Source organism: Thunnus albacares, chromosome 22 (genome assembly GCF_914725855.1).
Source record: "Thunnus albacares chromosome 22, fThuAlb1.1, whole genome shotgun sequence".
Lineage (NCBI taxonomy): Eukaryota > Metazoa > Chordata > Actinopteri > Scombriformes > Scombridae > Thunnus > Thunnus albacares.
Genome location: NC_058127.1, coordinates 5581022 through 5826944, shown reverse-complemented (window position 1 = coordinate 5826944; position 245923 = coordinate 5581022). Strand labels below are relative to the sequence as shown.

The following is a 245923-nucleotide window of genomic DNA, read 5'->3' as shown; positions in this document are numbered from 1 at the left end:
TTCAGGCTGCAGGCTTCAATTTCCAGCTGGCCTGTGCACCTGGAGCCTGCCCCCTGACAATGACTGACAGCTCTGATTAGCAAGAGAGGCAAGGACTAAAGTCTCTACATCAGGGGTACACAAATACAAGCCTTAGAGGTCACTTAATAAATTTCCACTGCATCAAAGGTCCTGTAAGGGTTCAGTACATGATGATATTTCAATACAAAAACTGCAGAGTTCTGTACATGAACAACATCTTTGTATTAATGGGAGAAGTGACCACTTCATTGCCCTTAAATTTAGCATAAAAAGGTGTGATGGCCAGGTGGAGACATTGGTATAAGTGTTCATTAATGAGTCCTTTACTGTATTCACTGTTTAAAATGTTTTATTTTACAGTTATTCTGCTGGAGGTTTGATATGACGACTTCTACTGGTTCAGTTCTGTGATTCTTACCTTAATGTTTTTGGGATAGTTTTGTTTAAAACAGGCATGTTTGGTGTCATAGTGGCATTTTGTATTCCCACTCTTCATTATGTTTTATTGCAAGTCAAGCACAATGGTCCTGTACTTTCAACCGGCAAAAATGAACACGTATTTCTCAGTTCAGTCATCCTTAAATGCATGTTTTTCACTGTCAACCTTCCTTTTTTTGTATTGGCTAGTTCGGAACAAGTCATTTCACTTTATCAACCTCCAACATCTGACAACCACCTTGCTAACTGTGGCGACTAGCAGGCAGCTGAATGATGAAAGCCAAAGTGTGACATGTGACACTCAAAAGTGGTCCAGGTCAGGTCAGAGTCCACCTATTATGGACATCCTATTATGTATGTATGTACTACACACTGGTCACCTAATATACAGTAGTATACATATGAACAGAGAATAATGATCTGTATTTCTGAAATCGTGGACAAACCATTAAATGTTCAACTTCTTACCAGTTTATGGGGGTTCACTTGGGACCAAACTGACAGTCATGTCTGAGGATGATTGACAGCTGTTAATAGATGTTTTGGGGTCAGACAGTTTCATTTCACAACTTCTGAACTATTAATGTTTCCATGACAACATCTCATGGACAAGGTTGGTGGGGGGTAACAGATTACACGTCATGGATTACAGTCACTGGATTTAAACTTTAGCTGACAACTCACAAGTCATAGACGTGAGCAGTGATGGAAGAAAGTATTGAGATGCTTTACTTAAAGCATAATTTTATAATAAGGATGTATAAAGTGTCAGTGTGTAATGTGTTGGTTGTGGCTCGTAGTGATGAACCTACAGATAGTTATCAGCAATTCTGCAGTTTCTCTCAGCTTTATGGAGCTTTATAACGAGTTTCAGCTCATTGTTTAGCTGTCCAGCTGCAACTTTAACTTTTTGGAGTTGGTGGAGACCAAAAACAGAGCTAAAAGAGAGTGAATATTGGACTTACATTCACCAGATGGACAGAAATACGACTCCAAATGAATGATAATGTTGCTCTGTAACTGCTGGATGTGGAAATAAGCAACTGTTTGCTAACAAGATCAACATATCAACTTAAAAAGTGATGATATGCAGCCCTGTCTCCTATAAATTACATTTATTTACTACTAAATTGTTTTCCCAATTATGTTACATGGACAGGCGTAATCGTTGACTGGATTATGTTCATATTGATCTGCAAGATCAGATAATTGGGTGGAAAAAAGGAGCAATGTTGTCACTGAACATTTCACTCATGTGTTTAATATCAACATTTTTACAACTTGCCAAATACGTCAAGTAACATTTTCTTATTATCTTGAGAGAGAAAACACATTTGCTGTTGAAATTTTGTTGTACATCAATGTAATTTCTAGCACCACAAATCGATTAATCAAGACATTAATCAACATATTAATCGATAACGAAATGAATCGTTAGTTGCAGCCCTAAAGTGTTAAATATAACATATTCTTGATTTGTTATTACAGATAATTAGCTTTTACTGATATTACTGCAGTAAAGTAAAGCTAATTTTAAGTATGTTATACATGTGTGGTGTGTTAATCAATAATAATACATAATATTTTATGAACTGATCATATGTTTTGTTTGGAAAACCTGAAGCTGCGCAGTAAGTAATAAATACAACTGTGTATAAATGTAGAGGAGTGAAAAATACGATCATTTCCTCTGAAATTCAGTTAACGTGGATGTTTTATCATTTTATTTGATAATAGTCAGTAAAGAGAGTGTATAATGATATATAACAGTGATTTCCTGCCGGTTTCAAACCAGCAACGTTGCAGCATCGCTATGAAACGCAGCTGTGATTCTGCTTTTGGATTTTTGGAAAATATTTTTCCATCACCTGTAGCTCCTGGAATCTGTTTTCTGACAGACAGAGAGAGAGAGAAAGAGAGAGAGAGAGAGAGAGAGGTAGAGAGAGAGCTTGCTTCCACTCCTCTTTCCCGCCGCAGCAGTCGCCGCTGTCATCAGGATGGGTCGCGCGGAGGAGCAGCAGCAGCAGCATCAGCACCACAAGCAGAAGCGTCGCGAGCCGCTCCGTCTCCGTCCAGGTGGCGCGAGGAGGACGAGCTGATCCAAGAAGAAGATAGAGGAGGAGGAGGAGGAGGACGAGGAGGAGGAGGAGGAGACAGGAGAAAGACGGAGGTGGAAATCCCGCGAGAAACGTAGAGACAGACAGACCGACAGATACACGCAGAGAGCCGAGAGAAAGAGAGAGAAGCCGCTGCACGTGAGGTGCGCGAGACCCCCGGGGAGAAGGGACTAATCGTTAATTTGGAGGAGAGCGGCGGTTATTTTTGTTTTTTTTTTCCCCCCACAGACGGAGAAAGAGGGTCTCCAAAAAAAGGTAAGAAAACCTCCTCAAACACCGACTGTTTTCTCTTTCTTTTGGTTTTCGAAACGGATTAAAACCGCAAACTGCGCGGATTAACACCTGTAAGCATCCATAATTGATTAATTAACTACAACTGTGGCCGTTAAAATGTAGCTGAGACGCGGGTTGAACAGCAGAACTGGACGGCTTAGAGCTCGGCTGTACTACCTGTAATCATGTTAACCCCGCTTTTTTTTTCCAAAATAAAAATTAAATAAAACAAATAAACGTCAGCAGAGAAGAAGCTAATAAAGCTGCTTTGTGGTGATTCACATTATTTTAAGAAGCACTTTGGTGCCTTTTTTTGTTTTTTATCTTCTACTTAAATCTGTCTCAACTGCTCGGGTTTATTTCTGCAATTCCCCTCAGATATGATTCAACCCAAAGAAAGATTAAATTTGTTCTGTATTACTGCGATATTATAAGAAATGTTCCCTCCAGCCCTCCCACATGTCCTGACTGTATATTACACCTTCGTTATCACTTGAGCTGGATGCACTGACTGAACTGCTTTTATTCCTACGTGATGATAAGCTATCTGGACATGCTGTTTATCCCAATTTCTTTTTTTTTTGCGAATTCTAGCTGGGATTTAATGTTGGAGACTTGATGCTGGTTTTTGTTGCTGTAGATGTGTTGAAGCTGCTCTGCAGGTTGTGTGTGTGTGTGTGTGAGAGAGAGAGAGAGAGTGAGAGAGAAAGAGAGAGAGAGAGAGATAGGGTTTGGCTGGGAGATGCTTTGGGTGACTGGTGGGTGGTTTATGTATCCTGACTCTATTGACTAATGCTGGGAAGAGAGGGGGTGCAGAGAGAGTGTGCGTGCGTGTGTGCGCGCGCGTGTGTGTGAGAGTGTGAGTGAGAGAGTGAGAGAGAGAGAGAGAGAGAGAGAGAGAGAGAGGCGGGCTGCAGAGTTTGTGTGGGTCTCTGTAGGCTCTGCTCTTTGCGCATGAGATGGAGGTTGTGCAGTTTTTTTGCGCGCGCGTGTGTGCATGTGTGTGTGTGTGCATGTGTGAGTGTGAGAGAGAAGGAGCGACGCTGCAGTTTTCCTGTGTTTATATACAGACGTGTGTGTGTGTGTGTGTGCCTGTGCTTTGTTTTATGTGTGCGCGTGCACGTCCCCCCAAAGGGTTTTCCCCTGCATATTAAACCCTTAGTCAGCCCTCTCAAGTGTTTCCCGCTGTCCACCTGAAGGAAAGTACACACTCCTTTAAATGTCAGGCAACACATTTAAGTTTCTGCTGCTGCAACACACACACACACACACACACACACACACACACATATATATATATATAGCCTACATGCACACACACACACATTCACAGCCTCAGCAGCACAGACGGCATCTCCAAAACTGTACATCCAGCAGCGGATGAACAATAATTGTGCCTAATTGTATCTGGAGGTTTTAGTTTAATTATGAAACATCAGCTCAGCAACTTTTCCAAAGACTTTAATTTGTGCCTCCCTGCTTCTGTTTGTGTGAAAGATGAGCGTTAATATGAGCTAACAAAAGGACGGTAAACTGATTCTGATCCCACTAATTATCAGAAGTAATTATATTGTTGCAGAGTAATTATAATGTTTTTGTCATTGTTGGGTTAGCTTGAAGCTTGCGGGGGGGAAACCACTGTAGCTCAGGTCTGTGAGAGTCAGTTAAAAACTTAACGGGTGAGTTTTTGTAGGAATTAAAAACAATTTAAACTAGTTCTATTAAATATATCAGTATTTATTGATCATTTATCAAGCAAAAATGCAAGAATTTGCTGCTTTTCTCTATTTTATAGCATCATAAGTTGAACATTTTTGGGTTTTGGAGTGTTGATCACCATTTTTCATTATTTTCTGACATATTTCAGACTCAACAGGCAGTTAATTGAAAGAAAAAAAGTCGATAGATGAGTCGATAATGAAAATAATTAGTCGCATTAGTCCAAACACTGACTAATGAGAACCCACAACAAATCATCACAACATTCACGACTGATGGAACCAGACTAGGACTCAATAAGTTGATCCACCTTTATATTTTTTGACACTTAACGCTTCCCGAGAGATAAAACGTCAGGTTGTTTTTTTATCTTTCTGAGCTGTGATGTTTGTCTTGATGGTGCTGATTGCGTAACAGATCACACTTCAGTTCCTTTCCTCTCATTTTCTTCCGGTGCTCCGTCCAAACGTTACCTCAGCGGCTGCAGAGATGAATGCATTTGAAATATGCAGCTTAAATGCAGGCACGTTTGCATGACTTCTTCCGCCTAAAGCACACAATAAATAATAAAGGTTCCACAGTTTATTTATACGGCGCCGTTCAAAACAGTGCTGCAACTTTCCGACGCATATGATTCAGTGAAATAGTCAACAAAAGTGCAGGAACAAGTGATGAAACAAAATATAACTGGAGAAGTAAAAGAAGAGGAATGAAAGGCACTTTTAAGAAAGAGCTTTAATACGAATGTTTGTTTAAAGAAGGGATTTAAAAGAAGTGGCTTAGCTCTGCCGAGTGCAGAGACGAGGAAGAGTTTCACACTAAGACGGATCCCAGACACAAGAGGGAAAAAAAAACCTCGGAATAATGGATTTATTTAAATCTGTCTGTAGTCATTTAAAATGCTGTAGACCGGTCTGCAGTGTGTGAACTGTTTGGATGGGAAGTGTCAGCACTGAGCAGCGTCTGTACATCTGCAAGTCTTTGCATCATTGCGCCGTTGGACATTATAAGCAGATGGCTGCGGCGTCACTGTTGATCTGGAATATAGACATGAGGAATAAGAACACCTGGAGCCCAGTGTGTGTTGTGCAGTTTGTTTGTTTATTTGTGGTGCGCTGGATACGGTTGGTCTTCACGCCTAAACAACAAAACAGGTCATCTGTCAATGACTTTAAATTGACCCATATAACTGTTTGTACGGTTAACATCTGCTCAAAGATGCTCTTGTAAACAAAATAGGGCTGCAACTAACGATTATTTTCATTATCGATTAATATGCCGATTATCCAACGCCCTCTAGCTCCTCCTGGGGGGATCCCAGGGCGTTCCCGGGCCAGAAGAGATACGCAGTCTACTTATCGTGTTCTGGGTCTGCCCCGGGTTCTCCTAACAGTTGGATGTGCCTGGAACACCTCCAGAGGGAGGGAGGTGTCCTAACCAGATGCCCAAACCACCTCAGCTGGCTCCTTTCGATGCGAAGGAGCAGCGATTCCTCTCCGCATGTGTGAGCTCTTCCTCCTATCTCTAAGGATGAGCCCACACACGCTCTGCTTGATCTCATTCTTTCAGTCACTACTCAAAGCTCCTGACCACAAGTAAGGGCTTGGACGTAGAGCGACTGCTTAATTGAGAGCTTTTCCTTCTGGTTCAGCTCTTTCTTCACCACATCGGTCCGGTACAACGCCCGCATTACTGCTGATGCCGCACCGATCCGCCTGTCAGCCTCACGCTCCATCTTACCCTCACTAGTGAACAAAACCCTGATATACAGCAACTCACTCCCAATCCAGAGGGAGCAGGCCACCCTTTTCCAGCAGAGAGAAACTGGTAAACTGTAAACAGGTTCAGCCAATTATTTCCTCAGTTAATCAATCAATCGTTTTGTGTATAGAATATAAGAAAATAGTGAAAAATGCTCGTTATAATTTCTTAGAACCAAAGATGACGTCTTAAAATGCCAATCAACAGAACAAAATCCAGACATATTTATATTTATTATCATAAATGACACAAAAAGCTTAAAACCATTATACCATTATACCAATATAACCATTATATGATTATCAAAATGGTTGCTGATCAGTCTTCTGGTCTAAAACAAAGTGATGTTTACAGTTATTGTTTCTCATTAAAAGACACTGTGTATTCTTGAGGCCTGGCAAATATGTTAGATGCATTTTTGTCCTCATAAAACATTTTCAAAGCTGATTTTTTGAATATTTTAAGTCATGCATTGTTTACAGTGCATGTTTTACAGCTTACAGTCTTTTTTTTTAAGTGTTGTATCAGTAGAACAACATGAAACAGGCTGCAAGAATCTGTATCATGTAGCTTGTGTGCTGTTCATGATATGAACAAAACAGGGAAACCAGTCGTAGGAACATTGCTCCATAGTGGTGAAAAACTCGACAAGGTATCTTAAAGTTTAAGCACAAAAGCTAAAAGATCAGGGTCGTTGGTTGAAAGAAGGACTACTTGTTTTAGGTTAGAGATCGATTGTGGTTTTGGTTAGAAGAAGCCAACACTGGTTGTTGTTCGGAGGCTGGATACGAGCTGCATCAAAGATGTTTTGCTGTGCAACAGTAACGACATGATGCTTTATATTGAAAAGTCAATATGCGTACGACCACAAGAGGATGCATGTCTGATGAATGTAAACATAACATGTTTTTCTAGTGAGGACAGTCTCCTCTGAAAAGCTTCTGATTTCATTCCTGCAATATGAAAAAAATCTTTACTTACATGGAATATAAAAAAAAAAACTGGTGATGTTTGATTTGTTGGGTATTTTTCGGTTTTAGGAGATAATTTTCTTTTTCTCCACACGTTTCGCCTCACGTTTTTATTGGAAAAATTTCTGTGCAGTACACAAGAGAACCTTGTTAATTGTAAACCGTCAGCATGTTTTTTGGAAACACAACAGCTTTCGGGGGCATACAGAGACAGAAAATCTGCGTGAAAATCAATTTAAACAGATTTAATCCTTTCAAGGACACAGTATGATGGTGAAGAAGACAACTGCATGAAGTTCAAATGTGTCAGACAGTGATAACAGCACCTATATGACCAAATCAATTACATACACTTAATTATATGGTGTATACCATGAAGGAGAACTCATGTACTCAACTAAAAGTAATTTTAAAAGCATTTATTTACGGTAATAGTCATATGATCATCCATATAATAATAATAATATAGCCATAAAGCCACTCAGGAAACAGTCATAGGCTTCAAATGGGGTTTGGATAGATTTCAGATTGCAGGTTTTTGGACACATGCTGTTTATGTCCTTTTCTATACCAAATTGAAATGACCTCATGTAGTGGTTAATTCTTGTAAATGTGTTTTGTTATTAGCTCCAAGATGTTATCTGTTTGAAAAATGTATTCTTTCTGGAAATATTGGACATGTTGGAGAGGGAACCTAGATACACTTAGATGCTTCCTGGTTGTCATGAAAAAGCTTTTACATATCAACCTTAGATTTGGTGAACTTGCAAACAAGAAGTGTTTGAACCATAAAAAGAATACGTGAATGTTTATTTTTTCAGTGAAAAGTGCATATGCACTCTCCAATATTTTCATGCAGAGTAATACATCTGTAATATTCAGTAATATATGTTTATACATTTAATGGTACACGACAGTTTAAGCCATTAAACATGTTGATACAATGTTCATCTGAAATGATTAAGCACTAATGTTTCACACCAACATGGCTACTGCAGAGAGAAGTTAATCATTTACATCATTGTCTGGTTAAAGCCTCTAAAATGATTTCTGCTTTTCTCAGTTTTATATAAATTAGAGCTGCAACAGTTAGTTGACTGTCAGAAGATTTATCAGCAAGCAACTATTTTGATAATCAAATAATCGATTTTAGTCATTTTTGAAGCAAATATGCCCCCAAAATTGCTGCTTTTAGCTCCTCAGATGTGATGATTTAATGCTTCTCTTCATCACACATGATAGTAAACTGAATATCTTTGGGGTTTTTAGACTGTTAATCGGACAAAATGAGACATTTAGAGACATAACCATTGACTCTGGGAAATAATAACGTGCATTTTCACTATTTTCTGACATTTTGTAGTCCAAAAAACTAATTGATTATTCAAGAAAAATAACTGGCAGATTAATTGATAATGAAAGTAATTATCAGCTGCAGCCCTAATGTCATTTTTGGAGTGTTGATAACACAAAAAAGGCATTTTAAAATTTTATCGTTATATACGTTGTTATGTAAACTAAGCTAATCAACACATGACTCAAAAAATGCACTCGCTATTACGGTGCCGCTATTGTTGACTTTGTGGTGCAGCTGTTTTACCACCATGAGGAGTGTTAGTCGTGGGTTAACAGTTGTGTGAACAGTAGCTGGTTTTGCGCTGACAGAGAAAGAGAAAGTTTAAAACCCTTTTTTTTCTTTTTTTTCGGTTTGCGATATTTTGCTCGTCTCTGACCTGAGTGGGCGAGGATTTTTTTTTTTCCTATCACAGGCCTCTCTCTCTCTCTCTCTCTCTCTCTCTCCCTCTCTCTCTCCTTTCTTCCTCCTCCACTCATTTTTTATATTTTCCGGATAGATGGATGGAGAGAGAGGTGCTCGGCTTGTGATTGTTTTGTGCAGCAGAGTGAGACGCAGGCAGTGCACTTCATCCCACTGTGAACTCTCCTCTCTTTATTTTCCTCCATTTTTTTCCCTCCTTTTCTTTTTCATCACTCACTGATTATCCTTTTTCCCATAAACCCTCCCTCCATCATCTCGCTCCGTCGTTCCCCTCTCTCTCTCCTCCTCTCTTGGTAACTCCTTTTTTTTTTTTTTACTTTATTATTTTATTATTCTAATATCTTTCCTTCTTGCCGTTTCCTTCCTCCTCTTCTTCTCCTCGTTCTCCACTCGACGCCCAACTCATGACGTCGAGAGTCTCGTCCTTCTCGTGCAGCCTCCTTCTCTTTTCCTCTCGTCTCTCTCTCTCTCTCTTCTTGATTTTTCTATTTTTGATTCCACCTCTTGTAATATCTCCTCCTCCTCCGTCGTCCCCTGCCTCCCCTCCTCTCTCCTCGTTCTTCTCTCCTACTCTTCCTCCTCTCCTCGTCGTCTCCTCTGGTTTTTTTTCTCACCTGCTATGACCTCATCACTGTCACAATCCGTCCCTCATTCTTCTCATTCATATGACAGATACGCCGCTGTTTTATCCTCTTGTTCCCTCCTCTCTCATTTCCGGGTTCTCTTGTTTCCTCTCCTTCTTTTCTCCTCTTTTCCTCCTCTCTCCGTGTGTCCACTCCTCTCCTCTTATTTACCCTCCCTCTCGTTTTCTCTCTTTTATTTCCTCTCATCTCCTCTTATTACTTTCATTTCCTGTCCTCTTGTTTCCTCACTTCTTGTTTCTTCTCCTCACCATGTTTCCTCTCCTCTTCTTTCCTCCTCTCCCCTCTTCTCTTCTTATTTCCTCTCTCTTGTCTTGGTACCTCTCCTCTCCTTTCCTCTCATCTCCTCTCATTTCCTCTCATTTCTTCTCCTCTGCTATCCTCTTCTCTCCTTTCCTTTCCTCTCTTCTCCTCATCTCCTCTCTCGTCTTGTTTCCTCTCCTCTCTTCTCTTCTCGTTATTCCCTCGCTCCTCTCTTGTCTCCTCTCCTCTCCTCCTCTCGTCGATAATAACAGTCACAATGACCCTCTCAGGATCCAATTGAAAGGCAAATGATTGCAACCTGTACCACAACAGATTGCTTCAGTCTCACACACACACACACACACACACACACAAATATATACACTCTACATTCATATGTGCGAGCACACATTTAAACGTAAACACACGTTTACACACACGAGTGAGTGTGAAGTAAAGCGTGATGAGAGCCGCTCGTCCGACATGTGAACATATGGACACAGATGCATTTATCTCAGTGTTAGCTGGACAAACATGATGCGCACACACACACACACACACACACACACACACACACACACACACACACACAGAGTTAATGCAGTTGTTTTGATAGCACAGGAAGCGGTAGTTGTATTAATCAGCTCTGAGTGACATAATTGATCACTCTGAACACACACACACACATACAGACACACACAGACAAACACATGCTGTAGTTTTTCCACATTGCTTTTCCTCTCTCATACATACTTTATTAGCAGCACACACACAAACACACAAACACACACACACACACAGCTGGTAGAAGTCTTTTTAATCAGCGAGTAGAATGACATCATCTCCAGTCCTTTCCAAACAGCAGCATCAACATGATCCCTTTAGAAGATGCAGCTAATGAGCCCGAGGACACACACACACACACACACACACAGCGATAGTCACTGACACATATGTAGATTCTCACAGGCATACGCCGCTCATGACGGGATAGTAACAAACAAACAAACACACACATTGACAAAAGACCTCAGAGAACTACTTAAGTTAAGACTGTCGTTCTTGAGAATCCTTCTGATTAAATGTACAACATGCATCCATGACGATACGCAACATCTGTGAAACCTTCAGCTTCTCTCTTTTTGTCTCACCAGCAGGCCAAAAAAATCCAGTCATGCTTAGAAATGTGTGTGATGTGTCACAGTTTCAGTCAGTTAAAGAAGTGTAAATAACAATAACAGACTCTCACCAGACGACAATAAAAGAAATGTGCTGAAATAGAGAGCACAGTAATTAGATAATCAGAGTGAAAGTAAATACACAAAACAGGGAACGGGAAGGTAAAAAAGGAAACTTTTGACTGGTACTCTTTATAGAATAAGACTAAAATAAAACTCATTTAAACAAACTCAAGTTCAGAAATAATCTCGAGCCAAGAAGCCACGAAACTCAGCATCACACCAGACGTGATGTCAGACGTAAGTTCACTGATCATACTGTCGACATTTCCGTCCCAGCGCCTCGTCCTGATTCACACCGGAGTCATCTCTGCCGTTGTTGTTGCCTGGAAACATCGGCTAATTAAACATTTTTATCAGGAAACATCAGGGACATCAGGATGTCTTCCTGATTTAAACGTGCTGCTGCGGCCTTTTACTGGAACATAACTGTTAGCAGATCCAGTTTTAAAGAATGAAGACGATGTCCTGCAAAATTAGCAATTAGCAGATTAGCAATCATGCATGTGCTGGTTTTTTTCACTTTTAGTCTCGCCTGCTTGTCACCAATCAAACTACGAGCATTGTTCTACAAAGAGGGACACTACGGGATGACCTCAACGTCGCCAGTACTTCCTGTGTGCAGGCAATTAATGAGCTAATGGTTTCCCAACACAAAAAGCTAAGTTTTGGCAATTATTGATTAGGAACAATTATATTTCTTCTACGGGTTGTTTTACGGATGTTTTTGAAGGTTTTATGGATATCACAGCGGTTTCGATTCCTGCAAATGACACTAATGGACTTCCGTAAATCCTCCTCCTTTTCCCCTCGGTGATGTGTGTCATTATAGAAATCCCAATTATCAGTGCATACTGGTGTCCACATCATCGGATCTGTGAGGAGGAGGAGGAGGAGGAGGCCAAAGCCAGAAGTTGTATTCTTGTAGCAGCATACAAATATTATTCTTTTGTAAATGTTAAAAGATATATAAAGAAAAAAAAAAAAAGCTAAAGCAGGAATTGATCGTTGGATCTGGAGCAGCAACAGATGAGTCAAATGTATTTTTATTCATAAGGTTTAAATTAAAAGAACAACATGCATGTTTTTAATTAAGTTGTTTAAAAAACTATTAGGAATGAATCTGCTTAAAGTAAAGACCCTGATGAAGACTCAGTAAATGCACATTTTTCAATTTAGATTCATATTTATTGAACAATTTTAAAACAGTTTATTAAATCTTGCATGTTAGTTTGCATGATCTGGTTGCTACTGTCAGTGATCAATGAAGTTGTAGGTCAGTGATATACAACTGAAACATAGAATTAAAGTTATATATAGTAGTGGAGTATTTTGAGACTGTCTTCAGCAGAAAAACAACAGCATTGGTTGTATATTAAAGCAACATGTTATTTACATTTTCCTTCCTAATTGGCATTTTTGCTCTTGTGTAATTTGTTTTTATATGTGTATGTTTTGGTTTAGCTCAGTTAAACTCGTCTGATTGGATGATTGAGGCAGCCTCTATGTGTTTATATACATATGGAAGACGTTTACCTTAACACCTGATGAGTTTTTCCTCATTTTTATTATGAAACAAAAATGAAAAAAAAGGAAGTCAGTAATATGATTCCTGCTGCATTTAGATACAAGAGAAGACTTCATGAGTTTTATCTCAGCTGGCAGATCAGATTACAGATGTGAGATGTCAGCATGTTACAACATCAGGCTGTGTGATTGTTCTCGGGGCGGTGCCGCCACTACAGACATTTCTAAAACCGCCGTACAGTCGTAACGTCAAATTAAAACTGTCAAACGGCATCGAATGCATCATCCGGCGTGTTGGAGAGATAACAGATGGCAGTCAGTTATGTCTGATTTGGTGTTTATGTCTTGCTCATTTTCGGACCGGCGAGATGTTAATAAGGATTTAATTTCAACCGACATGTCGTGCATACGTTTATATAAACCGCCGTTGTGGGCGGAAGCTGTGGGAATTGAACCACCTAGCGTCCTGAGCTGAGCTGTACGTCCTAACAGGTTAACGCGTATCGATTTGTTTTTCACCGACAACAAAACACAACAAGCTAAAAAAAAAAGCTGCCGACGCAGAAGTGTCGAAAGTTCAAGGAGGATTCTTCCATCAGATCCATCACTGTCACACTTTTATAACACACACATACACACACTTGTACTCTCTCTTGCTCTCTATTCGTCCCCCCCCCCCCCCCCACCAACCTCACACACACACACACACACACCTGTAATAACATCATTAAGGGGTGTAATGTCAAATCGTCTGGAGAATGCTGTCTAGACATCTGATGTGCAGCCTTTGACCTCCGCAGCTTAGTCATCTAGGCTTCGGAGGAAGGTGTTTTCTGTGCGTGTCTGTGTGTGTGTGTGTGTGTGTGTGTGTGTGAGAGAGAGAGAGAGAGAGAGAGAGAGAGACCTTTTGGAAAGACTGAAAACAAAGAAAACTTGCCTTACTGTAAAATCATGTTTAGCAGAGTTTCTTATGATTATATGATCCAAGAGCTGAAATGAGTCGATCAAGACTTAAAGATAAAACCAAAACAGTGAGTTTAGAGTCAGATGTGGGTTCATCACTGTGAGCGACAAGTAGTCATGTGATCACAGCTGCTTGAAAGATTGTGTTATTGAAGAATAAAAACTAAACAAATCTCCCAGAATCTGTTATTTAAGACACACTTTGTTCTTCAGACTTTGGCTTCAACTAACGATTATTTTCACTATCGATTAATCTGTTGGTTGTTTTCTTGATTAATTGATTAGTTGTTTGGTCTATAAAATGTCAGAAAACAGTGAAAAGTGATTCCTAAAGCCAAGATGACGTCCTCAAATGTCTTCTTCTGTCCCGTCCAACAATCCAAAGATGTTCAGTTTTCACAGAGGAATAAAGATATTATTCATATTTGAGAAGCTGGAATCAGAGAATTTGGACTTTTTTTCCTTAAAATATGACTTAAAACTTATAACTGATTATGAAAATAGTCTGCGATTAACTTAATAGAGAATAATCGACTAATTGTTGCAGCTGATGAATATGAACATATTTTTCTCTTTGGTTTATTTTGAAGTAATTGTATCAGAAATCAGCATATTTATCAAAAAAAAAACAATAAACTTGTAGCTGTTTACATAGTTTACATACATTATTGTCACCCAAGCATCTCAGTGGTTATTCTGAGAAACCAGATAATGAAAACAAAACCAGCAAACGTCGCCTGAAACAAGAGAAAGACGAAGACGGTCGGTCATGAATCTAAGAATAAATTTAACTTCCTTTCCCCACCTTGATTATATAACTGAGTACAAAAGCGGTCTGTGATTTTCAAAGCATTGATCTCATTAGACCAGACTGGATGTAATGGAGGAATCGTAAAAGGCCGGCTGTTCAGAGACGGAGAGAAGCAGGAAGGTCACACAGAGAGGAAAAGAAAAGAAAGGAGAGTCGAGTTAATGTATCTGCCGCGAGGACAGACGATCTTCCGCACGAATAAAAGTTGTATTATTTAAAAGTTTTATAACACACTCTTAAAGATCACAAACCAGCGGGTTTGTCTGCATTAAAATAAAGTCCGAGCTGTAGAGAGGAAGTGTTTTTAATGCTCCTGGCGTGTGGCCTGTTTCTCCAGAGTGATGAACAGTGAGCAGGTGGGCTTTCAAGGTCTCGCTGAAGGACGTTTTGGACGGAAAAAACCACAAACATCCTTCATTTACATCCGCTGTAATTATTCAGGTGCAGGTGATCAGAGAAAAGTGGAACAAGAGGTAGTTTTGGTCCCATTTCAGCACGATCAGGATTAAATTATCTGCTAAATTATTATTTCTTGAATCTTCTTTTTATTGTTTTTGCTACAAATTGTTAGAAAATAATGAAAAATGTCTTGTTTTGTCCAAAATATTCAGTTAACAATGAAATAAAACACAGAAAAGCAGAGAAGTCTTTACATCTGAGAAGCTGAATCTGGAGAATTGGAGTTTTTGCTTGAAAAATGACTGAAACAGTAATTTAATGATCAAAATAGTTACTGAGTTGTGTAGTAAACAGCTGATTGACACATCGATTCATTGACTTATTCATTGACCTCTAATTGATGTCATAACTTAACAGACCAAGATAAATACAGAGGTAATATATTTTATAGTTGAACAATAAACTTAATAGAGCTGCAATGATTAAATGATTCATTGATCAACAGAAAGTTAACTAGCAGCTATTTTTTCAGACTGTTTCAGACAAAACAAAAAGACATTTGAAGATGTCACTTTGAGGGAAATTGTAACAAACATTTTACACTTTTATCTGACATTTTATAGAATTAATTGGGAAAATAATCAGCAGAATAATGAAAACAATTGTTAATTGCAACCCTAAAACTAAAAGTATCAGTAAAAACAAAACAGTGAACCTTACTGGTTCATTATTATAGTTTATTAGAAAAACAACATTACATAATACATCATATTTTAATATAAATAACCATAATCCTAAACCACATAACTCCACTTGAAGAAATAAAACATAAACACAATATTTCAAACTTTTTATATACTTTTTTGCAGGAATGTATTTTAAGTAGTTCAACATTTCTGTACATATAACATTAATAATTTACTATATACTAATTTTTTACAGTGAATACTTGATTTATTAAAACAAAAATGTATGTGTTGCCATGTTTATTTGCATATTTGTCGACATTTAGTGATAATTATTTTGATATTTATAATAAGTCGGTAATATGAGCTTGTTAATATATGAGTTGTCTGGGTTTTATGTTGGTTTTTTGTCAAAAAAGTGGTTAAATTTTGGTTCATATGTTGAATCTTTTAAATTTTTATAACATTTAAAAGCAGCTCAAACATAATACCATTCACTACTATTGTTTTGGAGGCAGAAATCTGAAAATTTGGACAAATAAAACCAAAAAAAAAGTTTTTTTTCAACCCTTCAATAACACAATTCAGCTCAACAGATTTTACCAATTAAAACACGATTGATTGGGCGTCACCATGGTTTCACACAGCCGTCCTGCTGTATCTGAGCGTATCAATGAAGGTTCACAGAGTTCATGAGGCAGGTGACCCTGAAGACGCCGCCTCCTCTTTACATTGACGCTGATGAACCTAAACATCGATCGGCTGACATGTGAACTTATCGGCAGCCTCATTCTCTCGCTGTCGATATTCATTCTCCACACACACGAGCACGTGCGTCCGTGTTTCCGCGGCACGGCGTACATGTGAGCGTCTGTGTGTATGTGTGTGTGTGTTTGTATGTTTATCCCCCTTGTTAGCGTGTTTGTTCACGAGCTTGTGAATATTCATACGTGCATCTGTGTGTGTGTGTGTGTGTGCGGCTCGTTTCGATTGTCATTGATAATCCGCAGACTCGTTGTCAGACGTGTCAGAACAACTTACAGTCATTTGCTTTGAAGATGAACAAAGAACCTGGTGCTGTCTGAAGCCCCTGAGCCTTTTTTTCTCTTTAGCTTCCCTTGATCAACATGTTATACAACCAGCTTCTCTTTGGTTTGCTTGAGTGGTAAACAAACGCCTTTCTCCTACATTCATTACAGATAATTTGTGTTCTTGATATTCACAAATCAAGGAGGGAAAATGATCAAATAGCTAAATCGAGTCAAGTAAATAGCCCCCTGAACCAATCACTGCTCACTGATTTCCTCCACACAGGTCGTTTGTCTTTCACAGATAGGTGACAGTGTTGGACTCTACGCTGCGTTCATGTCACGGATGCAAATTCGTCAGTAGTCTGTAGCCTCCCATGAACCTGTTTGTGTGTGTGTGTTGTGTTGAGCGTGTAACAACGTCAGTGATTTGTTTCCGCAGGTTGTCGTATCTTTAATAATCCCCCGGTAGCTCATTAAACACACATTGTAGAGAAACTGATCAGCTTTTACTCCATATTGTAGGATGAAAGTAACACTTTTCAGATAAACATCATTTTAACAGATAACATTACAGATAGAAAGTAATTTTCTCTGTGATCAATAACTCACATGTGTGTTCTGTCAACACCACAAATGTGGAACAACTTCGATGTAGTTTGACTTTGAACGGAGGTTGCACATCGTTACTTTCGACCCTGTCAGTTAGGATGAAAGTCACACAACGCTATAAACTTGAATTGTTTATATTATTCTTGTTTTTATTAAAAATGTCTGACAATGTCCTTGTTTGTATGTAATTACAATTGGACAGTATAACTTTTAAAGAAAATCTAACAGTACAACAGTGTAGAAATAACACATTTCATTTGCTGTATTACTGACATAAATTCTTTTTTTTTAAGTCATTGTCACAGTTGTGGTCGTTGTCGCACCAGTGCAGACTAAAGAGACTCAGCACCCACACTTCTCCAAGCAAGGATGAGCTGAATGTCTCTTCACACTCAAGACATTTCTCATCCTTGTCCTGAGAAACTGAAGGTGAAGTGGTTTGATCAGAGTAGAGCCTGCTGTGACACACACACAGTGTGACGGCGTTAGCGGCAGGACGAAAGAAACAGCTGTTACAATCATCCTGACAGTTCAACCTGAAAAACTCTGACATGGCAAACATCAGGATGTGTTAAAGTCCTAAATAATCTTTTGAATGATCATGACTGTGACACATCAAACAATAAACACAACTTGTCATTCAAAAAAATTTATCGCTTGAGTGAATTTACTTACCGTGGTCAAAAACGGCTTTTTGTCGATAGTATGACGCATCCATGTGATGTTTTTTGAGGTTCTGGTTGGTGTTATGTGCTGTTTGTGCTGACACAGTTAGACGTATTAAACTTGTTTGGACTCGCCATGTTACTTTCACATCGGCTTTCATCTAGCGGAGTGGCGTAGTGAACAAGTTTGGGCTTTTGTTTCCACAGGAATCAAAATGAACGTGATTGTCTCTCACTGGTTGTCGCTCACACAGCTTCAGAAGACATTTGCAGCTTTTCTTAACTTTTCCCTGTAGTGAAAAGTTTCGGGGGTTCTGAATCTCGCTAGCTCAGCTACTAGTGTTTAGCGAGCGCTTGAGGCTTAAGTTAGCAAACTGTGAGCTAACAAAGGAGTTCAGAAGGGTTAGAGGATTATTATTGGAAAGTTTTGTCTGCTTTGTAAGCCAGCAAGAAAAAAAAATTGAAGATTTTGACCTGCTGTTAAAAGAGTACAGTGCAGATTGAGCTTTTCACTCCTATAACACAGTCGGACTCAGGATGGACATTTTTTTAAAACAAAAAAAGGATAAAAATCAATACAGCAGAACCAGAGATATTGTCTTTTGTATTCCAGGCAGTTTTCTTCCTTGTCAAACTACATACCCACATTGCAACTCTACTCCATTCACTGAAGAGCACAGATTCAGGTTTGTTATGCTAGTAGCGGCTAATGTAGCCTGGAGCTGCTAGCCTCAAGCAGCTACAGAGGTCTGCTAACCTCAGTTTTTTTCTTAACAAGCTGACAAAATGCTGCTGAGCAAAGCCTGAAAAATGTAGAGCTGAAAATCTGAGATGTCCTAAAATGGCCACTGTACAGAAGATAAACCCTTTTGATTTAAGTAACAGCATGATCTTTCCTCTAAATCCACCCTCACAACAAGCATCAGAGAGCTACTGCAGCGGCTGCAGACTTGTAATTTAACATAGCTGATTAAGAGATGCAAAGTGAGTGATTTAAAAAAATAAAAAGAGGCAACACATGAGGCCAGAAATGCCTGAAACACATTTCCCAGTATCTATCCCAGGTACTCGCTCTGTAAAAAAAATAATAAGAGTTGGAAACCGAGCAACCACATTCTCCCACATGATCCTCTTAAGTGCAGAGACCTCTATTGACTCCAGCCTGGCATGTTTAAACCTAATACACAACCCCAATCCATTACTTGACAAAGACAAACCAGCGGCAGGACAATGAGTGTCTCGTTGCTGAAATGAAGCAATTTATTTTAGCTTAATGCGCAGGAAAAGCAGTCATCCATAATTTGACGAACAATGAGCGCGGGGCCATTACAAAAACACAGCAATTACTTTTAGAGATAATGGGCTGAATTTTATTTTTTTTGTGTGTGTGTGTGGAGAAGAGAGAAGAGCAGCAGCATAGCATGTCTTTTTTTTTTTCTACGAGTGTCTGTTTCTCCTGTTAGTATGTGTGTGTGTCATATCAGTAGTGACTGATGCCTTGGTCTGTGTGTGCACGATGTGTAATTGTGCAGCTGGTTGACTCAAATGCCAACATAGAATAATAATCGCCCTCTTCTCTGACTTTAAAAATGGCAAAAATCTCTTTGTGGTCTTTCTGTTTCGGGCAGAAAATAATGTGAAACTGTTTTAAACTTTGTGAGGACGGACAGTCTGGTTACTTCCTGCTGAGTGTCTGTCCTGTCCCCCTTCCTGCTCCATCACCACCTGTTCTGTGATTTTTAAAATAAAGCCAAGGTCAATTTGTTCTCATTTACATATTGTTCTCGTTACTGTATGTTTCCAGACAGCTGAACGAGCATAAAAATGACAAGTGCATAATGAGCTATATTGACATTTAAAGGGGACATATTATGTTGTTTTTTTTGTTTGTTTTTTTTGATTTTCTGTTATTTTTATACTGTTGTGATGTTGGATGTTTATGTTAAAACATATTCAAAGTTCCACGGCCAGAGCTTCAGCCTGCTACCTCTACTTCCTCCTCTTGATGACATCATATTGTCCACAAAGGGTTGTTCCTTTCATGGTCTTTGTTGCTAAGGTTGTTAGCGTTGTCCGCTCACATATTTCGGATCAAATTTTGGCTCGAACATGTACGGATGTATTTGAGAAGTTGAGAGAAGAAGGAGAAAAAGAAGTGAAATCCGACTACTACTGTTTGTTTATGTAGCCCCCAAGGTGGCAGAAGCTTCCTGAAACTGACCAATCAGAACAGAGTGGGTGACCTTAAAGAGACAGGAGCTAAAACGGCCTGTTTCAGACAGAGGCTGAACTGAGGGGCTGCATAAACAGCCAGTATAAGTTAAATAAGGAGTTTTTTGAACTGTAAATTATGCAAAGATATTCCAGTTGAGCCCCAGAATATAAATATAGAGCCGGAAATACGCATGTCACCTTTAAAATGACTGATTAGTGCTTCACAGATTACTGACTAGGACTCCAAGTCTGCAACATGTGATTATTTCCTCTCCTGTTAGTTTTGACACATTTATCTAATTAAAGGAAACACTTTACTTGCAAGCCAAGCATGTGTGTGCAAAAAGACTGTAAGACTCACAAATCTATGTGTAATTTGCAAGTTTTATTTGTGAAACTGAGCATTGGTTTTTCTGAAATCTTTCCCAGTGATGGTGAAACACAATGCCGGTTACGGATGCACTGATCTGATAAGCCGAACTGGTATCTGTGCAGATACTAACCTTATTTAGCAGATCAGGTATCAGGTGTGATGTCACTGATCCATATTAAATATAATTTCTTTGTCAGTGTCATTATAAAATTCAGCTTTTCCTATCAGTTATTCCCTCACTGCGGGCCGCAGAAATCACTGGCCTCATGATACATTACATATAATCGATTTGTTCCACACAGTAGGGTTTACAGATTTTAATTTAAGAAAAAAGAGAACACTGGTATCAGATTGAGAATCAGTGTGAGATACTCTGAGTCGCTATCTGGGGGGAAAAAATTGGATTCATAACATTCCTATTTATCTGCACATATCTGTTTCCAGAAAGCTAAACCTTTAGGTGTCAAAAACACTGGATTAGTTTGGGCAGATGGGTAAAATTGAGAGAAAAAAGATTTTAAAACGAGAGAAACAAGGTTTTAAAACGAAAAAGAGATTCAACCTGAAGAAGAGAAGAGGAATAAGATGAAAGAGGAAGGCAGACAATGAAACAGAGAGAGAAAGAGAGAGATAGGAAGAAAAAAGGCGACCCATATCAAAATGTAGGCAGGTTGAAAATTAAAATGAAAGGATACAGCGATAGTGGAGGGGATTTAGGGCGAGAGATAGAGAGAGAGAAAGAGAGAGAGAGAGGACGGATCAGAAATACAAATCAGGCCAAATGAAGAGTGAGAGAAATAACAAAATGTGCCTATAAGGTAAGTTAATCTCCAGCTACACCGACAGAGCTGCTCAGTAGATGTAAAACTAATAAAAATGATTTCAACAGTTGTAACCTGCTGTTGTTTAAATTGTTTTTTCCCCCTCCTTTCTTTGTCTTTCTACCTCATAATGCCTCATGTGGCCTCTTGGTTACCGAAGTCTGTACGAAATCAGAAGGTCTTGATCAGCGTCTGTCCTTGGATGAACCTCTTGAAGGCTGAAATGTGATTGTGTTACTAAAAAAATGAGTCTGTTAGTGAGAAGAATTGATATTTACACCGTGAAGTGGAGCAATATACGCTGACAGACATGTCCTTGAACTTGAATTTGCATCAGTAATGATGAGTAACACTGTGGAAAAAAAGTCTTTAAACACAGAGCAGGTTCAGATCTGCATCTAAACCAACGGTGTCAGTCTGTAAAATGTGGAGATGTTGTGAAAAAAGCTCCAACGGCCCAATGCAATGTCTTTAAATTACACTCTTTGTCCGACCAACCTTATAAAACCCAAATATATTTAATTAACAATCATATAAAAAGGGAGAAAAGCAGTAAATCCTCACATTTGGGAACCTGGAACTAGAGAATATCTAAAGCTGCAACGACTAGTCGATTATTTGATTAGTCAGTAAAAAGAAATTTACTCGCCAACTATTTTTTATAATCAAATAATTGGTTTTTTTTTAAGAAAAATGTCCAGCTCCTCAAATCTGAATATTTTCTTGTTTATTTCTTCTATATATAAAAAACTATAATATATATTTGTATATATATATATGATATAATTAGGGATGCACGATATTATCGGCACGTCATCGGTATCGGCCGATAAAAGCTCTAAAATGAAATATCGGCATCAGCCATTTCTGATTATAAGAGGCCGATTTGTTGCCTTCTCCTCTGCTGCCTGCCTGTGCTTCCCTCCACGGACTGTTTCCCCCCGAGGGTCCCGGTGTTTCCTCCGCAGGCTCCACTGCACTCAAGCTGCCCGTCAGACCCGCTGCTTCTTCCCACTTTAACCTGAACAACAAACCGGGGCTCGGTGGTCCAGTTGGATCCACATGCAGGCGCTAATGTTAGCTAGGAGGCTAGCTGGCTGAGCTTGAGTGAAGTGGAGCCTGCGGAGGAAGCACCGGGACCGTCAGGGTGAAACAGTCCATCGAGGAGCTGCTAAGTTCGGCTGCACAGATAGGTAACACCTCATCTGACAGGATGTACCACTCTGTTTGGAAAAAAAACAACTTTTTGGTTTATAACGGCAGTTGGCAACTAGCGTATTAGGTGCATCACTGCCAGAGATTTAATCCAACACATTAATCCTGTCTGTCTAATAAACTCAATGAAAACTCTTCTGCTCCACCCACTTGGCAGGGTCATTAATGTTTTAAGGCTTCCTAAATTCTTCCTTCATATATTGTCTTTCTTGATCATACTTAGTACAATCTATGCTTGCATGCATAATAGTCTCCTCAGCCATCTGGAAAAAAAATATGTGCATATATTGGTATTGGCATATCGGATATCGGCAAAAAATCCAATATCGTGCATCCCTAAATATAATATATAATATATTTGGATATGTAGTTTCCTCCTCCTTCCACATATTTTTTTTATCTGTAATGTATTTGTATTCAATCTATTTCTGAGAATAAAAAGTCCACAAAAGAGCACTTGATTTACACAAATACTTAGCAACTTAGTAACACAGGAAGTGCAATATTATCATTAACTGATTAAAGTATTATTTTTATATGAGAAAAGATTCTAAGCTTCTGAATTAGGAATTTGTCATAGTGGTTAAAAAAGACAGTTTCTCTGCTCACTTTGATCTTTTCCCTTAAATTATCAAGTGAAAAAACAACATTTCAGATATTAGAAGGATATAATGTTGTTTCCTTCACTTGATAATTGTTGTTAAAGTGTCCTTCAGCAAGACACCGACACTCTGTGTGTGTCTGTATAAATGTGAAGCCAGTCGCTCCTGAAAAAAAAAACAGCGTGCGTGTGTGATCATTAAGCGTTCCCCGCGATAATGAAGGTTTTAGAAACCACAATGAAGGATGACACTCATTAGAATATGGCAGCTGTATCTCCGTCTCTAGCGTCTCACACTAGTAGCTTTTAAAAAGGGCTTTGCAGAAAAGATCGATAACCCGGAGCGACTGGAAAACAGCATTAAATTCAGCTTAGTCTTCAGGTCTGCAGAGGGATTTATCACAGAAACAATCTAAATCTCTGTGCATCGGGTCCGGCGTCTTTTCCACCGGTGGTTTGAGAGGCTTACACTGAAAATCAGTCTGCAGAGCCGGCTTCTCTCCAGGACGGGAGATTTAAAGACAGTAATGCTGCCACGTAACAACCTTTGAGGAGCAAAGGCTTATTGTAAATCTTTATTTGTGTGATTCAGGGTGTTACCTACACACGCTCAGCCTCAGCCGCCGCTGCTTTCACATTCACACACACACAGCGATCGACTTGAGCCGCTTGACAGCTGTCAATCAATCTCTTCTTTTGTCGTCCTCATCTCTGTTGGGATTCAAAAGCAGCAAACTAGACGCATTGTAAACATGCTGTTTTATTTCTCCCTGAAGATAAAATTCATATATAGTATAATACAACGACAATAGAGACGGGGCGGCTGTGGCTCAGGAGGTAGAGAAGGGATGTGCAGAGGGCCCAGTATTTGTATTTGTATCTGTATTTGTTGAGGCAGCAAAATTATTTGTATTTGTATTTGATTAAAAGTGGAAAGAGGCTTAAAAATCCTGTTTTTGTTTTTATTACGCTTTTAATTTTAGAAAATTAAAGTGTCACAATAAGTGTTCATGAAGCAGGTGTCAGTAGTTCAGCTTTATCTCTGGGGAACTCTGGGAGTGATGTCCAAATTAGGAAATGTGCGTCATGTAGCAGGTGGATGTGACTCCCCTCATTGAGACCAAGCGGCAACCTCTGGGGTTGAAAAATGAAGCCAATGTGGAAGTGTCAAAAACTGCAGTTCCTTGAATGACCACTTGAGGCTCCAAAAGTGAGTCAATCCCCATAGACCCTCATGTTAAAATACCCAACTTTACAGCAGAAATAAACATGTTTACAGCCTGGTACAAAAAACAGTTTTGGTCTCTGTAGCTAATTTCTCCTTTCATGACAACTGTACGGGGGGTGAATTTTTTTATAACTCTGTTTAAATTTTATTAAGCTGTAAAGTTATGCATAATAAAGGGCATGGCTGCTTTGAGTGACAGGTCCGCCAGCCATTCGGCCCCGCCTCTTTTCCCATTTTTGATTGGCTGGGAGTTAGGTTAGCTCACTTTGAGCTTCAAAACCGCTCTTCAGAAACCAACGGGTGACGTCACAGTAACTACGTCCATATTTTTATACAGTCTATGGTTGAGATCTGCTGATAGACGTAGCAGCGGAGCAGAGGAGAGACACTGAGATAGAGATGTCACTGACCTGCACTCTGGTATTTGACATGGTTTATTTTTCTTCCTGAAAACAAATCATTTTTAAAATATTTGTATGAAACAAATATTCATACCCCCCCCCCCCCCCACACTATTTGTGCTTTGCCAAATAACGTATTTGCATTCGGGCACACCTCTACTGTTGATGTGTCCTTGGGAAATTGCTCCCAATGGCAGCCTGCCCTGCGTGGTAGCTCGCCGCCAATCGATGTGTGTGAATGAGCGAGTGAGTGAGCAGCAACAACATCGTAAAGCGCTTTGGATAAAAAGCGCTATATAAATGCAGCCATTTACCCTTTTACCATTTATAACAACAACAAGGATGTCAGAGGTGCTTTTAAGGGAATTTGGGCCCTGAGATCTATCACCATCCTCCTCCGTCAGCAGACAGCAGTGATGGCTACACTCCAGTTTGATGTGCTGCTTGTCCTTATGGTGATGTCATACTGTACCTTCGTCATTATTTGTCAGTATGCCCTTAAAGTAATCAGGGTGGGTTATTAGTCTCATCTGGCCGTTTGGCTTTTAATTTCCTTATTGCGTTCTCTTTCTTTTGTGTTCTACTCTGTATAATCTGTTCAGTAATTTGTCCTTTTTTTTTTTTTTTTTTAGAGAGAGAGAGAAATTGCTGCCGGTAACAATACATCAGCTGTGTTTCGCTCAGGGAGCTGATTAGCAGAGGTAGAAGGCTAAAAACTGCATACTGAAAGTACAATGTGATCGATGTGCCTCGCTAAATAAATCCGTGACCTGTGTGTTGTGGTGCCGCGGCTTGTTTTCCTGAAGCCAAAGTGAAATTTAGGCTTTGGAAAGTAAGAAAACCTCATTCAAAATCCCATTAACATTTGCAACTGTGCTAAAAAATCCAGCCTTGGATTAGAGTCTTTATCCACAGTGTGTCATGTGGCTTATTTCATATATTTAGATTAGGACGGTAGTTTTTTAAACAGTAATCTAATATCATTGTTTATTCAGAATTTATGTTTTTTTACAGCCTTTTACAAACACCATTTCCCATAAGCCCCAGTGTGTGGGTAGTTGTCTTGTGGAAAAATGGAAAGTAAACCTCAGGAACAGACAGATGAAAGAAACGTTGAATGAGATTTATTAAATCAACGTAATCTCAGTATGACAGTAGTCATTGAGTGAGAAGCTACATAATGTCATGACATTATGATAATTTAATAATTCCCACCGATTTCCTCTAATAGTCACTTCTGTCTGGCAATAGAAAGCCACATCTTCTCTCTTCCTGTCACTTTCAACTAACATTTATCACATGATGGGCAGCAGGCTGGAAACAGACTAAAGCTGAGTATCGTCTGAAACTTTCCAGTGTTCATGCTGATACAATATCTGGGTTTCTGATACTAAAATTACACCTTTTTCATCACCTTACTTTGACTAAACTTCTTTTTGTACTGTACAACATCCTTCTTTCATTGAACAAAATAAAGACACGGTCGTTAAATGTTAAATGTCATCTAGACACAAGCAGCCGCATGAGGGATTTACCTGAATAAAATAGACTAAAGTCAAGTCAGTTTTATTTGTACAGCCCAATATCACAATTCTGCCTCAGGGGGCTTTACAGTCTGTACAGCAATACAACATCCTCCATCCTTAGACCCTTGATTCATATAAGGAAAACTCCCTAAAAGAAACCCTTTAATGAGGAAAAAATGGAAGAAACGTCAGGAAGACAGAGGAGGGATCTCTCTCATATGTGCAGAATAGAACAAAAGAGACAAATTACAGATATACAGGATAACAAAATCATAATGGATTTATAATATATATGAAGAATGTGATGAAGCAGCTTCCAGGTGCCACCAGAACAGAGTAGGACCTGAGCCACGCAACCTCCATCGCCATGGAGACCTGGCAGGAGGATAGAGTACAGGCATGCACACAGGGGGGGAGACTCACATCACACCATCCACATACACGGGACGAGAGACACAAAAAATACATTATTCACAGAGAGAGAGAGACATGAGGTGAGGCTAAACTCCTGCAGGATGGAGAACCAGATCTAAAACCTCTGGAAACGGCACCGACAGGAAGGGAAGCAGAGCAGCTCCAGGATGGGTGCTGGTCCAGCAAGAGAGGCCTGAGAGACAAGAGAGGAAAGGAAGAGAAGATAGGGAGAGAGAGAGAGAGGCGTACAGCTCGGACGCTCATGTGCTTGTGCAACAAACAAACAGAAAGCAGAGATTCAGATGATAATTGGAGTGATCGGTTTGGTGTAAAACAATTGAAAAAGCTTAGTTAGGTTATGTTGAAGTGTCTTTTTAGCATTTCTAACGTCAGCAGAAGCAGAAGATGCATCACAGAACGTTGACATCTGAACTGCAGGGCTGCAAATAACAATTATTCTCATTATCGATTCATTTGTGAATGATTTCTTTCAATGTTTTGTCTATAAAATGTCAGATAATCATGAAAATGTTTCAAAAGATAAAGACATAAACAAGATATTCAGTTTACATTGATATAAAACAAAGAAAAGCAGCAAATCCTCACATTTTAGGAGGCTGAACCAGTAAATGTTTGGTGTTTTTGCTTTAAAATGATGTATTTCCTGTTGATTGACCGATTGTTTCAGCTTTACTGTGAACAAACAGACATTTCTGACTTTCATATCAGGCTGAAATCTGCGCTGTAGACATCGTATTATCTTTAAGAGGAGTGTGACAGTGTAAATACAGAAGAACAAAAGATCCACAAATGTGAGAAACGTACAGTAACTTTATGGGTAACAAACAGCCTCCGTTCCACTCTCTGTCTCACCACGTTCATCTCCTCGCCTCTCGCATTGTCTCTTCCACTTCTCACCCTTCTTCTCACCTTTGCTGAGTGTGTGTATGTGTGTGTATATGTGTGTGTGTGTGTCCCAACATGGCCTGTCTCATCATCATCTCACTCGCCATATATCTCCTCCTCCCTCCCGCTGCTTTCTTTCTCTGCTCGCTCTTCTCCTGGCCGTCCCCAGCCTGCAAATAGGATTAAAAATTAACACTCTCTATATGCGTGCTTGTGTGTGTGTGTGAAAGAGAGAGTGAGCGAGAGAGCGAGAGAGAGAGGGAGAGGATGGGCCAGCTGAAGTCATTGTTGTTTACCACATTTAATGATTTATCTCTTATTTACCGCACGATTTTGGTGGCTCTAAAAGACATTTCGCCTTCCTGTCTCGATGTTTTTTATTCACCCTCTATCATGAGTTCATGAACTCACATCCACCAATTTTGGCCTCTCTGGGGATCCATAGCATGGTCTTTCATCTTGGAAAAATCCACCCTAGATATGACACTTCTTGTAAGTGTATAAACAGCGATGCCTCAGATATATGTGTAAAAAAAAGCAGAGTTTAAAGCTATCTTCTTTAAACATATCCTTTAAAGGGTTTTCACCACAGTTGCAAGTTTAATCTCTGATCTTTAATGGTGTTTTATATATTCTCTCTTTATGTTTTAATTGTGAGTGTTCTTTTTCTCTTGGTTTTATCGCTGCATTTATTTGTTTTATTGTTTATTATGAAGCATTTTAACATGTTGGTTTTGATGCAACATAATTCTTAGTCTTGTGTCATTGTAAATTGAGTATCTTTGCAGGCAATTTGAAGATGTCACCTCAGATTTTTCATTTGTGTTGCATTAACATGCATACGGGAGATATCATCCTGTAGTAAAAGCATGAAAATACCTTCATTCATATACTGTGGTCTCCAATCTGGAAGTCGACATGAATCAAAGGTTTTTGTAGCTGTCAGTCAACTTTATGCCTCTTCTACTCCGCATACATCTTCTGTCTTTATGGCTTCTGACGTTAAACAAACAACCCTGTTAAATTTCTCACTCAAAGAAACTAATTTGTGGTCGAAGTGTGTAGCAACACGTCCTGCTGCTGCTGAAACAGGAGCAGTTGGAGGGTTTCTCTAAGCTTCAGAGGAAACGTCGGCGCAGCAGGGATCCCAGCAGACAGACAGGGTGTTAACACAGCTGTTGTACCCCAGAGGCTCTTCTTTACATTTTAGTCATTTAGCTGAGAGACTAATTCACACAGACGTACAGTCAGAGGCAGCTGTTCTCAAGGACACTCGCAAGGAACGTTAAAACTTAAAGGCCTTTCCTCAGTCTGTGTTTTTATGTTGTCCTACATAGAAACATTATTATCTATCTAAAGTTAGAACCACAGATTGTATATAAAGATGGACGTAGTGAGGTGTTACTCTTTGGTTTTCATTGGAGCTGGTTTGAAGCCCAGAGTTGCAGCTCATGGTCCGTTTGGATTCAGGACCTTTCTAATAAGGAGTGTTGCCTTTCACGAAAATGGCCACCAGCACACTTATTAAAAGGGCCTGCATTCAGCGAATGACACCATAATGACTCGTTGAAAAAAGTGATTGATTTAGTATTTCTAGAGAGAAGTTGTCACTTTTTGAATGGGAGTCAGTTGGAACCAGCATCTAACAGCAGTCTGTGGTAGTAAACCAGTTGCTGTTTGGTTAGAAACTTATTTGTTGCTTTACATGAGACTTTTGTGTCTTTGTCTTTGTTCTGGCTGTTAACTCATTGATAGTTTCTTTGTATTGACAGGAAGTTCATGAAACCACAACCCTGAACAGTCCTGATAAATGAGATTAACACAGTGCTTGACTGCTAAATCCTTAAATATATTTACAGCTAAAAGTATTTTTGTTCTAACTTTGATTATAGATAGATGTAGATTGTTATAGAGAGTATTTAGGTTGAAATTCTCACCACAAGGTCCAGTCATAGCTGTTATGGAGCTTTTTGATCACATCACATGACCTTTTTTTAACAGTTTCCAAAGGTGTCTTGGAAATCTAAATATTCAAATTACCATTTTTCGAATCACTTTAAGGAAAACTCGTTCATGTTGTCTTAAATGTTGAGATTGTGCAAACAGCTGCTAATGGACTTTGTGTTGTCGACTAAGTTTTCAGATGCTTTAAGTCTTGAAATTCATAATGCAACTGTTGTTTTTGTAATTATTATTTAATTCTGCTGATGCACATCGCAACTTTCAGCTCATCTGGACAGTCAAATATTTAAAACATGATAATGGAAGGAACCAAAATAAAATAAACACAAGCAAAACTCATTTAATGTGACTCATGTCATTAAAACAGATGAAGCAGCTCCTGTGTTCTTCAATATTTGTTTTATTTTTCTCAGCACCAAACTGTGCTGAAATGACACACTCCAGTTTATTGATTATTTTATATTCTGTTTCAGTGCTTTGTACTCTTTCTGTTTTTTTTCCCTCCTTCCTGAAACCTATTACCGCTGCTCCCACAACAACCCAGTCATTCCTCAGGGGATCAATAAAGTTTCGTCTAATCTAATCTAATGAGAGATGTTGTTCTGGTTATGCAGCCTCAGCGTTTGAGAACAGCGGATGTTCTCATCTGGGCAGAATTGAAATTACCACAAAACATCAAAGTTAACACAAAACTCAAGAGATAAAATGATTAACTTCTAATTCTGGTCAGAATTAAAGTCCTAGAAGGTCATATAAACTTGAAGGAAACTTGAAACCTGAAATTTGTCCTTCTAATATCCCTCAAAGTGGTCTGTAAAATCCAAAAGCTGCAGGTTGTCAGTAACGTGTTGTTTATCAGATACGCTGTTCTTTCAATTGGAAAGCAGAGAAAAAGCTGAGGTGCTTTTATCTGGTCACAGTTGAACATATGTGACTCTTTAACTGCTAAATGCTCCACTATCACCAGCTAGTCTACAGCTAACTGTGTCTGTTTGCTGTTTGGTGCTGAGCAGGTAGTGAACAGTGGCTTTTTAGAGCTTTTTCCCTGAAAACAGCTGCCTGTTATGGCCGAAATCGACACTATGAGAGTGCTGAGAGTGAACAAAAACGGTCAAGTTGCAGCCAAACAGCTAAACAATAAGCTGAAACTCACTATAAAGCTCCGTGAAGCCGAGAGGAGCTGCAGAGTCGCTGTAGGATCATTGCTACTGTTATGGAATTTTCCATCTTTAGGGGTTACAGGTTGGAGTGACATTGGGTCAAGACGAAGCCTTGAGGTCACGCTGTAATTCTTAAACTCTCCTTGAGACGTCAGCTGTCTGTGATGTTTTGCTGAAAGCAGAAACCTCTCTGATAAAGAGTGTATCAGCACTGCCATGGTAAGCCAAGGCCAGAGAGGACCCTTCCAGACAACACAGATAGGTGGAACATGTAGCCCAAATGTGTTGACAATGACCTGAAGCTCAATGCAACGTGGTTTAAGATGTCACAGGTAAAGTGCAGTCCTTTGTTTAGAAATTAGTGAACCAATTAAACTAATTTTTCATATTGTAGGCCAATCTGCTTGGGTTAAAGACTAACACTCAGACTGTCAGAGGGCAGAATGGGAAGAGACAGCATCTGAGTTACACCAACTTGGATGTTCGCTGTTCTCCTCAATCAAGTAACTTCAATAAACATTCTCAGCATTGAGACATCAAAGGCTCATGTGTGCTTCTCTCCACTGAAGTGTTGACCATCGCACAGAAATATCCACAACAACTACGAGCTGCATACAACATATTACACACTGTCATTTGATAGATTTTTATTTTAAAACATATTGATCATAGCCGCTTTAATTAGCTTTCTGTAAGTAGTTAATAGTTTCAAATTTGAAGAAAAAGTTGTCTCATAACTGTCTCCTGATGGAGGAATCTATTTTTCACTTTTTTTCTACACTATTCTTGTAAGAAGAGCTCATAACGTCACTGTTGGCGCTCATCACGTGAAATCAAGCCCCTCAGGGAAACGAGTGTCCTGTGAAATCTGACGTGATGTCCTCACTGACTTCATCCGGCTGTTCTGCACTTTCATAAGCAATTTCATCTTTAGTGGTCATTCGTCCTGTGTTAATAGGGACATAATATCGATTTACATTGTATTTAGTCTTTTATAGACAGCTATTACGGATTGATGTGTAAATTATTCATAATATCCATTTCCTCATAGAACCGCTGCAGGTTTTCAATGCAAAAACCAGAAATCGTTTAACAGCTCAAAAGCGGATTCAGAGAATTTGTATCAAATTCCTACTTTGTGTGTGTGTGTGTGTGTGTGTTTGTGCTGTTGAAATACACTGATGTGTTTCATTGTGTTGCAAGTATTTCACTGATGCTCTTATCCAGCACAGTTCACAGTGAATGAGCAGGCAGAGGCGCAGGTTGCTACTCAAGGACACCCGGCACTTACTTTACAGACTGGCTATTGAAATAAAAAATAAAAAAAAGTGCTTCTTCAGCTACAGACACGTCTTGTTTAAACAGTTCACCAAGGAAAGGACAGTGGATGACCTTGATTCAAGTTAAAAGTTAGCTTCTGCATGTTGTATTGCCTTGAATCAGTGAAGAAAATTCCCAAAACGATGAATCACGGCTGCCAAAAAAAGAGCTCATACAAGGCAGGAATAATTATTATTTGGATTTTTTCCAAAGGATACAAAATGTTGCTTCCAGTTTAAAGTAGGAACCTGCATAAAAATGTAATTTAATTAGGGATGCAATAATTAGTTGGTTAGTCAATCACCCGAAAAGTAATTTATAATCATTTTAGTCAATTTTTAAGAAAAAATACCAAACATTTACAGTTTCCAGCTTCTCAAATGTGATGATTTTATGGTTTTCTTTGTCTTCTGTGAAGGTAAACAAAGTGTCTTTGAGTTTTGGACTGACGGTCAGACAAAACAAGACATTTAAAGACATTAACTTGGGCTCTGGGACATTATGGAGGGCGTTTTTTCCCTATTTTCTGACATTTTATTTCTTCTTCTGATCAGGAAAAAGAGAGAATTGCTCTCAGAGAAACTCCCCTGAAGGTTTATAGATGATTCATTGAGAAAATATTTAATAAAGTATATTTGGCAGATTAATCAATAATGAAAAGACCTAAAACTGATGTTTTAAGTTGTCATAACTTAAAAGATAATGTTTGTGAATCTTTATTCTCAGTGCTGCACTTTACACAGATGACGGATGAAGACACATAAGCTACAATACATTATTATAAAGAAAATGATGAGCTCCTCATGGAAAAATGGCAGCTCACAGAAATATTAGATATATAATGATTTCTAACTGGCACTTCTCCACTGTCAGTCCTCTTTAAAGTCTTTTACCTTTTTAAGGGATTAATCTTGGTAAGTTTTTTTTATTGCAAACACTTTCTTTTATTGGTTGTAAGGGCCATTTGTCAGCTGTCAGACTACTAGAAGGGCTCACATTTGTATGTGTACTTGTAGCAGATTTCATCACTTAATGGAAGACATCAATGGAAGACAATGTGCTAATGTGGAAGCCGAATGCACCGGGTGTCTTTGAAGCCGCACGGAGTTTTTGATCACACGCTCAGTTCAATGTTTATGACATCTCACCCTTTAAGGACTGCTTTAGTAAGCAGCTGCTCCATTGCAGTCTATCACAGCGAACCACAGAGCGCCTTGACATTTAATTTAAGTGTCGGAAAAATCAATATCACATAAAAAGACCTCTTCAACTCCTTTACAATTAAATGTACAAAAGCCTGTGATCATAACTTCTTTCTGCCCAGATACACATCAAACATAAAGATGGAAACGTACTGTACGACAGATAATGTGTGGTTTACTATAAAACAGGCGTCCCCTTTGATTTCAAACAGTCTGTCCGACCATTGTGAGACAAAAACATTCAGTTAGGAGTGCGATTATCATTTGGATGCATGGATGCTCTCTGTATTTTAAAGAGGAAAACAAGATTTAAACCTCAAAGCAGGCTCTGAAGGCTGAACTGAAGTACAAGAACAGGTTACAGGCCTGTTCCAACCCTAACCCTAACCCCTAACCCTAACCCCTTACCCTAACTAGAGGGGAAATGAGAAACTGTGGCAACAAAAACATTGTGCATCTACCATCAGTGCATTCATGAAAAAACATTGAAATCATTGAAAACACCACTAAAACATTAAGCATTTTGGTGTAATCAGCTGCTCAAATAGATTCCTGAAGAACTCAGGTAGAAGCTTTTAGAGACCGCTGAAGGCTAAAAAGAAGAGATATGATTTCTAGATGAATGTGCTTTTGTGATTTTCTGTCATTTTTATACAGTTATGATATCAGATGTCTATGTTAAACATGGTCAAATGTACAAAATAGAACAGAAATTAGGGAACATGCAGCCTCAGCCCTGCAGGGGCTTTATAGAGGCAATGACTTAGATGGACAATGGACTTATACACGAGTCTATATAAATAAGAGACATTAAAGTTAAGAAGTGTTTTAACTGTTCAAGATATAAAGCCATCACACTGAAATAGAAACCTGATCCTTGTAGGTAGAACAGAGAAGTCCTGTCAAGAAGGATTGGTGATGTAATGATTTCCTAAGCAAGTGTATTATATTTATTTCCTTTTGATTTTCTCTGTAACCTCTGACGTTAATGTTCTTGTTGTGTATTTGGTCTGTTTTTTGTTCTTTTGTAAAAAAAAAAAAAAAATCAAACATCCAAAACTTGAACTTATGTAAAAATAACACCTTCAAGTCAAAAACCAGGGTTTCAGATGCTCTGAACAGTTACTTCTCTATCAAACTGACGTCAGGTTGTTCGCACATGCCCACAAACAGCCGTCTGTTCTGTAGCCGCTGTTGCTAAGGTTGTTCACATTGTCCACTCGTATATTTCGGATCAGACTTGGGCTTGAACATGTTCAGATGAATTTGAGAAGTTTATATTTTGAGTAAAGAATGAGACACAGAAGTGAAATCCTACTACTACTGTTTGTTTACGTAGCCTTCAGAAGGTTTTTGGAGCTGACCAATCAGAGCAGAGTGGGCTCATCAGGAGGAGGTCCTTAAAAACAGCCTGTTTCAGAGAGAGGCTGAACTGAAGGGGCTTCATAAAGGACCAGTATAAGATAAATAAGGATGTTTTTTTTAATGTAAATCATGCAAAGATATTCCAGTTGAGCCTCAGGATAAAAATATACAGCTGGAAATGTTCATGATAACTTAAACATTACTTTAACTAACCAAGCAGAAGGTTTTCTGAATGCAAAATGTAATCAAATGAAAATATTTTTACAAAACTAACCAAGTACAAACCCAAACCCAGAGTTAGAAACCCTTTAAGGTCATAATTTTTGTGGTTGGGCTTGAGATCTTAAGAAAGTTTATGACGCCAAATGGAAATACAAAAATAGCTCAAACAGATTACCTAAAGTATACTTATATTAGAAATCAATTTCCAATTACTTTTAAAACACTGATTGGTGTTGTTGGTGGTTGGTGACTTGGGTCTGAACACTATATATTAAGAAAAAAACATCTCTTGCATGAGGAAGCCTGACAATGAGTCCCTCAGAGTGACAAACTGTCTTCAGACCAATGCCTCATCTCATTCAGTGACTGTCATTGATTATTTGAAATATTGCTCCGTCATTTGACAGCAATAAAAAGCTAAAATATTCAACCTTTTTGGTAATAAAATGTCCAAATCAATTGCAGCTGTGATTAAAAAGCCACAGATCAGTTACTCTGCTCAATGAGCTCTCAGAACATCAAGCACTCTCTCAATCACAGAGTTTTTCCATTTCCAAGGACGTCATTTGTTAGGACACAAGTTGGCGGTCTTTAATTAAACTCTGTGAAATGTGAAAATAACTGTGTGGTGTTTCATTAACATTTTCCTTCACTAAGGATGTCATGGCTGGTAAAGACACTCTCTAAATGTGATCAGCTACAGATTATCAATCAGTTATCACCGAGGCTCCTTCCATCCTCTTAATTTTCTGGAATTTAGTGCATTAAATTGAATTTCCACTCAAATCGGCAGCATATCAGCAAAACAAATACATAAATTACAATAAGATATTCATCATCACATTTAAGTTGCATGAAATAGCTGTGAAGTTTGGACAATATATATATTTTTTAGCTTGTTAACATCCACCCTTTTTTTTGCAATTTTTCACCCATTTGGCATACTCAAATGCAAAAGCTTATAACAGATAACTGTGAGGCCAAAATGCATCTATTAGGCTTCATTTGGAAAATAACATCTTCTAGTTTCTGGAAATGTGCTTGTTTAGCTTGTGGCTACAACACAACCAAAACTACATCAGTTCAAATATGCTTTTGGTCCTCGTCTATAATGCGTCATATTTGAATAACAATAACTAGGACATGCTTTATGCCAGAACTATGCAAATCACCACATACAGTCTACATCTTGTCAACCACACCTGTATAACATTTCAGACCTCTAGACCTAACCTAAGAGGAGCAGATTTTTACTTTGTGGTGTCACTGGTGTCCCCGCATCTCTCCAAAATGTCTTCAAATGGCCAAAATTGTGCCAATTGCTTTTACTCGTTACTGCGTGATGCTAAGCTGCTTACAACTGGCCAGTGACACAGTAGATGTTAAGAGGTTAAATAATCCAGCACATGCAATTAAAAGTTTATTGAGTGAACATTTTGGTCCAGGTTTATTTAGAGTCATTACACCTTTAACACATCTCTATGTATGTAAATCTTGTTTATTCAACAAGTTATTGCAAAACAAGTCATTCAAACTACATTTTGCTTTGCTTCTTAAGTCTTTGAACAGCTTTCATTGAGTTTTCATCAGGTTTACGCCCAGAAACTAAGTAGCGTTACTTGACTGCAGTGGCATCCGCTTTACACAAAACTACTCTTCAGAGACTGAAAACTTGATCACTATTATTAGTCTTTGGAGCCGTTGTCAAACAACATAACATGACCAGACTCTTTGTGGCAAAGGAACATGTCACCCAGTGCAGCTGTGTGACTCTCTGATGTGTCTTTAATAGTTTTTGGACAACAACGGAGGTCTACGGCACAGAGGAATAAGATATATCAGGCTTTGGATACACACATTGCAAACCTTGTCCTTTAAGTTACAAAAATGAAGATTTGAGACATGACTTGAAATTGTTTACTGTACAGTTCAGCTTATTTGAGATTTGACTCCAAAAAGACCTGATTGGACATGAGACCTGAAAATAAAAACATTCAAGTATCATGTTTTGACCTTCTGCAGTCCCTAGAAACAAAATCAGTAAGACCACCATGAACAGGCCTTGTACAGCTATATAGTGTTAAATATTAGCCTTATGCATTAAAAGTATAGACTTGAAATTGAATTGCAATTTTCTCAAGGACTTTAAGACTTAAAACATCTCTGAATATGTAATTTGAATGTCATTTTGGAAAATAAATTGTCGTATGTCACTACTGTAGCTGATGGCACATTTTTACTTCCATATATAGTCCGCTGGTCATCTGCCTCCCTGATTGTACTCTATTGATATTTCACCTCAGGCATCACTACTCTTCGTAGCCCATGAACATGTCTGTGTTGGTTTATTGCTGGTCAACTAGTGTCGCTGGGAAAAAAAAAAGGTCCCAAAGTGATGTAGAGGTTCAGTTAGCTGCTGAGAAGGAATCCATACATTGATCTGAGCTCAAGAACACACACATACACACACACACACACACTGGCAGGGGATACAACGATTTAAACTCGGAGGAATGAATCGGCTTAATGCAGCAAACCAGAACAACCCATTTCCAGGGGATATTGTGTGTGTGTGTGTGTGTGTGTGGGTGTAGGGGGGGGGTGTGGGTGTGTTTGTCAATCCCCACTTTCTGTCTGAAACGACCCTTCACATCTCCTCCGGCGAGTAAATTTAGAAAGTTTCATGTAGTGTGCTGTGTTTTTGTCTGCTGACCCTGTTATCTGTCATGAGCTGTGAGCTTCACTATTCAACGAATCCCACCAAGACAAATCTGATGTGATCTCCACGAGCATCTGGTTGAATAATTCAAACCAGGAACATGCACAAGTCTGCAGTGTTCACGGCTATATTTAAGCTACAGGCTTCACTGTGGATATGATGATGAATATGTTTCTTGTGTGTGTGTTACAGGAAAGGTGGATAATCATGTACTGTTCATATTTTAAAGACACAATGCTTATAATAGTTAAAGCAGCTATAATCTGTATTTTCATAATAACAATGTATGGGTTGAATTGGACATGGCTCATACTGATGAACCTACAGAGAATTATCAGCAACTCTGCAGCTTTACGGAGCTTTATAGTGAGTTTCAGCTCACTGTTTATGTGTCTGGCTGCAACTTTACTGTCTCAGTGTTCTCATAGCGTCATTTTCGGCTGCAGCAGGCAGCTGTTTTCAGGGAAAAAGCTCTAAAAAGCAACAGTACACAACCTGCTCAGCACCAACCAGCAAACAGACACAGTTAGCTGTAGACTAGCTGGTGAACATAGTGGAGCATTTAGCAGCTAAAGAGCCAGATATTTCCCTCAGGAGTTGGTGGAGACCAAAAACAGAGCTAAAAGAGAGTGAATATTGGACTTATGTTCACCAGGTGGACAGAAACATGACTCCAAATGTATGATAATGTTGCTCCATGACTGCTGGATGTGGAAATTAGCAACTGTTGGCCAAAAAATCAGATAAATGTCGGTTTAAAGTACTTTTTGTAACTTATTTTGGTCACTTTTCAAATTTCCGAGGATCTGGCATAGCGTGATAGGCAAAATCATCTCACTAAATTGATATTATCTTTAAACTTTTATTGATTACAGAAAAGTTAAGTTTTTGCATTAATGTGAGAAGCTCTTCTTGTCCTCTTAGACGCGTCAGCTGCTGTCACCGGTGCTGAAATTTGATTTTACTATAGCTCGACCGTCTCGTGGTGAATGACAACGCACACATTAACTTTACAGCTGCAGGGTGTGTACGAGTCAAAGTAAGAGATGAATTTTCTGGCTGTGACAGATCATATTTATTCAGGCCTCTGGGGAACATTTAAAGGGGAACAAAAGGTCAAGTAATCTCTTTTTATCCTCTTTCGGGAAAAAAAGTGTTCAATGTTTCACTGTTATCAATTGATTAAAAAGAGAAAATGAAAACAAGCTACAGTTTGAATGCAAACAAGTAAAATAATTTCTGTTTCAATCTGGTCATTGATTTGTGTTGTTTGAGTTATTATGAATAATAGGAGAAGGATGTGATAAGAGAAACATGAAAGTGTTAATTAAACCAACAAATTAACAAACAAGGAAGTCGGCATATTTACAATTCAATATTCCTCTTTTCAGACAGTAAATTTACTATAATTTTATATAATATAATCTCTATATATTTTTATACAATGTAATCAGTTATATTTTATATGTATATATATATAATCTTTAATTTTCAGTGTGACCTGAACATTAATAAATGGATAAAAAATAATAATAATAATAATAATAAAGAAAAAAACAATTTTACAAATATTCGAGTGTAAATCAGACTTTAAAAATACCTTTTAAAGTGCAAACACAGTAGTTTAATGTATATTTTATGTATTTTCTTCAGTTTTTGTTTGTAAAGCTGATGCAGAAAACATAGAGAGAACAAGAGAACAAATAAATAAGATTAAGATTAAGAAAGCAACAAATTGTTTAAGTTCAAAAAAGTAAAGAAAACAACAAAACAGTTACATGACAATACAGTGAAACAATAATGAAATTACTGATAGTGTACATGTATAATTTAATTTCTCATTTACTGTAGACTTACAGTGTCTTTTTATGTCCATGGGGACATAAAAGTCATTATTTTTTACAAAAAACTCTGCAGATTTGTAAAAACATTTGTAAAAACCAAAAACAACAATGTATTACTGATATATTTGCCACTGAATATTCAAAGTTTTGTCCCCAGGAAACTCAGGCGTCATTAGTCCGTGTTGGTTAAATGTCACATGTTTGATCCCAGCGGAGCTCGTGTATCCGACAGCGAGGACGAGACCCTGAACTCTAAAATGTAAATGCTGTGGATCCGCAGGAGGGGAAATGTACATGTCAGAGCTGCAGAGGGGAGAGATTGGATCAATACCCATAACCCCCCCCTCTCTTTCTCTCTCTCTCTCTCTCTCTCTATCACACACACACACACTAATTCCTCCACATCTCCTCCATTTGCACATCTGGTGCTCCATCTCCGTAACTACTCATTGACCTATGCAGCACTTCTAAATGTGTGTTTGTGTGTGTGTGTGTGTGCCTTCATGCAATCCCATTTATTTGTGTGTGTTATTTTGCAGGCTTGTATCAGTGACATATCTGTGTATCCACAGTATTGTATGTGTGTTTGTTTGTGTGTATCGGTTTTTTGTGTGTGTCTCCAACTCCCCGGGGAGAGATCCGCGGCGTCTTTAGCGGGTCTGTCTGACTGATGGACGGCCCTCTGAGGCCGCTATAGCAACACATTAGCTCTGATTAGATCACATGACCGGCGAGAGCGAGCCATAGAGCGAGATCGAGAGCGAGCGAGAATTTGTCATTCTTACCGCATGTTTAAATATTAATGCTTTTGTGTATTTGTACTGTAAGTACACACACACACACACACACACACACACACACACTCGAATGCTGCAGAGGAGACGGTTGCAGCTGAATGTGTGCGTGTGCATGTGTGTGCATGTGTGTGTGTGTGTGTGTGAGAGAGAGAAAAAGATCAAAGAAAAACACAGGGGAAGTGACATTTGTCAGCCATGCACATCTGTGTGTGTACATACTTTGAATGCATGTGTGTGTGTGTGTGTGTTTCTGCTCATGTTTGTCCTTTTCAATAGATGCAAATGCGCATGTTTGTGTTCACATGTATGTGTGTGTGAGCTTTTTCTCGATGCCCCACCTCCTGTTCAGCATGGAAATGTCAAGCTGTGAGCATCTACAGTATGTTTGGTGTGTATATTTCTATGTTCCTGCAATTAAAAATTATTTTCATTATCGATTAATCAATTATTGGTTTGATGTAAAACATCAGAAAACAGTAAAAAACGTCCACTAGAGCACAAGATCTTAACAGTCCAAAACCTGAGACAAGAAAAGCAGCAAATTCTCACATTTTTTGACATTATTGTGTAAAAAATTACATGAACGAATATTCTTTTCATCAATTAATTGATTAATCGACATATTATCTTTAAGCGTCAGTCATATTTTTTGTGTTTTATGTGTATTTCACCATCTTCATCATTTTAAAGGCTGCATGTCTGTGAGTGTGTGTTAGCATGTGTGTGTTTCTCATTGCACGTATGTCATTGTGTGCATCGGACGTGTCACACGCAGTCAGATTGTCCCCAGACGGCACCGCGCCGCATGACACGCTTGTTGCTTGTTGTCAGGACAGCCATGCCGGTAACCATGACAGTCGCGGTCGTTAGGGAGCCGTGGCAACGGATGATGACCCTCGGGACGGGAGACGCCGTCACATCCTCCTGTTCTTCCCTCCCATCGTATTCATCTGGATCTCTCTTTCTCTCATTTCCCTTCAATTACTTCTTCTCTCATCTCATCTTCTTATGTGCTTTTGTCTTTTCTCACATCAAATCAACATCAGCGCTGCGTTCATTTTAAAGCAGTGGTTTGGTTTCTCCTATATGGGAAAATTTGGTGCCCAAGAGATCGCAGTGACTCGCTTTCTCCGAACATTCATTTACTCTTTTAGTCCATTGATGTTGCAGCTTGAATCACTGCAGCGATCTGTAGTTGACTTTGGCAGCTCATTTTTGTCCCCGTACCTGTGGATAGATGAGAGTGGTCAAATCGTAATGAATGGTCATCGTGCAGGTCGGATAGCCTCACTGTTTGTGCTGTTTGACTCCTCACACATGCGTGACATTGCAATTATATCTTAAGCAGCATTTATTTAGAAGAAATTACTGATCTCAAACCTTTGTGCTTCTTTGGTGCAGACCTCTTCCACTCACCGGTGTCCAGAAGATATTGGTATCATATGAAACTAGGTGATCTAAGGCATCCATTGATACCAACCGTGTCATGCTAGCTTGTTAGGAAGGGGGCTAAATAACGCTCCGAAGCTATGCTAAATTTTGATGAGGGAAAAACTGGCATGGCCATGTTCAAAGGGGTCCCTTGACCTCTCGCCTCAAGATATCTGAATGAAAATAGGTTCTATGGTTACCCACGAGTCTCCTCTCTACAGACATGTCTGCTTTATGCTAATCCCATGCAGTTTTGGGCAAAAACCCTGCAGTATTAATGTGTTATCATTTGCCTATTCTAAAAATGGTGTATTTGAATATTTCTGCATACTGGGGTCCCTAAACACTCTTGGAATTGCATAAATTGGGTCTGACTGGAAGGCTGAGACTCTTGTGGATCCACTGAGCCAAACTGTATTCATGTGTGATTATGTTAGTCCCCATCGTAGCCATTTCATTGTAGTTAGACCATTTTTTGAAACTTGACCTCACTGTATAAAATGACCTATTGTGACCTCTAGGATAATCACAGCCTCATGAAACTTTACAGCCACAAACTACAGACTGAGGACATTAAGAAGATGTGCAGCTTTACAAGGTATATTGACAAGTTCTTGATACTGAATCTCAGCATAAATTTTTCTGTGGTGTTCCTTGAAGTCTTGGTGTCTTAATGTGGTATTTTGGAGGGATTTTTGACCATTTTATCAATTCTCAAGTGGTCAAAAATGGTTAAACTTTGCACCAAATCTGTATAACAAATGGTATCAACTTGTGAGACATAATTGAGCATGAGGACAGTCATTGTATACTTCCATCATAATGCTCTAAACCCTTATACACTCTTTCAAAATTGAAATAGGTGCCTGACCAAAACACAATGTTAATTACAGATTTATTACTAGAAAAACTTGACACACAGTGCTGAACTGCATCTCAAATGAATCTTCAGGCTCCCAGCTTTCACATGATGTATTTCACTTCTATGTGGCAGATACTGTTGACCTGCTGTCTCCCCCTAAATGGGTCTTTGGTAGGGGGGCGGGAGTGGAAGAGGTTAATGTCTGCCTAAAGTTTACACAGAATCCTTGCTGAGATTAATTGTTTTTTACTTGTTCTTTGTTTTAAATCAAAGATGTTTCTTTCCCCTATTGCTTATGTTTAGACAACATTTACCATTTGAGAATTTTAATATATTTTGTTAAAAATAGATGTGTAGAAAACGTCCCTCAGAGTTTATGTCAACAGAAACTTAGGTATCATATCGGCTACTTGTATGGAAAAGTGTTTGGAGTGTAACTCACACGGACTACAGATTGAAAGCAGGCAGAGGACTTGGTGTGCTGGGTTTGATGGTGATGGTGTGATCTCACATAAAACCAGTTTGAACTAACCTCGAGCTTAAACGTTTACCAGACTGATGCATGTATGTCGAGACCAGAAAATACACTGAACTGACGGTTCATTAGATCCATTTCACTAATACAACAGTCTGATTTAGAGATGTGTTGATTCATCTTATTGGTCATTTTGGAGGATGTGGTTTGTGCTGGTGAGCTGAATTGTGTTTTACTGGTGGTTGAGGTGTCTAATATCTAGAGCTGATGATTCTGATAATGGACTAATCATTTGAGGCATTAAATGATCAATGTGATTAATTAATGTGAATGACAGTAAAGTTAATATCTTTGGGTTGTGGACTGTTGGTCGAGACAAAATAAGACATTTGAAGTTGCGTCTTGGGTTTTGAGAAACGATGATCAATGTTGTTTCTGTATTTTCTGACATTTTATGGATCAAACGACTAATCAATGAGAAGAGAAAATGATGTAAACTTCATATTAGAGACATTCGTCATTGTAACTAAGTGTAACTTTCCTCCTCAGTTTGATGTTTGATTGATTGTCTTCTCAAAAGTGATCAGAGCTTCTCAACATCTCACAAACCTTCACAGTCTCTTCTGACTGAAAACCTTCATGTATAATAACCTAACGAGTTTGTTACGTGAGATAGTTTCCACTTTTGTTTTAAATATTTGAAGATCTCAACCTGGCGAAGCGTAAGAGCTTCAGTTCAGACCAAAGATTCATGATTAGACGAGTTGAAAGTTAACAACTACTGCCAGTTTACACCAAAGTGACTAGACGAGAAGGTGTATCGTCTCCATAGCGACAACTTTCTGTACTTTCATTCTAACTGACGGCTTTTCAGGGTTTTATTATAGCTGGATATAATTTGTAGCATCTTAAAGTATGAATGAGGATCGTGATAGCGAGTTACTTGCTACAGTTGCTTTTCTAGCATTGATGAAACAGTTAAAACATGAAAAAAAAATGACAGTTTGCCGACTTGACCAGCTGACTTTGCTACAAGGTGATTGGCTGTTGAAACAGGTGACGTGCCTTACTTTCTAAAACCAGCCACTGGCGTCATCTCTTAGCTAATCTTTGTTCTAAGGGTTGGGGTTAAACTGAGCCGAACACATACATTTTCTGGAACATTTAAGAGTTAAAGTGTATGTCTCATCTTTCTTTTCTCCCTTTCTAATGTTGTTGCGTCTTCTCTTCTGTTTAGTTAAGGTCATTGTGGCTTTATTGACATGACAACGCTAATATTAGTTTGTCAAAGCATCAAACCTGAAGAGAAAACGGAGTCATCTTCCTCCTTCTCTTTTCTTCTACTCATTGTCTTTTTTCCTCTATAGTTCACACTTCTTCACTCATATCAATCTTCAAGGACTTTGATTACACTCTCTTTATTAACTGTTTTTCTGAAAGTATGTGTTTGTGTAACTGAAAAAAAAAAAGAATTCAGTGAGCGAACAGTTAAATGACTCACTGTCTCTTCTTCTTCTTCTGTGCGGCAGTCAGTCGTTTATCTGGCAGTGTCTTCCTCATCCATGAATATTTAGACTTTTTTTTTTTTTTCCTTCATGTCACTGAAGCAAAGACACGCTGATATATTCACAGTTTTGTGCCTGGAACGGCTCGTATTAAAAACAGTTTTTCACATTTGAGGAGGAAGTGAATCTCCTCCATCTGTCTCCTTTTCTGTCTGTGTCTTTCATTCCTTTTTGTGTCTTTTTTTTTAAAAAAATCTCTCATCCACCTTTTTTGCTTAAGAAAGGTTCATTTACAAAACTGCTGGTGTATTTCTGAGTAAACATTGCTGTAATTTCAAAGGAACAAGCTTTAAGAGTCACCTTGTCTTTCCAAATGTATTTTCATTTCTGTCATTTTAAGGTGTCAATCATTTTTCCTCAGTGATATCATTTTCTTGATATTCTTTTTTTTTTGACATTTTGACAACTGCAGCCTGACAGCACTTTAAAAAAAAAAAGACAGCTGACTCAGTACATCATTCTTCTGTCCTTCTTTTTCCTTGATTTTTTTCTTTTATCCTCTTTGCTTGGCAGCTTTTTACGATCAGGATTTGATGTTTTTGTCATTTCCCTGCCAGCAGCCGAGTCTGTAATGAGTTCCAACGCGCTAATAGCTACTTAATGGACAGAGAAGATCGCTTTTTTTAAATCTTTTTTCTTTTTTTTTTTTTTATTAGAAAGACAGAAATGGAACTTAATTTCAAAACCCACTTCATTAAAAGTTACTTAAGCTGATACGGATCAACGTATGAAAAACAACCATCGGCGCAATCTGGAAAATCCATCATGCAGCCTCTCCTGCCGTAACAGGAACAGACTGTTCACACTCTCTTGACACGTTCATGCTGATGATGTATAGGCCTCATTTTTCTTGTTATTTATCTTTGTGGAAAAAATGATTCCAGCTTTTTTTTTTTTAACTGCCTGGTTGATCAGCTGCAGCTTTGTGAACACGGAGACTAAAGATGTAAAATGAGACAGTTTTTTCCCCCAGAAAAACATCAGGATCAGTTGTTTAAGCGTCCAAGAGCGACATATATTTATGTTCAAGTGTTTATCAGCAGTCATAGTAGTTATGATGTGGAGTAAAGTAAGAAATATTGAGACTAATACAATGGATGCAGGCTTCTGTTGTGTTCTGGTAGATATTATCGTTTTGGCTCTGCTTCCAGTTTTGTAATAATTAGGGATGTGCAGAGTTCCCAGTATTTGTATTTGTTGAGGCAGCGAAATTATTTGTATTTGAATAAAAGTGGAAAGAGGCTTAAAAATCCTGATGAAGGAGGTCCCCACGTCTGGTCTTGAACTAGAGACTCCCTGATCATAGACGACTGTGCTGATTACTGAGCTAAAACTTTACTCTTCACGTCATTGCAGACAGACCTCTTTGTATGAAACAAATATTTGTAAAAAAAACCAACCCATTATTTGTGCTTTGCCGAATAATGTATTTGTATTCAGGCACACCCTTAATAGATAGATGGTAGGGATGTGCAGAGAGTCCAGTATTTGTATTTGTTGAGGCAGCAAAATTATTTGTATCTGTATTCAAATATAAGTGGAAAGAGCCTTAAAAATCCTGATTTTGTTTTCATGACACTTTTAATTTTAGAAAATTATTTTGGTTACTGAGCTAAAACTTTACTCATCGCCTCATGCAGACAGACCTATCTATTTGTACACCCATAACACAAAGACAGCACACTGTGAAGATAGGAACTTCAAAGGCGATTATTGCTTTGCACTTTTCATTTATTGCCTATTTTTTTACAACCTAACTCTGTGGAAAGGAGAAGAGGAACAACAGGTGATGGAGAGTCTGTTGGGATCACTTTGCTTGTGTCAGTAGCTCAGCTTTATCTCTGGGGAACACCCCCAACAAATAACTTTTAAAATATTTGTATGAAACAAATATTTGTATAAAACCCACTATTTGTGCTTTGCCAAATAATGTATTTGTATTCGGGCACACCCCTAGTAATAATACAAAAAAAGTTAGTTTTAGTTGTTTTTTCTTTTCATTTAGTTTTAGTTTCTTTTTTTAGTTTTAGTTAAAATCTCACTTAAGGTTGTTAAAAGCTCAAAACTAAATAGTTTTTTGTAGATAATAGATGTAAGAATGTAAATATATATCAGAAAGATTCAGTGAATTTATGGTTCTGATTCAATCAGGAGAGACTAAATGATATTTATTGAACAATCATGATAGATGAAGGTTGAAAAGTCTTTGGCGATTAGACGCCATCGTGATGTCGCTGGATATGAAAGGGGGGAGTCTAGACACTGGTGGTGGTGGTGAAGAGGCGTAGATCTTGGTGGTGAAGGTAGCGGTGTCTGGTGAACTCGGGCTTGGTGCTGAAGTAACAGAGCGGAGATGACAGCTGACAGCGACAGAGAGGGAAACGGAATTTAAAGTTTGACAGGTGAGCCGTGATTGGTGGTTAGAAATCGTGGAGTGATCTGATTTGATAAGTAGGAGTGACGCCCCTAAACAGCTGATGAGAAAGCGAGAGGAGGAAGAGGAGGCGGGGAAGAAAGAGAGCAGAGCGAAATGAATGAATGGTTAAAGATTGTCATTCCTGTCTGAATTTAAGCTTCATGTGAGGAGAAAGGAGGAAAAAAGAAGACATGTTTATGAAGAAAAGATGAAGGGAGGCAGGTTTAGGGATGAGGAAGGTAGAAGAGAAGGAGATAGATGGAGAGAGGAAGATGAATGAGAAGGGAAAAGTGGAAGAGGAGGGAGAAGCAGTGGCTCCTTCAATTTTTCAAGCTGAATATTTCACTCCTTTCTTTACCTTTTTTCTACTTCGATCTAACTTTGTCTCCCGTCACTCTCTCTCTCTCTCTCACCTCCTTCCCTCTCCTCCTCATCCTCTTCCTCTTCCTCTCTTTCCCTCTCTGACCTCATTTTTTCAGCTCATCTCCTCTCATTTCACTTGCTTCAACTTTAAGTGCAAAGAGCTTTACCGCCCTTCACCTTGACCCGCTGCAAATTTACATCAACACATACACACACACTCACACACACACACACACACACACACACACACACACACACACACACACACACACACACACACACACACACACACACAGGTCAGGTAACTCTGGACACTGTGTTTACAGTGTAACGCTGTGTGTGTAGCTGAATGATCCATAATTAGAAACCCTGTTCTGCTGCTGCTGTCGCTTTTCTATGGTGTGTGTGTGTGTGTGTGTGTGTGTGTGTGTGTGTTTGTGTGTGCGTGTGTGTGTGTGTGTGTGTGTGTGTGTGTGCGTGTTGACTCGAGACTTGAGTGCAGACATCACAGTAAGAGCTGCTATTGTCATCTCTGTTGTGAAGGATATGTGGCTCTGTATGTGTGTGTGTGTGTGTGTGTGTGTGTGTGTGTGTGTGTATGTGTGTGTGTGTGTGTGTGTGTGTATCTCCGGGAAATAGCGGCTTCAGATCAAAGGAAGCCGTCGAACGTCTGGCTGCTGTCTTCCTGCCTAATTAACCCAACACACACACACACATATATACACACACACACACACACACAGACAAGCAAAGGTTGTGTACTGGGGAGACTAATTAGCCTGTGGCCTGTTTTTATGAACTTGCTCGCTTGCCTACGTGTGTGCGCGTGTGTGTATGTGTGTATTTTTTTCACAGTAATCATAACAGCTCTTTGATTATGTAAACAAGGTGACTGACATATTCGACCTTGTACACTAACACGTGTGAGTGTTTTTTATTGATATTAACACTGATCTTATTGATAACCCATCAGTCTCCAATTAGAGCCTGAAGTAACTGGTCAAAAAAATAAAATGTCATGATATGAAGTGATTTTAGTTCGCCTGCAGGCTTTTGGATAATTGTTCAAGTTATCCCACACAGATGTTGACGGCCAGTACGAGATGATTCAGCTGAGTCGATCAGTTTCATCAGTTTCGGCACAAACGGAGCAGAAACAGGTTTGTTATCTGCAGACTGCTGCTAGCTGTAGCGTTAGTTCCTGTAACCAGAGATGATACTTCGTCAACAAGCCAAGAGCGCAGACCAGCGTGCGGAGTCGTTTCCAGTCTGTCCTTCTCCAGACCAGATAGCCAGAGACGGCTCGCCACCTGCAGTCATCACAGTCCTGTAAACTGCAGCGGGTGAACATGAAGTTTAACTGTTCATCACATCACAGCTTAACGGGACTGTCATGACTCAAAACGGCTCATGTAGCAGCTAAAAATGTACTTTTTGTGCATATTGTAATAACTTGATTTTCACAATGTACACATTTTACACATCATGCTTTAAATCTAAACAACAAACTGATCATTTGTTGATGACACACACCATTTTTTGTCTTTTTTAGGCAACAAAAACCGGTTAAAGTTAGGAAAAGGTCATTTAATTGTTTTAAAGAAAGCAAAGTGAACTGTTGGTAGAAGACAAGACTTAAAGTGTGTGTGTGTGTAAATAACACCCATATGGACATATATGTGCTGCTATAACAACCTCTGCTCTGTTGAGAAGGTTTTCCACAAACACAAGATGTTGGAACCTGGCTGCTCTCATTCAGTAACAAATAAAAGACGACTAATTTTAATAACTATCTAAAAATATTTCATATATCAAATTAGGGGAAAATACAAATGACTGAAGAGCTGAATCATTTTTCCTTTAGGAGCACCTTGAGGTTTCCTGTGTGAGAAAATAACTGAGCACTTGACTTCTTTGTAGTGTTTACACATATTGATATTGTTTTCCTTGCTGTTGAGTAGCTTCTAATCAACTGATACAGTATATTATCATATTCAAAATGAGTGACTCAGAAGTCGTTACCGAGGTTACGGGAAGAGCGTCCCTCGCTTCGTTCACTTCCAGCTCTGATGCATGACGAGTCGAGGGATCGGACAGACGGACTCTCGGTTACAAAACTGCTGCTTTTAACCCTTTGAGTTGCAAGAAAACCACAGCTGCTTTCTGACTGGTCGACTCCCAAGTATTGTTTCCATGGCGATGCCTCTGCCTCCTTCTGTCATGACTAAGCACCGCGAGAGACAGGCATGTTTGTGTGTGTGTGTGTGTGTGTGTGAGAGAGAGAGAGAGAGGGAAAAAAAACACTTTGACAAGGGTTTTCAGTTTTGTTTGACACACACACGCACACACTTGAACGTGCTGAGAATTTAAAGGTGTCACTGCGTTCCCCAACACACACACACACACACTTACACACTTACACAAACTACACACCCTGACGCCGCACGTAGATGTGATAATAGCTCAATTTATCACCGTTTAGGAAAATTCCCACTGTGTGTACGTGTATTAGTGTGTGCGTGCGTGTGTGTGTTTGTGTGTGTGTGTGTGTGTGTACATCTCACTCCCTTAATGCCAGATCCAATGATGCAGATCAGGAAACACTGACTCACTGTACAGACAAAGTCACACACACACACACACACACACACATACAAACACACACTTACTGATACTTTTGTTTCAGTTTTTTCAACCTTCTCATTTGCATGCAGAGACACACACACACGCATACACACACCGAAACACAGCGACGAGGCCAATTAAGAAGACTGATGTAGCGCAACAAATTCAATTAAAGCTCATTGTGTAATTGCTTATGACTAAATTAAAGGCAGGAAGGAGCGAAGGAAGGAAGGAAGGAAGGAAGGTAGGATGGAAAGAGGAGTTAGAGGTCTTAACATTTCATTATAGTTGCAGTTTTTTGGCTGTTTACTGTAACTTTATTATTGTGTATTAAAACAATTATTTTATTTAGAGTGATTCATCGTGTAGGCCTACAAAAATTCAAAAAATGGTGAAAAATATCCATTATATTTTCCTAGAGACCAAGATGATGTCTTCAAATGTCTTGTTTTGTCCGACTAACAGTCTTGTATCCAAACATATTCAGTTTACAATAATATAAAGTCGAGAAAAGCAGCAAATCCTCACTAAAGAAAAGCTTGAACCAGAGGACGATTGTTGACGATTCTTGTTTAAAAAGTGACTGAAATGATTATTTGATTATCAAATCGATTGACTAATAGATTAATAGACTAGTGTTGTTTCACTGTGACTTTAAAGCTTTTGAAACAGGGTGAATTATACTGTGATTAGATGTCTTAAAACCTTACTATGTGTGTGTTCTTGTTTTTCATGATGAATGTTCCTGTTTTTGCTCTGCAAAGTTGCAGAAACAGCAAACGTAGCAGCTAAGATTAACGACGGGAGACCAGTACATGCATTAGAGGAAGTAAGGAGGTAATAAAGGTCAGAGACAGGTCAGAAGGGTGACATCTCGATTTAGGGACCTACAGCTGGCCAACTAATTAGAGAACTGAGAAAATGTCATGTCTGTGGAATATGTCTGTAAACGTTAGAAGAAATATGAGACGCCCATTTGTAAGGTATATAAACCAGTTGTGAATGTTCTGAGATGAGCCTTTTTCTCTGTAACCCTGTTTGTGTGTTGCACTGTGAAACGCTCCTTCTTGTACAAAAAATAAATTCAACTTAAACTTTGATACTTAGGATCCAGTCTCCATTATTTAAAGGTCATTGAGAAGAATAAAGGATAAAGCAGCACCTGCAGGACACTAAGGCCCTTATTGTGTCTGTGGATGTGGTGCTTTAATGGTGCATATTCTCATATTAAATTAGAATGAAATTAACACAAACCAGGTTCAGGTGACACAATCTTTTTGTGTCACTGTGTCATATTAAGCGACTGTAGAGTCGTTGCCCGACCAATCATAGCTTGCTGTTGAGGAGCAAGAATGTGAACAAACAATGGCATCCAAAGCAGTGTGTATGATACCGGCTGTCTGGTTGCCATAGCATCACAGACTTTTCCTCTGTTTCACGGTTCCACCTCGCAGCATAAACAGCAGCCACGTCATTCCTCTTTCACGTGTGTTTACAGTTGTGCACTCTGTGCACCAACTGGTCAACGTCAAGTTGCAGAAGTTGTCATACGAGGCAGAAATTCTGACATGCTGGTGTTTTTGTCGGGATATCTTGAGGCGTCCCAGATGCAGCATCAGTCGTTGTCCACTATGATACCCTACAAGAGATAAACCAATCAATTGTGGCAATCGATGCCCATTTATATTCCCGAGGGCCGACGTCTGATATCGTCTAGTCTGATCTTGGTATTAGTCGAGTTCTGGGGCCATGTTTGTTGTACAGAGAGTAAAGCTCTGAATAAACCGACTTGATTCGAGGTTGTGATGAAGGAGAAAAAAGTTTCTGTGGAGAGAATGAAGATTAGATTTGTAAGGGTGGGGGGGTAAAAACAGGACGACACTGGTCTTTAGGGTTAGGGTCTGTACTGGCTGTTACTTCTTCTAGGTCTTCAGGATTTTTACAGTAACTGTCCTGCATCTGGAGGAGTCATAAGTCACTGTTTCTCACATGTTTCTCACAAGCAAAGCTGGCTGAACGAATCCACCAGGAATTCATTGATTGGTTTAGATTAAATTGGATTTGGTCATTTAAAATGTAGTCTGTAACAACTTGCAGTTCACATTGATTTAAAATGTAATTAGACGTTCCCTCAGGTTTGTCCCGTGAGTGTATTCTACTTCTTGGCAGCAGCGTGGTCCTATTTGATACTTCAACACATGTGCTGCAGATAAAAAAACAAAAACAAACAGAAATTCCACTTTTTGTACAATTTAAAGTCTCAGTCCAGGTTGTGTTGAGTTTCTAATCACGGCAGTTTTACAAGAGCTCCATCATCAGCATCCAAAAATAAACTTTTTGTCTTTCGTGCCAACTGAAAAAGCAACTAACTGCCAAAAGATTTTTTACTTTTCCAGCCAAAATAACAAGAATGTGTCACATCAGGAACTGGCTCAAGTGCTGAATTAATAGATGAGTAGAAGTTTGAATTAAATCTTACTCACTACAACAGTGAAAGTTTCCTCAAGTGCAACAGAATTTAAATGAGAGCAACGAAAACAAAGAGTTACTTCAGAGGACAGTTTGTTGTTCATGAGGTGTTTATTAAAACTCGGCTGCGAGGCGTGTTATTTTGAGTGCTGTGACCTCTCTGCATGAAAAGTAAACGTTAAAAAGAAAGTAGAAAGACAACAATGGAGATGGAGGGAGAGAAGGAGGAGGGAAGTTGTTAATTAAATCAAACGCTGGCTGAAAGGAGGAGAGGACAGAGGATGAATAGAAAGGCTGAGGCAGAAAAAGGATGGAGAGGAGGAAAGAGGATGAGTGAGGGATTGTTCAGGATAAATCATGAAGGACAGAAGGAGGGATGGAAGAATAAGGAGAGAGGAATGAAGGATTTATGAAGGAGGGAGCAGGACAGAGGAGAGCGAAGAGGGATGAAGGATAGAGGGAAGACATGACAGAAGAGATGAATAAGAAGACAGAGAGGTGGAGGAGAAGAGGTGAGGGATGCTTGAGGGATGGTGGGATTTATTGGAGGGGAAGAGGTGAAGGATTACAGGAAACAAGAAATTTAGAAGGAAGAAGAGAAGTAAAAAAAGTTAAGAGAGGAAGGAGAGACAACAGGAAGGACGGATGAATCGGAAGAACAAGAAAAAAAGGGCTTGAGGAAGAGGAGAAAAAGTGGGATCAGAAGAGAAAAGGGTGATGCAGGGGCTGAAGGAGAAGTGAAGGAGGTCTAAATTAGTCATGGTGAAACAAAACCAAAGGCGAAATGGAGGGATGATGGAGGAACGAAGGAGAAGAAAAGAGGAGGAAGAGGGGGAATGGGGGGGGGGATAGAGGGATTAGAGACGGAGGGAGACAGAGGCAGATGCTCCCCCAGGATTTTAGGTAGCGGTGGGGTTGAGATATTTTCAGTTCAGCTGGCGGTCTTCTATCCCCAAATGCCGAATGCCTCTTGGTTCCATATTTAGAGCGTTATACAACAAAAGGATTGCATCATCTGCCAACATGGTTTTATTTGCCAGAATTTTCTCTGTTTCTCTTCTCTCTCTGCAGCTCCAGGCCTCGTCGCGCCTCGTGCCAGGCGGAGGTTGTAAATAAAAGTTTGTTTGTAATTACCTCGCCCTGTTAAATAAAGGTTAAATGAGAAGAAAAGCTGTTTTGCATGTTCTGTAAAGCCTTTAGAGGAGTCCTTTTTGTTTTGTTTTTTTGTCTTCCACTGTGTTGTATCTGCAGCTTTAGTTTTGTTCCCTTAATCCAGTGTAGTTGTCTAGTAGACTTGTTAAGTTGAGCTGAGATGCTGTAAGGAGCCTCGTAGGGCTTTTACTGGACCAAACCTGCACAAATTAGTCATTTCTATTCCTCGTTACTGCTGCATGTGTTCAAGACTTTAACCCTGCCACTATTAAACTCGACTAAACTAAAAGTTCATCAAATCACTGTATTCCTAATCGTGAACATCTCCACTAATTTCTTATCATCCTCAAGTGAGAGTTACTTATTGACTCTCCTTCTACAGAACCTGAGGAAAGTTTGCTGTGAGGATTTGAACCCCTATCTCAGTCGACTCTAAACTGTTTTCCTGTTTTTTAGCCGTAGAGAAAAATGCATGTTATCATTTCCCAGAGCCCAAGGTGACCTATTCATATAGATTAACAGTGCAAAACTCACAGATATTCAATTTACTATCATATATTATTTGACAGCAAAAAGCCCTCAAGTCCTCACATTTGAGAAGTTGAAACAAGATCATGTGATAATGATAAATGATTGACACAATCGATTAAAAAAAGTCAAAACATCAACAAATCATTGAAGCTCTGCTGACATTTGTGCCTTTTTAGACTCTGTCTAAAAAGAAACATTCTACCAAAAGTGGCTAAATGTGAAAAAGAATTACAATCCCTGATCTGTAAAACAAAGTTTAAACTTGGTCACGTGATGATCGCCGACAGCCAAAACTTTGTGTGTCTCCTGGCTCTAATGAACGCTTCACCGAGCGTAGAAATGTGGCGTCCATGTTCAGCATGTGCTCTCAGTGGAGTACTAACAATCTGATTTCCTGTTTGTGTGTAAATCCAGCCAATTATGTGTTCAATCCTGTCGTTGTATCTGCCAACCCCCCCCCCCTCGTCCTCCCCTGCTGGCAACGCCCCGCACCGTAAGCTGCTCCATCAGCTGGAGAAAACCCTGCAGGCTACGCTCCAAGTCCTCCTCCATCCTCCCTCCGAAGCTGCCGTCCTGCAGAGCAGTTTCAGACTCTTCAGGTTACGTTTTCAGGGTCGAAAGTTGTTTGGGGACTAATTAAGATTCCAATTAAGATTCCCCTTTTGCCCTTTTTCATCAAAGCGGCGGCACTACAGTCCTCGAAAAACAACACAACACATTGGGGTTTGTCTTCCCAGGTTATCTCTCCAGAACATGAAGTGAGGGCACTCATTAAGAATCACCTCTTCTTCCTCATCTGCCCCCCCCCCTCCCTCTCCCCTCCATTTTACCCCCTTTTCTCCTCTGTTTTACCCAACATGTACTTATTCTTGCTTATTTTATACCTTTTGAATTTCTTTTAGTTCCAGAAAAAAGAATTTAATAAACTGTAAAAATGAACTGCACACCAGTTCTTCTTTTCTACTGAAGTGCGTCAACCAAGTGCGTGACGTTTCGCCCCATCGTCTTCATTACTTCCCTGTCTTACTCCTCTGCTCTCCATTACTCTGCTTATGTCATACTCTAATCTGTCTTAGGGACTATTTCTGTCTGAGGGTCAGGAAGTCCAAGGACATATATGTCATATAAGTTCTTCTACAATTAATCAAAAGAACAGAAGAACTTGTCATTTTTATGTTGTAAGTTTAAGTTAAGTTGTATGTTGTGAACTTTAGATTGCAAACTAAGCAAATCGGTTTCCTAAATTTGTGGTAGCAAGATCAAAAAAACACAAAATGTATGCATTAGTAGTCAAATAAAGTATAGAAAACTCAGCTATGGTACTTTTAATGTTTGTCTTTGTTTAGCGCTTTTTAAACTGTCCCCTCTTACATACATGGTATCAATTCTTCAGCACAAACTCAGCTATACTGTAAGTCTAATTTATCATTTGGTCAATTTAGCAAAGTGTAAAGCTACCAGGAACCCAAATTACAAGAAAAATGACAGGCGCCTACAAAAATGTATAAATTGTTAGTGATAATCACTCAAAATATTATCATAAAACTTCAGGGTTGCAAAAATGTATCACTATTCTTAAACACAAATACAGCAGAAATATGTGAAAACTAAAACTATTGGTTATAGTTTTACATGTAATTTACATGTAAATTACATGTAATTTACAATTAATTTACATGTAAAGTGAGTTAATCGCAAGTTGGTTTTGTGCCTAATTTAATTACAAATATAAAATACATCTGTTTTATGTGTAAAATCTACAAAAAAAGTAACTGGTAACTATAGAAATACAGTATTTCCCTCTGATGTGTAGTGGAGCCGAAGTATGGTCAACCTCTTACCTCAAAATTGTACTTAAGCACAGTACTGGAGTAAATGTACTCCACTACTGGTTTTATGGTGTAAAAACAGGAATGAGATACTGCGTAAATGACACCTGGTAAAATGCTTCATGCTCCGTTTGGTGGTAATTTAGAGTTTGCAGAATTCAAACGTTCAAAAAACACACTGAACTGTGCTTGTTAAATCTAACAATGCAGAGAAAAGATGTATAACTGGTCGTTGGCTCACAGCAGAGGGTGAGTCAACGGGACGTTGGTCCAGGAATTAGAGCCAGAACAGTCTTGTGCTTTTTCCTGTTTTTTATTTCTGTAACAGAACCCCTTGCTGCGCCGACACTGCAATACATGAGCAGGCTTGTGTGTGTGTGTTGTTTTTTGTGCTTCTGTTGGTGCGAAAACCCCCTAATTGACAACATTTTTAATTTGAGTGTATTTGCATTCCTGCAACACATCACCCAGCAGGCTCTGAGTTCTCAGGTAACGTTTAACTGATTACAGTTTGGGAAATCTGTCATTAACATTAACATTTTCTTGTGTCCTGCAGATTACTGTTTTGTACCAGATTTGGCTCCGTAAGTCTGTTTTGTCTTCCACATATTTCATTTTAATTTGTCCTGGGAGCTTTTATCAGATGGTTTTATCCAAAGAGCATGTTAGGACTCATTGACTAGACAGTCTCTTTATCTAAAAAGGCAGGATTTAGCCACATAATGACCTGTAACAACAAATTATTACATAAATATGCATTTCAATATCTCAAAAAGGTCCATTATCATTTAGCAGAAACGGTAAATATGTTACGCAATGAAGCTCATATTATCTAACACATGTGAATACTTCATTTTTTAACAATGCACTGTAGGATATTTTGCTTTGTGTTAGACTCTTTTATGCAAACACATCTCTTTATAGACAGGAGGAAAAGGGCAGGATGGAGGGAGGGGAGGTGAGGGAGGAAGACAGGCTGTCGCAAGGGAACGGAGGGAGGAAGAGAGAAAGAGAGATTGTGAGGAGAATGCAGAAGCAGGAGAGTCGATGATAGACGAAGAGAGAAACAGATAAAGAAAGATCAATGACGAGAGGAAGTAGAGAGGCACAAGAGTTAGAGAGGGAAATGTGAAATTTGGAAAAATGGAGGAAAGGACTTTTTTAAAAGCAGAGAAAACTGATTCAGCAAAAAAAAAAAAAGTATAACCCGAGAACATATTAGACTTTAGTGAGTGAAAGATGCAGAGAGAGAAAGTACAGAGTAACAGATAGAGGGAAGAGAGTTTGATGAAGTACAGAGAAGATGGGCCGAGACAGTTGGAGAAAAACTACCAGAGGGCACCAGAGGAGTGATGGAGTGAACTCAGAGAGGACGAAATAAATGGCTAAAGTAATGCAGGAATATTGCGGGGATGAATGAAGGGATAGTAAAAGTGTCTCGGAAAGAACGGGAGATCGAAGTGGGAGAGAGGTTGAGAAAGAGGGAAAGAGAGAGAGAGAGAGAGATGATATCACAGTAGTAGCAGATGAGTAGAGAGAGAGAGAGGAATTGAGGCGAGAAGATGAGGAAAGATACGAACAAGATGAGGTGGCAGATAGCGGATGGGGTCACCTTTAGGGTGACAGAGGAGAGAAAGATCTCTGCTGTCAGTAAAGGTGACAGAGCAGAGAAAGATAAAAAAAAAAGAAGAAGGTGAGATTAATGGAGTTAAAGAGGGGGGTGTAAAAGAGCTGAGTGGACAAGAGAGGAGAGAAGAGGAAGATATTTATTTATTTATGTAACATTTATTTTTATATTACATTGGACCATCTCTTTAGCATGAGCTAGTTCGCAACACCCGTCCTTAATGCGCCTTTAAACAAATATGTAAAACTCAAAGGAAACAGAACATAATGAGAGGGTTTACATGCGTGCTCGTATCCTAATTTGGGTCTTTTGATCATATCCTGGAAGGTTTTTACATGGAATATGAGAAATATTCATATCCTTGTTTACATGATTCTGACAATATGTAGGTTTCATAGACTGTATAAAAATATGGACGTAGTTACCGTGACGTCTCACGTTGGTTTCTGAAGAGCGGTTTTGAAGCTCAAAGTGAGCCGCCTCGGCTGTCGCCATCTTGGCAGTGCGTGATGCTGCCTAACTCCCAGCCAATCAAAAATGGACAAAGAGGCGGGCCGAACGGCTGAAACAAGCCACCTAGTGGCTGGCAGACCTGTCACTCAAAGCAACCATGTCCTTCATTATGCAGAACTTTATGGCTTAATAAAATTTAAACGGGTGAGTTATAAAAAAATTCACCCCCCGTACAGTTGTCATGAAAGAGGAAATTAGCTACAGAGACCTAAACCGTCTTTTGTACCAGGCTGTAAACATGTTTATTTCTGCTGTAAAGTTGGGCATTTTAACATGGGGGTCTATGGGAATGACTCGCTTTTGGAACCTCAAGTGGCCTGCAGTTTTTGGCACTTTCGCATTGGCTTCATTTTACAGCCCTGGAGGTTGCCGCTTGGCAGGTTTCTAATAAACTGTGTACAGTTGTGTCTTAATTTCTCACCATCTCAACCACTATATGTTCTGTAGACACCCGGATCAGGTTTTTACTTGCAACATTATCCTGTTTTCTATTGGAGTACGCCAGGTAGCATATCCAGGTTTCACAAAACCGTCTTATCCTGTAGAATCATGTAAACAGGGATATTAATAACCATGTAAACTCCATATCCAGAATATGATCAAAACCAGGATAAGAGTTGAAAGCAGGATACTGGTGCGCATATAAATGCACTCAATGATACAAAGCCGACTACTTTAAATTCCTTTTATGTACGACTAAATTGTTTTCCCAATTATGTTATGTTAACAGATGTAATTGCTGCCTGGATTATTGAATTTATATGAATTAAGCTACAGTACCAGAGAACAAGAAGTATAGACCTGAAAATGTGCAAAAACAATGAAAACTTAAATAAAACGTGGTTTGAAGAAAGTTCGGAAGACGGTTGTTATGATCATCTTCGCCTTGAGATGCTTTTGGGAAATGAGGTTCTGGTTATTTATGTATTTATGGACATGTTTAAGCTTTGTTATTGAAGGATATGAAAGCGCAGATGAAGTAAAATCAGGAAATCAAGAGGAGGAAAGAAAAGCTACAGAGACGACGAAGTAAAAGTGAGTGTTCAGATTGAAAAAGAGAGAAAAGGTCAGAGTGGAGAGAGAGAAAGAGAGAGAGAGATGGAGGGAAAACTGTCAAAGAAAGAGTGATGGCGACGTGTTCGGTGTTGAAAGGAAACATTTTAAAGAACTACTGGAGAGGTTGTTGAAGAAGAGAACGAAAATGTTAAAGGATGAGTGATGAAGAGTGAGAGCCACCCACATAATAATAAAAAAGCAGTAAACGCTCGGCTCTTAAGTTCTGGCTCGCAGCACTTTCTCTCATTAGACGTCCAGCTTTATTGCTTAGTGGCTGAAGAAGACGAGACACTTTCTGCTTATTCCTGTTACGTGCTGCTGTTTGACCCTCAGATATATATATATATATATATATATATATAATGTCTGCAGATGATACATGTGCTTCATTAAAAACGGCGCGTGATTACGGGGAAATCCTCCTCCTTTACATGATGCTAATCTCATGATTACTTTTTAGATTAATCGACTCGTTAAGTCAGTAAAATATCAAAAAAACTACCAGAAAAGAGCTCATCATAAGCTGCCAGAGCACAAGGTGTCTTCAAATCATGTATATGGATAAAAAAAAATGTAAAAGAAAACAGGGACACATAAGAAAAGAAAGATAAAAGATATAAAGAAAAGCTAATAAGAACAGTCTTGAGTTTAAAGTGATTTGTGTTTTCTGCTGCCGACCGACCCGCAGCGAGTCTGTGAAGTGAAAACATCCTCGCTGTAAGTCCGTCCTGGATTTAGGGTGGTCTTAAAGAGCAGAGTCTGAGGATCTGAGGGGAGTTCAACTCAGAGCAGTAGGCATGTCATTAATACACTCAGGGCCAAGTCTTTAACAGCTACTACACGAATCATAAAATCTCTTCTATGACTTACTGCCAAACGATGCAGCTGCTTTAAAAAAGGATGAAATGTGGTTTTCTCTGCTTGGCTCCGGTTGCATCTCAGCACGATTTGCATTTGTCTAAATGTTTTATCTTGTGTTGCTAATTGGCTCGCTACGATAGATATCAAAGCAGGCAGTTTTTCAGCAATTTAACCGACGTGACCCCTGCAAATCCTCCACTGAGCGGCTTTATCTCCGTGCCCACATTTCTTGGAAATACATCAGGTTGAAATATAAACCAGAATTATCTTTTAAAGGGGACGTATCACATGCTTTTGGTGATTTTCTGGTTGGATGTTAGGTTCTGAAAACATGAGGTGAACGTATGTAAAAATGCTTCCTGCAGGTCAAAAGCCAGGGCTTCAGCCTGCTCTGGACGCTTCGTTTGCAAAGTTACCGCTACTTCCTCCTTCCTGAGGCTGGCCAATCAGAACAGGAGGGGGGGTCCTTAAAGCGACAGGAGCTAAAAACAGCCTGTTTCATGGAGAGGCTGAACTGAGGGGCTGCTTAAAGTGTCAATATCAGATAAATAAGGAGATTTTAACTGTAGATCATGCAAAGATATTCCAGTAGAGCCCAAGAAACAAGCTGATTCGTCGAAAAGTGATACTGAAAATCTTTATTAGTATAAACAAAACAGCCACGCAGGTGTCTCAGAAAGACCCCTGTGCGCGTTCACCTACATGCAGCCTGCAGAAGAACGTTCCAGCCTAAAGACCACATCGATGGCCCAAGGGCAAAACCTCCTACCTGCAGAATTTTCTGATTGGCGGATTTCACTTTGGATGATGAGAATAAGGAAGGCTGCTCATATTCAGTCTGTCTGCAAGATAATCTCGCCCTTTGTTGTGACAGAAAAGTCACCTGGTGAAAACCTCCAATCAGGTTCGCTGGGAACATGTTGAGGCACAAAACCTCTGGCCCTAGTATACTACAATGTATTACATTTACTACACTGGCCCATCTTTTTACCTGAAAACAAACTTCATTTTATTTTTAATTTAATTTGAATTATTAACTTAATTTAGAGCATCGTTATGTAGAACCTCTTCCAACTTGCACCAAGTGCAAAAGCTCCTATCTGCACTTTGCTAGGTACTAATATCTAGTCGGTATTGTTAACACATAATATATTATGTACTGAGTATCCTTAACAAGTAGCATTCTGGAAGAAAACTACAAGTTTTTTGTAGTTTTCTCAAAAAGTGCATTTTTCAGATAGGAGGTTTTGCTCCTTGGCCATCGACATGCTGGTTAGATTGAGACTCACTGCTGACTGATGCTGCTTCATGCTAAACTGTCACCGTCCTATTTCCCGGCACTGTCGCCCATCAATGTTCCAGAAAAGCATTGATTGTCAGTATATTATTATCAGCACATCCCAGCTACTTCTTCTATCTGTAGTCTGTCTGTCAATAAAACGCTTCATAGGACGGGACACAACGCTACGGCAGTGTTTTGTCTGTTGAGTTGATATTGACCTTCAACATGTCTGTTTGTTACTTCCATATGTTTGGTAAAGTTTTAAGAATATGCAGATGTGGGTTTTTGCAAAAAAAAAAAGGAGGCTCTGATAGTCTTTACACTCACTATAAACAACCAGCGGTGTTTAAAAAATGCAAGAGGGGGAAGAGAAAGGGACAGATGTGGAGAGTCGGAGAGAATTGTTTCGACTGCAGCCGAGGGAAAAAACAAGACGAGAGCAACAAGAAAGGCAATGAGACGGAAAGAAAGAAGAAAGATGAGAATTATGAGGAGAAGCAAGTACAAGCCCGTGTGTGTGTGGGTTTTTTTTTTGTTGTTTTTTTTTGGGGAAGGATAGAAATAAGAGACAGAAAATAGAGCAGAAAATCTGAAAGATGCGCGGAGTGAAAGAAGAGGATGTTCAGGCTGTAGAGAGATTCCTGAAGAAGGAAGATAAGAGGGAGAAAAGAGAAATATAGAGTGGTTACACATAACCACACATGCACAAAACGCAGGTGTAAAAGCAGGCAGGCAGGCAGGCAGGAGAGAAGAGATGAGGGCAGATCTTGGGAGAGTATTTAAAAAAAAAAAGGGGGGACACAGTGTTCAGGCTGGAAGACAAAGAGTAGGATGGACAGGAAATGAATGATGGATGTGGAAAAGAGACAAGAGACCGGTCAGTTAATGAGAGTACGAGAATCCCGGCTGGTGATGGGGAAAAACTTGGGAAGAAAAGTAAAGAGGAGAAGAAAGAGGGGAGCGATGGAGTGAGATAAGAGCCGAGCAGGGAGTTTATCTGCATTGCTGTACCACACAGTCAGTGGAGCATTGTAAAGCCGTCAGCATAAATTCTCCCGCACTATGCAGATCTTAAAACGCATCTGCATTCCAGCAACCGCACATCAGCCACTGCAGGATTAATCTCATCCACGTAATTTAATCTCATTCACAATAATTTAGGCGTCAACAGACCATCGGCGGCATAACCTGCAGGCGTGTGCAGATCTTTATCCGCTGCAGAATGGCCGGCTTCACGGTGTTCATGTGAAACAGGTCGGGACTGCTAAAGAGCTCACATCTTCAGCTAAGCTCCTCTACCCCCCAGATAAATAAAGGTTAAGTGAATCTATCATCTGCAGGAATTGAGGAAAAACACCCCCAGTTCTTTATTTTGACCCCCGAATGTGAGTAAAACCTTGAGGTCAGCTGCAGAATCCGACGTTAATGCGTTTTTGTATCTCTTAGGGTAACAGGAAACACGTGTTTCTCTGCAGCAGACTCAGCAGGTCTTTCAGCGCATTTTCTAAATGCTGCACATGTTGTAAAATTGATGAAGATGTTTTCTTAATTTGCTTGAGTTTTATCTATTTTGATGTGTTTTCTTAAGTTGCACTGTGTTTGCTCTTGTCGGCCACCGTACTACCGGGAAAAAAGACTTGCAAAAATTTGCAAAGGGGCAGTTAGAGCACTGTACTGTACATTTGGTTTCAGTTATCATCCCAATGTTTACCTGGACAGTCAGACACTGAATTTTTCATGGCTTTAGATTCTCTTCCAGTACTCCCAGAGCTAAACATCTCTACTGGGATGCACTGGACATATCATTTGTTGCGCTGCTTAGCTGTCAAAACAGCCGTGAGGTATTTTACAGACAATGTATCAAAAACTGCCTGCAAGACAAACAAGGAAAATGCAGCATAGGAATGAAAAATGTTTCCAGAAACGTATCGAGTGTGACAAAAAAAAAACACATTTATTATTAAACATAATTATGAAAAATGTTCAAAACAGCATGAAATTTATTTAAATTTTAGGTGGTAAAAATGTCATTTGTTACATTGATCTGCTGACATAAAAGTAGTGAAAAATGACTAAATATAAATTGTGACTTACCAAAAAAGGTAAAAGTTGTCATCTTTGTTCTGGATACATGTTATTTTGAAGCAGCTAGAGGTAGTATTATGGGCGTTAGTGGTGCACTAACATTGTTTAAACAGCTACAATGCTGTTCACTAACAGTGTTCTTGTCCAGGAAGTGCAGTGTTTCGTGGTTATGTTTTGGCAACAAAAACACTTCAGAAAAGACTGCGGTCCTACAAAAGTAAACATGTTCTGTCTTGGGCTTCAAGTCCGCTTTGACTCTATCAATATTTAACCAACACTGGCATCTTTCCCTGACTTTACCCAAGTGCTTTGAGTTGCTTAAACACCGTTAATAATGCTTTAGCTGCATGTTTAGGGGTAAAAATAACCATTATTTTCATTGCTGACTCATCATTATGTTTATAAAATGTCAAAAAATACTGAAAAACGCCCATTATAATTTTCCCAGAGTCAAAGGTGATGTCTTCATGTATGTTTTTTTGGTCGACCAAAAGTCCCAAACTCAAAGATATATCAGCTTACTATCATGTATGACAAAGAAAGCATTAAATCATCACCTAGAGAAGCTGAAACCTGCAAATGTGATGATTAATTGTATGTCAGTTGAACATTGCAGCTCTAGATATATTCAGTATAAACATTTTGCCACTTAGATACCTTAAAAAAATCCTCAAGGCAGTCCTGGGGGCATGACATTAGAACCACAATGTTTTACTGTTGCAAATTAGCAGAATATAAACATAATTTTTTAGACAGTTTGATTTTTATTTTATTTTATTACAACTTGGCTCTGTACAGTATGTTAGACAGGGAAAATTATGTTCTCGCCTCAAGACGTTTTATCGTTCAGGGTGATTGTAGCTGTTCTGGATGTTGAATCTTACTCATTTATTTCATCTGACTCATACAGCTTTGGCATCACTTGTCCTCCGTACTGATTACTGGAACTCACTTGGCGGCTCCTTATTAGATCAAAAAGTACAGTTCAGGTGAAGTACTTTCTTTTTTTTTAATTTTTTTACAGTCCAATTTAATCTTGTCCGGTCAGTTAAACCCAGCTCTCCTCAGATCACTTCATTCCTGTCACCAGCCAGTCCAGTTTCACTTCTGGTCACTGAAGGTCACCACAGCTGTGAATTCATCCGCTGCAAATAAATCAGCCACATTAAAATGGCAAACTGCAGCTCATTACAAAAAGGTCAGACACGTACAACATGCTGGGGTCACAATTTTTCCTCCTGTCTCTTCCTCTGCGGTTAATGGAGCTTAATCAGCCTCATTATCACTGAAATGATGCATGTGACGTACAACAAATAAAGTAATAACAAATAACTAATAAAGTATTCGCACTCTTTCAGTTTTTTGGGGGAATGACTGACGATCTTGCAATGACAGCAAATAACCCTTGTTAACATTTATACTTCAAAGCACCATGGAAACTGCCTTCGCCAGTCAGTGAGTCAGTATTTTCAGTCCACTTGGTGGCTGGTAACTGGAGGCATTAATTTATCTGTCAGCTGTTGATAAAGGGTCTACTGACAGCGGAGGCATCTTCTTTTTCTCAATACTTTGAAATGATGACAGTGTCTGTGGAGCAAAACATTTGCATCCCTCTCAGACCGGTAAATCTCATATTTCTGACCATGACAGCCCTTCACCAATTACCCGCCGAGATAACCTGACTGGAGCTCTGCAAAGGCCTGAAACTGAGAACCAAACTTGGCCCGTACCCGAGGCTGTATCTTTGTTATTAATATTATTTCTCCTTCAAAGACAAAGTTATAGAATACTTTTTTCACACATAAAAAATCTGACAACAGACCAACACAGAATATGGCACAGTGGCCAACCAACACAAAACATAACGTGTTATAACTTCTACCAGCTGACACTCATTGCAGTCAACTACCAGCATGTAAAACATCTCAATATAATAAATGATCTACCTTAACGGTTAGTAGATTAACTTTACCTTTTCTGAATATCAACCATCAGTGTAGATGTTAAACCAAAAATCATCTTTCCCAGCTGAACTTGTCAACAGTCCAAATTGTTATAATCCAGAACAGAACATTATAGAGACGATTGTGATGCTCTTTAAGGGTTGTAAAGGACGTTTGGAGGTTTTTATAATGTCCCCACAATGCAACAGCCTTCACTGAAACGTTTAATAACAATAACCTTTATTTGTATAGCACATTTCATGCAAAGATGCAGCTCAAAGTGCTTCAGAAAACAAGATCAAAAACAAAGTCAGGCTAAAAACTAAAATGAAAATAAACAATAAGTAAAAGTTTGATCACAAAATAAACAATAACAATACATTTAAAAAAAAAGTTTGATAAAATATTAAAAATGACACCAATAAAGTCTGTGTAACAGTGATATTTGACTTCATCGCATTGAAAACAGAATAGGACCTATAACGCTTCCCTGAGGAACACCATAACTAATATCAAATTGTTTGGAGTTTTAAGAAGCTCCCCTTTTGCAAGTTTTTGCTTAATTTCTCATCCTCATCATCATCATTACTGACTGCTAGCTAGCCAGGCTAATGCTAATGCATTGTCTACACTCTGTTTGTAATCCCTGCTTCCCAGAGTGCATTGCATATCTGCTTGCAACACATGACATGCATCGACACGGACGATTGGCAGAGTCAGAGAGAGAGAGAGCTTTACACAACAAGGGTCAGGATGCTTAATTTTAAACCCGACAGCTGGTCATTCACAGGGTTTCGATGACACAGCAGACTCACTGAATCTATAGTCAGATTTTGGGATTCAGGACGTGTATTTGTCTGGCAGCGGTTTCTCTCTCCTCTCTCTCTCGCTCAGGAGGGTGTTTGAACCTGACAGGAAGGGAAAGTGTGTCGAGCAGCTGTGTGTGTGTGTCCTTTGAGTATTTTAAAAGTTTAAGTTCTTGACTTGGGCTCAAATTTTAAATACCAGCAACACTTGGCTGGAGCAGTGAGTCAGCACTGAAGATTTCTTTTTTTTTTTTTTTCCTTTTTCAGCTTCATTAAAGCTCTTTGACTGTAAAGCGGCAGCAGGAATCACACGTATTGTATCCTTGTATTGTTCTGTGACCACCAGGCAGCTGCTCTTGATTCTTCTGTTTTTTTTTTTCTGTCACATCTGTATTCACAGCGTAGCACCTTCCCACTGCTGCAAAAATTAGGCCTATTCACATCCTCCACCAACCAACAAACGACAGGGTACAGACTGTTTTTCTTTTTATTCTTCATGTTCAGATGACAGAGCCTCCAAAAATATCTCATTGTGCTCCATCAGCATTTTCTTCCCTCCCCCTGCCGCGTCCCCCAAACCAATTACAGGCTTGTTGAAATGCAGATCTGTATCGCAGCTGCAATAATAGGTTCAATTTACAGTGTCAGACTGAGTCTAAACCCACATCTGTGACATTAGCATATCTGTCATCATCAGCAAGATTTTGTTCACCAACGTGTAGGAGCTTTGCGGAAAGAGCCAAACATCTAAACGCACATTTTTTTTACAGGAACTGTGACTGATAAATATGTTTTAGACAGTTAGATTTACAAAATATATCTGTAACTTGGTATTTGATATCCAGACTAGCAGTTCAGAAGAGTGGGATTTGTTTTGACATTCAAGATGTGAACATACTGATAGTTTGTAGAGCTGCAAAGATTAGTCGCTCAGCAGAAATTTTATCACCAACTATTCTGATAATTAATTGTTTTTTAGTCATTTTCCAGCTTCTGAAATGTGAATATTTTCTGGTTTCTTTAGTCTTCTGTGACAGTTAACTGAATATCTTTGGGTTGTGGACTGTAAGTCAGGACAAAACAAGACATTCGAGGTTGCATCTTGGGCTTTGGGAAACATTTTTCACAATTTTATAATTTTATAGACCAATCGAGAAGATCTATGATGGAAATAACTGCAGCTTTAATAGTTTCTTTTCTTTTCTGGGAACCTCACTGTAAAATTTCACTGTGTTGTATTTTTCCATTTGGATAATTTATGTCTGCATTATTTTTGTGGGTGGAGGTGATGTAGAGGACCTTCTCTCAGGCGTACAGGTGTAATGTTTTTTCCGTCAATTGGTGATTACAAGATGTTTTATGCTGAAAGCAGATTTGTCAGCCTATTGATTATGAATAATTCCTGTAAAAGACCAATACATGAGGTTATTCTTTTTGTTGTTTCTTTGCTCTGGAGAATAAAGTGTCTCCATTATTTGTTGTGTTTGCATCCATTGATTAAGGAAACTTTTGTTAACCTGACATGCTGCACGTTTAGCAGTTTTGTTAGGAAGATTTTTGAGACAAATCCAAGTCCAGACACATGTCTTTATAAGCAAATTGCACATCAAGATGTAAATCTTTCAAGCCTGAAAGTTGACAGAAAAATTGAAACAGCATTTCAGCATTTTCTTCAATGCATAGGCTTGATAGAGAAACGTTAGCTTGAAGCTGTTGTTCCTGGATTTTACCAGGTTGAAACTTGAGCCTTTTATCTTTTTTTCCTCTCAAGTCAGGTCACATCTTCAGAGAGTCGGGTCTCACTTTGTTGTCTCATTTATGTTATTAGTCTGATTTTGAGTCCAGAGTCTCATTTCAACGACTCTTGTCAAAACCAAACTGATCTTTAGTTTTATATGCTGAACTCGTCTGCACTTGCTGTAATATACCTCCTCAGGTGTTCAGACAAGTGAGAAACAGCTGGAAATGAGCATCTGTGTAGAAAGCAGTTTGCTCGAGGCCCCCCCCTGTTTTACACTCCGAGCACGTGTGACTGATGATTTTCAGATGTAAAATGGAGCTGGTTTTATATTTTCACCCCCTGGCTCATCACATTGATCTTTTCTTGGACCAGAAGTTGAATTTTCAAGCATTTCTTTTCTTTTCATGACCGTTTTGCTTCACATTTTACCACAGCAGTCAGTGACTTGCTCAGGGGGCACCACTAACTATTTTTCCCACCTGGAGATTCAAACTGACCCGTTAATCTCAAGTCTCAAGGCTAGAAACAGCTTTCAGTAATTAATTCTCTCTTGTTATTGATATTTTTCTTCCTCTGGGTTCATTTTGACGGCTCCCTGCTGCTTGAACACTAATCCAACGCTGTGCAGGATATTACGAAACAATCAAAATGCATCATCTGCTTCAACACTTACTCTAAAAATAAACAAATGTGGGGGCAATTACGGTGCAATAAGTCAACGCGGTAAAACACACACAAATGTGCAAACAAGCAGAGCTTCTAAACGTTCTCCAGGAGACAGTGGTTCATGAGGATTACATGCATTAACAAGACTAGAGCCACTAATACTGTGGGATGAGGCTTATCTTTGTTTCTGTATGCTGTTTATTGTGCTGAATGTATGACGAGTCACTAATCTGCACTGTTTCAACCGTCTGCCTGTCCGTCACTGTTGATCTCTCCAGTCGGTTCAGTTTTAGTTGTTAGTGGAGGGTTTTAGCTTAAACAAGGAGACACCTGCTGTCTGCTGGTTCACAGCAAGTCTTCAAACGTCAGATAGAGTTACTGTAGGTGAAGATGATGCTGTTTAGTAGTCTTCAGCAAAGTAAAATATGCAACTTTTAAGTCTTGAATGCAGTTTCAGAAGTCTGAAAATAGTATTTTAAGAGAGTACCCTGCAGTAAAATGCAGCTAGAACCAGCTTCAAACTTTAACTGGTCTTGCTGGATTTACCTGGTGGGCCAGCGTGTTCAAGCTGGTTTAACTGGTGATCAGCTGGTAGACCAGTTTTGTGTAGCTGGTTGAGAGGTGAGCAGCCAGGTTGGTAGTGCTGGTGTAACTGGTCAGGTGGTTGCAGACCAGCATGGCCATACTGGTGTAACTGGTCAGGTGGTTTCAGACCAGCATGGTCATGCCATTTTTTTGATTGTTGCTTTAGACACAAACATGGTTGGACTTCAATCAAATTTCATAGAACATGCTGAGCAGGCTGAGCCGATAAGCGAGCTTTGTGGTGGCGTAGGGCCTCGTGGCCAACAGAGTGCCCTGACATATGATTTAGCATCGCACTCCTCTGAAATTGTTGGAGTCATGACGGACAGTTTTACTAAAGAAAGGTTGAAAATTGATGCAGCAGAACAAGAGATAATGTCTTTTTTTTATTCCACTTATTCTTCTTCCTTGTCAAAAACCTGCCACTTACATCACCCACAACGCAACTCCACCGCTGACAGTTCAGAGAATCAGTTGTTATGCTAGTAGCGGCTAACGTAGCCTGGAGCTGCTAGCCTCCAGCAGAGACGAGGAGCAGGCTACAAAGGTCTGGTATCATCACTTCTTTCTAACTCCAAACTCTCAGATATTTTTTTTTTCATTTTCAAACTTGTAGTCTTCATCCCCGACTGACATCGCTTGAGGCAAGTTATTAGATTTCACACAGCTCCCTCTGCAGACACGAAAACACTCCCCTAACACCTGGAAACACACACTAATGTGTAAAATCTGTGGAGAATGTGATCCTACTGAAACAAAAATACAATGATTTGCAGTTTTTATGTCTAAATGAACGATGAGAAGTTGAATTTGTCCAAAATTTGTCTCAGTGTGACACCTAAGAGGTTGATTCACCCAACTGACAAACAAACATGTTTCATTTTTACTCCTAGTGGTATCTATCCATGCAGACAGTTTGTGTTTTATTCGCTGTGTAGTAGTTTTGAGATCTCTGCTGCATATTTTTTTAAATGACAGTGGAAAACAACTCAACAGCAGTGTGGTTTTATAGAAACAATCTGCAGGTTGTTCTGCTTGTTGACAGTTTTCAGATGGAACTATTTTTTTTCTGAAAGTAAGAAAAATGTGAAAATTGTCCCCATTGAGGACTTTAACAGGGACACAGTTTATCACTTATGCACAGCTGTCTAAACTGTGTAAGTGAGAAAGTACTACTGTAATTTGGAAGTTTACTTTCTGGGTTTCTCTGTTTTGTCGTGAGGAGTTTGATTGAATACAAGCCTCTCGCTTTTTCATTATTTTTTCTATTTTCTGCAGCTCTGTTGATATTTTTCTTGCTGGTCTTCCTGACTAACGTTCAACTCTCTGTTTTTTTTTTTTTTTTTTCTCACAGACTGTCCAGATGAATCCCATGACACAGCTGTACTACAAGAAGGTGAGTCAAGCACACACTTAAACACACTTGTGAGGACGTTTGCTGGGACTCTTCCTCGGTCATAAATCTGAACACACGGACATCTTAAAATTAGATTAAATTAAATTAAACTGATCAAGGATAAACATCACACACCTGCAGATTTTACCTTTTAATTATCACATGTTTAGTTCTCTTCAGTGTCAAAGTAATCCAGTGAAAGCTGTCTGTACGTCCATGATCACAGTGCACACAGGACTTCTCATGGTGCAAATTTGCCAGAAAATGATCAAATATAGACCAAAGAACCGGGGCTCAAGTTGTAGTCTACAGCTGCACTCCATTTTTGGCGAGCGGCTTGTTATGTAGCGGCGAGGGCAGAGGAAACTCTCTTAAATGGAGTGCAGGCGGCTCATGAAGCAGCTGATATGATGCTGATCTTCATCAGCTTATAAACAATGGATGATAATATGAGAAGAGTGGCGGTAGCGGTCTTTGTTGAGGACGAGATATCACAGGATGATGTTATTTAATTTCATTCAATCATGATTTTACACAATCTCAAACAGTCTCTGCTTTGTTTCATCCTCTTGGAGTCATCCTCCAAATCCTTATGGGAACTGTAGTTCCTAAACATACAACAAGATTAACCTCAATTAAGGCCAAACAATAAAAATAAGAGCGACAAAATCCATCAATATGTTCGTTTTTTGGTTTGTTCTATCAAATTTTTTGACATTATTAAAGCTTTCATATCCATGGAACCATCCGTGGACAAATATTTCCCTGTTTTGAAGGTCAGTGGACATCAATCAATCAATCGATCAATTTTTATTTATATAGCGCCAAATCACAACAAAAGTCATCTCAGGGCACTTTTCGCATAGAGCAGGTCAAGACCGTACTCTTTAATTTACAGAGACCCAACAATTCCCCCCATGAGCAGCACTTGGTGACAGCGGTGAGGAAAAACTCCCCTTTAACGGGTACAAACCTCAAGCAGAACCCGACTCTTGGTGGGCGGCCATCTGCTTTGACCGGTTGGGTTGAGAGAGAGAAAGAGGGAAATAACAGCAGCAATAGTAGTAGCAACAGCCAAGGAAGGATGCCAACAGGACTGTGAAAGACCACGAAGACACGGCCTGCAACCCAGGGAAGAAGCAAAGTTATTGACATGCATTGATGTTACATGAATGCATACAGATGTAGAGGAGGAAGAGGAGAGAGGAGCTCAGTGCATCATGGGAAGTCCCCCGGTGGTCTAGGCCTATAGCAGCATAACTAAGGGCTGATCCAAGGCAAGCCTAGTCAGCCCGAACTATAAGCTTTATCAAAAAGGAAAGTTTTAAGCCTACTCTAAAACACATACAGGCAAAACACTCAAGTTTAAATTGCACAAAATATATTTTTTTTGTTAAAACTGTATAGTACATCTCGCATGCAAATTGGTGTTATTCCTGGTATTTCTTATTTTGAAAAATAACAATAAATTGCACGCCTGTCTAAGATGTGTAGTGACTCTGCTGCAGGCAGTACAAAAAAATCTGAACCCTCCAACAGCCCTTTGAAGTGTGAATTGGACAAAATGTCCTCGTACCAAACATCTGAAGTCTGGTGATTGCTGATAGAAGTGCAGGAACACACACACACACACACACACACACACACACACACACACACACACACACACACACACACACACACACACACACACACAGAGGACTTTGTTTGACAGTCTATCCATCATCTAGCTGCTTCACACTCGAGTGATTAAATCATCCGTGACTCTCACATTCAGTCACTCATGTCACTCACTGTAGTTTCAAATTCATGTTTTTTCAGTGTTTGCCTCACATCGTATGTTTTATGTTTCCTGTTCAGCTCTAATATGAAGAGTTTACTTATAAAACATCCACTAGTGCATAAAAAAAAAACAAAAAAAACGACACCAGCTATGAAACAGACAGCTGACATGACGGGAGAACTCTTGCAAATAAAATACATCTGATTTATTTCCTTTATAAGCTGGTTTAAAGCCCAAAACCAAACAATGAGATTTAAATATTTACAGCTTTATCCGTGTTTACCCATGTGGCTCCGCAGACGACAATGTCAGTCTGTGTCTGTGTAACAATTCTCTGTGTGTGTGTGTGTGTGTGTGTGTGTGTGTGTGTGTGTGTGTGTGTGTGTGTGACAGTCAATAACACGAAGAGCACAAAGCTACACATTCAAATCCAGACGGTCAAAATGAAGTTTAAACTTTCATTCGAAGTAGACAAAACATGTCTAAATGGTGAGTTTTTCCTCACACGTCCCCACATAACTGGGACTGATTTACTGGTTATTTAAGCCATTTATTTTAGACTTTTTGCATGTAAAAACACATAAGGTTTTCCTTTTTTGTCCGACTTTCAGACACGCTTCTCTGATGAAGCAGAAGTAGAAATGATCAATGAGACGAATCTCCTCTTATTATCAATATAGTTTCAATCAATCATTAACTCTGATGTGATGTGATGCAGCATCTCAGCTCATTTTCCCTGAAGCATAATATTATATATCTTAAAAGTGTGTTAATTTAACAAAGACATTCTTTATTTTAGGTTTCTCACATCGTCTAAAAGTCCCTAAAGATCCCCTCCAGACATGTTTCAGGACTCGGCTTTGAATAATAATATGGTTTTTCCACAAAAAAATATCCAAATGATCTTGTTAAAATCCTTAAAATTACATCTATTTCTTCCCCTTCACTGAAAAATCTTGAATCTGTATTCAATATTTGTTCAATATTTGTTTAACTGCTGATGTCTCCTTCTTCAATGAGTTTCCACATCACACTCAACGATTGGCTTCAAACTAGTTGTGATGTCACAAATCCTGCTCGTATGTAAACATCTTAAACTCAGATTTAACCTTCAGCAGATGAATGTGAAAACGAGGAAGACAACAACATCCAACTGAAGGAACAAGAAGGAAAAAAAAACACATAATAACAAACATTTTTTGTCAGACTTTTAGCTAAAAAGGTTTCTAGGATCCATTAGCAGCTGTCGGAAACAAACAGTCTTTTAAAACAAGTCTGTCTGCAGCGTTTCATAAATCACTGAAGATGCTTAATTAGATAAAATGAAAACAAATTGTGCTTTCAGGGAAAGAATAGCACTGATTTGATTTGTCATGCTCTGTTGACAAAACTACTTTTATACTTTTGATCCTTTTGTATTTAACTTTTTTTCTTTGTGTTGTTCAGGCGACGTATTCGCCGTACCGCGACCGCATCCCGCTGCAGATCGTCCGAGCTGAGGTGGAGCTGTCTGCGGAGGAGAGAGCCTACCTCACCGCAGTGGAGAAAGGTAACATCCATCCATCCATCTGGTCATTTTTATCACCGGTAGCCGTATAAATGCTCCCTGCACACCTTCATACATAAACAGTGCTGACTGGACGCTTTCTGGCGGCCGAGCAGCTGGTCGGTCGGACTCCGCTGTCACCGACGGTTCACGGGTGTCATCTCAGCAGCAGCAGCAGCTGACATCTGGCTGTATTTCCAGTGTTATTGAAAAAGTTGAATTTCTCAGAATCAGAATCAGTCATTTAATTGGTGCATAGTGGTTGAAGAGGACCAGATTTATATTAAAGTCTTGTTTATTTGCTGTATAGATAATGTTTGATGATTGACAGGTGAAGTATTTCAGTGCTTGGATGGACATAAAACTCTCCTGGTTGAATCATCAGTTTAAAAAACCTTGTTAGAAAAATATACAATCTTTGATAAACAGTCAAAGCTGCAAATCTGCGGACATAAAGAAAAGACATCACTGAGCTTATAATTCAGTTTTATGCACCACAAACTTAACAGAAGTCAAGATGTCACTTTTTTTAAAAGCTTTATAAAACATCCAGCAGCAGTTTAAATCAGCTCACTTTCAGATTGACGATCAGAATAAACAGGAGACTCTACGAGCTTCTGTGTTGTCTGAGATCAGGGTCGTCGTAAAAAAGACTTGTAGAGAGATTAAAGTTTGTACTGCGTCGTAACTCTGTGACACCTCAACGATAGAGAATCAGTCAAACGTGTTTCAATCAGGAGGGACGAGTGAATGAAGCAAAAAGAATTGTTTATCATACAGATGAGAGAAGTCTCTTCGGGACGTCGGTCCTGAGCAGCAGCGAGATAAATCCCCCCCGACGGAGTCCAGACGCTGGTGGTGTTGGTGGTTGATGACTTCGGCTGAGACTGATAAGGAGCTTTGATGAAATGATGTACTGATGAGTCTGCGGAGGTGGTTGGACGTGCAATAAGGCAGAGAGGGAGAAAACATGTTTAAATAGACAGCTGCAATATGATTGGCTGACAATGAAGGTGTGTCTCTGTGCTGTTGGTTAGATGTGACCACACAGAGGAATGACAGCGTGCGTGAGGGACGACCTGAGCAGGCAAAAGATAAACTTCCTGACTCAACTTTCACTAAGCCTCACATGACCTTTCTCTCTTTAGTTCTGTCACAATGCGACGCTGATTTTCTGAGTTAATTATGTTTTTGTCTGCTGATTTGTGAAAGCAGGATTTGAAGCTCTGCAGTGTGAAACTCTTGTTTTTTTGTGAATGAAACTCGCCCTCAAACGGAGCAGAACATGTAGCTTTATAAGACAATTTTAGGGACGTTGAGTATGCTCCTCCTCATGAACAGCTGGCGTTCATCAGACTGAAACGAGCGATTTACGACAAGTTTGTGTCGCAGCCAAGGACTCGGGCAGATGCAGGACTGTCGTGCAACTAGCAACGTCTTTATTTTTGCTTTAAACAACGCAAACAAAGCTCACTCTTACAGTCCGGCAGCACACTCTCTCTGCTGCTAAAAACGATTGATGGACAACAACAACAACAGTTTTCTTCTTCTCCTTCACAACTCGCTTTTTCCGACTCAACAGCGAAACCTGGTAGCGGGAACCAGACAGCGCATCCACAAACAATAATGAATGAAACACAAACTCACAAACACTTTATCCTGCAAAGACATTTAGGATTATCTACATCGCCTGCAGACATTGACTTTTATGCAGTTTAAATTTAACCCATTAGATTAACTAAGTTCTGCAAATTAACCTGTTAAACTAAATCACAAAAGAAAATATCTTACTGATATCCGTTGACCCTTCACATTCGGGCGGTTTGTTGAGAGCTTGTCGAACCCGACTTGAACCGCTCGTACGAGTAAACCTCACAGAAAAAATGGACGAGACTACTTAACTGTTCTTGCATGAGGCCCAGTGTATATCTGTGTGTTCCTCTACGTCTCCAGGTGACTATGCGGGCGTCAAACACGCCCTTCGCGAGGCGGAGGTCTACTACAACATGGACGTGAACTGTCTAGACCCTCTGGGTCGCAGCGCGCTCCTCATCGCCATCGAGAACGAGAACCTGGAGATCATGGAGCTCCTTCTCGACCACGGCATCCACACGGGCGACGCCTTGCTCTACGCCATCAGGAAGGAGGTGGTGGGCGCCGTGGAGCTGCTGCTGTCGCACCGGAGGCCCAGCGGCGAGAAACAGGTGCGTTTGTGTGTGTATGTGTGTGTGTTTAAACAAAAAGGGTTAATCTGTTGCATCCAGACGCATTCATGCACGCACGTGTTTGCATTTACTCATCCGTGAACGTGCGGCCCCCGTGTGTGTGTGTGTGTGTGTGTGTGTGTTTTTCCAGTTTTTTGTTTTAATGAGTGTGTGCGTGGTAATGAGTAGCACATCCATTCAGTGAAACGCTCCACGCCACGTTCTGCTGAGAGGAGGAAAATTAAACAGCTCGTTTCATAGACACACTGTGAAATAGGATTTAGAGGCAGATTGTATATTTGTCTGCCTGCCGCGTTTTTTGTATCTATGTGTGTGTGTGTGTGTGTGTGTGTGTTTGTGTGTGTGTGTGTGTGAGAAGGAGAGAGAGAGAAAATAAAAGAACATGTCCCACAGTTTAGTTAATGTGTAGGTGTTTAGGGGGATCGAGGAGGAAGCGAAAGAGTGAGAAATCATACGAGAAAAGAGATAAAGAAAGAGAGAGAGGGTGAGCGACATTGGAAAAGATAGGAGAGAGAGAGAGAGAGAGAGAGAGAGAGAGAGAGAGGAAGATATTTAAAAAAAAAACAGAAAGTGAAGAAGAAAACAGAAGAGGAGAAACAAACAGAGACTTCTTCTCGTGCGTTCGTTCCTGGACCGTCTGAGGCTGCGAGGCTCTCCACGTCACCATGGCAACGCAACCCTTGGCCGAAACCGGAGGATTGTGGGAAGGTTTTGGTCACCTCTCAGTTGGACGAGGATCGGAGACAAAATCTGTTCTCGCTTGCTTGTTTCTGTCGTCGAGCTTCTTCCTGTTTGTGTCACTTTTGTCCACATTTACATCTCTTTCTTTTATTGTTATTTCTTTATTCTTAATAAAGATAAATAGAAATAAGTAACATATAAAACATTTATAAGCTCCTCTGTTATTGTATGTGGTCTGATAAACAGTTTTATTACAGTGTTTAAAGTGTGATCTTTTTGATATTTATCATTATTTATTTTATTCATATTATTTTTTAAAAGCATGTCAATGCACGTTGTTCGCTCAAACACAGGAAACGAAACAAAAACAGTCAGAACGAGGTTAGAAAACCTTTTTTTTTTTTAACATCATATAGAAGAAAATTGCAGCAATTTGACTGAATAACTTCCAGTCTGTACGTCTTAAAGATGACTGAATGTGACGCACAGTTTAGAGGAGACGGAAAGATGCAAGTTTGAGCTACATGATCGGGGAACATGAGAGGGGAAAAGGACGGAGACTGGAGAAAAATAACAGAAAGAAAACAAAGTTCCTGGAGAGTGTTGAAATCAGTCAGAGAGGAGAGACCGATAAACAGTTAGTTTGCACAATGACAACAGAAATAAATGATAAAAAGTTGTTTTGTGAAGCCGTTTATATGATCACATCTATCCAACACTATTTCAGTCATAACATAGTTGTTTGTTCTGGACTTTTGGACTTGATCCAAACCAGAATGACAGGTGTGAAACCTCCACTGGACAACACGCTGACGTCAAACCAATCAGTATCAAGTATAGAGAGACGCAACCACGTAGGTGATGACGACAGGAAATAGGTAAAGTTCTTTAGTGCGTTTGCATAATTGCAAATGTTTACAACGTGTGACAGGAAGTACAAACACAGTCCTGCAGTCAATCATGTGAATAAAGCAAAGCAATCATTAATTACAGACCTTTCAAATCTCATATCATCTAAAACAATATCTAATTGTAACGTTGTTGATTTAAGACTTAACAAAAACACACAGAAACAGCAACTAATAGAGAACAGAATAGAGTTTTATATAATCTGTTAAAGCAGCTCTACATGTGTGTGTTTGCATGTGATGCCTATTTTAAGAACTGGATGTGTGTGTGTGTGTGTGTGTGTGTGTGTGTGTGTGTGTGTGTGTGTGTGTGCCTGTTTTCCAAACTGCTCTTCCTCAGCTGACAGGTACAGTCGATGCCTTTTATCTTCTCTTTCTGTGCAAAACAGTTGACCTTTCTGCCTTCCCTCTCCATCTGACTCAATCTCTCTCTCTCCTCTCTCTCTCCTTTCCTACTTCCATCATTAACTACGACCAAAATGCAGTTTTTTCTACACCAGCAGCTCAGTAGAAATGAAAGGAATGAGACAGCAACACCAGTTAAAGGAAAGAAGGAAATGATAAAAACACGGAAAGGAGGATGAAATCTGAAAAGGTCTGAAGGAAGGAGAGGTGCATGAATGAGGGAGGGAAAGCGTGGCGAAAGAGACAGAGAGAGAGAGAGAGAGAGACATGGAGAGAGGAGAGCCAGACAGAGAATAAGAAATGAGGGAGCGAGAAGGATAAATAGTTGCAGAGAGAGAGAGAGAGAGAGAGAGAGAGAGAGAGAGAGAGAGAGAGAGAGAGAGAGAGAGAGAGCTATGCAGATGAAGGAAAGGTTTTTCAGGCTCCCGTCTCTCACTTTCCTTTGATGTGAGAAGTGTGTGATAAAAGAAAAAAGAAAAGATTAAGTGCGCGTGTGTGTGTGTGTGTGTGTGCGTGTTTGCTTGTTTTGATCTGCGTATGTGTGTGTGTATATGGTGTGTATATATATGTGTGTGTGTGTGTTTGAGCTCGCAGATGCAAATGTGTGTTTATTTTTTACCGAAAAAAAAAAAACTGAAAGGAATAATCAATAATGCAGAAAAAACTAAGTTGAAAACTGGATCAGAAAAACATGATTTGCTGCACAAACTTTGTCTAGTTTCACTAAAAGTTTACTGATTTATTTCACATTTCTCTCTCTCAAACATCGCAAAAGATCCAGTGGAGAAAGGATATTGTGAGACGATACAGAAACCGTTTGACTGTTTGTTTAAGGTTGACGCATTGTCTATTAATCGTAGGATTTGATCCATTGATGTCAAAGGCAAGTTTATTTGTGTAGCACTTCTCAACAACAAGGCAACTCCATAAAACTTCACTAACCAAGACCACTCCTAAAATATGGATTTAATGTTTTATTGGGTAGGTGGCGGAAGAGCAGGGTTAGGAGGAAGGATAGTTAGAGGGATGATGGGAGAGGGTCGAGGGATGGGGAGAAAGGAGAGCAGGCAGGAAAGAGGGAGTGGATAGGAGATGTAAGGAGGAAGGGTGTCGACGACGGGGGGGTAAGTGGGAACAAGGGGGTCGAGACTCAGTGTGGGGGTGCTGTCTCAATGGTCTGGCGTCCGTACGAAGCCCCCTGTTCCTGTGTTCAAGCAGAGAAGAGAGAAAAGTTAGAGAAGGGGTCGAGGTGGGAGGGACGTGCAAGCTGAGACAAAGCTGAGAGGAGCGGATGTGGTACAGAAATGGGATGCGTGCAAGGTGTGGTCTTTGGTTCCTGAACTTTGTTTATAAGTCTATAAACTTCATATAACAGACATTAAGACAAAATCTAAAAAAGAAAAAAAACACAAGACATCATAAAATCACACATTTAGAAAACAGAAAATACAAAAATAACCTAAAATACAATATAACAAATAACATCTGAGAATAAAAATGACAGTGCAGCTACAGTACAGTGTGAGATATTGTAATTTCTTAAGAAAAAAATACTAAAATTCTCTGATTGCATCTTCTTAAATGTGAATATTTTCTAGTTTTTTTAGTCTTCTAGGACAAAAAACTGAATATCTTTAGAAAACAAAGACATTTGAGGACGTCGCCTCTGGTTTTGGGTCACAGTGATCGACATTTTTCACCATTTTCTGACATTTCAAAGTCCAAACGATTAATCGATTGATTGAGAAAATAATTAACAGTCAATAATGAAAACAATTGTCAGTTGCAGCCCGAGATCTTTAAGTGTCCTCTTGGCTTTATGGACTGGGTTGAAATGACAGTGCAGCTACAGTACAGTGTGAGATATTGTAATTTCACAAGAAAAAATACTAAAATTCTCTGATTTCATCGTCTTAAATGTGAATATTTTCCAGTTTTTTTGGTCTTCTAGGACAAGAAACTGAATATCTTTAGATTATAGACTGTTGATTGGAGGAAAACAAGACATTTGAGGACGTCGCAGCTGGTTTTGGGTCACGGTGATCAACATTTTTCACCATTTTTTGACATTTCAGTCAACAGTCGATAATGAAAACAACTGTCAGTTGCAGCCTGAGATCTTCAAGTGTCCTCTTGGCTTTATGGACTGGGTTGAAATGATGTTTACGTTTTTTTATGCATCAGTCACGGCAGGATTCGTCTGTTTCGGAAGACCTCTAATATAAAGTATAGTGCAAGAAAACAAAAACAAAATTAGTTGTATTTAGTTGTAATATGGGTCAGTCCTAGTGGGAGGGTGTTGTGAGCGATCCTCATCACCAGCAGCAGGAAACACAGGAACGTTTTGATACACGGAAAGTAAAGAAAAAAAATCATTTTGATCTGAAAATCTATCAAAAAAAAAAAAAAAACACACAGTCATACCCAAACTAAAGTTGTGTGTGTGTGTTTGTCTCATTAATCAGTGTGTGATGGCAGCTGTTCTCACACTCCTTATCACGCCAGGAAAAAGATAAGGGAGGAAGAGAGATCAGATGAGTTAAAAAAGGTTTTGGCAGGAGAGAAAGAGACAGAGAGAGAGAGAGAGAGAGAGAACGGACAGAGGAGAGGAAGCAGATGGAAAAAGGGAAGATGGCAGGAGGTTTAGACGTGGAGAAAGACGGAAACGGTGAAGAGAGGATGAAGGAGAGGTGGAAAGGAGTGAAAGGCAAAGAGGAGAAGATGAGATGAGAAGCACTCACACTTCCTTCTCCCTCTGAGAGATGAAAGAGAGTCCACACACGTGTTCGCTCTGCTCCTCCCTCCTTCCTCGTTCCCTCCTCGTCGTCCTCAAGTCTGCTTCTTCTTCTGATGTCCGGGAGTATGATATGTATATGTGTGTGTGTGTGTGTGTGTGTGTGTGTGTGTGTGTGCCAATATCACAAGATTTGGACGCCATATGTTTTGGTGACAATCAAGCACATTTTCACTTCTTAGTTTGCTTCCGTTTTCTGTGATCTCGCTCACATTTGTGTGAAAATGAAGATTTTGAGGCTGCAGTTTATGTTGTTTTTTAATTGGACTGCATGAGACCGTCAGCTGTTCATGAGGTTTTGACTGTCTTGCATTTTATTTTGAGTTTATTCACTAAAAACGTGTAAAAAACGAAGACCAAAGAACAACCCTCCAGGATCCATCGCAGCTCATAGGGCTGGCATTCACTTAACCCTTTGCGCCCTCGGGATGCAATTTATACTAAAAAAATTTGCACTCCCTTAATCTCAAAATCATAACTTGGAACGCTTTACAAAGATCTGCCGTTCCTCTGCTACTTGTTAAGGATAAGCATCAGTAAATCCACTTTGAAGTTGTTAGAAAAAAGAAGCTCTTTATAGCTTAAATTCTTGGTTCATTATCTTCAGATCTGTGAGTTTTTCTCCAGGAAAAAGTAACTTAACCCAGTTGATCTTTTTACAGCTACTGTACATTACTGGTGGAGTTGAATCTGATGTTTAGAAAAGCACAAATAGTGAGTTTATATGAATATTTATTACATACAAATATTTGTTTTCGGGGGAGAGGAAAAAAAAGTCAAATAACAGTGTGCAGGTTAGTGAGGTTACGTCGTCTTTCTGTCTGTTACTTTATATCCTAAAATTAGAAGTTTAATAAAAACAAAAACAGGATTTTTTTCTTTTATTCAAATACAAATGCAAATAATTTTGCTGCCTCAAAAAAACAAACCAAAAAAAAAAAACCCAGATACAAATACAAATACTGGTCTCTCTACACGTCCCTACTGTACATCCATGCCTGTGTGTTAACAGGAAGTTTTTGTGAAGAGTTGATTTGCCATATTTTACTGTAAACACACATGAAAAAAAATAAAATAAATAATTTGTTTTCTCTCCCAGCAAACAAAATAAGCTCCTCTGAACGTCCTCTGAACGTAGGGGGGATGTTCCCTGGTTGCTCGGCTGCCAAAGATGTGACATCTCAACTTGATATCAATCAGATCCGATGTCACAACAATGTATTATTATAATGTCTCGCTGGCTGATAAAGAACAAATACAATCAGCAAAGCAATAACATGAATAAAAATGGGGTTTCTGTTTGACATTATTAAGGCTCAGAGTCACATCAACATCTTATATTCCTGGAACACTGACAGTCTCCTCCATACATTTATATATATATATATATATATATGTGTGTGTGTGTGTGTGTGTGTGTGCTGTGTTAAATACTTCTGGTCATAGAAACAAAAAATTATGACATTTCCATTTCTAATTTGACATTTTTTTCCCCATAAAAGTCTTGTAGAGCACTATTTACATGTAAAATGATGATGTTTCTGACTAGCTTAACTCATGGTGACACATATAGTGACTATTAGGGATGTGCAAAGATCCCAGTATTTGTATTTGTATTCGAATAAAAGTGGCTTAAAAATGTTCTGATAGATATTATTGTTTTGGCTCTGCTTCCAGTTTTGTAATAATTAGGGATGTTCAGAGATCCCAGTATTTGTATTTGTATCTGTATTTGTTGGGGCAGCAAAATTATTTGTATTTGTATTCGAATAAAAGTGGAAAGAGGCTTAAAAATCCTGTTTTTTGCTTTTATTACACTTTTAATTTTAGAAAATTATTATGGTTACTGACCTAAACTTTACTCATCACCTAATTGCAGCCAGACCTCTACCTATTTATACACCCATAACACAGAGACAGCACACCATGTAATGTGTAGGGAAGAACTTCAAAGGCAATTCTTGCTTTGCACTTTTCATTTATTGCCTATGTTTTACAACCTAACTTTGTGGAAAGGAGAAGAGGAACAACAGGTTATGGAGAGTCTGTTGGGAGCACTTTGCTTATGTCAGTAGCTCAGCTTTATCTCTGGGGAACACCCCCAACAAATAACTGTTAAAATATTTGTATGAAACCCACTATTTGTGCTTTGCCGAATACCCCTAGTAACTACATATTTATAATGCACAAAAATAAGTATTGTTTCATGACTTTTCTCTGCTTAATGGGAAAAATTATAGTTTCACCTCTTAGCTCTTGAAGTTATTTAAATGAAATTAACTCAGAAAGTCTGGGATGTATTGCCTCATATAACTGCTGTTCATTTTTGTGTTTTTACATTTATTCCTGTTTCTCTTTTATCCAACGTTTAATGACAGACCACCTGGTTTCCACTCGGTAATAAAAAGCTCCCTGTTTCTCTCGAACTGCAGCAGGTGTTCAGAGTCGTGTCAATGAGGGATATAATGAGATTTGGAGAGGATGTGGCTTTAAATAAATGTACCTCTGCAGCATGTCGAGCGGGAAATTCGGGTTGAATAAATTACACTAATTTAATTAGTTTTAACCTGATTCAAGTGAGTTTAATTTGACTCATCATTTGGCTAATTTGTCTTGTGCTTTGAGTTTTTCCCTGGCCAACAGTGCCACGCCGTCAGCTGAGTCATGGCGTTTTAATTGAACAATAAAAGCTCATTAGAAGTTTGGGTTTTTTGTGTTTTTTTTTCTTTTTGAGGTTTCCTGTCCTGTATTACTTGGACAACAACACAACATGGTAAATAACAACCATAAAAATAAACAACTTTCTCTTAACTTCTCTCCAGGTTCCCGCACTGATGATGGACATTCAGTTTTCAGAGTTCACCCCAGACATAACTCCCATCATGCTCGCTGCTCACACCAACAACTACGAGATCATCAAGCTGCTCGTCCAGCGCAAGGTGACGATAACGCACCAGTATCCAAAAGCACAAAGCACAAAAATCAATCATGTATTTAGAAATAGCAAACTGTCAGTGAGTTTATTTGTATTGATAAAATCTTGAACCAGTAAATAAAACTGTATTTCTACTGATTGGATGTCAGCTGTGATGATTCATCGTCTGTTATGTCGTTGTTGTTGTCGTCGTGTAGGTCACCATTCCCAGACCACACCAGATACGATGTGACTGTGTTGAGTGTGTATCCAGTTCAGAGGTAAGTCACTATTTCTCTAGTAATGCATGATTTTGTTTTAGCTTGCTATACATCGAGAGACTGACATTTATTATTTGTCTTTTTTTCACGTTTCCTTTTGCCAGAAATCAACATATTTCCCTTCTCTACTCACTAATATATGTTTCCTCTTTATTCAGCTCAGTTTTTCTTCTTGCTACTGTATGTGAACATACCAAAGATCATTAAATAATGTTTATATTTATTGATGCTAAGCACTCAGACCTCAGCAGTCCTGTGTTGTTTTCAGGTTGGGTTTATAGTAAAGAGACCCTGGTATCATTTGAATCACTTCAATATGGATTCCAGTACAGTAAAACATTTGATACCAGAGCTTTTAGAAACATATTCATCTGTGTTGAAAGTCTGACTGAACACTCTTTTGGACGGTTTTTAGTCTACTTGTGAACTTTAAACTTTACTTTTTATACTGAGGTTCACCACTGATCCCTAGTGATGATTGAAAGAAGCTGTTGTATTTGTAAATATATATTACTGTGCAAAAGTTTAAAGCACCCTAGATGTTTAGATGTTTCTTATCCGTTATGCAATACCATCAGGGAGGTGTCTGATCGGTCCCAAATGTATTCATGACATGACAATGACCCCAAACATACAGCTAGAGTCATAAAGAACTATTTTCAGCAACAAGAGGAATGATGAGTCCTGCAACAGATGGTACAGCCCCCACAGATCCCTGATCTCAACATCATGGAGTCAATCTGGGATTAACATGAAGAAGCACCTGAGATGGCCTTAATAATAAATCCACAGAAGAACATTGTTTCTCCAGGATGGTTTACAACAATCTACCTGCAAGTTACCATGAAAAACTTTGTTAAAGTGAACCGAGGAGAACTGCTGCTGTTTTAAAGGCAAAGCTGCTCACAGCAAATATTGATTTCATTTAGGTTTCTGCTGTTTACTCAACTTTGTAAGAAGTTAATTGATATTTTTGTCAGCATTCTCACTTTACTTTTAGTGCCTAAAACTTTTGCGCAGTACTGTATATATATATATGTTTCTGTTTCAAGTGATATAAAAGTTAGTTTCCTAAACAGATTATTATAACAGACAACTTAATTGTCTTTAAAAAAAAACATTCTAGCTCACCAAATTATAAAATCAGCACAAGAACATGTTACACAAGGAGCAAACGAAACACAACTGAAGTCTAAAACTCCTACTGAAACTACTTAAAATAAAGCATAATACATTAAAACATAAGAAGAATACAGTGGAGCAAAATCTGTGGCTCATTTTTTTTTTTGTTTTTTTAACCCTTTCATGCATGAATTATGATAACCTCATAACCTCATTTTGTTTTCAGTCAAGTGTTTTTATTCCTCTTTAGGCATGAAAGAAAATATTTCATTTTTTTTTAAACACGCATTTTTCAAGGAGTTTGTCATTTTCTCCCAACATAAAATCAATACATGGAAAATTTTAACAATTGCATTACTCCTTAGTTGTTAATTTTATGTACCTGCAAGGATCTATTACTACAGAAGCATTTCCGGCCGGCAGGCAGCCATCTTGGTTTTGAGAAATTTGTGTTGGACTTACAAAGGCCGGCCAATGGACGGCAGTGTATGGGATGACACACTAGAGTCCACTGTGTTGGCTGATGTGCAACTATACCATTGACACCCATGCATATATAAGAAAATGGCTTTTGAATAGCTGTCCACTGTAGTGACCACTATGCATGAAAGGATTAACTTAAAATGCATAAAAATACTTTTGTTGTTGTCAGAGTTACACTCTAGCGCATCCCATAACGCATAGTCTCAAATCAAGGAAATAAAGGATGAGAAGTGTCTGTCAGGATGCTCATGACTTTATCTCTCTTTAATCAGGTGACCAAACCTTGATGTCAAGTGCAAAGTTAAAACTCTCTCGATCTTTCTCTCTCTCCGTAGGTCGACAGCCTTCGGCATTCACGGTCTCGACTCAACATCTACAAGGCTCTGGCCTCGCCCTCGCTCATCGCGCTGTCCAGTGAAGATCCCATCCTCACTGCCTTCAGATTGGGCTGGGAACTCAAAGAACTCAGCAAGGTATGGATACCAATGCCACGTGATTGGGCGCTTAATGGAAAAGAAAATGAGTTTTTATCAAAAGCCCTAGCAGCAGAAATGGTTTTCATCATTATAAAAGAAACCTCAGGCAGGCTGATTCTTCTTCTTTGGGGGGGAAAAAAGGTTGCTGAACAGAGACTTGTCCAGTGCAGCAGAGCAGTATTCAAACAGGGATGGGATTGGCCTCATAATTTCTGCCAGTTTTTATTTCTATAATATACAGCCTACCGTCAAATTAAACGAGACAACAATTTAATGTGTCACAATAAAGTGTTGGTCTACAAGGAGCCTCCAGAGCAGCTTCGGTCCTCCTTGGCATCGATTCTCCAAGCTCCTAAATGAGCTCTTCTGGAGGGATGCCACATCCTAAACTTGATGGGCTGTTAAAACCTCTGCAGAAGCAGCAGCATCCAGTATTACTTATGTTACTCATTTGTCTCAAATGTTTCCTTTAACTGTGCTATTGTGACTTGCCTTTGTTGTATAGTGTGCTACTCCTTTTTCCTTTGCTCGAAGTTCTAGCACCGTAACCACAAAAATTCTCATTCACCTTATCATAATCTCCGTAGTTGTTCCTTCAGGCTAAGAATAAGTTTCATCTTGGGTAACAAAAGCTGGATTTCTCTTCCTCCAAGGGTTTAGAGGCATCTATGAGTCATTGATAGCAGTTCTAGAGAGCTGGAGACAGTATTGAACCATGAAACCTACCACTATTCATACCCTGTAATATCTTCCTCATCTCAGGTGGAGAATGAGTTTCGTCAGGAGTATGAGGAGCTGTCGCAGCAGTGCAAACGTTTCGCCAAGGACCTCCTGGATCAGGCCAGGAGTTCTAGAGAGCTGGAGACTATTCTGAACCACAGAGACAATGACCAGAGTGAGGAACTGGACCTCAGACAGTGCCATGACCTGGCAAAGCTCAAACTCGCCATCAAATACCACCAAAAAGAGGTAGGGACATGAAAAACCATGAATTAAAGCCTCTATGTAACATTGAACAGCCAACAAGTCATTCCTGCCTCCTATCCCTTTTTCATATTGTGGGCTTATATTGTATTTATTTTTCTTATAAAACATTTACAAGATTCTTCTTGCTTTGTGACAAAAGCGCTCAAATCCCTTCAGATAAAGCCAAAAGAAGACTGTCATCCAGCTGAAACAACTGTGTGTTTTGCTTAGTCACTGTAAATTTGACATTTTGAAGGAGCGTTCTTGTTCACCTCACCCGCTGAAAACTGAGAGTAGGCTACATGTGTGCTTATGTATGTAGTTTATATTATTTATGTGCACCGTCACTGGTGTCAAGGTTGGTTACCAGCAGAAACAGATATAGCCATTATATTTATTTATTCATAGTCATACTTGCAGCATGGCTCTAGGGGTTGGTTTGGTTAAGTTAAGAGTTAAATATTGTGACAATGTGCGGATGGATTCATGTTGGCATGTATAGCATTATAGGATGAATACTTTTAGACTTTAGATGGACTGGATTTGTGGGTTACCATGCTAAAAGTCCACATGTGCACCTTCATTATAACAACAATACATGCTAATGAGCTAGCATGCTAAATATTACATGCTTGATGGTATTTTAATGTGCTAACAAGCTAACGCATACTATATCCTGAACATTACATCCTAAGATCAAATATAGCATGTTACCCTGCTAACTTTGTGTAAACTGTGTTCACAAGTTAACATGCTAATAAGCTAAAATGTTAAACAATATTTCAACATACTAGCTTTGAGCATGTTAGTATGTTAACTCTGTATATGTTCACATCTTGATATGTAGAAGGTTACATGCTGTATTAGGCTACATTACATACAACATTTTTGCATGTTATGCATACTGTGATCTAGGGGTAGAACAAAAAAATTGATATTGCAACATAGGGTATCGCGATATGTTACCGATACACTGGTGCCAAGTGTCAATACAAACAAAGAGAATACGCTGGAGCTTTGACAGTCACTAGAAGCACATTCATGGCCCTTTGTAAAGGTTTCTGAGCAGTAGCTGTGTTGTAGCTGAGCTAGCATCTCTGATAACGAGAAGCTCTCTGGTGTGTGTGTGTCTGTGGGGGAGCGTTGTGATATATCATGATTGTGGGAAGAATATTGTGACAGTCTGGTTAGTTCATCTGCATTGCATACTTAATATTGGTATTTCAACATCCTAACTTTGAGCATGTTAAAGTTAAGTAGATGTTCAGGTGCTAATATGCTACATTACAGTTCATACAAAATTTTTGCATGTTATGCTAACTGATCATGTTAACTCCATATGTGTAGTGAAGATTATATGCTACCCATTGCACACATCAGTGTAAGTTGGCAGTTTGACATGCTAAATGTACATACCAACTGTTTAGCTTTATTTTGCTTGCTAACATGCTAAAAGTAAGTATGGTAACATCCAGAAGCTAATAAATACTTTTTTTTTTCAGCTAATTGTACGTATGTTAACAAGTCTACAGTTAGCTAATGTTAGCACCTTAGCAACATCACAATGTCAGCTTATTTTCATGTTAGGTACATTGTTCATTCTGTTGAAAGGGAACCAAACCTGCAGCCATTTGAAGATAATGGACATCTAGAACCTTCTGCTCTAGTTACGTTAAAACACACACACTTACAAACACAGTGCCACAGTACATCATTTCCTTGTCTTTGAGGAATTGAGGGACTTAGCAGCTCTCCTCATGGGGCTTGTCAGAGGAGAGGGTGAATGCAAAAGGATGTGTGCAATAGAAACAGAGAGAATAGGGGGGAAAAGAAAGAGGGAGGATGAACAGGTCAGGGGGAGAAAGAATAGGATTGAGTGAAATAATGAGCCGGAGCAAAGCGAATAAACACGAAAGAGAGATTTAATGGGACAGAAAGAGAGAAGAATGGAGAGCTAGGAGGGATTTAAGCAAGCGCATGAGTGAGAAAGAGATGAAGATTTGATGGGATGGAGATAGAGAATGAAACAAAGTTAGCAATCCCCAAGGCATCTCCGTCTCTCTCCGTCCGTCCGCCTGTCTGTTCCCTGCTGTTTGCAGCTTTCTGCGACAGAGGTATACTGCCAGACAGATGAAAGCGCGAGTGAAAGGACAGAGCGAAGGCAGGAGAAGAGGGATGACAGCAGCCACGGGATGATAACGTAGATTGAGGATCGAGGGAGACATAAGAGCAGGAAGTGAAGTGCTTTCTCTCTCCCTTGAAGAGGAGAGGTGACAGAGATAAATATATGAAGCGGAAGGATAGACAGAATGAGTGCTAGACAGAGTGGTGACATGTTTTCTCTACCCAGGAAGAGGGATTTGAGGATAAGATTTAAGGAGTTTTGAGCCAGTTTTGTATGCTTTTTTTTTCAATGTAGTCTATAAAATTTAAGAACATGTTTTGTCCATAAAGTTTTACTTACTTTGTCCGAAACCCAAATTTACAATGATAGAAAACAGAGAAAAGCAGCAAATCATCACACTTGTGGACCTGGAACCAGCGACTTGACTTAAAGATGAATCGATTATCCACATTGTTGATTTGATCAAGTTTGTCGACGGACTAATTTGATGAATCAACATATCATGTCAGCGCTACAATAAACAGAGTTGCTGAAACTTCCAACATGGACTTACTACTGGTTCAATTCAAATTCAGAGACTTTCCTCATAAAGAAAAACAACACAATAGGTCATAATAGTTACGCTTGAGTGAAGGATAGCAGCCGTAGTAATTATGACACGGAGGAGACAGCTGTTTGTTTCCCATTTCCAACCACGAGTGTCACATTTCCAATATTTCTGCATCTTTGTACATCATCAGCGCTGCAGGACGGTGCTGTGTAGTAGATTTGTGGACTAAGTCTTGGATTGCTACCATTTGCTGCTCTTACACTCTTAGTGTATATGTTTCTTTCAATAAGTAAGTAAAACTTTATTTATATAGCACCTTTTTAACACAGGTTACAAAGTGCTTTACAGTGACATTGGGACACAAAGAAAATAGGACACAAAAACCATGAAAGACACATTCAAGAACACAAACAGTCATCACCCAGAGCTCACGCTTGAATTTATGAAATGTTATCAGAAAGTGGGTTTTTAGGTGTTTTTTGAAACAGTCAACAGATTCAGCTGATCTGATGGAAGTGGGGAGATTGTTCCAAAGTCTAGGTGCCAAAAGGGCAACAAAAGCACAGTCGCCTTTGGTTTTTAGTTTGGCATGTGGTACGGCCAAAAAGGTTTTGGTTGGAAGACCTAAGTGACCGCATGGTAGTATTAGTAGCTCGGATATCTATGCAGGAGCTAAACCGTGTAAGGCCTTATAAGTGATTAAGAGAATCTTGAAATCAATCCTGAACTTCACTGGCAGCCGATGCAGTGAGGCTAAAACAGGAGTGATGTGGGATCCGCTGCCAGTCCTAGTTAATAGCCGAGCTGCTGCATTTTGTACAAGCTGAAGACGTGACAGGTCAGCTCGGCTAAGGACGAGTGAAAAGGGAGTTAGAGTAATCGAGACGGGAAAAAATGAAGGCATGAATGATATGCTCTAGGTCAGAGGTTGACAGTAATGGTCTGATTTTTGCAGTTTGAAAGCAGGATTGAACCATTTTATTGACATGGTGTTAAAATTTCAATTTAGGGTCAAATATCGGAGACTCTGTGGTTGTGTTGTCAACAAAATCTGCTCAACATATTGTGTATGTTGAGTTTTGTGCACACACTGCAAACCAATTCCCTCTGGGATAATAATAGATTCGATCTCACCTTAACAAAGTGATCATTTTAACCCAAACCGTGATCTTTCCCTAAACCACCTAACCAGACCTCAACCACATCATAAAACATCATTATTTTGTAATAGTGATTTATACCAGTTTTGCCAATAAGGGGTACCAGATTAGAAAATGTGTCATTCTTGAGTGCACATGGTCAAACGACCTATTTGGTCGTGTAATATGGAGGATTTGTTGATATTTTCTCTATCATCCTTTAATGTCTGCCATCATACTTGAATTAGTCATTGCAATATATTCAGTTTAGTAAAATTAGTCTCTTATGAGCAGATTTTGTTGACAACACAAGTACAGAGTCACCTGAAATTGACATATGAAGGTTTTTGTTAAAACGTTATGCAGCTTTAATGACGTTAATAGGAAATGCAGTCAAGCACAATCTACGGCAACATGTTGAATAGTTCCTTTGATCCAAATAATCTTCTACCAACAACCTCATTATTATCCCACCAGTCGGTCATAAGTTCATGTTCTCCTCACTGTGTTGTATCTTAGACAATTATATAGAGATTCAAAAATCCATCATGATTCTTTGCGAGATGACTCAGAGCAACCCAACTAGAGTCTGCTTTTCTACACCTTGCTGGGAGGTATAATTGGCTGCAGCCCTGGTAGAGTAGCCCTTTGAGCAGGGATTGCACTGAGAGTAGGAAGTCTTATTTTTCAAAACATCCCGTGGCGTACTGGAGACAGCATGAATGACTCTTGGCTTAAAATAAGACACCATTCTCACATTTGAACCCGGGGGGGAGAGACGAAGGGAATAAGGAGCGTTTTGAGAAGATGTGAGGAGTTAGAAAGCAACTAAAAAGAGGAAGGAGGGAGTAAGGAAGAGAGAGCTGTCAGTGGTTAATAAGACATTCTTAAATTGTTAGAGATGGAGAGAGAGGACAGGGAGGGTTGGCTGCAGAGAGAAAGATGAAGTGATGAAGAGGAAGAGAGCTGTTACAGAAAATATGTCGCCAGATATCTGTCAGTGAGGCAGACAGTGGGGGCTGAGATGCTTTTTATGTTGGAAACGGTATCATTTACATTTTTTACATTATTACAGGAACTCGCAGTTGCCATTATTAAGGCTTTATATTGTCTGAATGATCCAATACCATTGTGAACATGACTCCAGTACCAGTACCAGCTTATGAAAGTATTTTAAGCTGCTTTTCCACTACAGGAACTGGAACTTAAATGACTAAGGTGGTTGGTTCTGCATTACTTTTCCACTGTATTTTACAAACTGAGAAGGATCAGACGTCTAATTTAGACATTGTAAACTGGAATTACAATTAAGTCTTGTGAAAGCCAGATCCTCTGGAAAGGGCAAGGACAACAAGAGGAAAAAAAAAACCTCTAAGTACGATAATACATTTAAAAAAAAATACAGTTTTACATGTTTTCAAAGGTGTTGTTATAATACTTCATTGTGCATATACTCGTTTTTTTTAGGACATTTTAGAGTTTTGTAAAATATGTAAAATCATGAAGGTGCAATCTTTTTGGAAAATACAATTTATGAATAAAAAAAATTCCATAATTATTATTAACAATTACATTCACAACATAATCAAAATCTAATCTTAGTGTCTTTGCATTTACAATAAGTTATAACAGCTTTTATATAAAGTTTAAAATTACATTTAAAGGACAAGGACAATAAAACAATATATATAAAGTAAAACATTGAAAACATTGAAAAAAATTACAGTTCTAAATGTTTTCAAAAGTGTTGTTATAATACTTCATTGTACATATACTCGAGTTTTGTAAAATATGTAAAATCATGAAGGACAATAGAAAACATTTGCAATCTTTTTTGAAAAACACAATTTGTGAATTAAAAAAAAAAAAATCCCATTATTTATTCACTATTACATTCACAATAAAATCAAAATAAAATCTTAGTGTCTTTGCATTTAAAATATGTTAAAACAGCTTTTATATAAAGTTTAAAATTATGTTTATGTTGGAAAGGACGATTAAAATCTGACCGGAATTTGGCTGTAAGTTTACAGTTTTGCATTTTTGCCTTTATTGGACAGGAAGTGGTGAAGAGAGAGACATGTAATGACATGCAACACCTGGCTGGATTTGAACCAGAGACGTTGAGGTTATGCAGCATGTGCAGTAAACATTGGGCTCCCAGAGCGCTCCAATTATTGTTCTTTTCAAAATAAAATACAGTTAATATCGACATTTGTGGGTTTACGTTATGTAGGATTTTAAAATGCATTTCTCTAGTCTTACTGGTTATACTGAATTTATATGGTAATGAAGTTTTATTCCAGTTAATATTCTCAGTTATTCAATTCAATCATTACTTTCTTCTTTGTTTTTAAAAGTCCTTGTCAGTGTACACGCAGAAGTGAAATGGCGGTAACTGCTTTGTTTGTTGTTGTTGAGCTGTGACTTGAATCTGGATTTTGAAGCATCACCTCCTGAGGGTTCCCAAAACTTTGCTCCAGGAACTTGTCCCCAAAGCAGCCAGAGGACAGCAGAACCAAAAGCAGAACCAGGTTCCTGTAGTGGAAAAGGCCTCTTATTATATACTTACAGTACCAAGAGTTTTATCATATTTTCCAACAAACCCCTTTTTTCCATTCAACAAAATGATGCAAACCTCTCAGATTCATCAATGTTTATGTTGTCTTATCAGAAACAGCAGCACAAAAACATCGCCAGAAGATACAACTGTGTGAAACTGACAAAATTATTACAAAATGAAATCATCAATCATGGATTTTGGTGACATTCAATGCGGAGAAATGCAACTCTGTGCAATCAAACTGTCTCTTTTTTGCCTCTCGTACAGTCTTTAAGTCTGCAGACTACAGATAAGTAAGTTCAGCAGCATTACTGTATCTCACATGAGCTTTTATGCCAATAAAAAGTCATTAGATTGACAGAAACAGATGGGGGGAGGGATAAAATACAAACAGACAGCTAAAAAGGAGAAAAAAAAATGAAAAAGAGAGGGAGAGACAGCTGTCAGCAAAAATAAGCCATATCCCCAAATTTTTGTTAAAGCGAGAGACAGAATAGAAGAGGAGAAAATATGTAAAGAGAAAGAAAGGAGGTAATGGATCTTAGGAAAGAGAGAGAAATGTCAAGATAAATATCTGTTTTCTTAAAGAGAGGCAAAGAAAGTCTATTTATGGCAAAGAGAGACGCACATGTAGGTAATAAAGGAATCAAGGAAGGGAAAGAGATGTGACAAAAAAAAGGACTAGTGACATCAGATCTATGTAGAGCGATGAGGAGACTGTGACAGTCCTCAAATATATACATGAAACAAGCATAAATATCATATTTCCATCATGTTTTCCATGTGATTTACCATCATTTGAGGTTTGACAAGTCTGCAGTCAGTACCACTGACTGTTTATCACGATGCATCCAACTGCTAATATTCACAGTAAGGAAACATGCTTTAAAGAGATTTTCAGTTATTTATATTCTGTTATGATGTTAAACATCTAAAACTTGAGGTGAACATATGTAGAAATGCTCCCTGCAAGTCAAAATCCGGGGCTTCAGCCTGCTCTGAACACTTCATTTGCGACGTTTGTTTACTACCTCGCCAACAAGCTGATGCCCACAAACAGCTGTCCGTTCCATAGTCTTGGTTGCTATGGTTGTTGCTAAGGGTTTTTCTATGTGTAGTTTGTGTTGTCCAGTCATATTTCGGATCAGATGTATTTGTGAGGTTGACTTTTTTGAGGAAAGGACAAGAAAAAGTAGTGAAATCCTGCTACTGTAGTTTATTTAATGGCTTGTTGACGTAGCAGAGGGGTTAGCTTCTAACAGCTGGCCAATCAGAACAGAGTGGGCTCATCAGGAGGCGGGGCCTTAAAGAGACAGGAGCTAAAACTGCCTGTTTCAGACAGAGGCTGAACTGAGGGGGCTGAACTGTAGAACTTTAATGTACATTTAACGATTTTCTGGAAGTTTTGTTAAAATTTGAGTTACATTTGAGGGGAAACTTGACTGCAGAGAGACGGACATGCGGTTAGAAAGGTTTATTTTGCGAGGCAGCTGTATTCGCAAGATCACAACATCACGAGAGAGCCCATCTCGTCGGGCTTCAAGTTATTTGTTTATCACCAAACCACCGGTGGTTTGGACCAATCAACATCCAATGAGGAAGTGTTTTTATTTTGAAAGTGCCTGTTTCCAAGGACGACTTCTCACGTGGTTCTGTGTAACAAACCATCAGATCCGTCAGGTTATAGAAAGGTCACAGACAGGAAAAGCGGCCCCTGGACGCCAAGGAAACGACAGATGTTAGCAAACAAACAAACAGATGCCCCATTAGCCTCTCCAGACACCCGTCTCTGTGTTTATGTGTGCAAACATGCATGTGTGCATGTTTGCCAGTGAGAACATGCAGATGTCTTGTTGCGAGCATGTGTGTGTGTGTGTGTGTGTGTGTGTGGGTGTCTTATTTGTCTTTTTGTCTTGTGTTTTAAAATTTTATCTTTTAAATCACGTGTGTGTGTGCGTGTGTGTGTGCGTGCGTGTGTGTCTCTCAGGAGACAGCTGACGAACAGTCAGTACACTTATGTAAGCCTTTCACGTACTGCAACCTCTTTCCTTTTCTCTCTCTCCTCCCCTGTTTCTGTCACATCCTTTACCTTCTCTGTCACCCTCCCTCTCTCCGTCTTTCTTTCTCCTGCTTCCCCATCCTCCTTTTTCCTTCATCTCATCTTTTCTTCATCCTTTTTGCCACATTCACTCGCTTCGTCTCTCTCTACTCTTCTTTCCAAACCTCTCTCACTCTTTCTTCTTCTCCTCCTCTTTATCCCGCTCTTTCATTGCGCTTCTATCCTTTTCATGTCTCCCTCTTTTGTATGTCTTTTGGTGTGTTTGTCACTCTGGATAACCTCCTTTTAGCTCTTTGCTTCGTTCTTTTATATTTATCTATGGTGTATGTGTGTGTGTGTGTGTGTTTATGCTCTTTCTGCATGTTGGTGTGTAAAGTATCTTCTGTATGTGGAGGTCGAGGTGTCACACACTACAATGCCGCAATGTTTCACCAACATCAGGCTTTTAGAGCAAATGATATCATGCTGTGTGTGTGTGTGTGTGTTAGTGATGGGAAACTGAAACCTGCGTATCGTGTGTTGCTGCTGTATCGTTCTTCCAGGAAATCACACACACACACACACACACACACACACACACACAGACTGTATGCAGATGTGCTTGCGGTCACATGCATCCACACATATACAGTCATGCATTATTAGGCACTAATGCACACAGTTGTTGCATGTTCCAGTCCAAAGTTTCCAGTTTTCGTCAACTACAGCGTACGAGTCTGCTCCGTAAATCACTGCTGTGTTCTCCTTTGAGAAAATAATCAGAAACCAAAAGAGAGAAATTTATATTTAAAATTCTTTGATTTCATAATTCATAATTATATTATTTTGATTAAATACCCTTCCGATGACCGCCTATGAGAAAAAAAGGAGAATTTCTCATATTCTTATATAATTTCTTATATTTCTCCAAGGAGCTTATAATTAATAAAAAAAAAACATGAATAATATATTTAAAAAACATGTTGACTGCACAAAGGGATGACTAAATTTGACTTCAGCTTGGCTTTAATGTTTAATAAAGAAACTTTATTCCATCATTTTCAGCTTTATTTTATGTTAGAAAAGTTCATTTTAAAGGTTGTTTTTAAACAATATGAATCTTAAATAGATTTTCTATGATTTCAATAGTTCAGTAAGTCAAGTTTTACAATCAGTATGTCTTCAAAAAGTAAAATATCTTCACAGCAAATGTCTTAAAATGACCCATAAGTCTAAAAGTAGCCCTAGATGAGTCTTTCAGACCACTAACAGATGCTTTTTGCTGTTTGTTAATGAGGAATAAATAAACAACAGACTTTTGTGATCCAGGTGTTGATATTTGTTATTGTTGAGGGCTGAGGGTTTACAAGATGGCCACCAAATGGGGGGGTGGAGGGGTGGGGGGACGTTATATGACCTGACAACCTGGTATTGAAAACGCCAAACTGTGTGTGTGTGTGCGTGTGTGTGTTATTGAGGTTTACGTACAAATATGTGTGTATGTGCGTGAGTGTGAGCACATCCTCGTCAGCATTCTCCAATGTGGTCAATGCAAATTACATCTCCGATATACTACTCCATGTCTCTCTGGGATCAATACATGCTGCAAGACACACACACACACACACACACACACACACACACTTACAGCTCCGACAGTCCAACTCGGCATTCCATACACTCTTCTCCGGCTCTGTCTTCTCCTTTATCATCCTCTCATTCTTCGCTCTCCTCTCTCCATCTTGCATTTTTAACCTTGCGCCTCTGTCTCCAGGGAAACCTGGTCATCCGTTCGACTCACCCTCCATCCTTTAATTCCTCCATCTCGTCATCACTCCTCCTCCTCCTCCTCCTCCCTCTCCTTGTATCCTCCTAACTCAATGTACTTCCTCTCCTCTTTCTTGTTACTTGTCTCCTCTCCTGATCTCATTTTTTACCCTCTCCTCACCTCTCCTCCTGCTTCTTGTCCTCTCTTTCTCTCTGTTCTCCTTTCGTTTCCTCTCCTCTCCTCTCTTTTCTCTTCTTCTACTCTTTTTTTCCTCTCCCTCTAGATATGGTCATGGTTATTGATCCAACTTTCAACCTTTCCTCTGAGAAATTGAATAGAAAGAAAGGGGGGAACAGAAAAGGAGGGCTGTGTTTGAAGTGTGTGGCTTATGTAAGGCCGAAGTAACTTTGGGTCTCAGCTCAGTGGTTCCAACTTAATGGGTAAATTGCACACACACACACACACACACACACACATGCCATGGCTTTACCCGTCATGCCAAGGGCCTTTAAACCTGAAATAAGGTCTCTGATTGGCTGTTTGACACACAGGAAGTAATGAACTATGTCCAGGCTGGCCCTGCAGAGAGATATCGAATAGTGGCGGATACGCTTCACGACACCTCTGCAGAGCATTTTGGGGAGTTCAAGCGAAACAGGAAAAAATGTGAACAGATGGAAGAGAAGAAGCAGTAAAATATTGACTTCAGGGTCAGGATCAGATTAGTATCATGCTTGGGTGGGGTTAGTGGACAGTTGCACCTGACAGTTAATAGTTGTAAATATTTAGTAACAACTTTATGTAACCATTGGGGATGTGCAGAGATCCCAGTATTTGTATTTGTGTCTGTATTTGTTGAGGCAGCAAAATTATTTGTATCTGTATTTGTATTCGAATAAAAGTAGAAAGAGGCTTAAAAATCCTGTTTTTGTTTTTATGACACTTTTAATTTTAGAAAATTAAAGTGTTACAATAAGTGTTCATGAATAAACTACCTTACGAAGGAGGTCCCCCACATCGGGTCTTGAACTGGAGTCTCCCAGATCATAGACGACTGTGCTGATTACTGAACTAAAACTTTACTCATCACCTCATGCAGACAGACCTCTACCTATTTATACCCCCTAACACAGAGACAGCACAGCATGTAATGTGTAGGGAGGAACTTTAAAGGCAATTATTGCTTTGCACTTTTCATTTATTGCCTATTTTTTACATCCTAACTTTGTGGAAAGGAGAAGGGGAACAACAGGTTATGGAGAGTCCCTTGAGAGCACTTTGCTTGTGTCAGTAGCTCAGCTTTATCTCTGGGGAACACCCCCAACAAATAAGTTTTAAAATATTTAAAATATTTGTATGAAACCCACTATTTGTGCTTTGCCGAATAATGTATTTGTATTGGGGCACACCCCTAGTGACTATACAATAAGCCTGTAAATGAGAGACACTAAAAATGAGCAAAAACACCCAAGGGTTTGAAGAGTTTACAAATCTATGTAATATTTTATGTATCATCATCAGTCAGGAACAAGGCGTCTGCTTTCAGCTTTAAACCTCATATCAGTGGTTCTAAATCTGAGGGGTTACAAACAGCAGGTGCAGCTGGTTTTAATGTATTGATGCGTAAACCTGCACTTGGTTAACACTTATAGCGAGGCTAAGTTTCTTACAAACAGCTGGTGCAACCGGCTCCTGAATGCTGACTGTTTGAACTACACAGTTCAGCTGGTAAAATAAGTATTAACCACCAGCATCATGTGGGAAAAGTGGAGCTGAATATAAAAGGCAAACCTTTAGGAAATACTGGTAGTCGGCTGCTGTTGGGCTTGTGCCTGTGGTGTATCTTTCTGTTTCTGTGAAAGTCTTTCAGTGTGTTCTTAGTAAATATTTCTTGCTGTCAGAAGAAGGAATAACTAAAGTATAACAGTCAGGTTTTGGTCTCAATTTTGGCAGAAAAGATCCCTGAAGTTTACGTCTTTTCCAGAGCGTAAAAAGATAGAATAAAGTGTAAAATCACTCTTTTTTTTCTAATATTGTTTTGACCACACTGTATTATTCATGCTCATCTTATACTGTACAGACTGAGCCTTTAACACTCCTGCCATCCACTTCAAACACCTTTAATAATTAAGGCTGCCATTTTAATGGGAGTTCTGTCTACACGGATCATTGGCGTTTATTAGTGCCGATGCCAGAACGCGGTGACAAGATAAACACACATGCTTACACACACCACTGCGCGCTCACCTGACCAGATACAGATATACAAACACACACTGAATGCAGTTTTATTGAGTGAAACTGAGGTAAACTGCTGCCCTGCTTTTAATTCTACACACACAAACACACACACACACATGCTGCTGTAAAACTGCTCCAGGGTCTGATACTCTAATGATCAACTGTATGGAAACCTAGCGAGAGGAAGGGAGCAGCGAAGGTTAAAGGTGAGAGGAGACGTGACGACAGCAGCGTAATGAAGGATGGACAGCTGAGAGAGAGAGAGAGAGAGAGAGAGAGAGAGAGAGAGAGAGAGAGAGAGGATGGTGAAGAGGATGATGGGTGTGAGGAGAGAGAAAAGGAGATAAATACATCGTTTAGGTGGTTTAAAAATATTCTCACATATCCAGACTCATCATTCAAATTTAGAGCGCCAACATCGATTTAAGACGTTTAAATTTGTAACAGCATGAGCCTGAAATTTTGACCCACTTCATTGCAGCCTGATCCTGATCTTGGCCCACTTCTAGCTCAAGTGTAGCCTGATCCTCAGATGATACTGGCTCGAGTTTAACTCGATCCTGACCCAATCCTTATCTGATCCTGGTCTGTTTCTAACTCGAGGCTTCCCCGATCCTAACTCTATCATGACGCCGTTCTTACACGATACTGGTCTGATCCTATCCTGATTTTAGCCCGATCCGGACCTGAACTCAGTATTTTACTGTAGCTTTGTGTGGCTGGTTCTGTTGCTGTGCATGTCATGGAGTTGTTGTATGATTTGTGTTAAACTCATTTAAAGATAAATACTTTTTTAGTAACAATGAACATTTGATAGTAATATTTATGTTTCAGGCTCACAGTATGTATGTGAGGAAATGATTGATTAGATTGATTAAAGGCGTTTCTTCTTATTTATTGGAGCACTATTTACACAAATAAAACAATAAAAAATATCTATAATTTGTTAGTACAGTGAACTAAAGTTTCAATTTCTATACATTTCACTCATTCTTCTTCATTTCCTAAAGGTTTCCATGTGTTTTTATTGACTGAATCAGTTTTGAAGTGTATTGCATTTTACATTTGAAGAGCTGTTGAACTGGAGGAAAACGAAATAGATCGAATCTAATAAACGGTAAAGAGGGAGAACAAACAAAACTGTTATGATGGCAAAGTCAATATTTGCTGAAAGAGTTTAAATTGAGACAAATTGCTGTTGCTGGCGTGGCTAATTGATACACTTCTGGTCCTTTCATCACACAAAACCGTTTGTTATAAAGGACACTGAACCAGGAAATGACATGAGATGCATCTGACTTTTCTGTTAGTTTATAATATCGCAAAAAACCCAAAAATCATACTTCTTTATATTGTGTAACATGAGGAGAAAGCAAGACATCTGCTTAAGAAGAAAGAGATGAGTAAAGAAAGAAGAGATGGAGACAACAGGAAGAGATGAAGTGATGGAGGCAGATAGTGAAGGAGGGATGAAAGAGAAAGAGTGATGGCTGGAAAGAGAGAGAGAGAGAGAGAGGGAACAATAAACTATAAATCAATTTTTCCTCACCGTGTTGCTTGGCACTGGTAAGTGTTGCTCGTGTGTGCGGTGTTAGTGTGTGTTAATCCATCCAACACTGCTGACAGAGAGAGAGAGAGAGAGAGAGAGAGCGAGCGAGCTTGGAGGTTTTCCAAAAGAACCCAAATTATTCATTTTCCTCTTTAGCTGCTGCAGAGAAGCGAGAGTGGGAGAACAGGGGAGGAGAGAGAGAATAGAGAGAAAGAGACGGAGATGCCAAGTCTACATCTATAATACAGTGAATTACAAAACAAGGCCTAATTCGGTAAAACGTCCCCGATACAGCAGTAAGTGTCAAAATTCACTTAAAACATTATAGGCATACGAGGATTTTACTAAAAACAATATACAGACTCATAAAAAAATAATCCCTCTCAATCATAGCTTATGACCCACTAGGAGTGTGTGTGGTGTGTTTATCTGCAGAGACTCTGCTCTCCGTCTGTATTTTCTTATTATTTTGTTGTGTTCAGGACATTTCTGAGCGTCACCCTTTGGGCAGTGGGTGTGTAGCCCGCAGCCAATAGCAGCACACAGGGTGTGAGGTCAGGACTTCTCTCCTCTGCTCCACTCTGCTCTCTGCTCTCTGTGTCAGGGTTGTATGAAGAGCAGCAGGTCTGTGTGTCTGTTTGACCGGGGGCGGGGCTGAGATACATACACACGCAGAGCAGAGAGGCCACAGCGGACAGGATGAAGCTCTGAATTCACACACATTTATTTGTGCTTTAGAACGTAACCAACGTGAAACAATCAGAAAATAACTTTTTATTTATCAGATTCACGGCTTTGTTCTCGCTTTGTGCTCTCTCATTAACGTTCTAGCTCGCTTAACCACCGCTGCTCTCTCTCTCACTTGCTCGTTGAGTCGGGGAGGTGGGGCCGACTTTGAACACTGTGTGTTTACAAACACCAGCCAACAAATCCTGCATAGTACACCTTTAAATGACTTGTCAATAAAGAAATCATGCAGTTCAACAGAAATGGAAACAGAGAAATAATTCAGTTTAACAGCAAACCCTTAAAAAGTGACTTGGATTTAATGAGAAACGAAATACACAGAGGATCTTAATCCATCATATCAGTGATTTTTCATATTTTAGCTGATTTATGTGCTTTACATTACTACTAACCATTTTACTGTTGGCAACTATTGGTTTTCATTTATTTATGCACACTTTGGAAATCAATTTATAGTCTCGTGAAACTCTCCTGAGATATGTAATCCATCAAGTCTGCATCAGTTTTTGTCCAAGTAAAATTATTGTTACGACATAATATAGTGGAGATGTTTTAAATCAGTCTGAACTTACAACTTCATTACCACTCAATAGGGTGAATAAAATTAAATCCTCATTTTTTTTCAAGCTTGCGGATGATTCACAATTTTAATCTTTTTTTTCGTGCTAAAAGCAGCAAGACTGTATGTCATATTTTTAGGTCTTCAAGTGCAAGAAGCAAGCAAAATACTTGCACCACTTGCAAGCCTGTCATCATTATACATATTACAAAGAAATACAGGTTATTTCATACAGCTGTGGACGGTCAATACCAGATACTTCAACTAACACAGAGCAGAAAAATCAGCTCAATTAGGCAGCGGGGGGAGCCAACGCAGGTTTGTCTAGTAAAAAAGTTGAACCTGGTTCAACTTTTGCTGCTATGAAATGCAACATAATGAAGCAAGGTGCTGTGTCAGCCAATCACATTCCTGGTGGATAACGTCGTAACGTTCCACAGTTTTAAAAGCTTGTCTGTGAGTATTACAAACCACTGTGTGGTGTTTTGGCATTTGATAAACCTTTAAATGCATTAATCTGTAGCTCCAACTCGACTTCCTGGATCATATTTCATTGCCTCACCGGTACCTCAAACACCGGTACCTTTGTACTGTTCTAATGCAGGACTGATTTCAGTCTTGGGGGAGATGATCGATGGTTTTGCTGCAGGAGACCACTGTTCGCTTCCTGTTTTCCAACCGCAAGTTGGGACATTTGCTTACTGTTGCCATGACGGAGGTTGCGTAACTTTAAGGAAGTAGTAACTACATTTCAAGTGATCATTTTAACCTGAACCATGATCTCTCTCCCTAAACCTAACTAGATCTTAACCACAACGTTGTCACACCATGAAACATAAATATCTTTTAACAGTGATTTGTAACGGTTTTTATACTCCTATCTTGGAAAGCAGTATATTATGCCAGTATGGGTCTCTCTGGAGTGCAGGTACAATCGACCTATGTGGTCATTTAATTATGAGGATGTGTTGGGAGTTAATTAAGAAAGGCATAGAAAGTACAGTAAAGAACAAACTGTTTGAAATGTTTATTTCTGACTTTCAGGAAGTGTGTTTATTCGACAGCCGAGCCGATGGAAACTCAGCCGAAACACTTTAGTGACATTTTGAATGTTTACAAGGTTTGGAACATGATGAAGCACGGGGAGAAATAGAAAGCAGATGATACAAAAAACTTGCAGGGGAGATCAGGAGAGGTGAGGATGAAAGAGGGATGGAGTGATAGACAGACTGGTGGTTATGAGCTGACACGGCAGGTGGAGGGAAGACATGAACAGCAAGAGAAGAAACAAAACCAGAGCGAGGTGGAGAGGTGGAACAGAGGAAACCAGGCACAGAAATAGAGTTAGCAAAAGAACGAGTGAGTCACATACAGCGGGGCGGTGGAATATATATCTTTTTTTTTTCCCATCACCTTCTCTATGTCTCGTTTTTAGGCAAGTAACCTGCATAAGAGAAACTGTGTAGAGAGAATGGAAATAAATGAAGAAAACTGGAGGATGTATCTTGTGTGTGTGTTGCAGACAAACAGACAGAGGAAGGAGTAAAAGAAAAAAAAACAGGAAGTTTGGGACTGGATAAAGTTTGTGTGACATTTTGATAAATGACAGCAATCAAATAAAGATGGTGAGGGAGAAAGAGATATTAAAAGAGTGGGAGTAGATGGAGTTATTTTGAGGAATAGTAGACGGGGAATTGGGGGGAAAAACATCCCAAAAAAGAGAGCAGATAACATACACATTCATAAATGTAAGATAGATAGATAGAAGGAAATTTGCCTGCCAGCAGTTTTTATTGGGAACTGTTTTCTACCAAGTTTAAAAACATGGTAACAGCTGAGCGGTGCTACCAAAACTGAGTAGACCTACATATATGCACATGCAAAATCAACACAAATCGAAAGAACACAAACATTTTATTTACAATTCCAGATTCCCAGTAATTCCAGACCAGCTCCAACAAGTTAAAAGCACCAATACATGCAGACTGTGGAGGCTGAAGCTCCTTCCAACCTGCGTTTCTGACCACTTAAGACCAACTCATTGACAGTCAAATACAGTCAGCCCTCTTTAAAATTGGGTGTATTTTCATCATAACCAAGTAGTGGTTATGGGTGTTTACTGTGCTTTTGAGACTGTCGTCCCTAGAAATATGACACCATCTGGAGCGTCCTGGTAGCTGAATGGTTAGTTATGACCGCAGCAAAAGGAGGAAATCAGATGATGTCAATATATAAAGCGACAAAGTCTGCATTTGGAGTGATTGGCTCAACAAAAAAGCAGACTTTGCCTCAGCAGACCACAGTTCATTTCCTGTTTCGAGCTGTGTATGAAGTTTATTTTGTAAAAACCATAACTACAATCATCCTCTAACCTTAACCCCATTGTTATTATTATAGCCATGACAACAAAGGTCACCTAACTTTAAGGAAGAGGTAACTTTAAGCCTCACCACAACTCTCCAACAAAGTGATCATTTTAACCAAAACCATGATCTAACCGAGTGGCTTTTGGAAAACACAGACAAATGATTTAATTTATTTATATGTACATATATATATAAATAATCTACAACATCAGTCTCTGTTTCCTTTGGCAAACATTCTAAGAAATTCATTCATGTCTGAAGGTATTTGTTATTGACGTCTCATGGGCCAAGATCACCACATTCCTCATTCTTTCATGTAACATGTTGCGACGACGAGGGGTTAATAATGCTGCTGAAGACACACCAATTACCAGAGCTGTTACATTCCTTATAAACCCTGCAGGTCTGTTTCATTTGGACATTTCTTGACCAGCCTTGGCTTTGCAGCAAGAATTACATTTTTGCCAGCGAGCACATGCAAGAGGCAACAAGGTGGAATCTAGAAATGCACTAGATTCGGGTACCAGACTGGATACTGGATGTGGCTGTCATCAGGTCTACATTCTTCTTGGGAAAAGAATGTCGAGCAGGCGTCTTTTCAGAGGCTGACAGCGGTGATGGTGATGATCAGAATCTGTATCAACCACAGTTGAGAGCTCAACACTTTCACCAAGGTGTTTACTCAATGTCCTCCTTCTCTTTGGAGGATGTGAATCAACCCCCCCAGGTACCTGAGAAAACACTGTCCAGCAATCATCTTTACAGACGGCTTTTAAGGCCTCCAGTGATCCACAGACTGAGACTGTGGAATCGCTGGTTTCAAGACACCAAGCACCCTCACTGGAAATTTGCCAAAAATGTCAAAGAAGTGATGCCTCTTAATTGGAATTAACAGGCCTGATGCCTCAGTGCATAAATCAACTGTGGCATCATCATCCTTTGAGATCTCTGACAGGAGATCACACGCCCCTCGGCATGCTCCAAGAAACACTCAGCGGACGCTTCAGATCTCTGAACATGATGAAGAAGAAGAGGGGGGTGGGCAGTGGGAGGCAGGCTGTATGCTGCCCACCAAATCAGAAGTTAGAAACATTACTGGTATTTTCTGTGCTCTTTTTCCATTGGCTGAACAAAACTATTGGTTGGCTGAGTCCACCTCTGCCCATAGCCATCAGAAATCTGAAATCTTGCAGAAATCTTGGCTGACATCGAACAATCTGCATGTTTTGGTGCTACAAAGGATAAATTACTCTGATAATCAGATAGAATCTCTAATTTCATTTCACTGCAGTGTTGGCAACAAAAAAAATTGGGAGATGTGGGCCGATATCCAGAAGCTAGACCAACAAGTCAGCAGGGTCAACTTAACAGTTTGTGTTTTGTTTCATGTATAAATCAAATCAAGTTTATTTATAAAGCACATTTAACCCTAACAACCAGGGTAGACCACAGTGCTGAACAATAAAATAACAAAAGTAAATTAAAACATAACATAACAGCAAAAAGTAGAGAGAGAAGAGATGACATAACAATACTATCCCATATGCAAACAAAAATAAACAAATAATAGTAAAACATGAGACTTTAAGGACACTCAAAGGCCCGAGAGAACATGTGGGTCTTAAGTTTAGCCTTAAAAGTGTCTACAGAAGGTAAACTGTTCCAAAATTTTGGGGCAACTACGGCAAGTGCACGGTCACCCCTCAGCCTTGATCGAGGGACAGCCAGGAGCAGCTGGTCTGAGGATCAGTGGGATGTGGTGTTGGGGAGATGGGCAGAGGAGCTCCGAGAGCTTTAAAAACAAATAAAAAGGACCTTGAACTCAGTCCTATACTTGACTGGTAGCCAGTGCAGGGACGCCAGTACAGGTGTGATGTTGTCTCTCTTCCTGGTACCAGTTAGTAGTCCAGCAGCAGCAGCAGCATTCTGCACCAGCTGCAAGAGAGACTGGGATGACTGGCTGATACCCAAATAAAGGGCACTGCAGTAATCCAGTCGAGAGGAAATCATAGGATTTGTGACAGTCAACGGTTTCAGTTTGGTGATGTTTCTTAGCTGGAAAAAACAACCTTTGACAACAGAGTTAATTTGTCAAATTTTAAATGTTAATACTTAATTCACCTGTTAGTTTAGATGTTATGTCTTTTTTTTATTGTCTTTTCTTGCCTTCTGGTTGTTTCCTCTCCTTTCTTTCAGTCATCCAGCGTCTTCACATCACATTGACGTTTTTGGTTCATTTTCCCCCCTCTTGTCTTGTCTCATCTTGTCTCACTCTTTGTCGTCCTCGTCTTGCGGTTTGGATCTGTCTCGTCTCCTTCCCTGTTGACCTGCGGATTAAAGGAGACGTTTAGCAAAAAGCCTTCACTCATTTTCAACATTTAACCTCCATTTAACCCATGATAAAACCTCTGAAACATTAATGTGTGTGTGTGGGTGAGAGAGAGCAGCGCTTGTATATGTGTGTCTGTACGTACTTTGTGTGTGTGTTTGAATCATTTAAATGTCTTTTTTCGTCTTTAGGCCTGTGATACCTGCAGTCCTGCTAAATTATACATTAACAGTTGCCTCAATAATAAATGGATTGTGTGTGTGTGTGTGTGTGTGTGTGTGCGGTTCAATAATCCACAGCAGCAGCTGAATAATATATTTCAGACCTTCATTCATGTTTTATTCACTCCCAAACGAATTATTGCTTGAATTAATCTATCAACATGTGTTCTCAATTAGAGGGGCTCACACACACACCTGCAGTGCTGTGTGTAACTGTTTTTCACTTTCTTATCTTCATAAATCATTTGTGTTCATCGCCTTACCTCAAATACTCAGTCGGACCGTTGTTTCAAACACACATACAACCTCAGCTGAGTCAGATGATAACACACACACATGCACTCAATCTTCTACAAAATATTGCTAATGTAATCAACAAAATCCTCCGCATGCCAGAGTACAGCAGGAAACTCCGGTAAGACCTTGTAAACAAAAAGAGCGGAGCAGGTGGACTTAACTGCAGCAGACATCAGGCAGAACAAGGCAGAAGATGAACTCATTTATTCCAGACTTGTGAAGGCGAAAACAAAGCTTGCAGGTCAAAAGCAAAACACAACGCAGAGAACAAAGGATGCAACAACACTGAAGTGAAAAACCAGGACTTAAATAGAAACTGAACTAATGAAACAAGTAAGGAACAGGTGGTAAGATACAAAAGGTGGGCTGGGAGCTGATTGGTTGGGAAGACACAGGGAGCAGGTCTAAGGAGACTGATGCAGGGAAGATGTTGAGCACAGGGAGGAAAACACGATATAACCATGCACGAACCGTCCCAGAACTCACACAAACACAAGTAAAATAAACTTCAACATATACTGTAGTCAGTGGTTTTTCATATTAAGGCTGCATGAAGCAACATAAGTTGAACTAAAAGACAACTGCAGCTCTGAATAACTCAACTAGTGTTATAGTTCACTATAGAGCACTGAGTTCCAGTGAGAGTCAGTGTAGAAAGCAACAGTTTCTCAAGTGGTCCTTAAATATAATCTGCAACCTCTCTTATCTGTCCTTCTTCCCACTCAGTCCAGTCATAAACAGGCAGAAAAACCTGAGGGCGTCTGGTGGACTAGTGGATGGACATAAAGCCAGACTGCTTTTACAGACAGATTTTTATTTTTATTTATTCTATTTCTTTATTTTTTATATATTATAATACACCAAATACCTCCTCTTTCTTTTTATCTGAATGTATATTTCTATATCTACAATTGGAGACACAGTATTATTCCATGTATTCCACATACTGTTGTTTATCTGTTATTTATCGAGTCTCTTTTTCAAGGTTTGGTTCAGACCCCTTAGTTTGAAAAGAAATCTTAATGCTACTTACTTATATTGACTTATATTTTAGACAAGGATGGATCCTCCAACTTTATGGCAGCAGTTTGGGGAAGCCTCTTTCCTGTTTCAACAAGCCAGGTCCATAATAAATGTTTCCTGTGGAAGAACTTGAGTGGCCTGCACAGAGACCTGACCTCAACCCCAAATGGATCACCTATCATCAGTATTGGGCATCACTAATGGTCCATTCGGACTGTGCAGGTTAAACCCAGGGTCTATCGATATAAGTCAACCCCAAGTGGCAACTACCACAACTTGAGGCTGAATCCAATGTGGAAGTACCTAAAAGTGCAATCTCAAAAAGCGTCAACTTTTCTCTAGAAATACTAAGTCAATCATTAATTTCAACGAGTCATTATGGTCTCAACCACTAAATTCAGACCCTCTAATAAGTGTGCTGGTGGTTATTTTGGAAATTATTGCTCCTTTAATAAGATTTGAAGACTTGTAGTAGCTTTGATGTCTGCCATGTGGCCGTTTGACAGCTGTGATTGACAGTTAACTCACCTGCTACTCTGTCCAGCTCAGGGACAGGTGATGGCATTACCTGCCCTGTTTGGACAATTTAGCTAAAGTAGCTAACATAAGCCCAAGTGTGCAGCACTCGGTGTTCCCAGTAAGCTAGCGTTAGCTTCAGTCCAAGGTAGCAGGGTGTGTTTCCAGAGCGTGAAAGGCAACACCTTGCACTCCTTGTTTGGAAGGTCTTGGCTCTAAGTGGAAAAGATGGCGCCGACCGTAAGCTTCAGACCAGCTCCAATATAAACCATTAAGTGATGTCACACCTCGCTACGTCCATCTTGATATACAGTCTATGGTCAACCCATCAGCTAGCGGTTTGCCATTCAGTAACCTGATTAGTTCTGCTGTGAGGCTTTCAAGTATGACGCCACTCTTCTCAATTGTACCTTTGATTGAAACTGATTGTAGAGCGTTACTTGTTGCAGTACTATTTAATAAGGTGGTTGCACAAAGAGCATAAATCCTAATAAATAGATGACTGCCTGGAGCAGCTCCACATTGTCGACTGTACCCGCCATGGTCATTCTTCACAGTACATCCACTTTTATTGACATCAGATGCGAGCAGACCTTGACTGGACCCCCGTCTTATGTGAATGGCGACGACACAAGTTAGACCAGTGTCCAACAGACCGGTATGAATGGGTCCAACACAGGTTGAACATGTGTCTGCTGTCTGAAAGACGTATAATTCTCTTGAGGGTGTTAAGTTGGGTTGTTGTAGGTAATTATTCTTATTTTTATACGTCGTAATGCAAAGAGTCGTCCCTCTGAATTTAAATATCTTTTAATCTAGTTGGTTGTTTCATTCTGTGTATTGTGTATTTTTTGTGAATTGATTTTATTTACTGTGTATGTTTGTGGTTTGGCAACATCTTTAAATCAAAACATTATGTCAGTATGCTTCATTGCCTAACTGAGTTGAATTAAACTGAATTGAGAGGGAGTGGAGAGTGAAAGCAATGGAAGAAATAGTGGAACGGACAGAGAGAGAAGAAAGAAAGAAATGGAAAGAGACAAAAGAGGCAGAAATAAACAAATAAAGGAAAGAGAGAATTGGGTTTATGAGAGAAAAGAAAATATGGATCAACAGATAGAAAGGATTAACAAGAGAAAGACAGAGCTAGAGACAGATCAAATATGAATAAGTGAGTGAGTGAATGAGCACTTTCCATATTTGCATATAAATCACAAGCGTGTGCACAGCCAGATTGAATTAGTGTTAGCATAGCTTTGGGTTAGCGTATTGCTTTGTGTCGCAGCACAGCTAGATTACATCAGGCCACGGAGAAATTGAATTAAGCAGTGCTACGTAGCGTAGCCTCAGTTAGCATATTTCTTAGTTTAGTGGTCAAGGTGGATTGCTCAGAAATTGAATTAGCTGGGAAGTAGCTCCGGATAGCAGATTGTAGTTTAATGTCAGGAGCAGAATAAAGTGGAGTGATCAGAGCATGTGACACTGAACTGGCAGATGTCAGCAGTTTTTTTGTTAAGCAGACGCTCTTCAGTTATTTTCTACACGTGGATGTTCCTGTTGATGGTCATCTCAGCACAGCAGGAAGCAGAAAGTGACGATAACACCCCCCCCCCCCCATTTAAATGATTTCTGCTAGGCACATATGTTACTTCATGCACCTGCAAGCTACTTGTGTCAGGTGATATGTGACCCTGAATGTCAAGGCACTTATTCTGAAAGGCTTGTCCTCAAACTGCTGTAGCTCGGATTGTGCTTCATTTGCATGATGCTTTGGACAAAAGCGTCTGCCAAAATGAATAAATGTAAATGTAAATTTAGACAGTCCACAGGTGGATGTCGAGCTGGAGATGGGGCTGATAAAATGCTCTATGAGCAGAATAGCAGTTATCAGGTGCAGAAACAAGCTCTTTCATACTCAGTACGGGCAATTCAGAGCCTCCAATTCAGCTGCTTTGCATGTCTTTGGACTGTGATGGAAACTACGTCTAGAGGAAGATAAGGCACAACATGAAACAAATTTCTCTTCTCATCTGAGGATCAGAAACATTTATTACTTCTGAAAACTGAAAATAAACAGGAACAAATAAGGAAAAAATTAACAGCAGGCTCCCAAAAAGAAGTTATTTGTAAGGGACCATGTGCAGTATTGAATATAAATGTTACCATTTGATGTACTAGAGTTAGTTGAAAGGTCATTTTCATCCGCAAACAAGTAAAGTCTATACACAGTAACAGAACGGTACTGAACAAAAAACAACCGGGACACGTAATAGAAAGTTATACAGAGTAGCACATCACACACACTCACAATGTCAACTAAAAATTACACATATTTGTATAAACTAGTGCAGTGCCTGTTCAAAATGTGCCTGTTCGGAACGGGCTGATTTCTTATTATTTCTCAAGAGCCGCATATGTATGTATCAATGGACAAACGTATCAATTAAAATGATAAGGATTCAATAAATTAAATGGTTTAAATTCAGACAGAAACTTCACCAGTGAGACTAAACTGAGGTTGAACCGTAGAAGCAGTTTACGGCCCTCCATTGGTTGATTCTGCTGCCAGTCAAACGTGTCTCTCCTCCTATTGGCTAGTTTTACTGCCTCCGCTTGTTGTAGGCTTGTTCGTCTCTCTCGGGCAGTTTAAGTGAGCGGGGCACATGGTTTGTCCTGCTTAGCAAGTCAGAGCCCAGAAACCCCACCCCGCTGTGATGTGACGGTGTTTGTATCAAACAGCCCCTCGCTGCACTCACTTGTTTCACTTGTTTATTCAAAGTTTATTAATATTAAACGTGTCGGGTGTCCTAATTGCACCAAATTCACCACTGCACCTCCTTGAGTCCCCAGCAATGCACCCACCAAGTGTGGAGTCGATCGGATGAACAGTACAAGAGATACGTGAAGGACATACAAACACACAGACAGAGATTCCTTCCTTTAGTAGATCGATGGGAAAACCAATCAAATGTAGACTCAGAAGCCGTAGAGTTGAGTAGCTTTCAGCAGATTTTTATAATTTGGCTTTAAAGCTACTGATAGAATTGCACTTTTGATAGTTTCACCACCACAACAACAACAAAGACCACCATGCAGATTAGGAAATTAAGAATAAGAAACCTGCCACCAACAGCGGATCACACACATGACACTCACACACTGAGTGAAAGGATAAAAACAGTAGATTTAAAAACAACAAACTACAACTGCAAGCAAAATGGAAAATGTAGGTGAATACAGTGCAGACAGGTCTGGTGATTTTTAAGGAAAGTAAGAGGAATATATTTGACTTTTAAAGATAATTGTTTTTATATCTTTGCCTTTAATTTGTCAGTTTTGAAAGTGCAGAGAGACATGAAACAGGGGGTAGAGAGATGGTTATGACCTGCAACAACGACTGAAATCAAACACTAATAACAGGAGGCGAAGCAGAGCAGCAGCAGCGGCGAGTTCTCAGCTTGTGTGTCTACACAGGATGCATTCAGGCAAAGTGATGAGTGTAGGTCACTCGCATTTTGGAAGCGCTCAGAGCTCATTAATTAAAATCTATTCTGTCAGACACACATGAGACAGATGACTGGAAAACATGGCTGAAACACTTTCTCTGTAGGCGTTGTACGGTATGCAGACGGCGTCCTTTTTAAATGCTTTGTGGGCTGAAATATAACATAAAACTCAGGTTTGATCCCTCGTCAACAGTCATTGTGTCCATCATGTAACTTCCTGAACGTCCTCGCTCAGCAAGTTGCTGCAACTGTACAACAGCGGAAATGCAAATGCAACATAAAAAGCCTCGCATTCATCTCGCAGCACTCCAGGCTCCTGTTTCATTCAGTAGGTTAACATGAGTCATCAGAACTCGACTGAGCCTCTCCATGAAGAGTTTCATTAAAAAAAAAAGGGGGGAGAGCTTTTTTTGGAGAGCTAGGTTTTCCACTCGGCTAATTCCCTTGTCTGTACCAGTTCCCCGGAGTATCTGCTGGATGACTAGGTGCATTTATTAGTGATTCAACTTATATCTTCACTGATGACTCCAGAATATTTTTAGCAATTTATAAGCAACACTCATTTAATGTTGGCAACTACTTCTTCTCCCTTCAGCTATGATACACAGCTAATATTCTCATTTCTGATTCATTCCTGTATGTTTGGTGATTGATTTTTAAAATGTCACTGGAAAGTGGGCTGCCAGCAGTGCCGGATTTCATGGTATATGTTGTTCTAGTTGTTGTTATTGTGTGTTGCTGTGGCTGCATGTGTTGCTGCGTGGGTGTGAGGGAGGTTTTTTTTTATTTTTTTTTATGCTGTCTCATTTTGTTCCTCTATCTTTGGCGGTGAGATTTATGAAAGAACAGTAGCAGTGAAATCTTAACAAACAACCTTACATGTTCAAACGGTGACTTAAAAAGACTTCTGCAATCAGAAGATACAGGTTTCCTTTTTCAGTGTTTAATTGCAATCAATTAACTCATTCTTGAATTGAAGTTATTAAAAAATAATTGATTAAATTATGCATTTAAAGACTCAAAAACAATCAAAAATGATCATTTAATTTACAGATTGCAGTGATTATCAAATAAAACTTTCATGTTTTATTGTTGTACTAAATCAAATCAGAGTAGATTTAATGTGACTCTTTTGACACTGAACAGAAAAAAACGTTTTAAACACACTGTAATAATTCTGTTTCATTATTGTATCCTTAAATTATGACTTAATAATTGGAGGTTAATTTCCTAAAGTTAATTTCCTAATCCCCTATACTAATGTGTTTGCCTTCTCCCTCTTTAATATTTAAGATGTGTTCAGACCGTTTATTCACTCCAAACAGCCAAAATACCAACAGTACATTAGCTGTAGGCTAGCTGTTAGAGACTAACTTCTTTCTGTTATTTCTCTCCAGTCTCTCTCTCTTTTTTCCTTTCCTCTCATTATGTTTATGAATCAGATTCTTACATGTAAAATCTCAGAGTCTTTGCATCAATTTATGCCACTCAGCATCAAATTTGCGTCTACTTGCATCTTTCCATTGAAATAGGTTTTTCTTGCCATAATCAATTAGTCAAATCAGGTAGATATCTTTGGATATTATAGACTTTTTAGTGCCAAAGTTCCTCTTTTTGTTACTATACTTCCACCACAGCTCAACAGGGAAACACAAAGAGGGAATTTGATGCTAAAAAGACTGTAAATGTGTCAGATATCCACTTGATATGACAGACTGCACATTTTTGCACTAAATGACTGTGCGGACACACTGTGGATTTTGGCCTCCATTACTTACATTGAAAGCACATTTTGAAGGATCTTTTAACAGCCAGTATGAACAGGAGGAACGATTACAGCAAGGAAAACCTCTTTCAATGTCCATTTGGGCTCCTGACTGCTGTTTTAAGACCCGTCCTTTAATATGCAACCATGTGTTCTGGCTGAAAACACAGTTATGGTTTCCATATTCACAGAAATGTTAAACAAGGTTCAACTGACAAAAAAAACCCGCAGCAGAAGCTTATTTACTGATGATAATTAAACATTAAATCCGTTATTCTGGTGGCGAACTACAGACTCTGTAACTGTGGGATGAATCTACTTACTGTTAAAAAAAAAATAGTTCAACTTTTTTTGGGAAATATGCTTATTTGCTTTCTTTCCGAGCGTGAGAGGGAAAAAATCGATACGACTCTCATGTCTGTCCAATAAGTATGGAGCTGGAGTCAGGACATGGTTCGCCTAGCTCAGCAGAAATATTGGAAACAGAAGGAAACAGCTGGCCTTGCTTGCTCCAAAGTCCAAAAATAAACCTACTGTACCATTTTCTGATTTCACTCTCGAAAAGAAAGCCGAAATATTTCAAAAAAATTGAACTATTCTTCAATTTAAAAGGTAGTTAATGTGTTTTTCCTCTCAATAAAAGTCCCTGTTTTTAAATAGTACATTTATAGTTTCTCCTCAGATGTTCTTCTGGGTCTAAGGTTGTGTTACATTACAAGAAAAACCCCTTGTTAACTCTCCTCCAATTCGTTTTGCGACACGTCTCTCTCGGCCCCCGAACAGCACATCACCGGCGTTATGTGAAGCTGCTATTGGATTAGCATGAACAAGTGTGGTTTCTGTGCTTCAGGCGCACTGAGATTAAGTTTAAGACTTTATCCTCTGCAGTTTTCACACCACTGACCTGGCGTGTTCAGAGGGAGAGAGAGAGTTGAGGGTTTTTGGAAAGTGAGGGAGGGGGAGCAGTGCAAGAGACAGACCGTGGTAATCAATTTAACATGGGCTGGAAATTTATCATGGTGGTGCAGTGGCTCTTTTGCCAGCGTTCAAGGGGAAAACGAGGTGTATGAAGAGAGACAGAGAGAGAAAAAGAGAACATTTAAATGGTTCTTTGTTGTTCTGGACAACTTGGCTCCAGTGAAGGGAAATCTTAGTGCTCCAGCGTACAATAATATTTTAGACAGTAGTGTTCTTCTAACTTTTTGGCAACAGTTTTAACTGTTTCAACATGACAACGCCCTCGTTTCTGGTAGATAAAGAAATGATTTTCCTGGTTTGGTGTGACCAGCAGCAGCCCTATATCCTAGAAATTATGTTTATTTACAACTAAATTGTTTTCAGATTCAAACTGATGATGATGAATATAATCTCTGCCTGGATTATGTATGAAACGGTACATATGTTACATCTCATGTGTGTTTAGCTTTAGGTAGCAAAAGCACTTTTAATATTAGTGAAACATTGTGGATTTAGTTAAATGTTAATAAACACATTGTTTCTCATTCTTCAAGTCACTCCAGAGGGGTTAGGGTTATGGTTAGGGTTAGAGTTAGGGCCAGGGTTAGGGTTATGGTTAGAGTTAGGGCCAGGGTTAGGGTTAGTGTGTCAGGGCGTTAGGGTTAGGGTTGTGATCTTTCTGTCATCTGAACCAAGTGCTGCCAGTGTCTAAACATAACCATAGAAGGTGTGACAATGCTGTTGTCAGTATATATTTTCCCACTAGATCGGATATTTTGGCAGGAAAGCTAATTGAAAAAAGTCTCTGCACACCTGAATATGCGACAGGTGCATCAAAGGAAAACACAACTTGAATAAAAATGAGAAAACTGTCTCAGTTACTGCTGAGATATTTATTAGTTCACAACGTTGCGAGCTGTCCGGTACATGCATGTACCTGATGAAGGTCAGACAGACTGAAGCATCTTAAACTAATAAATATTCCAGCAGTAATTGAGACAGTTTATGGGAGTTTTTCTCATATCTGCTCAGACATTAGAGTAGAGAAATCTTTATTCATTTTGCAGCAAACAGTTAAAAACATAAAGAAAATTAAGATTGAATCCTAAAACACACACAACTAAAAGGACGTACAGGTTCAGTACTATATAGCCAGAACATACAATAGTTCTTATCAGACATAACAGTAGCAAACACACAGTGAATCATTCCTAGTCCACATACCCTCCAGTTACAAGTTCAAACTTCAAATAGCCTCTAGGACAAAAGAGTGAATATATCTATTCCTGCTGTTTCTAAGCATCCTATACCTACGGCAAGACGGAAGGAGGGAAAACTCAGAATAAAGAGGATGAAGAGGGTAACCTGAGCGTTCATAATGACGCTCTTCTAATGAAATACACTGTCACTCAACATTTTACTGATAGATTTTTGTGACTTTCCAGATACATTAAAGGTTCTGTTCACATGCATTAATTGTTTTTTTATTGCCACTGAGTGAACGGGTAGTAATGTAAGGTAAAAACTGACTGACTGGGAGCGAGAGATGCTTTGCTGAAACACAACATTAGAGATCTTTTATGTAATTATGAGACGTGTAGGATGTTGACTGCAGCTCATTTAACAACCACACATGTCACTGATGAGAAGGAATTTCTGATTCCTACATAAAGAACCTTTAATTAACATCATTTTTATGTTGACAGAAAGCACAAATTCGCCCCACATGTATGTATTTACTGTTAGTTGTTGCTTAGTCCCATCTCTCTTCTCTGCTCTGCTATCTTTTCGTGCTGCTTCTACTTTTGCTGGACCCACTAATGTCTTTGAGGCCTGAAATTACTAATGTTCACTAATGTTCTCGTTGATGAACGTGAGAAAAATCCCTGAAATCTTATGGAAAGCTTCCCAGAAGAGCGGCGCAGATGTCAACTCTGATGCTATAGTTAAAATGTAGACAGGAAGACGGCGTCATTCCCGTCACCCGTCATCTGACCTCCATCACCGCCCACCACACACACACATAACTCATGACACGCAGGCTGGATACGTACAGTGCATACACCCAGCTGACCTCGCTGGTGCTCTCACTCATGTTTTATGTAATAGAAGCGTATTCACTGGTTGTTGGTTAAAATGGTCACTTTAATAATCTATGTACAGTATGTTATACCACAGATGTCTCATATTGGTTCACTCTATTCCCGCTGAAGACATCTTTCTGGCTCTCTGATTGGTCGGAAAGCTGTTTTGAACAGCGCCATTACATACGTGACGTGTTTCTGCCTGAATAGTAAACTATGACGAGGACGTTTGCCGACTGAAGCTCCGAGTTAAATCGAGACTGAAACAGAAAAAAGGAGAGAAAAGAGCAGACTGCTGTAGTTTAGCCGGAGCCAAGAGATCAACTCCCTCATTAGCATACCGCTGCCATAGCAACAGGAAACCAAACCGGAGCCAAGCGAGTGATACAGAGACAGAGGAGAGGACGGCAGAGGGAAGAGAGAGAAGGAGGAAGAGTGAAAGAGAAGAGAAAAGGGAAATGAGAAGGAGGTGGAAGAGGGAGACGCATGAGACAAACAAGAGGACGAGGAAGAGGAGGGAAAAAAAAAAAGAAGGGTGAAGAAGGTGGAGACGGAGCGTGAGAGCGAGGAGGAGAAATGGCAGAACAAGAGGAAAAAAAAGAAGAGGAGGAGCACTGAGGATGAAGAGGATTAGTTATGGAAGAGTAAGGACAGGAGGAGCATAGAGAAAAGGAATTAGAGAAGAGGAGAAAGAAAGAATGAAGAGTAGAAGATGAAGAAGAGGAGGAGGAGGAGGAAGAGGGAGCAGCCACCTTGGTTTGACTTCTAACACTGTATCTCTCCTCCTCCCCTCTTTTATTTTCTCCTTTTTTTCTGCTTCTATCTTTTCATCTATATAATTAAATCCTCTTGTTATCCAGTATCCTCTTTCTCTCTGTGTGTCGCACACACACACACACACACACGCACACACATACACACACAGGTGGACATTCATGACACACAGTAATACATGTACAAACACACACACACACATTTACACATAACCAGATAGGAGCTGTGTGACAGAATAAACATGACAAAAAGTGTGTGTGTGTGTGTGTGTGTGTGTGTGTGTGTGTGTGTGTGTGTGTGTGTGTGTAAGTATATTAACCCACTTTCAGGGACACAAACCAGACTTAAGACCAGTTAATAGGGGACAGAAGTCATGTCCCCAGTTGGTAAAATGTTGATTTTTGAGTCAGTGGTTATGGTTATGATTAGGGTAATTCTCCAGGAAATGAATGTAAGTCTGTGTAAATACCCCAAAAGTGACTTAAGCAAACCTGTGTGTGTGTGTGTGTGTGTGTGTGTGTGTGTGTGTGTGTGTGTGTGTGTGTGTGTGTGTGTGTGTGTGTGTTGCTCTCTCAGGTTGTTGTTGCTTATCAGCGCCGTAAGGCAACATGAGATGATTAAATTGAGTGTAGAAACCCACATGTGCCAAAAAGATAGAAACACTCACACACTCACATACACACACTCACATACACACACACACACACACACACACACACACACTCACACACACATATTCCACAACAGTACTTCCTTCCCAGTTTAGCAAATGTAAACACTGAAAGCAGAATCAATGTTAGACAAAGTTCCCAAGTGGAACATTTGACTGTAGTTTTTCTAAACAGTTCCATGTTAAAGAAGAACAATCTTGTCCTTTCAAAATAAAAAAAAACATCTTCAAAATAGTAAAAAATAAGAGAATCTGTACATGATTTTACCTTAAAGGTACATCATGTAAAACTGGATGATGTAGAATCACTTACATTGAACACCTGAGTTTTGCCCAATCAGTTCAAAAGTCTTCAGGCTTCAGAGGTCACGACATTTGTTTGTAACATTGACCTACTTTACTACTTTACATCGGTCCTTTTATTTATTTATTTATTTATTTAAACTTGCCTTTATGGACAGTGACAGTTTAGAGATGACAGGAAACGAGGAGAGAGAGACAGACGATGACACGCATCAAAGGTGAACCATGAGCGCTGAGGTTATGTGGCCTGTGTCTTAACCAGTAGTCTTTTCATACCACCTTGTTTTATATAATATATAATATATAAGTATATATAAGTCATTTTCATCTTTCTTTTTATTGTTTTTATCATGAGTATTTTACCACTAACTAGAATAACAAAAACCTTTATTTATACAGCACTTTTTAGTAAAAAGTTTGCAGTAACAAGGGCTTTTTGGGGGAAAGAAAAGTTTTAAAAATAGTCTAAAAATGTATTTCTTTTGTGACATGATTGTAAATGAAAATCCCTCCTCAAGATTCTTGAAGTGAAATAAACGTTGTTTACAAAGTTGTTGACAGTTAATAGTTGTCATTTCACAGATTTGTTGAACTGTTAACTCATGTATGTAATCGAGGTGATTGTTTCATAATTGACTCTAAAACTTATATAATATAGTTTTAACTGTTTAACTGCGTATGAGGAGAAACCAAGCTATTAAATAAACTATGATACCTTAGAGAGAGAGACAGACTTCATACATTACGCTGAAGACCTGCAGCTATGAACTTACAGATGGACTTTCTCTGTAATTAACTGACGTGTCTCCAGCAGGTCTGCTGTACATTAATCGTACCAGAGTCCCCGTTTACAGATACTGTAGAAAGTGAAACGTTGGCATTTTGTATAACTGTCCAATATTGACATTCTTGTCAGGCGATATGGTTGGATACCCGATTACCTCCTGGCAGGAATACCAATGAGAACATGACGTGGTCCCTCGGAGACTTCCTGCTCCAGGCCTCTCCACTGGATCAGCACCACGGACAGCTCCTGTGACATTTATTATGTTTTTGGGTTTTTTTTTCTTCCAGACAACAGCCATGGTGGTGGAAATCAGACATAGACTGTACAAATAAAATGTTCCAGGATCAATTATTTATGAAACAAGCCCACACTTGTAAGAAGTACATGTGGCGACCTGCAGCCCTTCGCCAAATGTTCAGCATCGTGTTTGACTGACAGTTTCAGTTGCTTGACCTGAGCGTTTATTTTTTTTTGGCAGTTTGCCTCTTTTAAGCTTTTAGATAAATGTTTGCTTGATGACAGTCGTGTGTGTCCTTGTGTGAAGGTGGATGTGCAAAATGAAGGTGGATTTTTATTTACATCATTCGTTTAATAGGTTTTTTTTGTTTAAAAGGGGAAACACACATTTTATACACACAGCACTCAGTGATAGAAAAAACCTACTGTCTCACAAACCTTTTTAGAATATGATGCTTATTTACAGTCTTGGGATTCGTACCAAGACCAGACTAATCACTCAAGAAACAGACATGAGGGAAGAAGGTAGGGGAAGAAGAAACCGAAAAAGACGATCTTGGCAAGAGAGCGAGGAGATTAAATGCTTTGTGGCTCTCGGTGACTCAGATGGCAGCCGAGAGAGAGAGAGAGAGAGAGAGAGAGAGAGAGAGAGAGAAAAGAAAAGGAGGAAGCAGAGAGGATGAATGGAGGGGGAACAACGGATCAGAGGGAAGCAGAAATGGAGGGACACAATGGGAAGAAAAGGAGAGAAAAGAAAGAGGGACTCAGCTGGTTCTTGGTGACTCAGAGGGCAGCTGAAGGGCTGATGGGGACAAACAGTCTTTGGTGTAATGCCAACAGTATTAATGGATGAGCTGTAGTGAGACGTAAATGGACGCAACCTGAACAACAGAGCAGCTCCGGTTCTGTCAAAGCACGAAGTAACCTTTGGTTTGTCATAACAGCTCATGGCTGGAGGTAAATCATCCGCCGCTTTATCTGTTTGAAGCTCGTCGAGGAGCGTTTGGAGGATTTTGAAACCCTTCCAGTGCTCGTAAAGGCTGATATAGTTCTCGGAATATTTTTTATAGACACCTGAACAGACGTTTACATTGTTCACAGTTGGTTTTGTTCACAGCGACGCAGTTTTGTTGTGTCGCTTTTCTGTTTTTTTTGTGACTTATAGTCTCTCTTCTTTCCTTTTTTCAATTAAAACATGTTTTGTTGTTGTAAAAGTACCAAAAACCTCCTACTTACTTCTGTCTTTATTTGAGGCCAAAAAAGGCCAAAGTATAAGATCTCGTACTGTGTATAATCAGGAGTTTTACAACTTTTAAAGCTTCACGTTTCAATATATCTGCATGTCAGTAGCAACACACCAAATTATGTTTTATCTGTAAATGATGGACAGAAGGAAAAGGAGAAAAACAGTTTTCATATTCTTTGTGTCATTCCTGTGTCACTAAAAATATCATATTGGCCAAAAATGTTGCGTTTGTTGTCCATATTTTAAGTTAATTAGCTCAAGCAAACTTGTGAACATGTTTCAGTAAAATCTGGGTCAAAGTTGAGTCATTAGAAAAGAATCAAGTTATTTATTTATTTATTTATTTTGCAGATCTAGAAAGTCTTTAATATATATATATATATATATATATATATATATATATATATATGTATATATATATTTACATTTGCAAAAGGTGAAACAGTGAGAAAAATGTCACAGAAAAGTGTCAAAACCATCAAATTACAGACCATGTAATTCTCCAGACCTAAATATGCATCTGAAAAACAAGAGAAAGGTAAAAAGAGGCAGACGTATTTTCCATAAACGTATCCACTTGCTGGATGTGGTCAAAAGATCCACAAGACTTTTGATTAATAATCTGATAAGTTTCTTATCAGCAGCGTTAAACCTAAAAAAACACCTTTGAATGACACATGAGGCACTTTTAAAACAGCTTTTGTCAAAGCAGAAGAAACATGTTGTCTCTGTTTTCAAAACTCCAAAAGTCACATTGTAGTTTCAGGTCTTTTTTTCACATTTATCCCCTTTGATAACGATGTTTCCCTCATTTATTTAAAGAAATTGACACCAAACACTCTCTGTCCTTCTCTCTCTCTCTTCAGTTCGTGGCGCAACCAAACTGCCAGCAGCTCCTCGCCACGCTGTGGTACGACGGCTTCCCGGGCTGGAGGAGACGACACTGGGTGGTCAAACTGGTCACCTGCTTCATCATCGGACTTCTGTTTCCTGTCTTCTCACTGGTACGCAAGGACAGGGGGTGGGAGAGGGATGAAGATGGAGGAGAGATGGGGATGGAGAAAAGGATTTGAGGAAGAGAGGTAGATGGGAGGAAGTGTAAGGAGGAAGGACGAGAGTAAAGGAGCTGAGAAAGAGAGCGAGGAAAGGAGAAAGTAAGGAAGGAGGAGGAGAGAAAGCGAGGGATGAACGAGGGAGATGGAGTGAATAAGTAGAAGAATAAAAGAAAACAGAACGAAGGGAAAGAAAGAGAGATGATGGAGGCAAGACTAAAGAACATAAGGATGAATGGAGTGAATTAGGACAGAAGAAGAGAGGAAGGACTTTTTTTTTTTTTCCTCAAAGAAAATTTGTTGCCAGGCAGCAATTAAGCAAAACTCTTATTGGCTGGAAAATGGAGCAGCTGTTGCCAGGAAACATGAGCATAACAACAACACTCAACCGAAAAACCGAAGGAGGGAGTGTTGGTTTTATTTGTAAGGAGCCAGTGAGAGTGTTTGGAGATATTTGCACATGATGCTCGTTTAGGTCGGGGCAGCTGTGGCTCAGGAGGCAGAGCGGGTCGTCCACTAATTGGAAGATCGGCAATTCGATTCTTGGCTCCTCCGGTCCACATTGGGCAAGATACTGAACCCCAAATTGCTCCCGAAGGCTGTGCCATCAGTGTGTGTGAGTGTGTGTGTATGAATGATTAGATCCTCCTGATGAGCCGGTTGGCACCTTGCATGGCGGCCTCTGCCATCAGCGTATGAGGACTAGAAAGGTGCTATATAAGTGCGGTCCATTTACCGCGATTGGTTGAAGAATACAACTGAAAAGTGTCAGTGAAGAGGAAGTGACTTCATCTCAAACCAGACAGATTCAAACGCTTTAGAAAGTAAGTTTACTCGTTTGTGAATAAAACTAAGCAGTAGAGGTTGTTAATATGTATTTACCCGGTTTATTTTAACCAGAATTACTTGAGTAAAGAGTTTAATAAGAAGGAGAAGAAGAACAAGAAAACTTCTCAGACTTCTCAGTATTAGAGTTTGACACACAAACAAAGACTGTAACAGCTTTCTTGACTCAAACATAGAAAAATTAAGAAGAAAATAGATAAAACAACACAGAGGAATAAGATATATCAGACTTTGGATACACACACAATACTTGTAAGTAGATCAATTCATTGTTGGTTTGGCTCCAGACATGAGATTTGTTGACAGTAAGAAAAATATGTCCCATTTCCCACCAGTATAGTTTTACATATATCCTAATTTTTAAACTTGACCACCTCTAGGCTTCAAATGTGCTTAAATCATATTAAAAGTATGATTGTCTAAATGTTTTAACCCTGTGATAAACTGGTGACCTGTCCAGGATATACTTAACACTTTGTTTTTTGTCATGATGCAGCCGTACTAATAGGTGAACTAAATCTAAATACTTATTGTATTGTTTTCTCTCATGTAATGCATTTTCAGGATCAAATTTGAGTGTAAATATCTAACAAACCCATTTTACAATAAGGAAATCACAGATATTATATGCAGATTTCCTTATAAAGTAAAGTATTTTTGAGGGAAAATGTAATTTTTAGTGTTTGTTTGGTTCTTTTTGTACTTTGATGAGGGTGAATAACAAGATCGAGGTTACAGTTTGCATCTTCTCTCACCTTTGTGGTGCGTTCAAAGACACAAAATACCAAAATAATCCAGACTAAGAAGACATGACAAGACTAAGTAATCAGTTTTTAAGTGAGTTATGTTGACTTAAATGTTAATGTGAGGACGATAATTTCCTTCGTTTACATAATAGCAGAGTATTGCTTTAATGTGATTAAGTTATGAATGCTTTAATAATGCATTTAAACACACGTCTCTGCCTCTCTTTCTCTCTCTTCTTCTGCTGTTCAATTCCATTTAAAACTCCACTGGCATGACTCAGTGTAGGCTGAGGTTTGCCAGGAAAGAGTAGACGAGCAGAACAAGTAAACAAGCATCATTACAGTAATAACGCTGGCAAAAACAATAGCAATAACCGCTCTGATAGACAAATCATTCCCCCACAGTGCAAGGTGACGGGGTAGCTGAGAGCGAACACGATCGACTTCTGTACAATCTCTACTTTTTGCTTCACGGTTCGCGCAGAAGTGCATCATTAGAGGGAAAAAATGATATGACAATAAGAGTTTTAAGCATCAGCAAATCTCTGACATCGTCTTTCTTGTTTATTGTAACAGAAAAAAACTTAATTGTGGGTTATATAATATCACAATTTGGAGAAGAACACAGAGACAGTTATTGTTCTCTTTTTGTTTCAGTGGATGCAAGACAGTTTCATCCATTCGTCCTCTTTTTGTGTCTGTGTTGCATCTTTTTACGGATCTTGATCTCTCTCTTGATATTGATCATGCAAGCAGCAACTACCGATGCAGAAATACCTTTTAAAGTTCAACTCCACTGACTGACCCCCATTCAAAAAAGTGTCAACTTCTCTCTAGAAATACTAAGTCAATCATTTTTTTCATTATGGTCTTGCTATATTCAGGCCTTCTAATAAGTCTGCTGGTGGTTATTTTGGAAATTATTGCTCCGTTAATAAGATTTGAAGACTTATAATAGCTTTGGACTTGCACAGAGTCTGATTATTGTTGCCTCATCTCCTCTTTTCATCTCCTATCTCTATCTTCTGTCCTCCTTTTCTCTCCCTTTTTCCTTTTTTCTCCTGTCTCCTTCACCTTCTTCTTCTCCTGTCATGGAAGTTATCTGAAGACACTAAACACACGTGTGAAATAATACGCAAAACACTTGAAAATTATTAATATTGTACAATAAGGAGACAGGACACAAACACGAAGCGAATCATTCCTCTGTCTCGCTATACAAAGCCAAACTGACCTTTTTATCACCTTTAGAGACAAAGAAATGATCATCAATTGGTCAAATCATACAAACTTATGGATTACAGCCAATGGCAAACAGCCGTGAGATACATCTACATGCACTTGTATGTTATATAAGAGGCTGAACAAACCAATGGCCCCAAGCCATATGGCCCCTCGTCCTCGTAGCATGTCTGGCTTATACTAAGACTCAAAATGTTACCTTATTTGGACGTAAGCCAGAAGGAAAGAAAGGTCATCAGGAATAAAACATTCCTTCCCTCAGACGCACTCAGTAACAGAGGAGAGAAATAATGATCTTACTTCACATTTAGTGTATTAAAATGATAAATCCAGTCCTTCCACTTCTTTGTCTGTTTCCTGTTTTAACTCCTCTTCCTCCTCCTCAGATCTACCTGTTGGCTCCTAAGAGCGCGTTGGGTCGTTTCATCAAGAAGCCCTTCATCAAGTTCATCTGTCACACGGCGTCCTACCTGACCTTCCTCTTCCTCCTGCTGCTGGCCTCGCAGCACATCGCCCGGACCAACCTCCACATGCAGGGACCCCCACCCACCATCGTGGAGTGGATGATTCTCCCGTGGGTGCTGGGTATGTATGAATGGACGGATTTTCAGTCTGTTAGTGTGTGTGTGATGCATTCAAGTGTTTTTTGTTTTGTTTGTTTGTGTTTTTTCTCAGCTTGCTTCTTGTTGTAATAGTCCGTTAATTAATTAGTCGATTGTGAGAAGATTAATCTGCAACTATTTTGATGATTGATTAGTTGTTTGGCTCATTTTTCGAGCAGAAATGCCAAACATGTGATGGTTCCAGCTTCTCAAATGTGAGCATTTTCTATTTATACTTGTATTACATTAGTGTAGAATTAATATTTTGGGGATTTTGGACAGTTGGTCGGACAAAACAAGACATTTGACACTTCAGGCTCCAGGAAATTGCAACGAAAATTGTTAAATTAATCAATGTATAATAAATCTGGTAAATGTGACTGTTCAGCTTTGGGTTACAGACAATTTAATACAGACTTTTAGCTCCACAACTCCTTGAAATCACTTTTATACTGTAGTAAATTGCAACAGCATATTTGTTTTGAAGGAAACATAATGCCACCAGAGTTACGTTTTCTATTTATATAATGAGGAAAACGTATCCGACAAGTCGCAAAAATGTTGATACCGAATGTATCAGTCAAATATTAAATAGTTTTTCGCCTTTTTTATCTTTTTTATGGTTATGTGAAGGTGCTGGCAGTACTTCGTTAAGGTTAGGGAAGGATTATGGTCTGCAGTGAGTTGAGGTATTCTTTAACTTTGACCTTGATGTTTCACTAAACTTAACTGACCTGCTGTTGTTGCCTAAATCTAAACAAACAGGACTCAGGATCATTCATAAAAATGTTACCTGTGAACATAATCCAGGCAGTGATTACATACAGTATGATACCACAACATAATCTGGAAATAACTCGAGTAATTCTGCTCTGTCTGCTGTGTTTTCTGGTGAATAAATTGGCCTCTTATGTGACCAGTTTGTAAGATTGTTTGGTGAACAGAGAAAGTCAGACAGTCAGTGTTGGTTTTCTTTACAAAGAAACTGAATCTTTGTCTAAACTTTACTAGACCTCAAAGTTTTGGAGTTATGTCACACTTTTATTTGTTCATTTGTACTTCCTTTTTCTTCGCTGGAGTTTTTTTTTTTTTTTTTTCTTTGATAAATGACTCATATCTCATATTTACTTCCACCAAAGACATGAATGAGTCACTGCTCAGTAAGAAGCAGGATGGAGAAACGTATCTTCTATCTAGACAGTGAAAAACAACCAGATATAAAATTACTGTAAAAACAACTTCTTATCCTTTTTTTTTTTTTTTTCCTTTTACTTTGATTGCAAATCATCCAGAATCCTCTCCAAGTGTGTCTGTATGAGTGTGTATGTGAGAGACGGAGTTTAACTGTATGTTTGTATAGTGGGATGTGGGTGTGTGTGGAGGAGGTGGTTGTGTGTGTGTATGTGTGTGTGTGAGGGTGGGTGGGTTGGTGGGTGGGTGTGAAAAATGAGTGATTACATCTCCATAATCTCTCTCAGAGCTGACACCGATCATTTCCAAATCATAATCACTTGGAAACATACAAAACCATCTGTTCTCCTCCATACTGTAAGTTCTCTTCTTCTGGCTTTTTCTCTTTGAAATGCTCGGCTTACAAAACGCTTCTGATAAAAAGAAGAAGAAGAAGAGAAAAAAAAAACAACATTCACTGTTACAGTAGCAGCTTGTAATGTTGATGATAAAACATTAGATCATAGCGGAGGTCTCGTTTTAAAGCCGTGAAGCCACTTTTATGTTAATTTTGAACACAATGTATCACTGTTATGTCATGAAACACAAAAGAAAACCTTCATTGAAACAAATTATGGTTTCTCTTTGAGCACATTTTCCTATTTAAAACCAATCAAACAACAGCAGAAACATGATTTGCAGATGTGGCCATTTCTCTGCATTTTGCCATTTGCCATTTTTTTTGCCAGTTTTCAGTGCCTACATTGGTATTTTTGCTTACTGTGATGTCATTTTTTGGAGTATCTTCAAATGCTTCATATCCCTATAATCTGTACAACCTAAGCTAAAAGGTTATGTAAGTCAATAAACCATAATAATTGATATAGGTATTGAAATTGTGTCATATATATTTAAAAAAATACAAAAATCGGACATGTTTTTTCATCAAATTTTACTGAATAAACACACAAAACACATTGATCCAAAACATTTCTGAATGTAGAAACATGAACAAAATATTTCTTAACATTAAATAAGATATTTGAACTATGTACATTTTTTAGTTTTTGAGATATGCTCATTTTCTGTACAAACTAAGTTAAAAGGTTATGTAAGCCAATAAACCATAATGACTGATATAGGCCTAAGTATTGAAATTGTGTCATAAATTAAAGTCAATCCACTATAAAAGATATTTCACAATTTTCCGTGAGGAGAAAAACTTGATAGACAGATAAAAACAGATATGATGTACTATTAAAACGTAGAATACTCAACTCAACATTTATATTTACAATCTCAGAATAATCTGGGCAGCATTACCGTAAGTTTCCTACAAAATGAACATGATTCGGGGGAGATACACTAACACGACTAGTCATTAAAGTAGAAAAAGATACCTGATACCTGAAAGATCATTTACATACTGTATATATTACAGAGAGTCTTTATCAACCAACAAAATATTTGGCAGTTGTTTGAATCAAAGCAGGAACCATCGTACCCACAATGTTGCCCAAACTCACCTGCCAAAGTACATATTTCCCTGCAAAGTCGTATCAGCCAAACTGGCAGCTACAGCAGGGCCAACACTATTAAATCTTATGAAAATAGTAGTAACTAATTGCTATTAAAAGTAGTGGTAGCTGTATAAAATGCACATTATGTTACCTGGTTCCAACGTTTTAAAGTATTTCATTAATTTTCATTGCTCAGTAGAGTCTCTCAGCCAGCAGCCAGCGTAACGCCGGCTTCAGACACCTTGGCTCCACTGCAGTTGAAATGTTTTTTGTGCTTCAGGTGCAGGAACAATGATGGACAATGATTGAACCTGATGGCAATGTCATTGATGAATTATGGGTCATGAATGAAGCTACCTCGCTACCAAGTCCCGCTCACATCTGGAGCTTCTCTCTGAGGTGTAAAAAGTAACTCAGAGTTGAAGAATCACACCAGAGTTAGACCGGAGTTTGAACCCAAAACCCTTTTCACCCCTTTTTGGGTCGTTTGTCTCACACACGTCTGTTCTGTTAGACGTGTGTGAGATTAATCAATTAAGCCGTCCAATAAAGCCGTCTACATTGGCCACGCAACAGCTCGCGTTTCACTCGCGACCTGAAGCATATTTTTAGGCTTCAAGTATATTTTTCTTCCATTTTACGCATGTAACTACATTTTTTGTGTGTCAGGCTCTGAGCACTTCCAAAAACTCAGATGACCTACACTCAATATTGTGCCTGAACGCCTCCTTCACTGTTCAAACATCAGTGTAAATACCCAACATTTGAGGAGTTTACAGAGATTTTCAGGGTTCAGTTACCTTGTTTTGAAAAAGTACAAGTCTTGTCTCCAACAAACTACATTCATATTCATCTCATTTGCACTTGCTGCAATGTTTTGGAGTGAAAATAATGTTGGTTTTACTTTTTTATTTTTAACCAACACCACAATATTTCCCAAATCTCAACCAGATGTTTTCACGGTCTAAACAAAATCATTAAAAACCCAAAATATACTGCATATTTTTAGGGAAACCAGATGAAATAGAAAATGACTTATAAATTATTTAGAATAAAACTTGACTCTGTCTAAAGTTAGTCACACAGAACAAATATGTTTGTTCGCTCTTGAGGCTGCTGCCAAAAGAAAACATTCAACAAAAGTTTGGTCACAGAGCAGCAAGCAAGCAAGCAGAAACCACTGATGGATGACATTAACGTGCTCATACGTGCGTGACTGCGTGTATGTGCGTGCGTGTGTGCATGTAAATAACCAGCAGTGTGTGTATGTTTGTCTGTCTGTCTGTGTGTTTCAGGCTTCATCTGGGCAGAGATTAAGGAGATGTGGGACGGGGGATTCACAGAGTACATCCACGACTGGTGGAATCTGATGGACTTCGCCATGAACTCCCTCTACCTGGCCACCATATCGCTGAAGATAGTGGCCTATGTTAAGGTACGACCAGACAGCTGTTGCTTAAAAACTAACCTGAAAGGAATCAAAAGCTTCTCAAAGCAGAAGGAGAGAGGAGTAAAAACCTGTCGTGGCAACTGTTCATTGTCATGTTAAGTAATCAAAGGAAACCTGCTCTTTGCCTCTGCTTCGTATGTTATTTTGTATATTTGGATGCCTCATCGTGTAACTGACACTTAGTGTAGATTTCGTAAAAACACACTACAGACAATCAGTTCTCTATGTTTCATACCTGTCGGTGTAACGGGTATAGGATGGACCCAATAGCAGCACAAATGACACTGGTATAAACTTAGTAGTCTTTATTTCACACGATGTCAAGGCAATATAAGCACGGTCAGAGAAACACAGTTCTAAGGAGTATGACTCCACTGGAAATTGAACCCTGATCTTCCACTCCCACAGCAGACAAAGACCAGGGAACAGGCAGGCAGAACTCAGAGTCAGGGAAAGAAGGCTGGTGGGTTTACCGGAGCAGAGACGAGGAGCGATGGTCGAAGACAAGCTGATCAGAAACCAGGAAGGCAGTCCAGTGAAGAAAGCAAGATGACTGAGCATAGTAGCGTAGACAATCTGACAAGAAGGGAGTGGGCCGTGGCAGCTTATATACAGGCTTGATTGCAGATGATGAGCAGGTGGGAGCGCCAGGTGAAGGTGGTTGAATTAATGAGGGGTGTGGCAGAGCAGAGAGTGAGACTGAATGATTGGATAATTCCCACAGCAACAGGTGAGGGGGAGAGCAGACTCTGACAGTCGGATAGTTTTTGGCTGTGGTTCCTGTCATTTTTTAAAGTTTTGATTCACTGAAGGCTTCTTGATTGCTTTTTCTCACCCTTATGGTGGAACATGATTATCTAATCACCATTAGATGTGTTATGAGGATGTGGCCTATATATATAACATGTTTTTAAGAAATCTGCACCAAGCGTCAGTTACATGATGAGGCATCCGGATATACAAAATAACATACGAGGCAGAGACGAAGAACAGGTTTACTTCACTGAAACTGTTGTTTACTATAACAGAACACATCAGAGTGTATTTATCACTGTTACATTACTACTTATAACAGGCAAAAAGAGAAGCTCTCTTCAAATCCTATTAGATTTTACAAGTATTTTCCAGTCAGTTTAATTTTAACTCATCTGTAGGTCTCTTTCACCAGTTAGTTCAGATTAAACTTTCCATGTTTGCATAGAATCCGCAGGGGTCTGCATGACATAAATATCCTAATCTGTCCATGTCAGACTTTATGTTTTTCAACACAACATAATCTGGAAATGATTTACATTTTCTATCAACATAATGAGGAAATATCCTGAAGACAACTGAACTCTTGACTCTTGAAGATGTTTTACTTCTCATTCAAAAAGCTTCTTCACTTCAACAAAAAGCATAAATACAGAACCACAGACTGGACTCAGGGTGTAAACATCAGTCTCTGGTGTCTCTGGTGTGCTCTCTCTATGCCCACATCCACCCCGACCTCCACCTTTGGACTTCAGTCTGATATTTAAACGTAGCGCTTCAATCGTTGCCTGTCAACACAATCCAGGCAGTGATTATATTTACTAAAGCAACTTAATTGGAACAACAGTTTAGTAGTTTATGAAGGTAATTTCTAGGAGGCAGAGTTGTCTGTGCAGATGTTCTCGTGTGTGTCAAAACTGATGATGATGATGATGATGATGTGCAGACGGTATGCACCATATTCAGAAGTGTGTGAAGTGTAAATAGAGCTGCATCTGCTGTCTATGTTCGGGGTTTTTTTTACATTTTTTCCACATCATAACATGCAGCTGGGTGACAGATGGGAGGTTTTTCCCGTCTTTTTTCACCTGTCTGTATAACGATGTAGAAGAAGAAGATTCAGTTTTACTCCGTTATAATGATTTCAGTCACGCAGGGCCGAAGAGCAGCACCATGATAGCCAATCAGTTCGTAGCTTTTATGTGTATAATTGTTGTTCGTATGAACCGTAAACATCAGACATGACCTTTGACCTGTGAGACAACCAACTGCTGTTTGTCTTTAAAGGCCACATGCAGTAATTCAACCGTGAGTTCAATCATTGTCTCTCACAGCACAGCTTTCAGCTTCAATAATAACTTTGTTCAGCTGCACACCCTGCATGCATACAAGATTTATCAATTTATTAAGAGTAAATGTAATTTAATCACACACACACACACACACACACACACACACACACATACACACCAGACGGCCAGGCCATCTGCAGCAGCTGTGAGTCACTGATGGTGACGGGTGGCCCTCCTACACATCTCCCACACACACATACATACATACATACATATGCATATACAGTTATACACACACATATAGATACAGCTGCTGTGTAAAATGCATAAACACACACACACACGCAACTGTATCCTTCAATAAAAAAAACACAGATAAAAGTTTACACACAGAGATGCACGTTCACACTCAATTAAAGCGTCTTTAGTCTGTGCGACGACGATCGTTATAAGTTTATTACGTGTCACATTGTGCTTATAATAAAAAGCTTAATTGCACGTTGAACAATATTAATTTGAGGCTTTCAGATGTGCAGTGAATACGTAGTGAGTCTCAGCGCTATGAGACACGTCATCCATCTGCAGCTCCGGGGCTCGTTTCATGAAAGCGATCTGCGAGCGCTGCTTACATGCAGATAGTAAATAGTGACACTATCCTGTCTCATAAACGAGTGTCACTCTCAAATTACAGATAAATTAGCGAGTCTTGCCCATCCATGAGTTGCAAGTATGATGTTTTCTTTTGTTTAGTTAAATGTGTTGCAGCTTGCATGTTGGGAATTTGGTTAAACGGACTCCAGATGTTTTGCAGCAAAAAGTCACATCAGCTTCTTTATCGTTTCACCACCATCGTTTTGGTTTTTGTGTGCCGTGGAGGAGCTGGGTGAGTGGAGCAGGTGGACCCAAATGCAGAGACGGTAGGTAGGGAAAATCTGATGCAGATATATTTAATGAAAATGCAAAAAGTCACAGGAACACTAACCAGGAACATCAGACAAAAGCAGAACAACTCGACAAAGACCGAACTGAAAACTGGACTATAAATACACAGGGAGTGATTGCAAACGAGACACAGGTGAGACACATGAAATAATCAAAAACAGGAAGTAAAGTGACCAGACACAAGGAGGAAATATTTCAAAATAAAACAGAAACTAAAGTAAACAAACAGGTGACACAGGAGGAACACACAAAGGAAACAGAGAAAACAGAAACCAGGAAACAAAAGCAACACAAATGAAAAAACTCCAACTAAAAACAGAAAAAGTCTGAGGGCATCAGAAGGATAACAACAAAAACCCAGGAAGTCAAAAGAACAAAAACACAAAGAGTCCAAAGTCCCGGTAGGACGTGACAACGATGTGTTTTCTCCTTAAACTTTATTCAACAAACTGCACTGATGAAATGTTTTGCCTGCTGGTGTATTCTGCGTCATTTCTTGTCGTTGACTCGCGTCGTAGCAGCAGTCACATTGTGAGAATTTGGTCTTAAATTTCTAACTCACATCAGTCGTCAGTGGACGTGTCTCACTGTGTCATGTAGGACCACCATTTTGGATTTATGACCACAGACTTCTCCACGTTTCTCTCATGATTGCAACCCGGTATCACACAGCGTAAAGAACCTTTACACAAAACAAACAAACAGAAGCAGCTGTTGAGACAACATGTTTTACTTTTTACTCTTTTTCTTTTTTTTTCCTTTGAATATTTAAAATCTTCCAGAGAGCTGAGAGTCCTAAATTTTGCTCTGTCATTGTGTGAATGTGTGTGTGTGTGTGTGTGTGTGTGTGTGTGTGTGTGTGTGTGTGTGTGTGTGTGACACAGAGAGAGAGAGAGAGAGAGAGTGCATCTGAGAGAAAGTGCGAGAGTCTATAAATTAATGAGTGCACATCTGTGTGCATGTTTCTGTTTCCGGCTGTCCCGCTCTGTGTGTGTGTGCGTGTGCATGTGTGTGTGTGTGTGTGTGTGTGTGTGTGTGTGTGTGTGTGTGTGTGTGCGTGTGTGTGTGTGTGTGTGCATGTGTGTGCGGATGGTGAATGCTAATAGAGGCAGAGTTAACAAGACAGAAGTCCTGTGGAAGTCTAATGGCTGAATTTAGAATGAGGAGGAAGCCGAGCATGAGAAAACTGAGAGATGTGGAGAAAGATGACGGGATGGGACGGAGAGAGAGAGAGAGAGAGAGAGAGAGAGAGATAAATGAGTAACATGGCTGGAAAAGTAGAGTGATGGATGGATAAAATGAGAGACGAAGGACAAGGAAGCGTCTGAGAGATTAACAGAAAGAAAAGGAGATCGGGATTGAGAGGAAAGCTGGTAGAAGAAGAGGATGAGAGAGGTCAGAGTGTTAAGTTTCATAAGATCACTAAAGGTTTTGGTTGATTTGTGGGTGTTATTGGGCACTATATATATATATATATTTAAAAAAAACAGATCGTTTGTCCTTTAAGAAATACTCTGACATGTTGAGGGGAAACTCTTGTTTGCTCTCTTTCTGAGAATAAAAGGATAATGGTAGTTTTTTTCTTGTCAGAAAATCACATGAAGTCACCAAAACTAAGAGTGCATTAGTTTGTCTCTTACTTAGTTGTAACATTCAGCCTCAGGCACATAGATAAATCTTTTAAAAATGGTTACAAAGATATAGTTTATTTCTTTTTTTTTAAAGCCAAGTAACTTTCTGAAACAGCTGGGAACTATTGTTTTTAGCAAACAATACTCACACAGGAGGAAATAGTCTATTTGTCGGGGACTATTTTCATCAGTGGATTAATACACATTTAGTGCTCTAGTGAGTATTTCTAGCAGTGGAGCAGCACATAATAAACTACAGTGTGTGTGTTTTAATGGTGATGAAGGAAAATGTCACCCAGTGCAACAGTGTGGCTTAACGACGTGTTTTTAATAGTTTTGGACAACAACGGAGAACCTTTATGTACCTGCAAATCTGTATTGAGGTTCATGATAACAGTCAGCAGCCAACAAGCACATAAACTCGCAGGTTAAACATCGCTGACTTTATTCTTTAAGCTGATGTTTGCTTCATCTTAGCAGGTTTGTGTGCTTGTTCGCTGCCTACATTTAGGATAAATTAGATGTTGGTTTTAGTTTTTTTTCATAAGATTTGTTAACAGTAAGAAGAAAATATTGACAATATTGAGAGGTAGGTCCAGGAGAGCTAGCGTAGCTCAGTCAAAGATGCCTTCAAACATCTCCAAAAAAATAAATAACACTTATAGAAAGAGAAGAGAAGACATTATGATCTAATAAACAAGTTTATGTATTGAAGTACTGACGTATTGACGAACAACGACGAGAAGAAGTCTTGTTGTTGTCATAAAGTTGTCAGCGTTGCATTATTTCCTAACTCTGGTCATTTTGGGTGTATTGTTGCTATCTAACAAGAACATATTAATGAAATAACGTATGTAAGAAAGTTTGTAGACGTCGGAAGGTTTATTTTTCCTCTTTTGATAAATGCTAGGTTTGCTTTTTCCCTCTGCTTCTCGTCTTCATGGTAAGCTAGGCTAAAAACGTCCTGTATGAATCATCAAAGTGAATGTACAAAGATGAAACTAATATCAGACTATTTCACTAACAAAGACCATTTGAACGGTATAAAAGTAGATTTATTTGGATCGTCGAGAGGGTTCAGGATTGATGAGGTATGGTGGGCTGGAGGCGGGTCAAGGAGAGGGATGAAGGGGGTCGATTGCCGGGGGATGAAAGGGAGCTGAAGGTTGGTCTGGGTCGTGTACGCTGGGATAATGGGGTCGAGGAGAGGGACGAAGAGGGTCGATGGGACGACCGGGGACCAAATGGAATCACGAAGAGGCTGGAGTGTCCAGGAACCAGGGGGTCAAGACGTGTGTCTCGATGAGCTTTCTGCTTCGTCGTCCCCCTGTGGTTCCTAGAATAGGACAAGAAGAATTACTTATGTGGGAGTATTAACCCTAACGAGCATGTCTTTGATGGTGGGAGGAAACCGGAGTACCCGGCGGAAACCCACATGAACACGGGAGAACATGCAAACTCCACATAGAAAGGACCTGGGACGGCCGGTGTTCGAACCCAGGACCTTCTTAATGTGAGGCATAAGTGCTAAACCACTGTGAGCCGGGAGAGAAAGGGGTTAGACACGCTTATATAGGTATGCACGGATGATTGAATTTAGTGAAAGAGAGGGGTTTGGTCTTGTTCCATTAATCTAATTCCCAGTAAAACAGAACAAGAGTGCATATTTCAAAATATCTGAGTAACTAATTCAGAAATCAAAGAATATAAAGATTCAAGTCAGGTGTGTATGAAATGCTTCTTTCACTTTCATTCTGTTTCATATTTTCTTTCCTTGTCCTCGTCTGCTCCTCCCCTCCAGTATAACTCCTCTCGTCCCAGGGAGGAGTGGGAGATGTGGCACCCGACGCTGATAGCCGAGGCTCTGTTCGCCATCGCCAACATCTTCAGCTCGCTCAGACTCATCTCCCTCTTCACCGCCAACTCACACCTCGGGCCGCTGCAGATCTCGCTGGGACGGATGCTGCTGGACATTCTCAAGTTTCTCTTCATTTACTGTCTGGTAAAAAAAAAAGACGTTTGACTGTTTTTTTTTTTTTGCCTTTATTGGACAGATGTAGACAGGAAAGATGGGCACAGACATGCAACAACAAGTCCCTGGTGGACCAGACCACTGTTTCCTTTGAAGTTTTTATTCCCTTTCACTCACTAAACTCTGCATCTTTGATGATTATAAGCAAAGTCTCAGCTCTCTGTACCCTTGATAGGTTGTAGAAGGACATTACAGGCCTATTCATTACATTCAAAACTCATTAATTCCTTCTCGGGGGAGCTCCTAACCTACAACACAATCCACATGTGAATCGTTCGGCTCCCCGAAGTCCTAAAATCAATCCCGGAGAGCCCGAGGCGCAGAAGCCACATTGCTTCATGCTCACTTACGTAACACCGCTCATGTTGCTGTGGTGCCCTGTTTGAGGTGAAAGCTGTGTTTCAAAAAAAAAACGCCTCGGAGGAACGGAGGGGGGTCGATCCTTGTGTAACATAATGTAATGTTAGATCCAGAATGACTGTGGAGAGAGAAAAACCCCACGAAACGACGGCGAACCAGCTTTTAAAACGGAAAGAAAACTCCACCACAGATTAATGAGTTTAGTTTGGATGAAAGATTTTACAAATAAGGACTGAAAGAAATATATTTTCCTGTGTGTTTCCTGTGCAGGTCCTGCTGGCGTTCGCTAACGGTCTGAACCAGCTGTATTTCTATTATGAGACCAAGGCCTCAGAGGAACCCAGTAACTGCAAGGGGATCCGCTGTGAGAGGCAGAACAACGCCTTCTCAACGTGAGTACCATCCTTAATATATGTGTGTGTGTAACTGTAGAGGTAAAACGTACAGCAGTATACACTTTTATGAATACAGTACGCACATTTGTTGGGACTTTATATGCGTTTTTTTTTTGTTTTCCTCGCTCCAGGCTGAAATACATAAATTCAGTTTTTCAAAGCTCTGCTCAGTAATTGGACGTATCATATCTGAGGTTTTTCAGCTTCTAATCAGGAGGAAACTTTAAAGAGGACATTTCATGCTTTTTGTGATTTTCTGTTATTTATATTTTATGCTTTTATTATGGTGAATGTTAATGTTAAACATGGTCAAAGTTCCAAAACATGAGGTGAACGTATGTAAAAATGTAAATCCCAGGTTTCAATCTGCCCTGAACGGTTCATTTGCTGTTTTTTCTAATTTCCTGATGAGCTGCGTGTCTATAAATGGCTGTCAGTTCTATAATCTTTGTAGCAGAGGTTGTTCTCGTTGTCTACTCGCATATTTCGGATCGGATTTCAGCTTCAACATGTAGGAATGTATTCGAGAAGTTGACATTTTGAGTAAAGAACAGGAAAAAGAATTAAAATCTCTGATGACTATAGTTTGTTTACATAGCTCATGGATGTATAATAAGAGCTGGACCGGGCGCCACCACGCAGCCTTGCAGCCAATTTTTCCCAGTGGCCACTCGCGGTATTGCAGTGAAAAATCCCCCCAAGGCCCAAAAAGGATTTTCCTCCATAGACCGCCATTATAAAAGAGACGTCTGTAAAACTGTTGACAGGACGCCTCGAACTGCAAACAACATCAATTAGTCTATGGCCTGGGCCTAGAAACCTTTTTTGGCGTATGCACCAGGCGAGCAGTTCCTATAGGACTGAATAGGCGCCATTTTTAGCCCGGTATCCAGCTCTTATAATACATCCATGACGTAGCCTCGAGAGCTGACTGAAGCTTCCTGAAGCTGACCAATCAGAACAGAGTGGGCTCATCAGGAGGTGGGCTTTAAAGAGACAGGAGCTAAAACTGCCTGTTTCAGACAGAGGCTGAACTGAGGCGCTGCATAAAGGACCAGTAGAAGATAAATAAGGAGTTTTTAACTGTAAATCATGCAAAGATATTCCAATAGAGAATATAAATATAGACCTGGAAATGTGCAGAATACATCCAGTTTAAAAAACTAAAGGTAATTCTGAACATTTTAATCCCAGGATATAAATTTCAGTGATGTTACATGTGGCTCCAGCTTTTTTATGGTTCTTGTAGATCCCAAAATACTCCTGAAATGCCTTCATTGATTTTTAAAACTTGATCTTTTACTAAAACAAAAAAAAAAACAACCAAACATCATTAAAAACTTCCAGTCAGTTTTATCTTAGGACAGTAAATAAAATGCTTATAACGGCTGTGATAATATTAGCCAGCAGTACAAGTACAGTGTGTGTGTAGAGGTGCCGCATCAACCATAATTCAAACACACACACACACACACACACACACACCCACACTCCTCTTATGCGTCTAGATAATATAATGATATGGAAACGATTTTCGGTGTCGAGCAGCAGCTCAGGCTGCGAACCAGAAGCTCGTTCAGGAGACATGAAGAATATTAATGTGTTATTTTGCGAGACGGATGAATTTGAAAATGCGGAAAGCGAGTCGCTGGGTTTTCGCTTATTGAGAAGCCAAGTTTGAATTACGGCTCATATGGCAGCTCTGCAGCACACACACACACACACACACACACACACAGAACACACACACACACACACACACACACACACACACACACACACACACACACACACACACACAGAACACACACTCGCAGAGCGTCTTTGCTGAGAGAGGCAAAGTGGGAGCCAAGTCGAGTCAGTGGGCCGAATATTGATGAGGCATGTGGTTTGTTTTAGATAATAGCCGTATTGATCTGCGATTGATTCCATTACAGTAAGCACTCGGGACGATGATAGGACTGTAATGGATGCCGAAACAACAGATTACACTCCCGACTTTTAATTGTGTCTATTTTTATTAAAGGTAAAAAGGTACCTAGATGATTATTAGATGAATATAATCATCAACAGATTAACATCAAGTCTAATATGATTACGGCACCAGCGCCGAATAGATGAAAAACCTTCCAATAACCTTAATTAACGCCGTTTAAAGGCGGGGACGCACATGACGACGGCTGAGTCAGTTGTGAATCTGATTTTTGTGATGACTGATCGGAGTTGGAGCAGATAAAATCATACAGTGTGTGATATGTAAAGATCCTCATCTGAAGTCTTCAGATCCAGTCGCTGCCAGTTGTTCATACTGACATCAGCGACCGATGACGTCACTCATGTGTCGCCAGAGGAAGCCATACCAGAAAGACCGACGGCTTAACCTGAAGTCAGCTTCGTTCCCTCTACAGGCTGTAAAGTCCACATTATCCATGTCTGCCTCCAGTGTTTCCCCTTATATTCATTCAGCAGCGGCGCACCCTCTCTTCCTTCTTCAAAGGACATCTATGTGAAAGGTACAAGAGTAGCGTAACTCCGTTAAGGAATAGGGCAGTGTGTAGTTGCACGAGCGCAAAGGGCGAGCGGAGCAGAGGAAAAGTTTAGCAGTAAGTTGTCAATCTGGCAGTAAATGTAGAGCACAGACTCCAGTTTGTCAGTTAATAAATGCTGCAGCTCCTCAAGACAAAGAAAATACTCATCTATCGAAGGGGTTAGCCCCGAAGTTAGCAACAACGCGTTAGCTTAACTTGACCAGGCTCACTTAGGGTGGACTGACTTTTAAGGTGGACCAGCAATTCTCATTTCAGTGTCAATGTCAGCCGCTCTTTAACAGAGAACGGAGAAATGTCTGATGAGTCTCTTTCTTGAGTTTTTCATGCCCCCCACATATGACAACAAACCCCCCAATCTGCCAACCAATCTGCGTTAGCTAAATAGCACTTTAAAGAAAATGCAATTATGTCTAGATTACACTGACATGAACAAAACAAATCCTATTATACTACAAATTTGTTTTGCGAAATACATTTTGGAGGACACATAGTTCCTGCCAGGATTACATTCATTGGCAGCGCGGCTGTCTACTCCAGTAGAGTAACAGCTGATAGTGATTGAAGTGTCTTTTTAGGTGCTTTAACCGCTCTTGAGTGCACAGCAGGACTGTGACAGATGTGTGAACAGATCCAGTGTAGATACTGATGAGATGAGGACTGTAGCTGACTAGAGTAAGACCAGATGTTACACAGCACACAAGTCATAAAGATGATTATAGAGAATTGACAGAATGAGGCAGCATAGTATATCCTACAATTCCCATAATGCAACTGAATGACTTTTTTCATTAGAAGCTCCCTGCATGTTTTAAAGGCTGAATAGTACTTTTCATGATAAATAAACTGATATTAGTGTGCAAAATCAGTGGATTGTGCCTTTAATAATCAATATTGTGGCTCATATTAATGTACATTTCCTGGAAAACCTATTGTTGATTATTTGTAACTTTTAGGAGACTGAACATATATGCAATTTTTTTTATAATTTATTTATCATTCCCTGCAACTAAAGCATGAAAACAAAACAGTTGTTTAAATATTGACAAGACAGCACAGACTTGAAATATGAGTTTGTCAAAGCATCAAAGTCGTGTGTTTTTTTTACTCGTGTAATCCTCTTCCTCACGATGCCTGAAAAAGGACAAACACGCTCAGCGGATCTTTGTCTGGATAAACAAAAGGATGGAAAAAAAAACAAAAAAAAAACACACACACACACACACACCCTGATCTCGCTGTAGACGCTGGCGGTGGATCCGAGTCTGCAGGAGAGAAATCAGCCTCATGCTGGAGCTAAATGAGCATGCTGATCGCCACGGTGACGCCTGAGATGACGCATTATGCAAACAGAGTGATCGTAGCCCCGCGGGCAAAAAAACGGGGGCCTGCATCAACATTCATGAGTTTACAATGCGAGGATTATTTCCTGTCTGTGTGTGTGTGTGTGTGTGTGTGTGTGAGCTTTGCATCCTGCTCTGTAATTCACACACACTTATCAACATCAAGGAGTTATAACACGAGATCATTTCCTGTTTCTGCTCAGGTGTCACCCCCCCCCCCCCCCATCCCATCCCCGTCCCCTCCCTCCTTCCTCCTCATCTCTCTCTCGTCTGTACTTCACACACACTTATCACCGTTAATGTGCTACATCGTTTTACACCATGAAACATGACTGTGTGTGTGTCTCTCTCTCTCTCTCTCTCTCTCTCTCTCAGCCTTCTCCTTCACACGAACGCTGTAAATACTCTTTCACTTTCTTTCACGCTCTTGTCTCTCTGGGATTTGAACACCTTCTCTATGTCTCTCACCCTCAGCCTGAGTGCTACTGGGATTCTGATTCACCAGATAAGACATGACGCCACGTCTTTTCACCCAGATCACTCAAAATTTATAGATTTTTTCCACTGTTTCATTAAGAGGAGGAAAATTAGACTCGCATATCAAAAAACGACAGTGTGGAGAGTCCGAATTTTTACACACGACGATGCTTTGTCAGCTGTTGGTGTGTGACTGTGATGTTTATGCATCATAGATGGAAACAAAACAGGAAATATCTACTTGTTTTAAAGGTTTGCTGTATGTTTTATGTGGGTTTTTTTACTTTATATCTGTTATTTTACAGCAAAATGTTTCTTTGGCTCACTCTCTTTATTATTCTTGCTCTTTAATCTTGCTTTTACCATAATAGTAGACTACAAGACTGTCATTTAAATAACATGACATTAAAGCAACAAACAATCTCGACTTCTGTATTGATATCAACTTAAAACGTTCTCATAGCAGAGCAACAAAACAGGTAGTAAGTCAGTACTTTCAACAACTATATGAGGGTTTTTTGAGCTGCCACCTGTATGTTTAAGGATTGTTCAGTGACAACTACCTTGTTAAATGAGGGAAACATCAGTAACTGTTGGCAGGGAACGACAGTCTTGTAATAAAATTTATAAACTCAAACATCCACCTCAACCTTGTAAGACTTTTGGCAGCATGTAACAATGTCAAGCTACTTTCACCTCTGCTTCTGAATGTAGATTATCCTCCAAAGAAAAACAACAAAATGACTCAAAAACGACATATAGTTACATTGTGTTGACAGAGACAGACGCCATTTAGTGCCTGGAGGATTTAACCCAACGGTGGACTTTGCCACACGAGACCGCAGTTCATTTCCTGTTTCCAACCACAAGTCTGGACAGTTCTGGACTATAATAATCCTGTAACCTTAACCTAACTTTAAGGACGTTAAAGTTAACGCCCTAACCCTAACCTTAACGCCCTAACCCTAACACCCTAATCCTAACCCCATAACCCTAACCCTAACACCATAACCCTAACACCCTAACCCTAACACCATAACCCTAACACCCTAACCCTAACACCATAACCCTAACACCCTAACCCTAACACCATAACCCTAACACCTTAACCCTAACACCCTAACCCTAACACCATAACCCTAACACCCTAACCCTAACACCTTAACCCTAACACCCTAACCCTAACACCATAACCCTAACCCTAACACCCTAACCCTAACACCCTAACCCTAACACCATAACCCTAACACCCTAACCCTAACACCCTAACCCTAACACCATAACCCTAACACCCTAACCCTAACACCCTAACCCTAACACCATAACCCTAACACCCTAACCCTAACACCATAACCCTAACACCATAACCCTAACACCCTAACCCTAACACCCTAACCCTAACACCTTAACCCTAACACCCTAACCCTAACACCCTAACCCTAACACCATAACCCTAACACCCTAACCCTAACACCATAACCCTAACCCTAACACCCTAACCCTAACACCTTAACCCTAACACCCTAACCCTAACACCATAACCCTAACACCCTAACCCTAACACCTTAACCCTAACACCATAACCCTAACACCCTAACCCTAACACCATAACCCTAACACCCTAACCCTAACACCTTAACCCTAACACCATAACCCTAACACCCTAACCCTAACACCCTAACCCTAACACCATAACCCTAACACCCTAACCCTAACACCTTAACCCTAACACCCTAACCATAACCCTAACACCCTAACCCTAACACCATAACCCTAACACCCTAACCCTAACCCTAACACCCTAACCCTAACACCATAACCCTAACCCTAACACCCTAACCCTAACACCTTAACCCTAACACCCTAACCCTAACACCATAACCCTAACACCCTAACCCTAACACCCTAACCCTAACACCTTAACCCTAACACCCTAACCCTAACACCCTAACCCAAACCGCGATCTTTCCCAAAACCTAACCGAGTGGTTTTTGTGGCTAAACCTAACCAGACCTTAACCACAGCGATGTCACGTCATTAAACATAATTATTGTTTAACAGTAATATGTAACAGTTTTGTAAAGCACAGACAAACGATGTTGTCCTGCTGATATGTGTCATTCTGGAGTCACATGGTCAAACAACATATTTGGTTGTTTAATTTGGAGGATGTATGTTTGCAGCGAGTGAAGTAGTGCAGGACTTTTCTCTGATAGTCCTACTCCAGGAGCAGGGAGGGCAAGAACTGCAAGTGTGATGCTGAGGTTTAATGTAGGTAGAGTCCTGAAAAAGATACGTGGAAGTCAAGTTCAATTTATCTGAAGAGCTCTTCTTCTTCCTCTCTCTCTCTTTCACGCAGCAGATACAGTCATCTGTAAGGAAGGTCACAGTGATCCACTGCTGCTCTGTATGATGAAGTGTCTGCAGTCAGTCATAATCAGTGATTTAACTGTACAGCAGTGCCAAGACTGCACACACACACACACACACACACACGCACGCACACACACACAGAAAATCTTACATATTCATAAGCAAGATAAGCACTATAGGCTGGAATGATTTAATTGCACGCTGTCGGGCTGCCAAGTCTAAACACACACACACACATTGAAACACTACATACAACACACACACACACACACACACACACATAGAAACGCTACACACAACACACACACACACACACACACACACACAGCCTGCCTCCCACATGACTGCAGAACTATAACAGTGAAATGACTGAGTGGCTGTGAGGATCAGCTGTAGCAGTTTATGACTCGGCTTAGTGGAGAGAAAGATGAGGAGAGGAGAAAGTGAGATAGAGAGAGAGAGAGAAGAGGAAACAAGGAGAGGAGAGAAGGAGAGGAAACGAGGAGACGAGAGAAAACAAGGAGAGGAAACAAGGAAAGGATACAAGAAGAGGAGAAGAAACAAGGAGAGGAAACAGGAAAGGAAACGAGGAGAAGAAATGAGAGGATACAAAGAAGAGGGGAAACAAAGAGAGAGGAGGAGACAAGAAGAGGAAACAAGGAAAGGAAATGCAGAGAGGTAACAAAGGAGAAGAAATGAGAGGATACAAAGAGAAGGAGAGGAAACAAGGAGACGAGAGAAACAAGGAGAGGAAACAAGGAAAGGAAACAAGAAGAGTAGATGGAACGAGGAGAGGAAACGAGGGAAGGAATGAAGGGGAGGAGAGATGTAAGGAAAGGAGACCAGAGGAGATAAAAGAAGGAGAAGAAAGTACTGAATAAAAATGTCTTTAATGAACAAAAACAAACTGAGAAAAATAATTCAATTCTAGTTTCCTCTTATTAAACCAAAATATTAAAACATGTAAACAAAAACCGAATGAAAAGAGGAAGAGAGGAGAAACGTGGAAATAAAGAGAAGCGAAAAATGAGACAAGTACTGCGAATGAGTGCGAGGAAAAGAAGAAGATATGAGGAAGGAGAAGGAAGAGTAAAGTAATTAATTAATGGATAATTAAATTGCGCTTGACGAGAGGAGGGAAGTTAAGAGAGAGAAAGATGGAGAAAAAGATTGAGTCGCATTTGTCTGTTTCCCTCTTTATTTCTCTTCTCCTTTTCTCTCTGTTCATCTCCCCGCTTTTTTTCAATTTATCACGTCCTTCCGTCTCTCGTTTCATAACTCTGATGCAATATCACGCTCTGTTGCTTCATTCATTGTTGATTTGATCTCCCTCCCGTCCCCTCCCCTCCTCCCCTCCTCCTCCTCTCTCTCCTCATTTACACCTCCGTCTCTCGCCCTCTGACTCTCTCTTTCACGTCGAAACACACACATTTAAACATATCCCACCTTCATACACACACGCAGGAAATGCACATAAGTCACATGCTCGGTATGCAGACGCACACTGATTGATATAGTGATCACAGCAACACACACAAACAACACAATGAGAATAAATGTCGGAGTGTTGAATATTTTATGCAGCACAAATATAACACCCTGCAGACAAAACCTCTCTCTCTCTCTCCCCCCCCCTCTGTCTCTCTCTTTTCTGTCTTGTGATGTAGTATCAGGGCGAAGCTGCACTGCCAATTGTTGCTTCATCAAAAATTCAATAACCTCCGCTGTCACAATACGAACACAATGACGGCAAAGAGTAGATGATGGAAGACGGGGGATAAAGAAAAGGAGGATGAAAAATAGATCCGGTCCACATTAAAGTCCCGCATCCACTTTTTCTTCTTGTTCCTTCGCTCGGATGTTTGAGCTTCACTGTGCAGAATGATGCGTGTGCATGTTTGTTTTCTCATCCCTTCTGCTGAAAGAGGAAAGTTTTTCTTTGCTCAACTTAAATCTGAGTTTAAGACGTGACGTCACAGCTACTTTAGAGCCAATCGTGGTCCAGTGTGCGACTTACATAAGCGTGAAATGGAAACACTGAGAATAGACTTTTCAGTGAAGTAAGAGACATCTTGTGTACAGCAGTAAAGTTTAATTTTTCTCTCTGTGTCATGCAAAAACATCTGTCGACAGGGGATAACAAGACACAGCTATTTTATAAAATATGCATCTTCCGGTAATACAAAACCCATGTGTGATATTCTCCAAACTGGTAACCAGGTAGACAGACTTTTTCCAAAAACCAAATGCCTACAAACAAACTGACAAACCCCCCATCATCACAGGAGGTAGCAAAAACAAAAGCAGGTCAAATTGGCACAAAAGACACAATATCATCTTACCAAAATGGTTCATTTGATCCTGGACGAGCCCCCAACATGTCACAACCCGGCTCAAGGCTGGACAAAGGAGGGGAAAATGGATTTGTTGTATATAACTAAAAGATAAATGAAACTAAACACAACCAAAAACCAACATGGTGTAAGCCAGAGCTTATATAGAAGCTGGGCAGTCCAGGAGAGCTGAATCTTCCTGGCGACCCGACTCCGCCCACCGAGCTCCTGCAGGTTGAGGACCAAGAGTCTGTTCAGAAGAGGGTCGTCACAATACACAAAAGCCATGTGGAGAAAGAGAATATAAGAAATTAACTGGTCACAGAAAATGTGAAACTGTTTCTGCAGATTATCCTGATAAATGGCTTTTTTCTCCTCTTCTCCCAAATTACCACAAAAGGCTATATTTCATCTTACCAAAATGGTTCATTTGATCCTGGACGAGCCCCCAATTTGTCACAACCCGGCTCAAGGCTGGACAAAGGAGGGGAGACCACACATGAGTTGCAACTAAAATGGATTTACTGCCTATAACTAAAGGAATAAATAGAAGCTGGGCAGTCCAGGAGAGCTGAATCGTCCCGACGACCCAACTCCGCCCACCAAGCTCCTGCAATAACTGTTTCTGCAGATTATCCTGATAAATGGCTTTTTTCTCCTCTTCTCTCAGGTTCTCTCCAAGTAACCGGCTAACTTTATTTTACTTTTTTATTTGTTAGTTTATTTGTCAGGGACGATGCAAAAAAAAGATTGTAACAGGTTAAAATAACATGAAACAGATGTGTTGCATATAGGATTTCTAGCAAATTTGCGACCCCTGTCCCTGGTTAGGCTTTTCTACTGAAAAATAGTCGTAACATATCATTACAAGAAATACATTCAATACAATATGTTTCATATCTGAACAGCCAGCTCAGTCTTTGTGCATCATCCATATTTACAAAATCAATATCTGTTTTTATTATTTTATTAGTATTGTGCACTTCTCAGTAAAAAGGACAGCAAGAAAACAAAATCGAACTCCTTCTCTGTATCATTCGCACAGCACATTGAACAAATCAGCTTTTATTCTTGTAGACTGATCCAGTTTCTCAACAGTCAGTGTTGAAATACCAGATCTCAGCCGGGCACATAGAGATCAAATTATAGACATAAATGTCAGAACCATGTTCAAATAATTAAACTTGTGAAATGACAAGTATTTGCATATTCATAGATCCTGGGTTTTTTAATGAGGGAGAAGCAGTAGATGCAATTTTAAGGATTTTAATGAGGTAATTTAACATTTTTTTGTGGAACAACGTTAATTAAACAAATTATTATTCAAAGCAGAGCATTTTTATATATATTAAAACATGTCTTGAGGGGATATTTCAATAAACTTTGTTTGTCAACATGATCATAACAGTCAGTCATTCAGCTACTGACTCAAATGGTGCGTAACATTGTCTTATTTATCACTATATAAAGTCATTCTGTCACTCCAGCAGCATTGTCAGCAGCAGCCTCTTTTTCTGTTGAGCTCTGTTCATCTTCATCTTCATCTTCAGCTTAAGTCGATCTGTTAAGGGTATAGTCCAACAATTTAGTGTTGCTCTTCCATAATGTTCAAAGACCTACAAGAGACAGATTTTTTAAAAGAATGATCAAAATTGATGCAGCACAGGCAGAAATACTAGTGGAGAAATGCCAAAAACACAGGATCCTATATTTACCATAATGCAACTCGGTAGCACCTCTCCATTACACCTTACCTGCCTGGTAAACATGTCCTTTGAGTAGCATGATCATAATGTTGGGTTTGGCTCATAGTGATGAACCTACAGGGAATTATCAGCGACTCTGCAGCTCCCCTCGGCTTTACGAAGCTTTATAGCAAGTTTCAGCTCATTGTTTAGACGTCTGACTGCAACTTTGCTGTTTTGGTTCACTCTCAGCGCTCTTATAGCATTGTTTTCAGAGAAAAAACTCTAAAAAGCCACTGTACACTACCTGCTCAGCACCAAATGGCAGACACAGTTAGCTGTAGACTAGCTGGTGAACATAGTGGAGCATTTAGCAGCTAAAGAGCCAGATTTTTCCCTCAGGAGCTGGTGGAGACCAAAAACAGAGCTAAAAGAGAGTGAATATTGGACTTATGTTCACCAGGTGGACAGAGACATGACTCCAAATGAACGATAATGTTGATCTGTAACTGATGGATGTTCAATACTTATAAGGACAAGGCTTTCGCAGGCTTTCCATTAAGAATTTTCCAAACTTAAGGAGTTCACAGGTTTAAAACTCCTCCAGAGCTACAGAAGACATTTGATGATTGTATTTATTTATTGGGACAGTGTACAGTTTTTAACATAAAAGATACAGCTCAATTAGCTCAAAGCTAATTTACATCTGCAGTCCCCCACAATCAAACACAGCACAACATACAACAGCACAACAACAAACAGTACAAAGCAAAAAAACACACAGTACACACCACACAAAATACAAAATACAAAGCTACACACAACAGCACATCACACACAACCACAATGTCAGTTAGAAATTAATAATGTAAACTTGTCAAATTAAAAGCAAGAGTACCTGCACTAATGAGAAGACTACAGATGAAGTTTAGACTCAGTGGTCATTTCACAGGCTGAGTACATTAGTACAAAACATGACAGGTAAACTGACTTTGATGTGTAAAATCAGTGGAGCTTCCCTTTAATCTACTGCTGATAGGAAGTCATCACTTCCTGTATTTGCTTCACAATGAAAGCATTTCAGTGTGAAGACAGGGATAGTGTTGATATTTAGGGTTAGCTCAGGTTATCAAAAATTATCCTGATATAGTTTTTTTCTCAAAGTACATTTTCAGCACTTTTTTTTTAGGACTGAAGCTCTGAGGAAAAAAAAGCTAGTAAGTGGACCTTGAGTTAAGATCATTTTTCTCCAAGGTTAAGAACAAACTTCATGCTGTTTGCCAATGTTTAACTTTTATGTTGTTTATGATCCTTTTATGTATTGAAGCATGTTGATGTGGGAGCTGTACTTTCTTCTCCTTGTTACAATGAATCTCTGAGTGTGTTTTTGTTGCCATCTGGATGCACATTTTGTGTCAAGTTATTCCGTCTAAAAGTTGCTGGATGTCTGTTTTTCTAGATTTCCCTGTGTAGATATAAACTACTTTTAACCAGTGTGGTTTTTATACTCCACATTTATTTATACCAGGAAGGATTTGAGCATAAATTACCATCTTAATCCTCAGTGGAAGGACTTCATTTTCATTAACATCCGGCTTCACATTCATGCTGTACAACACAAATTTAGCTCATTTACTGGACAGACTTTTGGTTACCAGTCATCCTCCACACAAAGAGATTTTGGCAGTTGTTGTCTGATAACGGAGTCTTGTAACTTGAGCTGAGCGTGATGCAATTATCTGTTCTGTGTATTTGCTGTCATTCACCATCTCCGGTGTACACGAGAGTTAGAGAGACATGAAGAAATATCAACAGGAGCATCAGAGCTCAGACATGATGAATTTCTGTCTGTCAGACGTTAACGTTCGTCTGCTTTTAGCCAGAAAGACGTTTAATATCTGCTTCTCGGGTTTGGTTTGAAGTACATATAAATAACCTCATGTCAACCTTGTTGTCTGGAACCATTTGAGTGTCTATTGAATGTAAAACAAGTTTAAATTTGTTGTGTTTGCTGTTTGACACTCTGTGTGAGGAAAGATTGTTTCCGAGACAAAATCACTGCAAACTTCAAAATAATGTTGCAATAATTTACTTCTTCAGTGTTACAGACAGGTTTTTATAGAGAAAATTTGTTTTTATGTGTCACTTTAGCTTCCTCTTCTTCATCTGTGGTTTGATTTATAATTCATGTCTGGCTTTGTTGTATTCTTTATTTTAAAGTGTTTGAATGCCTTCGCGGCTCTTTGTTGGACTCTTTTGAAGAATTCTTCACAACTAAAGTTTCTCTTCTCTGTCTCTGCAGGTTATTTGAGACTCTCCAGTCTCTGTTCTGGTCCATATTTGGTCTTTTAAACCTGTACGTCACCAACGTGAAGGCCCGGCACGAGTTCACAGAGTTCGTCGGGGCGACCATGTTCGGAACGTACAACGTCATCTCGCTGGTGGTTCTGCTCAACATGCTGATCGCCATGATGAACAACTCCTACCAACTCATCGCTGTGAGTTAAGGCTGGGAAATGTTGAAATGATTCATCAAATGAAACAAAGTTCATTATTTTCAGGCAGTAAAGTTGCTGGTTGTAGCTTCCTGGTGTGTTTATTTGCTGGTTTTAATGGTTTTATATCAAATTGAAGATTTGCAGCCCTTTTTTAGGCACTTAAACAGACAAATTTCAAATTTAAATATTATTCATTCCTGTTTAGAGGCACCAAGTATGAGAGGAGGGAATGGAAATTCATACAAATAGCTGCTGCACCTGTTTTATTACTACAGACTAACGGCTGCAGTAGAGGAAATTGCGTCTGAAGTTTAACATCTGGGAAAAGCAGGTTTAATATCTGCAGCTCTCTTTTAACAGACACACACAAAGTGGGACAGAGACACTTAAAAGATGCATTAAAAAGTTGAGTTAGCGGAGCTCTTTTCTTAGCAACACAACAAGACGGGAGAGCAGCAATGCAATAGTCTGTTACTTCTGTTCCCCTTCAGCTCCCTCCTGCATATTTTTCCTGACTTTTATGGCTCAAAAGCTCCAGTTCAGTGTGCTATGATTGAGGCAGCTAGTTGTAGTTATTAACTGTTATATTATCTTTTTACGGAAAAACAGATCTTGTGACAGACGTCTAAAAGTTTTACCAAAAAATTTCCCACAGAATTCTTTCAATCACTGATCTTTTTGTTGAGCTGACAACAATCAAGATGACTAATATTTCCTGACATTTCGTCATGCAGGATGAATACATGCTTACAGATCCAGGATTGTTTGTGCTCCAGACGTGCACAACACACGTGAGATCAGCCCGGTGCAGACTACACGACAAATATTTTAGATCTGAGACAAAAAAATCTGTGCTTGTTCCTTTGACGACAGGTCATCTAATTTGACACCTTGTCTGAGAACAGTTGTGTCTCCCAACATCAACATGTCAGAGTACAGTTATTCTGGGATAACTGGTCATTAAGCATTATGTCACTTTCATTGTTTTCATCCAAATTTAATTCAAAGTTAAAAATCCCCCGCCACTAGCTAACCGTCTTGTCGTCGTCCTCCAGGACCACGCCGACATCGAGTGGAAGTTTGCCCGCACCAAGCTGTGGATGAGCTACTTCGACGAGGGCGGGACGCTGCCGCCTCCGTTCAACATCATCCCCAGCCCCAAGTCCATCTGGTACCTGCTCATGTGGCTCCACAACAAGCTGTGCAGGAGAGGCCAGCCGCCCGGGGAGGACACGCACAAATGTGAAAACCTCCGAGAGTTCACGGTGAGCGTTACAGTTCTTGACATGCTTCTGTTTTTACACTCTCAGTTTTTTTTAAAGCTTCTTTTTATTGGGTTTTGCAGGATTTTATACATTTGTATCAAAGACAAATACAATTACCTTTTTTAAGACATGTATTTTTATAAAGAAGTGAGCACTGAATCTGCTAGACCTTGAACAATAACACGAGCAAACTGGAAAACAACGAAAACACGTAATAATGAGGATGTTCAACAGCACATTAATGTTGCACCTCTATTCATTAAAACAGAACAAAACCTCACATCACCACACCTTCCCCCGTTAGGGTTAGGGTTATGGTTAGGGTTATGGTTAGGGTTATGGTTAGTATTCTTGATATACTTGAGAAAAGGGACCCAGACCTTGACACTGGACCTTCCTTGGTCTTATTTTCTCCAAGTTAAGAAAGCGTAGCACGTCCCGAATCCGATGTGTATGAGACAGGAATGCAGGAGATTTCCACTTCATCAGGATCAACCTTCTAGCCAATAAAGTGATGAAGACGATTACATTTTTTTGGGATAAAGAGAAAGAGTAAAGATGCTGACTGAAAGGGTGGTTAGGGTCAAGCATTCGGCCCAGTAAGTTAAACACGGATGGACAGAACCAGAGTATATGTATAGTTGTTTTTTAATCTATTATATAAAGCCACTATTTTACACAGTTACATCATCGTTCACATTATTCTAAATTATTCTGCTTTTCTACAAAACAGCAGCTGCAGACGAAAAAAACAGTAAACATGTATAAATGTTTTATTAATTCATGTGTAGACTAATATGCTGGCGTGGCCATATGTCCGTCACTGAACAGTCATGCAAACAAGCTGCACGAGCCTCAGCCAGGCTAAAAGGCCATATGCTGATATCCATGTTAACAAGTCACCGGAGGATTCACAGGCTTTACATGCAAACTGAGGTCTGGTTACTGCGAACGGTACTGTTGGTTTACACGAGTTGAAGGGACATTTTATTATTATTTTTGCCGGTTTGGACGCTGTTTCTATCAGTCATGATGAGACTTTACTCACCGTTCATTGCTCAGAGTCCAACAGGAACATGTGAAGCTCAAATCATCACACAGATTGTAAAAGAGTAGGGCTCAGCTTCGAATGAAATGTGTATTAAAAACTGAAACTGTATTGAAACTTAGCAATTTAATGCTTTGTCAGGTCTTATTTGCATATTCTTTGAACAGATATTTTCCAATGTAAGCCACAACTTTTCCAGTTTAATACAATTTTAGGGACGTATGACTACATGAAACTAAAAGATTAAAGATCGTTCTTGACCGTCATTTCAGTATTGATATCAAAACTCAGGTGTCGTCTTGGCCACGGTTTCAAAAAGTTCTGACAATAACCAGAGAAAATGAACTCTTGATTTAGTAAAACGTGCTCTTAAGACTCCTTGCTTCAACTTTGACATACTGTACTTGTTGTAGTTGTGTGCACACATACAGGAGTTTTTCTACACAATGAGGAATTATTATGAAGATATCAGATGTGATCACTTGCAGTTTTACCTCCAAAAAAGTGGAAAGTGGGTTAAATAATAAAACTGAACTGAGGGTTTGTTTACAACCTATGTGACTGGCTGACACTTGTTCCTGTTTAACTGCACGTTTCAAGTCATTTGAGTGAATAAAATATTACCATAAAGGATAGAAATGATGAAGCAAAACTTTGAAAATACAACCCAAGTTGTAAAAGAAATCCTTCCTTTTAATTATAGTAACCTCTTGTCCTGTTGGATCGTATTTATTATGTTAGTCCTGATTAATCACAGTAAGACCAGTTAAGATACTTTATGTATTAAAAAACAATGTAATATAACTAAATTTAGGTGATAATAGATCACAGTCTATAATAAACACCAAAACAAAGAAAGAATTGTAGTTTATTGGTGGAAAATCACTATTAAACAAATAAATCCAGAGCTCACAATCGATCAGAGCAGAAACCAACTTGCTCAGTGTGAGAGAGGAGTTACTGTAAGAGTACAAAAAAAGAAGCTATTTTACTGAAATACAAACACACAGCTCATAGATTGACATCAGCTTTGTGTTTATGAGCACAGAGGGAACATCAGCGGAGAAACACGTCCCGATAAACACATTTAAAATCAACAGTCCAGTCATCTGCAGAGAGAGAGAGAGAGAGAGAGAGACTGTGAGCAAGCAGCACAGAATGACAAGGCTTTTTCACAAACACACACACACACACACACATGCACACACACAGTGCAGCTGGCATGTTCACCTCAGCTGCAGTCAGCTGAGTTATATAAGCCAACCAGCCCACATAAGTTCACAGAGCCACACAGCGCTGCAGAGATCTGATCAAGGGAGAGTGCCGGTGTGTGTGTGTGTGTGTGTGTTTAAATGTGTGCGTGCATGTGTGTTGACAAAGTAAGCAGAAAAACAGCATGAGATATGCGTGCATGTGTGTGTGTGTGTGTGTGTGTGTGTGTTAATGCACAACAGTGAGAGAGAGAGAGAGAGAGAAGAAGCGTGGATGATTTAGACGAGAGTGAAACATGATGAAAATGAAATGGAAACAGTGAAGTGAAACATTGAATATCGACTGAAAACCAGAATAAAATGCGAAACACGGAGAGAGAATATGACAGAAAAGGCAGAAGAAGATGGTGGTGGAATATGACTCTGTGTGTGTGAGACAGAAATAAATTAGTAGACTGTATCATACAAATCTGTAAATATAATATAATAAAAATCAGAGTAAAAACACTTTTAAGTCAGAAATTGAAGGAAGCTAAACAACCAGAATTTCCAAGTTTGACTTTGCTTAACATGAAGGAAACTTTGAGAAAGATCCTCACTTGACAACAAACTGACAACCAAAAACACTTTAAGTTTAAGGCTCATAATTTTTATTATCAATGTATTTTCATATATTCCATTTTTTTAAAAGGAGAAGTTTCTGTATGAACGAGTTCTCACTCAGATTGTATAAACTCACACATCCAGAACTGGTTGTTTGTTGTTGCAAGAAGACACCAAGTAAAATTAAATCCAAGGAAATAATGTCCTCTTGTAAAAAAAAGTGTTGTGGTTAGTCAAAGTAAAGAGAAAAGTGATAAGAAAAAACAAATTAATTGATGTTTATTCACTTCTAAGTAACTAAAAAGTACCCAAAACATATTAAAATACAGTGTGCACTAATAAACATTTTAAATTAGATTTTTTTTCATATTAATTATTTTCTAAAATCTGTTTTTCAATCAAAACAACACAAATAAAGTCCTGGATATTTTTTTTGTAACAAACATAATAACTTTTTTTAATTCAGTCTTTTTGCTGTTTCTGTTTCTGTTGAAGATCACAATAAAACCAGATGTTTTACCTTTTGTGTCAATAAAGATTGAGACAGTCTGGTTGAAAGCCTTCACCTCACATGAACTCTTACTGCAGAATCAAAGAACAGCTGCTGTCTGGTTACCTGCCGGACTTTATTCTGCTCTTCATAAGAAACTCGGGTCTTCTACATGTCGACCAAACAAGCTTGATTTCCCTCGTGTAGCTGCACCCGAACCGTTCGATAACCAGATTTTGATGAATGACGCTGTCGAGCGCAGGAGGCGACTGTCCGGTAACCAAAAGTTCATCAGTGTTCATCAGTGTAAGTGATGAAGAGTCCTTAGACAAGACTCTTCAACACCTACCTTTGTCTCAGAGAACTCAGAGAAATCAAACTTCATGATTAAAAGGCCTCTTAACACACTTTAAGGACTTGACAGCAGCTCTTCAAAAACAACAAAAAAAGTCACTTCTTGAATGATTTCATCAGAAAAACACAAGAGAAGAAAAAGTAATCATCCACAGGTGTGTAGAGGAGATAGTGACTTCTGTTACCACAGTAAACAATAATACATAATAGATGACTTGCTGCAGAGCAACCGATTCACCTTAAAGGAAAGATTCACAATGTCTATCTTAAAACAACCGTCAGGTGAACACTGAAACATGTTTTTTTCTTGTTGTAATCATTCCTCCTGTTCATACTGACCATTAGAAGATCCCATTATAATGCACTTACAGTGGGAGTGATGGGGGACAACAATGTATTTAAAAGCTTATTTGATGATGATCTGAGGCTACAGCCGTCAGCGTTGGTCAAACAAAGTGAATTTGCATTCAAATTAGAAAACAATAAAGAGGTATTTCAGCACAATTGGTTCACAATTTGTCAAGTTTGTCTTAAAACACTAGTCAGGTGAACATTGAAACATGTTTTTCTTGCTGTAATTATTCCTCCTGTTCATACTGACCATTAGAAGATCCCTTCATAATGACCTTAACAATGGAAGTGATGGGGGACAAAACCCACAGTCCTCCTCCTGTGCAAAAATGTGTTTTATTTGAAGCTTATATGACGCTTCAAAATTTGCCAAAACAAATCAATATCTTTCAAAGTTACTGTCCTTTTAGTGCCGAAGTCCCTCTTTTTGTTATGATCCGTCCACTGCAGTTGAACAGGAAAACATCGTCCATGGAGACACAAAAGGGGAATTTTTTTACTAAAAAGACTGTAACTGTGGAAGATATTCACTTTGTTTGACCAACGCTGACGGCTGTAGCCTCATATCATCATCAAATAAGCTTTTAAATACATTGTTGTCCCCCATCAGTCCCAGTGTAAGTGCATTATAAAGGGATCTTCTAATGGTCAGTATGAGCAGGAGGAATGATTACAGCAAGAAAAAACCAGTTTCACTGTTCATTCAGGCACCTGATTGTTGTTTAAGGACAGATTTTAAAAAAAATCTGTCCTTTAAGGTGAATTGGTTGGTCTGCTAAAGTGACAGCAGCAAGTCATCTATTATGTATTATTACAATGGAACAATGTATTTAAAAGCTTATTTGATGATGATATGAGGCTACAGCCGTCAGCGTTGGTCAAACAAAGTGAATATCTTCCATAGTTTCAGTCTTTTTAGTACAAAAAATTGCCCTTTTGTGTCTCCATGGACGATGTTTTCCTGTTCAACTGCAGTGGATGGACCATAACTAAAAGAGGGACTTCGGCACTAAAAAGACAGTAACTTTCAAAGATAATGATCTGTTTTGACAAATTTTTAAGCTTTATATTAGCTTCAAATAAACTTTTAAATACAGACTTCCATCACTTACATTGTAAGTACATTATGAAGGGATCTTCTAATGGTCAGTATGAACAGGAGGAATGATTACAGCAAGAAAAACATGTTTCAATGTTCACCTGACTAGTGTTTTAAGACAAACTTGACAAATTGTGAACCGATTGTGCTGAAATACCTCTTTATTGTTTTCCAATTTTCATGCAAATGTATCGTGTCTGTTTCTCTTATTTCCACTCTTTGTTGTCTATCTTTGCAAACGCTCTGTTGTTTTGATAAATATTGCATGAATAACACTTTCTTTTGCATCACTGAACACAGGAATTGTTTAAAAGAGTGAAAAATCAATGAATAATATAGGTCCGCTGTGATGCTGTAGGTCTCTAAAAATAACCCGAACGCTCTCAGTACACTTGATTCAATTGGCTCAATCATTTGATGAGGTGAGAAGAGACGTTTTTTTTTATGGCAAAGATAGATTTCTGCTCATTTCTGTCACGCAGATGATTATAATTCTGGATGAAAGCGTTCGCTAAAGGCCTAAAATGTAAATGAAGAGCAGAAGTTCTCACTCCAAAATGTTATATATCCACTCTTGAGTGTGGGGAGGGGGATGATTAACTGAAGTTCATTATTCAACATCTCTGCAATATGGAGGATTCAGGCTGTAAAAGTGTCATTCTACCAGCCAAAGGCAATTCATTACCTGCTTTCTTTTTTTGTTTTAGTTTGGTACCATTAATCATTTTTTCAAGAGAGAGCGTCGCTGTTTCAAATAAAAAATAAAAAAAACTCTGGACATGTTTCATTTTCAGATGTATAATCAGGTTGGCATAGAGGAAAACAAGATAGATGGATGGGTGTAGAGAAAGACAGAAGAAGAAGATGGACGAAAAAACAGAGACAGATGGAGAGATGTGGTGATGAATGTGTTTAACGTGATCCCTTTTTTTTTTTTTTTCTCTTTGCAGGAACGTCACGCTGACAGTCTGATACAAAATCAGCATTACCAGGTCTGTACAGCTTCATGTTTGTTTGTTTACAGTGTGTAGAGGTGTGTGTGTGTATGTGTGTGTGTGTATGTGTGTGTGTGTGTGTGTGTGTGTCGTCTTAAGACCAACACAATCCTCCCAACAACCTGAGTATCTGATGGTTTCCACAACATAACACGAAAAACGTCACAGCAACTCAAACTAGTTTAACTTCTCACCTCCTTCCTGTGATGTCACAGTGTACTGATAGAGTACACTGTGACATCACTGTTGGGTGTGGTTACAGATGCAACAGACTTTAAAGTCCCCCAATTAAGCATTTATTAAGCAGTATACAAGAAGTTAATAAACACATTATAACACATTTATAACACATTGTAATGTAGTTTTAAGTAGATATAAGTGTTTGTTGATAAATTTGTCAACAACTATAACTTCTGTTGTGGGCATCCATTACTGGAGGTTGCTGTATGAATATATAAGAGAATTAATAGTTGCTGACAAGTACTGTACATTAATAAACACTTAAAAATGTCCGTATATCTGAGTAAACCTACATTAAAGTGAATTATGAACCATATACCATGTTTGTATACTACTTATAAATGCTAAAAGTGGGGCTTTAAAGTTAAGTCTTATACTTTTAAACTTTTAAAGGATTTCGCTGGCGATTTTCTATATTAATAATGAATTGATCTACTTACAAGTATTATGTGTGTATCCAAAGCCTGATAAATCTTATTCCTCTGTGCTGTAGACCTCCATTGTTGTCCAAAAACCATTAAAAACACATGATTGAGCCACACTGCTGCACTGGGTAACATGTTCCTTCATCATGAAGGCAGTGTTCACGGTAGATTGTTTAGAAACAGCTTCAAAGACTAATAACAGCAATCACATTTTCAGTCTCTGGAGAGTAGTTCTGTGTAAGGCAAACGCCTTTGACAGAGTTTCACTAGCTTGTTTTCACAACCTCTTGACTGAGGCTGAAGGGATGCTAGTAAAGCACTTTACTACTATGGAACTACTCTCCGGAGACTGAAAACATGATTGCTATTATTAGTCTTTGGAGCAGTTTCTAAACAAACTAACGTGACTGTAATCTTTGTGATGAAAGAACATGTCCCCCAGTGCAACAATGTGACTCACTGACATTTTTTTTTTATAGTTTTTGGACAACAACGGAGGTTTACAGCACAGAGGAATAAGATATATCAGGCTTTGGACACACATACACACAATACTTGTAAATAGATCAACTCATTGTTGGTTTGGCTCTGCACATGAAATCTATTGACAAAAAGAAAAATGGCAGCCAGATCCTGTAACACCAGGCTGAAAAGCAGTGTTTCACTCTCCTCTCTGGTTGAGAGTTTAAAGATTGTTCCACCTCTGACACCCAGCATCACTGATGACATTATGTTGGAATAGCGTGAAATCAGTGGGAGGTACAACACAAAACCAGGACCCGCTTGTAAAAACATTGCTACTCGTGGTCAAAAACTCCTTCATATAATGCATCTATATATGCATCTTCCTGCACTGACGGTAATGTGAAGTTGAATTCTGTGAGGGTTCAGTGTTTAATAACCTGACGAGCCAGATGGTTTGTTACACAGAACCAGCTGAAAAGTCGTCCTTGGAAACTGTTTGGAAAAGGGCAGGCACTTTAAAAAAAAAATACTTGGCAGGTGATTGGATGAACCAATCTGTCTATCGCCATCTATCACTGACAATTACTTCTCGCTATCGTCACACCTAAACCAATCACGTAGCTGCCAGTAGTTCCAGGAAGCTGATTGGTCTGAACCACCGTCAGATTCTGCAGTAACAATCCAGCTGCCTCGCTAGTGTTTAATGTTAAAGGTGGACTTTTGATAGTTCTAGGAACTTTGGCAGGGTAAAAGTTATTAAAATTGTCTCCAGTCTCCCACTTTTCAGTCAAAAGCAGTTTCATGTACCTAACAACCACTTTTAACCAATTGTCAAGAGATTTTTTATGTTCTTGGCTTTATTGGAGGAATTTATCATCTGTTTTTTATTAGCTGCAAAGTAAGCTGATGTGTTTAACCTTCTCAGCATTGAAAGTTTTAGAGAATGTTTAGAGTTTTTTTTTTTTTTTTTAAAAAAAGCTGTCCCCTAATATAAGTTAAAGTGGGAGAAAGCACCTTTTTTTTAAACTCTTCAACACTTGTGTTCATAAGTAAAATAACAGTATATTGTATTTGGCAGCCGTGACCGTCGTTTTGATGTCCAGCTTTCGGGGATTTTTGTAGGAATTTGTAGCAGCAAATCATCCGAGACCGATCTCTTGTATCCTGACACCTCAGCTCTGGCAGCGACTACAAACGCAGGAATGCCAGTACTTTGTATTTGGCAGTGACGATTGTTACTTTGATATCCGTCCATGTTTTTTAAGGATTGTTGTAGGAATCTGTCCTTCACTTTAACAGTGAGTGTGTGGTGTGTTTGGCAGAGGCGGAGAGTGACAGCGTGCCAGACCGTCCTGTTTGGCAGTCACAGGTGTTGACTGTGGGAGGATGCAGTGTGTGTGTGTGTGTGTGTGTGTGTGTGTGTGTGTGTGTGTGTGTGTGTGTGTGTGTGTTTGAATTACCACCCACTGAGCACCAAATGCTGGTGAAATTTGTCTTTGGTCGTTAAATCAATAAGGGTCATACGCCTCATTGGCTGATTACTTAATGAGACAATAACATTTAAATTTCTTACGTCAGGTTGAATTCAGCTGCACTTGATGATCAACCAGTGAGTTTAAAATGAACACACAGTACTGAGTCTATAAAAACATTGACAACAGTGTGTGTAATTACTTCTCACAAGTATTTTTTTACACCCTAAAAAGAAATTAAACAGTTTCAGTCCATCAGGTTAGAGACTATTAAAAATAGCAAACGTCTCTTATATAGTAACACTGAGCCTAAAAATGTCCTTAGAAGTTTCCTAGAAAAAATAATATATGAATAATGATTTTTTATCCTGTTTACAAGACACCACAAATTCATATAAGCCAGATCCAGAAAGCTGCATATACATTTTCAAATAATAAAACAAAAAAAAATCACAACAGCATTTACTGTTTAATACTTTAAATACTGATTAAATAATCCATCTTGCCTTCTTTTCCAGGCTTTTGGGGGGAAATTAAAGAATATGTTCACAATTTTTCAAGTCTGTCTTAGAGTGGTAGTCAGGTGCTCATATGAACATTGAAATTGGTTTAGCTTGCTGTAATCATTCCTCCTGTTCATACTGGCAATTAAAAGATCCCATCCTTGATGCAGTTTTAATATAAGGGATATAAGGGAAAATCCACAGCCCTTGTTTCATGCAAAAAACGTATTTGAAAGTTTATCAGAAGCTAAAGTCATCCGAATGAGTCAAATCAAGTGGATATCTTCCAAAGTTACCACATTTTTACTGAAAATTTCCCTCTTTTTGTTACTATCCTCTCACTACTGTCTGTAGAGACACAAAAAAACACTTCAACCTTGGAAGATATCCACCTAATTTGACTAATGTGGACAACTGAAGCCTCACATTAGCCTCAGATAAACTTTGAAATATATTTTTGCTCAAACAAGGACTGTGGATTTTGGCCTCCATCACTAACATTGTAAGCATATTTGAAAGGGAGTTTTTAATGGCCAGTATGAACAGGAGGAATGATTACAGCGAGGAAAACCTGACTGTTGTTTTTAAGATAGACTTGAAATATTGTGCATCTATCCTTTAAACACAAAACTTAAACAGCTCTCCAATTTTTTATCGTCTGAACACCAGAATATTTCCAGTTTTGTCTGCCCATTTCATGGAAAACTGACACTTTTGAATCATCATATTGTGTACAGTACAAAAGAAAATGAGACTCACTTTCCAATTCTTCCAAATCACAAAGCTCGTACAATCTGTTTCCTTCCTGAATATTTCTGAATCTGCCAAACTCAGCAGTGAGAGGAAGAACAGCAACTCTCATCTGAACTCGAGTTGTCTGGCTTCTAGATAAGCGAGATGCAACATGCTCTATGATTCAGGGCCAAACTTTTGTTTCATATGTCCTTAATTTTGGTTCTGATGAGATATTTTTAAACTACTTGCTTTAAACTTGGAAAAAAGCTTATTTTTAATACTGTTAACATTATGACACAAACTATATCAGCCCATTAAAAGATAGAACTCATATAGAAAACTTTATAAATGATACAAAAATAGTGAGATAACAAGATAGTAAAATATAAAAGTAAAGAAAAACATGTTGAAAAAAAACAATAGAATAGCAGCACAGCAAGTGAGCATGTTCAGTAACCATGGCGACTGTCTCCAACAGGAAGTAATCCGGAACCTGGTGAAGAGGTACGTGGCGGCCATGATACGCAGCGCCAAGACGGACGAGGGACTGACGGAGGAGAACTTCAAGGTGGGTGCTTTAAAACCGGGGGCGAGCTGCTGTTGTCATGGTGACGGCTGATGGGGAGCCAAAAAAAAAGAGCAACAACAAAAAAAAAAATCTACACTTGGCAGCAGCGTGCCTGAATCCCGCTTTGGTTTCGTGTCACATCGTTTCTGCTGAAACACTTAAGAGTATAAATAATAAGTATAAAACATTGTTTAGCAGTAAATCGTATTAGTTTGTCGCTTGATGCCTTGCAGAGCTCGTTCTGCAGAAACACGACATGCGCAGCAACTATTCACTTGTGTTTGCACTGCAATAAGCAGCGCTGACTTTTATTGATACCAAAAAGGCAGAGCTGTTCTTCGTCACAACAAAGATGCATTAAAAGATTAAAATATTTTTATAACTAGACCACCTGCCAACTCTAAAGCTCTGCCTCCTCCTCCTCATTCCCAAAATCTACAGCTCTGATCAATACCAACAGCTCATAGTCGATAATCCTTGTGGAGGGTTTTTCTTCCCCCCCCCCCAAATCCTCTGAGCAGCGAATTATTCTGAGCTGTTTTATAGCTCCGCGAGTCTGTTTCCCATGATGCCTCTGGAGCCTAGCCTGGGCTTTGAAGTGGAAAGTTCCTTTGGGGTTTTCATTGCAAAAACAACATCAGGTGCACATCGAGCTGAATCACTTTCACACCCTGAGTGTGTTTCTGTGTGTGTGTGTATGTGTGTGTGCATTTATGAGAGAGAGAGAGAGGCGCAGTCACAAATAGGCAGTGTGTGTTTAAATTGTGTATCAGGTGTACACTGAAGTAAATCACAGTGTTTTATTGTCTGTGGAATAAAGCCACATGCAGGATTTGGATCCCATACGGCACCTGGGGTGAGGAAAAAAAGATGGAATAGCTTGTGATTATATTTTAAAGAACGAAAGGATTCACATTTAGTGAGTTTAAAGAGGACATAACATGCACATTTACAGGTCTACATTTATATTCTGGGGCTCTATTGGAATATATTTGCATGATTTACAGTTCAAGAAAGCTCCTTATTTATCTTACATTGGCCTTTTATGCAGCCTCTCAGTTCAGCCTCTGACTGAAACAGGCTGTTTTAGCTCCTGTCTCTTTAAAGTCCCCCCTCTTGATGTGCCTACTTTAGTAGGATTTCATTTCTTTTTCTCATTCTTTACTCGAAATGTCAACTTCTCAAACACATCTGTACATGTTAAAGCTGAAATATATGAGTGGAAAACGCAAACAACACATGGAAAAAGCTTAGCAACTAAGACTATGATCATCTCGTCAGCAAGGTAGACAGAACCATCACAAACAAAGTGTTCAGAGCAGGTTGAAGTCCTGGCTTTTTTACATCATGATCATGAAATTTGATCATGTTTAACATCGATATCTGACATCATAACAGTAAATAACAAACAGAATATGTCCCCTGTACGTTATTTGGCTCACAGTTCAGTGTGTCTGTTAGAGAAAGAAAGCAGAGAGACGGAGTGAAAGTCTATGTAGACGTGTGCATGAACTGAATCTAAATAAAAATTGTTGTCCCCAGTTGGCTTCAGCGCTGAGCAGCAAACCAACATGATGCACGTTTCTGTTATACATGTTTTCCTTTGAGGAGACACTTCGCCTCACAGAGGTGCTGTACTGATGATAGATCATATTGTTTATATATTATATAGAGCTAAATAAGAGGCAGAGACAATCATATCAGGAGCTCCGGCTCAGGAATGTTTTCATTATAGTCTGTTTTTTCATTAATTGATAAATGCGTCCTAAAAAGTGATGTCTTTGGATTGGAGCCCAGCTGATATTGATATTTTTTTTGTCACAAACATATAACAAACAAACATTTTTTTTTTTAAGGATACTCCAAATTATTTAAGAAGTGTGATCAGGATGTCATTAGACTTGCAGAATCAGTGACGTCTTTTTACATCACTTCTTAAAACTTACCTTTTAAAAGAAAACAAAAGTTTTATGTTCCCAGTTCCACAATGATTTATGTGTTTTGTTTGTTATTTTTCACTGTATCTTATTGTATTTTTGGTACACAGAGGTCTGGTAACCTCACTTCTTTCTAACTCCACAACCTCAGATTTTCTTTTTTTTTTCCTTCATTTTCAAACTTAGTAGTCTTCATCCCCAACGGACACTGACTTAAGTTGGAGAAACTTTTTTCATATATGTTGTAATACTTCCCCGAGACCTTTAAACTGACTTTGATGTGTAAAATCAGTGCAGTTCCTCATTCAGAATATTTATTTCTAGGACGCAATATGTCATCTTAACCCATCAGTAGATAAAAGGGTCACATGATGAAACTCTCAGTGGTCTGTAAAGTTACAAAACAGTGACAGTAAATACTTTCAAATTAATTAAGTGAATTAATTGATTTATTTAGTTAGATGAAGTGAATCTCGTCCCTCTTCAGTCACACGCTTCTCTCACTCCCTCCATTTATCCGCTCTCTCTCTCTCTTCCTCTCTTTTGTTTGTCTCTTGACCTCGATCTCGCTCTCTTCACCGCCACCCTCCTGAGTCCTTACCCTCCTCTTCACCCTGCGCCTCTACAAACAGGATGTTTCACCTCCCGTCTCTCATTCAGTCATCAGTCTCATCTCGAAACACTTCCCCGCCTCACCACGCTCTTCTTCTCTGTTTTTCTCTCGTTCTCCCCTCCACCACCGCCAAATATCAGATATTTATTCCTTTTAAAGCTTTACAATAATTATTGCAGCCGTTCTGATAAAAAAATTTTGTTTAATCAAATTTTCAAGCCTCAACATGTTGTAAAATGATTCATCCAGTTTCAAAAGGAAACACAATGTTGTGATTGATTTGAAGTCTTTTTATGTAGATCTTGTTCCGCTTACAATAACATTTCTTTCTCTCGCTTTATCCTTCATCCTCGTGGTTTCAAATATTTTCAAGTGACAAATAAAGATACTTTCATTTAAGACATAACTATTATAAAATATTACCAACATCATATTAAATTCACGGTGCTCTTCTTCTCTCTTTCCAGGAGTTGAAGCAGGACATCTCCAGTTTCCGCTACGAGGTCCTGGATCTCCTCGGTAACCGGCGTCCTCCCCGGCGACACTACTCATCCTCCAGTGAGAATACGAGAGACGATGGCGCCATGGCCTCGGAGGACGACAGCGAATCGGGCGGCGACGGCAGCGGAGGAGGAGGAGGCGGAGGCGGAGGCGTAGGTGGAGGCGTAAGCGTAGGCCAGAAGTCGAAGGGCGTGAGCTTCATGACTCCTCTGGAGGACGACACAAGGCCGACGCCGACGCTCGGCGTCTCCGCTTTGGTGCGCTCCATTTCTGGAATGACCCGGATAGAAAGAGGAGAGGAAGAGGAGGGGGAGCTGGAGGAAGGCATCGGATGGGGGGAGGAGGAGGAGGAGGAGGGGAAACCAAAGAGCAACGGGCTGAAGACGACCGTCATCCCTCCGTCCTCCACCAGCGCCCTCCCCTCCCCGTCTTCATCGTTCTCCTCTTCGTTCTCCTCGTCGTTCGCCCGTACGCGGAGCCGGCTGCAGCGCCTCTCGTCTCCAGGAGCAAAGACGGACTCTTTCAAGCGCCTCTCCTACCTTTTCTCACGCTCCAAACGCAAAGCCCCGCCCATGCCCCTCCCCCTCCAGTCCCCGCCCTCCTACACCATCTCCGACGGGTTGCTCCGCCCCCTCGGGAGCCACAGCCACTCCGACTTCGGACTCAGCGGCGTGACCAGAAGCGAGACTCACCTGAACGAGGTGGGCCGCTCGGCCGACATCAATAACCCCTCGTTCTCGCCGCGGAGAACGAACGGGCGGGACTCGCTCCTGACGCTGCCCCTCCCCCCCCCATGCCCCTGCCAATCCCTGCACTGTGCTTCCAACATGTCCGAGTCCAGCTCGCGCCTCCTGGACTCCAGCGAGGACGTTTTCCAGGGCGGAGGCGTGGGAGGAGCGGGCGAGGGCGGCGTGGACGGACGAGGCGGGCGGATGATGATGGGCGGGTGGGTGGGACCCTGCGACGATGTCATAGAGGACAGCTGTGAGGTCATAGAGGACTCGGTCACCACGCAGCTATAGGAGAGACGGACACCCGGACTGTTTTTCTTTGTTTGTTTGCAAAGTGGTCGAACACACACGGAGGGAGAGAGACAGAGAGAGAGGTGGAGAGGACGGGGACACCCGACGGGATCCTGGAAATCTAAAATGCAACGTTTCCGAGAGCGGAACGAGTTCAGCCATGGACAGGAGGGATCCTGAAATGGCAGACGTTCATAAAGACAGTTTGACATCATCTGTTTATCTGAGATTTCCAAGAGGTTGCGGCACCGACGCGTCAGTGTCCGCAAGAGCCGAGACGAGTCAGCTAGCGAGCTAAATCATAAAATTATTATTATTATTGCGCAAAATTTACATTCTGTTCAGGCTGGATTGTTTCTCCTCGGTGCTCCTGACGTTCAGAGTAATGCTGCAACTAGCGATTATTTTCATTAGCGACCAATCTGGAGATTATTTTCTCAACTAATTGATTAGTTGTTAGAAAATAGTGAAGAATGATGATGATCATTTCCTTAAGGCCAAGTATTTTTTCTTACTTACTTAAAACGATTAATCGGTTATCAAAATAGTTGGCGATTAATTTTCTGTCGTACATTTAATTGACTAATCATTGCAGCTCTCTAGATCTGAATGGAGCTTATTAAAATAGAGCAACTTGATTATAGCTTTTGAGTGTTAAGTGTCTGAATTTTTATCTAAATTTAAGAACCTCAAGCACAACTTGAAAGTGACTATTGAGACGTGAGATTCAGACCACGTGAATTCAGAAAGATAGTTTTCAAAGTCAAATATTTCAGTGCAATAAATTCTTTGATATTTAAATTTCAACATTAAGTATTGTCAATGCATGACCATCATCATCTCTAACATCCGTCATGTATGACGTGAACGCAGCATTACTAGATCGAGAGCGAGGGAGCAACCAAAGTAACTCGCTAGTGAGCTAACTAGCTAGCGAGACAACATGAGAGCAGTTTTCAAGACACTCAGTGAGAGACTTTCTTTCCTTTCACCCAGAATTTGAACCTCGTGATCAATTAATATTCCTCCCAGATGCATGCATCCAAAAAGTTTAGTCCTCTTCCTGTGCGGTCTACTGCACATGCTCATTAGCGTCTCTTTCCCTGAGCCTTTTACGTTGAATGTTTTACATTCGTTAAACCCTTTAAGTTTAAAAGTTCAAGATGTAGAGTCAACAACCGCCTTCGTGTGGCGTCGGGGGGGGGGGGGGGGGGGGGGGGGGGGACTGAAGTAAACAAAACCCTTTCAAACTTTCTTCATAAATGTCTGCCATTTTTTTTTCCACGCATGCTAAAAGAGAACAAAGACGGAGATTTAAAAGTGAGAGTGCACATTTTTCCCTCTTTTCCTCTGGGATTTCCAAACACGCATGATTATTACGGAATTACAAGGAGCCAAAGCGACTTTCCAGAAGGAAGATATATATATAAATATATATATATATATATCATCAAAAGTTCATGTTTGGTTGTCTACACATGACGCTGTCTTTCCCTTTAACCAAACTTCGGAAAAAAAAACGGAATAAAAATGGGATTTAAAAACCCGCTGGAATTTAAGTGGAACTACCCTCAAACTTCAACCTAAATGGAAAACGAAACTAACTTTACTTTGAAATTGCAAAAAAAAATTCCACAGGGAACAAGCGGAATAACCTTCCCCTTTAACTCTGGAATTTGATTTCACTCACTGGGATGAAAGGGAACAGCACGGGACCATTGCTCTGCTGTCGATAGCCTCTCTCTCTGCATCAACAAGGGCCAAGGAACTTTATTTTATCCTAATAACAGTTATACTAGTAATAATAATAACGATAATAATAATAAGAGACTTCTAATAATAATAACAATGACTATTCTGGTTTCTAAAGACTGTCTTTGCTTCTATTTGAGTTGCCTACGATATTCTGGCTTCTCGCTCAGCTCTTCCTTAATACGTACACTTTAACCTGATGAATAAAAACATATGGTGATCTTTATTGTTGATGGGAAGGAGACGACGGACGGATGGAAAGGAACGCAGGACGTTTTCTGAGATGAGAAGAGACGGAGAAAGGAAAGGACTCGAGGTAAAAAAAAAAGAAAGGAATGAAGGGACTGACTGAGGAAGAGAGATAGAGATGAGTTTGGCTTTCTCTCTATCTGGAAAATCTATTTTAAAGGGAAATTTCACCAGAATTTCATCATGATTCGTTTTTTTTTTTTTTTTTTCTTCTTGAAGTCGCTCGGCGCGGCGACTTCAAAAGGTTGGCATGAGCAGAGGCTGTTGAATTTTACTCTCTGGTTAATATACGACTGTCAGCGGTGGAGTAGAGATATTCTGCATGTTTGATCAAAAAAAAACCACCGTTACCTGCAACACACACACACACACACACACACACATACACATATGCACACACACTCAAAATATCAGCTGGTGTGATGAGTAGCTCCTAGCCAAGTGTTTTGCCCTTTATGAGTCCTCTCCAGAGTCCTCCACTGTTTTCCCTCCTCAACAGGATGACGTCAGCTCCCCTTTCTTCTTCTTCTCTTGATTGTTTTGTCTTTTTTTTTTCTTCCTCCATTTTACATCTTTAAATTTACTTTCTCCAAAAAAAAACCACACACACACACTCTCACCCCTTGAGGCAGACGCTGTTTGACCTCCACCACCAGCTGTCTTGGCAGCAACGGCGTCAGAAAGCCTCAGCCCCCCTTTTCGATGAATCAACATGCCAAAATGTCACAGCGTAACCATGGAGACCCGATTACCCGCTCAACATCCTGTAATCATAATGTCACGTCTAGGAGCCAGAAAAGCTCCGCGCAGCAGAGTCAGATGCTGTCGGGCATCCCGGGGCAGCGGGGGTGCAGTTAAGTGGTTAGTGTTGGCACTCGTCTCCTTTGTGTTTTAAAACAATCAATTTAGTGACATTTTGCATCCCACTAACAATAGAGGAAGACGGATATGTAGAAGTGGACGTGACGGCATCTTTACAGCACAAAAGCCAACTTAAAGGGGACATATTCTGCATATTTTCAGGTCTATATTTATATTCTGGGGCTCTACTAGAATATCTTTGCATGATTTACAGTTAAAAAAACTCCTTATTTATCTTATACTGTCTCCTTATGCAGCCCCTCAGTTCAGCCTCTGTCTGAAACAGGCCGTTTTAGCTCCTGTCTCTTTAAGACCCCGCCTCCTGACGGACTCACTCTGTTCTGATTGGCCAGCTCTTTAGGCTACATAAACATAACATGCCACAAACTACTCGAAATGTCAGCTTACATCAACTATGTCCGTAAATGTTCGAGCCGAAATCCGATCCGAAATATACGAGTGGACGATGCAAACAATGTTGGCAAGGTAGAGAAGACCGTCGCAAACAGAGCGTTCAGGGATTGTTGTTCAGCGAGCTTGCAGGGAGCATTTCTACATACACTCACCTCAAGTTTTGGAACTTTTAACCATGTTTAACACAAATATCCAACATCAGAACAGTATATAAATAGCAGAAAATCACATAAAGCATGTTATGTCCCCTCTAACCGAGTAGTTTTTGTGTCTAAATCTAAACTAACTTCACTGGTATCAGATCAGAAGGCAAACAACATTAACAAATTAACCAATTTTGTTTTATTTACATAAATGTAAGGACTAGCGTACCTGTAGCTGACATTTGTGTGTCCAGTTCATGCTGTTGTCATATAACCCTGTTTCAGGTAGTTTTCTCAGTCACACATGATGGTTTTAAAGGCAGTGAAGATAAGCAGACATACCTAACAACAAGATGGACCCAACCTGAAAAATTATATAGTTTTTAAGAGGAACAAGATCAACTTTTCTTATAGCTGAACTGATCAATCTCAATTTTATTAATACTAACAGTGGATCAAATGTGTAATATGGAAGGATTTGCTTGCCGTGACAAACAAACAGAGAATTTTCACCCGGTTCTCTTCAGCTTCTCTGAACGTTTTAGCATCTTTCAGCTCTTTGTTTTGTTTTTCGGCCCAACTTCACTCACTTTCAGCAAAAACAGCTCAGATAAAAAAGACTGTAGAGTATTTCTCCAGCACCAAACGGTCGACAAAGTTAGCAACCTACTGGTGAAGAAAGTGAAACATCAAACAGCTAAAAAAAAAAAGATACTTTTTCTCAGAAGACCAAAATAAAGCTATTAGGAGAGTGAATATTGAACTTAGATTCATCAGGTGGCCATAAATTACAATCAATACGCTGACATGTTCACCATCACAATTTAAAAGGTCATGTTAGTGTTGTGTTTTTAGCTTGTTCTGCTGCCACCAAGTGGCCAAAATATCGATTAATGCTGCTTTAACATATTTTGATATTTATAAAATGTGGATTAACATTCAAATTATCTTGTGATCCTCTGCAAGTCTCCAGGATCCTAACAGATCAATGGTTTGATCAGTTAACTCATAGACTGGTCTCACTGAGCAAATGGGGTTTTGAAAGTTTATTGATTTGTGAAAATTGGTTCTTCAAGTGAAATTACATGTGATCGGCATCATTGACACATTTTAAGTGATGGAACGAAGGCTCACAAGTGAGCTTTAGGTTTAAATCACCATTTAGAGGCAACAAATGTTACGGACAGCGAAGGTCGAAGCGTCAAGACAAACTGCTGTTTATTTGAGAATAATTGTGTCTGACAAAGAAGGTGAATGCAGGAGGAAGGAGTCCAGGTGGAGGAGGAGGAGGAGGAGGAGGATGTGTTTTCTGCATTCGCTCATCACTGTGCAGTTTAACATTGAAAGTTGCATCTGTCCCACTGCTACACCAACATCCTTTAAAAATGTTTTAAATATAACTTTGTGGCAAGTATGAACCGCCAGGCGTCGCTATAATTACTGTGTGCCTGGCTAATACATTTGTAATACCAAAAAAATGTACTCATGTGTCATTGTATTAAGGCGTTGTCTTCACAAAGGAATGTCTAGTGTCACAAAATGAGTTTTGGTCCTGTTGTTTAACAGTATAAGTATCTTTAGGAACACTAATCACTTTGCATGGCCATCAGAAGCCTATAAATCTGTTATGGCTAGGCTAGCGGACCCAAGAACAGGACACCGAGGCAGGAGGCAGCGAGCAGTGTCGGAAGATAATTTTATTTGCAAAGTTGTAGCTGGGAGGCTCGGGCCAGCGTCTGGACTGGTAGCCGGGAACCTGGAGCTTGAGGCTGGGCAGAGGGAATGGAGACAGGGGGCCGGAGTCAGGTGAAGGTAAAAGCGATGCTGTAGAAACTGAACCGTAGTAAAGTAAGTAGGCTAGAGGCGCGACCGACTTCGACAAACAGAGTCTACGATATGACGGTGAGTAGGAGGTTGAACCTGATATCCTGATGGACGGCAGCTGGTCGCCTGACTCCCGCACACCTGTCTCCACTCCTGTGATTTAGACATAGACAAGGGAGAGAGAGACACACCCACACACACACACACACTAGGAGGAGGTAGAAGTATAAAATGACACTGAAAATGAGTAATAGAAGGAAATAAAACCACAATCATCACATACTATGATAACCTACGTTATTTAAATTACCAAAGTAGTAAAATACCCCAAATGGACAATAATGAGCCATAATAATAACAATAAACAACCACCACACTTACAGGTGATTTAATGTCACAACATAATCAACATGACAAAGTCAAACACACAATTTCACCTAATCAATTATTAATTAAGGCATTTCAACAACATGTGAATAAGAGAACATCACCAGGAAACTAATTAGTAATTTATAATACCGCATGTTGGTTCCATTCATAAAAACAGAGTAAAGCGACGGGCAAATTAGGCTAAATATCCCTATAAACAATAAACAAGTAACATTGCAAAACAAAAAGGAATTAACAATCAATTAACTAAAAATAAGTTTTACACACAATGAACGTTTGTGAGTCGACTAATCATCATCATCTGAACATGTGATCATACGTGTCGCTCAAACACACTTTTAGCAAACATTCAGCACCTCGACTGTGTGTTTTCCTGCATTTCAGGCACATGGCGAAGGTTTTATCGCAGGTCGTTCTCCTCTGATCTTTTTTTATAATTTAATTATGACTTGATGCAGTCGTCAGATCACACACTCCAACAAATGCCGTTGCCTAGCAACTTAAAATGTTTAAACACAAACCGCTCGGAAAGAAATGCATTCATATCGGGGTAAATTTCACCCGGTGGCGGATATTAGTTCAGATGTGCTTTTAATCTGGATTCATCTTCACTACACAACATTATTTTTAGGAAAAGTCAAAGACTGGTGGGCATGAATACTTTATTAAAACATAGTAACTCACTATTGAAAGACCACCACGAGTAAATTTTACCCTCATGGCGGTTTTAGCTCATAATTTCATCTTTTATCTCTTTCCAGCGACCACATGGCTCAACCGTGATCTCTCGAACACTTAATAAACCAAAATAAAATAAATAATCCTCATCGACGCATCAAACATCCGCTTCAACAACACACACACACTGCAACAAGAGAGCAGGAAGAAAGAGAGGAGAAACCATGGCAACCAGCCTGCGTGTCACCACCCCATAATCACGCCCGTCCACGCAGTTCCACACACACACATGCGCCGCGCCAGAGGGTTTGATAATCAATCACACTAAATCAATTGCCGTGACAACCGCGGGCAGACGCTATGGGATGTTTGAGAGACGTCTGGGAACGATTTTAAAGGGCGAGTCCACCTTAAAACGGGAAAAATAAAACAGCTGTTTTTATCATCGTTGCACCACGTTGAGGAGTTTTATTATAAAATAGCAGAAATGCACATCGAGGGGGACGCTGTTAGAGGAGTATTGATCATTTTAAAAGTTAGGTTGATTGATTGAAACGCAAAGACACAGAGAAACACACATGGGGCCAATAATCAATCACCCTAATAGATGAATATCGGCAATGCTATCTGATCCTCCTGTGGGCCTTTTTTACCCTGCTGTCGGGTGTGTGAGAGTGTGTGTGTGTGTCGCCTAGGAGTTATTGATCCGACCAGAATCCATAATTAAATTCTGTTGAGCCCCTTGATTGATAGGTATCGATTGAGATTAGACTTGTATACGACACAGTATGTGTGTGTCAGTGGATTGATTAGGATGGTCAAAGGCGTTTTGACCTCCTAAATATTTGAGATCGGACGGCTTTAGAAACTGTCAAAATCTATTTGGTCTAAATAATATAGAATATAAATAAAAATCACTTTTATGTATGTGTTTATTTGTATTTAACGCTGCCTGATAAACTCAGACCCCCCCTCTCCGTTTAGGCTACTTGGTTCCTTCCAGTTAGAAAACTCTACATCGGTGAAGCCAATTTCCATCCGTCACATGATGCACACTGAGCCAAAAAGCATTTTTCCTGCTCACGATCATTGGAAAAGGAGCAGCTGTAAAACAGTTAATAAATTTTTCTGAGCGAAACGACTCGTTTTACTGTCAGAATCCGATCCAATAACATTTGGAAAGTGTAAAAGAGCCGCATCATTAAATTATCAGTCAGCTCGGCCACTGGAAGTCACGGGGGGGAGGTGGAGAAGCATAAGGAAGCCATCAGAAACATGGCGCCACTGAGCAACTTTGACAGGAATGAATGGACGCCATTATTGAACACAGTATCCAGTTCGCTTTAACCTCATAAACTCTACCGGATTAATTATCATGGCTCATGTTATTTGCTCAAACTCATCAAAACTTAAAGTCCCATTCCACTCAAAAATGTGTTTTTCTTCTTGTTTCTTCAGTTGGATGTTTGAGCTTCACTCTGCAGAAAGACGTTTGATACTAGAAGGCTGAAGCTCATTAAAAATCTGATTTTACGAGCATGATTTGTGACATCACAAGGAGACGTCTTGTGTTCCGCAGTTAAACATCTGAAATTAAATATATTTTGCACATTTATATACTGGAATTTTTAATGAGGGAGAAGGAGTAGATGATATTTAAGGATTAACCTCATTAGACACACATTATTGTTGCAAGCAGAGTATTTTTATGTCTAAGTTCAAATTCTAGTGGAAAGTTGGTGAAATTAGTGAATTTCCTCCAAAATATTGGTGAAAGGTGTTTAAACTAGAGCATTAATTGTAAAAATTAAGATTTAAGATTTTAACCACACCATGAGGTATAAATAACTAATCTCAGCATAAAACAGTTTGACTTGAATGAATTTATGAATGAGTTTGAGTGACTTCAGCATCAGAGGTTCACAAGTAATCAAGATTAGCGTTAGCTTGTCGTCTTTGCTGTTATTAGTAGATAAATTATTGTTTTGTCAAAACTAATTTGCAGCACTTAAATGTGTCCAACAAAAACAGGAGATTTCTTTACAAAGAGTCAAGAACAGTAAAAACAGCAGCTACATGTTTGTGAGTTTTCTTTACTTCATGTTAAATAATCAACAGCTAACCGGCTAACGTTAGCACTCAGTTTAAAGCCTTTTCGCTAACATTTTCTTACATTTTGCTATTAAATGCAGTATTGAACACTAAATATTTAAAGTGTCATTCAATTATAGTTGTAGATAGTTGCCGTTAGCGGTTTGATCATAAACATAGAAACCAAAGCAGATAATTACGGATAACAACTTGGTTTGGTGTGAACATTAATATGCATCATGAAACTGCAGCTGTGTCTCAAATCACATACTTCTGTTAGTACACTTTCAAATAGTACACTGTGTACACTATGTACTTACTGGTGTAGTGCGTGATTTTCGACAGGGTAGTGTTGTCTCACATCAAACACGGCGGTTGTGCACTTACCGGAAATGACGCAATCGCAAATTAGCATTAGCTAGCATTAGCATTCGTGTTATCGTTCGCGCTACCAAATCATTACAGACTGCTAAATTAACCCAATAAACATATTGATGGCTTACATCCCACACAGTATAGTGGTGCTTAGTACTAAAACACAAGTATAACTTAGATTTGTATAATGCAGCGATGTTCACCGTAGTTACAACATCCCTCCCTTTACGCTACGTAGCCAAGATGGCGACCATTGAGGGCGAGAAGTGTCCATAGTTCCACACTAAACTTTTAGACCGTTTTGAGTGCACCATCCGGGTTTTTCCATTTTGCATTTTTCCATAATGCTCAGTGTGAACGCACTTATGCACTCAAAACGTTAAGTGTAAGCACAGAAGTCTGCGATTTGAGACACAGCTGCGAGCGTAGTTTATATACTGTATGTTTGAGGACGTGATGGTGTGTTGGTAATTATTGAAGAGGATACTGTATACTGTCTTCTAAAGGAACAGATGGGACAACACAAACACACACACACACAGCACTCACTGTGATAGCAATAGGCAGCCATGTTTCTTCAGAGAGAAGGAGGCTAGAGGTTCATCTCATGCATTATACACACACACACACACACACACACACACACACACACACACACACACACACACGTAGACATACGACCGCTGACCAGCTGCAGGATTCACTGTAAATTGTTTGAGGCGGCTGCAGCCTCCAGTCCACTTTAATAACCCTGTGTGATCTCTGTAATGTGAATCACACACAGACACACAGCACTAATAGTCCTGTGTGGCTTCACTCTGCCTCCAAGGCAACTGAGGACAACAGCCTTGTCCACTGTTATAGATCTCAGAGGTGTGTGTGTGTGTGTGTGTGTGTGTGTGTGTGTGTGTTGAATCCATCAGAACAAGCTGAAACAGACCACCTGCTGAGATACACACACACAGGGGTAAAAATAAAACACACAACGCAAATGTTGCTTTAAAATGTAATAGTAATACACAGTAATAAAGCTCGCTGATGGGCCCTTATTGACCCTCGTTATACATGATGGTACTCTAGAGCTGAAATGATTAGATGATTAATTGATTGAGATTGAGAAAATTAATTGTCGACAATTTTGATGACTGATTGATCATTTAAATCATTTTTTTAATGCTAAAATGCCCAAAATTCGCTTCTAACAGCTTCTCAAATGTGAACATTTTCCAGTTTTCCTTGATAATAAACTCAACATCTTTGTGTTTTTAACTGTTGGTCAGAAAAAAAAAACAAGTCATCTGAGTATGTTCATTCATTTTATACACTGAACAATTATTAAAGAAAATAATATTGATAATAAAAATAATAGTGCAGCCTTACAGAACTCATGATGGACTAGTACTACTTCAGATTTGAGTCTGAAAGCTGATGTAAAATGCAACTTTACAACAAATTAGTTAAGTATGAACAAAAAAATTAAGCTTTAAAACCAGATTTTGACACAGAAACTCTCTTCAAAACACAATAAGTCATAGTCAAACAAATTTTCAATTAAACAGATTATGTAGACCCACGTAATATGGTGTAAACTGGGCTTTGACTGGGGGGTTGCTGGGAATTTGTCTGCTTTGCCTGGTTGATAATTCAGCCAAAGACACAAACTTGTCCAGACTGAGGCAGACGGAGTATTTCATTTCCATTCGTCAGACAGAAACGGTGATAACATAAGAAGAGTGACTTTGCTGTAAGGCTGCTCCATTCATCTTCAAACACCCTTTCAAGCTTTTGTTTGACAAAATGTAAAACGTCATCAAAAAAAATCCGGTTGAAATCTGTTTTTCAGCTGTATCACAGTAGCATTAACCTTCACACCTGGATCAAACACATGGATTCACAAGTGACAAGTTCTCTCTTGTCTCTCCATGTCTGACCTTCCCGCCATACGGACGCACGATTAAAGTAGTTCACTTCCTGAGTGATGTGTTACCACATGTAGCTTTTCTCACTGAAGGCCTGTTAGCTCGTAAAGGCTCTGAAAGCGACAATTGATGCACTGCAGGCATCAGATTTGAAATTCCAACCACAGAACCAGCAGTTGTTCTTTGTATTAATTGCTGCGTTACTTGGATATAATGAATGAATGAAAAGGAGAAATGCAGAGGAGGAAAATGAAACTGAAACTAAGAGCGTCTGTGAATCATTTGTTGACTGTTTGATGGTTATTTATTTGTGCTTTAAAACGTAACTGCCGTGAAATAAGCAGAATATAACGTTTTATTTCTCTCATTCAGCGGTTTTGTTCTCTCTCGCTCGCTGGTGCTCAGCTAGCTTGCGCTATCTCTCTCTGTTTCGGCTTGCTTTGGTTGCTGGGTCCGCATTTGACGCTCCAAAAATCAAAAAACAAGGTCGGAGTAGGCGCGTCAAGGCAGTCTCCACCCTCATCAGATACTTGCAGGAGGAAACACAAGCCAGGTTGACCAGTTGTTGGCATCTACGTAGCCGCTATAGCCTCAACACATAGTTTTTGAGGAGGTGCACGTTAGCTAAGAGCGTAGCCTACAACTTAGCTACAACAGCTACAGGCTCCATAACCCATAATACAAAACTATAAAGGTTTAGAGCAGCTGTATTTACGACTAGCATGCTAACCGTTAGTCCTAAATACAGTTAACATGTCTCACAACACTACTGAAACCTCCAACAACAACTTTGTAGTGTTGCAAAATGTACAGTAAACATATAAATCCCCAAATCAAAGAAACCAGGTGGATCAATAATCAAATCCCAGCACTTTATGGTTATTTTGTTGCTATGAGGAAGTAAAAACCTGTCTTGTCTTGTCTGACTGTTCCATAAAGAAAAGGGCTAAAAACATTTGGCTTCAGCTGCTCATCACACGGAAACACGTCCACACACACACACACACACACACACACAGTATATATACACACATATATACAGCATCATTCAGGTTTCCCCTCTCACCTTCTAAAGGGATTTTGAGCTTTAAAAATAAAAACCTGTCCTTGTTTTTCTTAGGTTTTCTTTTTTCTTTTTTTTTTTTTTTTGGATTTCCACATGGATGAATGTATGACTGTGTTATTTTTCTAGAACTGGACGGCTAGCGCACGTTGTTGACTCTTTAATAAAGGCATCCTTAGCAAACCGGGCTGTGGTCGGTCTGTTTATTTATCATCCGTCTGTTCCTTCCTCTCTCTCTCCAGTACGGAGGCAGGCAGGTCATGTGATCTGTGACTTTTTAGTGTGCTGATTCTCCTTTTGTTTTAGTACATCGTGTACTGAAAGAGGTCTCAGCAGCAGCAACGAGAGCCTGAGGGTGAATCACACTTACTGCACATCATGTTTGGGTCAAATTGAGCCTTGAAAACCATTTTAACTGATTTCAGACACAAATTTTTGCACATAAATTAAATTTGAACACTTATAAAGCTCTATGCAATATTAAAACATTGGAAAAAACCTTCAAATAAGATTTTCTCCAATGAGGATTCCCGTAAGATTTTGTTCCAAAGTTCATAGATTATATTGTAATTTAATATTAATACAGTTTCCTTTTCCTCTCGTCAGTTAGAATCTAATTAGAAGTTTCTCAGTGACTGTTTCATGTGAACTGAACAGATCATAATCATGATAATAAAATTAACTTTATGGAGACTCACGGCTTCGGATATTGAAATTGATTCCTCATAAAATAGTGTCAGAAAAATTGCATTAATTGCATGAGTGGACAATTATGTATATATCTCCTAATTCCTACAGTAATTTACGACAAATTTTGCAAAATTTACACACTACAAAATTACACAGGTACTATTATACACCATTTAAACTTTGATTATTATTGTTGGAAGTGTAAAAAATTAAGCAGGTTCTTTTGTTTCTCCTTTTTGGAAAGAAATAATTAAATGTATTTCAGAGCGGTTGCATAAAGCACTGCTAGAATCAGGTCTCCTATCACCACCGGGTGTATCCAAGCAAAAATTTGGACTTGTACCTGCTGGCTTTATTCACACTTCAAGGATTATTCAAAGCCGGATTTTGCTAAATGGTTAAAATGAATGACAGACTTTGCCTCTTTTGAATCTCTAATCACCAGGAATGATAATTACTAAGTGATGTTTTATGAAGTTTGGTCTAATTTTTATAGTATGTAAAGGAAGAAAATTAACAGAAGGTATTTGCTTTTTTTTTATGAAACTATGCTACCTTATGCTATTTTTGTCATCACAGTTTATTGTTTTTCTTCTTTTAACTTACATCTACTCCTTATTTAATTGGTTTAGTTTTATTATGTTTGTTCATTGATTTACTGTGATATGTGGTTTTGTGTTTAAATATAAAACAAACGTGTGTTTTGTATAAAAGAAAGTGATTTTGTGGAGATTGATGAAGACTTTGGGTTGATGTTGAGGTGAGTTCAGGTGGTTGCATCAATCCTGTTCTTGAATAGCATACAAACAATATGAAGATATAATCAATATGAAGTCAGATTTTAAAGGAGAGAGATCGAGCTAATCAGAGACAAAAAAAACAGTTTGACAAGAGCAAAAAACAGCTTTGTCGTGTGTTTTGTACATGAACCTTGATTCACCTCCGGAGGTGAACTGCTGCCTGTCGCAGCATCCTCCATCGCACCCGTAATTTGTAATAATCATCCCACTAAACTCCCACAAGATCCAAACACCTGCTACAAGTCTTATGAGGGGAAGCCGTAAATCAAAAGTCACTTTTAACAGGAACTCTCGCTTTGTCTGCTGCAGCTCTGCAGGTTCGGGGGTTATTTTTAGACATGTTTTTGAGACGAATACTGACTCTGAAGCTGGCGGTTACATTCACGCTATTTTTCATTCTGATTGAAATCATTCCAACTGAAGATTTCGGGTCAACTGTTTTACATGGGATGCGATCTAACACGGTCTGGTGTTTACATGCGCTGATGCATTTAATCGGAACAGCTGTGTGACATGTGCAAAAAGTGATGAATAGTTCATGCATTCATCTTCCTCAATGGCTACCTTTCTGCACCAACACATTCGATATCTCTTTGGCACGTGTTTGATCAGTTCTATGAAGACAGATATCTATCAGTGCACTGACTGGTACAGTTTTTCTTTTGATTGGTTTATGAAAAGGTCTAAACTACCCCTCTGCATGTGTTTATTCTGATTAAGGTGTTTAAACCGATTACAATCAGAATATTAAGCTCCTGAGGTCTAATTGACATCCAACGGAGGGTTTTCTAGGTTCCTGACTGTCTCTTCTGACAGCACAGTGCAGTGCAGCGAGTTGTCAGAAACCTGCTCACCATAAAACTGTGAGGATGTGGTTTTTAAAGCCAAATATAGGTCTGATCCATTAAAATCAGGTCAGGTGGAGTGAATTTCCTTATGTAAGCAGCGGGAGTTCTTAGTGAATCATGAGGTTTACACGCACTGTGCTGCAAAACTGATTAGAATTTCCATTTATTTCCATAATTTTTCATCTTTCACTGTACACTATATATTATACACTGATTTTAACACCTTTGGGATGAACTGGAACACCGACTGCAAACCAGACCTTATCGCCCACCATCACTAGTGCTGCAAATCCCTGCAGCCAGGGTCCAACATCAGGTGGGAAACCTGAAACCAGAGGAGTTGAGGCGGTTACAGCAGCAGATTAATGCTCATAGTTTTGTTATCACATGTTCAACAATCATATAATACTCATGTGTCTACATATTTTTGGCCATTTAGTGTATGTTCTATGATGTTAGACCAATAAAATTGCACAAAAATCTACTTTTTGGTTACCATTCACTAAACCCCTAACCTGAACAGTGATTGTGCGATCATAGCTTAGCAACCGTAACTAGGCACAGCAGGCCAGTCAAGCTTTCAACACATGTCACAGTGGTGTGCATGAGGTCGTAGTAAGAGTGAAGTCAGGTTATATTAAAAAAATAAAAGTTTTGGATAATATCAGTGGCTTTCTCCTGCTCTTTATTTGGTTCATTGTTTGATTTGGAGGCACATATCTAGCTAGCATCTGTGTTGTCTGTACAAATATGTTTTTTATAGTAAGCATACAAGCAGAGTTATGCTAGAATTACATTTTTTAAAATTATATTTCAATTTTTGATACTATTGTAGGGCTGTGTAGGCTTTTTTAATTTCCCTTTGGGAAGTATCTAACTATCTAACTAGCTACCCTGCTACACAAGAACAATGCTGTTTCTACATGAATCATGAACTGGTGAGGATGGTTTTTGCTTTAGCCTCACAATTTTAGCATTAACACCACATATGTATAAATTTATGTTTAAGACCATTTTACAAGACTCTCTTTTAAAACGAGTCAGCTGGAAACATTACAAATGTCATGAATTCAGCTTGAGACGGAGTTAGCATTAATTAGCTAGCTAGCTAAAAATGATCAAATCTGCTGGCAACAAAATCAACAGTTGTCAGCTGAAAATAAGCCTGCGTTTTTCTACTTCTGTGTGAAAGTGAAGACCCAACTATGAATTTTATACAATTACTATGAATTTTGACGGTAAATCTGACACCATTGTCACTGTAACCTGCATACGTGCAGCGCTAAAATGGAAAGCTTGACAGGTGTAGCGCCATGTTGCATGAATGGGAAAGATACTCATGTTAACAACTTGCAAGCACAACAAAAGAAGGTTGTATGATAATTGAGTTGGTTGTGCGAGGATCTGAAATACTGTGTATAATATGTAAAATTATAATACATTAGGGCTGCAGCTAATGATTATTTTCATGATCAATTAATGGATTTATTTTTTTGTCTTTAAGATGCATCTTATAAACAATGCAAACAATGACAATGCATATTATAAAACAAAACAAAACCAAAGATATTCAATTAACTATCATGTATAACAAAGAGAAGCATTAAATCTTCACATCTGAGAAGCTAAAAGCTGCAATTTTTGGTCATATTTGCTTTAAAAATGATTAAAAACAATTATTCAATTATCAAAATAGTTGCAGAATAATTCTCTCGACTTATTGTTGCCTCTACGAGATATCTATTAAATTTGAGTTTAATTACATTGAACGATGGACTTTGTCTGATGTGAGGCGTCCATATTTGTTTAGTTTTCCAGTACTTCAGTATTATTAAGTACTGAGTCTCCCAGTCATCATTACGACTTGGATGTTTATGTAAGCGCTATTTACAAGTTGGAAAATCATAATTACAGTATCTCCGGTATAACATAAAGGCTACATCAACGAAGGGTCAGTTTCCTCCTACGTATTTCCAAAACCAAGACTTTTATTTAACGTAAATGTGAGAAAAATGTGCAGTAAAACGTTGATCACCAGACTGTTGCAAAAATGTTTTAGTGGGCATGTAAAAAAAAAACAGTGATCAAAGCAGCAGATTTTCAATGCGAGGTTTTAATGAAACATTCTTTTGTTTAAATACAAAGCCTTTAATCACAGCTCGCTCTATTCTTCCTGTTATCTCAGATGCTTTTAGTGATCATGTTTTTATTACGGTTTAGTGTTTGCATGCATGCGTTTGAGTACATATTGGTTTGTTAACTGTTAAAAGCCTCTTTTTTTTTTTTTTTCGTTCTTTTAATACAGTATGTTTTGAGAGAAAGAGAGCTTTTCAACAACCTGCTATATAATTTGAATGTATCATTATTTTATTCAAGGAACAGCTGAAAAGGAGAGATAGAGAGAGATGAGAGTTTTTTTAACAAAGCCCTCGCTTGCCCGTTGTGTGGGCTGCACCGCTGAATAAAAAACCAGCTTTCATCTCTCTCTCTCTCTCTCTCTCTCTCTTTTTCCTCTCTCTCTCTCTTTCTGCCTCTCTACATCAACCTCCCCTCCACCAACTCAGTGTCAAGTTCTGCTATGAGACACACAGTGATCCGTGTGTGTGTGTGTGTGTGTGTGCGCTGTGGAATGAGAAGCTGGCTGTCCTTTTGGCAGGCAGCAGTACACTGAAGCACCTCTCAGAAAAACTGGACTATTATTGAACTACTGAGAAACGCTCTTATCTCGCTGTGATACATCGCCTTTTCTCTCTCTCTCTCTCTCTCTCTCTCTCTCACACACACACATAGATGCAGTCCAACACATTCAAGCATACTGTACAGAAACACAATATATTCGAGGATGCATGTGCACACAAACACATATGTTGCTCCTCTACAGATAAAAATCTGTGAAAGTCCTGCAGGAGAGTTGAGGTTTAGAAGAGTTTATGAACTCTGTGTTAAGGAGTTCCTCAGGGAACATACTGAGATCCTCTGTAGTTGACAAGAAACTGTAAATGATCCTCAAAGAGCTTTGACTTTTACAGAATATTTACTTATATACAATAAGCAGGAAAGACGCCACCAACTGAACAAACACATATGTTGCTCTTCTGCAGAGAAAAATCTGTGAAAGTCCTGCAGGAGAGTTGAGATTTAGAAGAGTTTATGAACTCTGTATTAAGGAGTTCCTCAGGGAACATACTGAGGTCCTCTGTAGTTGACAAGAAACTGTAAATAATCCTCAAAGAGCTTTGACTTTTACAGAATATTTACTTATATACTATAAGCAGGAAAGACACAACCAACTGAACATGAATGCAGAAGCTTTATTAAATAGACACTCTGGCACTGACTCCGTCAAATAGATCAATTTACGGTGTAGAACACGATAAATAGCAGCTGATTGCACGTCTCCCCTACAGAGCTGTACTGTAAGCTTGCTGTAAACATACAGTGTGTTTTCACTTGAATTGTACATAAATTTTGACTAATCATAGTTGAGTGCTGACAAGGTCATAGCGTACCGAGTGTTTGATTCCCACTTCACAACTGTGTTAAAGTACAATAGTAATGATAACAATAAAAATGAATAATAAAATAATATAGCACTTATCAAAATCAGCACTTACAAAGTGCTTTATAAGGACAGGCATAAAAAGAACAAAGGACAGAATAAAATGCCAAATACACATTATGTATTATGTCGCACATAACAAAAAAAATGTATAAAAACAAAAAAATTAATAAATAAAGATGAAATAAAAGAAGAATAAATGAAAAAAAGGATGCAAGCCATGATTTGAAATGTTCAAACTCTTCAAAACGTATTGATGTTAAACCATAATTTGGTTACAAAAACATGGTGTTCTGGTGGAAGGAGTGAATAAAACACTTCAACTTATCCTTTTGAGACAGAGAAGACAGGAAGTGTCAGGATTTATGTGACGGGGTTTTAGTAATTTGCCTCCTAAGAATGAACACTAATAATACTTTCCCAATTCTTTCCTAATCTGACTCAGAGAGACTCATGCATGGATTTGTCATGAGCAGGCTGGATTATTGCAATTCTCTGTTTCCAAACAAAACAATCCATAGATTACAGCTTATCCAGAACTCCAGTCACACCACATAACTCCAGTCCTCTGAAACCTCCACTGTCTACCAGAATAAAATTCAAAATCCTCCTTTCGGTTTACAAAGCACTCGCTGGTCTGGCTCCACAGTACATCCCAGACATGCTGTCAGTTTATAACCCCAGCAGATCTCTCCCGTCACAAGGTGGAAATCTCCTCCATGTGCTGAGAGCACTCTTAAAGTCTGGTGAGACGACATTCAGTATTTATGCACCTAAAGAATGGAACAGCTTGCTGGCTGAATTTAGACTTGCTCCGACACTGTATTTCACTTTCAAAACCAAACTGAAGATCTTCCTTTTCACTCGAGCTTTTCCTTTAATGAACAAATCGTATTTGCACAGTATGTATGTGTGTTTTTATGTGTATTTGCAGTATGCATGGATGCTTCTGTTTATTTGCACGTTTTTGCACCTTGAACTGCTTTTGTATGAGATGGTTCTATACAAATAAATTTGAATTGAACTGAGCTGAAACACTACTGGTGTGATACAGACGAATGCAAATTATCTTCAGCATTATTTCAGTTGTTTACAGAGATTCTTGGAGTTATTTTTTCCCGTCAGTCACCAAAAGTCAATTCCTATCTTTTTTTTTCAAGTGATCAATGGCACTTTCACCACCTCTGGGTGAAAGATATAGTATCACTTTCACTCAGATGAAGAGACTCACTGTCCCTATGTTAGCTGAACCATTGGATATCGACAGTTCTGGATATTGATTGATTTTCTCTATGATAGGATTGTAATTACCAGGGATGTGCAGAGATCCGAGTATTTGTATTTGTATCTGTATTTGTTGAGGCAGCAAAATGATTTGTATCTGTATTCAAATAAAAGTGGAAAGAGGCTTAAAAATCCTGTTTTTGTTCTTATGACACTTTTAATTTTAGAAAATTAAAGTGTTACAATAAGTGTTCATGAATAAACTACCTTATGAAGGAGGTCCCCACATCGGGTCTTGAACTGGAGTCTCCCAGATCATAGACGACTGCTACTGAGCTAAAACTTTACTCATCACCTCATGCAGACAGACCTCTACCTATTTATACACCCATAACACAGAGACAGCACACTGTGCAATGTGTAGGGAGGAACTTCAAAGGTGATTATTGCTTTGCACTTTTCATTTATTGCCTATGTTTTACAACCTAACTTTGTGGAAAGGAGAAGGGGAACAACAGGTGATGGAGAGTCTCTTGGGAACACTTTGCTTGTGTCAGTAGCTCAGCTTTATCTCTGGGGAACACCCCCAACAAATCATTTTTTAAATATTTGAATGAAACAAATATTCGTATAAGACCCACTATTTGTGCTTTGCTGAATAATGTATTTGTATTCGGGCACACCCCTAGTAATTACACCATAATTTCTTTTCTGTGTGTATTGTAGGTAATTATATATCAAGTATTACTGTAGGTACTATTAATAAATGTCATTTTAAAATGTAAAAATTCTCCTGTTTTTTGTATAATCCTGCTGTGGTAGAGTTTTTTCACCTTCACTATCAACCTTTCACACGTATAAACACTCACTCACGCTTATTTGCATGTGGCGTGCAGCTGGTCCCGGGCTATTGGCTAAATAATCATGTTCAGTGACCCCGAACCAATCAAATGTCAGCGTATGCGTCACCGTTGGCATATCAAGAATGTGATAACTGTACGTTTCTCTGAGCAGATAATGCTGACACGACACACAAAGGGGGTAATGAGCTAATATAAATTGATCCCTGTATAGTCCCTATTATTTCCACACATATGAAGGTCAGAGGTGAAAGGTTGTGGCAGAGCAACAGAGAGCTGTTACTGATTCACTCTGTCAATAACCCAAGAAAGCATATGCAGATGATATTTCCAGAGATAGATAGATGGATAGATAGATCAATAGATAGATAGATAGATGGGATTGCTGAGCATTTGTTGTCAGTTCAATGTTGCATAATATCTAGTAATTTACTGAGCTTTAGGTATGTGCTTGGCTCCCTCTGTTGGATGAAACTGAAGATTACAAGACAACTGAGTCCAAAGATAATCAGCAGAGAAGAGGAACCACTCGTTACTAAAGGCTTTGCCCACTTTCTAGTCTACTGTAAGTTTCAAGTTGATTTATTTATTTATTTATATGTTTATTTGTGCACGTTAATGCACATTAATCCACTTTGACATTATAAAAATATCAATGTAAATGTGCTGGGTGAACTCAACCCGTATTCCTGACATGTCTTAAAGGCCCAATATGTAACTTTTCCACATTAAAATGTGAAAGTTGACCTCTTGTGTACTTACATTATCTCAAATGTTTCCAACAATGTTCAAATCCAGAGAAATCTGTGATTGTAATCCAGGTAATGGTCCGTTTAATTTGGTTTGGTTAATTTGGTTTCAGCAGTGTGTTTGTCTGCCAGAAACTGTCATAAATTGACTTTTATCCAGTTTCAACTCACATTTTTATGATACACTTTCTAGAACTTGGTTGTTTTTTAACTATATCTTTTAACTGGATGAAGGATTTTAGTCATCGGACATCTGGATCTTAAGTTATCAGAGGAGCAAGCTGAGCAAACGTTAGCAGCAGCTCGGCTAGCAGCTTCCTGTGTCCACCGAACAGCATCAGAGAAACACTGATTTTTACTGAGAAACTGCTTTATTTAGTGTTTTTACCAGTTTTAATCATTTGTTCTGGAGAGGAGGAGACCTCTGCAGATAATGTGGTTCCTGGTAAAAACCTCCTGAATGATCGGGAGAACGGGAGAAGCTGATGATGGTTATGGTGGTTTAACAATGAAGACAACAACTCCCATGACCCCACACTACTTCATGATGTCATCAAACTCTGTCTTTTGTTATTAATTTGATTGAGAGACCCCTAATGGCAGAAAATTACATATTGTACATTTAAAACACCTCAAAAAACTGGAGAAAATGTATCACAACTGTTTGTCCTAAAAATCTTGAAGAAACAAGACAATCTGTCAGATATAAAGATATTAACTGATAAAGAGTTAATCAGTAAAAAACACATAATTCATGATATCTGAGTATGTTTTAACCATATTTTAAGTTTGATTTAAAAAATGCTGTTATGGAACATGCAGGGACTGCAGGTGGAAATGTTGCCTTTTGGCTAAATCTGGTGAGTTGATGTTAATTATGTGCTGCCTCTGATGAATGAATAAAGGAAGTATGAAACCCTGGAAAGCACCAGAAGTTTTGTGAAATGTTTGTTTTCTTTTTTGTACAGGAATAAAAATAACCATAACTACCTAGGGGACTGGGCAAGATTTTTTGGGTGAATCATTTTTCACTTTTTTTAAAAATGCAAGGCCTCCTCAGCATTATTAATGTTTTCTCCCCTTGACTAAGAGAAAAATTGCAACACCTTCCCCCATATTGATTGGTTTAATTCATTTCACAATTGAAAGAACATAAAGAAATCAAGATAGTGTTTTCATATTTAAACATGAAATGTTAATAAAAACAATAATTTTCTCATAGTCACCAAATTACATATTAGAAGTGGGATTAGCAGTTGCCAAAATGCTGCTGAGGTTGTTTACTGCACAATTTTTGTCATCCAGCCCCGACTTCCATGCAATACATCTCACAAGGGAAGGTTTAAATTATATACTGCTTTCCCAAAAATTTAGATTACACCTCCTGTAGTAAAAGGAAAAATAAATACATAATTCTCTTTGTTTTCTGACCCCCACTCACCCCCTAATAACTTTAGTCCAGTCCCTAATAGCTGATATAATAGTATCATTATTGACAGTATGAAAATGCTGTTTAGGATATTTTCTCTTAATAAGAATCATTATAGTTAATTTATTTTTCAATATGTTGTTATAATATTATGATTTACCTGGTTGTTTAGGGTTCATGTCAACCTTTAAACAGCTGTTCATACTGTTGTTTTAACATGTCTACTTAGTAAATGAATGAAAGTTTCAGTTCCTTTTACCTGCATCATAATACAGGCGCTTTAGATTTTCTTCCTCTCTGACCCTCCTCTGCCTCTGATTGGTCCAGCTGCTGCCACTTCTACCTCTCTGATTGGTCCGTAGCGAGAGTGCGTCTCGCCCAAAGCGGAAGTGAGTACTTTTAGATATTTGCAGCTGTGATGAACCACAGGAGGATGTGAAAACGGGAAGAAAACGCTCATTTGCTGCCTCTTAAGAGTACAAAACGACACTTCTAATCAGATAAAGAGTCAGACGGAGTCGACGACATGATTTTAGCAGCGTGCTCGTTTTTCTTGATAATTTCGTGGGCCGGAGCGGCTCAGAAAGGAGCGGACGACGACTGGGTTCATCTTCCTAACAAATGTGAAGGTAACGGCTCCAGCTAGCAGCGTCTGGTTCTCAAGACATGGTCCGAGGACCTTCAGAGGTCCACAAGAGAGGGAGAAACAGATATTTTACTGTAATTTTACTTTGTGGTGTCTCACAGTGAGACGAGGCCCGAGGCTGTTTGTCAGACTAACCTCTGTTTACATGTGTGTTAGAGTAGTGGGTCTCAAAGTGGGGTACGGGGACCTTCAAGGGGTCCCCAGCAAAAAGGAGAATCATTTATTTTCATTATAAGTAACATAATGACAGAATCTGTGACAATTTTGCTCATGGTATTTGCTCATTTTTTATATATCTAGATAGGATCCTGGGACAAAATCTTATTAAATGGGGGCTCGTTGTCTAATTTATGTGTATATCTAATCATAGATCTCAACAATATCCTCTAAAAAGCTTCTGCTTGAGGCCCGATTACTTTGTTTAACTGGATAAAGCTTTTATTTCTAATTCATTAATGGATCGAAAGATACTCTATTAATCCCAGAGTTGAATGAAACTGTTACAGCAGCCAACAATGAGGTAAAAGAAACAATTAAAGGATGAATTATATACAATAACTCAATAAACTAACTCAAATATAAAGAGTAAATAGAACAGAAGTAATAGAACTGGTCAGGTGGATATTGGTGCATTTTTATCTTCTATAGTTTAACATGTTGTGAGCTGATGTCAAATAATGATGTGATAGATAGAGGTGAACGTAGCTTGTTTTGGAGGGTTGCATTAAGCTTTAGTGGGTGTTGGGCACTAGACCAGTCAACTAGATAAACGATGATGATGATGATGATGATGATGGTGGCGTTCAGATCAACTGAGCCACTTTACTTTATCCTGAGCAGATACACTGTGAGGTCAGGTCCAGCTGCAGTGAGTATCTGGACTAGAACAGGACTCAAAGGTAGTTTTAAAGGTCTTTAAAGGTTATTTCAGGGTTGGAGAACGGTGTCACCTGTCAGAGGGCTCAGTAGATTAATGACAGAACATCCTGGAACCACTGCAGGGCTTAATGAGGTCAAAACACCTTTTAATATCAACACTGGCCTTCTGTAGGGATGCTCAACTTTTTGCACATTTCACCATGTGTCTGTAAACTTAAAAAGGCAAATAATTTAGGATTAGAAGTTTCAGGATTAGTATTTGATAAAGGAAATATATTTATAAGTGTTCAGATCAGAAGAACTTCAACTGTTTCTCTCTATTTTCAGTCTGTAAGTTCGTCAGTATCGAGATGAAGTCGGCGTTCGATGAAACGGGGAAGACGAAGGAGGTCATCGACAGGAACTACCGCTTCATAGACAGCAAGGGAGCGCCGCCAATCAAATACGTCAAGTCGTAAGTGTGTGTGTGTATATATGTGGGGAGATGTTTTATATTAAGTCTCTTTATTTTGGGGGTAATTTCACTCACAAATGTGACAGCATAACAGCAGAAACGAAACCTCCAACCCTGCTGAGTGTGAGAGAGTTTGCTGGTATGATTCTGGATCTTTTTCAGTCTCTCACTCACTTGCTCGTTGAGGCAGCGGGGACAGGAACTCGGTCAAGTTCAGTTCCTGTGGAGGTTCTCATTATAGAACAAGGAAGCCGTTGAACTGCTGTTCAAGTGATAAAAGAACTCCAGAGATTCCAGCGCGTCTTTGAGTCTCAAGTATTCTTCAACTCTGTAAAAGAGCATTAAAGGGCAGCACTCCACCGGACTGAAGGAGCTCTACTGCATACATGGGGGGAAAAAAGTTGAATAAAGCTTTTTGTTGCTCCAGATAGAGCTAAAAAAAATGGCATTGTGGGTAACGTAGGCTCCAGAGTTTGACATGGAAGGGTTAGAGCTGAATGTATGGAGTAAAAAAAGATGATATTTCTGCATCTGCTGCTTCGATTTAGTCCTTTTTTTTTTTTTTTTTTAAAGTTCCTCTTGATGTTGCAGAGGAAGAACGCTAAACTTAGAAATCCAGATAAGATGCTGGTTCAAGCCTTTTTTTCTGCATCTGACGGCTCCTTTTCCTTTTTTCTCAGTGTTTTTTTGTATTATAGGAGTGCAATCTAAATGATTGGCATACACTTAAAATATCTAAAATCCACTGTGCTAGTAGACACATTTGTTTTTGCTCTTCAGCTGTTATATAACGTGAATCTAACACAGTTTAATCCTTCTGTCTGTCATCAAATTCTGTCCATTATATCAACTGTCACCTCTCATTATGTAAGACTGAACTACACATTCAGCTTTTTGTGTAGAACCAGTCAGGACTGACGTTTCATCCTTTTCTATTGTATTGCAATATATATTTGGATGTGTAACAGCACAGAGTGAGACGTTTTGGCTCAGAGTCACATGTAGTGCTGACAGCGTTCAACAGGAACACGCTGGATAAACATCATGAAACCGCCTTTTATCCTCAGGACCGAGTCAGAGTTCACCAGCTCTCTGATGTTCACTGATCCGGACTCATCGTCCAGCAGAACACTTGAACTCGGCTCAGAGTCCGTCACAAACACGTTCAAGGTTTGATCTGAAACCTGCACTTACTCTGAATCTCTCTCTCTCTCCTCTCTCTCTCTCTCTCTCTCTCTCTCTCTCTCTCTCTCTCTCTCCTCAGAGACCTCAGATTCATCGAGGTTGTAGAAAATGTGTGTCAGAGGCTGCTGGAATATAATCTGCACAAAGAGAGAACCGGCAGTAACCGCTTCGCCAAGGTCAGTCTGTCACTGTGTGTCTGTTTTTGTCTGTAAGCTGTTTAACTGCAGTTTAATGAGCAAAGTTACATTTTAGCAAAGTTTGATCTGATATGAGTTATTTATAGATCTATTAAAACTCTTTGTTCAACATGGTCCAAAATATTAAAGCAGCTATAATCAATATTTTTATTTGTAATGTGAAAGTTGTGTGGTAGTGATGAGTTGGAGGAGAGTAAGGCTGAAAGTTTAATGTGGACGACGTCAAAGTGATGAAGCCACAAAGAACAACTTTGCTGTTTTGTAAAATGTATTTTGTTGATATTATTTCTGTTTTGTAAATATAAATCTTGTTGTTACTATGGAAAGTGATTTATAAGTAAATATTTACTGACTCTCATCCGTGTTGGAGCTGGTTTTTCTTTTGTTTTGTTTATTTTTTTTGAGCATAGTTTGGCCGTAGTTGATTGGCTGAGACCAGCTGATACCAGCTAAGACGTGGTGTACGTGTGGTGCAGCGAGAGCTTAAACGCTTCTTAGTTTGTTGATTATCTATATTACGTTTTGTTGTTTTGATACTTTGAGTTCATATGAATAATTTTCTTTGATTTGAACTTGACGTGAAGTTGCCATAGAGACACATTTACATAACATATTCAAACATTTGTACGAGAGGCCTACAGGTAAAATCATCTTACTGTAAGAAGAAGAAGAAGAAGAAAATGTGTGTGTGTAGGAAGTCTACGGTGTCTGAGGGGTTTTATTTGGAAGCATCGTAGAACAATCAGCTTCCTCTTCACATGCAGCGAGCAGCTGTTTTCAGTCAGAAGCTCTAAAAACTCTACTGAACCCTCCCCAAAACATCAAGTAACAACATTAAACAATATGATCATTAAAAGTCACATTACATTATTATGAGAATAAAGTGACCCACAGCTCCGAATGTTTGTTTCTGCTCATCTGAGAGATCTTTATAACTTTATGACTCAGTGTCAACAGTTACACATGTTTGCAGATGTTTACAGATGCTGCTGGTCGTCATGACAAACAGCTTGAATTTGATTAACATCTGCTGTTAAAAATATTTATAAATGAAAAGCCAGATTGTACAAGTTCCAGGAAAGTTTGTGTCCGACTTTTTTTCTCACTATTATTGTGTGTGTGTGTGTGTGTGTGTGTGTGTGTGTGTGTGTGTGTGTGTGTGTGTGTGTGTGTGTGTGTTCAGGGCATGTCAGAGACCTTCTCCACCCTTCATGGTTTGGTGAATAAAGGAGTGAACGTGGTGATGGATATTCCCTTCGAGCTGTGGAACGAGACTTCAGCAGAAGTGGCCGACCTGAAGAAACAGGTGCTCTTAATGTACTGAGATCAAATAAACACACCTGACTAAATATTTAGATATATTTTTTATATCAAAATGGTTTTATACTGACTCTGAGGGTTTAACTTGTTCCACTTAAAATCATCACTGTTATGTGCACTTCACATAATTAGCAATTACAAAGAAAAAGCAAACAAATACTAAAGTATTAGGGCTGTAGTCTGCTGGTCGACTGGTCGATTAGTTGGTCGATATGCTCTCGTCCGACTAAATTCTCATTGGTCGAATAATCTCCGTGTTATTTTCATAAGGACAAAAGTGCTACATCAACAGCTTTCCAGGATTAATCCATTATTTCCTGCGGCGGGAGGGACAGACTAACAAATTACCTGTGAAAACAACGGGGGGTGTATTCAAAACACCCCCGTTGTTTTCACAACTTTGAACTCGCCCAACCTAACGGAGACTGTTGGGTCTAACTGTCCTTAACGTTTACTGAACGTTTACTGAATCTGTGTTTCTCCATGATGACACAACGAGAACCCCCGCCAGGCCAAAAAAAAATATTTTTTAATATTTCATTTCCGAATGACTATTCATTCATTCGGAAATCGACAGCGTTTGGGAGTCTCTGTGCAGCGCTGTTCCGGTACGTGAGTCAACCTCTGCCGTTGCCTGGGAAACCACTGGTAGCGTTGCTCCGTTAAGGAGTATGTTTGCGTAGCGAGCAGGAAAGAGCGAGGGACAGAGAAGTGACGGGGCAGAGGAAAAGATTAGCAGTAAGTTGTCAGTACAGTACAGACAACGGTGTGTCGGTTAATAAATGCTAAAAAGTCACGTCTGTTGTTTCCCCAAATGCTGGAAAAGTAAAGGGGGTTAGCTCCAAAGTTAGCAACAATGGGTTAGCATAACCTGAAGATGCTAAACAGAGAAATACAAAACAGAGAAATGTGTCGCTGCCGAGTTAACTGTGAACCCCTTGAGGCAAAAAAATGTTATTTGGTGATTTTAACATAGTCACAAAACAACCAACAAAACTTTTAAGTACTTAATATTCATTGTTAATTTACTAAAATGTGTGTGTGTGTCAGTGTGATGTGTTGGTGGAGCAGTATGAGGACGTGATTGAGGACTGGTACAAAGGAAACCAAGAGGAAGACTTCACCACATATCTGTGTGAGAAACACGTTCTCAAAGGACAAGACGCAGGTAACACACACACACACACACACACACACACATAATGTCCCTCTTTCCCATCATGTCGTGTCTCTCCATCATTTCCTGTCCATTGCCTTATTTTCCTTTTCTCTGTTTTTGTTTATTTATTTTCTATTTCCTGTTTTTTTTTGTGTGTATTTTCGCCTTCTTCTTCTCTTTTGTCCCTCCCTCCTTCTCATTCCATCACATGCTTTTCATCACGTTCTCTTCCCTCTCTCTCCTCTCTCCTCCGTCCAGCCTGCCTGAAAGAAGAGTGGTCCGCAAAGAAGAAGGGAGACCCGGCAGCCATCGCGGAGGACAAGAAGAAGAAGAAAAAGAAGAAGGGCGGGAAGAAGGGAGCGGACGGAGGAGATGGCAGCTCGGAGGGAGAGAAGACGACCAAGAAGAAGAAGGAGAAGAAAGTGAAGAAGAAGAAAAAGGGAAAGGCTCCGGCGGAGAAGATGGACGGAGGGATGTCTTCGGACGAGGAGATCCAGCCGCAGGTGCTTCTGTCCGGGCAGAAGACGGAGCTGTGAGTCCCGGTCCGGACCTGGATCAGCTCTACTAGACGAAACTAAACTCTTAGTAAAAAGCAGCTTGTTGAGGTTGAGATGAGCTCTCGTACTGTTACACGCCGTTTTTTAAAAGTCTTCGTTTTAGTTTATTTTTGGACGGTCTGAGCTTGTTGCAGGTTCTTAGTGTTTTAAGATTTGAGGTCTTTGCACACCGAGTCCGTTTTTTTAATCCCGTCATCCAACAAAAATCATTACGCACAGAAACCTTTCACACTGAGTCCGATACGTTTTATTACTATATTCGAAAATTCGCAATACAAAGCAAAACGGAGTCGTCAAGCAGTGAGCATGATTTTTCATCTAAATTTCTTGAAAGAAAAAGAAAGAACCACACAGTCTCTGCTGGAGCTGACGGTATCAGTGTTTCCAGGCTGTGTCGTTTGCGTGTACGGTGGCTCTGAGCGGTCAAACAACTCTGTAAACGCAGAAAATCAAACCTGCTCCGAAAACTTTAACGACGGATGAAACTTTCGGAGTCGGTGCATAATAAACGTGATCGACACAAAGTGGTGTCGTATTTATTTTTTTTAACGTGCAACAATTTCGGACGGAAAAAAACAAACTTGGCGTGCAAAGACCTTTTTTAAGAACCCATAATCCAAACTAACGTGTTTGGTCATTTGACATTTTCACCTCCATTTCAGCTGGAATTCAAACTAATGTTGATTTGAACTTGCAGGCACCCTTACTAACATTGTCTCTGCTTTAAAGGATAATTCTGCTTTATTACAACCTGGATGTTATTTTAATACTTTAATGCCGTGTTTCTATTGGTTATAATATCACTAAACGCTTCCAGTTAACTGCAAACATCTGGGAACACAATGACGTCGCTACAACTGTAAACACGCTTCAAAACAATTTGGATGAATCATGAATCATTTATCAAGCAAAAACGGTATCTTGCTAATATATTTGCTGCTTTTCTCGCTTTTATTTAATTGTTAATTGAATTTCTTTGTGTTTTGGACTGTTGGTCAAACAAAACAATCAATGTAAAGACTTCATCTGGAGTTCTGGGAGACAATGAAGGGCATTTTTTTTATTATTTGTTGATGTTTTGTAGAATAAAATATTAATTTATTAATTGAAAAATGATAAGTTGCAGCCCTAAAAACACCAACACTGGATTCCTGAAGTGTCCATCAGCTGTTGGACAATGTTAGTTTGAGTTGATGCTTGTTTTTATTATTATTTCATTGTGTCTTTATGTCAATGTAATTTGAAGTGTGGCTCATGCTGTTTCTCCTTTATAATGTGAATTTATGTGTTTTTTCTTCACATCTCTGGTGTTTTAAAAACCTCGTATTTACAGAAATATTCATTCCACCTGATAATCGGTACATTATCAATAATCTGTTTTGATTTAATACACTTTAAAGATCTTTAAAGATGCTCAGAATGAGTTGATGGACAGTCAACGTTCTTCTATAGATTTGCTTTTCTGTGTGATATTTGAAATATTATGATATTTCTCAGTGTTTTCTATCAGTATGAGAAACTGACTGTTCAGAAATCAGATGTTTTAACATCTCAGCAGATTAGATTATTGTATTTTCAGCTTTCTTTTTTTTAAAGGTTTCAGTGAAATTCCCCTTTAATGAGTAAACACAACATGAGGTACCTCGTTAAAATGTTAGATTTGTGTTCCTGTGATGTGTTTTATGCTTTTGTTTGTTTTCTTTGTGTGTGCTGTACAAAAGCTGCTATTTCAGGTGTCTGTGTGTGTGTGTGTGTGTGCTTGTTAAACTGCCGAGCCGACGATGAAGGTTTGTGTGTGTGTGTGTGTGTTTTTTTGCATTTTTTCTCAAGTGTGTGCGTGTGTGTGTGTGTTTCTACAGATTTTTATGCTGAAGTAAAACGCTGGCTGTGTTGGATTTGAGTCGCTGTTTGAAACCTTGAGCTGACACATCAGTGGATCAATAAACAGCTTTGAAAAACTGATTGTTATAAATGATTATTTCTGTGTTAAACGTCTCGTTTTCAGAGTCAATTTATTCACAATGAGAATCTCTGGAGTTTCGTTGCAGCCTTTAAATGCTTCACAACAACCACATTATCCAAACTTTACATTATTAATTAACAATAAATTATCCAGCAGGTGTAATGTTCACTTGTGACCACTGAAGGGAGGCAGAGAGTTTGTTTTTAGCAGCAGTATAAGATGTTGGATATTTAGAAAATGTGGGTATTTTATTAATTTTTATTATTTTATAGATTGTTTTAAAAAAAGGTTTAAATAAGATCATTTCTGAGCTATAATATAGCTATATATATAAGCTATAATATGTCAGATCTGAAACAGCACAGGACCAGATTTACAAATAACAAGTGTGTCAATTAAATGTGTTCAAACTGTGTTTTTCATGTTACTTTGTTCACAGCATGACAGTAAAATAGTAAAATATTTCCAAGAAGAAGCTTTTAGGTTACACAGTGACATAAGAGTGATATCAGTCACTCTCAGCAAGAAAGTGAATAAATGTATTTCCTAAACTGTAAAATTCATCTTTTAAATTGATAAAATGGGACTTTTTTAGATATTGCTGGAGGAATCTGGACTTATTGTTTGTATATGTTAAGGACAATTTTCTTTCAGTGGATTAAAGGACGGTTCACAATTTTTCAAATGTGTCTTAAAAGAACAATCAGGAGCCCAAATGAACATTAAACAGGTTTTTCTTGCTGTAATCATTCCTCTTGTTCATACTGACCATTAGAAGATCCCTTCATAATGAACTTAAAATGTTAGTGATGGGGGACAAAATCCACAGTCCTCCTTCTTTGCAAAAATGTATTTAAAAGTTTATGTGAAGCTAAAATGAAGCTTCAGCATCCAAATGAGTCAAATCAAGTAGATATCTTTCAATGTTACAGTCTTTTTAGTGCCAAAGTTCCTCTTTTTGTTACTATACTTCCATCACAGCTCAACAAGGAAAGACAAAGAGGGAATTTGATGCTAAAAAGACTGTAAATGTGTCAGATATCCACTTGATATGACTAACTCAGACTGATGAAGACTCATATAAGCTTCACATCAACTTTTAAATGACTGTGTGGATTTTGGCCTCCATCACTTACATTAAAAGCACATTTTAAGGATCTTTTAATAATAATAAACTGTTTTTGTTTACATGTGTCTTAAATCAACAACTAATTTCTTCAGAAACTACTGTGAACTTTTAGTTATTAATTCTCCATTAAAAGGCTGATTTACGGCAGGTCGCTCGACAGAAATCTGAGTCGCGCGACGTTTTCAATTTCCGCTTCAGGTTTCTGTCGTCTCCATGGTAACCAGACATTATCCTCCAGCCGACTTGTTTATTTACATTATATCATCCCAACCGGGACTAAATAAACAAGGACGTTACAAGTTATCTAAAGTTACAGACCAAAACATCAACAAGGAAGGTCAGTGAAAACTACAATCTCCATGGCAACGTAGTAACACTAGCCAATCACATTGCGAGACAAAATATGAAGACGTCAGCGACATAAATGTCTCTAGGTGCGAGACATGAAAGGAAAAGTGTCCGGCGACCTACCATAAATCAGCCTTAAGTGTTGGAAACGAGGAAAGCTTCACTGCCATGGCAACGGTAACTAAGGAGGGCGGAGTTAAATGAAGGTTAAAAGTTCATCGGTAGATTTAATGATCCTCAGCGCACAGCGGCGCCTAATTTAATTTGCTCAGTCGGCTTTAATGGAGCTCAAGTGTATATAAAGGCAAAACTTTGATTACTTTTGTTACAAAATGACGCAGCAAGGAAGAGAAAAAAAAGTTTAAATCCAACCTACATCAACTGTTTTCCAACATGGCCGCTAATTAGCCCCAAAACAACCTGCCAGCACTCACTATTCACCTGCTGCAGAGGACCAGAGCTGATTACAGGCCTGATTGACAACTCAGGAGAAAAACTTTCATCACTTATTGAAGCTTTGAATGTTAATGGTGGTCGCCATACGTGACAGACTGTACGTCATTCCTCTCACCTGTCTGATAAACACCTGATGTGAGACACACAGACTGGAGAACTGACTGAACCATCAGACCATCACTTCCTGATCATCAGGTGAGTAATTTAAGCTGTTTTATCTGGTAGATTACCTTTGTAGGTTGACTTCAGGGCTAAAATGATTAGTAGATTCATCAATTAATAGAGTTAATTGTAGCGCTGTAACAATTAGTCAATTAATCGATTGACAGAAAATTAATCGTCAACTGTTTGATAATCAAATAATCGTTTTAGTCATTTATGAAGCAAAAATGCCAAACATTTGCTGGTTGCAGCCTCTTAAAAGTGATTTGATGCTTTTCTGTGTTATACTTGACAGTTAAATTAATTTCTTTGTATTTTTTAACCTCTGATGAGACAAAACAAGATATTAAAGAACGAGCAATTTTCATAATTCTGTGACATTTGATAGACAAAACGATCAATGGAGAAAGTGATAGATCTTTAGTTGCAGCCCTGGTTAACTGTTCAAACACAGATGATAAACATTACATGTCTTTAGCTTCTCAAAGTTGAGGATTTGTTGCTTTTCTCTTTTGTGTTTTCGACTGTAAAATGTAATTTGTCACGTTGGCTCCGGATCTAATGGTCTAAATGATTAATCAATTAATGGAAAAAAACCAATCAGTAGCACAAGTAAACTCAGCAGGTGTAGTGGTTGTGTTGTACAGCTGTTTCTGTGTCTCTGACCATATTGATAGATAACTTACAGTATAAACAGTGGACGTGTAGATTTTGCTGTGTAGGTGTGTTGTTATATATTAGGGGTGTATTTAGAGATGTGGAGGCCCTAAACAAAACTAACCTTATTCTTGTCTCTTATCTATTGATAATGACGGTATTAAGGAGGTTATTGATTACATATATGCAACCGTTTTCCTTGTTTTTCCTGTTTTCTTGACATGAAATGTTTCTGCACCTTCCTCTCCTGAAAGCAGCTTACTTTTCTTACATTAGTTGTATCTTCTTCTCTCTCTATCCTTTATGAATGCAGTTCTCATTTTATCTTTGTCACTGTTTTAATGAGGGTTAAGGGGAAAAGAGGGACGGTCGTGTGTATATATATATATATATATATATATACATATATATGTCAGGGAAACATTGTGCTTTTTGTTTCAGGAAGTAGAAAAATATTAACTTTGGGAGTTTTGCAGTTAATTCTTTACTTTTTTTTCTTGTGAAAAGTCCTCTAGAATAACTTGTATGTCTAATAGCTTGTTACCTTGAGGCCTGAACACTGGTTAGTATGAATAGTAACATCATTTTATATGTATTATAGCTGTACAACATGTTATATCTACAGTCATTTGTATTTTAGATGGTTCAGTTGGCTCTCGACTGTAGTTTCTGGTACATTCCTTCATTTTTCATTTTACTTCTTGCTTATGAAAGAGTTCCAGCTGTAATAATCATATTTTTGGAGCTGAAATGATTAGTCTGTTATTATGATAATTGCTTAAACCTGATTTATGAAGGACAAATGCAAAACATTTGCAGGTTCCAGCTTCTCAAACGAGAGGATTTTCTGTTACTGTTAATTGAATTTAGGGCTGCAACTAATGATTATTTTCATCATGAAATCATCTGCTGATTATCAGTTTTGATTAAGTGATTTAATTGTTTGGTAAAACTCTTGTTACAATTACTCCCAGTCTTCAAATGTCCAACGATGTTCAGTCACATAAGACAAAGAAAATCATCAAATCCTCACGAGTGTGACGTTATAACTAGAAATAAGTGACTTAACTGATTAAACACTTGTAAGAATAATTGCTCATTTTAAGTTTTTTTTAATTTTTAACTTACTTTGAGTTTTGAAGATGCAGTCTGATGATGTCACCTCGGGCTCTGGGAAACTGTGACAGAATATTTTTCACTATTGTTTGTAATTTTACAGTCGAAATTATTCATTAATTAATTGAAAAAATGTACAGATTAATCAATAGGCTGATCAAAATGATCAATATTTGCAGCCCTATTATTGTTTTCTTCATTCTAGTGAGACAGTACACACAACTGAGTTAAAAGCTGCTCTTCTTCTTCTTCTTCTTCTTCTTCTTATTGTTCTTTTTCTTCATTTTCTTCTTTTTCTTTTTCTTTTTCTTCATTTTCTTCTTCTTTTTCTTCTTTTTCTTTTTCTTCTTCTTCTTCTTCTTTTTCTTCTTTTTCTTCTTCTTCTTTTTCTTCTTGTTCTTTTTCTTTTTCTTCTTTTTCTTATTATTCTTATTCTTCTTATTGTTCTTATTGTTCTTCTTCTTCTTTTTCTTTTTTCTTTTTCTTCCTCCTCTTTTTCTTTTTCTTCTTCTTCTTCTTCTTCTTCTTCTTCTTATTCACCTGGCTGTTTCCTGCTCTGACATGTCAGAATGTAAAAGGCCTATTAGTTGGATAAATCATGATTAACTAATTAATTAAATCTCTTCCATTGACATAATTTTTTTTTTTTTTAAGTATTCTTTTTAAATGTGATGATGGTGACACACTCACCTACACACACCTTGACAGTGTGAACAGAGCAGGTATTTATCCTGCAGTACCTCGTCTAACCTGCAGGTGTCACTCCGTCATTGAACGTAACGTAACAACGGTTTTTGTTTCACCTTCCACTGAACTGACCAACAGCCAAATCCACTTAAGCTGCGGCAAAATGAAATGGCCTCTCTGTATACTGTATATGTGTGTGTGTGTGTGTGTGTATGTGTGTGTCTTATCAAAGTAAATTCAACCCATCAGCCGTTTTCTCCTTTCAACAATCAAATCCAACCACTTGTGTGTGTTCCATCTTAAAAATATGTAATTTGTCTAAATGTGTGTATGCACGTCAGCTGTTTTGTGTGAACGTGTGTGTGTGTGTGTGTGAGAGAGAGAGAGAGAAAGGTGTTAGATGTGTTTATTTGTTGAATAATTCACAGCTGGGTGTTTATAGAAGACTCTGTGGCCTCAGAGCTCCAATAACACAGGACAAATATTGTGACACACACACACACACACACACACACACACATACACACACACACACACTCTTTATCAGCCGTTCCAGGGTTGACAGTTTATTTGGACACTGTGGACGGTGGAAATTGAATGTACAAAGACACAATGTGGACACACACACGCACGTTTATATTACCTGTGGAGACCCTTCAGAGTCTTCACATGTTCCACATCTTCCTCTTTTTCATACCTTGTGAGGACACTGGTATGAACACACACACACACACACGCACACACACACACAGAGACGGTGTTGTGTGGACGCTGGTTGGTTGGTTGGTCAGTGATGGAACAAAGAGAAACAGTCTCCTCTAATCTGGAGAAAATGAAACAGACGTTTGACTGGAAATATTGATTCTTCCTCCCATTTCAATCTTCATCTGGTATTATCTGTCCCACCGCTGAGTGTGTGTGTGTGTGTGTGTGTGTGTGTCTCTCTCTCACACGCCCTCTGAAATGATTTTCTGTCCAGTAGAACTACACAGTAACTAGTAAATTATATATATGTGCACACATGCAGCTATTTTGATAATCGATTTATCATTTGGAGTCTTTTTTTTTTAAGAAAAAAAGTCCAAATTCTCTGATTCCAGCTTCTCAAATGTGAATATTTTCTGGTTTCTTCTTGTCTTCTTTGACTGTAAACTGAATATTTTTGGGTTGTGGACTAAACAAGACATTTAAAGGCATCACTCTGGGTTGTTTGGAACAGCTGACTGACATTTTTCACCATTTTCTGACATTTTATGGACGAAACAACTAATCAAGTAATCGAGAAAATAATCAACAAATTAATGCCTTTAGTTCAAGATATCTGCAGAGCTGCTACCTTTAAAATATTACAAAAACATTCTACAACTGAATAAACTAACAAAACCATAAGTAGTGCTGCTGATACAACATTACAATACATTATAGTAGTATGATATGTAGAGAGTAAACTATCAATCACTCAACTCACAACTATCAATCAATCTAGAACATTTAAATCTATAAGCCTGTAAAGAAAAACAAAGTTTGATGGTTCTATAGTCCGACTCATGCTGGATTTTTGATACTATCGTGTCAAATCTTTGGATCTCAGTTGGAAAAAGTTTCAGATCAGCTCAAGGAAAAAAACTTCTCTTTGGTGTCCAAACAAGAATCATCAGGAGTTCAGAGCAGCAAAATGTACGTTAACGCCGGCAATAAAGGAGAACAGTTACAATGCACCAAAGGGTCAGCACCTCTTCTTTTATACCACTTGGCTTATATAGGTCACACCTACTGTCCAACCTCTTCATACTCACCAATTACACTATTATAATCTCTTTACGTCACCTGTTGCAGCCCCAGAGCCCTAAAAATAGGTTTTGGGCAGAAATGGATATGCTTTACAGTTTCATCCAGTACTGAGTGTGATTATCTTTAACAAACTTTGTGCTCATATATCAATCACGAGTTTCTGCAAGATATGCATTCAATATGATGCATTGCTTTTTTTTTTTTTCAGCACATCATAAGTCTTATTAAATTATACCACAATACCAATATTGATATTAACTTTCTCAACACAACCCTTAACATTTTTTTATAAGGTTGTGATCAATAAACGTATGTGCAGGACCTTTTACAGTTGAAAAATAAACTTTATCGGTGTCATACCCCTCCTTCTCTCTATATTATTATTATTAACTGTCCAATAAAGCCAAACATACTTCAGTAGTAGCTTTAGTAAAGTAAAGTCATATTTCGAGGTTAATTGTTCAGTTGATGCTAACAAAAAGAAGCTCCGTCGCCCGACAACCTCAAACCTGTTCACATCAACACGTCTCGAGCCGTAGCAACACGGTGTCACCCTGTTCTTCCACCGCCGCTGTTCCCCACCCCCCCGATACGACCCCCGACGTGACACGAAGGGAGACGACAGCAGAAAAAGGAAGAAAATAGAGAGAATTACAAATGAAACCAGGAAGTGTTTAACAGTAAGATGAAGAAGAACGATGTGTGTGTGTGTGTGTGTGTGTGTGTGTGTGTGTGTGTGTGTGTGTGTGTGTGTGTGGAGGAGATGGAGGAGATCAAATCTGATATTCTAACCCCTCACGACCTCTTTGAAAACAAAACACCACCACGTCTGGAGCTGCAAAGGTTAAAAATCTAAATCTTTTTCTCTCTTGTTCTGCTTTAACTGTAATCTATTTTCATCTATTTTGTTTTTTGGAGGCGGTTTGTTATGTCTGCATGTCGCGCAGGTTAAACAACAGACAATCTGCTCTGCTGTTTGTCCAGCGTGAACCTCGAGTTGACCTCAAACACTCCATTACTCTGATCCCAGGAAGGAGAGTTAAATAAAACTGCAAATAGAAAGAGAAAATGAGACAAGCACTTAATATCCATCAGTTAGTTTCTCTCTCTTTTTTCTTTCTTTCTTTCTCCGAGTGGACAGCCTCTGCGCTCCAATTCATCTTCGTTCTCCTCACAGCGGTGTATTCAGGGAAGGTCAAAACCCGGAAAATAGGCTACACACCAGGCATTTTGTCACCAGACACCCTTCACCTGCCTCCCAACACCGAAGGAGGAGCCGCACACAACTGGGACACCGGCCGCGGCCAAAAATACATCAGCTGGAGCGGAGCAGCAGCAGCAGCAGCAGCAGCAACCGCTGCATGCATTTAACCGCATCCGTTCTGCATTTACGCCACATTTGTTGTCCTTTAGGAAGACGCAGGAGAGCGGGACGGGGTGACATTTAGTCGCTTAAAGTTCTGAGTATTATTCTGAATTGTTGTTTGTGTCCTGATGTCACATCTTCCTTCCTCCTCCTCCTCCTCCTCCTCCTCCTCTAGACAGACAGATTCATTCAATTTAGACAATTAGCAAAGAGATAAAGTTTGTCTGTGGGAAGAAAACAGTGATGACTTTGTTTACACAGATCAAACTAATCCAATTGCTGACTGATGATTAGAGGTCTTCAAGGATCCACTTGTTTCTGAGGAACAGAGACCCCGACCTTGGCTTTAAATGAGTTTAGTCGCCGTCATCATCACGGCAGTGTGAGTCAAATACAAACGAGGAACTGCTTCATTCAGGTGCTTAATGTCCTTCTGATCATCATCAATATATCTATAATTTTGTCATCTTGTTTGTTCACGCTGTATTTCTGTAATTTTGTTGTCTTAATATGTAATTTCAGCTGCTCTCTCAATCAAAATAATAACAAAAGAGTGTGATCATGGTGTGAAGTAGCAAGGGATCATGGGAGTTGTTGTCTTTGTTGTTAAATAACCAGCTTCACCGAGACAGGATTACTCCAGTGTTGTTTTTACCAGGAGCCGAATTATCCGCAGAGGTCTCCTCCTCTCCGAAAACAAACGTACACGCAGATTAAAATCGTTAAAATACTAATTAAAGCTGTTTCACCCAAAAAAAAAAAAAAAATCAATATTTCTCCGATGATGTTTGGTGACCACCGGACTTCCTGGAGGGGCTGTTAGCTGAGCTGCTGCTAACGTTTGTCCAGTTTATTTCTCTGATAACTTAAGATTCAGACGTCCAATGACTAAAATCCTTCTTCTGGATAAAAGATATAGTTAAAACCGACTTAAATTTATCATAAAAATGTGGCTTAAAACTGAATAAAAGTCCATTTATAACAGTTTGTGTGGAACAACCACAACGCTGATGTATTATCTTGTATGTGTGTTAGTTACTCTTTGGTAGACGCCATTGTAGCGGACAAACACAGCGCCGCCGTATGCATCTTGTGCGTGTTTACTCTTTGGTAGAGGAGGTATGACGTCATTGACATGCGACCAAATGAAACGGTCCGTTACTTTGATTAAATTACAGATTTCTCTGGGTTTGAAAATTGTTGGAAACATTTGGGATAATGTAAGTACACAACTCAACAACATATATAACATAGGTCTAGTTGTTTTTAGACATTTTAATGTGGAATTATTACATATTATAGCTTTTTTTTAAAACAGTTTTCATTATGGATTTAATCTGACAGATATTTTCTCGGTTACTTGAATAGTCGTTTGTCTGTAGAATGTGAGTAAATGGTGAAAAATGTCATGTTTTGTCCAACCAACACTAAAAAACCCAACAACACTGAGTTTATTATCCAACTATTTTTACAATCAAATAATCGTTTATTTGATTGTAAAAATAGTTGCCAATTATAATTTTTTAACAATTGACTCATAATTATTATTATTATTATTATTATTATTATTATTATCATTAATGGACTAATCACTGCAGCTCTACAGTTTACTTTCATATACAATAAAGTAAAGTATTAAATCATCACATTTGAGAAGCTGAAACCAGGTAATGTAAACATCTATTCAATTATTAAAATAGTTGTTGCAGCTTTTATTTTGGTAAAATGAATTTGAAATTGACCATAAACCAAATGCAGCAGATTTTTCCTGCTGTTTTTATTGATAAGATTCATGATTAAAAGCTTTTATCAGAGTGAAACATCTCTGAAAATCTAGAAAAAAACTGGATGAGAAACTCTAAAATTTGTGGAAAAGTACATGGCGGCTCCTCCCGAACAGATTTTATCTCTTTTAACGGGGAGAAAAAAATAAAACGTCCTCATGTTGTAGACGGAGGCAGCAAAGGGAGCGTCAGGTCAAATATCCAAACGCACCCTGAGCTTCGAGCCCCGTGGGGACGATATAGCAACGACACTAATGGCGGGCTACATGGCATTTAGAGCAGAAAGGTGTGACATGCAAACCTTCACACTCACTGTCTGTCTCTCTCACACACACACACACACATTTGCATACACACATACACACACACTCTCACACACTCCTCAGGGCCTGCCATTAATAACAGCTGACCTTTGCACGTTTAGGCTGTTAAATGATAGTAAAGCAGACCTGAGGACAGCGTATCACACTTTCCTCCATCTCTCTCTGTGTTTGTCTCTCCATCATCCATCATTCCTTTCCTTAAACCTCTTCAAATTGTTGGGTATGTTTGCTATGTTTTGCATTATTTAAACATCTGTTTCTGTTGTAGTCAAGTCAAGTTTTATTTGTACAGCCTGATATCACAAATCACAAATTTGCCTCAGGGGGGCTTTTACGGTCTGTACAACATCCTCTGACCCTCCGTTCCAACACGGGAAAAACTCCTGAAACAAGTAAAACAAGCTCCGTCATAAAGAAGCAACCTTAATCTAAGTTAGAAGAAAAGGTGTTAATGCTGTAACGAGTTTAATTGATAAACTGATCAACTGAAAAATAATAATCAACTATGTTAATAATCGATTAAACTGTTGAGTCATTTAACGAAAGCAAAAAAAAAAATGCCAAAAGTTCAGAGTCCAGCTTCTCAAAATGTCAAGTTTATTTATAGAGAACATTTTAAAATAAGCAGAGTTGAGCAACGATGTGCTCAAATGACAGTAAACAGCACAACAGTAGAGATAAGACTCTAATAATAATGTGAGGCAATGATGAAATTAAAAGGCAATATCAGAGTATGTACAGAAATATAAAATCTATTTTTGGGAGGTTTTGGACTGTTGGTCAAAACAAAACAAGCTTTTTTCATGATTTATTGACATTTTATTGGCTCAACAACTGACAGATAAATCAGCAGTGGAAATAATCATTGGCTGCAGCCTCATAATTCAAACATTCAGCAGAAAGTTGGAAATCTACAAAAAAAAATACAATTACAGGCAATTTTTTTTTTATATTTTAATATTTTATATATTTGCACAACTGTTAACAGCCACTGATTCTCATTATCTGTCAGAAATTCACTTGTCACGTATCTTTTAATCTTAATTTATCTGGTGTTTCTGGCCCCCGAATCTTAGAATGAGGGAAAAACCATTGATTGTACATAAAGATGGACGTAGCGAGGTGTGAAGTTACTTATTGGTTTGCATTGGCGTCGGTTTGAAGCCCAAAGTTGCTGCTTACATACGGTTGGCGCCATCTTTTCCATTTGGATCCAGGACCTTCCACATAAGGATTGCGGGGTGTTGCCTTTTACGCTCTGGAAACACGCTACCTCGGACCAAAGCTAACGCTAGCTTACTGGGAACACCGAGCGCTGCACATAACTAACGCAGCAAGTATCATAATCAATTAACGTTAAACTTAGTGAAATATTGCAACCGTAGTACGAGTCAGTGTGAGTCCTGGAGCCGAGGAAAGCAACAGGTGAGCCAACTGTCAATCACAGCTGTCAATCAACGTCCGCACAGCAGACATCAAAGCTACTATAAGTCTTCAAATCTTATTAACTGACTTCCAAAATGACCACCAGCACACTTGTTAGAGGGCCTGAATTTAATGACTGAGACCATAATGACTCATTGAAAAAATGTATTGATTTAGTATTTCATGAGAGTAGTTGACGCTTTTTAAATGAGCGTCAATTGGAGCTAGCATTTTCTTTGGAGCTAGCATCTAGCAACCATCAGTAGCGTTGCACTTTAAGGTTCTTCTGCATTGGCTTCAACTTCAAGCCGTGGTTGTTGCCGCTTTGGAAAAACATTAAAAACATGCTTGAAAGTATGAGTATCAAGCACCTAGTGGCAACTTATGGTATTGCATCTTTAAAGTGTTCTTACCGTGACACTAAATCCACTTTGAGATACCAAATAACAGATATAGATACTTCAATACAGACCTGGCAATTTTTTTTTTTTTTTTTTTTTTTTTAATATCTACATTTTTTTTCTGGTCTACACTGGTATGTACTGCTTCCGGGAAATAGCCACAGCCCAACGCTCAGAGTCCCACATTAATAAAAGATCTCACCTGCACCTAAGTCTCCTTGGATTTTATAATATTAACAACAAACAAATTGCCATTACAAGCTGAAACTATATTACTCACATGAGTACTGTATGACAAAGATTAGCTCGCTTCAAGCAGAGCAGGTGATGACTGACACATGTGCTGACGTTACTATTCTTGGCTTCTTTTTGAGTTTTGCGAGACTCACTGCTGCTACTTTGAATGAAAGTTAGACGACTTTTTGTGTGTGTGTGTGTGTGTTAGAGTTAATAATTGTTCTGTGTATTTATTTAAATACTTGTCTCCAATGAATTCCTTATTTTAGCTACTGTGATGGTACAAAATAGTGTAAGAAAAGTAAAACAGTGAATGATTTTATGAGTTATTAATGAAGCATAAATTGCTTTACTTCCACTTAACGCCATCACATTAACATGCAGTTCACTCTTGTGTCCTAAAAGTGGGGACAAGCCTAATACTATAAAACATAAAATACTCTTAAGGTAGTTTTAAGTTTATATATACAAGTCCAGTAAAGAAAAATCTACCATATTAGACTTTTAAGTTGAGTCATCGCAGCAGAAGTTCTCTGCCTTTTCCAGGAGAAAATTGATGGTAAAAATTGATTGTATAAAAATTATTGTAGCCACTTGATGGAGGGAATAATGAGACTATTGGCCATGTGCAAGGAGATTTTTGTCCAAAGTGTAGCGGCTCTTAACTTTGTGTGAAAACTCTTCCTTTCAACTAAATTCAAAGTGTTTTTTCTTGGCATGAAAGCTGAAAGAACGCAGCTCAGCCAAACTCACAGTTTACTTTTCTCTTTCTTCCTCAGTCGAAGCTTTATTTTAGATGAAAGACTCAACTGAACAAAAAAAAATAAATATTTGCCAAATTGGTTTCTCTTAGTTTAGTTGAACTAGTTCTGTCTCCCATCCCGCTTCCTCCTCGTCCAGAGGGGTCGATGAACGGCGGAGCGTCGCTCTCTCTCTCTCTCTGACTCTCTCCTTCTCCCTCCATCTGCTTTTCAGATTGTTGTGGTGAAACCAGAACACAAACCAAACTTTAAACTGCAAGAGACGACCAGCTGCTATCTTTATAAAGGTCAACAAGAAATCCAAGGCCGCCCAGCTAAAACAACACACACACACACACACATTCAGAGAGTCTCCATGGATTCATTTCCACATCACCCGCACTCATTCCACTTTTACAGTTATTTTAATTCCTCCATCCATCCTTTCTCTTTCTTTCTCACGTTCCCCCTCTCTTTCTCTCTCTGCCTCTCCCTCTTTTTTTTTTGCCCCCCTCTCTCTCTCTCTCTCTCTCTCTTCTCTCCCGTCAAGTGTTCATCCCGCCTGCCAAGCTCTACTTGGTCTGTTTGGGGTAAAGAGAGAAAGACAAAAAAAAAACAAAAAACGTTTCTAATTTGGTATCAATCTGAAGAGTCCAGTTTCATCATTACTATGTCTGTCTGTGTGAGAATGTGTGTGTGGCTTTCTCATTTTATTCCCATGATACGGGCCACACACACACACACACACACTCATATACATTCCCACCCCCAAAATCGCAACTGACAGAAATAGTTGTCCCGACATTTTGGTTGATGACATTCACATCCTGTGGTCCGTGTTTACGTCAGTGTTAGTTGGTTTCTTTCTTTTTCTCTTTCTGTGCTGGTTTAAAATGATCATGTTCATCATTTATTTGTCATTATGATTATTTATTATAATCTATTTATCTCTAGAATTGTTTAATTGCACTTGAACATTTTAAATTGATAGAAAACTGCGTTGACGTTGTACTTGAAGCTGCATTAACTCCAGACTGTTCTTACACGTCTCGGCTTGGTGCGCCATATTACTTATATATTTTTATAAGCATAAGTGAGGCATGTCAGTGGTTCCCAACTGGTAGGTCACGGTCCAATTGTGGAATGTGGGCTCAGTTTGAATGGGTTGAGAACATTTGGGTCAAATGGGGTTAGGGGTTAGGGTTGGGTGGTTAGGGTTAGGGGGTTGAGGTTAGGGGGTTAGGGTTTGGGTTTGGGTTAGGGATTAGGGTTATGGAGTTAGAGTTAGGGTTAGGGGGTTAGGGGTTAGGGTAGGATTAGGGTTAGGGGGTTTGGGTTAGGGTTTAGGGTAGGGTTAGGGTTAGAGTTAAGGGGTTATGGGTTAGGGTTATGGTTAGGGTAGGATTAGGGTTAGGGGGTTTGGGTTAGGGATTAGGGTTAGGGGGTTAGAGTTAGGGTTAGGGGTTAGGGTAGGATTAGGGTTAGGGGGTTTGGGTTAGGGGTTAATGGGTTAGCGTTAGGGTTTGGGGGTTAGGGTTAGGGTAGGATTAGGGTAGGGTTAGGGGGTTTGGGTTAGGGGTTAGGGTAGGATTAGGGTTAGGGTAGGGTTAGGGGTTTGGGTAGGATTAGGGTTAGGGGGTTTGGGTTAGGGGTTAAGGGGTTAGCGTTAGGGTTAGGGGGTTTGGATTAGGGGGTTCGGGTCAAACCCTAACCCTCTAACCCAACTTTTAATGTAGTTAAGTACCATTTCCTGCTTCCTAGTTTGTAGCAGTAAAGTATTGACTAGAATATATTCAGCTCTGTTTTACTGACGCTGACCATAAAGAAGCAAACATGTATGCTGTGGACTACTGGTCTGACTGGGAAACAACTTTTCTTCTTATCACTCTCAGCTCTGCAGCTGCTGTATTTCCCTGCTCTTCGTATCAGGCCTGTTTACATGTTCTGCAGTAAAATAGTTTTAATAGCAGTAAAGTAGAAAATAGTTCTGACTGACTGACTGTTGGTCGGGACAAAAGAAAACATTTGAGGACGTCACCTTTGGCTTTGGGAAACGATGATCGACATTTTTAAACCGTTTTCAGACATTTTATAGACTAAACTAAAGTAATTGAGTCATTGAGTAATGGCGTGAATAATCAACAGATGGATTTGATAAAGGAAAAATTGTTGGTTGCAGCTTTAAGGTTGAATAGAAATGAGTAATCAGTGAATAAAGACAATAATCAGCACATTAATTGATAATGAATGAATGAAAATGAATTGATTTTTAGGCTTCTAGTAGTCAGAAAAGCATTAAAACAAAGCTGTCGTCGTCACCGTGTCATTGGTTGTCACATTTGTTACGGCTGACATGTTAGTGTCCACTTGACAGCAGTATTCACTCTCCTTTTACCTCTGGTTTGATCTCTACGAACAAAAATAACAAATTAAGTCGTCAGCACTCACAAATAAGTGTATATCTCTTCTTTAAATGATGCACAGCAGCAAAAAACGGACAAAAAAAAACGTTTCAGCCCCTTTCCGAGGTGATTACAGCCAGTTGATACAAATAATCCAAACAGATATCATCAAATAAACATTATTATAAAGAAAAAGTAGAAAATTTAAGGCGATTTAAGCCGTCTGAGGAGATAAAATGCAACAACCGCATAGTGACCACTTGATTTACACATGCTGATGTCTGTTTATTTGCTGCTGTGCATCTTTTAAAAAAGTGATATACACTTATTTGTGAATGCAGACGACTTAATTTGTTATTTTTGTGATTCTTTTTTGGGAGGGTCTGCACCCATTACACTCTAAAGACTGTGAGTTGAACACGCCAGCTCTTTTGTTGGATCTCTACTAAACCCCTGTGGGAAATATTTGGCCCCTCAGCTGCTAAATGCTCCACTTTCTCCACCTGCCGCTTGCTTATTTGCTCAAAGGCTACTTGGTTGGTTGTTATCGTGGAGACCGGTGCTCGTATTTCCCAGTTCTTAGAGGGATTTGAACCTTTGCTCCTCATGTTTTCTGTGCTGCCGCTGCTGTCCATTTGTCCTCTATGGAGATAAACTGGTGTTTACACTGCGGGCCACATAGGAATTCAACCATGGCATAAGGAATCTGATGATGTGTGTGTTTGTGTGTTTGTGTGTGTGTGTGTTTGTGGTTCTTCATTTGATCCTCACAGGAATAGGAAAAAAAAGGGAAATTTAGAAAACGAGCAGATTCTGCTGCCTTTCCTTCTTCCAAGAAATTAGTTTGAGATTAGGTTAGTGTTGAGGAATGAGTGATGGAAACCTTTTTGTTTGTTTGTTTGTGTGTGTGTCTGTTCCTTTTTTTGTGTAAACATGTTTGTACATGTGACGTTTTAAATGTTGCCGTATATGTTTTTTTTGCTGTGTTTTTATTTATTTCTTTTATTTACATATGCAGGAACTTCACTAATTGTATGTTATGTTTTAGTGTGTGTGTGTGTGTGTGTGTGTGTGTGTGTGTGTGTGTGTGGGGCAGGTGTTTTGCGTCACCACCCACCATCCATCAAGTCAAATGGGCGAATGACAGGAAGAACAAAAACAAATCCCTCGCTCTGGCAAGAATAAACGACTGATGCCGACCAATGACAAGTGTTTATTGTGTGTGTTGAGTGTGTGTTTGTGAAAGAGATGAAGGGATATATGTGTGTGTGTGTGTGTGTGTGTGTGTGTGTATGTATTTTTCTATGTATGTATATGTTTGTGTGGGTGAAACTGAAAGAGAGAGAGAAGGACAAAGCAAGTGAGTGTGAGAGATGAGAGAAAAGAGAACAGGGTGGTGTTTATTGTTTCACCAGTTCAGTAGGTGGACGTGCACACACACACACACACACACACACACACACACACACACATATACACACTTATTATCCCGCTCAGTGAGCATGTAAAGTAAATATTTCCGAGATGACCAACTCAGCCACTCAATCCTAGTTAGGCTCTGAGTATACTTGCTTTCTACCAGCGTGTACATGCAGACAAGCACTGTTGACATACTTGTTTACTCTGTGTGTACCTGGAGGATTAAAAACACACAACAACGCGGCCACTAGGGGGCAGATCGGAGCCGCATCGTCCCCCCGTCGGCACCACAATATCTTCTCTTAGAAACTTGTGATTTTGCACGATGTAAACACTGGAAGACGTTACTTCTGCTGCCGTTGTAGTCGTGGTTCGTTCAGGGTCTGCTGCTCACCGCTGCCCCCGCTGTTCATCTGTTTAACTGCATCTTGTGTAGCGTTTATTATAAATAAATAAAGCAACACTCTGAACAGATGCGTATCCATCATAGAGACAGAGAGAAGTAGATTATAGTAACAAAATGATGTTAGTTTTTTTTGTCTGTCAGCTCAACCGCTTTCTGTTTTTCTTATCAATATAATGAAGATACATTTACAGTGAATGTATCTGCAAACCGTCCGCTGTTCAGCGAAGACATTTTTAAAAGTCAGCGTATTTTTTTGATAAATAAGGACATCTGATTAAAGTGAGAGCATTTTTGGAATCGAAGGTCCGTCTTTTGTAAGTGTAGACGAATGTACTGACACTTACAGTAAATGAGGATCATTTATTTTGAAAGTGAGGACATTTTTGGGAATCTTGTCGACATTTTTTTTTTGACTTTGGAAAGTGAAGACAGTTTTGAAAGAAGTGATTTTTTGAAAGGTGAAGACATATTTTGCATAGAGGACAGTGTTTTTCACTATTGTTTGCACTTACAGACTTACTGAAGGGAGGATATTTTATTTTGAAAATGAGGGCATTTTTGAAAAGTCACTTTGTGGAAGGCAAAGACTTATTTTGGAAGGTGAAGACTTGTTTTAAAATGAGGACATGTGAGGACATTTTTATGTTTTTCAATATAGGATCTTTTGGAAAGTGAAGGACAGTTTTAAAAGAAGTCAGGACATTTAGGAAGGTGACGGTGTATTTTGGAATATGAGGGCTTTTTTCTAAAGTGAGGAACTTTTTGGGAATCTTTTGGACATTTTTTTTTGACATTTTGGAAAGTGAGGACACTTTTGAAAGAAGTGATTTTTGAAAAGTGAAGACATATTTTGCATAGAGGACAGTGTTTTTCACAATTGTTTGCACTTACAGACTTAAGTGAGGATATTTTATTTTGAAAGTGAGGACATTTTTGAAAAGTGACCTTTTGGAAAGTGAAGGACACTTTTTTGACATTCTTGAAAGTGAGGACAGTTTTGAAAGAAGTCAGGACATTTAGGAAGATGACGATGTATTTTGGAATATGAGGATTTTTTTCTAAAGTGAGGAACTTTTGAAAGTGAGGACGTTTTTGGGAATCTAAGGACCATCTTTTGTAAGTGAGCACAAACGTCTGCACTGACAGACTTAAGTGAGGATACTTTTGGAATCATAAGGACATTTTTTTAAATCTACTGTAAGGACTTTTTTTGTGTGTTTTTCCAATAATGTCTGCACTTATAGGATGCTTTGGAAAGTGAGGACATTTGTTGAAAGTGAGGACATGTAAGGATATTTTTGAAAATTTTTTTTGAAAAGAAATGGGTTTAGGTTAAGGTTACGTTATGTCACTGAGGGTCCTCACAAGTATAGTGCATGTGTCTGAGTGTGTGTGTGTGTGTGTGTGTGTGTGTGTGTGACGGGGTACTGATGACCTCTTCCAGCTGTCTGTGGATAATGAGAAGCTGTCAGCACCAAGGGGACAGGAGACACACACACACACACACACACACACACACAAACACACACATTCAGGGTTACACAAACAAATGCGCATGATATCTGCACACTAAAACACACACAAAAACACACACACACTGTAAGACAAACGCATGAACACACTCACTCACAGTCTGTCTACTTTGCTCTCTTCATCCTGTGTCACCTTTTTCATCCGTTTAGTGGAGGAAAACGCGTTCTTCTTTTCTGGTGGAAAATACAGCGATGCATGTTTATGAGGCCTCAAAACCCTCCAAACAAGGGGGGTCCGGTCTGTCAGAAGCAGGCTGCGTCAGTGCTGCACCATCTGATTCACACGACCAGATCATCAGTGTGATTCCTCAGTTACATGGACAACATAAGGTCCAGCAGGCAGCAGGATTTTTGAAGGTCTGCGAGTCCCTGAGAGCAGAGAACAGTCTTCTGTCTGACTGCACTGTATGTTCACTATGTTCCAAACACTCGAAAACACGGCTTTCATGTCACACCGTCGCCTCCTCGTCGCTTCAAAACTCCACTACAAGTATTATATTTAGCAGTTTACTGCCGAATCAGTGATTGTTTGGAACATACAGACCAATGCACGACTGGTTTGATAAGTTTCTGTGGATGTTTTAGCAAAAAATTTACTGCAGCTCCTCTTTTTTTTGCTCATTTATTTAAGTAAAAACAGCAATAACATCATGTAAAAATACTCGAGTATAATTTTGAATGCAGGACTTTTAATTATAGTAAAGTAAAAGTATCAGAAAAGATTCTGATGTTTCAAATGTAAAAGTATCATGTAGAGTCGCTCCTGTCAGTATCATATTACTGTATATCAAGGACGATCTTGATCCGAGTCCTTAAATATTGGATATCTGCTGATACCGAGTCAGATCTAATATTCATATTTATATAGCAGCAGAAGATATGCAGTGTTGATTACACACTACAGCATCATGCTGTACAGACGGTGATAACATATGACTGTTGATGCAGGTGGCTCAAACAGATTTTCATATTTCAGTTTCAATCGTGTGTATATTGTTATTTTCATCATCGTGGTTAATGTGGGGCAATTTACTTAAATTGTACAATTATACATTTTACTCATTACAAAGCAGAAAAAGTATCACGTTACTTTACCTTCGTTACTCAGCCGTCAGCTCCGTCGAAGATGCCTTTTTAAAGTTTCAATAAACGACATTCAGCAAACAACTGTTTGCTATGTAAAGATATAGCGGAGTAAAATTGTCCTGAGCAGAGAATGAAGTCACACTACCTCTGTGTGTGTGTGTTTGTTGTTATCTGAGCTTCTCTGATCTTTGTTTTGGTAGCCGGTCTGGCTGCTTGTGTATGTTAGTGCATATGAGTCCCTCTGTGCATGACAAATTTTTTAATTTTCTAAACTACGATATGTTTCTGAAAACATTTGAGGTGATAAATAAGCGATGCAGTAACAGAATCTTGATCCGTATTTGATCAGCACTGCCTAGTTCGACAGTTTGATCTGAGTTTCTAAAGCTTTCTTTTTTTGTTTTTTTCTCTAACTCTATTGAGTAAATGACACGCACATTTGTTTTGGTCTGAGATGCTGGTGCTATAGTGCGACATCTAGTGGCTGAACGTCATGTATTCAACTTTAAAACCTCCACCCACACGCTGCATCTCTTGTATTTAACACATGTAGAAACAGACAATGAGATGTTTGTGGTTTAATAAGGAGGCAGTTCAGTTAATAACACCCGGACAGTCTACAGTTATCTTCTAGTTCATCTTCAAACAAGGCAAAAGTTTAGGTAAATAATTACCACGGCGAGACGAATGTGAAGTATATCGTGAACACTTGATATCCCGTCACTGAGAGACTGATGTTAGCGGAGCAGCAGTAACAAACCAGACCGACTGACCTGCACATACTACAACACTTATACAACTTAAACCAACTCAGCGTACAGTAGGCATGGCCGACTGACAATACGTTCATATATTGATGATATAGCCGATGCCATCGCCACACCGTGCTCCGGGCGATAGCATCAGGTATCACCAATCTCAGTGTGACGATCTGACAATGCAGAACATCGTCCAACGCTAACGCCCCGTCTGTTTCACCTCATTTAGCTCAGTGTCATGGACAGCGACGTCTTTCCCGACGCTAACGGTGCAGCAGAGAGGCTGTTTACTGCTGGACACTAGCATCTACTGTTAATAACAACAGAGCGGTACCTTCCTCCTCCTCCTCCTCTTCCTCCTCTTCTTCCTCCAGAACAAACACACCAACTTCTATTTTTATAAAAGACATTTAACCAGTGATGTCGGTCAGTAAATTATAATCTCATTTCATCGTCTTTAAACACTGTAAGATGCTTTCAAATGAATTAATTTATGAATGCAGTTAACTTTTTTTATATTCACACACTTTTCTCTGCTGACAGCGACCTTCATCAAGATCATTTAACTGCCAGTTATGTTTCATATTGTATATCAGTGGAATAAAGACACCAGTGAAAGGTTTAACACAGTTTACTGGAGTATGAGGCTGAAAATAGTTCCAACTTCTCTATTCATTCGACTTCTTAATCGAGTCGGACGCCAAGAATCTAAATCAAATTGTAAGATTCACACCTTTTAGTAATGTAACCGCTGAATTTCATATTGTAAAGTCATTACATCACTGTCACATGTTACGGCTCAACACTGACCGTGATTGTTGTTTGTGCAACTATGATACTCTAGACCACAACTTCCATCCACACACACACACACACACACAGTTACTGTATCCTTCCTTCCTTCATCTATTGAACCCCATGTAGAAATTATCTACAATTACACACACACACATACACACACACACACACACACACACACACACACACACTGGCAGGTTGGACCCCAGGGCTCAGTTTGGGAGGAAACTCCCTTTCTAATTTTCCTCATAAAGACTCTAATGAAGACTAATGATGGAGCGAGAGAGGTGTGTGTGTGTGTGTGTGTGTGTGTGTGTGTGTGTGTGTGTGTGTGTGTGTGTGTGTTTAACAGCCTGGCTGCTCTGTCTGGGAATGTCTCTGTTCTCTTCTCTTTCCTTCCTCCTTCCTTCCCTCCATCATTTTACTCACCCGTTTTCTCTTTATTTTTTTTTTTTTTGTTTCTTCCTTTTTTATTTTCTCTCTTCATCCTTTCATGTTTTTGTTTTTCACTCTTCATCACATTTTAGTTTCCTCCTCTGCCTTTTCATCCTTCCTCACTCTATCCCTCCTTCATCCTCCTGTCTTTTTATTCCAGTTTTATCTTGATCTTTTTATTCCTCTTTTCTGTTATCTCTCTCCCGTCTTTCATTGTTTTCTTTCTTCTTCTACTCCTCTTTCAGTTACAGTTATCACTAATCTGATCAGAGCAGATTTCATATTAGCGGTTAATTCAAGAATTATTCCATCACTGGATCTGTTCAACACACAGTAATGTAGTTACTGTACATTACACGCACATCGTCTCTTCCTGTTTGCAGCTGCTGCTGCTGCAGCCTTTAAGAAATGTGACAACATTCAGTTCAGACTTGTGACGTGTTAGATTATCAGCTCTATATTTATAATATGAGGCTCTACTGGAATATCTTTGCATGATTTACAGTTAAAAACTCTTTATTCATCTTATACTGGCTCTTTATGCAGCCCCTCGGTTCAGCCTCTGTCTGTAACAGGCTGTTTTAGTTCCTGTCTCTTTAAGATGAGCCCACTCTGCTCTGATTGGTCAGCTTCAGGAAGCTGCAGACTTCTGATGAGCTCGGCTACGTGAAACAAACTATAGTAGCAGGATTTCACTGCTTTTTTTTCTCATTATTTACTCAAAATGTCAACTTCTCAGATATATCTGTGCATGTTTCAGCTGAAATCTGATCCAAAATATGTGAGCGGATGCAAACAACACAAACAAATGTCCCCTTTAAATAACAGTAACGACACACACAGACTGGATGCACCAGCGTAACCTTGTCAGGCTACAATTAACACGACAAGTTTGTATTTATTTCTCCGTCTGAGCTGTTTTACACATTTAAAACAAGCTTAGATTGACCAATAAGATGTGTTTTGGGTGGAATTCCCCTTTAAAAATCAATAATAAACCTTTTTGTTTTTTATGATGGGTCACTGTTTGTCCCAAGCATGTTTCTCACTTTCTGTCTTTTCATTACCCATCATCCTCTGCCCTTCTCTCTCTCTTATCTTCCATCTTTCACCGCACATCATTTCATCATGTTACACCTCTTTCTCTCCCCTTCTCCTTACACCATCTTCCTCTTTTTTTTTTTCTTTCCTCCTCCTTTCTTTCCTTCATTTTCTCCCACATCGTCCTCTCGGATCCTTCAATCTCTTTTTTTTCCCCCCCGCGCGCTGTCACCTTTTCATCCTTCCTCGTTTCCTCCTTCGCATTCTATCCATCCTTCTTCATCTCTTGACTGTTTTTCCTCACCGTCCATCGCTCTGTGTTTCTGCCTCCATTAGGGGGAAATGGAAAAAGTGACATCAGCTATTTGGTAAACGGAGAGAGATGGAGAGAGAGAGAGAGAGAGAGAGAGAGAAAGATAGAGAGAGAGAGAGAGAGGGGACAGAAGACAGAGGAATGGAAAGCGGAGATCAAAAGAGTGACGGTGGGAATGATTGTGATACAGAGAGGAGGGAAAACACAGAAGAAGAGAGAGAAAAGGGAGAGTGACAGAGGTGAGAGAGAGAGAGAGAGAGAGAGAATCAAACACTGAAGTATGAGAGGAGAGAGCGGGCGAGAGAGGTAGAGATCCATTAGAGAGAGACAGAGAGAGGGAGGGAAAGGCTTCACCTCATTAACCTCGTAATGCAGAGTAAATATACAGTCTAAATGGAACATAGACGACGTGTGTGTGTTTACTCTCAGGCTTCTGTGTGTGTGTGTGTGTGTAAGAGTGTATGAGTGTCTGTGAAATACATCACCAGAATACCAAAGTGACTGTCTGTCTGTAGTTGCTAAAATACCACAGTGTGCATATATATGTATGTATGTATGTGAGTTACAAACCCAGAAATATGATTTTACATTATAGAAAGATGTGGAATCAACTGACAAACCTTAATGTATCAGTTTGATGACAAGTGATGTATTAAAGAATAAAGCTGCTGCAACGAATTGTATAAAAAAGTCCAGAAACGATACAAATCTTTAAAAAAAAAAAAGAATCACAACAGCTGGATACTGTAAGCAAACATAACTTAAACAGGAATAAACTGTGTGTTTGTTTGGGACTATTTTCAGTGGCGGATTAATACACGATCGAGCTGAAACGTGTCACGCTATTGCACGCTTCCTGTTTCAACCGAAGGACGTTGAGGTGAACGCATAACGTACATTTCCACCAATTTTCACCATGATTGTCTAATTTTTCTTCAAGTAAAAACGCACAACGTCAGAATAATTAAAAAGATGCTAACGCCTTTGTCTTAATTTAATAAAAATTAGAAAAAGAATCAATAAAATGTATCAGATAATTAAGTATGGGAGTCAAGAAAATGGTTTTAGTGCTGCAACAAATAGTCAATTAACAGAAAATTGATCGCCAACTATTTTGACAATCGATTAATCATTGAGTGTTTTTTTTAATGCTAAAATTTCAGCTTGTTAAACGTGAACATCGTCTGTTTTTAGTGCTTTTATGATGCTAAACAGAATATCTCTATTGGTCGGGACAAAATGATATGTTTTAGATCGTGTCTTTAGTTTTGGTAAACAGTCATCAACATTTTATGGATCAAACAACTTATTGATTAATCAAGAAAATAATCAACAGTTTAATCGATAATGAAAATAATCGTTTGTTGCAGCCCTAAAGTTCAAAAATCACCTAATTTGAAGTCGGTTTGAGTTCAAAGGAAAAATGGAATTTCTCCCAAAATGTAAAAATACTAACTTAAACGATTACTGTTGATTAATAACAATCAATCAATAAATAGAGACAGAAGTTTACCACATGTGCCATTTGGGTTCTTCTTCGTGTGTCTAAAAGGCGTCTTTAAACTTTGTAACAACGATCATGTCAGTTAACTGCATGTCACATTGTGTCAGACTGAACAATATCAGTTTGTGGCCGTCAGATGCATGTTGAGCTACAAAATAAATAGAAAAAAACAACATATGAAAGCAGAGAAATGTCATCACGTCATCTGATGCTTTGAAAAGTAAAAGCAAAGTCACACAAACTTTCTTTGTTGTTTCACCGCCGTCGTTTTGTTTTGTTGTGTCGCAGCCAAAGTATTCTGTCATGTAGCGATGATGTCGTACTGTGATCGGTGTGTTTGTAGATGTTTGAGTCGTAGCAGCAGTCACATTGTGAGAAATTGGTCTTAAAATTTCAGCAACTGTCACAGTTTTGCTTCAAGGTGTCTTTTGGTCATCAAAACTCCAAATCTGCTGTCAGTAGACGAGGCTCACGGTGCCATTTAGGACCACCGTTATGGCCAAAGATTACCAAAAATCACAGTGTGAAGGAGCCTTTAAAAGTGTGTGTGTGTGTGTGTGTGTGTGTGTGTGTGTGTGTGTGTGTGTGTGTGTGTAAAACATCACCAGACAGCAGTCGTTATAATACTGTATATTTGCAGTCAGCTCAAACCCAGAGAACAGTGACAGACTGAGAGATCATCAGGAGGAAAAAAAAAAAACAAAATAAACAAAAAAAAAAACAAGAAAACGCTGAATGTTGTTTCTATCTACACGGAATATCCCTTTAAACCCACCACCTCCCCTCCCCTCCCCCTCCCCTTACCCCAACACCCGGCCCTTCCCCCCCCCATCATCCCTCCCGTACACATTTCAAATAGTAATCAACAAATAAACAAACAAATAAACACGCAGTGGAATAAACAAATCTGCAACACAACAGTCTGCACTCTTTAGTAGGTCAGAAAATCGGGGGAATAAAAAGTTTCTGGTGTTTTTTTCGATGTAGCTGAGGAGCGCTTGGTTTCTACACCTATGATGTAAGAGTGACAATCAGGAATAAGTGAAATCCAACAAAAAAAAGGAATATATATATATATATATATTTAAATTTTGCACCGGGGGCAACCAGAACAAATCAAGCGCTTCTCATCTTTAATCTAACAAACACCAGAGACTTGACTACTACTTCCTGGTCACGGGAACGGGGGTCAAAAGGTGAAAAGGTCCAAAGTTGAGGAAGAGAATTCAACGTACCTTTTTTTTTTTTTAGGATATAATATCGTGTCTAAAAATCACTCCATCGTAATAAAAAAAGGGCTTGTTGTTGTGTTTTTTTTTTGTGTGTTTTTTTTTTTTTTTTTTTAAACTTTTGCATCGTTTTGAGAAACAGATTTCACAGGGTTTGTTTTTTTTTTTTTTTGTTATTTTTTTTTTTTTTTTAAGGGTGATAGAAAACACTTCATACATTGAAAAGCTGCATCCAACATTTTCAGAGTAATGCCTCCTTACAGAGACAGGAAGAAGAAGAAGAAGAAAAAGGACAGAAAATGAAGAGAAGAAGAAGAAGAAGAAGATGTAGAAGGGACAGGAGAAAAGAAGAGTGAGAACGTATAAGAGGAAGAGGAGCTGTTTTATAGAAAATAGTGAAAAAAAAGGGGGGAGGAATTAACCGAAAAAAAGAGGAAGAAAAGATTATAAGAGAGGGAAGAAGAGAGAGAGTCAGAGGTAAGGAGTGTACGGAGGATAAAATAAGCCAAATGACAACATAAGAAAAGTTTTCCCATGCATTCTTTTCAGTCCCTGTACGGAAAACAAAAATGAATGAAACATGAGAGACAGAAATAGCCTCCCAAGTCGTTTTCTCATTTTTTTTTCTCCTTCCCAATAGTTTTCTTTACACTTCTTTTTTTTTTTTTTTTTTTTCATAAGCTAAACCCCCTCCTCCTCCAGTCCTGAGCTCCTCCGATTAGTTGATTACCGTCCAATCAGAGAGTGTCGACAGCCTGTAGTCGCGTCACATCCAGAGGGGGGTCGAACTTTTTTTTTTTTTTTTTTCCCTTTACAGAACGTAAATAACATTTTTTTTTATTTTTTTTTTTTAGTCTCTTCGTGAAACCGTTCTTGTTCTGTCAGCACCAATCAGAATCATTCATCGTGGATCGCATCCTGTCATTGGACCATTTTTTTTAAAAAAAAAGTCTGAATCGTCCAATCAAACGGATCCTTGCTGTTCACTTTTCCCAAACGATGTCCAACCGAGAGTTCCTGTTGACGTCAGTCCGCTCCGATCCGGTCCGGTCCGGTCCGGTCCGTTTGCTTCGTGGTAAATTTTCCTCGCCCCCTTTTTGCTCATTTAATTTTTATTTTTTTCAGTTTTGAAACAAACGAGGGATGAGAAAAAAGTCACGGTGCAGGGAGAGAAAAGGAGGAATGAATGGAGTGAAGTTTCTAAAAAGAGGAAGAAAGAGAGAAGAAAAGATAGATAGAGAGAGAGAGAGAGAGAGAGAGAGATACGACCCCCCGGTGAGTCCGAGTCAGGGGGGCGTGTCTCTTAGTAGTCTCATTGTTTCATAGCAACGCCAAAAAAAAGGTTGCGTTGTTAGCAAAGACAGTATCCCGCCTGGGGAGGTCATCGCCATGGTGATCCAGGCAGCCGAGGAAGCTGTGGTTGCTGCGGAAACGGGCTGGTGGAGTTCTTCTGTGCAGGAGGAGGAGGAGGAGGAGGAGGAGGAGGAAGGGGAGAAAGGTGGAGAAGGGGCGGGGTTTCTGGAGGCGGAGTCTCCCTCTCTCTCTAGAACATCATGGGGGTCTTCAGAAACGCCCGGGATTCTGGGTAAAAAGATGAGAAAAACAAACATAAAGGAATCAGTAAATAAACAAAGCAACAGTAAACGTAGCCTTTGTGAGTGATTTGTAATCTTTCTGCAGCACAGATTGCTCCGAGGGCACTAATAAGTACATCTGCACTGTTATTGATAAACTAAATTTTAATGCCAACCTTGGATCATTATGTAAAAAGGGTCACCAGAGATATTATTTCCAGCAATCTTTAAATGTTTTTAATTATAGCCTGAACAAAACTGGATTCTTGAGGCTGATATTGATATTTAAGAGTTTCAAGGGTTTTCCTGCACAAACATGGTCCACACATACAGGTGTTTCCATTTATTTGCCTGGTTAGACTCTTTTTTTTAGGACAGTGAAGGTGTTAATGAAAAGTACTTGTGATTGACAGCTGCCTGTCTCCGTGGTTACACTTGTAAAGACGAGATACCTTAAATTATTCTTATTGGTATGTTGAGATGTGATTCCCATTATGTTGTGTTCAACTTCAACCTGTTTCTGGTGTTTGTTTTTAAATATAAAGAAGCTTTTCTGATGAGGCTGCCTTCAATTTTTAATGTTTCTTTTTTAGAAGTGTGACCAAAATATTAACAAAATGAGATATTTTACAGTTTAAGACTAATGCTGTGTCTCATATCGCATTTTCTGTACTTACACTTAATGTTTTGAGTGCATCAGTGCGTTCACACTGAGAAGTATGGGAAAATGCACTGTGAATCAAAAAGTTGTATGGAACTATGGACACTTCTCGCGCTCAATGGTCGCCATCTTGGCTAATGGCGGCTGAGTACGTTGTAACTACGGTGAACATCGCCACATTATACTATTATTTTTTAGCACTAAGCACCACTATACTGTTGTCGGATATAAGCCATCAGTGTGTTTTTTGGGTTAATGTAGCAGTCTGTAATGATTTGTTAGCAGGAACGATAACACGAATGCTAACGCTAGCTAATGCTAATTTGTGATCGTCATGTCTGGTAAGTGCACAACAGCTGTGTTTGATTTGAGACAACACTACCCTGTAGAAAATCACGCACTACCTCGGTAAGTACATAGTGTACACAGTGTACTACATGAAAGTGTCCATACAGCCACGCTAGCAGCAGGTCAAGTCAACTTTCGACCTGGTCAATCTTGTGTCGGCTGCTATCTCACAAGGCTTCTGAAAGCTAATTCACTTGCATCCTGTAGAAAAAGATTTGTCTTCCTCACACCACGTTCAGTGGGTCTTTAACTTTGGTGGAAGAGGTCGGGGGTTGAGGGTCGAGCACACAAACTATGTAACTTTCCCACCAATAGTTGTAGTATTTTGACCAAGGTCGTCGTCTTTTTACCTAAACCTAACCAAACACTGAGATGAGAACACAGCGATATAAAGCTTTGATATGAGTTTGTTTTGACCCTTAAATCTCTGCAACTAACATTTATTTACTCAATGAATTGTTTGGGAAACTTTTGAAGAGCGTTTTTCATTATATTCTAATGTTTTCTAGGCCGGAGCTCAAAGTGATGTCTGTCTGACCAACAGTAACAAAAACCCAAAAGATATTCAGTCTAGAATCATAAAGCAGCAAATCCTCGAGGTGGAAAAGCTGAAAGCAGAAGATACTTTCACGCTCGAGAGATCACTGAAACGAATAATAAAAGCAGATAAAATGTTTGTTTTGTTTTTTTGTTGATTGACTAATCCGTTAATCGACTAATCGTTCTCCTCGTTAGGAATCACCGTCTTCTTCTCTGAACTTGAACTACGTCTCAAACAGTTTCCTCACATCTAACGAGGTTGCATTTCTGCACAGGAACTTCTCACTTTCACCACGATTATAAAAAGCAAGGACGTAGTGTTTTTTTTTATCTCAAAGTGTCGACATCTTGCTCTCTCTCTCTCTCTCTCCCTTTTAACGCAGCATCCGTTTTATAATAGAAATCTTATATCTCCTAATTTTTTATTTTTTTGTGCTACAGTCTGCTCTCTCTCTCTCTCTCTTTTTTTTTTTTCCTCTCATTTCACCTCCGTCGTTCTCCTTCCGCTCCCCGTAGTGCTGTTGCTGCACCCACCCACACAGCGGCACGTGCACACACACACACACAGAAACAACACACACACACACACACACTCACACATGCACACCTTCCTCTCCCTGCGGTGTCATTGTTTTCTGCGAACGTTGCAAAGTGTTTACATTTCTGCATAACAGCAACCATAAACCTGCCCTCCCTCCCTCTTTCCATCCTGCATTCCTCTCTTTCTCTTGCCCTCTACTACTTTTTTTTTTTTTTTTTTACTTATCCTCTCCTGTTCTTTGTCATCATCTTACCCTCTCGTTTTGTCCTCTATTCATCACCTTTTTGTTTTGTTTTTTTAAAATATGAAACAGGTTCGCCGTGTTGGAATATAAAAAAAAAAAAAACTTTCTTAAATTTTCTCTTTCATCTTGCGCTCGCCCCTCGTTTCCTCCTTCAAATTCCCTGCCTTCCCTCCTTTTCATCCCTCTCATCTCCTGCCCTTCCCTATTTTTATCACTCCTCCATCCACTCAGACCCCCTCCTCTCCTCCTCTTTCATCCCTCTATTCTACATGCATCCCCTCCTCCTCCTCCTCCTCCTCCTCCTCCTCCTCACCTCCGCTCTGCTCCCTCCTGTCCTCTATCTGTTACTCTAATATTATTTTTATCCCGACCCATTCTTCTCTCTGTCCTCTCCTGTCCTCTCTTTTCTTTTTTTTTTTTTATTCTCTCCTTTAGGCAGCAGGTTTGGCCCGGTGCTTAAAAAACCGTCCTGCAACTTAAAGAGTCACAGCTTTGATCACTGCGCCCCCCCCTCCTTCCTCCTCCTCCTCCTCCTCCTCCTCCCCCCTGACTGTTCTGTCCTCTTAAAACTCAAATCACAAACTTCTTAAAGTATCACGATTTTATGTCATCTTCATGGTCTTGTGTTGTTTTTTTTCTGGCTCTTTACCTAAAAATGAAGGCTGCAGCTCACAATTATTTTGAGTTTGGTCGATAAATTACCATATAATTGTGAAAACTGCTCATCACAGTTTCACAGATTCAAAGTTGACACGTTTAAATGTCTCGTTCTGTCTAAAAACCCAAAGAATCCAATTTAAAATGATGTAAAATGGATAAAAAACATTCATATTTGAGCAGCTGGAACCAATTCTGTTGATCGATCAATCAATTAATTATCTAATTGTTCAGTTCATCTGTTCAAACCAGCGCTGTCGTGCAGGAAGAGGCGTGTTTTCCACCATTTTTTGTGATTTCAGCTTGTGTTTCAAATAGAGCTGCAACTGATGATTATTTTCATCATCAATGAATCTGTTCATTATTTTATTCTTGATTAATGTGTCAGAAAATTTCAAAAATGTCCCAACAGAAGTCGAAGATATGAAGTTTATAATGAAGTAAAACAGAGAAAAGCAGAAATTCTCTCAAACCTGAAACCAGAGAAAGTTTTTGCTTTAAAAAATAAATTAAACGACTTAAAGTTTCTAATCAAAGGCTGCAACTAATGATTATTTTCTATTTATCTGCTGATTATCAGAGTTTTCTATAAAATGTGTCTAGAAAATGGTGAAAATGGTTGTTTTAATGTCCCGGAGTCAAAGGTTTCAGCTTTAAGTGTCCAAACAACAGAATCCAAATATATTCAGTTTATTATCATGTTTGACAAAGAAAAGCATCAAATCATCACGTCTGAGAATCTAAAAGCAGCTTAAAAAACGACTGAAACAGTTATTTGATTATCAGAATTGTTGCTAATCAATCGACTAATCATTGCAGTTCTAATCTTTTTAATTACTGGATTGTTTGGTCTGTAACATGTAAGAAGATAAATGTCAGTTACATCTTCAGATGTTTTGTTCCAGCAAAAGTCAAAAACCTGAATATATGAACTTTATAATGATGTAAATTAGAGGAAAAACAGCAACACTCAGTGGAAAACCTGAAACCAGAGAAAGTTTCTGCCCAGTTAAGTTGATCAATTAATCAATTAATCGACTAATCGTTGCAGCTCTACGTTCAGACCCAGAATAACTCAGTTAGATTTACAGTATAAATGACAATATTTTACTACTTACTGTTGAAAAATGTCTGTTTTGCATCTTATTGGGTCTTTGTGAATGATTTAAAAAAAACAAAAGTAAAGGAGACAAAAAGTTTGTAGGTCTCAGTCTTTATTTTTATTTTATTTTATTTTTTTGTTATTTTCTTATTATATATAATTTAATTCCTTCTGCTCTTCTTCTCTGTTTTCTTTCCTCCCTTTTACCTTTTTGTTGCCATTTCGACCTGTTTCCCCCCCCTCACCTCCATTTGTCACTGTAACACACACCTCCAGTCTCTGCGTGTGTGTGTGTGTGTGTAGGTGTGTGTGTGTGCATGTAGGTGTGTGTGTGTGTATATGTATGTATGTGTGTGTGTGTGTGTGTTATATATGTGTGTTGTGTGTGTGTGCATGTTATATATGTGTGTGTGTCCATGTGTATGTGTGTGTGTATATATGTGTGTAGGTGTGTGTGTGTGTGTATATATATGTGTGTGTGTGTGTGTGTGTGTGTGTATATATATGTGTGTGTGTATATATGTGTGTATATGTGTGTGTGTGTGTGTGTGTGTGTGTGACGGCTGTCCTGGTTAAAAATGACGCTGACCTGCCTTGTTAAAAGTCTATCAGCTGGTGGAGGAAATGTCACCAGGTCTCGGAACAAGGTCACATTTTTCAACTCCGTCCCGAGGAATCTGCTCCTCCTCCTCCTCCTCATCCCTCCTTCTCCTGCCCTCCTTTCCCACCTCTTCCTCTCCTCTGATCCCATGCATCACCTTTTCCTCTTACTTTATTCCCCCTGTTTTCTTCTTCTCTTCCTCATCGCTTTCGTTTCTCTTCTTTGCTCCCCCCGTCCGTTTCTTCTCCTCTTTTCCCTTCTCTCTCTCTCCTCTCTTTTATCCCCCTCTTCCTCCTCACCTTTTCTCTCCTTTCCAACCTTTCATAGTGACTCTTCTTCTTCATTTATTCATATCCCCTTCTCTCCTTTTATCTTCTCCTCTCCCTCCGTTTCTCCTCCCTCTATCTCTATCTCCATCACCATCTTTCTTCTCCTCCACCTGTTCTTCCTTCCCTCCTTCCTCTACATCCCTCCTCTCCTCCTCTCCTTCATCCTGTCTTCCCTTTTTCTTTTTCTTATCCTGATTCCTCTCCTCTCTAACTTCCCTTTCTTCCTCTTTTTTAATGAATTCCTTTCTTCTTCTTCTTCTGCTATTTTTCAGGCTCCTCCTCATCTTTTCTTCCTCCCATCACCGATCCCTTCTCTTTTCCATCCTTTCATCCCCTCTTTCTTATACCTCTTCTTCCTCACTTTCTTTCCTCCGTTTCCTCATCTTCCTCTTCTACTTTTTATTTATTTATTTATTATTTTAGAGCCAATTAGTCCAGTCAGCTTTGAACAACCAAGAAAAAACCAATTGTACTTTTTTCCTGTTTAACCCTCTCTCTCTCTCTCTCTCTCTCTCTCTCTCTCTCTCTCTCTCTCTCTCTCTCGCTCTCTCTTGCTCTCTCTCGCTCTCTCTCTCTCTTCTTTCTTTCCTCCCTTCTTTCTTTCTCTCCCTCTCTTTCTGATTGTAATGCGATGTCTTTCTTTGTATTCAGCAGTTTTCTCCTCACTCGTTAATTAAGAGTGTGGAAGGTGGGAGAGGCAGGGGAGAGGTGTGTGTGTGTGTGTGTGTGTGTGTGTGTGTGTGTGTGTGTGTGTGTGTGTGCGTGCGTGTAAACCACCGTAGGTGCAAAATGCTTTTATGGCAGGAGGGATGAGTGTGTGTTTGTCAGTGTGAGTGTGTGTGAGTGTGTGTGTATATGTGAGCAAAGCAGCAAAGGGGTCCTACTGGGCCAATCAACATTAATGAAATCAGGTGGGTCTGTGTGTGTGTGTGTGTGTGTGTGTGTGTGTGTGTGTGTGTGTGTGTGTGTGTGTGTGTGTGTGTGTGTGTGTGTGTTTGTCGGAGTGCTTGGCTTGCAGAAGAGAGGGGATCTAAAAGGGGTCTAAAGAGGAGAGAGAGCTAATTAGAGTTCCCTGTCTCACCAGAGTGTGGATCAAACACACAAACACACACACACACACTCTGGAACGCACAGCGACAGGTACAGAGCGCACACACACACACACACACAGAGAGAGAGAAAGTGTGTGTGTGTGTGCCTGTAGATATTCATTTATACACACGCAGAGTTTCAAGTGAAGGTTTTCAATGTCAGGGAGGACTGAGCACAGCTGGTGGAAAGAGGACGACACATGCATACTAACACACACATCAGTACTGTACTTGTGAGGACCTTCATCGCCGTAATGCATTCTCCAGCTCACAACTCCCAACTAAACTTAATTCTGTCTCAACCCTCCAGCAGCCCCTTTGAAGAAGTGAAGACCGGACGCCTTGTCATCATTTTCTGATCTAATGTCACTCTCGATATGGAAGATTGAAGACCACAAACACACACACACACACACACTGGACACACATAAGCATAATATATTTTTTTTTAAAAAGAGGCCTCATTTTACAAACACGTCTCCACTTTCTGAAAGTCCTCGTTCTCTTAAAAATCATCCAACTACCCCGACAGTGTCCTCGCTTTCTGAAACATGTCCTTACTCTCTGAAAATGTTCCCAAAATGATGTTCCCTTGCTTTCTGAAATTAAATAAAAATTCTTCACTTTGCAAAAATGTAACGTTTGTAGTGATGTAATGTTTCCAGAAATGACCTCATTTCCAATAAATGTCCTTGATACTCAAAGTTTCTGCAATTTCGCTAAAATTGATCTGCATAATCTAACTTTCCCAAACTGCCTCCAAAGTATCCTCACTTCCTTAAATGTCTTTACTTTCCAAAGACGCCATGTTTTTATCCAAAACTATTCATTTCTTTCCAACAATGTCCTCGTCTGTTAAACAGGTCTTTACTTTCCAAAAGATGTCCTCACTGTCCAAAAGATGTTCCCACCTTCCACAATAACTTATATTTTCCACACAAAAAAACTCCTCATTCTCTCAAAAATGCTTCCACTTTCCAAAAAGTACTAATTTTCTAAACATGTCCCGTCCAAACATGTTCTATCATAAAAACGTCCTCACTGTCATCATCCTCCAAAAGAGCCTTTACTTGTCAAAAAATGTCCTCACTTTCCTCATGTTCCCTCGCTTTCTAAAATCTAAAAAAAATTCTCCACTTTCCAAAAATGTAACGTTTGTAGTGATGTAATGTTTCCAGAAACGTCCTCATTTCCAATAAATGTCCTTGATACTCTGTTTCTGCAATTTCTCTAAAAATGATTTGTATAATCTAACTTTCCAAAATTGTCCGTTTTTTTTTTTTTTTTAACTGCCTCCAATTTCCAAAAGTATCTTCACTTCCTCATTACTTTCCAAAGACGCCGTGGTTTTTTCCAAAACTTTCATTCTTCATTTCTTTTCAAAAGCTATCCATCTTTCCAACAATGTCCTCGTCTGTTAAACAGGCCTTTACTTTCCAAAAGATGTCCTGATTTTCTAAAACTGTCCTCACTTTCCACAATAACTTATATATAGTCCTCATTCTCTCCAAAATGCCTCCACTTTCCAAAAAGTAAATGTCCTTACTCTCTGAAAATGTTCTCTATATCCTTGTGTTCCCAAAATTGTCCCCTCGCTTTCAAAAATTAAAAAAAAAAAAATTCTCCACTTTCCAAAAATGTAACGTTTGTAGTGATGTAATGTTTCCAGACATGTCCTCATTTTCTCAAGTTTCTGCAATTTCGCTAAAATTGATCTGCATAATCTAACTTTCCCAAACTGCCTCCAATTTCCAAAACTATCCTCACGTCCTTAAATGTTGTTACTTTCATCACTTTCTAAAGACGCCGTGGTTTTTTTTCCAAAACTGTTCATTTCTTTTCTAAATGTCCTCGTCTGTTAAACAGGTCTTTACTTTCCAACAGATGTCCTCACTGTCCTGATTTTCTAAAACTGTCCTCACTTTTCAAAAAGTGTTTCCACAATAATTTATATCTTCCACACAAAAAAAAGTCCTCATTCTCTCAAAAATGCCTCCACTTTCCAAAAAGTACTAATTTTCTAAACGTGTCCCGTCCAAACATGTTCTAACTCTCAGAAAAATGTCCCTTTTTACCAAAAAACGTCCTCACAATGTCATCATCCTCCAAAAGTTGTCAAAAAAAATGTCCTCAGTTTCCAAAAAATGTCTCTATTTCCCTCAAAAAGTTCATATAATATAACTCTCCAAAACTGTCCTTTCCAGTTTCCTCACTCGCAAAACATGTCCTCATTTCTAAGTGTCCTTACTTTCCAAAATAACCTTATTAACCATTTTCCCAAAAAAAAAAAGTCCTCATTCTCCAAAAATGTCCTCACTCCCCCAAGAAACGTCTTATTTTCATCTTCAAGGTCTAAAAACTTCAATTGGTCCCCACAAACACACACTTATAGTCACGTTAACACACACATATCCACACTTACACATGTACATAGAAGCTCAATGGCATATTTACACACACACACACACACACACACACACACACACATATATACATACACACGTGTGTCTGATAAGGTGCACATCAAAGGGAGGCCACAGTGTCTATGTGTCTGCTTAATGTCTCCACTAATCTAGCCTGGGCCCCAACACACACACACACACACACACACACACACATGTGCCCACCACGTGTGTGTGTGTGTGTGTGTGTGTCTAACATACATAACCGTACATGTGTGTGCGTAACATCTTGTAAGTCTGCCTTTGAACACGCTTGCATCCAATGTCATATTTATTATTATGAGGAATGTGTGTGTGTGTGTGTGTGTGTGTGTGTTTTTGTGTGTAGCAGCATGACTCTGCATGCATGAGTGTGTATCTGACTGCGTGAGTTTTATGTGATTTTTTTTTATTGTTTGAATGTGTGTGTATGTGTGTAGATAGTGTGTGTGTGTAGATAGTGTGTGTGTGTGTGTGTGTGTGTGTGTGTGTGTGCGGGTACCTTGTACAGCGCCGTTGTCTTGCTGGTTTCCATTAAGTTCAGGTTTATCCTCGGCTACAGCAGCGTCTGGTATGAAACACAAAAGACAAGACAGAGTCTCAGTGGGTCGGCCAATAAAAAAAAACAAAAAAAACACAAACAACACCTTGTAACCGTGTGCAGGTCAAAAACAAACCGTATTTTACAAAGAAAAAGCACGCCATAAACACCACAGTTTGTCCAGAGAATTGCGTTTTTTTTTGTTTTGGATGCCATTTCAGTTTATTCTCTTGATGTTAATTGTCAAAGCTCTTTAACTGCTCTGAGAGTAATTGTTTTGATATTAGAAAAAAAAAAAAAAAAAAGCATTTAAGCTGCTTCCTCACAACCAATTTAAGTCATTTCTGTGCCAGAGAATCGTCCCTGCAGACCAGAACAGTGACTGATTCATACTGACTCGTTTTTGAAGTATTATCCACCGTCCAGCTATGCAATCAGTACCTTCCAGAAAGTCGTATTTTTCTCCCCAAAATATAGCAAAATACACAGTCAATTCTGTCAAAGCTCACAAATAAATGCATTGGTTTGCACGTCGTTATAGCGCCAACGACTGCAGCTCCTCCAGGACTGATTTATTTTCCTATGATTTATGAATCTGGTGGGTTTTAAGGGGTCTGGAAAGGGTTGAAACAACCAAGAAGAGAGAGAGCGAAAATGACAGGAAGGCAGACGAAAAACAAACCTCCCCCGAAATAAACCAACAAACATCTCGTCGTACCGTTCTTGTTGTTGTTGGCGGCGTGCAGCGGCTCAGGAGAGGGGGAGGACGAGGACGAGTGTTTCAGAGCGTCCTCCACTCTCTCCCTCCTCTTGGATTCGAACTCCAGCGCCTCCTGCAGCTTCCTCTTGGCCTTCTTCTCCTTCTTCAGACGCTTCTGGATGGAGGCTGGAGGAGGAGGAAGAAGAAGAGGAAGTAGGGTTATATGAAGGGGGAAAACGTCTTCCGGTGGTTGTCGTTTTTATTTTTTTTTCTTTCTGTCAAACCTCTGCTCTGTAGTTCGGAGGTGAGCTGTCGTTCCAGACTCTCCCTCATCTCTCTTTCTCTGTAGAGCTCCATCTTCAGTTCCCTCTTCTCCGCCTGGATCTGTTTGTCCTGGACCCGGGCGTTCTCCACCGCCACCTTCAACAGGCCCTGAGGAGAGCAAACAAACAAATCTGTCACATATTTACTGGGATTATCTGGATGTATTTTGGTCGGATTGATTACTTGGGTCGCTCAAGTGGGTTTAAACAGTTTAATTCATATAATGAAAGTATAAATAGCATAAAAGCTACAATCAACTTCAGTGGGTCTTGTAATAATTTGACATTTTTCTGTAATTCATACATTTCCATTAGTTTGTCTGAGTTTTCATGTGTTTCCTTTTAACAATTTTTGATTGTTTTATACTATTTTTTTTTCCTACAAGACTCATTAGTTGTTGTCTTACACAGATATTGATGTTAGAGCTGCAACCGACAATTTATAACTTTATAACTAACTCTTTATTTTCCTTATTAATTAATCATTTGGTTTATAAAATGCCAGAAAGCAAAGTTACAGTTTCCTAAAGTCCAAAGGTGATGTCATCAAATTGTCTTATTTGTTTGACCAAAATCCAAATATATTCAATTTACTATCAAATAAGACTAAGAACAGCAGCAAATCTTCATAAAATCTTGGCTGGAACATGTAAATATTTGGCATTTTGCTTTAAAAATTAATTTAAAATATAATAATTGATTATTAAAATAGTTGCAGAATATTTTTTTTGTCCAATAATTAATCAAATAATCGTTGCAGCTCTAATCATCTTACATAAAACATGTTAAAACAAGAGAACTAACACATCTGCTCATATCACCATCACACAGATGGTCACACTTATCAATTACCTATTATAATGTATTAGTAATGTATTAGTGATGTATTGTACCCTTTAATAAGCCTTAATGATAATATTTTGACCTGTAATAAACCCCATATACTGTCTTTTCAGCCAACAAACATCACAACAACTGTTCCAACTAAACAGGAACAATAACAGCAGGATCGTACTGTACCTGTATGTTGGTGAGCAGGGTCTCCACTGACGACAGGCCGTCAGCGAATAGGAACGGAGCGGGGAAGCCGGGGGGCAGGGCTTGTCCCAGCGAAGACTCTTCTGTGAAGAACAAGAAAAACACAACTGTCAATAATTTAGTTCAAATTTATTCTGGATTTTGAGTTAATTTGTTTTTGTTTTAAGTTTTTTTCTGATTTTAAAATAAAAAGTTGTGTTTTGTAATTTGCTTGTATGAAAAATGCTCTACAAATAAAAAAAATACTATTCAAACAAACATGAAACAACTTCAGAGTCCATGAGCTCAAAAATCTGCCTTCGAAGTTTCCTTCAGCAGATCAGAAAATGAGAAAAGATGAGAAGAAATTTAGCTGATCAAAAGCATCAAATGTTTGCTAATTGTTAGCATGAAGCAAAGCTAAGATAATTAGCCTCAATCAGAGGTTTTGGTGTCTTTGTTCTCACTTAAAGGAATAGTTCAACATATTGGGAATCATGTTGTTGAGAGTTAGATGAGAAGATTGATACCATTCTTATGTCAGTCTGTTTAATGTGAAGCTAATGCTAGCAGTCAGTTAGCTTAGCATAAAGACAGGTTAAAAATATATATATATATATATATATTCTGTCTGATTAACACATTAAATCCAGTTTAATCAGTACAAAAAATCCAAAATTGTGGCTTTATGGGGGATTATATGCTGGACTATTTCTGTGGCCGGGAGCAGTGACCTCCCCCTGATTCCTTATGCTAAGCTAAGCTAAGCTAACGGTCTCCTGACTGTAGCTTCATATTTAACGTGCAGATATGAGAGCGATATCAATCTACTCATCTAACTCTGGGCAAGAAAGTGAATAAGTATTTCTCAAAATACAGATTTCTTTTTATTTTATACTAACTTCCTGGAAATTTTCTGAGTAATTTGCAGATATAAAACAATTAATTTTTAGGGACATTTTACAGAAAGGGTGCAATTTGGTACAAATTATAAGAAAAACTGAAAAAAAGTGTAAAGTTGGTTTAGTTGGTAAGTGAGTAACGCTGTATTTTACAGAGTTGTGTAATTTGGTAGTTTATGGGAAATGCACTAATTATAGAGTTTTTAAGGAAGACCCAGTTTCTCAAGTGTGAATATTTTCTGGTTTCTTTAGTTCTTCTATGACGGTAAACTAAATACCTTCTGAGTTTTTGACAGTTGGTAGGGTCGTCATCTTGGGCTTTGGGAAACAATGATTGACATTTTTCACCATTTTATGACATTTTATACCAAACAAACAATCAATTAATTGAGTAAATAATCGACAGATTAATAGATGATGAAAATGATCGTTACTTGCAGCCCTAGAGTCAGTTAAAGATTTAATTTAAGAGTGTAATTTATTAAATCTTTTTAGAAAATTAATGATTATGAACCCAAATATGATGAGTGGGCATTTACCAACTAAACCAACTTAACACTGTCTGTTTTTATTATAATTTGCACCTTTTTTACTGTAAAATCTAAAAATTTACCATAAAATACCTGCAAATTACATAAAAAACTTCAAGGAAACGTGTATAAAATAAAGCATTAAAATCTCTGCGTACATCTTTAAAAAGCCACTTGTTCAATATACATACATGATAATAATAATAATTGTTCATGAGTTTATCTTTTTAATTTTTATTAAGAGATACATGTTTGGGTGATGGCGGGTTTCCGTCAGAGATACGATGTCACGAGCTTTGAGTGAAGTTTATGAAATGTTGATGTTTACTAAGGTGTAAAAGGCAACGAAGCGGCATCAGAGAAATCAATTACACCAAACATACACACACACACGCACATACAGAGGTTGTTAGTATTCAGACAATCATGTGAGGTACTAATTGGCAAGGATTAAAGACATCCTTGGTGTGTGTGTGTGTGTGTGTGTGTGTGTGTGTGTGTGTGTGTGTGTGTGTGTGTGTGTGTGTGTGTGTGTGTATATGTGTGTGTGTGTGTGTGTTCATTGTAAGTGCGTCACAGTGTCTGCTCAGCCCTTAATGCCTAACACACTGACAACTGGGTTAACTCTGCTGTGAAATTAACGCTGATTAAGATGCACTCTAACACACACACACACACACACACACACACACCATCTCTATCCCCCCTATCTGCCACTTCATCCATACATCCCCCTCCGCTCCACCTTTCCCCTTCTTTCTTCATCACTTTCTCCTCCACTTCTACTCTTGTCTCTCCCTCATCTTCATCTTTCGAACCTTTTCTCCTTTCTCTGTCACTCATCTTTCCTTCTTTCCGTGTCCATCTCGGCTCCTTCCTCTCAGGTCTTCCTTTCTTTACGTCTTTCTATCAGTCTGCCTTTCTTTCTCTTTTCATCTTTCTCTCATTCTTTGTCTTTTCGTCTGTCTGTCTTTCTTTTGTTCTTCCTCTCTTTCTTTTGTCGTTCTGTCCATCTCGGCTCCTTCCTCTCATTTCCTATTTTTGATTTGTCTTTCTTTCACTCTTTCATTCTTTCTGTTTGTCTTTCATTCTTTGTCTTTTCATCTCTCTGTCTTTCTTTCGTTCTTCCTCCCTTTCTTTATCGTTCTGTCTTTGTGTTTCTTTCTGTCTGTCTTTATTTTCATCTGTTTTTCTTTCCGTCTTGGTCTTTTTTCCATCTTTAATTCTGTCTTTCTTTGTCTCTTATGCCTTCCTTCCTTCCTTTACTTAATTTCCCCTAATTATTTCCTCAAGTTTTCTTTCCTTCTTAAGTCAAGTTCATTTTTTTTCAACTCAAAACTACAAATTTGCGTCAAACAGCTTTTGTCACTGCTTCATCCTTCTGTCTATTCTTTTATTCTCTGTTTTCCTTATTGTCTTTTCCCCCCTTCGTTCTCCCCTCGTTTCTACTCCGTCACACCAACCTCTCTCTTTCTCTGTATGTGTTGAAAGCTTTTTGAACATTTCATCTAATTTTGCTGATGAAATGTCATGTTTGGCCGAAAAAGATTAAACGATTCCTAATAGAATGAAGAGAGAGAGAGAGAGAGAGAGAGAGAGAGAGAGAGAGAGAGAGAGAGAGAGAGAGAGAGAGAGAGTGGTGGATGAGGGGGATGAAGGACAAACTGTAAAAGACGACATGATGGAGAGGAGAAAATATGAGGAAAAAAAAATAAAGTGGAGAGGGGAAAGAAGAATACAGAGAGAAGGAAGGGAGGGTTTAAAAGGATTAAAAAAAAAAAAAAAAAAAAAAGGGAAGAGACGGGCGTTTGTATAAAAAGAGGAGAGGATTACAGAAATGCCGGAGGGGAGGAGTAGAGTGAAAACAGGAAGGGTGAACACTGTTGTTCATGTTGGATCAATGTTGGATCAATGTTTCACCTTAATAACCAGAACGGAGCGTTTTTACTGTACTTTGATACGTCGTTTCAGAGGCTTTTTGGAGCGTTTTTGACTCAATTAACGCTCATTAATCCATTTTATGATTCAGTTATAGTGTTAAAAACATCAGAATTTCTGAATAGAGTTTGGCATCAATCATCAAAAACTAAACTTAAGGTCTTTTTAACTTTGAAAGCTTCCGCTGAACTCAAATTTGACTTCAACCTCGGTTTAATTTTTGCACTATTAGACATGCACCACAGCCTGGAGACAGTCTGCTATTTAAAAAACACAGAAAAAAGAAAAGCCCAAATGGCCAAGGATATGACACACAGTAAGGTCATTTTCTATCACAAACACAAGTTTAGTTTATTATGTAATTCTGCTTCAGTAATTGCTGCAATATAACTTCCAGATGGAGGGAGAACATTTGGTTATCTGCTATTTTCCCCTGAGAAGGGCAGTAAACACTCTGTGTCTGAGTGGCTTTTAAAAGTTTCCTAGTTATCAACATGTTTTTAATTTGTACTACAATATTTCATGAGAAGTCTACGATCGTGGACTGAACTGTAGTTTTCTCTTTGAAGGGTTTGTTTTTTTTTGCCTTTATTGGATTGTGGGCAAAGAAGAGGCAGACAGGAAACAAGAGGAGAGAGAGAGAGAGAGAGAAAGATGACACGCAAACAAAGATCCCTGACTGGAACTGAACCAGGGACATTGCGGTTATGTTACGTTACGAGGCAGCTGGATTCGCGAGATCACGTGAGAATCCTTCTCGTCGGGTTTCAAGTTATGAACCACAGTGGTTCAAACCAATCAGCGTCCTGTGAGGAACCACTGGCAGCTACAGGCGGGGTTTAGGTGTGACGACAAGGTTTGAAAACGACAATGGCGGCTCCTAAAGAGGTTAGCATAGATGCTGCTATCAGTTTTATAACTACTAATATATAAGTTCCTCAGACGGCGGCTTGTTGTTGTGTTTCCTCTTCGGCGTTCTCCTACTACGTCATATTGTTCGTTGATCTGATTGGTTTAAGTTAGCCGTGATGGACAGATGATTCATCCAATCACCTGCCAAGTATTAACAGTACCAAGGACGACTTCTCCTGGGCGGCGGTGGCTCAGGAGGTAGAGCGGGTCGTCCACTAATCAGAAGATCGGCGGTTTTGATTCCCGGCTCCTCCAGTCCGCATGCTGATGTGTCCTTGGGCAAGATACTTAACCCCAAATTGCTCCATCAGTGTATGAATGGTTAGTTTCCTCTGATGGGCAGGTTGGGACCTTTCATGGTGGCCTCTGTACCCATTCATCGTATGAATGGGTGAATGTGGTTCGTAGTGTAAAAGCGCTTTGAGTGGTCGGAGGACTAGAAAGACGCTGTACAAGTACAGTCCATTTACCATTCCTGGATTAACCATTGGACTCTGTTCTCTTTGATGTTTTGATTACACAATTGTGAAAGCTCTTCAGTTTCTTGGAAGTCCTGGTACAGAAACAATTTGTACAAATACTCAACAGCACATAATTCAGTCGTCACTGTCATCTTTTGACCAAACTACGTGTCAAAGGTCTTCAAGAAACCCCCACCAGACCCAAAACAGCTTTCTTTTCCAGATTCCCAGTGTGCCTCAGCTCTGGGTCCAAATACTTGCCCTTTGTCTATTACTTATCCTGTATTTATGTCTCTGTGTATCTAATGAGCGCTGCTACAAAATGTTTGTAAGACTGCCATGAAAGAAAGTCTCTTATTTTCTTCCAGCTCTGAGAGTCCTTAATGCTTCACGTTCATGGATATTTTACTGGGATTGCAGGTAAAAGGTGGTCACGAGCAGCAGATGTTGACCTACACAACGGGGTGCACTCCCACTTCTGACATCAATAGGGAGTTAAAAGACAAAACATCGCAGCGGAGCGCTTCCTTGTTGTTGGGAAACATAAGGTGCATAAATATATGTGCAAGTTTTTAGACTCAGAAGCAACACACGCTGTGTTTTAAGAGCCAGACTGCATGCAAAAAAATCAGAAAAGCAACTGTAGATTTAAACATTTTCTCGACCTGTTTGCAGTTTTATTCCTTCATAGATCCCATCGACACACCTTTGTCTAACTTAACTATAACAGTGGAAGTAATTTCATCCAGATAAACTACAGAAGAACAAACTAGTAATTATTTTCTTGATTAATCAATTAGTTATTTGGTCTATTAAATCTGAAAAAATGGTGAAAAATGTTACACAATCATACAAGACTAAAGAAACTAGAAAATATTCACATTTGAGAAGATTGAGAATCAGAGAATTTGGATGTTTTTATCTTAAAAAATGACTCAAAATAGTTGGCAACTAATAGATTAATTGACTAATCGTCCAAAGACAAGTGAAACCAAGTGCAATGTGGAAATAAACTGCAAAAGTTTACCTAATATAATATTAAAATCTAATATCTAATCTAAAGCCCCTTTTCATACATGCAGTCTGTCCCTGAAATGTTCAGGAACATTTCCTGCATGAGGTCATGTGTGAACGGGATCAGAGGTCGATATTCAGGGAAATCTGTTCTGCCAGTTTCCCACCTCAAGACCTGGATAGCATTTCTGGGAAAATACCAGTACGACTGTGTTGTGAATGAAAGCAGTAACATTGCAGGGACAAACACGTAAAGGGTTACGTCCGTCTGATGAAAGACGCTTTCATGAAGAGCGAGCGAACCAATCACAAGACTTGACGTGTGGGTGATGTACTGCGAGTTGGGCGATGCTCGGTTTCCAACATGGCGACTGTGTCACAAACTTTCTCATATTACAGCTAAACAGTAAAATATGTTTCTGGAAACATTTGAGGTGAGAAACAGAATCTTGATTCGTATTTGATCAGCTCTGCCTAGTTTGAAAGTTCGATCTGAGCGTCGTGAGTTTCTCCTTCTTCTTCTTCTGTTATATTTTATGGCGGTTGGTGTCCATAAGTGTTGCATTACCGCCATCTGCTGGACTGCCCCTTGCACCATCTGTTGCAGCATTGTCATGTTATGTGTGAAAAGGCGCAAGACGGAAATGCTCCTGAACGTAACTGCAAATCACCAGCAGCATGAAAGAGGCTTAATAAGTAGCAACAAGACTATTTAGCTGCAGCATGATTGTGTTTTCTAACTCCACACGCAGCTGAAACATACTGCAAATCACAAATGAAAATGTTATCGACTCTCATTTAAAGAAGACAACACCTGGTGCGCAGCTGTTAATACAAATATGTCCTTTTTTTCCAGGGGTCACGTTGTGGTGACGGGTTAGAGTAAGGCCACCGCATCCCACCTTAAAACAAAAACATCATCTCGTTTTTTTTTAAGATTCAAGTGGAAGTCAGTGACATTTGACACTTTGACTCCTTTTGATAAAGGAAACATTCCCTCTGCCGCTCCTGCTGATGTCCGCGGCGGAGCCTCGGGAGTATGAAAGCAGCGGAAACGAAGGGGAGAAGGTGAAGAATTAGATAAAAACAGAATGTGTTAGTTATAAGAATGGAAAACACAGCTAGAGGGAAGATAGAGAGACGGAGGGAGGAGAGGCCCCGCATGCTTTTAGTGTGTGACCTCTTGACCCCTTTTAGCCATGCTTCCTTCACTTAGCCCCCCCCCCCCCTCCTCTACCTCCCTCCATCATCCTTCTCTCTCTCTCTCCTTCTATCTCTCTCTCTCATTCGTCTGATTGATGGCTCGGAGACAGGTGATCAATAGGAGCTGCAGAACATCCTGACGCTTCTGTTTCTCTGTTTGTGTGCATGTGTGTCAGTGCATTTGTCTCTGCATGTGTGCACGTTCAGCCGCTGCTTCTTTGTGCGTGTGTGTGTGTGTGTGCGTGTGTGTAGATACAGTAGATGAGGAAAGCCCATCCAGGAGAGGACAATTTGTCAGTTGTCAAAAGAAAATGGGTGAGGGTTTAGATTAAGGTGCGTAATGGAATATCTCCACTTATACAAATGTGTGTGTGTGTGTGTGTGTGTGTGTCCTCTTTTGTCAGCAGTAAACAGGCAAAAGCATCCATGTGTCTGTGCATTTATGAGAACGCCTTTCTCTGTGTGTGTGTGTGTGTGTGGTCCAACCTTTGTCCTTTGTTATTTTCTTGATGGGTGCAGCAGGGTTGGTCAGTGCAACATCTGCATCAGCTGACACCAGTCCTGAAGAAAGAAAGAAAAACACAGTCAGTCAGTCAGTGTGTGTGTGTGTGTGTGTGTGTGTGTGTGTGTGTGTGTGTGTGTGTGTGTGTATCTGCATGAACACACAGTATGTCTGTGTTATGATTACTTGTTTACAATAATTTTGTAAAGAAAAAATGCTGCAGCTTCTTTTATACTGACTGTAAGTAACCGGGTTAGTCGGTTTTCTACAAATACCTGATGTCTTAACTGTCATGTGAACAAGAAACCTGGTTTCTATAATCTGTGTAGACGATTAGAGAAGCCTGGTGTCCCCAGGTAGATTTCAGAATCATCTTTATTATTTATCTCTCCTGGAGAAAGCAGATTTCTCTGCCATGTATACATGTGTAACCGGGTTTGTAGCGGAGCAGCTGGATGAGAGGAGAGAACATTTCACACACAGAGAGATTCATCCTAATATTTAAAATAAGTTTGACTAAAACTGAAACGAGCACAAAGTAGCCTGTTGAAGTCAAAATAAATCAGTTTCCACTTCCACATTTGACTATTTATTAAATTCAGACACTTTCACGCTGTCAGAAAAAGCTCCACTCTGTCTGTTTGCCTTATTGCAGGAAGCAGCGTCTTCTATCATTAATAGAGTTAAAATCAGTAAACTACACATCCAGAATAAGTTTGGGGGTAGAAGAGACATCTGGTTACTGATCTGCTGCATGTATATCTGTATACGCAGCTCAACAGTTACCAGGTTACTGTCGTGCATGTAAACGAGTTCCCTGATTACCGACGTAGTCTGGTTTTCTCTGAGTAACCTGCTTCCTTAAGTGCACTTTAAACACTCTGAATGACAGTAAAGTCAACATCTTTGGGTTGTTGAACATTTCAGGACTTCATCTTGACCTTTGAGAAACAGCAGTGCACATTTTTAACAAATGACCAAATCAATAATAATCAATAATAATAGTTAATTACAGCCTATATTTGCATAAATGTATCTGTGTGTGTAGTATCATCTGTATCTTTATGCACAGGTAGGTGTATGTATGTAAGTGTGCACTTTCACATGTGTTGTTATATTGATGTATATATTAGGGCTGCAACTAGTGATTATTCTCATTATTGATTAATCTGCCAATTATTTTCTCAAGTAGTCAATTAATCGTTTAGGCTGTGAAATGTTGAAAAAAATATTGAAGAAATGACATTAACAGTTTCTCAGAAGCCGTGGTGATGTCTTCCTTTGTCTGACTAACAGTCTAAAATGTTAACATATCCAATTAATTATAATATCTTAACTTAATCAATTTAATAAAATTAAATAATTTCATTAATTAAGTCATGTAACAAGGAAAAACAGTAAATCTTCACATTTGAGAAGCTGGAACCATCAATTGTTTGACAGTTTTACTTGAAAAATGACTGAAATGATTAAATGATTATCAAAATAGTTAATTATCTGGCGACTGACAAATCAATTAATATATAGATGTGTTTATGTGTGTGTGTGTGTGTGTGTGTGTGTGTGTGGTACATGCACAGTAGTATTGATATGTGTGTCTAATTTATCTGTCCAGCTGTGTGTATGTGTGCATGTAAGAGTGTATCTACAGTATATTTCTATCTATTCCATCTATCTATTCCATTTTATTGTCATATTGATCTGGGTATGTAGTTTGTGTTTGTGTGTGTGTGTGTGTGTGTGTGTGTGTGTGTGTGTGTGTGTGTGTGTGTGTGTGTGTGTACCCAGTCTTTCGGGCGAGCTGGAGGCCGAGCTGCTGGGCTGTGACTGCAGAGGAGTGTTGGTCTCATCGATAGACGGAGAGAGAGAGGGACTGTCACACACTCTTTCCTAGAGAGAGAGAGAGAGACAGAAAGAAAGAGAGACAATTTGAGGTCTTACTATGGTTACTATGGGTTACCAATCACCGCCATTGATTAAAGAGAAGACACTGCCATGTTGGAAGTATAACATCAAAACAAATACATAACCCTGTGTATAGAACATGTAATAGAAGCAATATGATTTTTTTTGTGTGTCATTTTGACCACCGTTATCCTGAACTTGTGTAATTTTCCTTTAAATCATCCAGTTGAGACTGGTGAGTAAGTTCTGGTCCAAATAGTCTAAAATATGTTTTCCTTGTCTTATCACTTTATTGAAAATGTTATGAGGTTAGGAAATGATGTGAAGTTCAGGAAAAAAAACAACCACAATCCTAAAAGTCAGATTACTCTCGACCGTGTAAAAAATCTTAATGTTTTCTAAAGACGGACTGATACATGACTGCAAAATAACATACAGAACAAGTCAACAATGTGATGAAAAGTCTCTATTATACTAGAGATTAAAAGTCTATAAAGTATTCTATATGATAGTCTACTGTAGAAGAAATGTCTATAATTCCTGGGTCTTCTCAGTCATTGTAGAACAAAGCATTTTTGTGTGAATTTAAGAAAACCTAATAGTGTATCGTAATTGAAATATTGTTAAAGAAAGGGATTTGGCAATATTTTCTTTTTCTGTGATTAACATTGATCCTCCTAGTGTTTCCTAGACTAAAGCCACATCTGGGGCAGTTATCTTAAATATCTATGCTTAAAATATCTATATAGAATATCAACATATCTAGAACAATAAAGCCAACGGCGATAAAACTTGAACATACTTCTTCATTCATTCAAGAGACTTCTACAACTGACTTTTTAACTCATTAAGTCTTTAATTTTTGTTAGCAGTCCTCTAATATGATGTCACAGCCCAGGTGATTATTGGTAAACACAGAAAAACCCCAAATTGTTCCTTGAAAACCTTTTTATATAGAAAAGTATAGTGAAAGTTCTTCTGAAGGAGTTCCTCAGGGAACCTACTGGGATCCTCTGTAGTTCCCATTTAAAAAATGTTTGTTTTTTGTTTTATTATGTTTTTCCTACCTTTATGACAGGCGCGCGGTGTACATGAGTGTGTATCTGCTGAGCTGCGGCGGCCATGTTGGCGATGGTGTTGAGGTGGTTCATCTGTGACATCGCCATGGCTACGGACGCAGGCGGCAACCCCATGGGCAGCAGAGGATGGGGCATCATCATGAAGGGCAGGTCCAACCCTGAGAGACAGAGAGGAAGAGGAGGAGGAGGAGGAGGAGAGGGTGAGCTGATATTTTTTAAAATGCCATCATAATTTCAGCTTCGTGTTTAAATATCTGTCAGCGAACCGTTATATATATATTATCTACTGTTATTATCGGAGGACACCGTGAACACAGAGCAGCTCCTGCCTTCATCAGCGGTTTTATTTTGTTAAG

At 39.1% G+C, this 245923-nt stretch overlaps 3 protein-coding genes and 1 long non-coding RNA gene across 8 annotated transcripts in view; 3 read left to right on the top strand and 1 right to left on the bottom strand.

Moving 5' to 3' along the window:
* The first annotated feature begins 2460 nt into the window (after positions 1–2460).
* trpc5a (transient receptor potential cation channel, subfamily C, member 5a) lies at positions 2461–166588 on the top strand. Its single transcript, XM_044342493.1, has 18 exons — positions 2461–2831; positions 70418–70459; positions 73689–73791; positions 75742–75992; positions 83624–83740; positions 83934–83996; positions 85937–86074; positions 86840–87046; positions 122270–122407; positions 125676–125874; positions 129877–130016; positions 136451–136651; positions 137312–137433; positions 150496–150691; positions 151747–151956; positions 158063–158104; positions 162426–162515; positions 165533–166588. Exons 2-18 carry the CDS (start codon positions 70427–70429, stop codon positions 166586–166588), a joined length of 3306 nt encoding a protein of 1101 aa, XP_044198428.1. The 5' UTR covers positions 2461–2831; positions 70418–70426.
* A 22294-nt stretch (positions 166589–188882) lies between these two features.
* cnpy3 (canopy FGF signaling regulator 3) lies at positions 188883–196863 on the top strand. Its single transcript, XM_044341014.1, has 6 exons — positions 188883–189135; positions 190359–190485; positions 191750–191846; positions 193051–193173; positions 194238–194355; positions 194605–196863. The coding sequence occupies exons 1-6, from the start codon at positions 189033–189035 to the stop codon at positions 194880–194882; spliced, it is 846 nt and encodes a 281-aa protein (XP_044196949.1). The 5' UTR covers positions 188883–189032; the 3' UTR covers positions 194883–196863.
* A 1352-nt stretch (positions 196864–198215) lies between these two features.
* On the top strand, positions 198216–235238 carry LOC122973414. The gene is made up of 2 exons (XR_006400015.1): positions 198216–198994; positions 235061–235238. It is a non-coding gene; the product is annotated as an uncharacterized LOC122973414 (long non-coding RNA).
* The window catches only part of LOC122973413 (dachshund homolog 2-like), a 133530-nt gene continuing 110663 nt past the window's right edge, over positions 223057–245923 (bottom strand). For all 5 annotated transcript variants that reach the window (XM_044340888.1, XM_044340885.1, XM_044340886.1 and 2 more), the window contains exons 7-14: positions 245556–245725; positions 244368–244473; positions 242568–242642; positions 235125–235225; positions 234066–234213; positions 233800–233967; positions 233043–233108; positions 223057–223992 (exon numbers count right to left, since the gene is read on the bottom strand). In XM_044340888.1, coding sequence (XP_044196823.1) covers positions 223955–223992; positions 233043–233108; positions 233800–233967; positions 234066–234213; positions 235125–235225; positions 242568–242642; positions 244368–244473; positions 245556–245725 — 872 coding nt within the window. In that variant the 3' untranslated portion in view covers positions 223057–223954. The remainder of the gene's footprint in view (positions 223993–233042; positions 233109–233799; positions 233968–234065; positions 234214–235124; positions 235226–242567; positions 242643–244367; positions 244474–245555; positions 245726–245923) is intronic.

What these genes read in the sequence shown, in the direction of transcription:
- cnpy3 (XM_044341014.1), top strand. Translation starts at nt 189,033, where the DNA reads ATGATTTTAGCAGCGTGCTCGTTTTTCTTGATAATTTCGTGGGCCGGA. An exon ending in GCAGTAACCGCTTCGCCAAG is followed by an intron (nt 191,847 to 193,050) that starts GTCAGTCTGTCA and finishes GTGTGTGTTCAG; the next exon opens with GGCATGTCAGAGACCTTCTC. An exon ending in TCTCAAAGGACAAGACGCAG is followed by an intron (nt 194,356 to 194,604) that starts GTAACACACACA and finishes TCCTCCGTCCAG; the next exon opens with CCTGCCTGAAAGAAGAGTGG.
- trpc5a (XM_044342493.1), top strand. Translation starts at nt 70,427, where the DNA reads ATGAATCCCATGACACAGCTGTACTACAAGAAG. An exon ending in CACAGCTGTACTACAAGAAG is followed by an intron (nt 70,460 to 73,688) that starts GTGAGTCAAGCA and finishes TGTGTTGTTCAG; the next exon opens with GCGACGTATTCGCCGTACCG. An exon ending in TGACGGAGGAGAACTTCAAG is followed by an intron (nt 162,516 to 165,532) that starts GTGGGTGCTTTA and finishes CTCTCTTTCCAG; the next exon opens with GAGTTGAAGCAGGACATCTC.